The 288,358-nt window shown below is 44.7% G+C and overlaps 5 protein-coding genes, 1 long non-coding RNA gene and 1 other non-coding gene across 10 annotated transcripts; 2 read left to right on the forward strand and 5 right to left on the reverse strand.

Moving 5' to 3' along the window:
• Window positions 1-13,325: 13,325 nt before the first annotated feature.
• On the reverse strand, window positions 13,326-38,196 carry nherf2 (NHERF family PDZ scaffold protein 2). The gene is made up of 6 exons (XM_029259375.1): window positions 37,681-38,196; window positions 36,180-36,407; window positions 19,261-19,449; window positions 16,750-16,903; window positions 16,265-16,377; window positions 13,326-15,178 (listed from the first exon to the last, which is right to left on the reverse strand). The coding sequence occupies exons 1-6, from the start codon at window positions 37,885-37,887 to the stop codon at window positions 15,008-15,010; spliced, it is 1,062 nt and encodes a 353-aa protein (XP_029115208.1). The 5' UTR covers window positions 37,888-38,196; the 3' UTR covers window positions 13,326-15,007.
• Window positions 38,197-39,976: 1,780 nt separating this feature from the next.
• Window positions 39,977-48,505, reverse strand: nthl1 (nth-like DNA glycosylase 1). Its single transcript, XM_018760265.2, has 6 exons — window positions 48,032-48,505; window positions 46,399-46,628; window positions 46,059-46,229; window positions 43,380-43,539; window positions 42,627-42,732; window positions 39,977-41,939 (listed from the first exon to the last, which is right to left on the reverse strand). The coding sequence occupies exons 1-6, from the start codon at window positions 48,276-48,278 to the stop codon at window positions 41,600-41,602; spliced, it is 1,254 nt and encodes a 417-aa protein (XP_018615781.1). The 5' UTR covers window positions 48,279-48,505; the 3' UTR covers window positions 39,977-41,599.
• A 254-nt stretch (window positions 48,506-48,759) lies between these two features.
• Window positions 48,760-83,243, forward strand: tsc2 (TSC complex subunit 2). The gene is given in 43 exon segments (XM_029259371.1): window positions 48,760-48,879; window positions 50,062-50,227; window positions 50,405-50,491; window positions 51,958-52,068; window positions 52,562-52,709; window positions 52,875-52,992; window positions 53,342-53,390; window positions 53,576-53,701; window positions 53,875-53,948; window positions 54,193-54,319; window positions 55,099-55,242; window positions 56,324-56,461; window positions 56,564-56,667; window positions 56,823-56,904; window positions 59,297-59,452; window positions 59,851-59,973; window positions 60,518-60,640; window positions 60,759-60,865; window positions 60,967-61,120; window positions 61,286-61,408; window positions 62,038-62,172; window positions 63,874-64,063; window positions 64,568-64,661; window positions 64,753-64,855; window positions 65,364-65,458; window positions 67,668-67,796; window positions 70,458-70,619; window positions 70,839-70,994; window positions 71,093-71,205; window positions 71,533-71,769; window positions 73,819-74,016; window positions 75,274-75,342; window positions 76,805-76,959; window positions 77,168-77,709; window positions 78,743-78,821; window positions 79,063-79,149; window positions 79,234-79,323; window positions 79,325-79,421; window positions 79,656-79,795; window positions 79,890-79,968; window positions 80,748-80,839; window positions 81,480-81,578; window positions 81,698-83,243. Coding segments are annotated over 43 exon segments (5,637 nt in total). The 5' UTR covers window positions 48,760-48,820; the 3' UTR covers window positions 81,875-83,243.
• An 825-nt stretch (window positions 83,244-84,068) lies between these two features.
• On the reverse strand, window positions 84,069-164,947 carry pkd1a (polycystic kidney disease 1a). Of its 4 annotated transcripts, XM_029259351.1 has the most exons (47): window positions 164,490-164,947; window positions 144,521-144,592; window positions 143,933-144,001; window positions 143,089-143,160; window positions 141,089-141,258; window positions 139,946-140,608; window positions 138,555-138,732; window positions 134,222-134,436; window positions 131,310-131,428; window positions 130,692-130,836; window positions 128,969-129,228; window positions 128,048-128,809; window positions 127,799-127,930; window positions 127,395-127,570; window positions 126,505-126,638; window positions 122,678-126,303; window positions 120,824-120,976; window positions 115,281-115,421; window positions 114,549-114,831; window positions 113,921-114,137; window positions 113,613-113,772; window positions 113,369-113,518; window positions 111,467-111,611; window positions 107,193-107,810; window positions 106,347-106,503; window positions 104,933-105,191; window positions 104,506-104,698; window positions 104,064-104,234; window positions 103,105-103,248; window positions 101,913-102,138; window positions 101,491-101,617; window positions 101,135-101,251; window positions 100,992-101,038; window positions 99,031-99,233; window positions 97,481-97,586; window positions 97,279-97,394; window positions 96,557-96,756; window positions 95,287-95,481; window positions 93,866-94,005; window positions 93,423-93,553; window positions 91,317-91,416; window positions 89,692-89,817; window positions 89,174-89,348; window positions 88,518-88,805; window positions 88,288-88,422; window positions 86,211-86,528; window positions 84,069-86,125 (listed from the first exon to the last, which is right to left on the reverse strand). In XM_029259351.1, the coding sequence occupies exons 1-47, from the start codon at window positions 164,750-164,752 to the stop codon at window positions 85,400-85,402; spliced, it is 13,323 nt and encodes a 4,440-aa protein (XP_029115184.1). In that variant the 5' UTR covers window positions 164,753-164,947; the 3' UTR covers window positions 84,069-85,399. The 4 variants fall into 4 exon arrangements, with proteins under 4 accessions (XP_029115184.1, XP_029115185.1, XP_029115193.1 ...); XM_029259360.1 differs by lacking the exons at window positions 84,069-86,125; window positions 86,211-86,528 and adding an exon at window positions 87,933-87,994; XM_029259352.1 differs by lacking the exons at window positions 143,089-143,160; window positions 143,933-144,001.
• A 29,489-nt stretch (window positions 164,948-194,436) lies between these two features.
• On the forward strand, window positions 194,437-204,601 carry LOC108938839 (somatostatin receptor type 5). The gene is made up of 3 exons (XM_018759793.2): window positions 194,437-194,870; window positions 199,354-200,546; window positions 203,675-204,601. Exons 2-3 carry the CDS (start codon window positions 199,434-199,436, stop codon window positions 203,756-203,758), a joined length of 1,197 nt encoding a protein of 398 aa, XP_018615309.1. The 5' UTR covers window positions 194,437-194,870; window positions 199,354-199,433; the 3' UTR covers window positions 203,759-204,601.
• On the reverse strand, window positions 200,581-204,911 carry LOC108938847 (uncharacterized). Its single transcript, XR_001966465.1, has 3 exons — window positions 204,830-204,911; window positions 204,593-204,658; window positions 200,581-201,362 (listed from the first exon to the last, which is right to left on the reverse strand). It is a non-coding gene; the product is annotated as an uncharacterized LOC108938847 (long non-coding RNA).
• Window positions 204,912-266,616: 61,705 nt separating this feature from the next.
• Window positions 266,617-266,709, reverse strand: trnai-uau (transfer RNA isoleucine (anticodon UAU)). Its single transcript is given in 2 exon segments — window positions 266,617-266,652; window positions 266,672-266,709. It is a non-coding gene; the product is annotated as a tRNA-Ile (tRNA).
• Window positions 266,710-288,358: the final 21,649 nt, after the last annotated feature.

Genomic DNA, 288,358 nt, shown 5'->3' on the forward strand with positions numbered 1-288,358 from the left:
TCACAACAGTAGGGGGGGTGCGGTGGCGCAGTGGGTTGGACCAGGTCCTGCTCTCCGGTGGGTCTGGGGTTCGAGTCCTGCTTGGGGTACCTTGCGACGGACTGGCGTCCCGTCCTGGGTGTGTCCCCTCCCCATCCTGCCTTACACCCTGTGCTGCCGGGTTGGCTCCGGTTCCCCGTGACCCCGTATGGGACAAGCGGTTCTGAAAATGTGTGTGTGTGTGTGTGTGTGTGTGTCACGACAGTGAATCCGTTGGGAATTCGGAATAAAAATGTGTGTGCGTGGAAACGGGGAAACCTTCAGGGGGGCAGTTTTTCATTTGTTATGTGATCTAGATGAACACCATGTTTTATACACCAGGGCCAAAGTGTCACGTCCACGCCCGCAACACAAGCAACAACACCTGACTCCGCACTAACTCACGAGTAATCGCTCACCCTAAAAAGACCCTCTTCAGCTTCCATACCGTTGCGGAATCTCGTTTGGGACAACCGCCCTTCCTCGTGTTACTACACTCTTGCCCTGTCCACGATCCCCGGTTTTTTGACTCCTTGCTTCGTTCTCCGACCGCGTCCACGGATCCTCGTACCTGTCCCGTTCGCCTGCCCCTGGTTTTGAGACCTCGCCTCTTCCCTCAACGTCTAACGAACAACGCCGCGCTTGGGTTCAGGCGTCTCGGCTCCCCGTGTTCCGAGTGACACAAAGTAGATGCCCTTTCATAAAAATAAATAAAAATAATACTGTCGATGCGCAAAACTGAAAGTAACAGTCCTGAGTGTTTATGACGATGGACATTTTTACTTATTTAATATTTTATCTGACTCTTTCCTGCAAAGCAACATGAGGTTTGTACACTAAGCTGCTTACAGTGATTTGCCCATCCAAACAGCAGGGTCACTTTTACTGTATAAATTCAGGGTAAGTACCTTGATCAAGGGTACTACAGCAGGAAATGGGATTTGAAACCATGACCTTCTGACCCAAGGTGACTGCTCTAACCAGTACACTGCCTTTTGACCTTTCTACACTTTTATGCATCATACTATCAATGCCTATAAATTAGACAGGGACTCCATGTGATTTTTGGCTCATTCATTATGGAGAATGTCAGTTTGCACCAGAATATTAACAATATTAATGTATCACTTATTTAATTAACATGTTACTAATGGGGGTGCAGGAGGTGCAGTAGCACAGGGGGTTGGACAAAAGTCCTGCTCTCCGGTGGGTCTGGGGTTCAAGTCCCGCTTGGGGTGCCTTGCGATAGACTGGCGTCCTGTCCTGGGTGTGTCCCCTCCCCCTCCGGCCTTACGCCCTGTGTTACCGGGTAGGCTCCGGTTCCCCGCGACCCCGTATGGGACAAGCGGTTCTGAAAATGGGGGTGCATGGTAGTGCATCAGATTTTGCTGGGGCACGCTCAGTGATGGGTGTGGGGTTCGAGACCTGCTTGGGGTGCCTTACAATGGACTGGCGTCCCGTCCAGGGTGTGTCCCCTCCCCCTCCGGCCTTGCGCCCCATGTTGCCGGGTTAGGTTCCGGCTCGGGACAGGCGGTTGTAGACATTGTGTGTGTGTGTGTGTTACTAATGGGGAATATTAATTTACACCGTAGCTGTACTGGGTCATGCCATACATGTGCGATGTGTGTTGCTGGTTCAGCTACTAGGTGTTTTACGACTCCCCCCCCCCAACTCCGGCTCTTCTTGGTGCCCCTCCTCCCCCTGTGTCGCAAGCCTCGGGGTGTGTGAGAACAAGGACCCGCGAAGGCAGCCACACCCCTCCGGAGTACACGTCACGCATTCCTCACACGCACATCCACACACGCACACACACACTCGCCGCCATCTCCTAGCAACGCTCACACAAATACGCAGAGCCGGCGACCGAGAGGCACATGCACGCACGCACGCTGGGCGACAGAGCAAAACAGTTGCTTTCACCAGGCGACCATAGCGTGGTACAGGTTTACGGCGGTCATGTTGCCAGGAGAGCGGTAAATGCGAGAAAAGCACCCCTTGGACGCGCAGGCAGGCAGAGGAGCGACGATGGCATCGCCGCTCACTCGTCACGTTTCCTCCAGGCAGCAGCCGTTAGCTCAGTCCCTCTGCGGCCTAAGAGTCTCCCACCCTGGGCTTTGTGCGCTCTTCCTCGGTCTCAGGTGCGACAAGTACAGTGCTTCTCTACCCAGCATGCGCGTGATGACCTGACCTGCGTGTGTTCTTATTGCGGATGCCAGAAGCGGTGTGTTTGTGCCCCCCCCCCCCCAAAAAAAAGGGAAATGGAAAAGGAGCCCTCCTGTTCACCGGAGCACTGGAGGGTCCGGGAAAGCGTCTCCGACGGTGACTCACACAGCTATTAACTGACTCTGATCTCAGCCCCTGGGCCAAAGAAGAAAAAAAATTAAAAAAAGCCCGTTGTCATGGCAGCGGGGATATAATTATACAAGCATTCCAAACAGGAAATAAGTCTTCCTCCGAGCTGGAGCTCTAAAGTCCCCCCCTCCCGCCCTGCGGTGGGAAGTGGTTGAGCGTGGATATTCCACCCCAGCCCTGTCACTTTCTATTCACTTCTCCCATCTTTCAGCAGCTGGAGAGTCAATGAACTCAGTGCCTTGCTGTTCCTTTACCGCGGTAAAGTGAGGCCAGTTGGCTCCTTGTACCCAGTTACGCTCCTCCACACCTTTGCTCGCCTTGGCTCTTTCTAACAGCCTGGCTGGGGTGAGAGTGACCATGCTGTCAGGTTTGGTGGGTACCATGGTACAACATGGCCCTGCTTGTGTGTGTGTGTGAGAGAGAGAGAGAGAGAGAGAGAGAGAGAGAGAGAGAGAGAAATATCCCATGGCTGATCAGCACCACCCCACCGGGATGTAGTTTGGTTTGACCCAGTGAAGTTACTGGAAGAGCGTAACAACTCTCTCCCTCCCTCTCTCTGGTGTTACCGCACTGGCTGTCTCCATGGGAACAGGCCACACAAACATTGCGGCAGCGTGCGCCTTCAGACAGGAAGCGTGATCCGACCACAATGGCGTCAATGCGGCTCTCGCTCTCGGCGGCGCAGCACGAACTCTGTCATTAATAACGCTGCAGCTTGCGGGCCCTCTAGGGTATTATCGCCATCGGCGCCGCGACGGACGCGTGTTCCTCGCTGCGCCGCCGAGTTCACCAGTAAAGGCCGCGCGGGTCGAGTGTTTCGTTGAAATTCAGGGCGCAGAACTCGTGCTTCGTGCGAATAGCTCACCCGGCGCCTCCGTGTGCGTGCGCGCGCATGGGCATGACCGTGCACTTAGCTGTGCCGCGGAGCCTTTCGTCAGAATTTTCCCAGCATTCAACACGCACCGTTTCCCTCCCTTTCTTTTTTTTTTTACCCTTCAGATTTAATAGGGCTCACTGGAAAATCCTGCACGGGCGAGTCCGGACCCTTCCCGCCCTCTAAATATATCTGTTTCTGTTTGTCTTCCTATCCCCTCGCGTGTCTCCTTCCCTCCCTCCGTCGATGTGCAAACTTCTCCCTTCTCCGCTAAAACACTAAATCGGGCAAAATCGCTCCTTAAAGTTTCCCTCCCAAAACAGCGCAATGGCCTCCGGCGCTCTGCACGGTTTCCACATTTGCGAAGGCTTCCGTCGAAGGCGGTTAAACGGTGCCACCGAGCAGCGACTCCCGGCGTCTGCGCCGATCGCCGGACGGCAAGGGAACAGACGGTCGCGATGCCGAGACAAAAAAAGAGTGGAATAAAACGTGACCTCGTTGTTCCGTTTGCATGAGGTAATGGTGCGGCAGTTTTGTGAATGGGGATTTTCACGAAGGAAATGGGGAAGTCGGAGGTTTGCTCGTTCAAGAAACTGCTCCGAAACGAGAACTGCTCTGTCCCGTCAGCCAGCACTTTGTTTCTTCATTGGCGCTTTCGAATCATGCAGGCCCTTCGCGAGGAGCCAGATCGGCGGCGAAGCGTTCGTCGGGTGTCCGCTGGAAGTTGTGGTCTAGATCCAAAATGTGGGTGCGATGGCATCGGTTCCGCAGCAAGTTGCCTTGAGATGTCGTGAGAGCGCTAGGGCGTGTTGAACGACAGTCAAATTTGTAACGGGCGACAAACCTATAATCGCGTCCGTTCGGCTTCCTGTTCCACAGGTTCCCTGCTTTTTACGTTTATTGTGCATTTATTTACATTTATGCACCGGCACCTTAGAGTAAACAAAGTGCATTGTTGACAGTTGAAGAGCTTTAGACCGAGACACGGGATAATCAAAGCACAGCTTGTGTGTCTGACACCACCATGTTGCTGGTTCACATCCCTCAAGTAGCTGCCTATAGAAGCATCATTCAGACAGCAAATGCACAGAGAATCATAGCAGATAGTATTGGACTCATGAAGCTCTTTATTTATTTGATGCCATCATATATAGTGAATTTTGAACACTGCGCTTCCGACAATGATTTTCCCATTTATACAACTGGGTAATTTTTACTGGATCAGTTCAGACTACCTTTATCACTGGCGCTACATCACGAAGCTCGGGTCCTTCACCTGTAAGGTGGCGGCTCCACCCACTAAGCCACCTACTACCTCGATATCCCCATGGCTCGTTTTTACATTTACATTTATTCATTTAGCAGACGCTTTTGTCCAAAGCGACGTACATCTCAGCAAAAGTACAATTTATGCATTATATTAAGAGAAGGAGATATAGCTGCAGACATGAAAGTCTCAAGCAAACCTAGTTCGTTACCTACCACTTGCTGCACCGAGGTTCATCGTTCAAGTAGGTGCATAAGACACTGGATAGACAAATCCCGATACCCTCCCACCATTTTTTTTTTCTCAATATTATAAGATACACAAATGAGCAGAACAATAGCAGAGTAATGGCTGAATGAAGGTTGTATCTGGGGATGCTTCTGGAGTTACGATGCGTGAACAGTTACACCATAGACGATCTGAAGAGATCTTGGGCAAAGTGGATCTGGAAAAGGTGGGTTTTCAGACCCTTCTTGAAAACAGGCAGAGTTTCCGTAGTTCTGAGAGACAGGGGAAGGTCATTCCGTCACAGTGGACCCAGAACCAAGAACCTCCGAACTTTGCCTTTCGTGCCTTTCCTATACTTAAAGTTCTTAGCATGTGATCATAACTGCAGCGCTTTAACCACCATGCACCCCGACCTACTTCTGGGACTCCTTGGGTCCTTTCCGGAGACAAAGATCGTACTACCTCCGCTTACCATCCCTGCAGAATCCCTGCTGGCAACGAATGGCGGGCGGAGCCTAGGCAACACCTGGTGACGGGCCGTGGTAACTATGCGGCTCAGTAGCAGCACACATACTTCAGATAACTGAGCCTAACCTCCAAGATCTCCAGGTTACACCTGAATCATTCAGAAGGAACGAAATCAGCGAGGTGTACGAAAGGAGCTTAACTTGGAAACACTTTATCTTTTCATACACAGAAAGGTGTCGTCTTAGTAAAGAATAATAATTTTTATTATTTATTATTATTATTATTATTATTATTATTATTATAATAATAATAATAATAATAATAATAAAAATAGCAGCTTATATTGCAAGTGCTTTGATGAATTTCTTTTGTCTCTTGTAGAGATCCAAATTCATCAAGAACCAGTTTAAAAATGTGTCTCAGAGGAATAATGAAATATTATAACAAAAATTTGATAGCCTGGTAGCCATAAGAAGTGGCAAAAGCTCAGTTGTCTGCTGTTTACCGTTACTGACCCTAAATATCACGTGGAAGTCGCTCTACTGTCCGCTAGTAAAATTCGGCGCTTACGTACAAAGGTCCCTCGCTCTTAATCAAAACCTTTTGTTATGTTCGACTTCGGTTGCCGCGGAAACGATGGGATATCTTGAAACGGGACTCGCCGTATCTGTCCCCGTGCGTAAGGAGTATTGATGCGAAGCCATCCATCAAAATGAGTCATAAACGTATGTATGCTCTAGTAATCATCGAAGCCTTTGTAAATGACTACTCATGCTAATTTGCGTGGTTATCTCTATTCCACATTAATGGTTACATGGCCAGTCCGGGGCCCACTGAACCTATGTGACCCAACGCAGCCCCGCATGCCCAGCTTAGAAAAATCAGGAGTGCCATACGGAAGAGGGTGAGGGGGGCAGACAGCATCAGGAGAGAAAAGCAAATTCCAAATTGATCAAATCATGTCTAAAGCCAAACACGGTCCATGTTGGACTTAACAGGCTTGCAACGTTATCCGTGGAACATGATGAAGCAATAAATGTAAACTTCTGCAAAATTATATTATTGAGCAGTATACGTTTTTGTAACAGTATAAGCTACCGCGCATGGTGTTTTGCTTGTAATGCGTCCAATGTGGCCCATCCTCCTATCCTGAACTCTTATCAAATTGGACAACACCTAGAACTAGTCTAGGAGTGATGATTGACTCAAGTCTGTCTTTCTCTCAGCACATCAAAGCCACGACTCGGACCTGCAGGTACATCCTGCATAACACCCGCAGGATCTGCCCCCGTCTAACAACGGACTCTGCACAACTACTTGTCCAGGCCATGGTGATATCCTGCCTGGACTCCTGCAGCTCTCTTTTGTCTTTCTCCTTCTGCCATCAAACCACTACAGCTGATATAGCATGCTGCTGCACAAGTTGTGTTTTACCTGCCGAAGCACACACACACTGTCTGAAGCTGCTTGTCCTGAGCAGGGTTGCAATGAACCAGAGCCAAACCTGGCAACACAGGGTGCAAGGCTGGAGGGGGAGGGAACACACCCAGGACAGGATGCCAGTCCACCGCAAGGCACCCCAAGCAGGACTCGAACCCTAGACCCACCAGAGCGCAGCCACAGGCCAAACCCGCCGTGCCCCCGCGTCCCCTACCCTGCTGGACCATCCATACCTATCTCCCCTCCTCATCTCTCTGCATGCTTTCTATAGCTGCCCAAATAAAGTTCAAGACTATGGTTATGGCCTGCAAAAGCATAAATGGAACTGCTCCCAGATATCTAGAAGACCTGATCATGTGCTACACTCCAAACAGACTACTACACACCTCCTTCTCTGCCCGATTGGTCGTCCCACGCCCAAAAGATCCAAAAGGTAAAGCACAAAGGTTCTCAGTTCTGGCTCCGCTTACCTCTTCCGGACTCACTTCTCCCATGATCTCTGAAGTTCATATAATGTGTAAAGGTTCATGCTCTATAGCTTTGAGAACACAACCGTTGAACAACGGATAAACCCTCACGCAGCTACTCATGTAATATAAATGTCTGTGTAAATAAATAAAAATTATGATTAGGAATTGTCGATTATTTGGATAAACCTTTATACTCGTGTGACATCCATCAGTTCATTTGGTGGAATCTAAGAAATGAACTGTGCTTTAGAATCACATGTTTAGAATCCAAGTCTCTCTTTCTGTTAATGTAATGCACTCATTGTATTTTCTCTGAGATGTGCGATGCTTTGGAGAAAAGCGCCTGCTAAATTAATTGTAAATGTAAGTGTAATGTGGGTTACTTCTTAAGATGCTCATTCATGAAAAGTAAGCAGTTCCTGGGAACTGGTGGATCCGACTGGGTTTTGAGGATGACCGATACGGGCAGCACCGGGAACGGGATTTAATGCGGCCGATGAATGTGTGGATAAAATCGATCCTTGTGCATGAAATGAATCTCGGAATGTTTGATGACGGCTTTAGTGAATATTCATCTGCACAAAAGGCTAAGTATGTGAGACTGTGCAACGTGCGGCGTCGGCTCCGCGAGCCATGTGGATTTACGGTTGCGCGCCGCACTTAAAGGCCCGAGAATGCGGAGACACGCAGCTGGGCTTTGAACCGACAGCTGGAGCGCGTTCCTGAGCGACAGGGTTGCGCCGGCCCTGCTTTTCCCGGCGGGAGCTTGTCGGACTCGCACGGTCCGTGGGGCGACCGGGTCGGCTCAGGTGGGGAGGCCGAAGCACTGAGTGACCCCATCTGTAGCCGGCACGCACTCCTCCCACAGCCTCCCAATGTTTGCATTCCCTGCGGGCGAATGTAAATTTCACAAAGGAGCCTCTTCACCCCTGCCGATGTGTGCATTAACCCCCTGTGGGCGGGATCCTGGCGGGGGGGAGCACTTTTTATAAACACTGCCGTGCCGCACACGTGCGGTGCGTTCGGTTCCCGGTGGTCCCGCGTGACCCCCTTAGAGGAGGCGATCGCTGCAGCCCGGTCTCCGTGATGCCCCATCTGTGTCGCCATCCCCGAGGCACTTTGCCCTTATTTGGCTGCACGTTGCGAGTGCCCCGTGCGCGTTCCCGCCAGCGTGCACGTTTGTGCGAGTGACGAGTTTCCCTCCCGCTCCTCTGACTCATCGCCCGTCTGACTCACTCGCGTGGCAACACAACAGGTCGCCTTGGAAACGGGGCCCCGCCTTGAGCCTCGTTGCCGTGTCGGCAGTCAGGGTCCGGAGGCCTGTTTACACACAAGCGTATATATAAACATACCCACACACACACACAGACAGCTGCAAGGGTGGGTCGTTTACTGTAACAGTTTCGGATGTGAACGCATGCTAGCCGAGAAAAAAAAGAGAATAAACCAAAGATAACCTTTTGCACACAGGAAGGAGTGTTAAGTGGACATGCTGTTTAAATAAAAAGTGAACGTACAGCATGTGTGATAATGTACTGCTTTTACACTGAGAAAGTACGGTATTGTTAAATTGATATCTTTTACATTTTCATGTTTAATTGTTTCACTGCAATGAGTATTACATCTGAAAAATGTTCACAGCCATTGCACCATTTATTGCTATGAAATCTTGCTCTGCATGACGCCCAGTTCCAGTGCTAATCATCTGTTCACATGATCGCATGGTTCACATGACACTGTCAGAGTACAACGGTGGAGTTTGACATGGTGTTTTACACTTACTATTACAGGCAACCCCGACGGACTGGCATCATGTCCTCGGGTACCTTCCTAACCCTAATCCCCTGTGCTTGCGGGATAGGCGCTGGACCAGTAGATGAGTGAATAGATTTGGCAAATACAGTCTTCACTGGCTGTGACCCAGTTGAAATATTTAACCTATACAGTATATGACAAAGAAGACAAATGGGTTGAAAAATTAGAAAAACTGCAGGCTCACATAGCATGTGTGAGAAACATGTATCTTCTGCTTGTTAGTAGTGGTTAGAGCTGCTACCTTCAGACCCAAAAGCTGCAGGTTACATTTCCACCTCCAGCTCTTGTATCCTTGAGCAAGGTACTTAGCCTGAATTTACTCCAGTAATATTACCTGGCTGTATAAATGGGTAAATAATTGTATGTAGCTTAACCTTGTAAATAGTTTTGGAGAAAAGCATCAGATAGTTGCAGTATCTTTGGAAGCAAATGAAAGTGACTCTCCCTGAAGCACAGCTGTGGATGGAGAAACACACTTGTAGAGTGTTTTTCCAAATCTCAAGGCGAGATACAGTGAAGGGCAAACTGTGCATCCTGTCTGGAAAAAGCACTGTTCTACAGCTCTGAAGAAGCTGATGTTTTCTTTGAAGGAATAACAGCCTGGGGTGCCTCAAGGCACAGTGTGAAGTCCTACCATTTTCATTTGTTGATGTGAGACACATATCCTTTGATTTGGGGTACCATGAACAGTATGTTTTTTTGGTATTATTAATTAATTTATCACACACACACTAGGGGCTATTTGGAGTTCACTTGAAATACCTCTTTGGACTGTGGGAGGAAACCAGGGCACCAGGAGGGAACCTCCACTCTGTTACGTGCACACTATGTAACAGACATGAAAGAGCTGAGCGAATGCAGATAGACACTCATGCGGTATAACAGAGTAATTATGAATGGAGGCTAACTGCCTCATGTTGTCATATCATAACCAATGTTAACAACTGTAGTTACTGTGTCTATTTTGATGAGATTTGGCGCTATTAATAGGTATCAGTTTTGGTGCTCAGAAAGACATAAAACTTTTACCACTGAAACGAACGTTAACGAATGGCCCTACGAGGGGGTTTTGAGGAACGCATCGCTTTCATGCCGTGTGGGAAGACCGTACCCTTTCCTCACTGGCTGTTGATACGAAAAGCTCGTTCTTCTCCAGATGCGGTGTGTTGGGGGCCTTTGGAAAGGACGGGGTCACCGGTTCTCCTCATACAGTATACACACTAAAAGTCTTCCCGAGGAACAGCTCCAGACCACAACTGGTTCGCTGCATCTCCGTGGTCTTGGCTGAACGCGAGGTCCGAAAGCCTTTGTGAAAGCGCACATTCTGTATCCAATCTATTTTAGTCAGTTTCCTTCACTTGAGTGCTATAGCATAAGCGGAGGGGAGTCAGGGCTCTGTCCATTTTAGCTCATTGTTTAGAAACGGAGCGACCGCTGCCGTCGCTGAGGTCAGCTCTTTTTGTTTAGGCTATGTGCGGTATGTGTGGGTGGCCTAGATACGCCGTATGCGTTTTGGACGCGCACGGAACTCTGAGATCGATCGGTTCTCGTGCGATGTGCCCGAAGCGAAGGGCTTTGCTTTGACTCAACCCCGTGCCGTTAGACGATCTAATGAACGGTAGAAAACGGAGCGAGCGTCCGATCTGCGTGGAGAGCAATCGTTATAAACGCGCTGTCCGACGCGAACATCTGCGCGCGCCGCGTACTAGGACGGCAACGTTTCGTCTTTTCTGACGTGGAACGGACCCGGGGTTGAGCTCCGTGCTTTGCGGTCAAGGGGATTCTCAGAAGAGCACTGGTCCATAGACTGTAACTTTCATCGCTCGGCACTCATTTGCTTTACAGACGCGCAGTATATTTTCACAGGAAGAGAGGTAAATGTGGAAAAGCATCGAACCTGGCCGAACCGCGCGAGAGCTCGCCGAGCCATTTCGTGCGGTTGTTTACCAACATTACGTGAGCAGGCTCCGCGGGCCGGACCCCTATTGCAAACATAAACCTTCCCGGTAGTCTGCCCTCGGGCCTCCCGCCGCAGAACCGGCTCCCGAGCGCACGTCGCTCCTCCTACTCGACAGGTCTTGCCCGACCGGAGATTGAACTTGGGTCCCCAGCAACCATGGAAAACACCTTAGGAAACAACTGTCAGCTTATTGAGCTGAGCCAAGGATCCTAGCGCCTAGGGACAGGACACAATCGGGCTTTAGGGGTCATTTTACTATAGGAAAAGTTCACATTTGCACGCTGACGACTGGAGTGTATGACTGTCGCCGTGTGAAAAATAAAAGATGAGCTTTGTATAGAAATACAGCGCCACCTGCAAGTATGTGAACCGCCGGCGTCCCTTCGTTTCGCCTCAGAATAGTTATTTAACGGGAATCGGTGTTTCTCATGTGACGTAACAGGTGTGTAATGACCAGTTCCATATGTTGCTTTAGAGGAAATCGTGTGTGTGGCAGAAACACGGAAGTAGTGCAGGTGCAAAAATAAGTGGATGTATCTATATATAAAGATTTTTCTCCACTTTATCAAAATCCACTTCGTCCACTTTACGCACCACTCTGCCACCCTGGTTTTATTTTATTTTTTTTTATTAACTTTGAGTGACTTTGAGTACTTTAAAGTTTAAACTGAAAATAAAAATACTTCATCTCCACAGATTCATTTTCAATGCCGATTGTTGGCAAAGGCATCCCATGCACACGTGCACTGTCTATCGTTTGTTATTGTTCAAAAAGACTTGAACAGCAGACACAGGCGTAAACACTGTGGAAATGAGTTGACTTAGGCGGTCTCCCGCTCCCCTTCCGTTTCACGGCCTTCTGCTGCCGTGAGTCACTTTTCGGGGGGAAAACGTGGACTGCGTTTGTTTCACTGCAAACAAAAAATGTTCAACATAAGTGAAGATAATGTAATTTTGGGAACTGGTGTTTAACTGTGTAACTCTTTCAGTTTGTCTTCAGCTTATGCCTTAAAAGGGACTTGATTCCAGTTTTTTTTTTTTTTTTTTTCCAGTAACAGCTTTATTTACTTGGTGGAAGACCTACTGTACGTTGCCTCCGCCCTGTCCATGTGGCCACCTCTTCGCCACCGCTGGCTCCAGGTTCTAGCCTGAAACTAGGTCTAATGTACCAGGCTTTGGAAAAACTTTAGAAACAATCTGTGTTCTAGGGTAAATTACACCTCATTGCTAAGAAAGGGGTTAGCCACCTCTTCATCATTTTCCATGACCCCTAAGTAGGGGCAGCACGGTGGCACAGCAATTAGCACTGCTGTCTCACAGCCCCTGGGTGGTGTGAGAGGATGTGGGTTTGATTCCCCCCCCCTCAGTCTGTGTGGAGTTTGCATGTTCTCCCCATCTGCATGGGTTTGCTCTAGGTGCTCTGGTTTCCTACCACAGTTCCCCCATAGTGTGTGAGTGGCACAGAGAGTGTGTTCCACTGATGCATGGATGAGTGACCCAGTGTAAGTAGTGTATCTAGCAGTGTAAGTCACCTTGGTGAATAAGGTGTGTGGGCTGATAACACTACATAGAGTTCATTGGAAGTTGCTTTGGAGAAAAGTGTCTGCTAAATAAATCTAAAAGTACAGTGAATAGTGATGTTGAGTAACATGACAAGAACAATTGCCCCACCTGCTGGCAGGAATAGGGAGTTCAAGGTTTGGGGCAGAATCACTCATCACTGGAGCTTGTAGTTCATTTATTACATAAAAGGGCTTTTAAGGAGATCTGTTAGGTCTGTTTTTGTGCGGAAAATGCTGTGGTGTGGGTGTGTTGGGAGCATGTAGGAACATGATCATGCGTACTTACAGTGGTGTCTGAAAGTTTGTGAACCCTACAGGGATAATCTTTATTCATATACAAAATCTTAAACGTATCAAATGAACAGATGACTGATTTACACCCCTCATTCTATTTACCTACCTGGTTTATCCAATGCAGCTTGGGGTCTGCTTATTTTTGCACCTGCACTACTTCTGTGTTTCTACCACACACATGATTTCCTCATTACACACCTATTATGTCACATGAGAAAAACTTCTTCTCATTAAATAACCACTTCATGGTAAAACTAAGGCACGCTAGGTCTTCACATACTTTCAAGCAGTGCTATATCTGTCCAGACTGAGATGTGCTGAGTCGTCACACGTAAGTTTCCTTTGGACAGGTTTGTTTTTTGTTGATCGACATTTGGGGTCGAACCCTGCTACCGATCACACACACCCTTGTCGCAGGACAGCTGCATGGGGTAAATCCCTGCCAGGCTGTTTGATGCATGAGAAGCAGCATTCCTTTATTTTTTTGGTTTCCAGCATCCCAGAATGCTGCTGGTTTATCTATCTCGGATAGCAAAACCCTTATTTGCATAAATAATATTTAATCTTCTTTATGGCTGATGTCATCATGCCCCCTCTTGTAATGACACATTGGCTGAAAACACTGCACGGAAAAGCCATGAATTCTGTCTGTCAGCGTGTCGTACATCCGAGAATAAAGTTCAGTCTTTATTGGGAACCAGATCAACCTGCTGTCCCTTGCAATTCAGTCCAGTACACAATTCAGCCTTTAAATGATTTTTAGCATAAAATCAAAGCATTTTCATAACACTAAACATGGTTGCTTGTGTTATACTGACATACAAATATAGTAGTAATATAGACTTGGTACAGAAATAACTACAATAACTTTGTCTTTAATATGCAAACAAGGAAAAGCCGAGCAGCTAAAAAGCACGGTGATGGTGGACTGCCAAGTGACCGTAGGAACTCGGGCTGGACAACTGCAGCTGGAGCACAGTCCATCCAGATAAACCAGACATGTGTGGATCGTGCTTGATCTCCACGTGAACCTCCTACATTTGTCTGTCCCCACATGTGGATGGTCACTTCAGCTGTGACTAAACATGAGGGGTCAAGGGAACCTGTCCGCTTCTCTTCGCATGGTTTCAGATCCTTTGTCCACAGATCAATGGCTTTCAAACCCGGGTATCACATCCTCAGGGATGGTCATGTTAACATCTAGAAGGCTTCCTCACAGTCCAAGTGTATTGTTTTTAGACATAGTTACGCAAGATTTACTTCACAAATCTCCTACTGGCATCCAACCTCCTTGTATGTCTCTTCTGTCAGTCGCTCCACATCTCCTGCTTCCCTCCGTCTCTCCTACTTAACCTTTCACTTTCTTTCCATTTGCCTCCTTGTCTCTCCATCTATATTTTCTCAATTCACTCTTTCCTGCTGCACTACTTCCCAACATTCCTTTCCTCTGCTTCCCAATTTCCCTTCCTTCTCCCCCCTCCATCTGCTCAGCCCATGTGCTTCATTACATGAGGAAGTCTGAGGAGGAGCTGGAGACCTCAACTGCTGGCATGATTTGAATACACTGGTGCTAGATGAGTAGAAAAGGCGGGTGTTTGAGAATGGAGGAACCCTGCCATATACGAGTAGATCACAACGGATGTCGCCTGTAGCCCCCTTCCCTGTCTCCCCCATCCCCATCGCAGTAAAGCTCAGTAAAACCAGTCTGTAGGAGCACCAGGCTTGTGTGACATCATCTTAGGGATGCATGGAAGTGTACTTTGCATAATGTACCTGGGTGGGAAAAATGACGGCCCTCTGGCCAACAACAGGTGTGTACGAGGAATCGTTTGGGTGCCTACAAATGTAAATACAATGGAAACTCAGCTCGAAATATGGAGTTTGGCTCCTTGTGTCCCAGTGGTCATTCCCCTTCCCTTTCTACAGCCAGCTCCATAAGACTTACTATAAACAATAAAGACAACAGTAAAACAACATGTGTTTTTCCATGACAGAGAAACTGATGTATGTTGCACCAATATGAATGTTTTACCTCTGCCAAGTGAGCAGGAGTGATCTTTGGATGGTGTGTTTTGACACCCCTGGTGGTGATGTGCCCTACCATGTTCCCCTCTCATGAATGCACTGCTTCCATGAGCCTGTGATATACCACTTTCTTTCCCTTTTGAGTCTTATTTTGCCTTTTAAATACAAAAATAAGTTTTCAGAGTGGAAAAGAGTGGGGGTTGGGTTAGAGCTGGGGCCGGTGCCTGAATGTTTTCAGAAGTTGCTGAAGATCTCATATTTCTTGTTCCAGTCCATTGGCGGCGCCCTCTTGTGGATGCGCTTGGCATGCACTTTTTCCCTCGCTTCAGCGGCTGTGGGGCTCAGACGCAGGCCACTCTCTGCGAAGGGATCCAGCAGGCAGCGCTTGTCATCCTCCGGGGGCACCTGGGCAGCAGAGACAAGCATGTGCAAACACACTGTTGTTAATTATATACTTTAGTTAGGAGAGCCCTATTAATGACATTCATCACATTGTACTAAAAAGCTGCACCTAAGCTTACCAACACATTTTTGTACATCTCTTTTCCCTCCAAAAGTTGTCTGAAGGTTTTACTTATTTTCTTTGCGTACCTATTTTTAACATTTCTCTCTACGGAAGAACGAATGCAACGTGTTTATACTCCGAATCGACAGATGGCAGTAAAGTGTATCCAAACAGAGTGTAAGTGAAGGGCCGCCTAGTTCATCGAGCTTCCTCGGTGTTCACAGCTTGCTTGAGTTTGTGCCTCTTTGTAGTTCTGCTAAAAAGATGTTGACTTTTACTATTACAGTGGAGACAAAAGTGGCAAATTAAGTAAAACATGGCAAGGAGATGCCTTGCGCCTAGTGCTTTCAGGATAGGCTCTGAATCACCGCGACCCTGCTCAGGACAAAGTGGTTTTTGAAATTGGATGGATGGATGGATGGATGGATGGATGGATGGCAGGCAAATGCTGCACTTGCTTTAGGGAGAAATCAATAAACAATCAGGACTGAATGGGAATTGGTGGAAATGACATTTTTATTTTGAGTCATTCCGTTTTAGTTTTAATTGCAAAGTAGTTGGAAGTTAGTAAAAAATAAAGTTTCGTTATTTATCTAGTACAGCTAAAGACAAGATTCTTTTTTACAGAACTTGACCCGTAAATAAACGAGGGGACGTCAGTATTATTATTTTTCTATTAATTTAACAATGGTAATAATGGTAAAAGAGACATTGGAGAAGAAACGAAATGGGTGGCGAACAGTCCTCTGGTCCTAGATGTGTTCTACAGGTGTGCAGGCAGTGTATAGAGAGTATGGCATTGTAGTTTTAATTTTACTGCAGTTTTTTTTCATTCTCAATCGTCTAAATTGTGATGAAACACTTTGTTTAGTAACACAGCTATGTACAGTATATACACAGTATGCCACAATTAGGAGTACTACCGCAGTACACAGATTCAGAGGACAATCATCATACAAAGCAACAGAGGTGGTGGAAATACACACCTGCGTGCTCGTATCTTCCAGCTCCGAGCTGGTGGACTGAGACGACTGGGACGCTGAACTGCTGCTGGGACGAGACTTCCGGGAGCCATTGGTGACAGATGGGGCCGGGAAACCTGGAATTACAGAAGAGTAATATTGATAAAGTGGATATGAAGGGCAGCTGGTAGCGTAGGGGTTAGAGATGTTGCCTTTGGACTCCCAAGCTCAGAGGTTTGAATTCCATCTCTGGCTGCAGTAACCTTGAGCAAGGTACTTACCCTAAATTGCTCCAGTAAAGTTATCTGGCCGTTTAAATGGGTAAACAATTGTTTGTAGATTAATATTGTTGGTTGCTTTTGAGAAAAGCATCAGCTAAGTGAGTAAATGTAGTAAAGCCTCAGAGACACTCATATTTCTGCCTTGTGGATGATTCAGTGAAGGGAGCTGCATAACCCTTGTTAGAGGATAATCATGTTCTTTATTAAACCCAGACAGGAGTATCACACCTTTGATGTGGCTCTCTGTGGGGGTGACACCTTGTTTCTTGAAGTATACATCACTTTTTGGGTCCAGAACTAGAAGCCGGGCCTCGTTCCCGCTGTTCTTGATGAAGGCCACCACCTCTGCGTGTTTGAGGTTCTCGATGTTGACACCGTTCACCTGGTAGAAGACAACAGCAGTTATTATGCCTCGTTGCCAGCAGATGGCGAAACTCTCCTATTTCCATCATCTCTGAGACTCACCAAGCGTCCAGGAGAGAAAGAAACTGAGAGACATTTGAAGTACTATGCAAAACATATTTGCAGAATTATACACATAATGCATCACCCATTGCTCCCTCTTCACTATTTGTTGATCAAAGAAGAAGAGGAGAATCCACCAGCTGCTGGCGTGATCTTCGAGTGCTGGAGAACATATTGACTGCCCTCTTGGTTGCCTTCATGTTCTCCTCAAGTGCTCTGCCACACCAGTATTTTACATTTTTCTACAGCAACTTTTCTTTTTTGTTTCCTAGCAACAGCATCGCTATGCTGGCAGTCATCTGGAGATCTGCATCGAGGGTGGGTGGTTTTTTGGGTCTGGGGGAGGTTGTTAGGTTGAGAAAAAGGCCTCTTCACTTCTATACTCTCCTTGTTAGGAACCCCAAAGAGTTTCTCTTGAGCTGCTGACTGTAGAATAGCCCTGCTGTGACGGTACCGCACAGGACATTAATGATAGATAACAAATAGTTTGTTTTTTAAAGATATGTCCAATTCACACTACATATATCCCACTCTGACACCATGTTTTGATATAAATACACAAATTCCCTTTGGAAGAGATTTGTCACCTTTGCTAATGGAGGTTTCAGATGTTGGTGATTTCAGATTTGGACATGTTGGAGATTTTCAGATGCACAGTATCATAAGCCTTACAAACACAAACGTGTGAATCATGCATACTAATAAATCATCTTCTATATCATTATAGGTACCCCCCCCGGTGTATGAGTAGCCTATTGTTTCAGGAGAGATTCTGGATCACTGCAGCCCTGAATTAGAGTGGTTATTGATACTATACGGATGGTTTCTGCCCTATTATCCCTGCTTTAAGACTTCGGTGAAATTTTTTACATCCTTAGCATTGCACACACCACCTGCACAATTCTGTACAAGTTCCAGATGACTGCAGGCCTGTGTTTGATTGCTAGCTTTGCTGCTCTTACCTCAGGCTTTGTCATGTACCAGTTTGACATGAGTGTGTTTGAAATACCTGGTATGGAATGCAGACCTTCTGGGTCAGAAGTGTGGGTGTGGGTGCGTGGGATGCTCAGCGGTTAAAGCATTAGTATGATGTGGAGCACAACAGTGCTGACAAATACCGTGTGAGCTACTTGCTACAGTTGTGCTGATTGCCTTGGACAAATATATCAGCTAAAAAAAAAAAAGGGCAAGAGAATGTTGGTTCTATTCCTACTCATTCTGTGTGAAGTTTGTATGTTCTCCTTGTGTCTATGCGGGTTTCCTCCCAAAGTCCAAAGACGTGCAGTTCAGGTGGATTGGTGATGCCAACCTGCCTGTAGTGTGTGTGGCTATGGTGTGATGGACTGGTGTACCCCCTCATCCTTGCTCTCAATGTTTCCGAGATAGGTGCTAGTTCACCACGATCCCGCTCAGGATAATGAGTTATTGAAATTGGATGGATGTACTGTGGAAATGGAAAAAAATTCACAAGAATTTACATGTATTTATTTAGTAGATACTTTTCTCCAAAGCAACTTCCAATGAACTCCATGTAGTGTTATCAGCCCACACACCCTGTTTACCAAGGTGAGTTACAGTGCTAGATACCCTACTTACAATGGGTCACTCAGCCATACATCAGTGGAAGACACACACACACTATAGATGAACCTGAACAGCATGTCTTTGGACTGTGGGAGGAAACCGAAGCACCCAGAAGAAACCCACATGGGTGCAGGGAGAACATGCAAACTCCACACAGAGTGAGCAGGGATCAAACCCACATCCTCTCACACCACCCAGGCACTGTGAGACAGCAGCACTACTTGCTGTGCCACCGTGCCATTTGTAAAGCTTGTGATACTGTGCATCTGAACTGGATATGAATGAGACTGGAGACCAAAATGTTGTCTTCTGAATTTTGAGTAATGATAGAATTGAGGGATTTACTGTAACTGTATGAACAGAAAATGTGTTTCACTGTAGGGGCATTGATATTCATATCCATCCATCTAGGGGGACTGATACTTAAAAATACCCAGTTTCAGTGGGTAAGTCATAGTGGAGAAAAGCATCAGTTAAAATTAATGACAAATAAATATATGACACATACCCCTATATACTAACCCTGTATGGGGTCTTTTCATAACTGGATTTAACTGGACTATACAGTTCTTTAGCCCCACCTTGGAGCTTGTTAGTCACAACCTGATTTCCACCTTTGGATCACACCCAGCATGTTTGCGTGTTGTTGACTGACACATCTACCACATGTATGACACCTCTGCAGGTTACCTCGATGAGCCTGTCCTTTGGCTGGAGTCCGGCCCGTTCCGCTGGTGAGCCAGGGTCCACTGAGCGGATGTACTGGCCTGTTCTGCTCTTGTCACTGTGCAGGTTGAAGCCATAGCCTTCCTCTCCTTTCACCAGGCGGCACAGCCGGGGATGGTGCCCTGCCACCAAGGGCACTGGCTCCTCTGATACCTGGGGCAGTGGGGTATGAAAATTTCCTGGCTAAATTACCGAACACTCATTTAACAGTACACCCATTCCATGAAGTGTGAATCTTCGAATTACAAATTTACATTTACATTTATTCATTTAGCAGACACTCTTCTCCAAAATGACGTACATCTCATCCTGCATAATATTCGTAGGATCCGTTCCTACCTCACAACTGACTCTGCCCAACTACTTGTCCAGGCCATCGTGACTTCCCGTCTGGACTACTGCAACTCTCTCCTGTGTGACCTTCCTTCTACTGCCATCAAACCTCTGTAGCTTCTACAAAATGCTGTTCCACGAGTTGTGTTTGATTTGTCAAAGCGCTCCCATGTATCTCCTCTACTCATTTCTCTGCACTGCCTTCCTATAGCTGCCAGAGTCAAATTCAAGACCCTGGTTACTGTCTACAAATGCACCAATAGAACTGCTCCCAGCTATTTACAAGACTTGATCAACCGCTACACCGCAGCCAGACCCCTTCGTTCATCTACTTCTGCTTGCTTGGTGGTCTCGTGCACGAAAATTAAAGCACGGAGGTTTTTGGTTCTGGCTCCGTTGTGGTGGAACAACCTTCCCCTCTGATTCAGAACTGCGGAAACTCTGTCTACATTCAAGAAGAGTCTGAAAACTCACCTTTTCCGGAATTACTTCGCCCAAGATCTCTCCAGCTCATGTACGGTGTAAATGTTCATGCACTGTAACTTCATGAGCAACCCCAGATATAGCCTTTATTCAGCCACTACTCTGGCATTGTATTTGCTTGTTTGTGTATCTTATGTTAAAAAAAAAAAAAATTGGTAGGAGGGTATGAAGATTTGTCTGTCTTGTGTTTTATGCACCTACTTGAACGATGAACCTCGGTGCAGCAAGTGGTAGGTAACAAACTAGGTTTACTTCAGAGTCACATGACTGCAGCTATGTCTCTTTCTCTTAATGTATTGCATAAATTGTACTTTTGCTGAGATGTACGTCGCTTTGGACAAAAGCGTTTGTTAAATGAATAAATGTAAATGAATAAATGTAAAAATACAATTTGTGCATTACCTTAGAAGAATGAGAGACATATGATTCTTAAGGAAACCTAGTTCGTTTCTTTCCACTTTCCACTTAGCGATGTTCATCACACGAGTAGGTGCATAAAACGCAGAATAGATGATTCCTGATCATCTTCTACAACTTTTTTTAAAAAGGTACACAAACATTTACATACAATACAGGAGTAGTGGCTGTGTAAAGGCTTATCTGGGCATGATCATAAACTTATGGTGCATGAACATTTACACCACACATGAGCTTCAGAGATCATGGGCAAAGTGAGTCCGGAAGAGTTGAGTTTTCAGACCCTCCTTAAATTTCCACTTCGGCATTGATTTTATGCCTTTAAATCTTATTTATGAGCAATACTTTCTCAGATATGGATATTTGCATATGAGGCAAATTTTAGCAAACTTTTACCCTGTTTTGATGTGCTGAGTAAAAATCTGTTGAAAATCAAACAAATCTAATCTGTTTGACAGGATAGTAACCTTGCTGCTCAGTTTTCTTTAACTAGCTGACTAATTAATTGTTTATTATGTTCAGGATAATTTATTACGACACACACTGACTGAAGCTGCTTGTCACAAGCGGGGTCGCGGCGAGCCAGAGCCTAACCCGGCAACACGGGGCGTAAGGCCGAAGTGGGAGGGGACACACCCAGGATGGGACGCCAGTCTGTCACAAGGCACCCTAAGTGGGATTCGAACGGGACCCGGTCAAACCCACTGTGTCACCGTGCCCCCCCACTTATTATTATGAAACAGAAATAATCAATTAGATTTTTAACATTTTTGTCTAACATTCCTTCCTTTCTCTCCACAATAAATACACTACATATAGAGCGACAGATACATGTAATTGTGTAATAATGGTTGCTGGGAATTTTGGTCATTTTATTCTCTGGTGAAATAAGAATAGTATTTGTTAAATTATGTGGGTGTATGGAAAATTGTTAAATGCAGCTTAGATGTGCTTGGAAAGAGTTAGAATTTTGCCCAAAAATAACAAAGGAGCAGTTTTGTGATTTTGATTTGCGATTTTTTTTTTTCCCCAAACAAAAAGATTTCCAGTACCAAATTAAGTTTGTAAACCGAGAAATGGTTGTACTTATTTATTTTCCACTAAAACGCTGTACCAAGTTGCCAAGGAATTCCTTCTGGAAATGTAAAGCAGGACATTTCTCATGGAAATAAGTCTTTTGGTCACAGTCCCGGTTCCTTGCGTTTTTGCACTTCCAAATAGAATTTAAATGCTGCAGATGTACAACACTCTCAAAGCGTCAAACACACACACACACACATTTTCAGAACCGCTTGTCCCATACAGGGTCGCGGGGAACCGGAGCCTACCCGGTAACACAGGGCGTAAGGCCGGAGGGGGAGGGGACACACCCAGGACGGGACGCCAGTCTGTCGCAAGGCACCCCAAGCAGGACTCGAACCCCAGACCCACCGGAGAGCAGGACTGTGGTCCAACCCACTGCGCCACCGCACCCCCTAAAGCGTCAAACATTGCAACCAAAAACACCCGGACAGCTGGCGGTGCGTCGGCAGCACTTTCTGCTTAGGAATGAGCGGTTAGGAAGGGAATGGGAGCGGTTCTCTAGGGGCCAAAGCCAGTGGAGAGGCCAACCACAGCAGCAGCAACCCCAAGTTCCTACTGTCAACTTGACTACCATTAATGCCACCACTGTTAGCACCACCACAGTTAGCATGAATGCTGGTAGCACCAGTAGTTGGCATGGCCAGCAGTAGCACCACAACAGTTAGCCCACTTAGTGTTAGCACCGCTACTGTTAGCATGAACGCTGGTAGCACCAGTAGTTGGCATGGCCAGCGGTAGCACCACAACAGTCAGCCCACTTATTGTTAGCACCGCTATTGTTAGCATGGCCGCCGTTAGCGCTGCCTCACTTAGCACCAGTACTACTGGCAGGGCCACAGTTTGCACTGCCACCTTTTTCTCCAATAGATTATGTTTCTGGTAAATTTTGAAAATTTCAGATTAAATCTTTTAATTTAATTTTGGGTGTACTAAGACATTTTTTGTGTCATATCATTACTATATTTCCTCCCAACCTAATTTTTCTTATTAAATCCTGCCTTTGCCTCTGCCCAACTACTTGACCAGGCCATGGTGACATCCCGTCTGGACTACTGCAGCTCTCTCGTGTGGTCTTCCCGCTACTGACATCAAACCCCTGCAGCACTGCACTTACCATAACTAGTATCAAGAGCAGTACAATCAGTATAACTACTGTTAGCACAAGTTAATGTTGATGGCAGGGCTGTACCGTCAGTACGTCCACCGTTACTGCGGTCACGCTGAGCTCATCTCATGTCCGTCCCATCTGTTTTCTCCATGACTCCCACAGTTGCGCAAAATGGGCCACTACTTCATGATTGAAGTATTTTTAACCTTGATATGATAATGATCAAGAATGGGAAAAAAAAAGCTACAGGAACACAGATGTCAGTAGCAAAGCAATACAAAGTCTAACCCTGTCAAAAAAGGTGCAGTTCGGGACAATTCAATTGGAAACACCTTAAAAACAAACAACAATGAAAGCCAGAGGAACATAGTCAGCCGGTGACGTTTTTTCTTGACGGCGCTGAATAAACAATCCTATTAGGGGACCGGCGTCCCCACCCAGGACATGACTCTTCGACCCTACGTTTACTGACCCGTTGTGCTTCCATCACTGACGGCCCAATCAACTAAACAGGAAAGGGTCGGGCTCCGCAGGTTAGTCCCCCAAGCACTTTGAGGAAAAACGTTCGGGCTTCCTGAAGGGGAGGCGGGCGGGTTTCGCTTCCACCAGGAAACATCCCAGGGAACTGGGCAGCATTCTGACGGCATGATTTAACATCCTTTATCAAACAATGCGAGCCTAATTCCTATTATTACCATGCTCGTGAGACTGGGCCGCACCTTGCATGGCGGTGGCTAAAATTAACCTGGATTCAGTGGACCAGGTCAGGGAAGGAGTGGGAAAACAACCATGAACTGCCTGGCCTGTCATCCATTCTACTGGATCTGTATACTTCAGTGAGGCTGTGTACTAGATATTCCTCTAACCCAAAAGTAAAATTTATCTCAATAGTGTTATTCATTTGTGATGTCCCAGGCAAACTCACTGTATTATCTTATTTACCTGGCAGAGACCTTTATGCAAAGGTTTTAAGATATTGTCTGCAACTGTATTCTTTAGTACCACTTACTCTTTGACAAGCAGTTCCCTGTTTTAAAGGTACAATAGCATTTATTGTAAACCATCATTTAGCTGAGACCTTTGTCCTACTAAGCTACATACCCTTTATATAACTGAGTCATTTTTACTCAGTTCAGGGTAAGTACCTCAGTAACAAGTTCTAGTACAGTACTGGGATTTGAATTCAGCTCTTTGAAACACAAGGTAATGGCTCTAACCACTATGCCACCCGCTACTTGCTAAGAACCTGCAATATTCTGGTAACAATCCAGGTGTGGCACCACACACACGCACACACATACACACACACATTGACTGAAACCGCTTGTCCCATGGGGGGTCACGGTGAGCCAGAGCCTAACCCGGCAACACAGGGCGCAAGGTTGAAGGGGGAGGGGACACACCCAGGACAGGACGCCAGTCCATCACAAGGCACCCCAAGCGGGACTTGAACCCCAGGCCTGCCAGAGGGCAGGATCTGGTCAAACTCGCAGCGTGTGGCACTACTGTTTCAGCAAATCCAGAATTTAGTCCAAGAAACAAACCACCTATTTCCATGTGGACTGAACATGGTTTTCCCATCTTACCCTGCAGTGTGAGCTGTGTTTCCTATGACTCCAGCTGAATGTGGGGAAAAGGGCCCTGCAAAAACATGGGAACAAAATATGGCTGGAATGCGGTGTTGTTCCGAGCTCTAGTTACACATCAGAAAACTGAGGGCTTTTTCTCCATCTCAAGCAGCGAACGAAGGCTTGGAGAGAGACTGCCTTTGTCTGCTATTACCGTTCTTCATCCATCACCATTATTGCTCTTGATGTTGTGCCTTTTAATTAGCACTTTAATACAAATGGCACCAATGTTTTATGACTACTCATTGTCTTATTTCACAGAAGTTTTTTGGGGGGGCAGAGAGAACATTGCAGCTCATCATTGCCCTTGGCGTCTTTGAAATGTAATTTGGAGGTTTTGGTCTCATAATGTGGGTCAGTTTAAAGAGTACCAAGAAACTATGCGGCACACCTATTCTGCGAAGACCTCGCTGAATGCAAGGTAAAGCACGAAGAAAGACAGTTGCAGGCAGAGGGGCAGTAGAACAAGGAGAACATGCTGATCTTCATCTCTAAATCCAAGATGTCTTAAGCTATTCTTAGCAGGTCACTTGTCCTGAGAAATACAGCAACAAAGTGTACAGATGCTAAAGAGAGTGATCACTGTCTAAGAAGTCATAGAGGGGTCTCAAGACATTGCAGAATTTATTTAGATTACTGTGCAGATCAAATGGTCATCCACGTATCTACAGAGGGAACTTAAGTTATGGACCATTGCAATGAAATACATTTACATGTCAAGTAGGTAAGAGTTATAAGCTTATTTAATTATCAGGGAAAGATTTTGGGATCCAATTAGTTCAGTGTTCCCTTGATTCCAAGATTCTGAGGGGCTGCTTGACGTGAATATATTATTACCATCATTATTAGGTGCTTAGCCAATGCTTTAATCTAAGAAAGCTTACCATTGTAATGGGTAATTTTTACTACACCTATTTAGGGTCAGGACCTTCATCGAAGGTACTACAGTGGGAGATCGGATTCAAACCCGGGTGTTTCAACTGCAAGGCTGTGTCATCTGTTGCCTCTATACAAAGGCAAGAAAGTTGTTAGAGCAACCTTGACAAACGCACACGAAATACATCATACGTGAGTTTATATACAGCATTTTTTTTTTTTTTTTAAAAATTCCCCAGAGTGGTGGTTTTCCTTGTTTTACTGTACTTTGATTTACGATTAGCTTATTTGTCCATTACAATACATAACCCTAAAGTCTGACTCACTGAATGTGATGTGAGGAGCTCTAGGATACGGGAGGTTCTAGAAGGTGGGGTGTGTGCAATCGCATCACTCTTAGACATAAGCATTTCAAAAACTGGTCTGGGAAACAGGGAACTGACACTGACCTTAATCATGTGACAATGTTATTCATCATCATGTGATTTTTACTCAGCATCTTGCCACAAATTGGAGATGACGGAGCAGAGGCAGCGGTGGAACCTGATCGACAGGTCTGACCTGCTGTGCTGATACTGACACCAGCGTCGTGTTCACAGATTGCGAAAGGAGCCAGGGGACACCCTCTATCTTATCTGACACTATTAAGCTGCTTACACTGATGTACCCATTTATACAGCTGGGCAATTTTTACTGTACTAATTCAGAGCAAGACTGTTGATCAGTGGGACTACAAAACAGGGACTCAAACCCAAGTCTTTGTATTGAAGGCAACAGCTCTAATTACTATACCACCTGCTGCCCTTTGGTTGGTTTGAGAAATGCCAAACGGGTCCTCCTCTAGGGGGTGTGGTGGCCCAGTTGGTTTGGCCGGGGCCTGCTTTGTGGTGGGTTTAGGGTTTGAGTCCTGCTTGGGGTGCCTTGTGGTGGACTTGTGTCCTGACTCGGGGGTGTCCCCTCTCGCTTGAGCCTTGCACCCTGTGTTGCCAGATTAGGCTCTGGCTTGCCCTGACCCTGCTCATGACAAGGAGTTGTGGACATTGTGTGTGCTCCTCCTCTGCTCATGATACACACCTGCCCTGATTTACTGTGTTTCACACGAACCAATGAGTGATTAAACATAAGAGGTGCGATGTGAACATGTTTTTTAAAGTGGAAGCCTGGAGCTCTAACCCACTCTGCCACCTGCATGAAGGTGACTGATATTTGATTAACCATTGGAATGAGATACTAAGACCCAGTATGAGAGAACAACTCCATTGACTGTTTCACCACAGGCATGATGAAGCCATTCACATGCTTCCATTCTTAGTGCATCACCCTGTTTTTTCAACATGAAACTGCTGGCACCAATTTTGGTTCTGCAAACCCCTCCTTCTTTCATTCAGATAAATCAAGTCGGGGAAGTTTGTTTTCCGTTGCTGTCTGGCGTGGCGTCTCCTGCTGCTCCCCGGTGACGGCACAATGATGACCCAACACGGCTTCTTTGTAGAGATGATGGGAACTGGCACAGGTGGTCTGGGGGGCAGTGGTTAATGGTGATGGAGTTAGTGAAAGACAAAGGGCACTACAGTGGAAGGTGGAGCGAGAGCAGGAATGATGGGTAGTCCAGGGTTTTAAAAATAAAGGGTGGGACATGAGGTTATGGACAGTTTGTGCAGTGGTTAGAACTATCACCCTACAACTGGAGGACATGGGTTCAAATTCCACCTCCTGCTGTAGTATCCATGATGAAGACACTTACACAGTAAAAACTGCCCAGCTGTAAGGGTCTATCACAGGGGGACGGGCAGTTGGGAACACAAGGGATGTATTTTTGAGGTTAGAGTATTTTTTTTAAATTGTATTTTCAATTCACCGGCAAAGCTGTTCAAACACACTTTTCTTTGTCACTCAAATAATTTTTTCCCTAAAGATGTTCTTCCTGCAGCCATTGCCAGAGATGAACCTCTGATGCTCAGAAACAGCAGGAAATTTTTGCAGGAAATGCTTTTTTTTTTTTTTTTTTTAACTGCAGTAACAGACATTGCTTTGGAACAGTGATCTTATTTGCTTACCAGATACATTTAAGTATCTCACAGTCCTAATGTGGTTAAGGTGTCGGCCAAAGCAGTTAAGCCTTATGAACAGTATTGTACGCAGAGGTACAAATTGATAACCAGCACTTCATACTGACCGCTAAATACTTAATATAGTCCAGCGTTCCTCTGATGTAGCTTGATTGTTCTTAACTTTCCGGAGTCCAATAAAGCAAGCTCGTTGCTGACTTCCTGAAAAGTGCTGCGGTTCACATTTGAATTAGATTTGAATGGCGCTGGAATCTGGGGAGACGAGGTCCACATTTCACGATAAGAACCGATGCAAAGCGTGCAGATTTGAATGAACCAACACACAGGCTGCTTCGAGGGAGTGAGAGGAACGGCTGGAACCAAAGAGGAAGTCCAGTTTCCAGGGGACGGCTAGGGATGTGGGAAGGTGTCCTGTTATCAAGCGTGGAGTTCTCGTTCCATGTAGAAGATACCTACCGCTTAGGAGACAGGCAGAGCGACACTGTACAGTATTTCTGCTAGCTATAAATAGCTGGCAAAATCACGATCGTAATTAGCTACAGTACATGGGGCAACAAGTCGTGTCATGGTTAGAGCTGCCACCTTGCACTTGAAAACCCTCCAGTAAAAATTACCCTGCTGTATAAATGGGTAAATCACTGTAAGCAGATTAACATTGCGAATCGTCGAAGAAAAGCGTAAACAAAATTAATCAGTAACTATAACTAAACAGCTCCAGCGGCGACTATGTTCACATTGATGATGTCGTTACTTCTGAAACCCATCAGGGATACACTACAGCTGGAAAGCCAAAATTTTCTGTCGAATCAACGGATTTTTCCGTCCACGGATTCCTACGTGACTCCCAGGCGCCGCTCGGCCGAATCTGAGGAAAAGTTTCCGCATTTCTGGAAATTTCCGCTCGTCCGGGGACACGAGATTCCCAGCAACTGAGTCACGGGGGACCAACGCTGCTGTGACACGCATACACACTCGCGCAGTCACGAAGCTGGGAATAAAAAGCGCTCTGCCCATGAAAGAGTCCCAACATCTCCGGGACAAAGTCGCGTACAACAATTCATACAGACACGCTGCAGTGAGAAATCATAAATTAATCATGATACTACTAGCCCAACAGGTGGTGTAGCAGTTACAGCTGCTGCCTGTGGACTCTGAAATCACAGGTTCAAATCCCACCACCTGTTGAAATTCCCTTGATTAAGGTACCTACCCTGCATTCCTCCAGTAACATGCACCCAGCTGTATCAATGGTTGAAATGTTGTAAATTGCTTTGGAGAAAAGCCTCAGCTGAACAAATAAAGGTCAAAGAGGGGGCTGGTACTCTGTAGTGGTTGGAGGGCACCTGCATCCACAGCACCTCTTTAAAACTGGCTTCCTTGACCTCCGTCAGGCTGCTGGACCCCAGGAGGAGTGCTGCTACTGCTGCTGCTTCAACATCTCCAACAGGGATGACCAAAGAGTTAAAGGTGACCTGTTCCATGCCTTATACATAATCAATCTCTCTCTAGTTTGGTGATTCCCAGGGCCCTGTTCCCAGTGTGCACAGAGATTGATCGTCAGGGAAATGAGACACATGGCTCCTCTAAGACAGGCCAGTTCTCAGAAAAGTAAGCTGTGCCAAAGACCCCTGCCCAAGTTGCCAACGGGAGACACTTCCTGCGAAACAGCATCGTGGTTCTGGTTGGATCACGGTCTCGGTCTCGGTCTCGCTACAGATGGCCACATCACAAAGGGTACCTTTCCTCCCGCTCAGCGGAAACCCGTGTAGCTTTCGCCACCGCAACCACAAACCGCACTTCCGAAAGTGACAAGGTGAAAACTAAAAGGTCCATGTGACCTTACCTGAGATTGGAGGTCTGAGGTCATGGCTGTCTTAATCCCAGTGCCGGTGTTCAGCGGATGGGGATGTGGCCTCGGGAGGTCGAAGAAACCTCCAAGGGGAAGGCAAACACCAGATGGTGCTGACGGAGGGTCCGAATGGCCTGCGGCAGCCGTACGTGCGGCTATGAGAGCGCCACGGAGCAGGAAAGAAGGACACTCCCTGCTCTGTACTGTTGATTCAAGAAAGGCGCAGCTATGGGCGGCATGGGAGATAACAGGGTTCTGCAGCGGCGACCTGGAGGATGTACCTGCCTCTCTGGACTACCACTGACACACACTTGGTGGCATGTAGTGCAACAGTAACACAGCTCAGCGGGTCCAGCCTCTGCCATGCAGCAATCCGTCAGTTTAGTTGAGAGGCAGCAGGTGGCGTAGCGGTTAGAGCCGTCACCGCGCCTTCGAAGCACCTTGGTTTGAATCCCACCTCCTGCTGTAGTGCCCTTGCGAAAGGGACTTACCCCGAACTGACACAGTAAAAATTACCCAGGTGTATAAATGGGTAAAGCTATGTAAGCAGCCTTCCATCTCTGTTTACTCCCTTCCCTGAGAGCAATTTTTGAAACAGGGCTTTTCAGCCATGAGAGAGAGCAAGGTAAAGTTTCAGGTGAAGTTACACGTGCGACGCCGGGTGGCGAGCATTACAGTAGGTGTGAGACGTGGAGAAAAAGAGCGTCACGCAAGTTAGCTCAGCAGAACACAACGCAGGAGCAAATTCGAGCATCGTTAAGTCCAAAAGATGGGTCTACAACGTACACATGCGTTGTCAGAAACCGCTTGTCCCAGGGTTGGGGCAAACCAGAGCCTAACCCAGCAACACGGGGTGCAAGGCCGGAGGGGGAGGGGACACACCCAGGACGGGACGCCAGTCCGTCGCGAGGCACCCTGAGCGGGACTCGACCTCTGACCCTAACCCTAACCCCAAGCGGGACTCGAACCACACACCCACCACGTAGCAGGACCTGCTCAAACCCGCTGTGCCACCGCACCCCCATCTACACTGTATATAATTTTATTTACGTGACACTTTTCTCCAAACTACCTTACAATGTTAGCTTTGTACACTGAGCAACTTACTCTGTTTTACCCATTGATACAGCTGGGTAACTCTTACTGTATCAGTTTAGGGTAAGTACCCTAAGCGTTGACGTTTATTATTTTCAATAAAACAAATGATTTAATAATGGTTAAACCTTTATGCAGCTGCTAATGTAACATATATCAGTTTGTACTGTGGTATGGGACAAATTTACTGTACTCAGGAGTCATGTGTCTGCATCCAAATCTCTCATTCTGTTCACGTAATGCGCTTTTTCTCTTGTTCTCTGAGATGTACAGTACGTCTCTTTGGAGAAAAGTGTGTGCTAAATTAATAAATGTAAGTAGGTCTACCCTGATCAAGGATAGTAGAGCTGGAGGTGGCATTTGAACCTGGATCCTTCAGCTGCACGTTGGCGACTGTAAGCACTAGGCCACATATAAAAATACAGTATATCATTTTTGGTTTGTCTCCATTAATATGGCATTTCTTTGCTGGTCTTATATGCTAAAGTTGGTGATTCCCACTTGCCCCCCTCCCCCCGATGAACACCTGTCCTCTCAGCAGCCCCCAGCCCATGTGAGTTTAACGTCACCGCACCACGCCTGCCTTATCAGAGCCCCGCAGACCTCCTCGCTCCATGCCGACTGCCCTTCCCCGGGGCCGCCAGCACCACCCGAGTCTGCCGAACAGCCTCATAACTCGCTGGGGGTTCAGGAGGGGTGGTGCCCGTGTCGCCGCAGCGCGTCCGAAACCCGGCTCCCAGCATGCAGCTGGACGAGGAAACACACCGGTTAACCGTGCGACTTGTGGTCAACAAGGGCTCAGGTTCAAATCCAGCTTCCTGCTCTAGTACTTTTTCTCAACGTCCTCACCGTGAATCGAAGCAGTAAAAAAACAAACACCCAGCTGTGCAAACAGGTAAATCATTGTAAAGAGCTTAACGGCGTAAATCGCTCTGGAGAGGAGTGTCAGCTAAATGAGAGAGCGATGGGAGGAGAGAAAACAACGGGTATCTCTTCATACACCGTTTCTTACAATGATTTACGCTATTATACAGCTGGGTAATTTTTACTGTATCAGTTGAGGTTAAGTACCTTCACGAAGGGTGCTACAGCAGGAGCAGGGATTCAAACTCAAGTCCAAGATGGCAACTCCAACCACGACACCACCCTAGCCTTCGTAAGCATGCACTTGCAACACTGGTGTAAAATCTGTGTAAAACTGTAATCTGTGCCAGTCACTTTAAATAAGAGCCTCTGCTAAGCTAATAAAGAGCAGTAAAAACAACGGGCGCAGCAACGACAGCGAAAAGAGCAGAAGAGAGGCGCTGAGCTCATCGTCAGCCGGCGCCATCCCTTAATCTCTCATTAGTATGGCAAGCCGGTCGGGCTGTGACCCGCTAACCCCATTAGAGTGGTCGAGATCTGCAGAGCGCAAATAAACAGACCGCGGACTACTCCATCTGGAGCCAGCCTGGGCTGCGGCCGAGTGGGATTGTGGGTACTCTGGGTGGGATGTGCGGACGAGGAGCGCTGCCCACGCGCCGCGCCGATGGAAGTGCTGAAACACACGCTCTGAGTTCCGATGAAGATTCAGAGCTACGTCTCAACCGCAAGGTCCAGAGTGGGCAGCAGGAGCAGCGTGGGGTCACATCACCGGGCGGTGATGGATGTGTTTTCACACAAAATTCAAGCGAGAGTGTAGGAGCGGGGGTGGCGTGTGATCAGATGCGGTGAGCAGATTCCGTAACTTGTCCAAGTCTCCGCTGTTGGACACACACGCCCACGCCCTGTGGTGCGCCACACACACATCGCTACACGCAACGTACGACGCGTAGAAGCTGACGGATGTTGGATCGGATCAAACTCGGACTCTCGGTGGAAGGTCATGAGGCCGAGATTGTCACAGATTGAAAGCGTCCTGTGAAGACTGGGTTCTCTCAAAAAGGCGGTGACGTTCGGGAAAGCTGGAGGAGCGACAAGAAGAGGACGACCGTCAGGCAGATGGATGCACTCGACCTCGGTGACGATGGACACGAGGGGAGGACAGGGTATTCTGGAAACGCTCTACACGAGTGGTCGTCAAAAGTCGGCATCGACACCATCCAGCTTAAGGATAATACAGCAGAAGGAGGGATTCGAACCACAGTCCTTCAAATGGAAGGTGGCAGCACTAACCAGTACGCTACCCCAACGTAACTTCCCCGGTTGCTGCCCCTATAAAGACAGACTCCATCGCTCACTCTGCTCAGAACCTTCTTTGATGGGACTGGGTTGACTGTTGAAGGGACAAGAAATCATTTGGTCAAATGCGGTCAAATGCGGTCGTGTCACGAACCCAGTTCGCCCTCACCGACCGCCTTCGGTTTAAAGGAGGGCACCCCAACTAGGTGCTTTTAACAGCCGCCCCCTCTACCAACCACCTCCCACGTAACACTGACACCGTTTCCATCTCGCTGTCTAACCGTTGCATGAAAGTAAAACAATTTCTTTAAGAATAACCACAAATTTAAAAAAAAAAAAAAACAGTCAAGTGTGGGCTGGTCAACAGATGATCCTTTGTCTGTCCTGGGTATTGTGGTCACCATGGACCAGCATCCTCACTTCCATCCGTTTTGAGTTGAGGAAGTGCTTCAGTGTGCGTTTACGTCTCAGATTGGGGTGCTAAGGTTGGCTGTCGATGAGAGGGTACGGGGTCCGTGCTCAGGCCACGCCGTCTTCAGGGTTGGAGCAACAACGGTATGGACGGGGGGGGATGGTGCTGCCGAGGTTGCTGGAAACGATACCCCTTCATTGCAGTTCACCAGGACACGACCGCAAGCTAAACAGCAGGATACCAGTGGGGTAAAGAAAAGTTCTAGGATCAGATGGATTGTAGGAGTCACCTTGTGTCCTTCTGTTGGGAACTCATTTCTGATTTCCATCAAAAGACTCTTAAGGTGACTTTTTGTGTTAGGGAGTGAAGATCATGGTATAACTATAGTACAAATCTTAGATGTATTAACCTACAACCAGTGAGGACTGGTGTCGTGACCTCCCAACCCTCATCTAGTCCTAACCTGACTGAGAGGCTAGATACCATGATTTACCCATTCATGCAGCTAGGTAGTTTTTACCAGAGCAATCAGGGTAAGTACCTGGAGCGAAGGGTACTACAGCAGGCAGTTGGATCTAAACTGAAGTCTTTGGATTTCAGGGTGACAGCTCTACACCACCTGCTGCAGGGATGTGCTGGGCTACAGATTGAAGGGGCTCCCCCCCCACCAAGACAGATTACGGTTATGGGCATCATCTTACTGAAGGCACATATAGTACAAGTCAAAAGTTTGAGAACAGCAGGGCAATATTGATATGGGCTGAAATTGACAGAAGAGTGAAATCAAAGTTGCTCCAAAGAGATAAGTTAATTCCATTAGGCCACGCCTACAGTAAGGACCCTTAACATGTCACCAGTTGCACCCCACGTGTCGGACTGAGGAGCAACTGCAGGCAACGGGCGGTAAGAATCGCCCAAAAATAATCCAAGACACATTCTTGGAAATGCACCGAACAGATCTTCCTTGGGGGCCTCCAAACAGTGAAACTGTGGGAGATACATTAACATGTTTCCGTGCTTTTCCCTGAATTATCTGTGCATGTGGGAGGGGGGGTTGCAACATGCACATCTCACATCAGATCCTCTTTTAGCAAGCTTCGGTGCGGGAGACCAAAAAGGCCACGCTTCACACTCGCTGACAGAGCCATCTGCACCAGTGCATCATGGGAGATCGCAGATGTGGTCCCAGCCCCTCCCTTTCATTAGGCTAAAAATAACCCAGTAGCAACAGGCGTCCTTGGGTGGACGCTGTCCTTTTCTGTCATTTCCTCCGCTCCTTCTCTTAGGCGCCTTACATAAGCCGCTCCACAGGACTACACCCCTACCCACAATCCCCCTGTTCTCAGTTCTCGGATCATGTTTATACGCACACAGACACAGTCGTATTTTTCCAAAAAAAGCACCTTGATCAACGGTGTGCCGGCAGGAGGTAGGATTCAAACCTCAAATCACCGGAATCTAGAGGTGGTGACTCAAACCACTACGCCACCTGCTGCCCGTAACTTTCTGGCACCCATATCTGTTTGGCGTAAAAACAGTCACCACCCCCAGCGTGAATTTCTCTTTTCCCTTCCCATCATGGATGTGAATCACGAACCCATCCCATATCGTCTGGGACCTAGACCTGACTTCCTGGAGCCTCGCTTACTCGGGACATTCACTCACACGGCCTTGTCTTCCCTCCCAGTCTCGAACCGTGGGACTCAGCAGCGATCCCTCGTGAGTGACATACTAGGACCCGGATGCCGGTTTTGGAGTTTGGATCCCAGACTATGCTGGTGGCATCCATGCCGATCCTTGCCAAGAGCGAACTGGTGAATCCCTTGAGGACAAGCAGCTCTTCGCTGGCCTTCCCGGCAGTTCACACTGCTGGCGCCACAATGCTGCAGCCACACACACACACACACACACACACACACCGGTGTCTACTGTTTGTTGGGCCACTCCCCCCATCCTGTCCCCTGCCCTTCCATTCTCCCTCTATGGCCAAATTAAACTTTTTGTCCTTCTTCTGTTTGCCCCCCCACAGCTCCAATAAAGAAGTTATGCTCAACGAAATAAAAGTGAATATTTTGTTTCATTAAGTATAATAATTTTCCAGTATGAGACTGCAGCAGAAGTGGTGTGTTTATTGGGTGTGTACTCGGCGATAAGGCTCCTGCCACATGGCGATCGGGGACGTTTCGAACCCTTAGCACGCTGAGCCGTGCAGCCCGGCACGATCGTGACCCACGCAACCCCTCCTCCGTGCGGAAACCCAGCTGGACCACAGCGCACCGGCAGTGCGACCGAAAAGCGGCTGGGTCACTGACAACACTTCGCGAGTCAGCGTGAAATCTCCCCCACAAATGAAAAAAATAAAATAAATTACTAGCATGAAATACATAAAACCCACTTTTAAAGTGAAACTTTATTACCGCTGGTGAACTGTATTCTACCCTTGGTATAAAATTTCATCTGTTCACTTTTAAAGTGGAATTTTATGACTGTTTACGTACACATTCCATCCCAGGAATAAAATTTATGGATACGGCGCCTTTTGGAAATGATTATTATTTACAAAAGTGATACTTTTACCCAAGGAGACTTACAATGTCAGATAATGGAAGTGGGGATTTGAACCCACAATCTTCTGATTGCGCCGAAGGTTGGCCATTTTTCTGGAGGACATTCAATTCTGTAAGAGTGCCGAGTGGATCGAAGGGTCTCGGGTTCAACTCCTGCTTCCTCCTGTACTACCATTTACCACTTACCCTGCACTGGCACAGTAAAAATTACCCTGGTGCACAGAAATGAAAAGATAATTTTAAGCAGCTCAGTGTACAAACCTAACGCTGTAAGTCGCCACGGAGAAAAATGTCAGATAAATGATGGTTTCATAACACAATAACTAAGCACAGAATAAGTATGGAGGCAACATGAGATTTCTTATTAATTATTATAACTTATTATTGATTCATTTATGGTTATTTCCCTGTATCTGCAAAGAAAAAAATATGAGGGATACAGACGGGGGTCACGGATTTGAACCTTAAACCAGAAGGTTTTGCAAATGGTACTGATTATGTGAGCACAACTTCTGCTTCGCCACCTCATGAATATTCGTGCCACTAATGAGCACAGTCTTTCTGCACCTGTAGATGTCTATGGCTTCGATTAAGACCTGATTGTGTAGTCAAACTGTAGATATTGTAGATATACAGTAGATTTATAACTGCTTTTATATAAACGAACCCAGGTTATAACTGTATATTACATACGTGCTCTTTGTAGTTGTGTTACGATAAGTATGAAGTTTGTTCTTGACCTTACAGATCATAATCGAAAGCGCACTAAGGAGCTCAGCGGTAAACACTGTGACAGGACCCACCTTCCTTGAGGTCGGGGAGGGTGCCGCTGTGGGCTCCGACCCCTCCCTGGCCGGGGGCACCGGCTCCGGGGACAGGTGTCCGTTCTTGGGTTTGCTGGGAGAGGCTGAGCTCAAGAGGGAAAGTGGTCCCGACCCGGAGAGCCGCAATCGGCGCATGTGCTCATCGGTCACTGGGTCCACCACCAGCAGGCGCGTCTCGTGCTCCACGGCACGGATCCGCTGCACCACCTGTCCGCGGGGGAGGTAAATTTAAGCCCACGAATGCAACACTGGGACTCGATGTGGAATTCCAAGCAGAAATGAGTGACATAACAGAAAAGTGACCGGACGAAATGTACAATAAAGTAACGAATTATCCACCTGGATTCAGCAGACACCTTTGTCCGAGGTGCCTTATAAACATAACTGAATAAACTTCACAATCATGGACTCATTTATACAGCTGGGTATTCTTACTGCATCAGTTCAGGGTGGGTACCTTGATCAAGGGTACTACAGCAAGAGGGGGATTCGACCCAACAACCTTCAGATGTCAAAGGAACAGCTCTGACTGTGACGCTACTGCTGTCCTCATATATGAGTACTGTGTGTATGCGTGTGTGTGTGTGTGTGTGTGTGTGTCTGTATCTTCATCTGTAACCGGTTCCCATCACCTCTTGATTACACTCAGACGTTTAAATGTATGCACACACACAATTTAAAAACTCAACAAAAAAGCTTGTTTCTGTTAAAATGGTCCCACTTACTACATTTGCCCAGAGCAGCCAGCAAATGAGATCATCAGGAGAAGCAGCAGTGAGAGGTATGAACAGGTAACCAGTAGGTTGTGCATTTTTATCAGACACTTTTTTCCAAAGCAACTTCCAATGAACTCTATGTAGTGTTATGAGCCCACACACCTTATTCACCACGGTGACTTACACTGCTAGAGACACTACTTACAATGGGTCACTCATCCATATATCAGTGGAACACAGTCTCTCTGTCACTCACACGCTATGGGGGAACCTGAACAGCATGTCTTTGGACTGTGGGAGGAAACCAGAGCACCCTGAGGAAACCCATGCAGATACAGAGAGAAACATTGCTAACTCCATGAAGACTGAGCAGGGATTGAACCCATCTCCTCTCACACCACCCCGGCACTGTGAGACAGCAGCGCTACTCGCTGTGCCAGCGGGCCACCTGTTTGATGCCCCTTCCTGCTGTAGCACCTTGATCAATTAGTCCAGTAAAATACCCGTCAGCAGGTACTAGGATGATGATGATGACGACTCCGCTGATGACAGTGTTTTTACGGCACTGGTGGTACTCCGTTGATGAACCTCAAATAGTAACGATGACTGTCATGATGAGTATGGTGAAGATGAAGCTGATGATGACAGTGCGTTGACGGTGATGTCGATGACATTGGAATCATTAATTCAATTAACACAGTTTAATAATAATGGTACTGCGATGATGATGATGATGATGATGATGACCCTGTTCTGGCGCTCACCTGCTGGTGCGTGTCCCTCTCCACGTTCTCGCCGTTCACCTCCAGCACGCGGTCGCCCGCGCGCAGCCCGGCCGCCTCCGCGGGGGAGTTGGGCTCCACTCTGCGGATGTACTGTCCCGTGCGGCCCTTCTCCCCGTGCAGGTGGAACCCGTAGCCGCCGGGGCCCTTGGTCAGACAGCAGAGCCGGGGCTGCAGCTCCGCCGCCATTCTCTGCGCTCGCTGCCCGTTCGCTCTCAGTGTCCCAAACACGCGCCGAGTTCCATGCCGATCCCGCGCGCGGCCAAGAATCTCCGTGCGACGCGCGCGCCCGCGGTTCCGATCGCCTCGCAGTCCCTGCGCGCGCTGCCAGCGATAGATGGAAGGAAAGAAAAAAAGAAAGACGAAGCGGATCGTGCCGGAGGGGAGGGACTCGGGTCCGCTTTTTATCAGAGCCGCAGCAGAAGTGGCCTCGCGAGCCGCCCTCGCACTTGTGCGGGGACTCGCGACGCGTCCGCGCTTTTTTTTTTTTTTTCCCCTCTCTCTCCACCCCCCCCCCGCACGAGCAACAGGAAGGTGGCATCTGCCGGGACCGGTCGAGCGCGCTCTCGCCGCGCGGGCACTCACTTAAGTGCGCTGATGAGCGGGGGCACGAGAGCGAGAGAGTCACAGTGGGGACTGAAACCCACAACCTTCGCGTTGAAAGGCTGCAGCCGTAACCACCACGCCACCGCGTGCTTGAGGTCACTAACTTCGTTATTCGCCAACCAAGTATTCGATTTTGTGAAAACTTGTTCTGTCATTTCTCAAAGCACCTCTTGTATCGTGTCTATCTTCTTCTCTTTTGATGCAGAAAAGTATGATAATAATAAATTCATTTTTGCCACCTCAGTTATTTAGTGCTTGCTTATTTTATTATTATTTATCAGGCACTTTTTCCCAACATACACTGTTTTAACACCGACCTACTTACCATGATTTTCTCATGTATACAGCAAGGTATTTTGTATTTTTTACCGTATCAGCTCAGGCTGAGCACCTTGATCAGCAGGAATGAACATTAGAACTTGGGACTAGAAAGCTGGAGCCCAAACCACTGAGCCAAACCACTACCACCATGTGGTACATATGATTTTTCCCCAGGCTATTTACACACACACACACTTTCTAAACCGCTTGTCCCATATGATACAGGGTCACAGGAAACTGGAGCCCAACCCGGCAACTTAGGGCGCAAGGCTGGAGGGGGAGGGACACACCCAGGATGGGACGCCAGTCTGTCGCAAGGCACCCCCAAGTGGGACTCAAACCCCGGACCTACCGGAGAGCAGGACCCGGTCCAACCCACTGCGCCCCCCAGGCTATTTAGCGAAGACTATTACTGTATGTGATGTAATAAACGCAGCATCATCCTCTGTGTGTGACAGATGCCCCATTATCCAGAAACATCATCTAACTGATATTTGTAGGCTCTCAGTTGAGTGCTGCATAAGACACATACACTGTCTGAAGCTGCTTGTCCCAAACAGGGGTTGTGGCAGACCAGAGCCTAGCCTGGCAACAGAGGGCACAGGGCTGGAGGACGAGGAGGGGACACATCCAGGACAGGATGCCAATCTGGCACAGGGCACCCCAAGCAGGACTTGAACCCCAGACCCCTGGAGAGCAGAACCTGGTCAAACCCGCTGTGCCACTGCACCCCCTGGTGGAACCTTTCAGTTTCATCCCTTGAACCCAGCACTGGGAGTCCCCACAGAGGCCTGGCACACACACAGACACACACACACACACACTCTGATCCCATTCAGCATGACATTTACAGTGAGAAATAAGCACATGTAGCTGAAAAGGGCCACACGGTGAGTCCAGCTCACAGTACCTGTCTGCAATACTCCCCAGATGTGGGTAATGGGTTCGAGAACATTGGCGTGTGCAGAATTTCACCAGGGTGCACTAAACACACCCAGGATGGGTATGTCACTGCGCCATACGTGGATGGTGGATCATGTGTGAAAGACTCCATGACTGGAGAGCCACTGGCCTGTCATTTTACACACAAAACATACAATCATGGTAAATTATAATTTACTATAATTTATTTTTTTATCATTTATAATTTTTCTAATAATATAACATTGTTAATATAATATAATTTATTGAAATTATAATAAAACAACAGTGCATAGAGTGAGGAAAGAATGCCAATTCCACAAAGCAGCCTGAAAACTATTTTAAACACTGTGTTTGTTGTTATAAAGTTGCATTTTTGGCTTTTCACACCACACTGATACCTGAATTTCCTTTGAAATATTATTATATTTACATGATTAAATATTATGATTTTAATATGGTTACTAGTCCCATACTGCCATGTGATCATTTTTCATAATAACACACTTTCAATACACTTACCCTTAATGGAACAATTTTACTGCAGTAAATGAAATAATATTCCACCAGTTAAATTATCAGTTATAATTTGGATCATGTAAGTGTTTCAAGGACCATGGTGAGAAGAAAGGTACAGTACAGCATGTCAACTCTCCCTGTATAATTTCACTCATATTTCAGCACCGGCCAAGAAGACTGAGTTGAGCTGTTAAAGCCCAATGCAAAAAATAAAGCTGTACAATTAATATTTTTGCGTGATTTGGGTGAAATACGCAGTATTTAATGTTTATTTCATACATACCATGCAGTCCCATGCTACTCACCCACATGTTGCATAATCGCTAATTTTAGCATACAAACTCGGCCCTGTTACTTATCGAGAGGGTTTTACTGTGCGGAAGCAATGCCTTCCTTTATTATGGGGAAACTCCACTCATGTGCATGTACTTCAAAAGGTATTGTTTTAAAATAACTGTATATTATACATTGCCAATCACCATTCAAATGACTGCATTATTATTTGTTATTTTTATTTATCTGACCCCCCCAGAAGTTCTCAGAATTTGTTCAGGCATTTTCATATTTAAATATCACAGTATGTTGTTGATAATTTAGTCCTGAACACTGATTTATACATTTTCTTATACATATGTGCATAGGCCTATAATATTCTAGAGCTGGAAGTACATTTCACAGAAATATGCATATATTATTGATTAACTTTATCACATCGCTCGAGGGAGTTTGCAGACATAAAGCCTGCTCCTAAAAATGCAACAAAATGTGTAGTATAATTTATATAATGACACACTGTACAGTGTGTATTGTATGAAGGCCGGGAACACAATTCCATATTTCTCTTCACAACCGTCAGTTTATGATTGTGTTGCCCCCATGTGGTAGTACAGAGACAACATTAAAACTATTAATATAGTCAATTTTAACTGCGATCTTTACATTTCCAATAAACAATTATGGTAATTTGGACGGCGACTTGCGAAATGACTTTGCTCTAACATCGGAGACAATTTTTGTGCGAAGATGCTCTTAGAAAAAAATTGCAAAACTGAACATAAATGCATATAAAAAAGTATTTTTTTTAATAGGTAAAAAGTGAATTTCACCGAGCGTTCAACAGCGCAGGAGGACATATACTCGAAGACACAGTATGGCAACAGCATCAGTTTTAAATGATGAACTCTGAGAGCAAAGAGACCGTTCGGCCACGGTCGACGCTCCAGTGGTCCTGACCGGCGCTTTGCCGAGAATGCCACCACCGGATTAACCCACCGCACCCCGCCTGCATTCGGAAGCAGGACACAGATGGCAGGGCGCCCTCAGCGGGCGCAGCCCACGGTGTGCCCCGAATCAAAGCGGGCGAGGAGGACGGGGAGACGTGGGCGTGTCTGCGCTTAGCCACACGCAGTCCCTCACCAATCCCAAGAGCCCTTTCACCACACACCATGTGGTGGGAAACTGAGTCATAGAGTATAGTATTTTTCTGGTGCGAGATGATCAAAGATCTGTACCGCTGGGAGTAACGTGGTGCAGGTCAAGGAGCATCAGGATCTGGCTTAATGGAGAGCCCCACGGTGCTTTCTCTAGGCGCGACAGCGGCACTGGCTCTGGTCCTCCGTCTTTCAGTCGGGGGGTCTGCAGGCAGGGCCTTTTCGACTTTGATGGCGTGCGAAGGCCGAGGAGAGTCCACCCAAACCCTCGTCTTCCCTCTGGGGGTCTTGCTAGGGCTCAGCTTGAGCTTTTTGCCCGGGGAGGAATGATGGGCTGACGGGCAGCGGTGCTCGTTGAGGCACTCGGAGCACCGGGGGCTCAGCGGCAGACAGACCTGCTGGCCGAAGCCCACCAGCAGCCAGTTGATCTCACTCCAGAGCTCCCTGCAGGAAGATGAGAGAGAGTCTGCTCAGGGTGTGCGTGTGTGTGTGTGTGTGTGTGGGGCAGGCTGCCTATGGAGAGGGGTATGGCATTACATTCCATCACAGCATTCAGGTAAAGTTACAGACATCAGTGTAGCTTAGAGTTACATCTTTCTACTTTTTATTCCTAAACGATTATTTCCGGGGAGAGACAAACATAGACGACACTGGACACACTTCTTCGCATTCATAAAAGGGCGAACACAACAACATATAAGCAGAAAAAGGAACGCACACTCTGTCTATTACTCACTACAGCGCTACAGTGCCATTTTTTTAGTTAAAAAAAAACACAAACAAAAAAAAGCAGTTTTACAGGACCAGATTAGTTCATCCAGCAGGTGGCGTAGTGGTCAGAACTGCTGCATTGAGATCAAACAATACGGATCCCCAATCCTGCTGTATTACCTGTTAAAGGTACTTACCCTAAATTGATGTGGTAAACAGTACCCAGCTTTATAAATGGGTAAATCACTGTCAGCAGCTTAATGTGCAAACCTCACATAACAGTATAAGTCACCTTTGGAGAAAACTGTCAGAAAAGCAATAATAATAATAATAATAATAATAATAATAATAATAATAATAATTTTGGGTCACACACTACGCTACCCAAAGAACATGGTGATCAGTGCCCTGGGACATCACCTGGGCAGCCAGTCTTCCAGCTCCCGCCGGGTGTCTTCAGGGGTCTTGGTCTGGGTCCTCGTCCAGCCCAGCCGATTGGAGATGCGGTGCACATGTGTGTCCACACCTGGAGAGCGCACACGCAAACACGTACGTGAGCATTTACATATACACACCTATATTACGGGGCAACAACTTTTGTTAAAGATGTGAGAATTTAATATCCATTCATACAGCAGGGCCGTTTTTACTGGGTCAACTGCAAGTACCTTGATCAAGGGTTTGTTAGACAGATCAGGGATTCAAATCCATGCACTTCAAGTGCAAAGCGACAGGTCTAACTACTACAATACCTGCTGCTAGTTGAACAAGTGAGGAATTGCTGGGATTGGGTTGACACAGAATATAATGAAAATTATGGCAACAGTCCAAAGAGATTCTGTTGAGGTTCCCCCATAGTGTGTGAGTGACAGAGAGAGCGAGTGTGTTCCACTGATGTATGGATGAGTGACCCGTTGTAAGTAGTGTATCTAGCAGTGTAAGTCACCACGGTGAATAAGGTGTGTGGGCTCGTAACACTATATAGAGTTCGTTGGAAGTCGCTTTAGAGAAAAGGGTCTGCTAAATAAATGTAAACGTAAGTTCAACCGTAACAGAGCGGGAAAATTACGGTAGTTATAAATATGAGAAGATGATGCCCTTTGACCAGGAGGCCTATGACTCGTAGAAGCGGAAACGGGAAAGCGGCATGCGAAGGCGCAGGGGGTGGCATACCGATTCCGGACACGCGATTCCAGGCGATGTCCATGGCCAGGTGAGCCATTTTGGGCCCGACCCCCGGGAGGCGTACAAGCCCCTCGAAGCTGTCTGGAATGTCGCCGCCGTACTCGTCTTGCAGGATGGCCGCGGTCTGCTTGATGTACTTCACCTTGGTCTGCGGGGCCACGCAGAGGGCATCAGTCTCATGTACACTAGCTAATCAGTGGTGCTTTCCTTACACACTGCTTCCAAACCCTAGTAATCAACACACACACACACACACACACACACACACTTTCTGAACCGCTTGTCCCATACGGAGTCACAGGGAGCCGGAGCCTAACCCGGCAACTCAGGGCGTAAGGCTGGAGGGGGAGGGGACACACCCAGGATGGGACGCCAGTCCATCACAAGGCACCCTAAGCGGGACTTGAACCCCAGACCCACCGGAGAGCAAGACTCAGTCCAACCCACTGCACCACTGCGCCCCCCCTAGTAATCAACACATGCAAAGTTATTCATTTCACTGTAAAATTCAAGCTTCCCAGGATAACAAGAACCTGCTTGCAAAGCGAATTCTGGTATAAACAGCTCCTTGTTATCATTCATTAAGATGGGAAAAGCAAAGAACGCGTTTCGGATTCTGCCGTCGACAAGCGGATATTCGTAAGGAGTGCATTCTGTTCTTCCTTTGCTGTGCCTTTTTCTAAATTCTGACATTTATCATGAATTTCTTAGCTTTACAGTTTGAATCTAATATACTTTTTTCTTTATTGGAAGCTGCGTAAAGAAGCTGTTTTTAAATATAAATACTGTATATAAATATTTATTTAATCATATCCTATATAAAATAAAGAGATGGGCACAGTGGTGCAGCAGGTTTGACTGGGTCCTGCTCTGCGGTGGGTCTGGGGTTCAAGTCCCACTTAGGGTGCCCTGTGGCGGATTAGTGTCCCGTCCTGGGTGTGTCCCCTCCCACTCCAGCCTTACGCCCTGTGTTGCCGGGTTAGGCTCCGGCCCCCCGTGACCCTGTATAGGACAAGCGGTTATGGATGATGTGTGATGTGTATATAAAATAAAGATTATTATTATTAAAACTCTGTCTAACAGGCCATTCTTGTGCATCATTTGTGGTAAAAGAGTAAATTAAGCCACGCAAACACATTTGTATCGATATTGCCTTTCAAGGGAATTCCATACATTTCATCACTTCAAGTTTTAAACGAACAGGTAAGGCTTTCCTTTGCCTGTCTGCCTTTTCAACATCTTTCAGAACTTTCCCTGCAGCTTTTTTGAACTTTCTGGCTAATTATTATGACAAAAGATGAGAGAAAGCCACAAGATTTTTGGGAGATGCTTGTGGGGCACTTATTTTGAAATGGAATTTCTCTTCTTGTAAATTGTTTCTCACGAGTTAATCGTTTGTTATGGAAATATAGGGTATACACATAGTACACTCCTTAGGAATTTTCATGATAGGAGTGCTTATTACGCAAAGGAGGATGGCACTGTGTACTAGTGTATTGTAACTTCACAATAATACCAAATCATAATAAACCAAATCAAGACCAAATATTGTTTACATAAAGATTATATTAAATCTTAAAAAAAAAAAGCAAAGAAATTTTTCCGGTCAGTTTTTCAAGTTCAACTCACTCAGAGCGCTTAAATATCTCTGAAATATTGTACAATCTGGCTTCCAATGGCTGTTGAACAAATATTATTGAGAAACCCAAGAGCTCACCTGCCGTAACACCTGCTTGTGTAGCGGTTAGCGCTACTGCCTTTAGACCCAAAGGTCGTAGGTTCGAGCCTCACCTCCGGCTGTAGTACCCTTGAGCACGTACCCCAAATTGCTTGAGTAAAATCACCCACCCGTATAAACGGGTAAATAATTGTAACCTTAAAAGTGTAAGTCGCTTTGGAGAAAAGCGTCAGCTAAATGAATAAATATAAATAATGGTGTAAAATCAAAGCAATTTAAACTGGACATATACCTATGGTCTCGATGGAACCATCAAGCTCCGCAATGATGGAAAATAAACCTGTTTTCTGCCAAACAGTAATACAGATGCTCCTCGGCTTACGATGGAGAGCTGGCGACAGACATTCAGTAGAAACCGTACTTTGACTTTTGAATTTCGATTTTTTTTTTTCCCTCCCCCCCGGGCAAGCCACATGTGGGGCGATACTCTCTCGCGATGCTGGGCAGCGGCAGTGACCTGCATCTTCCTTTTTGTCACGCAGTCGCTATACAGATACCCCCTGCATCTACGTTGTGTTTTGTGCGTCCATGATGTCACAGAAACACCCATCCGTGTCTCCTGCTACCGGTGCGAAGAAGAAGAGTTGAAGAGGAAGAGTTACTCTTGAGGAGAAACTCGCGATAATTGCCCAGCAGGAAGGCGACAAGTCCGTAATGGCCATCGCGCGTATACCAGGCTATGATGTTCGGTAGGGTTAGGCGTATTAAATGCATTTTCATCTTACGATATTTCCGACTTACGATGGGTTTCGCGGAACGTAAACCCATCGTAAGTCGGGGGCCACCTGTCCGAACGCACCTGCCGTCCTATTCACCGAGAAGCTGAGCAGGAAACACAGGCCTCGGCTCCTCGTTCATTTCCGTTTCTCCCTTTCCTTCGTGAGCCACGGTTAGGTGCGCGTGTGGAACTATCGCGGCGAGTGCGTTACCCTCCAAAAGCCCACTGGGTAGATGAGTTTCCCCAGCGTGTCGTCGTCCATCCTCAGCACGCTCTCCACCGTCAGCCCGTGTTCCCTGAGCTTCCGCATGGCCGCTGCCGTCACGTGGTCCTTGGTCTGGCTGGACAGCATGAGGGAAACTAGCACATGATAGCGTCCCACCTGGGGGGGGGGAAGAAGGGGTCGGATAAAGCTGACGTCCTTGTGGAAACGTCCCGCTTCTCATGTCTACCTCGTGGTTCTAATTTACACAATCTTGACCATTCGGTTACCACGGAAACGGAATTCACATACACTAGGATTACCCCCTGTCCCGCCGACATCGAAGTACCTCGGGAGAAGCGTGGGAGTCGTAGCACTTTTCCGCTCCCATGTGGTCAACGGGGGCGTCTCTGCGGCTCCTCATCTCCCGGATGTTGTCCAGCTGCCTCCTCCAGTCGGGAGGCTCCCGCCGCTCCTTTTTGGGATCGCTCTCCTCATACTGCACCTTCACGTGACCTCTCCTGGGGGGGGCCCCGCAGCTTCGCATCCCCTCCGTCCTGCTGCCTGACCTCCCAGTCGCTGAGGGCACAAAGACATTGGCTTTCAGGGTGAAAGTGACGCGACAACAAGCAGCGCAATGTCAAAGATCACCCAAAAGGGGGCGCGATGGTTAAGGCTGTTGCGTTGCAAGATGAAGGACCTGGGTTTAAATGTCACTCCTGAGCAAGGTAATTACAGTGAACTGATAAAGTAAAAATTACATGGCTCTAAAGAGGGGTGAATCGCTGTTAAGTATTTTAGCGTACACACCACACATTGTAAGTCACTTTGGAAAAAGGTGTCAGAGAAACATAAATTTGTAACGTACAGCAAAAACCATAGAAGGGTCTCTCACAAAAGATGAAGAGATTAACGTAGGATATATGAGTACACAACACGCAAGTCCAGGTACCATGGGCGTTATGTGATCTGCACCCCTACTAAACGTAATATGTTCATACAATATAATATTATGTATATATACTGTATATATATATAATAATGGAATGTGTTCTTATGTTTGTGGGTAAAATTAAAAACTGATGGATACTGTATATAAATGTAACTATAAAGGTAACAGCTCACAATGAAAAAACAAATACACTATTACAAGGCTTGGCATTTTTTACTTATTAGATTTACCCTTACACATACCCAAAAATATATGATCGCTCTCTCAAATGCATACATTTAGAGCACGTTTTATTTCGAAACATATTGCAGTATTCTTTTTCTTACGGAAGAGGCATCAAATTTACATTCTGCATTAACTTGAAATGATAACGTTTCAGCAGCTATTTGGATTGATGAGAAAGTCATTTTACTGTACATACATGAAAAATAAATACAAATAACTGCTGTTTTACACATTCATTTAGCAGACACTTTTCTCCAAAGCAACTTACAATGGATACTATGTAGTATTACTAACCCACACACCTTATTCACCGTGGTGACTTACACTGCTAGATACACTACTTATATATACTGGCTCACTCAATGAAACACATTCTCTCTCTGTCACTCACACACTATGGGGGAACCTAACCAGCATGTCTTTGAACTGTGGGAGGAAACCAGAGCACCCGGAGGAAACCCAAGCAGACACGGGGGGAGAACATGCAAACTCCACACAGACTGACTGGGGATCGAACCCACGTCCTGTTGTACCACCCAGGTGATGTAAGACAGCACCGCGACCCGCTGTGCCACCGTGCCGTTGCTATTGGTGATATCATAAGTATTATTATAACATCAATCATTGTTAAATACAAAACATAAACAAATCAGCGTTACTTATGCTGATACAGATTAATATTTGTTATGACTGTTGTTATGAGCGTTATTTTATTCCAAACACCACCACCACAACCAGCTGCAGCAACAACAAATCTGAATCATCGCACACATCATGATTTAATCATAATGATCATGTCATCGACCTTCCAACACTGGCAACAGCTGTTTTCCACCCGTTCTCTGGAAGCGCCGATCCGGCTCTGCGATGCTGCGCTCCTCACTCTCCTGCTTCACTGCTCCCTTCGCATGATCCTCCGCCTCCTTCTCGAGGTCTCCACGCTTTGTGAGTTCGGCGCCCTTCGAACCCACAGCCCTGGTGCGGACGCCTCTGCGCGCGCTCCGGCTCAGCACACTCGCGCTGCTCTTCCCGATGAAGTACGGCGAGGACATCTTAACGCATTATTAACTACAGCACACACGGGCCGCGGAGGGTGCGCCACTAATCGTCGGTTAATTTAAACATATTAAATGTAATAACATCTCCAAGTTGCTCAGAAAGTATGCGACAGTCCCCCAAAATCTTTAACCTCCTACTTACACACATGGACTCTTAAAAAACTGCAAATACAAACAGCCCCGTAAACCGGGAAATGTTTGACCGGAAGTGTATATGGCTTTAGTTTTTAGTATTAGTTGTCCAGACACAAGTGACGGGAATGACAAAAATGTGAAACTGGAAATATATATTTTTTATTACCGAAATCACATGTTTAAGTTTTTATTATTTCTATTGTGCATGCGAGCCCTGCAGACTACAAATCATAGTAACGCCTAAAACTACAAAACCCGGCAGCCTTAAAGAGGCGGGGGGGGGGTGGTGATGTTTTTGACGGAAGTTGGGCCAGTCATCAATTATGACTTCCGGCTGTAAAGAGGCTGACTGGGAATGGACGGGATAGCATAATGCATGGACGCTGACATACAAGCTGTTTATGAATAAGTATCTTTCTTTCTGTTCCAATGACTTTACCTGCAGACACACGTTGAGAAGGTGAGAGTCGGTTGTTAAATATGAAGCTCAAAACGTGTTCGTGGTAAACACGTGATATGTTTTATTTTATTTACTCTGCAGAGTGCGTGTGTGTCGCAGTGAGTGAGGCAGAGAGAGAACCGCTCTGGCATTTCGTGTTACACAATTATGAATTACCGATTATATTTTTTTTTTTTGCTTTTCGTCTTATATTCCCTCAAAACGCGCGTTTGCAAAAACAGAGATGCCACTGATAACAGACAGTTTACAAAATAGTTTTAAGCTCGAGGCCTCAGTGGTCAGTATGTTTTGTTAACCTGGGTTGGGGGGAAAAAAAAAAACCAGGCTGAAGTGTGCAAATATATTTTTTGCAGAAGTGTGAGGCCTTGTCTCATCATGAGCTCGTGACTGCTGTAGTGTGGGGGAGGGGGGGGGGGGTGAAAACTTAAAAAAAATCAAGGGTGGCTCACCTCTGGACTGTAGGAACCACCTTTGAATGTGAGTGACACCTTTCAGATGGTTAACCTTGTGTGTGGGTGGCTGTCTGAGGTTATGGCAGTTAAGTGTAGTGGAACATCCTATACAGCTTGCTTTGGGCGCACATTTCAGAAGGAGAGCAGCAGCCGCACGCTTCGTCTTGAGCTGTGCTGAACTTAGTGTGTGTGAAGCTGTCTTATATAATAAACTCGTCCCATGTGTAGAAATTTTGCCTGAAGCTGGTACGCCACGTCCTCTGCTTAAGTGGCAAGTGTATTCGCAACTTGTTTTGTTTGTAACCTCAAAGTGACTTTTTTTCCCCGACACTACGCAATCGATGAAAGCTTAGGCTCTGTAAGAATCGTGCTTAGAGGTATGATAGATAAATATTTTTTATTTAAGAATTTGGAGGTGATTATAGCTACTTTAAAAATCCAAAAACTCCTCAAATGTTTAACATTTTTTGATTTTCTCTGGATTTTCAGCTTTCTTTATCTCTACATTTATTTCCATGGTAATAATTTGTTCAACAGATAGTTAAATTAAGGTAGCCCCACTGTACAAATTGGATAAGTAGGGGAAAAAAATGCAGGTTAAAATAAACAGGAAAATGTTTATCTTTGGAAATTTGCAACTCGACTCCTCATGGTACAGAGTTCTAGTGTAGTCTGATGCATGTGTCTGCAATTCTTGTATGTACCGATTGTGTCTGTCCTGCGCCCCAAGCCTCTGTATGAGCTCCTCTCCGGCCGCCAGCATGCACAAGCAGCAGAGCAAAGAGTCCCTGAAGGACAGGGTGAAAGGGATTTTTGGCCTTGGACCTTCGCGTATCCCCACTAAGCAGACGGAGAGCAAGCCCTCTGAGTTCATCATCACTCAGGACATACTGAAGGTAACTCTACAGTCTGTCCCTTGGCTGTGTTGAAGGAGCAAGACCAACAGGCTGCTGGAGCTAACGTTTTTGGCAGTGCGGTCTGTCTTAAGTGCCTGTGCTACACAGAACAATTCCCACTGATGATGGAGAAATGATGAGAATGATGGTTATTGCTCTCCATTCTCTCTTCCTTAGGAGCTCAGTCTGGAGTGTGGACTGCACAACAGAATCCGGGTCATCAATCATGTGTGTGAGTTGGCCAAGACAAAGAAGTTTGAGGAGGTGAGAAGTTCGGGCTCTGTGCGTGCTGCCTTGGTTCTTTCACTGTGATGGTTGGCTGAGAGAGAGAATAAAGTAGGAAACAACTAAACTCCCATACCCGGTGCAGAGGACTGATGACGCTGATGGAGCCCAGTAATTCTTATCTTATTCTATTGTGGTCATTGTTAATACTGATTAAAATGAAATTGAACAGTGTCCTAGCAGAGGTGGTGTAGCAAGTGGTCTGTGGGTTGAAATGTGGTTCACTCTGTGTGGCGTTTATCTTGTCCTTCCTGCACTTCACCGTAAAGATTTCCTCTCACAGTCCAAAGACATGTTTCAGTTGAGCTGGTGACTCTGAATTGCTCTTATTCTGTGTGTGAGTGAATTAGTGTGTGATTGTCATGCATTGGACTGGCGTCCTGTCCAGGGTGTACTCTCTCACTTATGTTTCCAAAACTGCCACATCCCTACATTAGGTTATTGTTGCTGGATGAATGAATGTCCTCGAATGTGTCGTACCTACAGTCTGACTGTCCCTGGAATCTTTGTAGCAGTAGCCGGCACGGTGGCAGAGTGAGATGGGCTGCTGTTTCACAGCACCTGGGTGGTGCAAGAGGGCGTGGGTTTGATACCCGCTCAGTATGTGTGGAGTTTGCATGTTCTCCCTGTGTCTGCGTGGGTTTCCTCCCACAGTCCAAAGACATGCTGTTCAGGTTCTCCCGTAATGTGTGTCCCCCACTGATGTATGGATGAGTGACTTACACTGCTAGATACACTACTTACAGTAAGTCACCTTGGTGAATAAGGTGTGTGCGCTGATAACACTACATAGTTTGTTGGAAGTTGCTTTGGAGAAAAGTGTCTGCTAAATAAGTAAATATAGATGATTGTCAATGTAATCACAGCCAAAATTAGACAGCTGGAGAAACAAAATTCCTGTACGAAACACCCATATTTATTCATTTAGGAAACTCTTTTCTCCAAAACTACTTCCAGTGAACACTATATAGTAATATCAGCCTGTTGCTTATTCACCAAGGTGTCTTACAGTTCTATATACACTACTTATGAGTCAATAATCCATACACCAGTGAAATATGCACATTTTCTCTCTCTCACACACACACACATACACATACACACACACACACGTGTGATTTCAGGGTCCCCAATCCACCTGAAGAAACTGCAGCACCAGGAGAAAACCCATGCAGGCACACGGAAAACATGCAGACTCCACACAGACTAAGTGGGGGGTTGAACCCATGTCATTATGTACCACCCAGGTGCTGTGAGACACCAACGGTACTCGCCGGTGGCATAGTGTTTGAAGACTGGGGCGTGTAACTAAATGTTTGTGGTTTATATTTTTTATGCTTTTGTACTCTTGAAATGTGTTAAGTGCAGGAGTGAAGCTGTACAGACTACTGCTGGTGCACAGAAACAGGTTTGTGTGCTCAGGGTATTGCTGCTTTTCTTTGCAGAATGCAGTGGAGGCAGTCTGGAAGGCTGTGGATGACATGCTGCAGCCGGAGCAGCCAGTCGAGGCCCGACGCGCTGTGTTACAGCTGCTGCGAGCCATCATCCATGGACAAGTAAGCGCCTCCTGCTGACTCAGCATGGCACTTCTTTGCCCTGCTTGTTTACCGTTCCTGTTTTTACTGTTGTCCACAGCAAGCCTTGTAAACTGCTAGTTAATATCACCCCTCTTTTTGAAAGCAGGACATGAAATTGATGCAAGTTTCTTGGTGTAATTGCATAACTCTTGATCCAATCTAATTGTACTGTAATTGTTTTTTCAGGCTGACAGTCGAAGTGTTTCCCCCACCCCCCCACAGCAAAACAATATAGTTCTGTGTTTATAACTTGGGCTGTGACACTAATCAAAATATGTGGAAGTCACTATGGATTTAGCAGTTTTTCATGTTCATGCATGGGCACCAAGGTTGGTTCTCTGTTGGGACAGAGAAACATTGCCGGAGGAGTTGGGCTGTTTTTCATATTCAGTATAGTGAGTTAAAAGTCATGTTACATATTGAACTTAACAGGATGGTTTTCTGCTTTACTTGTCCAATCTTCATGCTGTAGGGTGAGAGACTTGGCCCACTCCGTGCCTACTTCTTCAAGGTCATTAAAGACTACTACCCTTTGAGTGAGGACCTAGCGGACCGCTTAGAGGTGTTCAAAGCACTTACAGAGAACGGGAAGGACATTACCTACCTGGAGGAGGACATAGGTGGGTCCTCTATTTTTATGGCTGACTTCTTGGGGTGCCGTACCTGTGTGATTTTAGTTCTTCCCCCATTGTGTCAGTGCTGGTCTTCTCTACCCTTGATCATGTTGAACTGTTGACCTTTCTGATCTGTTCCTACCACGCTGCCCTTGTCCTTTCTATACACAGCTGTTTTTGTGCAACTCTGGATGAATGTTGGCCTGACCTCAGACTTCCTTCATGTGCTTGTCAACCTGGTCAAGTTCAACAGCTGTTACCTGGACCAGAACGTCTCTGATATGGTCCTGTAAGACAGCCTCTCCTTATTTGCACACATGCACTTATTACCCATTTCTTGCTGTTGTACGGTGTTTTCGGTCAGCTTCAGAATTATTTGCAATCTTTGTGGAAAATTTGCAAAAGTTAACATATAAAATGAAACACGCATGCAGTAGGTGATACTTTTGGACTTGCATACATGGGGAAACCATTTACTTCTAACACTGTTTTTTCCAAACTTTTCTTACACTACATTTTTTCTGCAAAACACAGGTTTCAAAGTCTGCACTCCTGAAGAATATTTAAAAGCAAATAAATTGTCGTGGTCTGAAATCATTAGTGTCGTCGTCTTGATAATTTATGTATCTTTTGTATAGGAAAATATGTCTGCTGTGCAACCGGACCACTTCCTCCACAGACATAGAGGTACTGTGACATTCCCAGATGTTCAGTGGTGTTTCTGTAAAGCACTTCTTTCATCTATTGTTTGGACCTTCTGCCGCCTTCGGTAGATGCTTCTCTCTCGGAGAGTGTGCCCTGTCTATTTGAATCCCCTCAACAAAGGAAGCTAATGTCTAACTGTTCTCTGGCCTTCTCCTGCCCTCCATCAGGTGGCACTGCAGGTGTTGGATGCAGTTGTGTGCTACAACTGTCTGCCCTCAGACTCCTTGCCCAGCTTCATCATCACTCTGTGTCGCACGGTCAATGTCAAGGAGTTTTGTGAATCCTGTTGGAAGGTGAGTGCCCGTCTCATTGAAGGATGTCTTTCCTAGACCCTTTCCCTTCAGTCTCATCCAACACAGCATTGGGTTTCTTGATAATGCGTTTTCTCCCCACCACACCCCTTGCTGCCTAAGCTTGTTCGACGCGTTGAGTTCCATTTGTGCCCCTTTTTTTTTTCTCTCCGCAGCTGATGCGGAAGGTCCTAGGGACACACCTGGGACACAGCGCGATTTACACCATGTGCCGGTTAATGGAAGATAGGTTTGTCCCTACAGTGCCCCTTACAGTGGTGCTTTATATTTACCTTTACTTCATCTACAGTTGTACTTAGCAATGTTTTACCCAAAGCCAAATGCACTTGTGATGCTCTTCTCACTTGTAGAGCATGATGTGTTTTAACAATTTGATTTTTTTTTAGCCAGTCTGTTCTTTTCAGTTGAGCTACAGCTGAATTACTGAAATTTGAATAGCATGACTGATACTCTCCCCTCTCTACATCACCCAGGGCTTATATGGAGGATGCTGCTCTGCTGCGAGGTGCGGTTTTTTTTGTTGGGATGGCACTGTGGGGTGCACACAGGCTATCAGCACTTAAGAACACACCCACGCTGGTTCTACCCTCCTTCTACAAGGTGAGGTGATGCCTCTTAGTACCGTTATCTTTGTCTCTTGCTTTTTTCCAAGGAAATGTACAATGTCAGGTTTAGCTGGGCAATTTTAACTATCAGTTCTGGTTAAGTACTTTGGTCAAGGGTATTACAGCAGGAGGTTGCATTCATACTGGAGTCCTTAAGTTGCACTGTTGTATCTATTGCCTCTGTCATTGTCATCCAGTATGTCTAATTGCCAATGTTTTGAACTACCTGAGAACTATGGTGCCACTTGGTAGAATGGTGGATAAGGACATGCAACTGGTGATCATAATTTGTCTATTCTGAGTTTTGTGCACCCACTTAAGCGATGAACATCGATGCATAAAATGGAAACAAACTACGTTTACTGAAAACTCAGGTCTGCAACTATGTCTTTCCTAATGTAATGCACAAATTGTATTTTCTCTGAGATGTACATCGCTTTGGAGAAAAGCATCTGCTAAATTAATAAATATAACTAACTTGAAGGTGGTTGGCCCAAGTCCCAGGAGGGTTCCCTGCAGAAATATTGCTGTAAATTCTGTGTTATCTTGTGGTGGTGTCAGTGACCTGTTATATAATGAATTTTTGTCCAAGGATGAAATGAGGATTAGATCAGACCTCAGATCTTTTATGTAATGTGATCTTGTAGCTTTGACATGATTTCCTTGTTCACACTGAGTAAAGGGGGAGATTCAGCAAGTTGCTTGCTGATCATTAATGGAAAAATGGTGCTGACTATGATTATACCTGATTTCTTTGTGCCCAATCTCTGCTAGGCCATGACTTGCCCCAACGAGGTAGTCTCCTATGAGATTGTGCTCTCCGTTACCCGGCTGATCAAGAAATATGGCAGGGAGCTGCAGGTGGTCACCTGGGACATTCTGCTCCGTATCATCGAGAGGCTTCTGCAGCAGATCCAGGTGGGCTCGCCTGGCGGGGTGGGGGGTGGGGGGGGGGGGGGGGGGGGGGGGGGCTGTATTGTAGAGATGAATAGCTTGACCACAGGTGTGACAGGTACTGAAAGAAGTTGGAAATGTTCATAATTACAAGTGTTTAGGCAAACTGGCCATGTGGGCACATAGGTGAGCATGAATATTAACAAGCAGGTGGAAGGCAAGTGAACAAGCTGAAGGAATTTCAAAGTAATGCAGGCAGTTCATGAGCTCTAGCGTATGTGATTTGTGACCTGGACTTAAAATGGATGTTCCATTAATCCTATATCATTTTTGAGTCCCAACATTTTGTCATAACACCTAATGATGACCTGCTGTGGTATAACATCGCTGAGCACGCTACCAAAAGGTCCCACATCTAATACTGACTCAGTGTGTGGGTGTCTGGCTTAGATTGAATTTTGTCTACAAAACTTTTTAATTCCCTTAAAACTACTTTTTATTTTAATTTGCCATTTAAAATTTAGTAACTGTTGGGTACTGTGAAGAAAAAGCAAAAGACAACAGATTTAGAGATGAAAATACTGAAATTAGTTGGAAAAATATAGTCTATTACACAATGTAGCATTCTTATATTCATTCATTTACCAGACACTTTTGTCCAAAGTGATTTATATCTCAGCAAAAATGCAATTTATGCATTACATTAAGAGAAGGAGACATAGCTGCAGACATGAGTCTCAAGCAAACCTAGTTTACCTACCACTTGCTGCACCGAGGTTCATTGATCGAGTAGGTGCATAAAACACAGGATAGACAAAATTCTTGTCTGTCTTGTCATTCTTGCAACATAATGGTTTATAATATAAAGGGACTTTGGACTTGCAATGAAGTCTACTTGGGTACAGAACCTTATTGTAAGATGAGGACCGACCACCTAGTGTGTGGAAGTCGTAAAAATGAGTAATCCGGGAAATTAATAGGAAGAAACCCAGAGGAGCCCATCGGCTCAACTTTGCAGAGATGAGCTAGGATTTCAAAAGGTGAGAGGTGAGTACCTGGAGGGTGCAGCTCACTGATGGTAGGGTCACCTGTTTTTGCCCACCAGACGACTGGGAGCCATGAGCTGAAGACCATTGTTCATGAACTCCTAACCACTGTGGAGGAGCTGTATGAGCAGAATGGCTACCATGGCTCTTCAGAGCGCTTCTTTGCGCTTGTGGAGAAGTGTTCTGACAAGCGGCCCGTGAGTTCCCTTTAGCTATTTCTTGCGCCTCCATCTCTGTGTCCTGTGTTCTTTGTTTTTGGGCTGTCACAGCAATATTATTCTGTTGTGGTGTGTTCACAGGAATCATCTGTGCTGACGCTCATCTCTTACCGAGCCCAGTCCATCCAGCCGGCAAAGGATGGCTGGATCCAGAGTTTACACAGGCTGGTGGAAAAGTTCTTCAGGTAATGTGGCACGTAACACACTTATGTCTGTGTAAACAGTCTTCCACAGAAGGATTTAAGGCTATTTCAAACTATACTTTCAAGTACAAACAGAAAGAAAAGTTAGCAGGGTTTCTGCATCATTGAATTACTAGCACTTTCCCTGTCTTCAGCAGGAATGAAAGCCGCAGCGCTATCAGGATCAAAGTGCTGGACGTCCTCTCGTTTGTCTTAAGCATCAACCGTCAGATCTATGAGGTCAGTGGTCAGATGTGAAGTCTACTGTGACAGAAGGTGGGATCTGGTGCTGTTGCATGACAGCAAGCTGAAAAGTGGATGAAGAGTCTGCAAAGCCACAGAGGACATGTTTAATATCATTTTCCCAGAATTGCTGTTGAGCAAGAAGCTGAAATGTAACTGGAGAGCACTTGCAGAGCTCCTCTTTGTCATCATTACCACCACCAATACAGCAATTTATAACGTTTTGTGCAGTCATTAGAAACTAATAATTTCATGCAATGTTGAGATATCCTGGTTTTGTTTACCATGACATGCTGTTGTCAGCATGAAATGCTGGTATTACCGTTTATCTCCTCAGATCTAGAAGAGATGGGGAAACTACAGTCAACCAAAAGAAAGGAATAGTAGCTCAATGTAACGAGAGTACAGGTTTATACTAAAAGACAAGAGATGCAGCAAACGGGAATCACGTCAGTTATGGTGTGCAGAAGTGAGACTCATCCGTTTGCTTTTGAATTTACATTTATTCACTTAGCGGATGCTTAACTTATAATGGATACCATGTAGTGTTATGAGCCCACACATCTTAATCACCAAGGTGACTTACACTACTAGATACACTACTTACAATGGGTCACTCATCCATACACCAATGAAACACTCTCTCTGTGACACTCACACACTAAGGGGAACCTGAACAACATGTCTTTGGACTGTGGGAGGAAACCAGAGCACCCGGAGGAAACCCATGCAGAAAGAGGGAGAACATGCAAACTCCACACGGACTGAGCGGGGATCGAACCCATGTTCTTACACGCCACCCAGGCGCTGTGAGACAGCAGTGCTACTCGCTGTGCCACCGTGCTACCCGATTTAAATTTAAAGGCTGAGACAGATGGGGCATCCCTGACATCTGGAAGTTTTTCTGTTCTGTAAGATGTGCCCTCCTACTGAAATGTTATTAATCGCAGGAAATTTATAGTAACCTGCATACAATAAAAGAAAATGGTAAGCTGGAACAATGCCATTTATTGCCTTGTATTTTGAGTAAGATTTTATCTAGTCTAAACTTAACCAGAAGCCACTGCAGTGATTAAAAAAAAACAAAAACTGGTGTAATGTGGGCGTACATCCCAGTTCTTGTAATCGATTTGGCAGCAGCATTCTATACTATCTGATAGACAGCCTGATGACAGCATTGTAGTAGTCCATTGTGCTCAGCACAGAAGTGTGAACCAGTTCCTCAGCATCCTGCCTGCATAAAAATTGCCTGCTACATTTGTTTAGTAGTTTTCTCCAAAGTGACGTACAACTCAAACAAGTACGTTGATAGGATGAAGAGCTTTAGACAGACATGAGTTTATCAAAATATAACTTGTTTTCCTGGTACCAGCATGTTACTGTTCATGTCAGTGGAGTAGCAGCCTATTGAAGTTTCATTCAAATAATAAAAGGACACGCCTCTACTTGCATGAATTTGCCTTGTGTATATCTGGATTTAATGTAAATTCCCGGCATATACATTATTTATGGATAGTCCTTTTATTTTACGCACATCTGAAATGCGTTAAGTGCAAGTCAGTGTAGCCAGACAAGGCAGGAAGCTGCATCTTTCCAGTTTCTGAACATTTTGTACCATGAAAGCGTCTCCTTTCCTTAGTGTAGTGCACCCCCCCACACACACACATTTTCTACCCTTTTCATTATTTGCAATGCCTGCTGGTGAATGTGTAAGGAAAACGAGAACCCTCTCACAGGCATACAGCGATCAATCTGGAGATGAAAATAATGAAGGTGGACAAAGATTGTCTATAGTATGGGAACTAGATTTAGCCATATCGACTATAAATACGATAGTGGAGGATGCTGTACGTGAAAGGAACAGCTAGCATGAAAACAATATCAGACATTTGAAATGTCATGTATACTAGAGAATTGTGTAATTTTTAAGAAATTTTTTTTTTCCCCCCTTATCTTTTATATATACCCTTGTTTGCAACAAATGCCTAGTATAGGCTAGCCTATGGTGAATGGTGGGTGAGGAGGGAGAATCTGACATGCTTAACTTTTGACTTGCGTAAGGGGTTGAATAATGGTCTTTGCATAAGTCGAGGGGTGTCTGATAATTGTTGCAGGTGGTGCTGGACTCTTTAATACCAGAAGGGATTCAGCAGCTTTGAGGGAGAGAGGGAGTTTGTTCCAGCACATTAAGACCAAAATCTAGATCATTTGATTTTAGGGCTGCCTTTTGAATAGAATCTGCCATCAGGTCTCAGGTGAAGTATAGCATTGTTGCTATAGAGTCTTGTGTGATCACATCCTTTGCCTGTTTTGTAGATTATAACTGGTCTTGAACAAATATTTTGTTGATTATCAGTTCGTAATATGGCCCTTTTGCCTGTCTGCATAGGAAGAGCTCATCGAGATGGTGGTGATCCCTCAGCTGAGCCAGATCGCTGAGGACCGTGACCTGCATGTGCGCAAGCTGGCCACACAGCTCCTGGTGGATCTGGCAGAGGGTTGCAGCACACACCACTTCAATAGTCTGCTAGACATCATCGAGAAGGTGGGGGAAGCTGCCAGCACATCACTCTCTGAGACCAGGCTGTCAGCATAACAGCCACCTGCTGAGCTGGCAACTTTTGTTTCCCATTCATTATATTTGTGCCAGTTTAACACTTAGATTGTTTCGTCCTACACTAATAACCCAAGCATCCTAAGCATTGTTGTCGATGAACCAGTTTAGCCTTATTTAACTTCCTCCCAATATACCTAAAATGGTTCAGCAACAGGGTCACACATACCATATGGATGGATATTCTTGCATAGAAGGCAAGAGAGGGCAGTTGATATGAATTTCATAGAGCAAACAATAAGGAGCTATTTGTAGTTCCTCTGTTTGGAGGTATGTTTCAGTGCTGGTGTGCATGAGTGCATCAAACCTGATGTGTCCTTTTGACCCAGGTGGCTAGTCGCTCCCTCGCCTGTCTGGGGCCTACGGAGGGTCCTGAGAAAGATCAGTCAGGGGACGACTCTCTCATGGAGGATGTGAAGACGGCTGTCCTGGGCCTTCTGGAGATCTTGCAGGTTTGTTTACCTTTGTTCACCTTTGTTCGAGGGGCTGATTCCTATCTTGTTGCAGCGAGCACAACTTGAATCACACACTGCACTGGAAGTGTGAGCCAGGTTGAAAATGTAGCTTCCAGAGAAAATCAGTCCTTGTGATGATGGAATGTGAATATAGTTTTCACAGTTCTGAAAGGTTATCTTAAAAATGTTACCTAGTAGTGTAGGGACAACAGGTAGTATAGTGGTTAGAGCAGTTCCATTGCAGTTAAAAGGACTGTACTTCTGTTGTTCTCTTGACTAAGGTCTTACTTTGAATCAGTACAGTAAAAACTTAGCCATCTGTGTAAATGGGCAAATCATTGTAAGTAGCCTTGTGTAAAACATAGTATTGTAAGGAACCCTGGACAAAGGAGTCAGGTATCAATAATGGTTGATAAGCGTTTGACAGGAATATTACCTTTATCTAGTGTTGAACATCTCACTTTAGTTTGAGATGCTCTGGGTGACGTTTGCTTATGGTGTAATATTGATTATGATGGTTATTGTTCCAATTCTGCTGCAGAGCAAGCTGTACAGCCTCCCTGCGAGCCATGTCAGCCGCGTATATGAGCTGCTGATCAGTCACCTGCAGCTGCACTACAAGAATAAGTACACTTCCCCTGTCGCCTGCAGCATTCGCTTACAGGTGGGGTTTGCCCCGTCACAGATTGCGCATCCACAGTTCATGAGAAGTGGGCTGTGAACCAGTGGCCTTTCTGGTTTGCAGAGGATGTATTTTGAGTCACTTTTCTCTTGTTCTGTAGGTGTTTGATTTCCTGCTGTTGATGCGTGCAGACTCTCTCCACCGTCTCGGTGTACCCAACAAGGATGGAGTTCTGCGGTTCAGTCCATACTGCCACTGCGACATGGGGTGAGCCTGCTGCTCCTGTTGTGGGCATTATTGCAATCAGAAGGTGACTGGTTGGGTGTTACTGATCTAACTTTTCTGCCATCCTTTTCAACTCATTTCAGGGAGCCTGAGAAGCGAGCGAGCGAGAAGAAGCCTGCTGGAACGGTGTCACCCCCTGCAGGCAGCCCAGCTCCTGCAGCCCAGCCTGCATCCATACGCACAGCATGCCTGCCTTACTCCCTGGCTTTCTGTACCCTTCTGCAGTGTCTGAAGTTGGTAGGCACTGCTCCCCCCCTTATCCTTTCTACCCCCTTTTTACATTTTCTAGGTTTAGTATCTTTTACCATTGTGGTTTACTGGTGGTGATATGAGCCCTGAGGGCAACATAATTTCTCTTGCTGATGGTTTCCTTTGTTTATCTTCTTCTCCCCCCCTTCTCAGGAGACAGACTGGAAAGTTCTGAAGTTGGTTCTGGACAAGATGCCGTCGACCCTGCAGTACAAAGTGTTGATCCTCTCCTCACCCTGCAGTGTGGATCAGCTGTGCTCCACACTCTGTTCTATGGTGACGCCATACTCGTACACACATGCACAGTGATTTGTTTGACAATCTTTGTGTACACGTAGTCCTTGACTTATATTGTACTTATGACAATTCAGTTACAACAACTGTTCAGTCAGCCTTACTTTTGAGTCACAGAATTTTTTTTTTTTTGTTTTTTTGTGGCAACTGCTCCATGTGTTGTACAATGTAATCAGTTTGCTGCTCTGCTGCAAGGAATGTCTTTCTTATAGATTTAACATCTATCAGCAATGACCTTTTTATTTACAAAAACATTTACAGAATGTTTTGTTTTACAGAAAGTTACATTTTATTTCCAAAAGTTAGCAAAGTGACTGTTCTGATTGTTCTGCATGAAAATGTAATACTTCATTATTTGTGTATTAACATGAATTGTGTGAAATAAATGAACATAACAAAGCCCGATTATAAAATGTAGCATTCGTGCACGTCAGTTGTTTCTTTGCTTTATTTAATACAGTATAGGGGCTTTTTGACTAAAGACGAAGTCGACTTATGACAAAGTTGTCAACTCCATTGTGAGTCAAGGACCATCTGTGGTTGTTCTGCATGTGAACTGTCCAGTTGTACGCCTCCGTGAGACCTCATGCATTACTTTATTCGTGTTGCAGGTAACAGACCGGCTGATTTCGGAGCGGCTGCGCAAGACTCCAGATGGGTTCTCGCGCACAGATGTGCAGCTTGCCGTGGTGCCTGTGTTGACCGCTCTGGTCTCTTACCACAACTTCTTGGAGCAGTCCCGACAGGTACTATCCTTCCCTCGTCCTGGTTCCAGACCTCCTTATTGGACATATCTGCTCTTCAGTTCAGTTGTCCAGTGTTTCCTTTATTACCTTGAGGGAAAAACCCCAGCTGTCCCTCAATCCCATTAGGACATGAGTGAGAAAATTGAGAATCAATTTTTTTCTATTCTCATAAATCAAGTTTATCATTCACAATCTTTGTAGTTAAAGGTATGAAATTTTGGTATGACAGACATGCTCAGTGGTTTCCATAGTAAATCTGATATTGCTCTGGTCTGGTGGATGACCGCAACAGTGTAGATTTGAGCCCTATAGAGCAGAAGATTAATTTAATGTTAGGAATGAGAAGCATGTACCAGTAACGGGAGACTGTTACACATCAGTGCCAGATGACCACTTAAATGGAAGAGAACGCTAGACCAGAATTTTTCACTTTTTAGTCTGGCTTTCCTTAGTTTAGTCTGAAAATATACACTGGCTTTTCAAGTTTTGGATGACATCATTTAACATTTTCAGAGAAGTTTCCTGTAGTGTTGCTTCTAAAAATTTAATTTTTCATATTTCTATATTTTGTGTCTGTAGCAGCACAAATGTGAACTGTGGGGACCCCCCCCAAACTGGGAGATGGCAGTAAAACAAATCTGAACAAAGTCACTTTGGCAGGGTTTACAGCCCCTATTCCTGTGGAATGTTGATGATTATTAAGACATGGAACATTGCACATTTTTATGGGATGAATTCAGTTGGCATTGAGTAAGTTTGTGAAGAGAACTTAATTTCAGTTATACATTTATTTTTTTTGTTCTTGTTTTAATGTAGTTTTCAGTTAAAACGTATTAATTTTTAAATGTAACTATAGTCAGGATTTTCAGTGCCTTGCCTGTAAATAGAGGAATGACTAAGTTTTTAACAATTGTTACTTTAAGAGATCTTTGTTACTTGACATTTATTATATTAATTTGATCCAATATTGAGCTATTAGGTTACTAGCGTTCTTTGCAGGTAGTGCAACAGCCTTGGTATCGCTATATCAAAGTCGGACAAGTTATTAAAGTCTTGACCCAAGATTTAAATGGCTAAATTGAGATGTGCTAGAAAGCTAATGTGTCAAAGCGTCTAATATGTTTTCCTCAACCAAGAAAATGCAGAAATTAAATGACTGAAGGCTAAAATGTTGGAGCTATAAGTGGAAAGTATGGTGCTGCTCCCTGTTACCTGGGAACTCAATCACTGTTCTTTGTAGCAGTGAAAATTCTGCTGCCCTCCTTTCCACCACAGTGTGTGAGCTGGATCTGGCTCCTGATTCTCCTCCCCAGGAATTTCATGGACCTTCCATTTCTCTTGGACTAAAATCTGTTCATGCCTTGCAGCAGGAAAGGACTGTGAGCAATTGTTTAATTTTGGTGGAATGTGGCCCTCTGCTTTTCACAGAAGAAAGTGTAGTATGCCTGCCCGACGCTTTGTATCAAGGTCCACATTGGCTCCTTGGGTTACAAATGGTCAAGCTACAAGTTTTTCATGGTGAAACTTCTTTGTATTACCATCTCCTTCCCTTTTCATACCCTTCTTTGCTTACCTTCAGTTCAGTTGAAGAGGCAGTGCCTGCTCTGGTAAATGAAAAGGAGGAACTTTAAATATTGATGCTTTCTCATGCTTTCAGCTGAGCCATTGATGATCCTTGTTTTTGTGTGTACATTCTTTCAGAGAGAGCTGGTCCAGTGCTTGGAGGCAGGCCTGATCTATCGCTGTGCCAAACAGTGCGTGGTGGCACTCACTATGTGTACGGTGGAGATGCCCGACATCATGATCAAGCTGCTGCCAGCTCTCATTGTCAAGCTCACGCACATCTCTGCCACCGTCACCATGGCATCACCCATGCTGGAGCTCCTGTCCAGTAAGGCCTACTTCACTTCCCTGTTGTGCATGTAGAACATCCCTGTGCCTTTTTAGGGTGCTTTTATTACTTGTATTCTGATCAAGCTCAAGTCTTGAGTTGTTAGAGTAGGCAACAGATAATTTGCTTAAATTTTCATAGTCCAACAGGGTAGAATTGTTCTCATACATCTTAAATGAACAGGTGGACAAAAAATTGGGGTACGATGAAAAGTTGTTTGCAAAACGACTCATCTAGACATGTATCACACTGTATACTGTGGTGCACCTGGCTTGACTGACAGAACCCGTTTTTTTACGAGATCTACATAGTGCAAAACATCTTCATGATAACTTATCGTACAGATCAAATGTAAATATTTACAAATGGGAGAAAATATTGCCTGAGATTTAATGCTGTAAGCATTAATGCTAATGCAGGTCCTTCTCTGTATTACTTTACACAGACTGAATTTCCATTCAGGTTAGAGCTTTTATTCCTAAAGGTGTGTTTTCTGTGTTGCAGCACTGGTACGGCTTCCTCACCTGTACGCCAACTTTGTTGCCGAGCAGTATGTCAGCGTGTTCGCCATCTCGCTTCCGTACACAAACCCCTCCAAGTGAGTGGCTCTCCAGACCTGTGGCCTGTCTGTCTGGAGAGCCGTTCACATAGTTTGCTTTTTTTTTCCCCCCTTTCTGTCCTCCTTGAAGGTTTAACCAGTACATTGTCTCCCTGGCACACCATGTCATTGCCATGTGGTTCATCCGCTGTCGGCTTCCCTTCCGCAAAGATTTTGTGCAGTACATCACTAAGGTGGGAGGCCCTTGCTGAGTAAGGCATGATAGAAGTGTATTATTTATGTGACAACTTTCTCCAAGGTGACATTGGGTTTCTACACCAAGCTACAACAGGTAATCATGGAACTACCTTGTAAACAAACTTGCATGGAAACTGTTAAGCAGGTAGTCAGAGCTACTGCCTCTGGATTCTGAAGTTGCAGGGTCAAATTCCACATCTTGCTTTAATTCCCTAGTAAAGCCATTGCTTTGGAGAAATGTGCCAGCTAAATGGGGAGAAAATGTAAGTGCCTTGGTCAGGGCTACTCCTGCAGGAGAGGGGTGCTAAAGCCTGGTATTTCAATTACAGTTGTACAGCTTAAGCCAGCGGGGTACCTGCTGCCCCAGTTTTTTAGGGTTAGAATGGGAGTGTAGCCAGCATAACTTCTAGGGTTAATGTTAGGTGTATGTGATGTATGCATGGTTGTTGCATGTCAGCTGTGATCTGTGTGTGGGTTCACCTTGCTCCCCTGTGTTCCCTCCAGGGCCTGCGTTCCAATGCCCTGCTGCCCTTTGACGACACACACGAGCAGAGCAGCTTCCGTGCTCGCAGCACTAGCCTCAACGAGAGGCCCAAGAGGTATGCACACACACCCCAAAGCACCCCTGCTTGAACACACTCTCACACTCAGATACCCACATACACATAAATGCGCTTTTGGCACTGTCACATGATTCCTGAGGCCAGTTCTTATGTGCGCTTGGTTGGACTGGTGCCCTGAGTTTTGCTCTCTGAGGGATTTCACTTAGCTTGATGCTCTTCTGTCCCTCTGACCACTCAGCTGGAAAGCGCTATCTAACACACACGTTCTGATTTTCTTTAAATTCTGCAGTTCTGAGACTTGGGCTGCCCCATGCTTTGTTTTTAAAAGCAGGATCATCAAAAGGTTAAAGTACAGGTTTTCAGCATATTTGTTGGATCCTGCTTCAGTGGCAGCATGATAAAGTTTGTCACCTCCTACAGTACACATTTATTCTCTTGGATAACCTTGTGAAGTTCTGAATCTATTTGTTAGGGAGTTTTTTCTTTTTTTCCTTGTAACACCCTTTTCCATCTTTATGTGAATAATTTAGTCATTTGCATGATATTTATGACCATTCCTCAGACCATTTCACATGACATCAGAGGAAAAACCTGTGCCTTGTGGTGTGTGAAGGTGTTTGAAAGGATCAGGGAGGTCTCTTTAATGTTCCAATATTCTTCTTGCTCTCTACGGAGGAAAGGCACACTCACACGGGAGTGCTCACACACAACAATGTCCAACTTTTTGAATGAAAATGACCCACATCTTAAACACCTGCCCTCTGAGCCAGTGTCGGCCGACCAGTTCAGAACTGACTGGCTTAATATTAATTCTGTCCAAGCAATCGGAGGTTGGACCCAAAAAATCCACAGCAACTTGTGTGAGCGAGTTTGGCTTTCTGCTGATGGGATGATAGCTCACGCATGTTGCCGTCTCTTTTGACGCCGCAAAAAAAGGCTTTGGGTCTCCCTTCCCTCTCCCACCCGACTGTTCCACCCCTTCCTTCTTACCCTCCCTCTTATCTTCTCCGACAGTGACCCTCATCCTACCTGTCACTGCCCAAATCACGCGCAGTGGATTAGTCCCCCCCCCCCCGGCCCATCCTGCAAATTCACCTGTGCCGTCCTTCCATCAAGTTCTCACAGCAGACCTCAAACCAACTCTGCTCTTGTGCTTTGTCTGCCACCTCTACATCTAATTTGCATACCCCACCCACTCTACCTGGTTCAGCTGGCCCAACCATAACCGTCATTTTGCATCTTCCCATCTCTGTTGTTCAGGCCCCCTCCTCAACTTCCCTGCATTCTTCACCCCTTCACATCAGTGTATTCAACTCCAGACAGTTTGAGCTCTGCATTTTAGCCCCCTGGGTTTGAGTCAGCCTGGAAAGGCTGTCTCTGCTCAGTGAAGGATTCCCCCTTTTGGTCAGTTAACGAAACTCAGGGCTGCAGTTTAATTTCTTGATTTGGAGGTGAGGGGAACAAAAACAGTTCATCTGTGATCAGAGCAAACATGCTAAATGTTTTGGGAAAGTTAATTCAGAGGCAGAATCAGAGGAATGGAAATGCAACTCACCTTCCTCTGGAACAGTGGGGGTTATTTCCTGGTTCAATGTTGCCTGTGAACCATGGTACAGATAGTCCTCCATGTTGGTGGAAGAGAATCCAGGCAGCATCCAAATGCCGAGCATCAACCTGTGATTAACTTTATGCAGCTATCCTGAAATGCCAGCCCATGATCATTGATTTTGATGTACAGAAAATTCCATTGCTATATATATTTTTCCTTCCTGTTCACGTGTACCCCTCCCTTCATCAGGCCATGTTCGCAGATTGTTTTTGAAATGCTTAGATGTTTCCTCCTTTATGCATAGTTATTTTTCTTTGTGTTAATCTGCCTCTTTTTCTGTTCTGGTTGCATTGTGTGCTCTGCTGTTAATTTACTTTTTTGTTTACTCTTTATTTTACTTCCACTCTCACTCTGGGGCTGGTGGTGGTTGGGCCCAACACCCTGGATCCGTCCACTTACTTGATCCCTGAACTTTGGCCTGTGACCTGCCCTGACCATACCCTGCTCTGCCCCTTGACTCCTTCCCAACCCACTCCCTCCGTGACCTTTGCCCATTTGTTACCGGTCAACCTATGGTTGTTTGGTACTTTTGTCTGGGTGTTGCCGTGGGCGTACCCTCCCTTGCGGCCACTATAATCCACCCCACTACCCCCCCCCCCCCCCCCCCCCCTGTCCTTCCACTCCCTACCATGGCAGTCTCCGGACGGCCAAAGTCGCAAAGCAGGGTCCGGGTAGCAACTCTCCCGTTAAAGAGCTGAAAGATCTGTCGGCCATGGACGCCTTCCGCTCCCGAAGCATCAGTGTTTCGGAGCACGCGGTGCGCAGGTAGAGCCTCTGGGAACCGAACCTTGCTGCTTCCTGTGGGCGGGCTCTTGCCATGGGGACTGGGTGGTGGGTGGTGCCGGTGCTGTGGGATGGGCGGTGTTGGGAGATATAAGGGTATGCATGCCAGAAGAGAGATGGGTTTTTTTTGCATGCTCCTATGAAACTTAGGTTTTCTTAAAGCTGTGTTAAATGGTTTTGAATGGTTACAAGATGTGATTTTTATTTTTTCATTTTTTTTTATTTAAAAATTTTTTTTGCTGTTTAAAAATGGCCTGAAAGACATGATCCTCAGAGCAGATTTTAATGCATGTTTCGCAGCCGTAGGAGGAGGTTGGCAGGGTTTTCACTGCCTGACATTCATTCAGCAGTTGGCTACTCCCTCTCCTTTCTCTTAGGGTTTGAGGGAGCCACAGGGGGCTCCATACATTAACACTCAGGGTCTGCCACTCTCTCTACACTCCTTACACCTTGCCTGCTGCTTGAGTGTTATTTCAGTCCTTGAGCCCTGTTTAATTTTAACCATAATCAGCTTGTATCTTATGGCACAGGAACTTGATCAGTCAGGAGTTGTCTTTGTTTGACCTGATTTGTCCAGATCACTAACAATGATCAATGTCAGTGACAGTTGCAGCGTGCTTACAGTAAATGTTTTGCCATCTCCTCTTGTGCCTTTTTCTCTGAATGTTGTAGAGCATGTGCTGCAAAGATGACAGATGTTGAGAGGTGATGTCATTCCTACTTGATCTACCAATGTATCTTCAAAAGGGGGCAGTAGAGGGCTGTTTGCTGACCAGATTAAGGGAGTTGGGCCTTTTATTGTAGCAAGGTATCTTTTTGCCTTGTTTGAGTTTAGTACTGCAGTGAATCACTCACTGCACTACATTGGTAGCACTGAGTCCCAGCAAGCCCCATGTCCTTTGCTTCTATGGGGACCCAAGTCAGTCACCTGGAGGCCTTTTGGGAAAGGTGGCAAAACGTTCACCATGCCATGAAGTGGCAACTCTGAATCAGTCGTAGTGCTTTATGGCAACGGGATAATGAATGATGTAAATGAAGGGAGATGGAAATGAGTAGGAGCCATCCTCTAGGTCTGGTTGACAAGCTCCAGCAGGGGTGACCCAGTCCCAGGTGTAGCTGTTGGGGGAAGTATAGTGGGTTGATATATACATAAGGGGCTGTGCTCTTCCTGTTTTTGGAGGTGTGTCCACTAGACAGAGGAGACACCCAGGAAATCATTACTTTCGTAAGATCAGACAATCTTTCTGCTTGCCAGCAATCTTGCTGGATGCTGTGTGTGACTTGGTATGATCTGGCAGAACTATATATGTAATTCTTTTTTTTTTTTTTTTTGGGCCACCCTCCCACCATTCTAGAAGGACTTACTAAACCTTTTTCTTTTAATTGGTTTTTTTTTTTCCCACAATTCCTTTCAAAAAACAGTACTGTGCAAACTTTGCCATAACACAAAGGATCCAAAAAAAAAATGCATCCTTTAATACCAGTCAACACAATTTTCAAGTTTCTTACATCCTCAATGCATCAGTTTAGAGCTTGTGGTAATATATCTTTTAAAGATATAAAATGCTTAATACACATGTGAAAGCGATTGTAATAATCACAAACATTCCTCTGAATCCCTGAAATTCAGAAATAAAGAGAACTTATCTGTATGATTAAAATATGCCACCATATTCAACATTTGAATAGTGTAAGTAACCCAAGAAGCAGTTTAATCTTTTACTGTTGAACAATGTGCCGCAGCAATCTGAAAACTTTAATGTTAAATATTAACTAAATCACTTTCTGTAAAAAGTCTTCCAAAAAATAAAATACGGGTCAGGTTTTTCGTATTGTGCCCCATCGCCAGGAATATCTTTTGTAACAAATTTGTGAAGTTTATTTTTTAATTGTTTTAATTTTTTGTGTAAGAGTGAATGTGACCTGTCTGGTTGCTCTTTACTGGCATCTATCAACTTTGGAGGAAAAATCCTCTATGATCTCATCGATTCTGCATTCAGTAACAAGATAAGCAGCATCACACACATTTATGGGACACATCTATCAACAATCTGCTTGTAATAAAGTTTTGTGTGATGTAGCATGAAGGTGATAACAGTGTAAATGAAGTTTAGGAAATGTTATGTTATAGCTCTGTCAGGTTTCTACAGAACTTAATCTGTAAATTGAGTAATGTCTTATTTTTGTTGATTATCTTGGTTTTAAAAGTGACTTTTATGAAGAAAGTCAATTAGAAACTTCTGATGCCAGTTGTGTTTATAAGCTGTGGCACCAGTTTAGTCGGCTCTGCCCACTTTTCGCAGAGTAGTGCTGGAGATGCACATAGTAAGGGTTGGGTAATACAGGCTTATGAGCTTCTTCCACCCCAGTGTAAAATGTTGAATTACAAGATGCTTGCCTTTGAACGCTGAGTGGAAATTGAACATTGTCATATGCTCTTTGGGTTTTTATTAGTGCTCACTCTGAACTGAATGGCTTCTGCCACTTAGCGGCCACATTGGCCTCCATGATGCTTGCTCATACCAAGTCGCAGCTGGCGGGGGTTTGTGTGTATTTATGATTTGGGTATGGAATGAAAAAGACTTCCAGCCTTATTGGCAAATGTCTTCCTATCCCACTTGGGCTTTCTGGCTCCTCCTGCAGGATGCAAACTTCCATCACCACCAGCAGTCTGGGCTCGGCTGATGAGAATGCCATGGCACAAGCAGATGATGGGCTCAAGATGGTCCACCTAGAGCTCACAGAGACCTGTTTGGACATGATGGCCCGCTATGTCTTCTCTAACTTCTCTGCCCTGCCCAAGAGGTGAGCTGGGGATTGCGTTGTGCAAGAAATCCATGTAACGCCAAGTGGTGCATTGTTACTAGCCACAGTACGTTGTGTGCATGAAAATACAGCATTTATTTTTAATCTCATACATTTGGGTTGGGTGTGACCGATTAGTATGGCCAGTTTTTGTGACTATATGGTGCAGGGATTGGCGGGTGGGTGTTGCTGAGATAATGGTTGAACCGTCTCTGCAAGGTCTCCGATTGCTGAGTTCCTGCTGGCAGGTGGGCGCAGCCTGACTTGGCTGGTGGGCAACAAACTGGTCACCATCACCACTAGTGGAGGGTTGCGAACCCAGGCCCTGCTGGGTTTGGACACGGCGGAGCGGTCAGGAGGAGGCGAGATGACCAGGTAGACCAGCACTCGCACACATGCATACTCTCATTTTGGAACTTGCCGCTGCTCTTGTTCTGTCCACCCACAAGCTGTCGTGCGAAATTTACCAAAAGGTCGGACCCAACCCTCCACACCAGACAGACCAAAGAAGCCCCAGCCAAGCTAGAGTCCCAGTCCAGCCAGCAGATCAACAGGTCCAAGCGGATCCGGGTTCGTTCTATTTCAGGTGGGCTCAATTAGTCACGGTGTGGTCCAGTGATTTATTTGCTCTGTTTGTCTTACTGTCTGCCCAGAACTGAGCATATTTGTGTTACAGTGCATATTAATAGTAATGCCTCGCTTGGTATGTTGAACAGTATGAAGCATAGTGTTTTTTGCTGTATTAAATGTTACTTCTGTCAAACTCTGCTGTAGATGGAATGATGTATTTGATTAGTAGTTAATGATAATGGTTCCTTACATGTAGATTTTGCTGTACATGCTCTGCTCCTGGTACAGGAAGGAAGGCAGAGGTTCAGTCAGCATTTTTCGGTTCTTCCTGTCTTCCTTCCAGGTGGCCATGCTTTACGTGCCGGACCCACCCAAAGCTTGAGCCCCCTGGTGTCACCCTCTGATGAGTTCTCCCCTGGGACTGGCCTGGACAGACAGGCATCTCTTCGTGCTGAAGATACGAGAGTAGCGGCAGCAGCCGCTCCTCCACGGGCAGCACAACGAGACAAGTCTGGCCTGACAGATTTCGTACCCATACTCACCCAGGGCTGGGCGGAGGTCTACATCCGCAGACCTTCAGGTGGGGACACATTTTCCCAGCCATGCATTGATGCATTATCCCGATCTAGAGAGTGATTTACTGATTTTATTGGTTTAGGAAATGCTTTTCTCCTAAGTGACATGGATTAAACAAGTGCATGAACAGACAAAAGCTTTAAACACAGAATTATCAAAGTACTGTTTACTTGATAACACCATGTTGCTGGTTCACATCACTCCAGTATCTGCATGTGGAAGTGACCAAACAGCAAATGCAGATGCTGTTGGACTCTTTGTAGCTGTTAGGTGATCAGGAGAGAAATGGATCTGAAAGAGATGGGTTTGAGACTCTTGTTTGCTAGGATCAGTATAGAGAGCTCATTCCACTACATTGGAAGCAAAAATAAATTTAACCTTCAGGGTTTTGATTTTGCACTCCTTGTATGTGGGGACCACCAAGCAGTCAGAGGTGGAGGAGTACAGTGTTCTTGTTAGGGTGTAGGGAGTGATCAGGCCCTGTATGTATCAGGGCAATACCTTTGTCTGTCTTTTAGCCTGTAACCACAATGTTGAACTTGATCCGGGCAGCTACAAGAAGCCAGTGGCGAGAGGTGAGGAGATACATGGGAATGCTCTGGCACCATAGTGTCCATGTTTGTTTGGTTGTCAGCAGAAATACTCAGAATCCATAATGTTAATTACTGAAATGGGGCTGAAAGTAAGGCCCATTTATATTCAGTTATGAAATGTGTTAAAATTCTGTAGGCCATTCTTGTCTCCAGGGCTGACCTAAAAAAAGCTAATGGTTCTTTTCTATCCAGCCTCATAAACAAAATTAAGATGTAATCAAGTGGGGTTTTTAATCAAGGCTTTCGATTTGCAGAAATGATAAACAAGCAGTCATCTGGGTCAAGTAATCAAGAGGCGAATCTTAAAACAGGCCCCATGAGTTCCATGGCTTCCCAGTAGCTGTAGGGGGGTGATATTGTCAGGGCTATACCTTAGAGATAAAGGCCTCTCCTGCTGACTAGGCTAAGGGTTTCTCTCCAGGTATAGGGATGTTCTGCTCTGTTACTCAAAAAACCACACTGATGTGAGTGTTCATGTCCCCCCCACAGGTAATATCAGCAGCGCATTTGTGTGCAAACTTTCCCTTATCTGACAGTCCTGATTGATTAGGGTGGGGTAAACCTGTAACGACTGACAACTTATATGTACTGTATAACCTACACACACAACAGCATTATTGCTCAAAGCAATAGGTTCCCCCCCCTTCCCTCCCTTGGTAACATGGAAGTTTTACCCAGTTTATTTACTGCCTGCTAAGTTTACTGTGCAAAGCACATCGGTGCTTTGCTTCATTGTCATTAGAAGTGCTGTATGTACTTCCTGCTTCCCACTTCCTATGTTTTCCTGTCTGTTTCAACCAATCACAGAACTGTTTATGGTAAACTTAACTCAACTACAAAAGCAGATTGTTTCTAAACATCAGTATTCAATGTAAACAGTAACTCAGTTACTTAAACAGCTTTTATAACGTGAATATCCAGTGTGTTTCTCTTGTGGTTTGAGTCCAAAGCTCATGCTGATGCTCTAAAAATGATTCATGCCCCTGCAGAGGTCACGGTACAACTTCCAATAATTTCAGTTAGTGATTCAATTCAGTACTTTTTGAGAAAATGTTTGTGTTGATATGCTAAAAAATAAGGTTTTATTTTGGTAACCTTTCCATTTTAGGTGACAACCCCCACCCCCCCCCTCAACTGGGGGGGAAAAAAGCCGTAATTCAACCCCATATAGATGTTTTGTGGGATTAAATAAAATATTAAGCCCATTTTGGTCAGAGGTGGGTGTACAAGTTTTTATAAAAGTTTGACAATCTGTCACTGCATGGGTAGTCAACTCTACATGTAGATCCTTTAAAAGGTTAATTTTCAAAGTAAAAGGATTTTTGCAATATTTATTGCTAGTGTGAGGGTCAGCACTCCTGTCCCATATTTAACGATTACAAGATATTGGTGTGCGTTTGAGTCCCTTACCAGTATGTGTCCCACCCAGGTAGCTACAGCTATTTCAATCTGTCACACAGGTAATACTAGCTGGCTGATGCGCCTAGAGAACCCACCGAGTCCGTTCTCCTCGGAGCTGGGCAATGTGCCATTGCAGGAGCTGTCCAGCGTGCTCATGGCCATGGAGAGCGTCAAGGAGTCGAGCCCTCCCGAAAGCCCCACCCCTGCGGCCTCCATCCACACTCACAAACCCTCTCTCATCCAGCGCTCCAACACAGGTAGGCTTGTTTTTGATGCCTGGCAGCATCTCGGGGAGCAGGGAGTTACGGGAGACTCTTGGCTTTCAATCCTATGTCGGGACAAACCCGCCTGGCCTGCCTGCTTGTGCGCTATACTCATTTTATTCTTAATTCCCAGTAATGGCGTCTCAGCGCAGTTGTGATACTTAATTGATTTGGCTGCAAATAAAAGATGAATTTGACTGCTAATTACATTTTTCCCAGCAAGCCTGTGAAGAGATTGGATAGAAATATCTACATCTTCATATACTTTTAGTGATTACTGTAATTATTTTTTGAAACGATTTGATTTTAGCTGTCAGTGCATTGCCTAGCAAGGCAAATATTAACTGCGAGAAATTACCAGCTGTCAGTTCTATGCCCTTGCGAGGTACCTGATGGTGACATGGGGCAGCATCTGCCATAATTTTCTCACAGTGCTCGGCCATCCCGGGTATATTGGACAGGTGATGCTCTGTGGTGAAGAAATGTCACGCAAGCTCACTTCCTCCTACAGAAGAATCTTAAACACATTTGTTTTTACATTTATTATTTTCTGCAGTGACATACAACTTGAGTGAACAGAAGTGCATCAACAACGGATGAAGAGCTTTAGACACATAAACAGGATTCTAAAATCACAGCTTGTCTGATACCACCATGTTGTTAGTTCACCTTACCTCAAGTAGCTGCCTGTAGAAGTGACATTCACATAGCAAATGTGTAGATAATCATAGAAGATGATGTTACCCATTTGTCAGGAGAGAGGTGGGTTTGAAACTCTTTTTGCATAATGGGAGGGATTCAGCAGCTTTTAAGGGACAGAGGGTGCTCTTTCCACCACATGGGGGCCAAAACTGAGAACCTACAGACTTTTGATTTCTGACCTTTATGAATGAAACAACCAAGTGACCAGAAGTAGTAAAGTATAGGACTGTTTCTGGGGTGTTGCGAGATCAGGTCTTCTAGGCATGAGGATGAAGATCATTTTTGTGAGCCATAACTAGAGTTTTGAACTTGAGACACAAATCTTGGTGTCTGTTCTTCATACCACTACTTTGTGTGGACATGTCAACATGTGCGCTGTATACTAGGTTATGTTTTGTATGCAATGATTAGTGGCTTATGTTTTTGTGGGATGTGTTTATAGATGCTCTGTACCTGTTTTTGTTTGCTGCCCCTCATCCCAGTGTCCAGAAACCTGTGTGAAAACCTGTTTCTGTGTCTGTCTGCCCTCTTGTCCCACCACCTCCACAGTGGCTTCTCTGTCCTCCCTCTGCCTCTCCGACACCCCTGGCAGGTTACACAGGAGTATTTCCTGGGCAGGTACACTCTGGCACATCAGTTGTGGCCGTTGATCTTTTGCATATCATTAACGCTGAATCAACGCTACCGGTGCGCGCACACACATATATGCTGTATGTATATATGTTAGCAAGAGACCAGGAATAAACCCCTGTCCCACCCCCTCTCAAACAGATCAAAGCATTGAACCATCCAGAGATGACATTGTTCATGATTCGTACACCTTGATTCCTCTAACCCCCCTCCATGTCCCACCAGCCTGCTTCTGAAGATTCTAATGCCGCATGAAGGTAGACTCTTGAAGCAAAGACCTGATCTGAGCAAAGCCTCCGTTCCCTGTAGCTTTTCTGGGACAGTAGGTGGCTGTCATTGCAGCTTGTGTCCATTCAGTAAGTTTGCTGCTACATGGTGGCATTTTGTTATGCATTGTGCAGTAAAGCCACTTGACTGAGATGTAGGAGTTTCCCTGATGCAATGATCCATTCTGTGGAGCTTGGAGCATTGCTGTTGAAAAGGTCTGGGCTTCAACCTCACTAGACTGGATGTGTGAAGAGGCAAAGTGGTGGATAAGGATGTAGCTGCACCCTAAAGTAGGCTGCTTGTGTGGTGATTCTCCCTGGTTTGTGTCTCCCTCTGATTGGCATGCATGTCCCACCACTTCTGATGGGGGGTGGAGCCCAGGAGATGGGGCAGAGTTACTGCGGAGCACTTGCACTGTGTACTGCGTTCCTCCTGCACACAGGTGAAGGATGCAGGTGAAGACTAAGATCTACGTTGGGCATGTTGTGCAGCGGAAGCTGAGCTTCCTCCTGAATTCTGCTTCCTTCAAATTTTTGTGCATGTATGTTGAACGAAAGCTGAATTTTTATAGAAATTTAAAATTAGAAAAATTAAATTATTTGAATGGCATATTTTTGCAGAGAAGGACCTGTCAAAAAGCTTTTATTCACTGTGGAGCTGCACAGGAGAGCTGAGCACTAACTGGAGGATGAACAGTGCTGGTTTACTGTGTCCTGTAGGCCTCCTGGACAAGAGGGTCGATTTTGACAGCCTCGTGAACAAAGAGCACTTTAACCACCTGAGCCAATGAGGGAGCCACAGGGTGGCTGAATAAGTGCAAACATGCTGGAACTAGAGTACTCTTGGCTTTCCTTGGTCCCTGCCTTATTCACTGCACTCGGTGAGACAAAGAGTGTACTGAGAGACAGGATTAGCCAAAGGATTGAAGTGAGGTCATGGTGGACTTTTGCCGAGAAAAGCAATCTGAAAAAGAGTGATTTCTCGCCGGCTAAATGTTTTGAACTAGGAAAGCGTAGAACCGTTCAGGAGAAGGATGAAGTTCTGTAACTGGTCCCTCCCCCCTTAATTAACCAGCATCCTGTGTTTGTTTCAGTGTGTACAATGGTGTGCTTGCATGCATGCTTGTACATGTACTTTTATCACCAGTCTAAAGCCCTGGTACCTGTTCCCCCTCATGCCGCAGACTCTGTGGTGGTCCTGGAGGAAGGGCTGCGGGGCGGGGCTGTTGAGTCACCGTCTGAGTCTCCCGAGAGTGAGGAGTTTGAAGGCATGACCTCGGAGCCTATCTTCATCAGCACAGAAAAGTTCAGCCGGACACCACGGGGCCCCTACAGTAGGGTGAGTAGACGGTGGGGCTTGATGTTTACAGTAGGGTGCATGTGGTACAAAGGCAGTGTGTACAGGTGAGGTACAAAGAGGATGTGATGGTGCCTTGGCAGTTTAGGGACAGGTGGCATGTAGGCAATAGTGAAGGGTTGGTCACTTTGTAGTCCTTCGCTGCTCTCACCTTCTGGTCTCCTAGTCAGAGTTTCTACTCCATCCACAGTCGTCGTCCAGTTCCAGTCAGGACGAGGACAAGTCTACTCTGGAGGAGGTGAGCGAGGGTGCCATCCCCATCGACCAGCCGCTGGCGGCGGCCTCCACCCCAGGAGCCCCGGATATGGACCTGCCCTTCCAGCACACGCAGACCCTTAACAAGTCCAGCTCCTCGCCAGAGCTGCAGACCCTTCAGGAGGCCTTTGCTCCTGGCTTGATGGCAGGGTCAACCACAGCAGAGGGTCCCAGTGGGCAGTTGGAAGATAGAGCCCCTCCTCAAGTTGAGGCAGAAGACATCTCTGTGGGGGTGGACCCCCAACCAGAGGCTCCTCCTACGGTTACAGGAGCCACTGCCACAACTTCTACGTCAAGAATGAAGTTGGAGTTCCCAGCCATCCAGCCCAGCCCGCTCTCACCCAGCGGGCACCGACCTCGTGGGCACACGATCTCTGTGTCAGCCCCCTCCCGCCGTGAGAGGAAGATGGAGCGTGACCCGTACCACAACCGAGGGTCCGCCTCCAATGTGGAGAAGACATCTGGCATCAGCCCCAGGTGAGAGACACCTGTCCTGTCCCTCTGAGAAGCAGACCTTGGTCAACACAGCACTGCCATCCTTCAGCGCAAAAGTGCAGTGCTTTGTCAATCTCTTACTGGTGGAATAGGGCAAGGTGGTGGGCCTTGGATTCGAGGGCATTTCAGGCATTCAGCTACAGTACATGTCCAATAAGGATCAGTGTTGTAGTTGCTTTCTCTGTGGAATCCCTAATCTTAGTCCTGCTCATCTACTTGCCCTCATCAGGTCTTTTATAATCTTTTTTTAAAAAACCCACACTTATCCCTGGATTTACTGTTATCCAGCAGAAAACAGTTCTGTTTTCCTACCTGCCATGCAGGAAGCCTAGATTTGATTGCTTGGCAATGCAGAGGTCCCTTCTCAGTTTCACATCACTACTTGGCAGTTTCCTTCGGGATTAATAAAATCATCTATTTTTTTTTTTTCCCCCCTGTCTTTTTGTGTCATTCAGACTCTTTTTCTTTTAGGCAACTTATGGTTGTGCACTGTTAAAAGTATTTCTCCATTTATACAGCTGGGTTTTTTCTTTTTTTTTTTTTTTTTTCTTTTTAAATTAACTTAAGTTCAGGGTAAGTAGTTGAATCAAGGGTACTAAAGCAGGAGGGGCAATTCAAACCTGTAGGGCAGTGGTTCTAACCACTGTACCCCCTGCTGCTGTCTGTCTGTATATTGGAGGATATGTCCCACATCAGACCCAGAACCTGCCTGTAGTGACACAGCTGCCAGTAGGGTGCCCTCCCAAAACACATGCACTTGCAGCACAGGACAGTTAAACATGAAGCCTTTTTGCTTTGCATAAAATGTCACTTTTGGTGACACCTGATCTTCAGGTCATGGTGGTGCTGCTAGGTATAGAGCTGTTCAACACAAACAGAGCTTTGCTGTCACTTACCCTTCAGTAAGTTGTGTAAAGGTGAACCCTACAGTGGTGTGTGTTTGGTATAGTATTTGGTGGATGTGGAAATGCATGCTCACACACAATCACTATTCCTCATTCTCATGTCTGCCCAGCTTCGTGTTCCTGCAGCTCTACCACTCGCCATTCTTTGGGAATGAAGCCAACAAGCCACTGTTGCTGCCCAAGTCTGAGGTAAGATGATGCATGTTTTGGCATTCACGCACATCTGCTCACGCTTCCATGCTTGGCAGTTGTCACTAGTATTCACTTGACACTTTCATCCAAGTTGACTTAGTGCTGGGTACACTACCATTTATATGGCAGAACACCATAATACACTCTACAGGCAATTTAGACTGGCCAGGAATACATGCCAAACCCAAATGTTTGTGCGAAGCTAGATGCTTCAGACTGTTTCTGGTTCCTCCGATAGCTCATTGACAGGGCTGTCAAAGTCCTGGACCAGATGCCCCCCTACGACACCCACAAAATCGGAGTGGTGTTTGTTGGGCCCGGACAGGTAAGTCGAGGTTCCGCCACCCACTTTCATGTCTGCCTGCCTTCTGTGGCCCGATCTCACACTGCACCTGTTGCGCTGCCCCAGGTGAACAACGAGGTGTCCATACTTTCCAACGAGTATGGCTCAAACAGATACGCCCAGTTCCTCACGGGCCTGGGCAAGCTGATCCATCTGAAAGGACTGCGACCCAGACCAGATCTACCTGGGTGGGCTTGACCAGTACGGTGACGACGGGGAGTTCACCTACTGCTGGCATGACGACATCATGCAAGGTGAGAACTCGACAATGGTGGAGCTGTGTGTGTCTACATGAAAAACATTGGAGGATAGATATTAAACAAGGAGAAAATGAAGATTTTAAATGCAGGCACCACAAGTAAAAACAAAACCTGTTCTGCATTCTGGCACCTCCTGTCGGTGACGTTTCCCTGGCGACAGCTCTGATGTGAGAGTTACTAGGAGGAGTGATAGGTCTTTGATTCTGGTTGTCTTGCCTTGCCCTCTAGCCATCTTCCACATTGCCACACTGATGCCCAACCGCGAGTCTGATAAGGGCTGTTGCAACAAGAAGAGACACATTGGAAACGACTTTGTCATGGTGGTCTACAATGACTCCGGGGAAGAGTACAAATTGGGCACCATCAAGGTCAGCCTGGGATGCCCAGAAGCACCATGTGACACTCTAGCCATGGCGACGTATGCAATTTGTTCACCCTCACATCTGCTCCTGTCCCACACAGGGCCAGTTCAATTTTGTTGAAGTTGTAATCCATCCGTTGGACTACGAGAGCAACCTAGTTACCCTGCAGTGCCGCAAAGGTGAGACCCCTGCAAGGCTGGATGTGGATTCAAATGGGGTGGGCACCATAGGGAAGGAGGAGAAAGCTTTGAGTGGGGATGTTCAACATGCAACCTGCTGCTTTATACAAGAACATGTGCAAGTTAATAGACTATGCCTACTATATTTACGGTTATACAGGTGATCCCTGATTTACGATGGAGTTACATTCTGTGAAACCCATCGGAAGTCAAATGTAAGTCGAAAATGCATTTAATATACTTCAGCCTGCATAATAGACTTGGAGATGTGGATCACTGCCCAGCACTGCAAGAGTATCGTAGTGGATATCGCTTTCCTGGGGGAAAGAAATCAAAATTCGTAGTACGGTTTCTAGTCTAAAAAATCGTAAGTCGAACCATCGTAAATCAGGGACCACCTATACTGAATTGTTGAATTGCAGTATAATAGTTGACACACTGCATAAATGCCTTTTTTTCAATTTACATATTAAAGACTCAGTAGCTTTACGATTATTTTTACGCATGTATCCCACAAACCCCTTCACAGTAATAACTGAGTGGCCCTTGCCCCAAAAAGGTAGCATACCCCTGGCTCGGAGAATGTGAGCCTGAGCTCTAAGTGTAGATGTTAATAACCCTGGCAATGGACAGCCAGAGCGGGGGGGGGGTCACATGGAAATGGTTTGAACACCGAACAGTGTTTGTAGGACAGCGTGGGATTCATTTACCATGTCTGAGGGGGTAAACAGTTAACCTTCCCTTTGGTTGGAAACGAATTACTGCTCCTTTTCCTGCAGACCTTGAGGGCCTGGTGGACACCAGCGTGGCCAAGATTGTGTCGGACAGAAACCTACCGCTGCTGGTGCGCCAGATGGCTCTGCATGCCGACGTGAGTAACTGTTCCACTCTGTCCACAGGGCTGTTCATAGTGAGGGGGTGGGGCTACTGTCTTCCTGCTGCTTAGCACAATGTTTTATTTATTGTTTTCAGTCATACTGACACAGACCAGAAAAACGGAAATGTACAGAAGAAAAAGCTGCATGAAAAACATCTGCAAATATGCTGACAAAGGCGCTGGGATAAACCAACATACACATCAATAAGAACTGCACACATGTTCAGAATAGTTTTTAGAATATAAATAGTGAAGCTGCACTATGGGCTCTTCCATATCGTTCACACAACCACGCAGGATCACATCCAACCCCCCTTCTGGCTTGTACCAGTTCCTGTTGGGTGTGTGTGGGTGCTTCTCAAGAAGGGGCTCCTTTCCCTCAGCTCACAAACTTGCCACAACCTGTGGATCAGGGGATAGACAAACAGGGGCTTGTCTCTGTGGTCAGAGGGTGTGGAGGAGAGGGGGATTCACTTGTAGCACGTTCCTTTGCCACAAAAAGTTCATCGTAAGAACTTCTACTGCTGTCCTCTGTGTGTGTGTGTGTGTGTGTGTGTGTGTGTGTGTGTGTGGTTTACTTTGTCCTCCTTTTTTCATTTTTTTTTACCAACCCCCTCCTTTCCGTCTGTCTCAGATGGCTTCACTTGTCCACCAGCACCGGTCCAACCCCTCTGAGGCCTACGCCTCCAAGTGGCTCGCCCGCCTCAGGCACATCAAGAAGATTCGTACCCGGGTACGTGAGGGCCGGTCTGTGAGGCTGAGTGGAATGTGAGTGTGGCTGAGGTGTGATCAGGAGTCCCCCCATTTCCTCCTGGACTCTTTCTCACTTCCCTTCTCCTCCCTGTCTCTCAGGCCCAGGAGGAGATTCAGTCCCGGCCCTCTCCAGGCATCTCGTTGACCCAGAGCCACAGCTCTGTGCAAAGCAAGACCCCTTCCTACCAGCAGGGCGGTGCGGTCGCCCCCAACCCTGAGTCAGGCCAGAGGAAGAGGCTTGTTTCCACTGTGGATGACTTCACGGACTTTGTGTAAGATTCAGGTGTCTTGTTGACCCTGCTCTGCCCTGTGCACACGTGCGTTGTGGGGTGTGGTAGCTGCAGGGGTGAGGTTGGGGGGCCTTCGCCTGCCTAGTTCAAAGCGCCATAGTTTCATCTATTTCTTGTTGACTCTGGCTCGGAATCCCTGTGAAAAATTGCACATGTACACACGTCCCCATTGCTGACATTGCTCTGAGCCCTGCCCCTGTAAAATTACTTGCATGTCACCTGGGTGTATAAGCGCAGCACTGCCCCTCAACCCCCCTTCGTAAAATCAGCTTTTACCAAGCCAGATTTGGGTGAACTGAAGACCCAACTTTTTAAACGACTCTCGGAAGTTGTCACCACACACATGTGACACCTATCTGACGATGTCATAGGTCACACTGAAAAGATGGTTACATTTTTGAAAATGGAATTGTAATGTGAAAGAACAGGACCAGACTTCATCCAAGCACAGCAAAGAATAAAAATCAATTTGACAGCTTCACATTCAGCATTTTTAAAGCCACATCCATTAAATTCTATGTGTTTGACAATGACTGTTATTACTGAAGATAAAGGGCCGAAAGGTATGATGACAGCAGGTGCTTTTTCTGGCTGCTCTGACTGAAGTTCTGTGGACCAACCGAGTAGGTTGTGAGTTGCCCTTTGGGCTGGGGGGAGAGTCAATGTAAAAATGACATTTTCAAGATGTATGTGTGTGCAAAATAATTAAAATTGGCACTTGATGAACGCAGCTGTCTGTCGGTCGGTCAGCACAGGTGACACTCAGAGGGTGTGTTCATCCCCCCCCTTCAGCCGCACATTGGAGGCACCCAGTTTCTTAGCTGTCAAACCCTTTATTTGACTTTGTCAAGTGCAAAGCATGAGAAGTGCTGCAGACCAATACACAACGAGACAAAAAAAAAACCACAAACGGCGACAATAACAAAATGCAATACAAATGACAGTTTTACTGTAATAAGATTTACTATATGACAAACATGCAATTCAGCTTTGGCACCATAGTAATTGGACACTGCTGTGAGTAGGTAGTGCTAGCGTGCTGTCCTGGACGGACCTTAGGATGAGCTGCAGAACTGGACTGTTTGTCTTCAGGCACTGTTTGAATCTGCCTTATAAACTCCCTGATTTATCCTTCTTTCTGATTGAGGTCCATATACATATAAGCAATATTAACAAACCAAGTTGCAGAAAAACAAAGCGGCATACTTGCCGTGGAAAATTTGCTTGTACCATTTGAACTCGAGCCTATATGCTTTATAATACTGATGACAGTTATTTCAACTATGGTGAAGAACTGATTGTTCAAAACAAGTTCATTATTGCTGGTTATTCAGCAGAAGATCAAGTACCGCAAGCTATAAAAAAAAGGCAGTACATGGGAAGGGATAATAAGCATTATTGCTAAGCACAACTCTTTGGGTGCTGCACAAACTTAGGAATGTCTCCTCTGCTTTTTTTAGTCTCTGAAGGTCTCCTTCCAGAATGAAGTCGCTTTCTGTTTAGTGGACGTGCTGCTATGGAAACAGTCATGATTCTGACTATACTGAAATCTGAACTTTAGGGGGGGTTAAAGGGAGTCAGTGCTATGACCTTTATAGCCAATGTAAGAAAAAATATTTACAACACAGTTCAATATGTACATATATACATTGACTAAAAAAAAGTTTAACTTAAGTACTGTAATAGGATAAAATGATAATGGCTTGTGAGGTGGACTGCATGCAGAAAGTTGCCCCAGATTAGCCCTGTGAGATGCAGATGATGCCCAGATGTTCATCTGGCAGGAATGAGGGCTGAATATGAGCCAGCTGGGCTGAAGACCAGTGCGAGGGTGTGGGAACATCTCACGCGTTTGGGTTTGCCATCACTAGCCAGTCCTTGACTTCAATAAAGATGTTTTTGTTTGACTTGTAACTCATGACTCGGGGTGTTTGTACCTGACATACTGGAACATTGTTCCTCTGCTGGACCACAGCGATGTGCTTTGACCATTTCATAAGGATAATCCAACTGGCTGCCAGAAGTGTTGCAGTTTATTAGTCCTGGGGGGGGGGGCGGCTGTAATGCAACTTTTGTGAGGAGCACAACTCAAAACACCTCTGGTTCCCATGTTAGTGTAAGACACACATATGTCCTTCATTAGTCACAAATGAAACAAAATAGAATGGATCCTTGCAGTGGAAAAAGGGTGGGGGGGGTAGGGTCCCTGAGAAAAAAGTGCCAGTAAACATTCCTGTGGTGGAGGAGTAAGCATTTTGGTTCAAAGGAAAATAAAACTGGTAATAGATCAATATCCTGAAGCACTTCATAAAAAATATAAGACATGGATATTTCTGTATAGCCTTATAAAACAGAAACATATATGTATCATGGCAGCTTCACATACAAATAAAGTGCGAAGTACAAAAAAAACAAAGTAAGACTTTTCTGGCCATTAAATGATGCACAAGCTTTGGCAACTACAGAAAATTATGCATGTGTGTAGCTACTTGACTTACTGTACGAAGCTTATTTTCATTTCTTTACTAGAAAGTGCTTTTCAGTTATGTTCAGAACCACGTTTTGAAGTGATGGGAAGAAAAGGCATTAGCCTCTTGCCCACCTTTCTGTGTAAATGGCTCTCATTGATTGTGTGAGAAGGGCGATGGTGGGGGATCCTTATTCCTCGCCGTGCTGGGCTGACTGGAATGAAGTTCGAAGTATGGGGGGGATCAAACTTATTCTCCTGCCCCACCCTGTCCCACTGCTCATTCGTTTTGATTCCCCAGGGGTGGGAGCGAAGAGCATGCCTGGATGTGATGGTCTGGGCCTCTGTTTTGGAGGGAGGGGGGTGGTTAAAGCCTGAACGCACCCGCAGTGTGACATGGTTCCTCCGAGACCAGGTGGGACAGGAGCTCCTGACCGTATGGTGAAGCACTGGGGAGAGCTCTTCCAACCGTATTTACCTACTTTTTCTTTTCTTTTTTTTTAATAATTATTTAATAGTGCCTGTTATATAGACTGCTTCTGGACGTATGTACAGACCATAACTGCCACCTAACAGCAGTTTCCTCATTCATAAAAACAATATCAAAAACAAACCAAGAACTTAAGTACTGCCGATAATACACTGGACACGCTTCTAGTTATTAATCTTCTGTCATTTCACCTTTTCTTTTTTTTTTTTTTAAGCACAATTTGCGCTTTTGTCGATTTCTCACTCGGCCACCAGGGCTGGGCAAGGGGGCTGTTCATGTTTGGGGGGGTACAATTGGTGACCTGCACCTTTGTTACCACGCCGACTACGTGACTCGACTTCTAACACACATACGTTGACTTGCTGAACTCGACCAACTGCTCGACTTTCTGCCCGTGGCACCCTTCGGTCTCAGGCCGAGAGACTTCGGGCCGAGTGGGGGGTGGGTGGCAAAACCTGCTGCCACCCGTGACCTCACTTCCTGGGAGTGACTCTGAAATGGGCTCCCTTGTTTCCTTCAAGCCTCGGATTCCTTGTCTGTCTGTAGGGGGCGTCTCAAGGCCTTGGGTGCCCCGAAACGTGGACGTCCGTGTTGGGGTGCACCTTGTTTTTTAGAGGTGTGGCTTTGCGCTTGCGTGTGGGGATGGTGGTGGTGTGGGCCGGATGCCGAAACAGGCTGGACGGGATGCTCTCGCCATCCCCCTGTCCATCCCATTCGCGACGCTGGGCAGCGTGGACGGAGATGGGGGTGGGCGTGGGAGCGAGGTCCGGGTTAGGCTTGTTGCTGCGAGAGCTTGAAGTGGACGACCGGCTCTTGTGGCCTGCCTTGCAATGGCTCTTCCATCCAGCAGAGTCTCTGCGTCCCTGCTGCCTCCGGCCGCGCTCTCGGTCCTGGGCACGAGCGCGCCCCCTGCGCTGGAAACGCTCCAGCCGGCACTCGGTCCGGTACAGCTCCTCTGTGGCTCGAGTGACCCTCTCCAGCTGCAAGAGCAACGAGTCGAACGCGGGCAGCAAGCGCCTCAACGTGGCCTCCACCTCGGCCCGCTCGCGCCATGCCGCCCCTAGGCTTGAGCTTGCCGCGCTGAGGCCGCCCTCTGCCAGGCTGCAGGGGCTGCATGAGGTGGCTCTCCAGGACACCTCGGAGCTGGCATCCATGCTGTCCGGTGTGGGCGGCACCTCCGGGGGGTCCAGTGGCGGAAGGCACAGGGACTTGCAGTCGCTGGTGGAGGAGGAGCGGGAGGGCGGCAGCTCCATGCCCTCGAAGCGCACTTTGTGCCGAAACTGGAAGGGAAAACATGCCAAAGTGTGATGTCAAACAGTCACCTGAGAGAACATACTGATGCGTCCACGCGGAAAGGATACGGACCTCCTTGACCCGGCTCAGCCCCATCCACATCTTGAGGCGGCGCAAAAAGAGGTCCACCATCTCGTAGTCTTGCGGCTCGACGGCGGGCCGGTACAGCTCGGCGCGAGACACCCGGTAGCTGCGCAGCAACGCCGACGTCAGCAGCCACAGCACGAGCAGGCAGAGCACAGCAAAGCTGCCGTGGAACACCAGTGCGGTGGCAGAGTCCCCGGGACCACTGCCTACTGGGTGCCAGGCCAACAGACCCTGCCCCAAACCCAGCAGGGACAGGGAGGCTGTGTGGATGCCGCCGTGCCCGTCCTGCCCCGTGCTGAAGAGCTGAGGAGCGAAGTGATGGAAGCGGGTGAGAGAAACACAGAGGTGAGCTTAGAAGAGAAGCAGCAGGGGGCGTAGTGCTTGGAGTAGCTGCCTTCCAATTGTAGGGCTGGAGTTTGAATCCTGCCTTTTGCTGCAGTACCCTTGATCAAGGTATTTACCCAGATGTACTCCAGTAAAAATGGATAAATCACTATAAATAGCTTAATAGACTTTGGGGGGGGAAATGTCAATTAAGTGAACAAGTACAAGAGAGGGAAGGGCCCTTAAACACACATTGGCTGACAGACACCTGATGAAGGAAATACTGCGGGAACAGTGACAGCTCCAACATCAAAGGAATGAAGTCCTGGTCCTGACAGCCCCCCCTCCCCCCCCCCACCGTGTACCAGCTTTTATTGTTGCTAAAAGCTTAAATAATTATGTGTAAGTTGTAAATTGAACGTGAGCGCGTGAGCGAAGAATGAAATAACGCTGATCCTGAAGCATTCGCTGCAAGCCTCCGAGTTATTTTAGCGTTGCCCCGAATACATGCCACTCGAGGAATGCTTATAACGGGAAAGATCTGAACTTTTCTTGAAGAGCAGCAGTCGTTGCTTGAATTAAAAGGCCATTAACAGCGATTAAACATCCGACTCAATCCTTCGTAGCTTTAAAGAAACGTTAAGAGGGTGGTCAAAGTAGAAGTTCGTTGCTAATTTAATTTTGTTTCGCTCCGAGACGTGACGTTAAATCGGCGCACGTCCAACGGTATCGGACCGACGCATTCGATTTACTGCGATTGAAGAAATGTGTTGTCGTGGGCCTCCGAGTCGTCCACAGCAACGGTTGAATTGTAACTCGGTCAACAGCTATCACGGCAAGTGAATTACGAAGAGGGCTCAACGTAAATCAGTACGTGCAGGAGGACCTCCCGTCCCACGGCTCAATGCCCTGCGGTAGAAGCAGGAGAAAGAACAATTTTCCAGCGATTCCAAGTCAGTCGGATGACGTGATGCCTCCTATTACAGTTTCCGATGGAGCGGCGTTTTGTTTTAACCTTGCGCTCGTTTAGTCCGAGCTGCAGAATTCCGCCCTTTGCTCGGTGGGCCGAGCCACCTGCTGCAAACCAAACCGCAATAATCCTCGCTTAACACGGCGCTCAACATAAAAGAGCGTCAGAAAATTTACGCCGCAAGCGCTACTGCCTGCCTGCCCCCTTGTAATGAATGTATAGTATTCAGCTCTAATGAACTGTCAGATACAGGAGGACTTTGCTTCTCGTGCACGTGAGTCTGCGCTCATCGTTCTCCATGTACTCTCTATTCTAAAGGTCCGAGCAGAGCAGCAGTTCCTGATGCACAAGGGTGTTTGGTCCCCATTAAATGTGCAGTATCTGCCGGTGTACAGTGTCTTCGGGGAGCTTGCGTGCCCGTTAGGTGTTTGGTATCCATCATGTCCTGGACACATCATGCCCAGTCAGATTCTCTCTGACAAAGACAAAATAATAACACTAGTATTTTGATATCATTTCCTTGGTGCAGAAAATAAATTGGAATTAAAAAAAAAAAAAAAAAAAAAAAATAAAACTAGAAATACTTTTTCACAGGACCGTATCTATATCGACACTACGAGCCACCGCTGACGTCAAGGCATTCAGCAATAACAACACGTACCAGACGGGAGGTGTCTATCAGCAGTTGTGTTGTATCAAGGTGCGTGTGCGTGACCTACTAGGTGTGTAGCAGGCATGTAATAATCCCGCAGGTGCTGGAATACCTACCAGGTATCCGGCATGCGAGTACGCCAACAGCAGCACCAAGAGGACCACGGCCCCAGCCAAGAGCTCCCAGGCTGAGCGCTGCAGGGTCCTCCCGAAAACTGCCCACTCCCGCAGGAAGCGCAGCTGGTGGGACGCCTGTGGGGGACAGCAGGACAGAGGGGAGGTTAAAGACGGTTAATGGTAGTGCGACCCCAGACCTCGGAACCTGTGAGCGACCAGGGGCTCCCCACCTTGAGCACCAGAATGAAGAGCAGCAGGGCAGAGAGCTGCGAGAAGACCTGGCTCTGAAAGGCCACCACGTAGAAGTCGGTGAAGGTGTGGCGCTGGCGCACGAAGGAGGCCCATTGCTGGTCGGCCAGTGTGGACCGGATCAGGTGGAGCGCGGCAGTGGCCAGCGTCAGCACCAGGCTGAACAGGCCAGCCACGTTCCATGGCTGCAGGAAGTAGCTGCGGCCCTCCCGGTATATGCTGGCGCTCTTGCGGGCGCAGAAGTACAGCACAAATGCCAGCAGGAAGATCTGGGATAGCGAGGGGTAGAGAACATGAGCATTAAAGGATGCAAAGAAAACTGCTGTTTTCTTCTCCTTTGCAGTGAAGGAACATGCCAGAACACCCAGGAACACGGTGAATACTAGGGCACAAACTCGTCGCCTACAGGATCTCAAAGAAAAGTACTTTTGTATTAGTAGCACAATGACTGCTCCCCAAACGCAAGGTCACAGAAAGAACGAGGTACAAGAACATAAAAACACTCATCGCTATGGTAACGGTACATCGCTCCACACTCTCTCCCTCTGTGTCTCTCTTCCAAAACTGCCGCTGCTCCCATCTACAAATGCTTCCCGAGATCGAGCGCCGGCCGTTCAGGGGTGGGACGACCGTCTACCGTGAGCAGCAGCTGAAGGGTGAGGCCGGCGCTCAGCCTCTGCAGACGGCACGTCTTCACATCCAGGCTGCTCAGCGCTCCCCGCGGCCCGGGGAACTCCAGCAGAAAGGTGACCACGGCCAGCAGGTCTGTGTTAGTGTTGTAGAGGGACAGTTCCACGAACAGGGCCTGGCTCCTGAAAACACACGTGCGCGCGCACGCAAATCAGGACCACAAACACCTGGGAAATCACAGACTATATGGGCCAGCAGGTGGCGTAGCAGTTAGAGGAACGGCCTGACTTGAAGGACCCAGGTTTGAATTCCACCTCCAGATGCAGGACCCTCGATCAAGGTACTTAACATAAATGGACACAGCTGAAATTACCTAGCTGTATAAAGGGGTAAATAATGGTAAACTGTTTTGGAGAAAAGTGTCCAGTGCTAAAGGAAACGTGAGAGAGGAGCAATGAGATCTTTCAGTGTCCATGATTCAACACCACGCTCAACCATGCCCACCCATCTCAACAACACACTTACAGAGAGTCCAGCCATTGGTGGTCCTGCAGGTGTCTCACCACAGCCCTGGACTCCTCCAGCGAGGTGTGTAGGACCTGGACGTACCCCCCGCTGCTGTATGTGGAGGCCTTGCCCCAGTGCCAAGCCCTGGGTGCGTAAGAGAGGGGTGACATCAGAGGACGTCGCAGGACAGACTTTGCGCAGCTTTGGACATCCTGCTCCCTACCTACGAAGGTCTGTTGCGTGGCACTTTCTTAAAAACGCTGCTATTGACATCTGCCAGAAGAGTCTGGATCACCTGTACCAATCTCCCGTTTTAAATCGTAAAAGTGTTACGTAACTTGTATCCTTGGGAACCTCCATAAAGAGCAGCTGTAACAAACTCAGTACGGGCAGTCCCCGGATTACGAACGAGTTCCACGTCCTCAGTCTGCCTTTAAGTCGGATTTTGACGTATTTCCGAAGTTAGTTACGGTTGGTATCTTACGTCAGTTTGTCAAATGTTTGTCTTAGTATATAGTATATCGTGTACCTTTCTATGCATGAAAAAATGAAAGAAACACTTTCGGATACACAAAAACATCTTTAATAGAACAATGCCGTAGTAATAATATAATGTACTAATAATAACAATAGTAATAAATGTGACTACAGTATTTATAGTGGAGAGAGACAGAGAGAGATGAGAAATTTCTACTGTCATGATGAGCAGAAGACACGTAAGAGGCTGGACCCAAGTGCGGGATTGGTTATTCGGAATCGAAGGACTGGACGTGTCCTTGAGGTTGGGGTCAGGCGAACGATCGGTCGGTCGATCGGCGAACTAACGGAAGCGAGGATCCGAAATTGAGGTTGAGGGACAAGGTTGGCGGTCGTTAATAAAGAGATGTGAAACGGGACAGGACTAGGAAGAGTGGGGTAGGTTTGAGAACGCAGAGGAGGGATTGTGTTGAGTGAGATTCCGCAACTAGGAAGAAGTTGAGAAGTGTGTTTTATAGATAGCCGAGCGCTCTGATTGAAGTTGTGGGTTGAGGTGCGGGGCGGTCGTGACAACTACAGTATTTATAATGGAGAGAGAGAGTGTGTGTGTGTGTGTCTCTCTGTGTGTGTCTTTGTGCGCAAAACAGTGTTCGCTTTTCCAGTGTTCATTGGCGTTTCACTTTTTTCCAATAGCTTTACTATTTCCACTTTAGTTTCAGTCGTGACCGTTTCCCTTTTCTTCGATGCATCACCATCACTTGCATCACATTTACACTTTGGTGCCATGGCTAGGAAGGTAAAAACAAAAAAAAATGAAAGCCTAGTACAGTAACACGAGACACTTAACAGCAACGTGGTCCAACTGAAGAGAAGGAAATCTTTGTCCTACGTCAGGCTCACGCGCACCGGCCACGAGCCGACAAACCGCTGTAGACACGCAATGTTTTGATGCGGGTCACAAAATAGTGCCCGTTATTATGAACTCTCGTATGGAACTCAAATTTTTAATATAGTAGGCTTAATTATGAAGTTTTCATTTGATTACTTAAGGGTGACAAAATTTATTTCCGGTCAGTAAGGGGATGGTTCCTAACTACGGGTTGTACGTAAGTCGGACGTTCGTAACCCGGGGACTGTCTGTATTTGCATTCTGAAGCTCTGCTTACCCAGTGGTGTTGGCACGACTGCCGGTCCAGTTCTGGCCAAGCCCAGACGCCAGTTCCACCCATCCCGGACCCACCGTTTCGTTTCCATAGCTGTAGGTGGCTGCAGAAAAACCAGAACTGAAATACCCCGCCGTTTGACAAGCTAACGGAGAGAACATGATACCATATATCGTCAAGCAGGACAGCAGGGGGCGTAGTGGTTCAAGTACTTTAGGACAGGATAAGAGAGCTGCTCAACATGACACGTAATAAGATGCTTATTCCTATGTATGAATATTATACATGCTTATGTACTTATAAGGTGTTTGTACTTTTAAGGTATAAATACATCACAAGTTCTATAATGAGGAAGGCTGTATCTGCAGGGGAGGCTGGGAATTTCTCCACTAAAAGTTCAGCTTTATGAACAGACAATGTGAGAAACAACTATATACAGTGAGCCTGCAATACATGTATCTGCTAATTTATTCACAGTTTAGGTTCTGTAAAAATGTTCATATAGCTAGAATAAGATACACTATAAAATTTTTGAGTCACAATCCATGAAAGTTGAGCGGCGTGGTGCTGCAGCCACCAGCGCCGCCACCTCACAGCAACCGTCGGTTTGAATCTGGCTCGGTCTATTGGAGTTTGCATGGTCTCCCTGTGTGTGTGTGTGTGTGTGTGTGTGTGTGTGTGTGTGTGTGTGTGTGTGTGTATATATCTTCTCCAGTTTCCCCCACCCCAGTTCAAAAGCACGCAGATCAGGAGGACTTGTGATGCTAAATTGCCTGTGGTTTGTGTGTATGTGTGGGTACCCTGTGATGGACTGGCATCCCATCCATGGTGTACCCCCTCCCCCAAGCCTTGCTTCCAGTGATGCCAGGACAGGCTCCAGACTCCCACAACCCTGACCAGGACAAGCGAGCATGCGTGAGTGGACTCATAACAGTTACAGACATCAATTTTTTACAGTTTTTAGGTTGACTAAAATCTTTATATGCAGCTGTACTTTGCTCTACTGCCACCCACTGGCTTGGATGGTAAACACAGGTCACGTTCACTTTGCTACAAACTGAAATTAAAAAAGTTAGAAAATATTAATAAAACAAAATGGGAAAAACTCAACCATCCTTAAAGCATGAAACCGGTGTACAGCACGTCTCTCTCGATCGAGTATCTTCGAAAATCTGAAGTACCTTTCAAAGGTAATTTAAAATGATGAAGCTTGCAAGCTGTTCGATCATCATCCCTCAGGCCGACACCCCGATGCCACAGCATCGTGCCAGCGAGTCTGCTTCCATTGCCGTCTTCCCTGCACAGGTAGGGCAGCCAAAACACTGGAAACAATCTGAGTTGCAGCCCAGCGGCGCGGCAGGAGATTGCTCGTCCCCGCATCGACGCCGTGTGTTATTGAACGGGTAAATCGGCTCCAGGTGTGTCTTGTGTATTCGAGACACAGAGCGGGCGAGAGACTACAAGTCTGGGTTGCAGCTGGAACGCCGATGTTGTCGCCTATGAACGGAACTGGACTTCAGAGGTAACAGTGACGCTTACCTTCTTTGTACAGGCACCTCTCTTTCCATTAGGTGTTAAGAAGGTTGATTCAGGGCAGCTGGATTTGACCGGTCAAACCACACTGGTACTGAACTGAGATTTTTCTGAGAGTATCACATATAGTGTGTCAACTTTGTCCTCTCTTCATGGCGCCATGTCCATTAGAGCCTCAGAATAGGAATGTGTTCAGCAAAAGCAATCGGCATGGAAGGCTGAGTGGGGTACGCCCTGGGCGGGATGCCAGTCCATTGCAAGATAGCCACACACACATATGCACCACAGGCAATACAGAGTCACCACTCCACCTCAACTGCATGTCTTTGGGCTGCAAGAGGAAACCAGAGCACCCGCAGGAAACCCACACCGACCGAGTGGGGATCGAACCCGTGTTCTCTCGCACCACCGAGGTGCTGTGAGGTGGCGACACGACTTGCTGCGCCACCATGGCGCGTGGAGTATTTTGTGCGGAAGACTAATCTCTCACTTCCGACAAAATACCATTAACGATTAAAATTATCTTAATTAAACTGTTGTTCGCCGGAAGTCATACTCGTTCTCCCAGGTACTTACTTTGAGAGGTGCGGGTCTGTCGGAGCCGGGGCACCCCCAACAGCAGGCTGCTGGTCTCCTGCATGAGGACGTGGCTGTCGTGTAGGTAAGGCAGCAGCTTGTGGTAAAGCCACGCCCATGCGTCCTCACGCCTGCACGCACACAAAGAGCTGCGGGTCAGGACCGTCCGCGCTCGCCTCGTTTCGCTGCTTGCCACGCACCAGGATGTTCTCGTGTGAATAATTCAAGGAGGGAATCTAAAGGGCGACTCCTGTATGCATTGTTCACTTTTAAAATCGAACACCCGGCCTCGCTCGACAGCTCCAGCTCCGTGCGAGGGCTGCTGACCTGAGGTGCGTCCTCGAAGATCGTGAACGGGTTGTTAAAGCGGGGATCAAACGTTTCAAAAGTTTGCGGAAGCGGTGCCGGCGGGAGGCTGTCGTCGGGCTCTGCCCGTACAGTACCCGCTAACGTTGGCGTAATCAGCGGTGAGGAGTCGGCGCTCCAGCTGGCTCCGCAGGCGCGGCTGGAAGGTCCTTCCGGTGTCGTTGCTGTAGTTCATCAGCAGCACGACGAGCAGGAACAGCATGTACAGTACAAAGTTCTGTGAAGAGCAGTACAGGCTGGGTTACTGGGGGCACGGTGTTGGTCAACCTTACTAAGGCGCTGCGTTCCTCAGGGGCGGTACTTGAATTCTCAGAAGTACCATTAAAATGGACATGGTGACTTTTGTAGTGAGTACTCTCACAAATGAAAGATATGCACATATGATGTTCGTTGTTTATAAATTATATATAACTAAATAATATATTCATATATTTATAAATATTTGTAGGCAATAACTAGGGTCTTATATATATTATACTGTATATACGTATATAAAACATATATAAAACCTTGGTTATTGCCTACAAATGCATCAATAGAACTGCTCCTAGCTGTTTACAAGACTTGATCAACTGCTACACCACAACCAGGCCCCTTCTCTCATCTACTTCTGCTCGCTTGGTGGTCCCGCGCACAAAAAGTAAAGCGTAGAGGTTCTCAGTTCTGACTCCGTTGTGGTGGGATGACCTTCCCCTATCACTCAGAACTGCTGAAACTCTGTCTACATTCACGAAGGGTCTGAAAAGTCACCTTTTCTGGACGCACTTCGTTCATGATCTCTCAAGCTCAAGTATGGTGTAAATATTCATGCACCGTAAATTCATGATCGTCACTATGATCATCAAGCCTTTACACAGCCACTACTCCTGCATTGTATGCAAATGTTCGTGTACCTTTAAAAAAAAAAAATTGTAGGAAGGTGATCATAAACAGTCTGAGTTTTGCGCACCTACTTGTGCGATGAATATCGGTGCATAAAGTGGAAAGAAACTAAGTTTACTGAAGAATCACATCTGCAACTGTCTTTCTCTTAATGCAATGCACAGATTGTATTTTTCTGAGATGTACGTTGCTTTGGAGAAAAGCGTCCTCTACGTGTAAATGTAATATTTATTCAAACTTTAGTGAAGAAGAGAGCAGTAAAGATGGAAGAAATCAATTAAAACAATAAAAATGAATCAACGCTCAAAGAACGAGTGACCATTGTTTGGACAGTCCAAACGGGCCCCACGATTACCGAGGTTTAACGGGTGGAACAAGGAAACGAGCTAAAGGAGGATAACAACTTGGAGAAGGAACCAAACTGTGGCTCCGAAGAAGCCTACATCGTGGCTCTGGTCTCATCCCGCTCAGCTGCTAAATCCAAAATCAGGTCTTTTAAATACGAAGAAAAGCCTCGCGAACCGACATACGGCTATGAAATGAAACTCTTCACGATGTTCCGGGGACGTGGCCGCCGATGTCGGAGCGGTCACGATCGTGCAAGCGGGCGTCCTACCTTCAGCAGGCCGTGCAGCACGCGGACCCTGCGAGCCTCCTCCCGGGCCTGGAACAAGGCGAATCCCTGGGGCGGACGCACCCGGGGCACTCTCTGGCTGACGGGCTCCACGCGGGGGCTCTCCACCAGCTCATCCCGCTCCTCCGGACGCAGCCGACGCACCCGCAGGGCGAAGTACAGGCCCTCTGCCAGCACCTGTCAATGGAAGACGCCCCATGAACCACGCAGAACCGCGCGCTCTCTAAACGCAGCCTTTTATGTTAATACATTCTGTATCATCTCCTGGTTGTGTTTTCTGCCGCTTAAGTTCTCTACGCTTCTAATCCTATGGCAAATATTCCCCGAACACACTGGCTCTCATCTTACATGTGCCTGAGTTATGGATTTTCAAAAATACAAACTGTCCAGTTATCTTATTTTCCAGTTCCGTACGCCTCTGTTTCACAGCATGTCCTTCACTTATGCGTTTTCTAGAACTTTTGTCTGTTGTGGAGCGAACGTGACCCGAGTTTACCAGCCCGGGTGACGGACGGCAGTAATAATCGCTCAGAGGAAGTGTGTGGGACCGTCTGAATTCAACTCCATGAAGGTGTTTGTGACTCAGTGATCAATACAAGGTGAGGAACGTTGCGGATATTTATGAGATGAATCTGTCGGCGGTCCGTATCGAATACGAGTCTGTGGACGCAACTTATCTTCAGTTGCTATATTTCAGATTATTTGAATGTAGCTTGAAGTTGATAAAACATGAAAGTTAAAAGTCCTTCAGCTTTTTAAAATTTACTCAAGATATTGCATTTATTTACACATCACACACACATCATCGGAAACCGCTTGTCCCAGATGGGGAGGGGACACACCGAGGATGGGACGCCAGTCCGTCACAAGGCGCCCCAAGCGGGACTCGAACCCCAGACCCGCTGGAGAGCAGGACCCGATCAAACCCACCGTACCACCGCGTCCCCCTGCATTTATTTACATTATATAATAATATGTATTACATATTTTATATCTATAAAGATTTTTTACAAAGCCTAACAGATAAATTGAGGGGTGTCTGCATTATTAGGCTTTTAATGTGACTTATTGGTACAGTAACTGAAAGATTTAACTGCGTTACACTTTGTGGTACTTTATTACAGTGATTTACATGGTTTGCCCAAGCAGTAACAGGATATACTCTGCTATACTCTGCTATACTCCAGGGGCAGTGGAATCTCTCCTACCACCCAGGCCTCTGTTATACCACGCTGCAGCTGCCGTACCGTACCTTCAGTGGCTCGAGGATGAAGCAGGAGGCCAAGAAGCTGCCTATGGCTGAGATGAGCCACATGGCAACTACGCTGTCCCTGAATCCCAGGCCCAACCACGAGGCCAGACCGCTGGACAGTGCCAGCACCCCCCAGCTGACCACGAGCGCAGCCCGCCCGCACCAGGCAGGGAACCGCCGGCGGCACACATCTGTCATTACTGCAAGAGAGAACGAAAGAGGGCAGATGACCTCGCGCGTTAGAGATTTATTCGTAAAATGTCAAAACCATCTTACCTGTAATAGAGTTTGACGCCTCTGTGAAAAAGGTGCAGATTGCATCCAATCGTCCGTTAAGAGTTTTCACCGTGTCCGCGTAGGTTTTTCCCCCATGGTCCAGAGACGTGTGTTTCAGATTAATTTCTGACTCTAAATTGCCCATAGCGCGTGACTCTGTGAGTGTGTGTCTGGCTACCCTGTGGAGGAATAGTGTCCTGTCCAGGATGCACCCTCCGAGACTAGCACCCAGTGATTCCGGGATACGCTCTGGACTGCCGCGACCCTGTCACGGGCGAGAGGTTTGGCACGGAATACCTATCGCTCAATTAAAATCCACCTGTGTAGTAGAGGGAAAGGATCTAATGTAAGTGGGACCTACTCACTCGCTGATGATCAGGTGAAGACAGTAAAGGCCACCCACCTCTATGTGCTCAGTTGAGGCAGGGAAACCGAAGACTACTCACCTGCGCGGGAGGTGAAGGCAGTCTTTGGAGGTTCCCTCCTCACAGCTCCGGTGGGTAAAGGCTCGTTCAGCTTCTGCAGGAGGATCACTTCTGTCTTGTCCCCAAAAATGCTGGAACTACATTTGTAACAAGCAAAAAACATCTCACGCGATGCTCACGCTTTTCACTGACGCGACCGGTCCCGCAGGCTCGCTGCACTCACAGATCGGCCATCTCGCCGTCGGCCTGGGCGAAGAACTGCTGGGCGTCGCAGAACCTGGACACCTGGAGCTGTCCATCCACTAGGATGCGTTTGATCAGGTCCTCATCTGCAAAGGGGTGAGCGGAGCACAGCAGAAGGAGGTTCAACCAACTCCTACGGCACAGGGAGCAGGTGTTTGCGAAGTGGATCATAAAATTTTTTTTTCCTACTGTTTCAAATAATGTTGTGCCACCTGCTGCAGTGGGAAAGTGAGCAGGGGTAAGTTGGCCAGCATGTTTGGTTCCGACAGGAATGGATTACAGTGGATTGTGGTTTCTCATTACCTAACGCTGATATCTTATGCAAATAAAACACACACACGCACACTTTCTGAAACGCTCGTCCCATTCGGGGTCGCGGGGAGCCGGAGCCTACCCCGGCAACACAGGGTGTAAGGCTGGAGTGGGAGGGGACACACCCAGGACAGGACACCAGTCCACTGCAAGGCACCCCAAGCGGGACTCAAACCCAAGACCCACCGGGGAGCAGGACCCGGTCCGACCCAGCGCGCCACCGAGCCCCCCTTATGCAAATAAAAATTACATATTTTTTGCATCTTTTTAGTGCATAAGCAACGTGGGAAAGAATTTTACTGCTGAAAAAACTCCCCATTGTCAGTGCAGATGACACCGTGTGTGTGAGAAACAGAGAGCTGTGCATTATTCCTGAATGAATGAACCAGGTAATGACCAAAAAAACACACATTATCCCACCTGGTAAGGAGAGGAAAAACAAAACACGTCAGCACTAATCACGAGGCTCGGCATGAGAAATGCAATAAATACCGTGCAGTGAGTTTCACACACGCAGAAGCCATAGAGACCACTGGCAGCTTGTGTTACGAATGGCCAGGTGACACATTCTTCAAGATGCAAACATCTGCCAGTTTATTTATTTTTAGTTGTATTTTATTTACTGATCTGTTCTATAAAATTTATGTTTGTATGAGAATGAGTGCGACCTGTGCTTATTACCTGCCCAGCCAATAGACGGCAGTAAAATGTATGGACTTAATTCAACTCATTTCCACTGTGTTTACCGCTCATGTATGAATCTTTAATAATCTTTGAAAAGACAAGGAAAATGGCCTGTGTTTAGTGGGGTGCGGTGGTGCAGTGGGTTTGACTGGCTCCTGCTCTCCAGCGGGTCTGGGGTTCGAGTCCTGCTTGGGGTGCCCTGAGACGGACTGGCGTCCCATCCTGGGTGTGTCCCCTCCCCCTCCGGCCTTACGCCCTGTGTTGCCGGGTAGGCTCCGGCTCCCCGCGACCCCGTATGGGACAAGCGGTTCAGATGGTGTGTGTGTGACTTTACTATTACTTAGTGGTAAAAGTGACTTTGGAGTTACGGACAAAACAAATTATGAACACACATCTAGTCCCAGTTGTGTTTGTTGCTTGAGGAGCCACTGTACTAGTTAGAGATTTCAAATCAGTGACCCTGTTAGAGACAGATTTCGAAAACAAGTGATGGCAACGGAGTTAGGCGCCTGTGACGGAAAGGTGGTGCCGTACCGGAGGAGGTGAAATACTTGCTTCTGTGTCCATAGCCTCCCACTTCCTCCTCCTCCGGTACCAGGGCCATGTCAACCCCGAGATGGCGGCTGCCCTGACCTCTCTTCAACTTGGGCAGCGCCTCCCCTGCCGCGACAGGACTGTTCAGCAAGTCCGGCCAGGTGGCCGTCCGCTCCCTTTCCTGCACACCCCACCTGTTGAGGCTGGAGAGAGAAAAGATAGTTTTAACTGAAATCAGTACAAGATAAGTTTTAGGCACTTGGCTGGGGGGAAAAAAAGCTGTAAAGTGAGGATGCTTCCAAAAATATTGCTCTTAATTAATAAACTCTCTACAAAGCTTAGTAACCATCTACCGTCAACAACCACTTGTCCCAAGTGGGCTCGGAGCAGGATAGGCTGGGTCCTGCTCTCTGGCAGGTCTGGGGGTCGAGTCCTGCTTGGGATGCCTTGCGATGGACTGGCGTCCCGCCCTGGGTGTGTCCCATCCCCCTCCAGCCTTACGCCCTGTTTTGCTGGGTTACGCTCCAATTTGCCGCGACCCCACTTGGGATAAGTGGTTTCGGACAGTGTGTGTGTGTGTGTGTGTGTACTTTCTTTCTTTAATGACATCCAAAACCCTTACTGTAACACTGTAACTTTTTGCAAAAGAAATGCTCGAAAATCTAAAATATGCTCTTTCCCATTGACCCTAGTGCAGAAGACATTAAACAACCGTCTAAAACAAGTATTTCTGTGAAACATCTAAGTGCCTAAGACTTTTGCACAGTACTGTACTTTTGATGATACTCTGTGTGTCATGGAATGGGGAAATAACATGTCTATGTATTGCCAATACACTGTAGGTCTATTTTAACATATGGCTTTGAAGTTTCCAGCTGCTGACTGCGTGTGTTTCTGGGACAGGTGCTGCACACCTCCAGCATAAAACAGACCGTACACCTTTCAGCTCTGAAAAGACCACTGGTTTTGAAGCTCTCAGGTTACTGTCCACAACGGCAGATCTCCATCCTTCGGTGCGTAGCTACCAGACAACTTCAGATAGCTGGTTAACTGAATAATCCAATAAGTACCCTAACCCTATCAGACAGAAGGCTTAACCCATGTGCTTGTCACACTGACAACGAACATGTTTATGAGATACATATCTGCCTACAAACTGAGAAGCTTGTTGCTAAATTTAGCAAGCCCCATGTCAGTACCATGTAAAACTTAATTTAAAAAAAAAAAAATAAAAGGATCAATCAGTTGTTAACGCGAGTTGTTAAGGTGAGGTTTACGTTTAGGGTTAGCGATGTTCCCGGTAGAGCACCCAGCTTGTCACTTGCATTGTTCCACTTCTCTAAAACGCTCCACATCATGTTAAATGTTTTCCTACCGTTTATTTATTTATTTATTTATTTATTTATTTATTTATTTTTTTACATTTTAAAGGCAAAAAATATTTAATTATCATCATCATTACAGAATCACTTGTGCATGGCATTTTCCGCTATTTAAATTAAGCAAATAATGTGTCCCCTTAATGTAGATTTGCCTGACAGCTTTGGCAGAATAAATTGTGCCTATTAATAGATGCTACAATTATGCAGAAATAATTATAATTTCTGTCTTTATTGCTGCTTTACTCTACGGCATTATTATGATTTTATTAGTTAGTTCTGAGCAGTGCAAATCACTGTCAGCTGTATGATTTGATTAAACTGGGTCTCGATAACATGGAGAAATTCTCATCCGGATCTGCAGCGGAAAAATTAAAAAAAAGACTCGGCTTTAAGGATTTGAACTACTGAACCATTTAGCCATTATTCAGTGTTATGGAAAAATAATTCCTCCCTGAATTCTTACTAGATGGGAACCATTATCTGAGCATGTAGCTCCTATTCCTGCTTCAATCTTAAATGACCATTATCCCTTCTTTGCAAGGCTTTCAAGCAACAATTTTAATCTATTAGTGGGCTCACCTCTTGGAAAGGGTAGCCATGTCCACGTTGGTCTCCTCCGAATAGGTCTGGAGGAAAACGATACCGTATGAGAGATCACTTTGGTCAGCATGTACTTGCATATGGGACATCGGGGTACTGTCCTGCGGGGTGATGCTGCTGACCTCTCCTGGGAGGCTGTTCAAAATGAGAAAGGAGCTGCCTGCCATAGAGTTGTCCAGGAAGTCATCGATCTCCAGGGACTCCTGGTCCACCTGAGCAGGAACCTGTTCCACTGTCACCTGTGACAAACACGGACAAACACACCCAGGACTTACACGACAGCCGCGAAGAAAATACAAAATTAGTGTGGTGTGCGCTGTATCCAAATTTTATAATAGAAGTAATCCCCTGAAGAATGGAGTCCCATACAATGACCTTTTGATCAAGTGTTACATATATGAAAATAGGCACTTTTTAGCTTACATACTGGAGTTTTGGCACAATAGAGTAGCATTTTTCTGCTTTTTAAAGATCTCACCTTACTGCGGGCCATCCTGAAGACCCAGAGTGCCAGCAGGTAGAGCGGGTACACGATGAAGCAGCTCACCATCCCCACTGCTAGGCTTTCGCTGTTCAGTTTGGTGTGCTGGGATACTGGCGCAGCACTGCAAGGGCACAGTCAGAGTGGTGAGAACATGTGACGAACCGCCTCCCTCCACCCATTCACCCTACTTCACTCATTTCTACCTTCATCGTCTCTCTTACATACCAGTACCTTCCTCCTCTTATTCTGGTTGTACGGATCATAATTCATGCTTCCTTGTTCCTGTTTTTCACAACACTCTACTGCAGTCATACCAACGTCAGAAATTATTCATCTGATACAAACTCCACCTTATAACAACCAAACATTTGGTTATACTAAGCCATTCCCACGGTGCATTACTTCTTGTGTCGTACCTCCAGGCCCGGTGATCCAGGTTCCTGTCGGCCACAGTGCTGAACCACACCGCGTTAGCCAGCAGAACAAGATGCAACAGCAGGGCACAGCACGTTGCCCTTTGCAGGCGGGTGAAAGGGCTGCGCGTCGGGCGGTCCCAGAGCGAGATCCAGATGTGGCTGTCGGACACAGCGCGTTGCAACTCCCATCTGAGGAGGCGAGGGATTTCGCAGAGGTCTGCCTCGGCTAGGGGGTACATGGGGCATATGTTCATTTGTGGGACGACGACGGAGAAACTAAAGGCTAAATACGAAGAACAGGCAATCCCAATAAGTCCTGACATGTGGGAGCTGACTGATAAACAAAGTGGACAGCTTTTAGGCATGTCTCTCAGCTAATGTTGTGCTAAAATTTCCACATTTTACTACAGGTATGTATGTGAAAAATATTTTTTTCCCAAGTGACAACTTTTTGCGAAGTTCGTAATGAATTAAAACCACAACGTGAAAAGTGCAGTCACGTTTGGTGAGATTTCCAGGTGGTGCCTCTGGATGAAAGCTCTAGTCTGGATCAGAACTCCAATCTCATGTCAGGCTCCATGTTTTTATCTGGTTCCTCTTATTTGTTCTCAGGATGTGGTGTGACAGACTGGAATCAATGCCACTAAATTAACTTTTACCGTAGGAAAGCACATTAATGCAAAAGGACACTTTCAGGCAGTGATTTTTATCGGAAATGACGAGATATTGTAAATACAGAAGGTAAAAAACAAGGTAAAAAGTATTTCATCACAACAAAAAAAGAGTGACATTACAAATACCATACGTAGCTATGAAAAAAGAAACTGCAGCACCTCCGAAGGTGTGATAAAGTGGCTTGATGAGACAAGATTCATGCGAAGACATAAATCGGTAACCGAGCGTTTTATGTGAGCAAACCGTAGGCATGTTTAATTCTTTTTAATGTTCCGAACAGACTATTATATCTCAGTGACTTAAACTTAGCCTTGCTCAGATATGATTGCTGTCTACTTGGGGAGCCTTTGACTCATACTTGTGGACTGCACAGCACACTCTGGAGAACCACAGTATACAGAGTGATTTCAATCCTTGGTCCCCATCTTTCACAGGTACTTCTCCTCTGCTAAGCACTGGGTCTATGAAAAGAAGAGTTTGAACAGGATGAATCTTAGAGAGCAGCACAAAGTCTTACCAGTGGCCTCCACCTCGATCTCCACCCTGCCGTCCATCTGCTCGTTGTCCACAGACAACCATTCCTCCACAAGAAAGAAGTAGCTGCTTCCAGTCTGCAGGTCCTTCACCAGCACGTACTGAAGGTACCATGCAGGACTAAGACCTGGGGAAAGAGAAGGAGCATTGTTAATGCTTCGCATCACATTACTTAAGTCATCAAAGGTTCATCTTTTTCTTCCGTGACCAAAATTCCTCCTTTTCTCTATCATCTTCTAATTAAGACTCAGCACCGTAGATGGTTTATACCCAATGGATCGGGCACTTCCTCTCATACAACTCATAACGCTGTCAGGCCTTTCAACCAGAAGAACTCAAAACTACAGACCATCACCTTCAATAAAGCTCAACACTGTTGACCTTTGCTCTAAATATAACTGCGCGCCGTGAACATGAAATGCAAACGTGTGGACGTTCTCTCCCACAGGGACTCATAATACTGAGAACCCTTTCAGCTAGTGCAACCAAGTCCTTTGAACACTCATTCCCAATAAAACTCAACACTGCAGACCTTCGCTCCAAGTCCAAATTAGCACTACAGTTCTGTTCTGCTTAGTAAATGCTAATTTTCTCTCTGTAATCTCTCAAACACTGAAAACTTCATAGTTCGGGGGCTTCAACCCTTGTGGTTGAAGACTGTAGACACTTTAACTCAGCTACACTCAACACTGGTCCAGGGTTGAACACCTCAAATTCAATTAATTCCTGCAGGCTTAAAAATGTTTTGAATTAGACTCCTATTTACCACTGAAACAAGGGGATTCATGATCCACATAAAGTATGTGAAGCTTTTAAGAGCTGCAGCCGAACAAAAAAGCAAACCTAGCACAACCCGAGGAGTCAGTAGCCCTCCTGTACGTTTCCCATATGGACATGAGTGTAAATCAGGAAAGGACAAATGGGACAAACAGGACAAAATACCTTTGTTGTCATGCCACATGCGGATCTTCCACAAGCTGCCCAGGCTGCTCTCTGTGGCAATCTGGAAAATGTCCAGGCTATTCCGGGTGAAGGCCCCGCTGTAGTCCAGGTGTCGGTGGCCGCTGCGGCCTTCCTGACCGTACAAGCTGATACCCACATGTGCAGTGGTGCCTGAGGGGAGGAGCAATGGCAGAGATACGGTAAAGCCCAGTTGGAGGGTTTGCTGTTGAACGTTTCCCTTCTGCACGGATCAATCAAACATGGACAATCAGTAGAGACACTGGAAATAAGGTTCAACTGCCAGAGTCACAACTGACATCATGAAAAAAGGTGAGACAAACTTTAGTCTGATCGACAACACCTATCCTTATTTACAAAGTGATTCATGCCACTTGTTCTCCCCACTTGTTTTCCAGTTGTCATCCTTACCCCTGGGACCCACCTGCTCCACGGCTCCAGCCAGTCTTCACCTGCACCTCATACTTGAAGAGACCGTCCTTTCCGCAAAGCGGCACCACGGCTGCCCGCCGCAGGTCCATCTGGTCCAGCCGGTGCAGAATGGCAGCTGCCACCGAGTAGCAGAGGAGCCCCACAGCGCAGGTGAGCAGCACCGAAATGTTGGGGGCTGCTGGGAGCTGCAATATGAGGAGAGCGTGTGTGAGTGTGTGTGTGCCAGTGAAGGCCTACATTTTGGTGACACCATGTGGTTGCAGCCACTGCTAATAGATGTGCTCACTTGACTAATGAAAACCCTCCAAGCACCAGACCTTCAGGTGTCAAGGGTTCTGTGGGTGCACATTAATTGGTTTGTAAATGTGTGTCACTTGTGTCCCACAGCTGTCCAGTGGCACTGAGCAGGTGTGACTCACAGGCTTGTTGAAGCGAACGGCGCCTGGTGGGACGAAAAGGCTGGCTGCGAAGGCGGTGAGGTGCCGGGTGCTGCAGACAGCGCGGCTGGGGGTGGTCTCAGCCAGTGGCTGCATGCCGTCCGTGCGCCATAGCCTGTCACTCTCGCTGAAGTACTGGCAGAGGGATGTGAACACGGACACCTCGAGGCGCACCCCACTGGAGCCTGGGCTGCACCCTTTTGTCACATTCACGTAGTAATCCTGGGTGGTATCATAGTACCTTGAGGAAGGGGTGGGGGGTACATATCATGGGTAAGAATGATGCCGGTCATGCAAAAACTCATTCTCGGCTCTCTTTACAATCATGGGAAGTGCCCTGGAAAGCCTTGGTTCACTGAATTGAATAGAATTGAAATTAATTTACATATTCACATGTGAGTGATGTCACCTGTTTCAGCATTCGGGACCTTCACTGTGAAGCCTTGTGGAAATTAGATAAACCAACTGAGACTCCGTCCCATCTTATCAGGGACAGCAGACTGACATAAGGAAATATGGTTGCAATTGTTATTGAACTGGGTTTGTGAATCCAAGTTACAGAACAAGCCTCACGCGACAGGAAGGACTTGACACAGGTGGGCAAACTAGTCCAAAATGCCTAAAATTTTATCTAAGTTAAACTGCAGCAATATATAATAATTATGATAATGTCGCATCATAATGAATACGTTTTTGAAACACCTACGCACGAGAAGTCCAAATCTAGAAGTTCAGAAGTTTTCAGTCCCTCTGTCTCTGAGATGTGCCGAGTCTTTTTCAGAATTCAAGAAGGCTCTCAAAACACACCTCTCTTCCTGACCCACCTCTCTCCCGATCTCCAAATAGTTTTTCAAACTTGGATCACATATCCGTCACATTTGTACTTCCTTAAATCTGCATCTAAATCTCTCCTTCCGACTAACGTAATGCACTTTTTGTAATGTTCTCTGAGACATATTTTGCTTTTGAGGAATATAAATGAATAAATGTAAATGTATCTAATTCAGTTCTTTACAAGCAGCTACTCACATAATGTGGGCCAACAACAGTGGTGGTTATGACAACACTTGTGTGTCTGTAACTAGATCTTCTCATATGCTGTGAAATGCACTTTTTGTTGAGTTACACGTCCCTTTAGAGAAAAGTGCCTGCTAAATAAGGCAGCTGGTCGTGTAGTGGTTTGAGCTGCTGCCTTTGGACCTAAAGGCTAAAGGTCCACGTCTCTCTTCCAGCCGTAGTATCCTTGAGCAAGGTACTTAGCCTAAATTGCTCCGGTAAAATTGTTTAGCTGTGTAAATCGGTAAATAATCATAAGCTGCTTTGGGGAAAAGCATCAGCTAATTGAATAAATGCAAATGTACTGTATGTTAAGGCACACATGTGGAAAGCAGCTTACTGTGGAGACAGGAAGAAGGTGTAGGGCTTGTGGTCTAGCTCGCCAAGCATGTGAAGGCTGATTCTCTTGTGTTGGGTGCAGTTGTACTCATTGGGGGAGGGGTGGTTGTGCAGGTAGGCATCGATGAAGGGGTTCTCTTCGGTGGGCTCATCTGCATCTGCAACAGTAGAACGCAGTGAAACACAGTAGAGAAAGTCCAGGCCACTGTCATGTTGGTGCACAGCCTATCACAGTATGTAAGGCAGTGTACACACTAGACAGGTGCCGGTCCATCACAGGGCAACCACATACTCATTCACGCACACATACACAAACTACAGGCAATCTGGGGCCACCAAATCATCTGAAACATGTCTTTGTACTGTGGGAGGAAACCAGAGCAACTGGAGGAAACCCACATGAAGAGGGAGAACATGTAAACTGCACATAGACCGAGTCAGATTTGAACCCATGTCCAAATCTACACCCTATCATATATGAAGAACCAGTGTTACCTGTAGCGCACCAGCGTTACTAAAAAATTTCCCAAAATGTCTCAGTGGACTGATGAAGAAATTTTTGGAACGGGATCTACTCCAATGCACAGGCTAATTATCTGAAATATTAAATGTTAAGTGGATTATAGCAACGGCAACTTATTTTGATCCAGTTATAAAAACAACACATGTTAGACATCAAACCTTTAAATGATCCAAGAAAAAAAAGCAGGAACCTCATAATTACAGGAAAATTACTTCCCAACTCTCCTACGCTATGCAGGGTATAACGTATACAAGCTAAAACCCCTGAAAGCCACCAGGGCTGGCCAAGTGACCGCTGTCTCCTACTCAAAGAAAGGGGCATTACCATCAAGTGGGCTGAAGGAGAGCTTGATATGCAGGCCAGCCTGGCGGTTGCTGTTGCCCGTCTTGATCTGGGCGATAATCGAACTGCAGCGGCTGACATTGGTTGCCACCGACAGCAGCCTCTCCGGCGCTGCGACCCCGTTGCTGTTGTTCACGGCAACTGTGATGGCCTGGCTGTCACCCAGGCTGGCAACGGGGATCCGGGTGCCGTTCTCTGTTTGGAACTCCATGGAGGCAACCTTGGTAGAGACGGTATAGTTGCCCACGAAATTGAAGGGGAAGGGATTGGACTCGACCTGCACGAGGAGCTGGACCACACGGGTGCGGTCACCCAGACTACTGCGGAAAGCATGCGGGATAGAGAAGGGGCAGTCGGGGCTGTCTTGATAACACAGCAGGCTCTGCGGGTCAGCACGCTTGCCGGTGGTGATGATCTCCGTGCCACGTAGCACCAGCGCCTCCTCGTTGAGCACACGCGAGTGCATGAGGATGCGCATGAGCTCTGAGGACAGGCTGTAGGCCCGCGCAGCCACGTGCAGTGGGTGGAGTTCATTCAACGACCACAGCTTGTCCTCAGGCTCCGGCGGCGGCGTCTGGCTTCCCAAATTGATCAGCCCGCCTAGGGATAGAGAGGAAAGAAGAGGTCATTTAGAGAATCTCCCATCAGCTGGGGTTTGTTTACATTTACATTTATTCATTTTGCAGATGGTTTTCTCCAAAGCGATGTACATCGCATAGAAATTACAATTTGTGCATTACATTAGGAAAGAGCGAGACATAATTGCAGACGTGTGATTCTTAAGTACAGTTAGTTTGTCTTTCCACCATATGCACCAATGTTCATCACACAAGTAGCTGCATAAAACTCAGAATATCGACAATTCCTGATCACCTTCCTACTAATTTCTTGTTTTTGGAGATGCATATAAACATTCACGTACGTTACAGGAGTAGCTGTGTAAAGGCTTATCCAGGCATGATCATAAAGCTATGGTGCATGAACATTTACACCTTACATGAGCTTAAGAGATCATGGGCGAATTGAGAGTAGAAGAGCTGAGTTTTCAGATTGTTTTTAAATGTGGACAGTTTCAGCGGTTCTGACTGAGAGCGGGAGGTTGTTCAACCACAACGGAACCAGAACCGAGAACCTCCATGCTTTACCTTTTGGACGCGGGACCACCAAGCGGGCAGATGTGGAAAAGCATAGCGGTCTTGTTGGGATGCAGTGATTGATCAAGGCTTGTAAATAGCTGAGAGCAGTTTTATTGATACATTTGTAGGCTATAACCAGGGTCTTAAATTTGATCTAGGCAGCTATAGGAAGCCAGTGCACACAAACAAGTATAGGAGATATAAGGGAACGCTTTGGAAATTCAAACACAACTCGTACAGCAGTATTCTGTATCAGCTGTAGAGGTTTGATGGCAATAGCGGGAAGGCCGGACAAGAGAGAGTTGCAGTAGTCCAGAAGGGATGTCACCATGGCCTGGACAAGTAGTTGGGCAGAGTCAAATGTGCGGAAAGGACAAATCCTATGGATGTTATGCAGGATGTATCTGCAGGTCCAGGTTGTGGCTTCGATGTGCTGAGAGAAAGATGGACTTGAGTCAATCATCACTCCCAGACTCTTAGCTGAGGAGGTAGGCAAAATTAGTGAGTTGTCCAGTTTGATCGAGAGATCGTGAGAGGAAGACAGGCTAGCTGGAAGGTGTAGGATCTCTGTTTCTGAGAGGTTGAGTTGGAGGTCATATAGTACAGGCAGGCAGCAATGCGTGCGGAAATGTCTGATGCTCCAGGTGGAAAGGAGAGGAAGAGCTGGGTATCATCAGCGTAGCAGTGGTATTTGAATCCATGGGAGGCAATGACAGGGCCGAGGGAGGAGGTGTAGATCGAGAAGAGCAGAGCACCCAGTACCGAGCCCTGTGGGACACCAGATGACAGAGGCAGAGGAGAAGAACGGGAGCCCCGCCAGATCACTTGGTAGGATCTGTCAGAGAGGTAGGACTCAAGCCATCTTAGTGCCGTTCCTTTGATCCCAAGCTGACTAAGAGAGGAGAGTAGAATCTGGTGGTTTACAGGGTCGAATACTGCAGACAGGTCAAGGAGGATGAGGACCGAGGAGAGGGAGGCGACTCTAGCTGACTGGAGAACATTAGACACTGCCAGGAGCGCCGTCTCCGTGGAGTGACCAACTTTGAATCCAGACTGATATCCATCAAGGAGATGGTTCTGGGTGAGGAATTCAGATAGTTGATCACAGGCCACCTGTTCTAGAGTTTTAGACAGGAAGGAGAGGAGAGAGACTGGTCTATAGTTTTGGACTGAGTTGAGATCCAGGGAGGGTTTCTTTAACAGAGGTGAAAGAGAAGTTTTGAAGGCAGATGAGAAGCAGACAGAGGAGAGCAAGGAGTTCATGATCTTAGAGATGAAGGTGGAGAGTTGCAGGGAGATGGTCTGTAGGAGTGACGATGGGATCGGATCAAGCGAGCAGGCGGTGGCTCTGTGTGATATCGGGAGGTCGGAGATTTCAGATTCGGAGAGTGGCTTGAATTCGGAGAACGTGACTTTGCAGGGAGGTCCAGACCCACCTGTGGCATCCACACATCTCTGCTTCACAGTGATCCACCACCCCTTAGTTCAATGTCCTAGTTTAATGTCTGTGACTCTACCCCTTCTGGAAATTGGTACAGGTCTCAAAAAACAAGGCAAAAAAAATCTTTCTCTCAAGCAGTGCCCCTTTCGAGCCTCTGAGGTGCACATTATAATCCACATCCAACCTTGAATGGACATTAAAATTCTACCTCTGATGTCCAGTTCCTAAACTAACAGAATGCAGTGAACACTTTGCACTGGTGACATAGTAAATATCCTAAAGCAATTTATTTATTAGTGTTAACTCAAAAACCTTTCTGTGTTTAGTCCTGCTACAATTTGCACTTCTCACACAGCTTAAATATGGTCATACAAGATCCATGTAAGTAACTGTACTATTTGTGTACTATTTACTGCATTCTTTTCAAACTCTGTCACTTTATATTTTCACCTTCTTTAACGGTGTGTAATGTCTGCTGTTGTTATACCCCCGAATGACCAGCATGTATTATTCCTCATACATTCAAACATAACTCAGCCAGCAGTTTTACCTCTGTTAACTTGGTAGTACAGCACCCAGTGATATGGCTACATCAGTCCCTTTAATACGTTCTGATTTAATAAATGCCAGCCTCTCATGTTAAACAGCTAACCTTAAATTTACCCTGCTTTGAAATCTAGCATTAGTGTTTTTTAGCCTGCTGTGTTAACTCATAGCATTAACTTGCTGCCTGCCGCGCTACATTAAAGTGCTAGCCTACTACCCCAGGGGTGGTAGCCTGCTGGTAGCCTGTTGTGCTCGCTTGTTATATTAAGTTGTTGTGTTAGGCTTCTATGAGCCCAGTGTGCTACCCTGCTGCATTAGCCTACTCTGGTACCATTCTATTAGCCCTCAGTGTTAGCCCGCTGTGTTGTTATCCATCCATCCATCCATTTTCTTGACTGCTTGTCCCCAAGGATTGAGGTTGGCAATAAGGAGAGCGAAGAAGCCCAGACGTCCCTTTCCCTCGCAACTTCCTCCAGCTCAACCCGGGGGGATCCCCAGCTGCTCCCAGGCCAACCGGGAGATGCCGACCTCTGGGCCTCGTCCCAGTTGGCCGTGCCTGATATACCTCCAAAGCGAGGCGTCCAGGGGGTATCCTTACCCGATGCCCGAACCACCTCAACTGGCTCTTCTCAATGCGGAGGAATGAGTTCCACCACACTGCGGATAAAACTTCCAACAAACACTATGTAGTAATATCGGACCACTTTTCAAGTGCTTAATGTCTGCTGGAGTTTTTGTTTTCCTTCCAATGCTAGCTAGATAGACTACTTGCAATGAGTCACTCATCCATACACCAGTGAAACACACTTTTTTTTTTTTTTTTGAAGAGTCACCAATCCACCTGAATAGCATGTCTCTGGACTGTGGGAGGAAACCTACACAAAGGCAGGGAGAACATACAAACTCCACACACGCCGAGTGGGGCTTAAACCCACGTCCTCTCGCACCACCCAGGTGCTGCAAGACAGCAACGCTACTCACTGCGCCGCCCGTGTTTACCTGTTCTGCCAGCCTAGCCCGCTGCGGTAGCCTGCTGCATATTTGCGGTGATAGCCTTTTATTAGCCATCTCTGCTAGCCTATCGGGTCAGCCTGCCGTGTGAGCTTCGCCGCAGCACGTCAGCATTCGCATACCCATAATGTTGAGGATATTGTCGGCGATCTCGGTGGGCGTCACCGTGCCCTGCTTGGTGTCGCTCTGCAGGATCTCCAGCATGGATTCCAGCTTGTTGAGTGTGCTGTTCTGACACTCCTCGCAGATGAACTCCCGGCTTACTGCCTGCTTGCACACAAACACACACGTAACACGCATGCAAATGTTACCTATATCAGCTGCTGTCCAGAAAATTTTACTTGACAAACTGCTAGACTAAAGGTCAGGCAGAATAAGCCCCAGTCCTACTTTAAAACCCGTCATATTCTGAGCACTGTAGCAGCCTCAAAATTAAAAAACAACTGGGTTGTATATTTCAAATCTCTAAATCCAATTTTTATGGCAGTCTACCATGGTCCCCCTTAGGGTTCTTTTCTCCAGTTTACATGTCAGTCTGGAGTTTTTTGTTTTCCTCTCCTCTGTTGCCAGCTGGCCGCTTCATCAATATATCGTCATCAGTTCATTTTCACAAACTGCACTGGTCATGGCTGCATTTCCTATATTTATTGATTTCTATAGGTGTTTATTCTGCCCTTTTCTCAGGTGTTCTTTTACACGCATCTATAACACCTCTTTCACATATGTGCCATATGTGTTGGTCTATCATTTATTTTATCTAACTTTTGAAAGTACTCTGAGTCTGCATTTAGGATACAGTGCGATACAAGAATAAACTGTTTTGCATTGCAAAAAATAATTTTGCGGTCTTATTTACGTTACATTACATTTATTCATTTCGCCGAAGCTTTTCTTCAAAGAAACACAATTTTATGTTTGTATACTAAGGTACTTGTCGGAACTTAAGCAGTGAATGTCTGTTTCAGATGAGAGGACCAGCAATAAATGACCCACAGGACTGCGCATTCAAAGTGGGACAGATTTAATTGTATCAACCTCCAATGGAGAATGCCCTGCAATTGTGTGACACGAACATCCTTTGCAAACTTACTTTGGCGAAAAGTAGGGTGATAAGAAACTTTTGTGTTTGCTTGCCTTGCTCTGTTATATCAAATCAATCAGTGTAATTTCAGTTTTTTGTTCAATTTTCGGAGAAAGATGTGTTGTATATTTTTTCCAGTCTAGATTAAGAAAAATGTTACCCTCTAGTTATTTTCTGCTGGTTTGAGCGGACAGTGCATGCAGTTCTCAGACACTAATATCTATTGCACATGCTGCAGAATAAATCAATAACCCAATGATAGTGAGAACGCCATCCTTCTGACCCTGCTTACGACCTTCATATACTTGAACTAGAAGACTGCTGTGGAACTCATATGTCCAAGCCGCAGCACAGAAAAACCCAACAGCAGTGTAAGGCCTGCCTTATTAGTCTTGCAGTAACAGATGACATTGCTGTATAATAGCACCCCTGTACACCTGGGCACACATGCTCATGAGTGTAAATTGGCTGTTGCAGATTCACACAGTATTAGGGCAAGCAGATGTATGCTGTATGCTTGGCTCATAAATGCATAAATAACTCCTCTACAGCTGCCTCCCTAGCAACGATGGTTCCCTGTCTCTGAGGCCTTAAGCCTCACCATAACCACGTCTGAACTTCACACCATCCTTGTCTGAGCATTACCCCAACGTTAACCGAGCTTCACCCTGACTTGGACTGAGCTTTACCTTGACTAAGCTTCACCCTGACATTGATTGAGCCTTACCCCAACCCTAACTCACCTTCAACCCAACCTTCAATGAGGCTCACATCAACCTTGACTGACCATCACCACTGACCTTGACACATCCATGATTGCATGGGTTGTTGACTTTGTGAGACTCTAAGCATGTAAAATTGTTCCTGTTCTGCTACCCCCTCCATCCCCTTACCCCCATGTCATACCCTCCAGACCTCACCATGCCCCTGTCCTGCCTCTTACCGTGCACTGCGCCAGGGCAGCCGAGGTCTGCTGGATGTCGTTGACGGTGTTGAGGTCCAGGGAAGTCAGGGCGCGGGTTATGTTGCTCCGTGCGTTGACACGATACTGCCTCTCCATCTCTGTTACATCGGTGCCAGACCTAGTTTCATACTGCATACACAGGTATGAAAGGTAAGAGATGTGACATGAGCAGGTGGCCAGGGTTTCCCTCCATTATCCCTCCAAATCCCTAGTCAGGGTTTACCTCATTGAGCACGGTAATGAGGGCCAGACAGAGCTCACGGACCCGCTGGGGGTCACCCTGCTTCAGCACGTCCCTCAGGGTGGTGTTGGTCAGGTCATAAAGCCAGTGGGCAAGGCTTACGTAGCCAGGAGGGGTCTCCGGAAATAGCACCTCAATCGACCTAGAAGCAACATTTGGTTTCAGAGGTATGCAATCCTGTGTGTGTGTGTGTGTGTGTGTGTGTGTGTGTGTGTGTGTGTGTGTGTGGTGCATGACATTTGCACAGATTTTGTGCAGTTGATGACCATGTGAGTGGATAACATGCTCACTTGTTGAGAGCTGTGACCGCTGCTCCCTGGTGGTCTTCCACAAACACGAACACATCCACCTTGTACTTGTTGCCCTGCAGCCCGGCAGGCAGGAAGGCAGTGTGTTCGGGACTCGTGCCCTTGTACACACAGAACTCCTCACACTGTGACTTGAGGCACCGCATCACCAGTAGGCTGTACAGCAGCGGTGTTTCACTGTCATCTGAGTCCATGTAGCCTGGGAATTGGTACAAACACATAGATGGAGACCTACTCACCAACTACTTTCAAATGATTTTGCTGCCATAAAGATGTTTTTCAGTTAAACATATTTTAGTTTTCAAGTAAATGTATCTATTTTTGTCAAAACATACCACTATTGACACTTGAGCTAAGTGCACTGCTTTTTCACCAGATCCCAAAATAAACGCAACTCACATGATGCACTGGAGCCTACTGGACTCATGAGCAATGAAATGTCAGGTATCAGCTGAAGCTTGCATTATACGTCACTTTGTGTACACAGTATACAACTGAAGTTCAATCTACTAAATAAGTATCAAGGTAAGTTTCTTGTAGAGAAATGCTATTTGCAAATGTACTAAAAATGGCAACCAAATGTTCAACTGGAGAAGCTCTGACTGCTCACCTGTACAGGTGAAGTGCACCTTGTCAACAAGAGTCCTGAGCTGGGCCACGTCGGGTTGCAGTGAGCAGGAGCCACCAGATGGGGGCAGGTTTGACCGCAACACGATGGAGGCCACGCCCTCGCGGTCCATATGGTCGTCAGAGACGTGCAGGCTGAACACGTAGGAGCTGCGGTCGCGTAGGGCACCCTGTCGCAGCACCAGATTCATCCCATTGCTGCCAGTGGTGGTGGTCATTGCATCCAGGACCAGGGTCTCATTGGTGAGGGTCATTGCCGTCCAGCGCTGGCAGGGGTTACAGTAGGGTAGGGGATGCAGGCCTCATTCCATGATCATACCTACTGATCCAGCTCAACTTGACAACCAACTACACTTCAGCACTAACAACCCATTCCCTGCCTGCTCCACTTGTCGCAGCTCTCTTCACTAGAATTGACATCATTTAGCACTGATGGACCACAGCATAATTTAGTACAGTTGACATCATCCAGCACCTTCTGGATTTGTTCTATTTTTTTCAACGCTGATGACATCATTATTTAAAAGAGCACAGAAACCACTGCTCTGCGCCATTCTACACTGATGACATCACTATGGGTTAATTAAAGGAGTCTGACTAAGGCAACCACAGGGTCTAAACTTCCATGAGTCATGTTCCAGGGACTCTGGCCTGAGATGAGTCATGGCAGGGAGCAGGGATGCTGAGCTGTTCTCTGGTCCCTGAGAGTACTTACCCCACGGTGGGAGGCCTGACAGTTGCTGCAGGAGCCAGCCAGGTAGACATAAGAGTTCTGGCTGACCTCGTAGACAGACTGGGCCTTGCAAGACACGCACTCCAGTGACACCATGGGGATCCTGCCACTCTTCACCAACACCTAAGGCGAGGAACACCCGTCTGATGTGACACTTGCACATTAACAGTGGGGACACCTGGGGGAATACCTCCACATTATCATGGACATGTCAGAAATAAAACACACCGTACTGCAACGACAGTACACAAAGACCTCTACCCTAACAGTGTATGCTTGTGAAGACACCTCACATTTAGAGCTTTGGAGTGAGTGTAAATGTACTCAGTAATGAAGCATAACATCTACAGGATCCGTCCTTACCTCACAACATACTCTGCGCAACTACTTGTCCAGGCCATGGTGACATCCCGTCTGGACCACTGCAACTCCCTCCTGTCTGGCTTTCCTGCTACTGCCATAAAACCTCTACAGCTGATACAGAATGCTTCTGTCTGAGCTGTGTTTGACTTGCTGAAGCGTTCCCATGTATCTCCTCTACCTGTTTTTGCACTGGCTTCCTATAGCTGCCCAGATCAAATTTAACACCCTGGTTATGGCCTACAAATGCATCAATAAAACTGCTCCCAGCTATCTACAAGACTTGATCAACCGCTACGCTCTTCCACATCTGCCTGACTGGTGGTCCCACGCACGAAAGGTAAAGCATGGAGGTTCTTGGATCTGGCTCCATTGTGGTGGAGCGACCTCCCACTCTCACTCAGAACTGCTGAATCTTTGTCCACATTTAACAAGGGTCTTTAAACTCACGCCTTCCAGACTCACTTTGCCCATGATCTCTTAAGTTCATGTAAGGTATAAATGTTCATGCACTATACCTTTAAGATCATGCTCGGACAAATCCATTACGCAGCTACTCCTGTAATGTAACGTAAATGTTTACATGCATCTCAAAAAAAATTACTAAGAAGATGATCAGGAATTATCGATGTTCTGAAAGTTTTATGTAGCTACTGGTGAAAGAAACAAACTAACTGTACTTAAAAATCACACGTCTGCAGCTATGTCTCTCTTTCTCCTAATGTAATGCACAAATTGTATTTTCTACGAGATGTACGTCGCTTTGGAGAAAAGCGTCTGCTAAATGAATAAATGTAAATGTAAGTGTGACCCTGAGAAGACCACAGGGCCCTTCAGGGACATGGCTAGACGACTGGGTCAGAGCATCTCCAAAACGGCAGGTCTTGCGGGGTGTTCCCAGTATGCAGTGGTTAGTACCTACCCAAAGTGGTCCAAGGAAGGACAACAGAGTGGGGAGCGAAGGCTAGCCCATCTGGTCCGATCCCACAGAAGAGCCACTGTAGCACAAATTGCTGAACAACTTAATGCTGGCCGTGATAGAAATGTGTCAGAAGACACAGTGCATCGCAGTTTGCTATATATGGGGCTGCGTAGCTGCAGACCGGGCAGAGTGCCCATGCTGACCTCTGTCTACCACTGAAAGTGCCTACAATGGGCATGTGAGCGTCAGAACTGGACCACGGAGCAATGGAAGAAGGTGGCCTGGCCTGATGAATCACATTTTCTTTTAGATCGTGTGGACGGCCAGGTGCGTGTGTGTCGTTTACCTGGGGAAGAGATGGCAGCGGGATGCACTATGGGAAGAAAACCAGCTGGCGGAGGCAGCGTGATGCTCTGGGAAATGTTCTGCTGGGAAACCTTGGGTCCTGGCATTCATGTAGATGTTACTTTGACATGTACCACCTACCTAAAGATTGTTGCAGACCACGTACACCCCTTCATGGCAACGGGATTCCCTGACGGCAGTGGCCTCTTTCAGACGGATACCGCGGCCTGCCACATCGTAAAAATTTAAGAAGTTCGAGATGTTGACTTGGCCTCCAAATTCCCCAGATCTCAATCCGATCGAGCATCTGTAGGATGTGCTGGAAAAACAAGTCCAATCCATGGAGGCCCCACCTCGCAACTTACAGAACTTAAAGGATCTGCTACTAACATCTTGGTGCCAGATACCACAGAAAACCTTCAGAGGTCTTGTGGAGCCCATGCCTCGATGGGTCAGAGGTTTTTTGGTAGCACAAGGGGGACCTACACAATATTAGGCAGGTGGTTTTAATGTTTTGGTTAATTGGTGTATAACCAAAAGCTGTGAGAAATGGATGTCTCTTTCCACTGGAGGAAATGTTGGGATTCTATCGCGTGGTGGATGGATACCCAGATACCCAGGCAGATTGCCTGCTGTTTGCTGCCAGGCAGAGATGGATTCCAGTCGGGATTAAGAGCGCTCCAGCTAGAAGGAACCCACCACCACTGCTTTAGAGAACATTTTCTGCAGAGAGCTTGTTATGTGGAAATAATGATGTCCACTGACTGTGTAAGACCCTTCAGCAAACGGATGGGGGAAAGAAGCCCATACAATTTTCAGGGTTGTGTGTACGCATATGTGTTGGGAGGGGACGTTCAGTTGCAACGCACAAGAAAAAGAGAAAGGCAGATGAGTAAAGGTGAAAGCAAACCAAAAAAGTATTATTCCTTTAGGTGTTGGAGGAAACTCAAACAAGTCCAGCAGTGCAGTACGGCTGCACACAGGCCCACCAGGAGAAAAGACAAACTGCGGTTGCATATGTAGCACCATGGTGCTGGAGGAATATTTTTTTTCATTTCATTGCATACTCCACCAGCTGTATGTCATTGAAATGACAACAAAGTCTCTCTTAACTATCCTCTCCAAAATGATTTACAGTGTTAAGCTATTTCTTTTTAAGAAATCAGAGCAATTTAGGGTAAGTACCTTGCTCAAGGGTATTACAGCTACAGGTGAAACTCAAACCTGCAACTTTTTGGTCCAAAGGCAGCAGCTCTAACCACTACACTACACTACCAGTTGCCCCCTGGCTGTCTACATCAGATGGAGTGTTCATTGTTGAATGCCGGAACTCAACAGCAATATAATAAGGTTAATGGGTGAGCCGTCATAAGTCTGGGTCTCATGTTGTATGTTGAGGACTACCAGTATTGCATTTGTACAGTATATTCTTGGTATGCTGCTGATTCTGTTGTCCATTAAAAATAAGTTTTAAAAACTGCATCCAAAGTGGTCCCTAATGTCTTTGTATCATCTTTTTTTCCCCAAATATAACAAACGCCGTATGAGGAATGCTACAGATACTAATCCCTTTTCCATAAAGGAGTGGCCAAATTTGGTGGAACACAACCTCCCATCAGAATTGTGTATAAGGACCAGCCGTGCTCACCCAGCTCGCTCACCCTTCGGTCCAAAGAGAGACACATCTCTGTAACTTCTTGGCCCAGGAAGCTTCGATTTAATTACAGTGGGGAGCACCACCTCTCTCTTCAAACGGACACCATAGTGCCTTGAAGTGGGCCTCCATGCCGTGAATATTAATATTAACACTTTGAAATGGAAATCGCGGCTCTGTTCCTGTGTCTTGTTAGCATTCCATAGCGCCAGAGCCCTTCTTGAGTAAGCGCAGTGACGGAGCTACTGGAACGGTCTAACCGCACATCGGGGGAGGGATGTGGTGGCTTCAAGTTTTGTTTTAAGCAAATTCTGCTTAATAATACACAGTTTTATTAGAAAACTGAAGAACATCCTTCAAGATCCTGCCTCATATATTTTGTAAACATTGCATGATGCATCACAGCCCTGCGTCTTTGAAATGTTGCAGCTTAGTAAGAGAGATTTTCTATCTTCTAACAATCTGTGTCTATGAAGTAAACATATCTGTTTTCTTAATAGTCTTGAAAAATACTTCAGTCCAGCTTGGGTTGTTAAAAAAAAAATTGTGTTCTGTGCATATATAATATTCTCACGAACACACGGTCTGAAACCGCTTGTTCCAAGCGGGGTCACAGTGAACTGGGGCCTAACCCAGCAACATAGGGTGGAAGGGACACACCCAGGACGGGACGCCAGTCCAGTGCAAGGCACCCCAAGCAGGACTCGAACCTCAGACCCGCCAGAGAGCAGGATCCAGCCAAATCCACTGCACCACCACAGCCCCCTGTTAACAGGCATCTTATTATAAATAATTACATTAAAAAATTATTTATACATTCAAATTTTATTTTTCCTTCTGCATGACCTGCATGCATCAACATGTAATACATTTTCTTATAATGTATGTATGTGTGAATATAGTGAATTTATTATGAATTTATTTCTTATGAATTTAGAGATGTAAATGAACTGAACTGATTTTTGCCTAGGGGAACCAAAAATCCCAGTGCCAACCCTGACTACAGTGTGCATGGACAGACAGCCAAGGCACACTGCAGCAGACAAATTTGATGGTTCCTATCAGTTTTAGAAGGTGTGTAAGTAATGTGAAGATGCAGACGCTTGTTGAGTTGTACAATGAGGAGGATGTTAAGATAAGAGGAAACTTCTGCAATGTGGGAAAAAGATCTGGGATCTTTGCTTCTAAACCCATCCCATTAAAAACCTCTCTGAAAATTGCACCATCAATCCCATGTTCAAGGCACCTCACATCTTCACCTGATTCTGGTTCGGATCCCCTGTTCAGGGAGACGGTCTTTACATATGCAGTATACTCATCGCCTTTGAGGAGGATCTAAGAACCCTTAACCGTAGTGGTTATTGCCCTTACTTTAAAACCTGTAGGCTTAAAACTGTCCTTACCTTAAACACTGACCTAAGTTCATATGGCTATTCCTGCTATAGTGCCCCTGACCAGGTGCTTACCCTGAAGCAATAGAATAAAAGTTACCCAGCTGCATAAATAGGTAAATAACTGTAAGCAGCTTATTAAACAAATTATAACTTGTTTTGAAAATAGGCATGAGATAAATGGAAAAGTAATAGCTGAGGACTGAAGCTGTTTAGTTGTGAGAATCAAGAATTCTTCTCCATGTTACTTATTTACTTGAGCTCTTCAGAGCCACGGGATATTTTTTACAACCTCACTCTGATGAATGACTCAGAACATACACATCCTCACCATTATCTGCAACTAATAAGTGCTTGTAATGAATGCATAATCAGACGTTTAATTACCCAAAAGGAAAAAGTGAGCAGGCCCGCTGTGCGTGTGCACTAGGCTTGCCTTTGAGCAAGTACCTCCTGGAGACCAGTGAATGAACCTGCAGGCTGCAAATTAGCAATCGAGAGACTGTCCTGCACAGTCATCTCCACTCATTCTAAATTAAACGCTCAAGGCAAAACATAATTCAAACAAACCAGCATTTGCATGAGAACTACATTAAAGCACTTATCGTTTTGGTCTGTGGATACAAGCAACTGGATGAACTGGTAGTAGTCAAAAAGTTCTTATAGGCTTCTGAAAACCAGCACAATATATGCTAGGGTCACATAGGAAATACACAGGCAGTCTGAAAAATGATAAAAAAAAAAAAAATAATGCACAATAACTGACCGTTGCACAACTTTTAAATGAGAAAATATTAAGCCAAGTGCCTGTTTTACATTTTGCTGCTGACTTTGCCTCTTTGGCCAAACTCACCGTCTGATTAGTGGACTCGGGGCTCATGCCTTCCTTGCCGATGGTGAGTCGGAAGGTATATGCCACGTCGGCCTCCAGTTCGCTTCCGGGAATGCCCAGCACTGGATCGTTGGCGCCTAGCCCGAAGTTGAGGGTGTTGCAATAGGTGGGACCCTGCAGTGTGTTAAATAAAGGGAGCGGAGCCATCTTTTTAACACTGGTATAATTGACAGTTTGAGCAGTACTGCGATTTTCAGTCCAAATTATAGAAATTTCAAAAACATTTTCAAAAGGACAGAATAGTATTTTCTGATGTTCCCCAAAGCAATTCAATGGAAGTATACAGCAGTGCAGTAAGGCAGGTCCCATGAAGGACATAGGGTCATAAGGTTTTTATTGTATTCTATTACTAATGGGATTTAATACAGCTATCGTTTAGAAAAAATATAACAGCCCTGGTTTTTGCAGGCAGCAGTTATTTTCTGTTCGCACACTAGCCAAAAAATTATTCGGAACTGCAAAGGTCAAGTGATTTTATTTTCTGACTGAACCGTCGGTTGAATTGGCCGAGTGAGTGTTGGGAAACAACAAAACACTCACAGAGAACATTGCCCTTTACCCACCCGTTTTAAGGGTCAATTAACACACGTACACACACACACACACACACACACACACACACACACACACACACACACACAGTCTGAAACTGCTTGTTGCGGCAAATCAGAGCCAAACCTGGCAAGACAGGGCGCAAGGCTGGAGGGGGAGGGGAGGGGAGGGGAGGGGAGGGGGGGACCCACCCCAGACAGGACACTGGTCCACCGCAAGGAACCATAAGTGGGACTCAAACCTCAGACCTGCTACACAGCGGGACCCGGCCAAGCCTGCTGCGTCACTGCGCCTTCCGTCAGTTAACACTCAAGGTCCAAAAAGGAAAGACGAAATCGAGTGTCTTAATACACATAAACCCACTTGCTAAACTTAAAAAATCATAATTGCTTATAAATTCATGGTTCGTAATTTGCAAGCATTTTAACTGGTTAACTGAGAAGTTTACCAGCTTGTTTATGAATTTCAAATGAGAACATTCCATAAAATGTATCATACAATTCTAATAGAAAACAGATTTTTGCCACAGTCCAGATATGTGGACCTTGCAGCTTTTCAATGAGTATTATTTCATTACTTTCCACTAATAGGTTGTGCTATTTTCCAGGACCCCTTTCTTGAGTTTTACAACATTTTACAGAACTGGGAGGGGTCAGAGCACTCCAAACTGCACATGAAAGCTGTGAGTTTGTTTGATTTGGGTTGTTGGGATGGGTGGACGTCATGGAGTCTTGGAATGGTAGATACTGGAATGGGTGAGTTAATAAGCTCCTGGTTACATAACGTATTTGCCCATCCCCCCTTTAATATGGCCAGGAGAGGACTGTGTGTACGCCCATCCTGGCAGCCAGTCCATCCCAAGTGGGGCTGAGCAGAGTTTGGAGTAGCTGAGCAACCTTGTTTAACGAATTATATTTTCCAGTCAAATGTTTTGTGTAAAAACATATTTAATTTTTGTGTAACATGGGAGAAATTCCAATTGTGAAAAATAAATTAGTTCAGCTACCAATCTTCAGTTCGGCTCATCAAATGATAAAACTTTGTTAGGATGAGGTGAAAAATGAAGGATTAGAACAAGAAACGGAACCAAGGAAATATAACCAAATGTACTGGGATTTATCACTAATTTGAAGCAAGAATAGAATCGAGAGCTTGTTTTCCACTTTGAGGAACATTCAAATACCAAGCATATATCATTGAAAAGACTGTTACATTAGTATCAATTCAGTAACAATCTCATCACTACTTGGGAGGTCTGCTTACCTTGGAAGTGTTCAGGCACTCCCACAGGTATGTCAGGAGAGACTGGTTGTCAGGCTCTAGGTTGGGGTCGTAGGACTGCTCTGCACTCAACTGCAAGTCATGGGTCTTGGACCAAACTCGGTAAGTACCGCCCTCTATGATGGGCACCAACTTCCCAGCGACAACACTAAGCTGGAGACATGCAGTCTTTCTGAGGGGGACACCACTGTATGACAAGGAGAAGACTGTGCTGTAGTTGCCTGGTCGTAGCGCCATTTTGGGTATGGAGAGTTGCAGCTTCCTAACGTCCACCTCGGCAGGCAATGGGACCTTAGCATTCTCCTGGACATTGCTGCACAAAGGGGTGTCAAAGATCTCCCACAGGTACTGTACACCATAATGTACACAGCCCTTCAGGTCCACACTGGCCTCCAGTAGATTGGCCTTTGATCGGCGGATCAACAGGCGGTGGGTCTGAACGAGCTGAACAGTTGGCTCCTCACAGTCCAAGACCCCAATGTGGACAGTAACCTGGGCTGAAGTCCAGCTTACCAGATTGCTGGCATTTACCCTGACCAGGTAGGTACCAGGTTGTAAGTAAGCATGGCTGATGAGGGGTGTGGTAGTGGTCTGTTTTGCGGATCCATCACCAAAAGTCCACTGAAAGGTCGCTGGAGTAGGCTGGGGGGCCACTAATGCACGAAAAGTCACTAACTTGTTGATGAACGTATCTTGAGGCTGAGCATCAAGAGTGACAGAGGTCAGGATGTTCTGGACTTGAATAACTTTAGTCACATTTTGACCACCCAAGATATTGATTACTCGCAAATAAATGGTCAGCTGACCAGGCTCCTCTGGTGTGTAGTTCACTTGCTTTGCGATAAAAGACTGCTTGGCCCCATGGTGAAGGTCAAAAGTCCACAGAAACGTAACATGATCTCCTGTCTGTATCTCTGCACTGAAATGTTTTGCGACTCCCACTGGAATGGCTGGTTCACAGCAGTTGACCATGGTGAGCCTGGTGATGGGCTCCATGACAGTTATCATAATGCTAACCCTTTCTGAGCTGACTTGGTTATGTGCAGTCAGGTTAACCATGTAGTTGTCCACTCGTGTGAACTGGTGGACATAAGTCATGTTTGTAAGGAACACTGTGGAGTCGCCACTGATGCTCAGCACAAAGCTTGCCGATGTCCCTGTTGATATGGCGATGCTAAATTCCACCGCCTCTCTTGGTGCGACGACACTCTTGTTGGCTTTCAGCTCCAGTCCAGTTATTTTATCCTGCACTGTGAAATCCCTGGTAACGGCTTCCCCACTGATATCGTTTGTGGCATTTAAAGTGATGCTAAGAACTCCTGGTATACTAAAAAAATATGTAACAATCTGGCCTGTTTCAAATCTGTTGGGAAAGTTCCAAGTCCAAGTAACGTTTGATCCTGTTTGGTAATATCCTTGTAGTGAAACCGTTGTTCCTGAGGTAACAAAGTTTTGTTCTGTGACATCAGTGGCAGAAAACGTGACTCCCGTAATGGGTTCTTGCACACTAATCCATTCAGAGATGTTTTGAAAGCTCACATCATTGGAAACCTCAACTCTCACTAGCTTAAGGCCAGGACTATCAAATTTGTACTCAAGGGAAGGAGTATTCCCAAATGGGGTACCATCAGCAAACCAGAAGTACTCTAGGTTGGAACCACCACTTGCAAACACTGTCAAGTTCATGGTAGTATTTAGTGCTACGGGGTTGGGCACTGCACTCAAGCTCAGGTTGCCCACAGGGTCTAGGAATTCAACAGTCCTGTTGATGGTGAGCTGACCAAGACGATTGCTCGCCTTGAGAAAGATAACACAGGGTCCTGGTGTGGGGAAGCTCACATCAATGGTTCTCCCACTGAAGTTCACTTCAGCCTCCTGGTCTCTGAGGAGGTTCCAGCTGAAAGACATGTTGGTCCCCTCCCGGAGGACAGCCTGCAAGTGGAGGACTTTGTTGGTCGCAAAGCAGCATTCATCACCAAGTTCCTCAGACACAATCTGTAACCCCTCCAGTTCCCGTTGTACATAGATAAATATGCTGGCTTGCATCGAGCTTACTTCATTTTCTGCTGTCACGATGACATTGAACGTCCCAACAGATTTGAAGGTATAAAAATGGGTGTGAGATCGGGAACTAGGGATGGGTGTGCAGCGGTCACACAAGATCCAGGAGTAGTTGACACCATCGCCCTGTTCAAGGTTTGCCTCAAAGTGGACGGATGTGTTTAGTGGTACATTGGTCAGGCTGGCATTGATTGTCAGGCCCTGAATGGGTGTGATGACTGCCACTGTTATTTCACTACTGTTACGACTCACTTTGTTGCTTCCAATCAGGCTTATGTTGAAATGGCCCGAACGGTTATAGATGTGTGTGACTGTATGGCCAGACAGGATACTACCATCGCCAAAATCCCAGGTGTAGCATACCTTTGTAGTCCCTGATGATGCAGTAAACATGTAGGGTTGGTGCAGCGTTAAGCTGTTAGACTTGGTGCCATTGTGTTGGATCACCACAAGGCCAACTGACTCCTGCACCTCAATCAGGGCAGTGTTGTTGCTGCAGGAGATATTGTTGAGCACAGTAACCATCACCAGGTACTGACCAGGGTTTTTGTAAGTGAAGGCCATCTCGTTTTCTCCCCGGATCAAGGAGTTGTTGATGCCAAAGTCCCAGAGGTAGGTGTATTCAAATTCTGGAAAGGTGCTGACAACAAACCTGCTTTCCTCACCAAGTTTAGTGTAGCTGCTCAAGGGAGTAAGTGAGACGTTGGTAATCACTGGCTGGACGCAAATCCAGGCAAAGAAGTTGGCTTTGTTGACTTTACTGGACAGATGAAGTGAGAGATGATAGTCCCCACTCATGGAGAATATGTGGGTGATGTGAGGTGTTCCATGGATGGTCCGGTTGGGTGTGCCATCCCCAAAGCTCCACTCATACATGTAGATGGAGGAGTTTCCAGATACAGAGGCATTGAAACTGATGTTCTTGAGCTCCTGGATACAGCCAGAGGGCTCCAGCAAAAGCACCTGCAGCACAAACACCTTCACCTGTACGGTGACCCACTTGGCACTGACTTCATTAGTGGCTGTAACATTTACTGTGTAGTTGCCATCCTTCAAGTAGGTGTACTCCACCTGTGGTTCAAGGCTGGTCAGTACTTGATTGTCCCCCATATCAAAGGTCCAGGTGATGTTGTTGCCAGCCTCCACTTGGGCTCTCACCATGGTAGGAGTGTTAAGCTCTGTGGGGGCTGAGGTGAAGGCTTCCAGGCCCTGGATGTCCTCCGATACTAAAAACTCTGTGTAATTTGCTAGCTGGCTGATGGTGTTATTGATGAATACAGTGATGTTGTAGATGCCGCAGCGGGAAAAGATATGGTAGACACGGCGACCTTGTGACTGGGCAGACCCATCCCCAAAGTCCCAGGTATACACAATGCCATAGGCTGAAGGCAGGGGATGAGCCTCAAAAATGAGGGGGATTCCAGTCATCATTGGACTGGACTCAGTCATTATCTCCACGTTTGTCAACACACTGTACACAACCATCTCTTTCTTCTGGCTGCTGTTCTCATACCGGTTGGACACTGAAACAGTGAGAATATATTCTCCTGCAATGACAGAAACGGAAAGAAATTGAACATGGTATAACAGTCCATGGGCAAAATGATTTTCCATGCATTTCTTAAACTACAAACAGATGGTTGCAAAAGCAGTTAGTCAAACCGCAAGGCAAGCATTTTTTTTCACTCGACATCCACTCAGTGTGCTCCATTAGACTAAACAATTTCAGCAAAAGAGAAAAAGCTCACCAGGCTGTGAATAAATGTAGGTGACGTTGTGCTGCAGGGTGACCATTTTGACAGATGGATCAGGAAGTAAGAGGGAACTGTCATAGGGAGGTTTGAAATGGTACACTTGATATCCTCCATCCCCGAAAGACCACCTGGAAGACAAGGAACAGTCAAAAATACTGCATTACAAATATCACAATAAATGTCAAGTACTGAAAATGAAACAGGCAGAAGACTTTAAAGTATCTCTCCTATGTTTTTGGCACCAACATAATAGTCATCTAGGCTTCCTGTCTTTCTTGGCTTTCATCTGTGACTCTGCCATAAAGGAAGAGATTTGTATGAATAACAGCATCTAAGTCCTGTCCTTGTAGGAAGCCTGGATGGTGGACTAACCCTAATCACCAAACCATAGCCACACAAATTTAACCCCTTAACCCTAACCACCTAACCTTACCCCTTAACATCAAGAAGGGCTCCACTTAGCTGAGAGCATTTGATTATCTCGTCAAATTTTAAGCAGAAAAAAACTGCAACCCTGGCTGGAGTGGAACTTGTAATGCTGGAAGGGAAAATACCATGAAACCTAAAACACAGCAGCCAGATTTTGATTTTTGAGAATTTAGGAGGCAGACATAGTAAAATGGAAGGAAAATTCCAGTCAGCAATCTTTGGTGATCACATGGATGTAAACTGTGTTCAAACTTTGAGCTCTTAGACACGACTGATGTGATGACTGAAAAAGTAGTGGCTGAAATGTGATGACTGTGACATGCTGCTTTCTTGTTTGACAGCTTCTCTATTTTAACTGATACATAAAACATGATGACAGTGATGCTAGACCGAGAAAAGGAAAGGGAAGCGAGATAGGGCTGCAGAGAGCCTCAGAAAGGAGGCTGACGGAATACCTTATGGTGGCATCCACGGACATGTCAACAGCGACGGACACAGACAGTGTCACAGCTGAACCCTGCGTGATGATGGGCGGGACGCCTTCAACCACCACATTGCCCATGGGGTTCATCCTGTCCACTGTGACGTTGAAGTGCTCGGTCAATTTGCTCACATGGTTCTGTGCTGTCACCTGAGGGAAGTATGCACAGGCTGCACTGAGATCCTGTGATAGATGGCTTTATATTCAACATGTTCAGATGAACTTTCTCAGGAAGTGGTTTGTAAACCTGCAAACCCCACTGAACTCAAACTCGGGTACAAAAGGCCTGTCAAGTTGACATAATATTACGTATTACACACATAATATTACTTATCACCAATGAAGAGACATGGAAACATGAAACAGCCTGATGCTTACGGTCAGCTTGTAAACGGCAGCATTCTGGTAGATGACGTTAAGGACTGTGTTGTAGTAGGTGAAGTATGGCTTGTCATCAACTGTCCACTTGAAGCTGGGATTCGAGCCGCCCTCCACAGTGGCGCTGTAACTCTGCGATCACCAAAAGACGCAATCTCAGTGTATATAGTAGAGGTAGAGGTGTACATGGGATGAAATATGAGAGAAAGGAGAGAAACTGGAAAGAAAACAGATCGCTGAGGGACTTACAACCAGGGACTCCATCAGCACTCTGTGACTGGGGTGGGGCAAGACCTTCAGACCCTTTAGTGGCTCCTCTACCTTAACATGGATGGTCAAACTGGAGGAGGTCACCTCACTGTGAGCAGTGAGCACAAGAGTGGCAGATGGCGAGCTGCCCTGGGGCAAGTCCACGTAGGCGAAGTGCATGTCATTGTGCTTGTTTGACTGGCATTCCTCCACTACAGAGGCCAACATAGATGGACAGGCAAGTTCAAAGGGGATGGTTTGGTTCCCCCCCTGCCAGCTGGCCGAGGCCTTGTGCCAGGACCGGATCCTGAGTAGTAGAAAGGTCTGGTTTGTAGTGAAATAAATAGTGCCATTCTGGCTTTGGGGGTAAATTACAGCAAGCTCCATGGGCGGTACCACTTGGATAGAGCAAGATGCCTGGCTGGGAAAGTCAGGGTCACGGGATGTCACCTCGAAGCTGTAAACACCAGGGTTTGGCAACCCCATCTGAAGAAGCTGCCCTGGAATGGAGGATTCCACCTTCCCAGTGTATAAAACTCTTAGCTGGCAGACAGCATCCTCCGTCCAGTTGGCCCAATAACTGATATCATTGATATCAATGGTGTCATTGAGCCACTCGCTGTTGTTGAGGGAGAAGAAGCTCTGTCTCCATGGTGAGAAGGGCTCTGTGGTGCACTGGAGTAGACCCCCAGGACCAGCATCATGCTGGAGGGCAATAATGTCACCTGGGAAGACCTCAAAGTCCTTGACAAGCTCTTGTACCTGAGGGGAAGCAGCGAGATAAGACTAAGGATCTACAAGATTTCAAATATCTCTGCCTGTCATTACTGTGTAGAAGACTAACACTAGCCCTTCAATTTATACACTGCAGTAAGTTTGTAAAAAGACTTCCAAAAATTGTTGCCACTTCTGGAACCTCACCATCTGGTGTCTGCTTGTTCCTGATGGAAGGGTGAAGGAAATGTCATGGACCAGGCTAAATGTAGGATAGCTAGCCTCAGGTGGAAGGACATCAACCGTGGAGCAGTTGGGGTAGGAGCTGGGCGGACAGGGGCTACTAATGGGTAAACACTGCTTCCGGAAGCTACACCACTGTTGCCAAGAAGGACAGGGTTCAACCGAAGTGGTGTTCATCTCCTGGGCCTGGCACACGGCAATGGGAAAGCAGAGCTCCTCACCACCTGAAGAGAGGAGACTCAGGATCAAAGGAGATGGAAGACAGCAGGAAGAAAACTGAAAAGCCACACAAAGCGAAACCATATTTCAATAATTTTCATACTTTTTGATACATGCGGTAATATGAAAGTGCGAGAAACTTCTCGTTGGTCAATCTTCTCTGTGCCTTCAACCATCAACTGTAACCCAGTCCAATGACATCAACTGAGAAGTCAAAAATTTCCACTGCAAAAGCCGAAACTGTTCTATGCACTATGTTACGGGTGACTTTTAACTGTTTTGTCTAAATACAATTTGCATTTACAACTGTCTTCATTTCTTTGTATGATTAACTGAGATTAAGTAACATGTCAGTGCTTGTTACTGAAATAGGGAAAACTGGCAGAAAAACACACAATTATGCTCCAGTTCATTTTAACATCCTAAATTGCTGACCAAAACAAAAACAAAGGCGCTGTGCAGGATGTGCGAGGAAAGCAAATTAATTTGTTGGATAAACGAGCGAGCCTTAACCAGTCCACGGCTGCTTCTCATAAAATAGGCTAATGCTGACATGAAAAAGAAGCTGCGCGCGGCAATGGGTTAGGAATTAAGCGCTGCCAAGGGAGTGCGCATGGTGGTACGAGGCCTGTACAATTAATAATTTACATATTCATATTCTCGCTTCACAGACTCCCAGGCTCTTCCTAGCTTGTGGATGCCACCCCCCTACCCCACCGCGTGTCCCGGCAGGCATCCGTTGCCTCAGTGGCGCTCTCCCTCCTAATCACTGCATATCCACTTTAATATGATTACAGATGTACTTTTCTCCACCCCGCTGTACAATCTCAGAGGAACAACGACTGAATGTACGAGACACTCGATAAGTTCTCCATTTTCCTTCCCTCCTTATTGAGGACGAGGTCCCCGTGCAACACGTGTTACTCCAAGAAGGTGTCTCACTCTGAAAAGACCTCCTCACTCTTCACCAGAGGTTTTTAGCCTTCAGAGGTTCTTAACCAAGACCTTCTAGGCCTTGGATCCCTTTTAGAATCTGCTGAAAGCTAAAAACTCCCTAAAACAAAAATATCCATACTATTTGGAGCAAATATTGCATTTGGTTATGGCATTTAAACTTGACTACCTTCACACAGAATTATGTCCTAGATAGCAATAACATAATATTATTCTTATTTTAAACTTTTATTTAGTTAGACAGGGTTATTTTCAAAGCAAGATTATACTTCACGGAGCCCCTAAATACCATCCGTGAACCCCAGAAGGATCCATAAACCCTTCTACAAATGATCTCTTTCTTTCATCAGACAACCAACGAACACGTATAGATTTCACTGACAGTTTTCTCCAGGGAGACTGATAATGTTAAGTTTGTACACTAAGCCACACGCAATAATTTACTTGTTTATACACAATACACTCCCGCCCAAGCGTCCAGTCAGCACACGTGAGTACAGATGGAAAGACTCACCTGGCAGCAGCAGGTGCATATCCTGGCAGTCGGGTTTGTACACCTGGAAGCGCACCTGCACCTGCACGGTTAGGTCCTGCGTGACGAACTCAACTGCAGACAGACGGCCCTCGTGCCAGAAGCCCATTGCCGGGAACATCAGCAGCTGAAAGACCAAAGATGAACCTCATTAACGTGTCATATCGGTGTGGACGGTGCAACGAAGACCGATTTTGTGGGCTGCGTCTGGGATGCAGACGGATTCCTGATACAACTCTGCTTTTACACTAGCAGGTATCTTAGAGTTAGGGTCAGGATTAGTGATTAGGCACTAGGATTTATGGTTAGTGGTTATGGGTTAGGGTTTAGTGTTAGGGGTAAGGAATAAAGGATAGGAGTTAGGTTTAGAGTTTGCCTAACCCTAAGCATGTTCTTTTGAACCCTATGAAACCTCACACTGGTTACCATAAGATTACCATGTGAATTTTAAATTATGAGCACAGGTCACAGAGGATGAGTGTCCTCTGGTCAACATGTCACTGCAGAGCTTGGGGTCGGTTTCTTCGATGTAGGGGTGGTGCTTGTGTGGAGATGCTTGTGTTTGGTTCTCGGTTCAGAGCCAGGTGACGTCCTGCTCACCTCGACATCTCCAATGGGAGCATCTAGGATGGGCAGCATGTCGGCAGTGGTGTCAAGGGGCCTTTGAGATTGGAAGACTGTGGTACCCACCATGAAGACCTTCGCATCTGGTATTGGCACTGCTCAGTACACAGAGAGGGACAGAGAAGGATGGTCATGTCGCGCTCGTGATAAAGCACAAGACTGAGGTGTTCACTCGGTCCTCCAGCTGTTCCAGGGGAGCATAGGTAACCACACGTTCAGTTCATGGTCGGTCCATTTTAAATCCAACAATACAAATGAACGTGAGCGGTTCATATCAATGGTCTGTTTGATGGGTTTTCCACATGACCTGTGTGCATTTAGTTTGCGGTCAAGTAAAGGGGAAAAACAGCACCTGGCGATCCTTCTCTTCGCAGACGGCTGGCGGTAATCCAGGCTCCTGCCTCACAATGCAGGCCCCGTTCCACTAGCGGCTCGAACCACAGATTACTGCCTTTCCCCCATAACCACCCAGGACTAGACCGGAGATAAATCACTGCAGACAGGGAGAGCTTTACCTCACAGTCACTCACAAACACCAACCAACACGGCATATGCACACGTCCTAAAGCCACTTCGGGTGTGGGGACCCCCAAGGGTGTGCACATAGTGACCAGAGCCGTCAGAGAGACCCCACAGTCATGAGCAAACCTCCGCTTCCTCCAGAGGCACGCAAAGGCGGATGGGGGGCCGAGAGCAGCCGCTGTCCCTCGACTCACAGCCACGATACCGTTTTTGAAAAAGCAGCCTCGGCTACGGTCCGAGCGCTACTGTTCACGCATATTCCTCCCAGCGCAAACAGGACTTTCTCACTCTCTTTAAACAAATGGATCGGTTCAAAACAAACAAAAATAAAGCTCTTTCCCTAAACACTCTTTAAGGGGGCAGAATAAAAAAAATGACTCACAGAGTACACAAATAGTTGAAGAAGCGGCGGCAGTGAGCCAGGCGGCCCTTTTCTGGTTACAGAGCATCTGCCAAGGGCTTACAGCATGTATGGCGTGTGTTACTGCACTGCTATGTTATTATAGAACGAGTCATACGGGTCATATAGCACTGAAGCATGGGCTGAAAATGACGTCAGGCTTTTCTCCTGAAAGCTACGGAAAAACATAAGTTTTTTCAGTTTTTCTCATATTACATTTACCTGACCTCCACTCTCCAAGGCGACTTACAATTTTAGGTTTGTCCACTAATCAGTTTAGGGTAAATGCCTCAATTAGGGATACTACAGCAGCAGATGAGATTTCGATGGGGGGTCATCTGATTGCAAAACAATGGCTCTAACTACTGCACCACCTGCTGCCCTAACACTAAAATTAACATGAAAGTATAATCTAAGATTAACTACAAGTCAACTGCCATGTAGTGGTAAGGGCTGTAATGTCGCTGTCTAAAGGTTGTTGGTTTGAACCCTCCAGCTCCTGTTCGAGCCCTGAGGCCAAATACTGGCAGCTGGTTTTAATAAAAGCATCTTCAAAGGAAAAAATTAACAAGAGGCTGAAACCACTTGTCCGAAGCGGGGTCCCGGTGAGCCGGAGCCTAACCGGCAACACAGGGTGCAAGGTTGGGGGGGGACACACCCAGCATGGGACACCAGGCTGCCGCAAGGCACCCCAAGCAGGGCTTCAACCCCAGACCCACCACAGAGCAGGACGCAGTCAAACCCACTGCGCCACCACGCCCCCATCTTGTAAAAAAACAGTTATTTATAAAGATTAAAATACACACATTTGTTGAGCAAGCTATTTATATATATTATACTGCATTATAGGGCAAGAAGTTTTAATATATAAGATACATATAAAGATTAGGGATGGCCCATTTCATCTAAAATAAGGTGAAAAAACTTCATGAAACTTTCTGGAATCTTCTGGAAATTTTCTTCTTATTTTCTTTTGGCACCACAATGACATAAATAAAAACCGACATTCTACATCCACACTTCTACACACAACACAGCTTTAAAAGAAAACAAAAAAAAAACTGTAGTTTAATACTTCTAACATGATCTTTTTGTGGTTCACCCGACCAAGTTCATTTTATAATTTTATAATGTTGTGTGCCACAAAAAACACATCTAAATGCTCACATCAGCCAAAAACAGAATACATTGTTACATTCTTGGGTATTTTTCTTTTATTGCCAAGTCTTAGAGCGACACGTTCCTGTTTCTGAAAAACGTCTTAGCCATAAACGAGCTGCATTAAGGAGTTTGCTGTTTTTGTTTAGATGCTGAACAAACCGCTATTTTAGACTGTTTAGTCTGTTATTGTGGTTCTAACTATGAAAGTAGAGCAGTGTCGGCAGTCTTTGTAAGAGTCACAGACCAGAAACCAGAAGGTTGCAAGGTCAAATCTCAGGAGTAGTACAAATTTTTTTACCCTAAAGATCTAACCTGACTTGTTGGAATAAATATTATTATAAATTCATTTATCTGACATCTCTGCCCCCACCAACTTACATTGTTAAGCTTGCATATTAATCCACCTTTCAGGATTTACCCATTTAAACAGTTGGGTAATTTTTACTGAATCAATTCAGAGTAAATACCTTGATGAACAGTATTACAGCAGGAGAAGAGCTCTAGCCAGTACGCCACCTGTTGCCCCCACCACTAAAACTATGTAGCTCTATTGAAAAAGTTGTATAGTTGTAAAGGTATTAACAGTTAAGAACCTGCAGTTGATCCAAGGTGAAGCCTGTCTTCCACTACAGACCACATGCGAACCACAGCCCATGGTGTCAACTCCCATTTTACCTCAAATGAGCCACATCGTCACATTTGAACCCATAACTGACTGTAAATTAACCAGACCCTCTGAACTCATAAATGACCACGAATAAGCAGAGTTTCCTGGCGGCCACAGCTGACCACGAGCGAACCCTACCTTCCGGCTTGAACTCGCAAACAAAGGCCCTCGTGGCACTGCAGGGGTGGGAGCTGACATGGCCACCGGAGTCCAGAGACACACAGATGTTGCCGGGCACTAGGGTGGCCCTGTCTCGTGCTCCGCCCTCTTCCGGGGCGGCGTCCGAGCCGTTGACCCAGCGCAGCGAGTTGGGGGAGTTCACATCGCTGAGCCCGAGCCAAACTCCACGCTCCCTGCCAGACATGGGGGACACAGAAGAGGATCTCATCTTGGACACTCTGGCTGAACGTGGGCATCAGACACAGCAAAGAGGTGGCACCACCTGACACGAACCACATACTGCGACGACACACACTTCAAGAAAAATTTATGAGTCATAAGAGCAGATCAACACATCAAGGCTAACAGCATTAACAACATTTACCCTACTTGCATACATAGACATGTATTCAGGTAGCAGATGCTCAGAGTGAAGAAAACTGATTTAGACATAGATGCAAACACGATACAATAACATTACATACATACAATACATACTCATATACAGTGCCTGCAGAAAGTATTCAGATCCCTCCACTCTTTCCACACTGTTGTGCCACACACTTATTTCAAAATGGATTGAACTGATTTTTCTGCCATCAACACGCAGCACAAAGGGAAAACACCTTTTTAGAATTTTTTGTAAATTTATTTAAAAACCAAAATTCCTCATTTGCATTAGGTATTCAGACCATGTACCGTGACATTCTAAGTCGAGGTCAGGCACATTTCTTTTGAACGTCTCCGGGTTTTCTGTGGAACTTCACGGTAGTCCACCTCTTGCAAATTTACTTGAACGGACAGGATTTAGAAAGGCACACACCTGTCCTTATAAGGTCTCAGAGTTCCCATGTAGTGTGAAAGTGAGAGGCAGAGTAAAAAAAACCAAGCCATGAAGTTAAAGAAACTCTCCGTAGACCTTCAGGACAGAATTGTGTAAATGCATAGATGTGAAAAATGGCATAAAAAAATTTTCAGCGCGTTGAAGGCAGCATTCCTCGAATCCACCGGCTCCCAGCAACCTTTGATGGTAACCAGGTGGTAACCTTTCTTTTCAGTTGGTGTGAGTTCAGCTCCAGTTGGAGGCAAATGCTGGGTGGGGACTAGGGGTTACTGGCATAGACCGCCAAGCAGCTTTCCAACTCACAAACCATGCTCTAGCCACATGTGGCAGCAGGTACTGTAATGATTAGAGGTGTTGCCTTGCAATCTAAAGGCTGTTGGTTTGAATCCCACTCTTTCCTGCCCTTGAGCAAAGCACTTACCCTGAATTGATACAGTAAGAATACCCTGCTGTATACATGGGTTAGTAAGGGTAAACTTCTTAATCTAGCAGTGTTAAGTTCAACAAAGGTGTGCTATAAATAAATAATACCTGACTTATGTGTACGTAGAACATACGCGTAAAAGTGCGCGCACTCACACACACACACACACACACACACACACACACACACAAGCCTCTGCACTGAACAGCCTCATGCTCTTAAGCCTTCTCACGTGCACATAGCTTCTATGCTGTAATTCACGTGCACACGCACACAAACACAACACGTCCCTTCAGTTCTTTGCGTTCTTACAGTGGTTTCTGATGGGCCCGAGCCAAACTCCCACATCTGTGAAAACTGCAAAAAAAGGAAAAAATGTGGCGAGGGGAGAAAAAGAGAAAAAAGAGCTCTTTGTGCCAAAAAAAAAAAAAAAAAAAACAATAAAAAAAGTTTTGGATTTCTAAATGTTCTTATATAAGACTGCAGTGGGAGGGTCTGGAATAAGGGGAGGGGTTAAAACTAAGGAGGAGGTGGGGCTCAGCCACTGGAATGAGCTTCAATACCAGGCAAAGCCAATGCAGATCTTGGGCCTTGTGGGACCCCCATGTACCTGTTGGAGTGACCCCTCTCCAGTGCATTTTTGAAAATGGTTTCATATGCCACTTCTTATGAAATTTGTTGACGCTACCATTTTTCTCCAAAGTCACTTACAACGTTAGGCTTGTACACTAAGCTACCTACCATTTATACAGATGGGTAATTTTTTACTGTATCAGGGTAAGTGCCTTGCTCAAGGGTACTACAGCAAGAGGAGCGATTTGAACCTGGGTCCTTTGGTTAAAAGCTATTTTGTTTTACCGGATGTTCTCATCTAGATACTAACACAGAATTGCTGTAATCATCATGCGGTTCTGCTCCACCCTGTATTTCTGGTGTTATCTCTATATAATAATAATACTAATTATAATTGTAATAATTGTTAATTTATAGCATGTCGTAGTTATCTTTGTGTATATCTATACATGTATGTATATGTATATATTTATATATATAATATAGATATATAATATGTATACTATCTGCACATACATGGTGCATTATGCTTGCTACTGTTGTACATACTCTATAGATATTTATATATAGATATATATATTCCTACTGCTATCTGCTCGACAGCTTCTGTACATACTCTCTGCCATATCCTATTTTATTTACTTGTTGTACACAAATTTCCTGTTTTTAACTGCACTTGTTCATTTGCACAATTCTACTATTTGCACTTCTGGTAGATGCTAAACTGCATTTCGTTGCTGTGTACCTGTACTATGCAATGAGAATAAAGTTCTATCTATCTATCTATCTATCTATCTATCTATCTATCTATCGAAGATAACAGTATATTATAATCCATTACCAATTTTGAAAGGACTTTAAGGCACCACTGTGGAAATCCAGCTGCTGAGTAATTTAATGCAACTTACACAGTACATATTTAATCCTGCTGCTATTTACGTCTCTATGTCCGGATTTCTTAGACATGGTCATGCACGTCCCTGAAAGTAATTGTACTATACTGTTTGCTCTGACTGTATATCATTTATTCACTGCAGCTTCTTGAAAAATGTAAGAAATGCTCTCTTGTGACTTTTGATGATGTTTGCGTTATATGTTTTGACACCCTGCATGCTGAAAGCGTCCGAAGAAACATCGGTCATGTCAGATTCCTTGCCAAGAAAATAATCTTTACAAATTCATCAGACCCGGGGGGAAACCCCACAAAAACCCACAGTGCACGCACCAGAGGGACATACGGAACCTCGGTATCCTCGCAGTCATTTCTTTTAACCCCGAACAGCTGCTCCCATGAGGTGAAACAGGCCTATAATAAAACAGCTCCAAACACAAATTGAGTTGTGATCTAGACCCCAGAAGAAGCCCTCAATTGGATCTCTGCGGCCGCCCCTGTCCCGTGCTCCCAAGCCCATCCAGAACCCCCGCTCCCCGCAGCTTGGAAAATCTCCTGGCTCGGCTCATCAGCCCCCACCTCCCACACCCACCCTGCTGACAGCTCCTCACAGGGAAAAAAGCGGATAAGTGCTCCCAGCACCTACAATTACAGCCCTAGACCCTATTTCCATGTTTGCCATTCTTTTTCCAATCCAGTTCTTTCCATTATTACCAAACAATTTTTGTTTGATTTTATATTTGTGTGAATGCACATTAAGAATGCCAAAATAAGAGGCAGAGCAGAAATAACTAACAAAGTTTAGCAACTAGAAAAATATTTGGGAAAGGAAAAAAAAATGGAGTGGTGGAGGGAAAATGAGGGTACAATACGTTTCGCATCCCCTGCTGGAGCGGTAGGGAAACCCCGGCAGGAACCTCCCCTGGCTTGTGCCAAGGAGGGATCGCGGTGGGCACGTGGACTTGTGTAAATAACACAGGGCGGCTTTGTTCGCTGTGTTTGTTTTCTCTGCTGAAAGTGCCGTATGGAGCAGCGGGAGGGGTGCCGGCAGCGGGCAGGGAGATGGGAGCGGGAACAGGAGCCGGTGGGGAACCACACAGCGAAGCCCCACTGAGTCTGGGCTGGATCCAGTGGCCATGGAGATACACACTCTTGCAGACACACTTGACAGGGTCAGGGAGACAGGGGGATATAAACACTCTCACACACTTACTAACAACAGGGAGATGGTGGCTGATACCTGGGTGAGGACCCAGCACACACACACACACACACACACACACACACACACACACACACACAGAGTAACAAGAGCTCCATCCCGAACCCTCACAAATTCCAAGACCTTGCTGTAATACAGAAATTGCACTGCTGAGCAGGACAGAAAAAAGCCTGGCATGCGTGTCTGTGTTGGATCCAGCACCTAGACGTCTAGAACGAGAAACCTAACAGGCAGCTGACATCAGTACCAGGCCCACAGCTGACTGACACCAGTACCAATGTGACCCAGCAAACACCTAATACCTTAACTGATGCAACAAGCAACCCACAAGGTACTAGTTTCAGAAAGACAACTCACTGCGTGACTCGAGGTGCGAGGAGGTTCCGGAGCGACTCGACTCGGACCACGGCAAGGTCCCCACCATGAGCGGCGCAACGGCGTCGGGCCTCTGCCCAGCTGCACTCCTCGGGCACCAGCTGGTAACAGTGGGGCGGGTCACCGTGCAACGTGCCTTCTGCCGGGCAGTGGGGCGCAGCTGGGAGGGGGTGACACACAGAGGAAGGGTAAAGAAGAGGTAGGGCCATACAACCTGGGTGGTCCTCCACCATCTAATGTTGCGGTCTTTGATTCGATCCCTGGCAGACCGTGTGTCTGATGGCTTTTTATTCCAGCTCATTACCCTTACTTAACTGGTCCAATTAGTAACTAATGATCTGTACTGTTTATGCCAACACATTTCCCTTAAAATGAAAAGTTGAATTTTACATTGAAGAAAATAAAATGATCAACATTGGAGCTAATGAAGTAATTAAAGAAGGGGGTGGACCTAAACCCTGCAGACACATGGGGTTCTCTGGGAACACAACCTCACTGACTGATCGCTGCTAGTGAAGAAACCCCCTCATTCCAGAACAGCTACACATTCTTCGTGGGACAAAATATTTGCTTTACATTTCCAAACTTGGTTTCTATTTTATTTTTAGTCCTGCACTAAATCCTTCCCTCTCTCTCGCTCACTTTCTAAATGTCCCTCCACGCAGGCCATAACTCACTCAAAAGGCCACCGTAGTAAAAGCCCTCAGAGGACCGTATTGGAGTGAGGTCTTGACAGGGATAAACACACATTAGGGCTTTGCTTTCAAAGTCCGCTGTCATGAGGGCAAAGCCTGAACCTTTCTTACACACACACACATACACACACACACACACACACACACGTGCATGCTATAAAAGGCTCAGGGATCTATGTATTAGTTACGTGCTGGTTCAGCCAGCAGTTTATTGTGTGTCTGAAAGTAAAGCCCTTCAATGCACTTGGTTTTATCTATGCTAGATCACCTATATTTGTGGCTCCCCAAACCCCATCCCTCGGTCCACACTTCATTCCGGCCTGTATGGCTGATCCAGTGATGAGCAGCTGGCTCCAGTTCAAGAAGGGAATAAGAAGAACCATGATGTACTTTTATCCCGAAATGATCTCAGGGCCACAGCACCTTGGGGTGTGTTAATGCTAAGTCTAAGAAATCTGACCTTCACATGTCCTTCGCCAAGCCTTTTTCAGTGTGACAGAGCAAATTAAATGGCACCCTTCAAGTTGACTGCTAGCATAGACCTAGTTTAACCTGAGATCCAACTCCACGCTACAGGCCCTAACCTGTGTCAAGGATTAGCCCTTCCGCTGACCTGTCTTGGAAGGGACAACGTATGAATGTTCTGATCAAACAGCCTTGGGAGTGTCAAGAGCTCACCTTTGAGAACCTCATTTCCATCCCTCAGGATCCTCCAGTCCACCGCCACGCCCTCTCCACCCCAGTTGGCCAGCTGGATTTCAAGGCTGTGATTGGCCACCACATATTCCGGGCAAGACAGGTTCAGGATTGGGGGTAGAGTAACTTGTATCTCCCCTGTGACAGACAGCTGCTTGTTGTTGGACAAGAGTGTCACGTGGGGCACATATTTCCCTGGTAAGGCATACTTATGCTGGCAGAAGAGCTTGGTGTTGTTGAAAAGAGGCGTGGAGTCACTGAAATTCCAGGAAACTGTGTCGGGGGGCACAGAGGAGCTGACAGCCAGGGTCGCTTCGGTGTGGACAGAGACGCGGCGTGTCTCCCGAAAGAAAGCAGAGAAGTCAATGGGGAAGACGTCGAGCGCCACGGTCCAGCCGCACCGCTTCATCACCAGCGGGTCGGTGCAGGCCGCTGAGCACTGAGACTCGCTGATGTCGTTGGGCAGCGAGTTGGTGCTGCACAGGCACTCCTGATGCGCCCCCAGGCCGCCATAGCGCTGGCCCTGTGCAAAGCACTGCGTGTTGCAAGTCTCCCGTGTGAAGTTCCCTGGTGTGGACTTTGTGAAGATCACCAACTCCTTCAACCCCGTGTGGCCATCCTGGAGGCAGGCGGCGTAGTTCAGGCCTGTTGACACCAGGGGGCGACAGAGGGTTCGCAAGCTCAATGGGTTGGAACATGTGGAAACACTTGCGCGAAGATGGGTGAAATTTGGATTTACGGTTAGGTTTGAAATGGGCGTAAAGATCTCAGGAAGAGTATACCTTGGATTTGACTCAGAATGAGTGTACCTTGGGTTGGAGAAAGGGTCTCAGAACGGGTCATCTTGAGTCTGGGAATGTGTCAGAGTTCGTGTACTCTGAGTTTGGAAAGGGATCTCAGAATAGGTGCACCTCAAGTTTGGGAATGGGCGATAGAATGGGTGTACTTTGGGTTTGGGAGTGGGACCTAGAATGAGTGCATTTTGACTTTTGGAATGGCTCTTAGACTGGGCGTACCTTAGGTTTGGGAGTGGGTCTCGGGAAGGGAGAATCTTGGGTTTGGGAATGGGTGTGACGGTTTTGGGGTGTAGACAATGTGTGTGTGGCCCAGAGTCACGAAACTCACCACAGGCGTGGAGGCTGACGTTGACGTTGAGAAGCGGTTGGTTCCTCACTTCCAAGGGTCGGTCACACCGCGTGGCATCTTCCTGTTGCAGGCGTACCCCCCTCTCACGAAGCCAATTCACCAGCCGGAACAACTTGCAGTTACACTCGAGCGGGTTGAAGCTCAGGTTACTGTGCATCAGAAAGTGAAAAGGAGAAAAGAAGAAAGGACAGAGAGAGAGAAGGGGAGAGAACAATGGAGTGAGCAGGAAAGGAAAGGAGGGAATATTGGAAGCGGAATTTGAGGGAGGGAAGGAATAAATGTTGGAAAGAGTAGGGAATATGATGGGAAATGGGAGGAAACAAGGGAGAAAGAACGTGAAACTGAGTGCTCACCATTTGTACTACTGATTTTAACAGTTCACTACTGTTTAATCTAGTAATATTGTTCACTGGCTCCGCAACTTACAAACTCATTTGGACCTGCAAGTCTGGTGGTGGCTCAATTTGAAATCCAAAGTTAATTTTACCCCTAGGTCACAGCGAATTTGACTCAAAGGCACTTACCTCCATACTTATAATAAATAAAATACTTTAAAAAAAAAACCATTTTTAAAATAAAAATACATTTTTATTGAAAAAAATGTTTATTCACATAGGGCTGCATTAACCTTAAAGCTCCTCACTTACTTTCAAAATCGTAAAGCAGGGCTGCAAAGGTCTAGAGCCTATCCTGGAAGCACAGGGTACTAAGCTAGCCAGGACTTTTTTTTTTAATTGTCAGCCTATTCCCAATGCCAAAATTGTTATTTAAATTCAGTATGCTTTAGTTCAGTTAAACTGATAAACAGCTAAGCCGTACTTTTTTCCTTAGCCCAATTTCCCGCTAAGACATCCTGTCGCGCAATGTGCTACGTAGCAAGAGAGAAAATAATGCCGTGAGGAGAAGAGAAGGAGCATGGAGGCTGAAGGTGAAGAGGAGTAAACGAGGATGAGGAAGAGGGCACTATGATGTTCTGCTGATGGACGCCGCGTGGGCGTGAGAGGAAGAACAGTAGGGAAGAAAGTCCAAACAGCTGCAGCACAGAAATGAGCTCACTTCCTTCTTACTCACTCTCTCGCCTGTTCCCTCTCTCCCACATGTGACTCTTGTGAACCGAGGTGTCAGGTGGGAAGAGCTTGATGTGTACAGATGGCCTTGGGCTTTGTTACTGGGCCTTACTGGGCATTGTCTCCCTTTGTGTGAGCATTAGGGAACTGATTGGAGCAATGTGTGATGCTGTCAGTTGCTAAGGCTAGACTGTCCTTCAAGGAGGAGTCCAGCAAGTTTCCATCCTTTCTTTAAACAACCATGAGCGCAGAAAGGGAGGTAAATGGGAACAACAAGGACAGAAATTTCAATGTGAAATATGGCTGCTCCGAGGACCCAGGACTAAAGTTCAATGGCTCGAAGGAAAAAATTGGGGACAATGTGATCACCCGAAGAGGAGTGAACACACAGCTCATTCTGTCCAAGCTGCTGCAGTGGCAGGTGCTTTAGGTGGGTATGTGTTGCAACTGCAGGAATAGCTGCCAGAATGCTGTGTTTGTGTGTGTGTTTGTCCTCTAGTACGCTTCAGCTGCCTCTCCTCAGCCCGAGTGGTGTGCGACTCACTAAAAACCACAAATGAAATACTTGTTGGACAACCATAGGCTGTGCAGTTGCATCATACCTTGCTTCCAAAAAGCCCTACATGATGTCAATGGGGAGGAGGGAAGGGAGCGTCTAAATGTCTTCTTGGTCACTTGCTTTGAAAGTGTCCACCATCACTAAATACTTTGAACTGACTGTGGGCATTGTGGGTAATTTGGCTGTAAAATCTCCTGCAGATTCCTTCAGACTGATCGATCCATCCATCCATCCATCCATCCATCCATCCATAAGTTGCTCTGATGTAGGGTTTAAATCCTGCTTTCTTTATATCAGCGCTCTCCCATAACTCCCTTGGACATAATTACAAAAGGTAAAGGCTGCATACTCACATTTCAGTTAAATTAAATAAATTATCGCATATTCTTTCTTCTAACGTAGAAATCTGGTTGTAGCTTAGATCTCTGCAGATAAAAAAACAGACAAGATAAATTAAAACAACATGCTGATGCACCTCAAGAGCTGATTCAGAGTTGGTGTTTCCCTGGTGTGCTCCACCCTTGCTGGTTTTAATACTCTGCAGTGCCCAACTGCAATAACTGACCCCAATGCCGTCTGGAAAGGGAAGCTCTGGAGTGTATGGGAGGAGGTGCCAGGCTGAGGGATTAGGAGGGGGGCATGGGAAGGCTGGGAGGAAAGCATTGGGAGCCTGGAGCAATGAAGGTTAATTAGCCTTAATAGCCCCACAATTGATGTCTGTAACCCCCAACTTTCCTTATTTGGATCAATCTCTTGGGGCTTTCTGCCCAGCTGCTCCAGACTAAACGAGTCAGGGTCTGCTACGGAGGCAGCGTTGCAGGCTTACACACTCTGTGGACATGCTGAGGCCCCAGTCTGGGAGCCGCACCCAGAGGGGCCTCATCTGCCCCCTTCCACTCCTCCCCATCCTGGAAACACACCCCTCTTCTTCCATCTAGCTGTAACTGTGCACCGCCACCCCTGAACAGGGTGTGTCTCCAGGGCTACCAGTATTCCCCACTGGCCATTCCCGCCAATATATGTGTGGTGCTGGAACATTTGGAGGCTTGCGTGTAGAAGAGGTGGACTCACAGACATTACGTCAGCTGTGCCCTGACCAGCTTATGTCTACAAAAACTTGACCCCCTCAGTGCTGATCTATCGTGTTCACTTGACTAAAAACAAGCGGGAACGCAACGCATCCCCCAAGGCACTTACAGCACGGACAACATCCCACATCCGAAGATCCCTCGAGGAAGAATAGTAATACGGTTACCTTGAAGATACCTAGGGTAAGGGAGGGAAAGGATATCTTACAAAGGGGTTCAATTCGGGTAAACAGGTCTTCCAGGTATTCCACAGCCACTGAAGAAATGTTTTTTTTTTTTTAAAAAATCACAGTGAAAAAGGCAGCTGTGCAGGAGCTGTTCTACCTGACAATGTTTGATGTTACTGGTTCCTTCTTTTTCTGTGCCTTGTGTGCATTCTTGGTGATTGTACTGTATGCGTGTGAGTCACTCTGGGTTAGAGCATCTGCTCTTAAAATAGAGAAATAAATAACAACAGAGGGAGAAACCGTCGGGGGGGGTTTGCTTAGGAGTGGTAAAAAAAGGTTAAACAAGTTGACTTTTTCAGAGCTGAGCCCCGGATTTTGGTTTCCTGTCGGCTGGACCAAGAGGACACTTAGACTAACATCTTGTTAGCACTCCTCTCAGGCACACACGGGACAGAGAAAAGGACAGAAGAGAGCTTGTCTGAGAGGAGAAAGGAGAAGGGACGGGGAAGGCGGGAGTACTCCATACTCACAATTCCTTCAAGGAAGTCAGACGATCAAAGAGATTGGCATCTACTGAGGAAATGCGGTTCCTGGACAGATCTCTGTTGAAAAAGGAGGAAATGAAAAAACTGAGTTACATGTGGGACCCAGATGGTTAAATTGTCCAATGTGGTGGGCTGGTGACGGGGAGGGGGCGTTGGCTGGGTCGGATGTCGAACCGGTTTGATGGGGCCGTCTGCAGGCAAGAAGGTTGGCACCGCACAAGTGCAGTACCCTGAATTCATACATAGAAACACCTGTGCATCGCATACAAACCCAGACACAGACGCACAAACTCACCAAACACGTGCGCACAATTTGTATCCACCCCCTTCTTCGTTTAATTTTTGGCTTTGAAAAATGACATTTAGGCCTGATTGTAGAAATGTAAACACAAATGGATGTAATGGTTTCCACGACCGCTCCGCAGCTCGACCCACAGAAACACTCCTGTTTGAAGCTCGGTTAATAAGCCCCATTAAGTAAATTGTTGTTTCAGAGTTGCCTAGCCTTCCCAATTCCATCCCATCTTTCGCTAATGGAGAAAGCAGGCAAATTGCTGTTATGGAGGTGGGAGCTCAGAAGAATCTCCAGCAGCAAAACAAATATAGCAATTTAATGCAAGAAGAGCGGTAAGCATTTGTCTTCCATTAGATTTCATTATTGACAGTGGAGCTTCAGTGAGATGCTTGTTTTTTGGCCATGACTATGAGCTATGGGGGGTGGGCGGGTGGATGAAGGGACGATGGTGCTGTCAGTAAGGATTCCCTGATGAAGAAATCTCAGTAATCACAAGCTTTTCAGACCCCCTCAGTTTGATGAGCAACATGTTCTCCACTGTATTTGTGGTTTCAAGCAGCTTGGAAAAAAAACACTCGCATTTACTGGAGTCTCCTTAGAAATGTGGCCACAAATTTGTCAGCAATTAATGCATTGCATAAGTAGCACTGATACGTCTGGTGCAACATTTCTGAGGAAAGATACTCATAGTGCACGGTGCTTGCAGGCTGTAGGGACTGAAGGACTATCTGCTAAAGGAAAAGTCAAGTTTTCATCCAACATACTGGAAGAAACACACAGTGCATGGCTTTCGTGTTCCAAGTGGCCTCATGTGCTTAACCCAATTACACAAGTCAGGGTGAAGATATACACCAAAGATTGATAACTGCTGTGAACATGCTTTCAAATCCCCTCTCATCCCTTACCAACAAACTGCAAAACACATAAATGGTGTCCAGCCCACGCAAATGTCACAAACTTCCTTGGTATCCAATTTCCCCATTACTTACGTAATTGCCTTTAAGCTTACGAACATCTGAGAACTATGGATATCTGGAGGTAGGCCAGGAACATGGATGGGTGTGTAGCGGTTGGGGGCATCACTGGAGAGTAACTGCGATTGGGAAAGGGGAAAAAGGTGGAAAGCACGAGCAAGAAAGGAGCTAGAGAGAGGGGGAGGAGACAGAAGGATGAAGCAACCACATCAACGAAAGGAGAAAGAAGGAATGGGACCAGCGAATGCGGGAAACTGGAAAAGAAGGTAAGCTGGAGGGAGGGGTTAGAGAGGGATGTAAGGGAATGGGAGAAGTCATTGTGAGACTCTCGACCGAGCAACCTAATGAGAAAAGCATTTTTCTCCATCAAGAATTGCGGGGGCAAGAAGCAAGTGGGTGGCTCTGCCACTCTTGGGAAAGAGGAAGTCCAGTCACTCAGGGAGAGGATGGTGTAATGCAATCCTGCCTCGATTTAGTGGTTTCCACACAGACTCGGAGCTGGCCTCCTCTAATGCTGTCAGACGTTCACTAAAACCACTCTCACTCTTGCCTGTTCTACATTCTGGCTTGAAGAAAGCGGGTGAGTCGAAAAGGGAGCCATTAGACTCCTGGTAGACTCGTAAGCTGCAAGAAGAAAGTAGTTTGGGTGGTGGCTTGGCGGTTTTGGGCACTAACCAGTTGCTAGTGGTTTTGAACGCCATGAGGTACTCACTGCAACCTGAATTTCTCCAGACACTAAACCTCATCTGTATTAGCCAGGGAACAGCTACATATAAAATGGACCTGATGCAAGTTTCCATGAGGTTATGCTGTAAGTGGAGCAAAATAATACAGCCAAAAAAGCAAGGTTCTAGCTTGACTTCTCTCCACAGACAGCAGTGCCTTTCCTTCTTGTACGTTTCTCTCTGCATACATCCCCTACGCACACATACAGCTCTCCATATAATAAAAAACATCTACTATGTTCTAAAGCGCTGTTTCAATGAAAGGTATTGCCATTTTGACTCATGTTCCTTAATGGAGCCACGAAAACTATACCTAGAAATACAATGTGTGGTCAACTATTCTCTTTGTTCCAAGTCAGAATATTAACAAATTCATCTTTTCACCTGGCTACACAGAACTGAAGGAACCAGTGAATTTTGAGGGTGTGTCTGACACTTTTAATGACCCTTTTGTGAAGGACCAGCAGCAGCTGGAGCAAAAAGAAAAACAAACCTAAGTCAACACTCTGAAGACGGTCTTAATGTATTACTCAGGCAGATATAGTGACATGTAAAACTGACTCAGCAGGGACTCCAGAACTTGTACTGGTAATTATCACAGTAAAGGCTCATGCTAAGACAACATGAAATGTTGAGGCTCTGCCTACGTCGTGCACTGAGCGTGGGGTCTCGCGCCTACCCCGACTGCAGTTTTAAAATATTGAAAAACACTTTCCAGCAAATAAATGTCCTGATCTCCTGAGCCTCATCCTTTCTTTACTCTTTGACTCTTGTCTTGTCTCTTGTTCTCCACCCTCCATCCTTTCTTTCTTCTCATTCTTTCTAACCTTATCCACTTGTGACAATGTGTATAACAGTGTTAGCCTGCACACATGTACACGCAGGAGTGCATCTGCATGAACAAGCATACATGTGTTTTAGAAAGTGCACACACACACACACACACACACACACACACACACACACACACACACACACACACACAAATAGCTCAGGGTTGTGATTCCCCAAAGGAAACATCTGTACATTCCAGACAAGCTGTGTAAGAGGAGCGAGGCTCATCTTAAAAGCCCAATGCTGCAGCCCTCATTGCTGGGCTGTGGCTCTACTTTGCTCCTCTCCTCTCCACTTGCAGGGACTAGAGCTGGAAAACTCATGCTAAACTCGTTACGCCACAATTTGGCAGCCCCAGGTCCCCCGATTAATCATTGAAAGCATCCCAGCGACAGATCACCCTTTTATGTAATGCTTTCGCGTTTCCCTCTGCCACTCCCCCATACTTGCTTTGCCCTTCTCGCAGGCTTCTTGCTCTACGAACACAGCAACTCCAGCTCCAGAGTCCCAGGTTCAGGCAGCCGATTGTAGACAGGCAGGGAGGTATGTAGAGTAGTTGTAACCCTGTTGTGCCCCCCCACGTTGCTCAACAACCAGCTGTCAAGATTCAGTGTTCCCCATCTCAGAAATCCATCCCATTGTCAGAGAAGTAAAACAAATGACAGGTGTTAGTCCTAATGGTTCAATGAACTTCCTTCACGTTCCTCTTAGCTTGCAGTTACAATGTACAGGACACAGTACACGAGTAGGAAAATAATGTAACCGAATGCAGTTAAACTGTTTTTGTTTCCTGCAGGATTTCTCGGTACGTTTTAAAGAACTCTTCGCAAGTGGTCTACGACCTCTTCTAAAGCCTGGCACAAAGAAACAGTTTCCAGAGAATCCACATGGCAAGTCGAGCTGGCGGATGAGAGGGAAGAAAACCCACCTCCAGCTTTATAGTGCCTGGCAACATAACCTAGAGAACTGCCAGCATTAGGGTTGTAATTACGGTTCAGCTCCAAACGGCTGCTCTTAGCATGCTGGTTTGGCAGAGCAGAAAGGAGGCCCATGTCTCTCTCTAGCGACCCTCTCCTTGCTAACCCTCTTAGCATGCTGTTACAGAATGCACCTCTTTGTCACAGAACTGAAAAAGAGGTAGTGAGACATATAACGTGAGCTCTCCGAGCGAAGGAGAAACCGCTGCTTGCCGTTCTGCTGAAAATCTAGCCCAACATAAACAGGCGCTAAATGAGCACAGCCTTCCCAGACTTGACACCAGGTCCTGGCTTCCATGAATCATGGGCACTGAGTGCTCTACGGAATGTGACACTGGAGTTTTTTTCACCACAATGCTTAATAATCTGTGGATAGCTCCTACTAGAGATGGCATAGCATTTGCCAACCTGCCTGTTCTTTCCAGTGCTTCAATGAACTCTTCTAAGTGCTGGAATGGACAAGAACCTAACATGCCAAATCTAACATCTTCGAAAAAAATTCTTGGTTCCTGGGCTAGATGTACGACAACACAACCCAGTCTTGTTTGCTGAGGCATACGGAACCACTGTTAAACAAGGAGGTGGGGAAATAAGGCGTTGGGAAGGGGTCACTGAAAACTGGACGAGAGGCACAGTGACAATTCATAATGATTGTTGTCTGACGAGGCACGGCCAGTTTGGACAACTTTGCCCATTGTGGTGAGACATCAATGCAGTCCTGTCTCCTTTTAAACAAAGTCTGGTCAATGTGAGATGACATTGACATCTAATTATATCTCAGATGGTTTACTTCTTTCGCAGAGGAGACGCAGTGTGAAGTCTTCGACTCCACTCTCTATTCTGGCAGACGCTCCATGTCCTGCACAAGAAGAAATGGTACTTCTTCATACAAAGACTCCCTTTCGTCCAGTAAACTTCGTCTGCCTCTCCACATGCTTCCCACTCCATCGCATCGAACAGAAGGTAGTACTCATCATTTAAACATGACCAAAAAGCCTGACCTCTTCAATTTTTATTAACGAGAGGCTGCTCCCGCTTCTCTCGGCTCAACATTGGGAATCTCTGGCGACATATGGTTCTGTTTTAAAACGCCAAGCATGTGATTTGCGAGCTCCATATATGGCTTGTCTGGTGCCACTTATTCTGCGGAGGGAAAACCTCTTCCATCTCCTTGGGCCCCTCTGCCACTGTAGCTCTGGCACAGCAACAAGGATGAAGGCTTCCTCTGCCACATCATGGTCCTTTACCCTGGTCCTACAGCTAAGGCCATGTCCTACCGTGCCACATGGATTCATTCTGCTCTTTCCTCACGGGGTTTGCTCTCGTCATCTTTCCCCATAAAATCTTTATTCCATCTTTTCAATAGCTACATTAAATTCCCATGGCTTCAACTTTGTCCTTTCCAAACACGTGGATTCTTCCAGTTCCAGTCTCGGACCCCACCATATCATGTCATGGTATATATACCGACATGGTATATAAAGCCACCAACAATCAACCACCCACGGTGGTTTTTTCGATGTCACAACTGTGCCGTCACATAGGAGCTGCTATAATCCCCACCAATACTGGTTTTCTGCTTGGGTTGTACAACCACGACAAAGTCTGGATTAAAAGGAAGCCGGTAGAAACGATGACGACAACGACAACATGGAGGCATTGAGCAGAAAAACTAAAACACCGCAATGTGGTCCGGCATGGCCCAGCCCCACACTGCAGGGAGTGTCAGTCTTTTCCCACTGTTCTACTGACCGACTAACCACTGTCCATTGCGGTGTGGTCAAGTTTTCAAAAGAAGCTGAACTTTTGAAAATAATTTTTTTCAGCATGCCCTTTGTTTACATTTTAATGCCTGCGCCTCAGAAGGAAATTACGCCATCTTGCGGGTGTAGCCAGCGAGCCCCAGGGATCAGATGGCCAGCGAGAGAACAAACAACCCAGCGTTACTTTGTTCTGGGTGATGGCAAACCAGAAAATTCAGGACCCTGGGATGCAGGGCTACTGCTGCTGATGTGACCTCTCCAGGCTGCCATGGCTCCAGCAAGGCAGAGTGTTGTGCTGCCTTCACGTGGTAAATCCCAAGAGTGAAACTGAAAAGGCACTATTCCTGGCAAGGGGAGGGAAGGGGCGGTCAAAGAGGGTGGGGGAAGTTGGGGAGGAGGGCTAGAGGTTCAGGAAGGTGGGGTGCGCAGCCCCGATGGGAGCCGCCTCCGCCTCTTTCTCCTTCTCGTCCTCCTCCTCCAAGCGTTCTGCTCCAATCCGAGGGTGGGTCTAGGACATTCTGTCCATTTCGCTGCTGCTGCCGCCACTGTCTGGAGTCCAGCTGGCAGGCGGAGCTCTGATCTCCTCTCTTGCGTGCTGGTAAATGAAATCACACGCAGATCTACCCTCACTCCACGCAGCACCTCATGCAGCCTTGCCCGCACCCAGCTCTGCTCGCCTCGGGTGTCCGAAACATCGAAGCCCACCTTGAGCGCCAGCTTTTGGCTTCACGCATCATTGCAATAACAAATGTGTAAACTTTTTATTTGTGTGTTTTTACAAATGGAAATGAAAATAATGTTCGCGCAAGAAGTAAGTGTGGCTAGTTTGGGTCACTTTGTTCCACAAGAAGATGCTACACACACACATTGTCTGAAACCGCTTGTCCCACGCAGGGTTGCGGGGAGCCGGAGCCTAACCCGGCAACACCAGGCATAAGGGTGGAGAGGGAGGGGACATACCCAGGACGGGACACCGGTCTGTCGCAAGGCACCCCAAGCGGGAGTCGAACCCCAGACCCAGCAGAGAGCAGGACCTGGTCAAACCCACTGCACCACTGCACCACCGTGCCCACTAAGAGAAGTCTAGTTCCTGTTTATTTTTCACTCAGAGACACAGATTTGTGCAGGGTCCTGAAAATGGTGAATAAGGCCCTACATGGCTACTGGGAGTTGACTAACGATTGATGGTCGCTGCCGGGTGGATTATTAAAGGTTAACGTGTGATGGCTCCCGTCCGGATATCTCGGTCTTGTTCTCAGTTACCATGGAGCCGGTTCTTTCCAGGTCACTCCATCAGACAGGTCTTGGCCGGTTCTTGTTTGGTAACCAGGAGCTCGAAGGACGGAGCGCCCACACTAACTCACCAGGAAACCCAGTGTTTACACAGGTTCCGTGCTCCCGTTCTCCACTCAGTGCGCCTGGCATGCGCTGTTCGCTCCAGCTTCCACGGATCACTCTCCCTTTCCTTCCCAGGTTCCAAAATCTTGCTTCTTTTGCTTTTCTCCCTTTTCCCCGCGCGTCTCAGTTTCTTTCATTCCCTACCTCCTTATTCTAAAAATTCATCCCCTACTTATTTGTTACGGCGACAGGCGCGCTCCGTTGCTGCCAAAACACAAGGCGTTCAACAATATTTGCAGGCTGCACCATGTGTGTTTCCATCTGTTACCATCTGGCTCACTGTTACTGATCTTTATGGCTGTGACTAACTAAGGATACCTGAAAGCTATAACCTATGCTGAAGGACCGAAGAGTGTACAGGTTAACGACTGTAGTGGCAGTTAGCATGCATGCACGCACGCACGCACGCACGCGCACACACACACACACACCTGCATGCAGCATATCAATGTGCATTTCATTGCTGTCAACCAAACACAGCAGCTGAACCCTATCATTCTTTGATATTTATTGATAGGAAATGCACAGGCTCCTCATCTCATGCACACAGCTAGAACCAGATATGTGCCTGTAACCTGATTTGTTTATAAATCAAGCCACTTTTAACACTAAGTCACAATCAGCAAAAGCTTAATAAAACAGAAGTCAATTGACAAATTCTCCGATTAGGTTGTATAAAAACCTCACATAAAAAATACCAAGCTGTATATATGGGTGAATCACCGTGAAAGCTTAAGACTGGAATCTTCACATTTTCCCAAGTCACCCCGGATAAAAACATCCAGCTGAATAAACAAATGTGAATATAAATGTAGCATTGATGCATCCCAAATACTCTGTTACACTTCATGTTTTAGTAATTTCATTAACTTCAACCTACGTTACCATCAAAACTATATAAATATTGCTCTTTAAATAACACACACTGACTGAAACCAGTGGTCCAAAGCAGGGTCGCGGCGAGCTGGAGCCTAACCCGGCAACACACGGTGCAAGGCCGGAGGAGGGGACACACCCAGGACGGGACGCCAGTCCATCACAAGGCACCCCAAGCAGGACTCGAACCCCAGATCCACTGGAGAGCAGGCTCCAACCAAACCCGCTGCGCCACTGTGATAAATAACTGAAAACGAAAATACGTTTTCTCCAGAAATTCCTATTCAGTGCTAACTGTTGACCAACTGATCCCATAAATCTGCAGCATTCCTTACCTTATTACTGACTACACCTTGTCTCCAGTGGTAAACACTGTGAACGTCAGCTGAATAAATGTGGTTCCACACTTCTACTCTGTTTGGGCGCACTTTACTGCCATGCATCGGTTTGGAGGGAAACGCACGTCATTTTTGCTCTGTAACACACTTAAATTTTTAGAAGTACATAAATCAAGAAACTGCAATATTCTTCAAATTCAAGGCCAACGTACTGGTCAATCCTATAAAGGAATAGACAGAATCAATACCGTCTGAAGTGCAAACACTCCAGTAGCTTACAGTATCTGACACGCTGGTTTTTGTAAAAAGCCACCCTAATCTCTGTGCTAAAGGAAAATAAATTTTGTTTTGCACTTTAGATTAGTACCTCGTTTCATACTGAATTTATATTTTGCTGTGAGACATTTCTGTCAGATGTGACCACATTTAGTACTGAAGCAGGATTTTGGTTTTCTGCTGATGGAGCCATTAAACTGCTGCAGAGAGGCAAATTGGCAGAGTCTGTGGCTGCAAGGCACAGCACCGAGCAGAGAAGCAGGAAACGACCGTAGACGGTTTTTGCTCAAAGCTGAGGAGTAAATATGCCAGACCTACGGAGGCTGGCGCTACGGATACCGGCTGAAGCGTGACGTGTCCCATTCCTTGGCCTTCCTTTAGATGCGTTGCGCGGCGTTGTGGCGCGTGTGTGTTTGCGTGAAAAGGAGGACTTTCTTTTTCCCGAATTTGTCTCAAAAAATCCTTATAAAGTCATTTTTCTTCATTATCAACAAGTTTTTTTTTTGCTTTTTTCTTCACACTGTGCCAAATTCATCCATGGGAAAATCGGCATGACGTGCCCACAGAGACGTAAACAGACGTGTGGGTATATGTGAGTCACAGCCTACGCGAGCCGAAAACTGAACCGACTACTGTAAAATTACACAGAGCTATGTGTCCGAGCGCGAGAGTCATTGCTGAGGGTCTTACTTTCCCAACAGATCTGACCCGGTTGCAAACCACGCCCTCATGAATAATCTGCACCAAAAAACACTGCAGTGATCGCTGCCATCGTGACAATCAACTCTGCAGCCATTACTACCGCTAAATATGCACCGACGTGTTTTCCGGGCCTATCGAAACGATAACTTGAAGCAATAATGCCGTTATGAAAAATCATCAAACTGATGGAAAATGAACGGTGTAAATGAGCGCGCGAGCGTCCAAGAAAACATAAGGTAAACACCATCGATCGGCCCAAACAAATCAAGGGCAGGTGATTCGGACGTGACTCAGTGGCCAAAATGCTGCTGATCCAAATCACAGGAGATAGTGGTGCCGGTACGAAATGCGAGACTTTAAACAACGCAAATATCTGACACACAACACATCTTTATTCACTTTGTTTTGCCTGGCAAAGGAATTCAGGAGCAGCAGCGGTGGGAGAAATGTGCTGCCACATTTATATCCACAGGAAATAACGAAAAGTTTCTGCAAGGAAGCAGCCTCCTTCCCCAGAATTTTCGTCACCCCCCCCCCAACTCTTCACTCTCCATGCTGTTTCTCTTGGCTGCAGCTGTGCGTTTTCATCTAATTACAGAGCAGAGGATTAAATTATCACTTTCCGATCGCTTTGTCTTTGTGTGGAGAACAGTGAAAACACGGGGAGAGAAACAGGAGAAAGTTCCGTTTTTTCCTGTGCCAGTGTCAACCAAGAGATGAAGTGTGGCTTCTGCGTACACCCCACAACTCGGGTGCTGTGTAGACACCAGCCGGCAGGGGTCTATCCGCGGTGATGCCACTGCCGGTGTCTGCAGTGACATAACAAAACAAAACATAATTTTGTGTGTAGACAGCCAAGGTTGTTGAGGTGGCAGCGGGAGAGGTGTAGCATGCTGACTCTGGCTAGTTTTGGAAGTACGTTCTTTCTAGCACTCTAACGTGGACAAAGCCACTGGAGTAGGACTATGTTGTTGGGTGGGAAGGAGATGAGCAGCTGATCAGGAAGGGGAGGAGGACAGAGATCCCAGACAGATAAGCTGTACACACAAACACACACACAGAACTGAGCCAGGGACTGGTCTGGCTCAGCCAGGAAAGCTGCTTTTCCACAGCTTTCACAGCTCAGGTCTTGGTTGATGTGTCTGCCATGCTCCCTGTTGGTACTCCCGAGGAGATCCCCGCATCATTATTCCGCCACTGAAGAAATGCTTTCGGGTGAAGATGATGTAAAATTTGGATTTTTTCATTTAGCAGACACTTTAAACCAGAGTGACGTACAACTCGGAGAAAACAAAAGTGCACCAACAACAAAGAGGTTTAGATACCAGACAAACGACTCCTGTCAATTTGTCTAATACCACTCTTTCTGCCGATGCACATTACAAGGTATAGCATTCACAGGAAACGCAAAGGGGATCATGACAGAAGTGGGTGGAAAAGAGATATACTTTGAGACTCTTCCTGAAGGCTGAAAGGGACTCAGCAGTTCTGAGGGAGCGAGGAACCTTATTGCGCCACATTGGAACCAAGAACCTACATATTTTCAACTTTGGACACCTTGTACGTGGGACCTCCAAGCAATCAAGTGCCTGCCTACCTACAGCTACCTTCAGCTACTTACAATCCAAAAGGTTGTGAATGAACCGGAGAATCGGCCTGGCACCGTGTAAGGTGGCGGAGCTCAGACCCCACCTTTCTGGGATCTGGACACTCAGCTTATTGGACAGAAGCAAACTGAACCGTAATGCAAAATCGAGGGAAAGAAAGCAAGTCTCGAAAGCCACAGGTGACAGACAACACACGACCAGGCGGCGGAGGAGTTTCAATACTATGATATAACTGCAAAAGAATTTAGGACTTCCTTGAAACCCCAGCCTCCAAACTTTCCCATTCGCTTCCCAGCAGCTGCTGTTTGAATCAAAGGGAAGGACTGAAGTCTCTTTCGGCCAGCAAGCTGTCGCAGATCAGATGATCTCTCCGCCTGGTGTTGAGGGGACTCAAATGCTGGCCACCTTTTCCAACCCCTCAACATTTCTTGACTAGGGCTTGCTGCCTCCTCTGTCTTCACCACCTTCTGGTTTTCAGCCCTAATGCGCTGTCATCTCCACCCCACCCCAACAGAAGCCCATGAGCTCATGGAGCAGTGACGGAATGGTGCCCTGCCAGACCAACTTGAAGCCGCGAGGACAAATTAATGACTACCAGTGCTGGAACCCCAACAAAATAGCCATCTCTCCTCAGCACGTTTGAGGTGTTACGAGTCCCAGAGAAAGGGAAAAAAGGACTCATTGCAAATAAAATAATAACTTGAAGGCATGCAATTCTGCAAGCACAACAGCCCTTTGTGTTCTGGAGGGTGGGCCGTGCTTGGTAGAGGAGAAAACTCATTAGCATCCACCTTCTCCGGTTGGAGGCACACAGGCGGGGTAAGAGGAGATGACCAGGACTTTTATGCAGAAATCTGTGGACCCACATGAGTCACAAAGCAATATGTCTACTGTATATGACTGTGTTTTACCTGATAGTCAGGAGCCATAAGGTCAAGCATCAAACAGATACAATATAGTGGGACACTGTCCCCTGTTTTCATGGGTGGACCCTGGAGTCTGTTGCCATAGAGATAACTGTGTATTTCCACAAAAAGTGGGAAACATATGGGAAGATCAGACTGAAAATGAAGGTAGTAAAAAAACTTGGGAAATAAATTGCCAGTGAAAAGGGAACACCTTTGACATGGAGATCCCTTTCTATAATATCTTTTATACAGAGAAAGTGCTTATATATATGTATATATATACATATATATATATATATATATATATATACATATATATATTATTAGGAATGTGATTAGGAAACGTTGATATTCTGCTAAAGTTTTATGCAGCTATATGGTGAAAAGTAACAACTAACTGTACGTACTTTAGCATCACATGTCTGCATGTATGTCTCTCTTTCTGCTCTTGTAATGCACACACAGTATTTTCTATGAGATGTATGTTGCTCTGGAGTGAAGCATCTGCAAAACGAATAAATGTAAACGTAAATGTAATATGCATGAAGACATTATTCCAGAAGCAAAACGCAAACAGTCTTTACATTTTAAAAAAAGACAAGGATCTTTCCAACCGAGTCCCTTTCCAGCATTCAGGGAGCTGAAAGGGTTTGCGCGTCTGTGGGCGGGTGTCTGCTTTGGGCTTTTCTACATTTCAAAATATTCCCAGAAAATACTTAATGTCCACAGACCACATTTTTAAAGCAAAAGGGAGGAGGACTGCCACTCCCTTTTTTACAAAGAAAAGTTAATAATTTGCCAGATGTTCACTTTGCCAGCTTGCCCAGAACTCCACCAGTGTAATATTGCTCAGAGAAAATGTTTTTGAGCGCTCCGTTACACCACCATGTGCAAAAACAAAAACATGAGGAGCAATGACAGAAACACCACCCCAAGGGTATCTCCTGCTGCAACAATGATGGTGTGGTGGGCTGCCGGCTGAGGTATGCGGTGGGCCCAAGGAGCTTCGGAGGCCACTGGCAGGCGATGGTGCATAAATATGCCATTTATACTGGCATGTGCACGTGTCCCTGCCAGGTTTCCTCATTCCATCCTCTCTCTTGGGAGCCCTTTCATTTTCGAGGAAAGACAGAGAGAAGAAGATAAAGCCAAAGAAAAAAGGTGGATGAGAATGGGACATGGGTAGAAGCCAATCATTCAAAAGGGAGAAAAGAGAGGAAGTGAGGATGAATATGAGAGGAAGGTATCGGAAGTGCATAGAGAAGCGAAAGGAGAAAGGGTAGGTGAGATGGTGGTGACAGCAGGATGCTGAGAAGACAGAAGGTAGAATAGAGAGGTAGAAGCAGGTGAGAACAGGGAAGAGAGAAGGAAAGTGAATTTCGGAAAACAGTCAAATCAAAGCAAATGGGAGAGAAAAGTGAGAAACAAGGACGGAGTTTGGAAGAGAAAGAGCAAAGGGAATGTGAGCAGGAATTTAAGGAGCAGAGTGAAGAAGGTGGAAGTAAACTGAGACGGAAACACAAATGATGGAAGAAAATGAGGGGAAGTGAGAGACTAGGCAGGTGGTAAAGGATGGAGGAAAGACCAAGGACAGATAGTGAATTCTGAAGACATCAGCGAGACACATTGAAAAGAGAGCGAAGAGGGTGATGAGGGTGATAAGAAGTATGGACAGAGGATCGTGGTGGGCAGTGAGGAAATAATTATTCCGGGGGTGGGTGAGGAGGTGTTATACATTCTGAAGCCAAATTTGGTTGAAAGTGTAAAAACACTCCTGCCATATAGGTTGCGTTGGACAAAAAGTGTTCACTAAGCTGCTACAGTCGTGAGTCTGGTCAAGTTCCCCATCTGGCTCACCTCACCTGCACCTCATTTACTGCCTTGTGAACCGTCTGCGCTTCTGCAGAGGGATGATGTCGTCATTCGAAATCGCCAAGGCAACAAAACAAACGGCGCTCCACACATGGCCAGAATGCGCTGCCTTCCAACTCGTAAACCTCCACTTATCCAACAAGTTTGGGTGGATTTTTTTCTTTATGTTGAAGATATCGTTTCCTGCCTTTTTCTCCCATTTCTCATTAGTGAGCTCAGGCCGTCTTGCCCTGGCGAGACGGACCCACGCTTCGGGATCTGCGTTCCCTTCTGGCAGGCTTGATGACTGATCTCTATGGCGATGGCTTATCGGTGGAATGCTGCTTGCCGGCCTGTACTGCCGCCACCGGCACTCTTGACTGTGCTTTTGTGGCTCTGGATGCTGGCTCACCCACCTACACTGGTACACTTTGGTTGCTGTGATGAAAAGCAACACCCTGCTGCTCTTTCTTCATGGTTCCTCTAAGTATGTGAGGCAGCGGGGAATAAAAACTGCATGGGCAGAAAAGTTGTACAGTTTGCTTATCGACTACATTTATTCATTTAGCTGATGCATTTTTCTAAAGCAACCTAATATGATTTACCACTTTATAGAGGCTCACAATTTTTTTTACTGGCGCAACATTGGAGTAAGTGCTCAAGGACAGTACAACAACACTTTGGATTTGAACCTGCAGTCTTCGGACAGACAGGCAAGCACCTGAACCACTATGGTATCTTAGAAACTACGAAGCATGCCACTTAAAAGAACTGCTACTAATATTTTTTTCATGTTCAACCTTGACAAAGCATGTCCAGCATGTCCAAGGTACAAATATTTGAATCTTCCACCACCATTTTGACGCACAGCTGAGTGTATGAGCGCATGAGCCACGCCCCTTTGAATGGAGAGGTCTCATGTATGCAAAATGGAGGTCAATGACCAAGTGCAGCAGAAACAGCTGCAACAAAGCAACCCCAATTTATGGGAGTCTGTGGAAGCACCGTGGTTTGTTCTCCGAAGCCTGTGATCTCAGATGGAGCTCATTCTTACATCTGAAGCGTGGAGCTTAAGGTTCCTGCAAGAAACCGTATCTACTCCTTCCACCTCCCCCTCTGCGGTTGTGGCTGCTCATTTCCGATAGGAGGGTGGGGAAGATGTGGGGGGGGGGGGGGGTAAAGTCGCGGAGAGACCCAGAAAAATATGGAAGGCAGAAAAGATGTTGGGAAGAAGAAAAAGAAAGCGTCTCTCTGTGACAGCTGTCGGCTTTTAAAGAGACGGAGTGTACTGCCAAGAAGTGGTCTCTATAAATATTCTATTTTTAAGGAACACATCTCCGGCCCTGGCTCCTGCCTAGGGCCGATTGTTGAAGAGGGGTTGCCGTGACGATGGGGCAAAGCAAAACTACTTTGCAGCAACCGCATTAATGGGAGACACTGCTTTGTGTTTACATTGTTGACCTTATCACCAGCTGCTGGACCTGAAAGGCTTCCATCCCTGTCATTGTGTTTGTGCGTACAGTACAGTACCCCTCGACACACACTCCTCTGCAGCCAAATGCTGTAGTCTCTGAATTTGTCCCATTTTCTCAGTTTGGTCTAGATGTGTGCAACATTGATCCTGAAAGACTAAAGCTTTTTAGAAGGTGATCATTTATTTAAAGAGAGCTGAAAACCCAGAAGCTCTTGGTCTAGTTGTACAAATGATAGAAGCCATTGATCAACGTCAGGTCATGGACAATTAGTCTGCATATATGGCGGCAATCTCAATAGGAGGTGACCCTTTTGCCCTGAGACTCAAACTGTATACAAAACAGGCACTGTCAGAATAGTTTCAGCAGCTGAATAAAAGCATTATGGGCCAGAGTGGCCAATAAGAGACAGGACACGTGGCCACGGCTGTTATACCCTTCAGTGCTACTTAACCTGAATTGCTTCCTGTAAATACCCAGAATTATATATAGAAAAAGGGTAAAGTTGTGGACAGAAAATCGCTGTGGTTAATGGCATGTAATTTCCACCATTTGAAAAGCTCTAAGCTACAGCCATACGCTGGCGTTCCAGACTTTTATAGTCCCATATGGTAATGGATCGAGACACAGCCAAAGAAGCTCTCCCAGTTCCACAGTCTTTTTCCCCCAAAGACAAGCTTTCTTCTTCAGTTGGGGGAAGGGTCACAACATATTTCCAACCTTTGAAGCAAGCTCAACAGACTGAGCCTAAATCTGAACTGTCGACCATTGAGCAAACACCTACACAGATGTGAACTTAGCATTGTCAGACACAACTGTAACACCTGTGGTGGCCAGCAGCTTTTCATGAAGTTCTTGTTACATCTGTTACATCATTCATCTGATGATTCTCCAAGGTGACTTACAATGTTAGCTTTGTATGCCATGCTACTTAGAATTACTTACCCATTTATAGCTGAATATTTTTAATGGGGTAATTTATAGTAAGTACCTTGCTCATATGTTGTCAAATATGGGGAAAAGGTAGCCTATAAAGAAATTATTGTATCTACTAACATCAGTAATGACTAGGTAGGTTAAACTACACTTCAGAATTTTTCCCAATTTTTGCCTCTTCTTCTGTTGAGTCGCAGCCAATTGCCTACATGCTGTCTGAACATAACACCCAAGGAAACGTGGGAGGAGTAAACCCTGTGCATTCTGTGTTACCCTGCGTCATTCCCCTCTATCAGCTGCAGGCTTCATAAGGTGATGTAACTACAGTTATCTATTCTTGCCTGTCCTGACACCCTGGGTTTACTCCCATGACTGCAAATCTCACAGTTTGCACTGCTTAACCCTGATGGACTGAACATCACCTGCTTGACCTTTGTGGAAACCAGGTATTCAAAACTGCCCCATGAGATGAATTTATTCTGCTCCGTTGCCTTCTCTTTTTACTTTTTTAGTTTTTATGAGCAAGTTTTGATTTTTATTGCTCTTGCTAACTGCTTTATGTCCCTCACTGCTATTTGTCTTTGGATTATTCTCTAAGCACCCTAAGGCAACATGTTGAGATGGATGTTATGCAAAAATAAATCAAAACTAAAATGCAACATGCTTGGAAAAAAGCAGTACTTGACCAATTTCATCTGAAGACCGGAAGCCCTGCGGCCCACCTGTGGGAACGCGAGTCGATTTCATGTTCCCAAGCCCTCCACCTCACATCTGGCTAGTGCTACATGGCAAAGAATTTACCAACACACCCACAGAAAGGCCCAAAGCACTACAGCGTTAACCAACAGGCGCAAATTCCTGGAGGGACGCTGCTGTTGTATCCTTGGTTTGGTTGGTATCTATAGTTTTAAGAAAAGACAAGGAGTGTCTGAGCTTATAAAAAGAGCAACAATAAACTCTTAAATGAATAAAACAACTTGTGGAGTGACTTGTGATGTTTACAGCAACATGTAGGCTCACTGTCAGTGAGTTCCACCGACCCAAAAACCTCTAAAACTTCAAAAAGAATCACCGATCTCTTTGAATGCAAAACATTATACTGTATATATTCTTATAGTTGAAGGTTCAAAGAGAAGCAGACTGTTCTGTAGCAAAATATGTGGTCAAATATGAATTAATTGAAATGAAAAGACTGTAAAGAATTCTGTGTTTTGCTGAGGAGCTGTACAGATCCAAATCGAAAATTGTAAAGATTTCCAAATCACACTCTTCCTTATCTCATACTGACAATATGGTAGCATAAACCATATTTTAGTGTCCTTCTCAGGATTCTGCTGATAAAGTGAAAAGTACATGTCTGTGTAACTAGGTTCCCACACTACACCGGTCACAGCAATGTTTACACCCTGCCTCTCAAGGTAAAAGCACAAGAAGTTTAATTAATCATTTATCTCCACTGCTAAACTTCCACTTTGGTGAAAATTAATCCACAAATTGCTCTTTAACACTAACGTTAGTAACGGTGGCCTTCAGCCAGTGGAGTGGCCTTCACAAGGAAGACCATAAGCACCTGACATGATCTGAAAAAGGAAGGAAACGGCCATGAGGCCAGTCAGGAAGGGCTTCTCGAAAAACTACTGTAAATATCATATTAAATGTTCAAAAAAAGACAGTTCATGTGAAAAACTTTTGTCGTAAAATGTACTTTTACACCATTTCCACCGGGTGATGACCTTACTCAACGCTAAGAACGGACGTGTGACGTCAGATGCACGCATTCACGCGCTCGCGCCAACGTTTAACTGTAAATGTTTCTATTGAAATAAACGGACTATTTAAACCAATACGTAACATTTCTGAAGAGAGCCCTTTCAGGTTCACTGTTATTAACTATGGTTCGGGTAATAATATCATCTTTTAAAAAGTATTCTGTTATAAACTCTAACTGGGATTTTTTTCTTTGCAGTGTAATGTAAACTTCAAATTCCAAATTTTGTTGTTCAACAAACAATTTTGTTCTTTGTTGTCCATGCGTCGTTTTATATCCTTCTGATAATCGCCCAGATCCGCAAAAGTGGATATAAACCGGTAGCACAAGCAAAAACTAAACGTGCACAAATTAAATTGCAATAATAATAATAATAATAATAATAATAATATTAATCTATTCGGCTGCGGGAAAAAGTAATGTGAGCTGAGATTCGTGGGACAGCACTGGACAGGGAAAACAAACTATTTTTGGGTACCTTTTATATAATAGCGTATTCTGTGTGAAGTGGTAAAATTCTGTTTTAAAGTCCTTGTTTTGTTTATCTGAAGCGTCTTTACCAAATTGTTTGTAACTGAGCTGCTGTGACTCTGGTGTAACAAATGGTGTGCATAATATGACAATTAACATAATTAATGACGAATAGAGCATCCCAGCTGAGGTGGACCCGTGGGAAAGCGCTCTTTCCTCATCCCGTCACATACTCCATCGCGCCCACACCGCGCAGAGCCACGCGTCTTGCGCTCGTGCTGTGCACACGCGAGACTCCCACGCACTCCACGTCTTCAGCAGTTTCACAGCACGTCAGCACTAAACATACCACATAGCACGGTACACTCATGACTCAAACATTACCTTTAAAAATAGATCATATTATATTCAGTACAGTTAAAAACTGCTATAAGCGTTGTATATAAGAAAAATTGAAGGAGAAAAAAAACACAGTTCACATTTTTTAGTAATATGCCATCAATGTGCATGCTGTTTATTATTTTTTTATGCTTAAATAATAGCAGAAAGGTTTGGGTCGAATAAATTCTGAAAAAAAAAAACAATTAACTGAGTCCTTAACACTAATTCTACAACTTGTCCCGCCATCATTCTATTAACACGAGTAAGTATTACTATTATTTATCACAGTTACCATAATACTTGCATCACTATCACCACATTGCTACTACTGCATACTTGTATCAGTATAACTCTATTACTTACGCTGCATAACTTATACGCCATGTAACTAAATATTACTATTCTTACTCTTATATTACTTGTATCACTACTGTATCGCCATAACTACTACTTTAATCACTTACATTTAAAAAATTGACATTTATTTATTTAGCAAACGCTTTTACTACATTTCTTGCATCACTATTACCCTATGACTTTGTACTACTGTTTTATTTTCTATCACTACTACCATACACTTGCATCTCTTTTTGTCTCACTCATACCACTATTATTGTTTTACTTTGTATCACTATTACTGTATTTTCTGCATTATTCTAACTGTGGAATTGCAATCATTGTGTTTCTATTACTTTGTATTAGAGTTATTTTATTACCAATATTGGTAATATTACCAAATTTACCATTTTTTGTACTTTATGTCACTCTAACTTAAGAACTTTACCGCGTATTGTATTAGACATTACTCTTATAGTGATAGTCACTTTGTGTCACTATTATTACCGTATTTCATGAATACCTCTCGCAGTCGCTGTTAGATCGTTATTTTTGTTTTACTTTGTGCTACCGGCATAATAACTTATTGCTGTTGCTTTACTTACGATCAGTGCTACTGTACTACTGTTTCAGTGTTAATTTTGTAACCTCGTCGTTTCACTATCTACGATTACAGTGAGTTGTATCACTTGTCACTATTACTGTATTTTTTTGTTTTTGCATCTCTTACAGTGTAACTTCGGTAGCTGTTATTGTTTTACCTAGTATAGTACTGCCGTATTATAATTGTTACTGTTATGTTTTACTTGTTTCACTGTTACTTATTCTGGTACTTTGTATCACGGTTTGCACCGTTGCAAAGTAACGGGGCGCGCGCCTCCATCTTCGGGACCACCCGGGGGGCCGCGCGCAGCCCACGAGTCGCACGGCGGCAACGCAACAGGAACGGGATCACCGCGGTCGGCACGGCGCCTTGTCCCCACTCACGCGCAGGGTTAGGGTCCCGGTTCGGCCGCACGCGGGGGTGGTGGAATGGGGTGGGGGGGGGCGGTGCTGGGGTACTCACAGAGTATCGGTGTCGGACGGGAGCTCCGCAGCGTCGGGTCCGCGCTCAAGCACCGCGTTGGAGCAGTTAACCACGCACGAGCCCGGCGCACCCAGCACCGCGCACGAGCAGTTGGCGGGACACGGGCTGCAGCCCACGGAGTCCGCGGAGCCCGCGAGGAAGCAGAGCGCGAAGAGCAGCGCGCAGAGGAGCCCGAGCCCGAGCCCGGAGAAACAGACGCCATGTTCTCGCTGGGATACAGTCTGTCCATTTCCACTCGGCATAGCTCACTCGCACCGCATCGCCCGCGCGCTCCCAAAGTGTCCCGGGCCGGGCGCGAAGCTGCGCGTCTCCGACGTGCGCATAAAAGTCGCCAAAGAGTGCGCTTTCCCGAGTTCCGAAACCCCCCGCGTGTCCTCGCTTCTTCCGAGCGACTAGATGAACTTGTCGGTAAAAAGTTGCCGAATAACTTCCCTTCCTCTGCCCCCCTGTCCGAGGCGTAGTACCGCGGGTGGCCACTAGGGCTGTTTCGCACCCGAGTCCAGAGATGCTCTGGGAGTGGGACCATCCCCGATGCTGCGTGTCCCTGCTGTTTCGATTTCAAAAATGTAAAAGAAAACTTAATGAAGACAATTAATATTCTGATAATTAAATCAGTGCGAAGTTGCGTTTAAATATACTGTTGTGTTATACAATTTGTTTGTTCCATCCATTTTTAATGACTGCTTGTGCAGTGAAGCCGGGTTTTTGGTGATCCGGAGCCTATCCCAGAGACACACACTCGGGATTTTACAGGCATCAATTTACCTGAAATACCTCTCTACCCTGGTGGAGGAAACTCATGTGAATGCATGGAGAGCATAAAAACTCGCAGAGACCGACTCGAACCCTCATCCAAACCCACAGCCCAGTAAAACGAGGCACCAGCGCTACCCCAGCGATACGTAAATTATTGGGAGAGTGAGAGTCTTCAACATACAATAATGATGTATATAATCCATACAATAATACACTGGGCTTTAACATCTTACCCTGTGTATTATTGTATGGATCATATACGATCTTTGTTCTATGGTGAAGACACCTGGACCACCAGGTTTTTTCTCCCTTGCCTTTCGATAGGGAGTTTTTGTTTTCTTTTCCTCCGTGGCCAGTTGGCTTACTTATAGCTTTAACTAATATCGTTATTGTAGTTATTTAATGTATAGCTAGACTTTTATTAGTATTATATCTCCTGATCCTTTGTTCAGGGCTCTGCCTCTGTGTCACTGTATAAGAGAGCTCCATAAAACAGAGTTGAAACACTTATATTTAGGTATTTATATTATTTCCTCATCATTAACCTGTATTTCACCCCCGCAAATGGGAAATTACGTTTTGATATGAAATAACCGCATAAACCCGATATATATCCTATGCATGAGTTTTGTGCAATTTTGTCTTCACCCCACAACAAAGATGTATGTGATCCATACAATAATACACATAAACTCTGCGAGTTTATATGCTATTATTCCATTGTGATCTCTTAAGTTCATGTAAGGTATACGTGTTCATGATCATGCTCGGATCAGTCCTTTACAGAACCACTCCTGCAATGTAACGTAAAGGTTTATCTGTATCTCCAAAAAAAAAAAAAAAAAACTACTAGGAAAAGCGTCTGCCAAAAGAATACATGTAAATATAAATGTAATGTATTATATAACGTACTGCTATCTTCTTCTGGTTATAAAAATGTTATAATAAGTTAATTATGAGGACTTTTCAAAAACTGATAACTATAACCACTGATCCTGTAAGGGTCACTTACTGTAAATTGCCAAAAGTATATAATTAATAAATGCCATAGGCCATATCTTGGATGACTGGAAATACGTTTAGTGCCTTAATTTCAGATGCTGTGTTATAGAGCATTTAACTCTTTCGTATTCGTTAGCTTTGTGAACTTGAGATCCTCTGCATTACGTCATCAAATATTAGGCAGAGCACGTTTTCAAACGCTAGGGGGAGCACTCATCATAGGCTGCCTGCATCAGAACACAGGCTTCTGTCGGGTCCAACCTTGGCAGGATCTGGGGTTGAAACTTCTGGAACCAGGTCTGGTTTGCCGTAACTGCATATGGATTTTGTTATGCTAAATAATGAACCTCTTTTTTTGATGGTTAAGTGACACGGTTGTTGACCTGGTTATTTGACACTTGACCCAAGTCGCCCTGATTGCTAGCTTTTTTAATGCCACTTTTATGCCGTAGTGTCCTTTGGTTTGTCCGTGTTTCATGAATCCTGGGATCCAGGCATCCCCTGACGCCACACTGGACCCCATCGCCACCCCTCACCCCCGTTCCTCCACCCCCAGCCCAAGTGGTGTGGCCTGCGTCAGAGAGGCCGTCTTCCTTTCTGTTTCTATTTTCCGTGCTCCAGCTGGGCCACACGAGCGAGCAACTCCCGCTCTACTTGTGTTGGCATCGGTCCACTCCACAGAGCTGCGGGCTGCCCGCTCGCTCAGCTAGCTTCTGCAGCTTCTGGACCTCAGGCAGAATCTCCTCTGCTCTCTGGGTGGGGGCGGGGGGGGGGGGGGGGGGATCTCGGACATGGGTTGCTCACCACATTTTTCTGTTTGTTTGTTTTCTTCCAGCTGAATAACTGCTCTGAATGCAGGTCTGCATGAAAACTGGAATGAAACTCTTCAGTTCAGTTTTTTCCCTGAATGCTTCTGTGCTTTTTCCCGCCCTCCTTTCTGTCCCTGGACAGGACAGGTGCTGTCATACGATAAGTGGATTGCATCGCGGGGATGGTGGACATCGTTGGTTTCTGAGCCGCTGAATGAGAAGAAGCCTCGGTTCTGGAAGGCAGGTGTAGCATGCCGAGCTGCCCGGGGAGGGGGCGGAGACGGGATTAAAGCAGCCACAGCTGGGGCTGATTTCATCCCCTATTTCTTCCCCGGTGCCCGGCAGTAGGGAGAAGAGACCAAGGAGGAGAACCAGACCGAGACGACCGCCGACCCGATCCCTGACACGAAGCCCTCGTCCCGATCGACCCTACTCTCCCAGCCTGCACGAAACCCTTCCCTACCTGTTCCCTGCTCCCCCTTTCCCACCTCCGTCCGTCTCCGCTGTCTAGCAAATAAAAGCCTACAGCTATGGGCAACTGCATCTCCTCTCTCCTGCCTCGTCTCTTACAGCATGTTTATCTGTCCAGCATCGTTAGACTGAGGGCCAATTTGCAACGTAAAAGATACGGCACACCAGTTATGGCCTACAGCCTCTTAGCATAAAATTGCGACATGTTTTACTAAATGTATTTGTGTGAACAATGCAATGATTTTTACATAAAAAATGCATTTTTTTTACAAACCCAAATATTCTTACATAAAATGTATATTTTGTGAAGTTCTTTACGTAAAAAATAAATGAATATGACGATTGTCAGCTTGCAGAGTGCTTGATTCACATTTGCGGACCACAGGTGGTGGTCCATTGACCACACTTTGAGAACCATTGTTGTGGAGGAATGCAAACTTCTGGGTCTCTGGTGATTATGGATAATGGTCAACTGACCCCCCATGAGGGGTTACTCTTCAGATACTCAGCTTTCCCTACTTGCTGACTGTAGTTGTTTATCATCAGCAAAAAGCAAGAGTCGATGACGAATGCGATTGATGGGAACAGCCATCCAGTCACGGAAGATGTGAAGGAACCAGAATTGTGCCTTCAGCTCTAAGTCTTCTGTTGCACTGCAGTTCCAAAGTTCAATATGGCCTTGGCTTGGTGCACCATCCACTGGCTTTATGTAAGACCCACGAGTCTCTTCACCCTACGAATACGTGAAAGTGTGCAGCAGCTCTTTGGAAGATGAGTTTTGTTTGGGTGCACTATCTCCACTGTGGGTCTCAAACATGTCAGCTTTTTACATTATTATTACAAATAATTCACTTAGCTCACGCTTCTCTCCAGATTACCTTACAATGTTAGATACACTAATCTTACTTACACTGATTGACCCATTTATATAGCTGGGTAGTTCTTCAAGTATCAGTTCAGGGTAAATATATTGCTTAAAGGTACTACTACAGCAGAAAGTATTTAAATCCTGTTCCTTTCATTACTTTTATTTTATTCATCTGATGATTTTGTCCAGGGTGACTTACAGTGTCAGCTTTGTACCCTAACGCCGACATGATTGTGATTTACAGTGATTTACCCATTTATACAACCGGGTAATTTCTACTGTATCAGTTAAGGCTAAGTACCTTGATTGAGGTACAGCAGCAGTGAAGATATGGACCTGTGTCCTTCAAGGGAAATGCTGTGGCTATAACTGCTATGCCACCTGTGGACATGTGTCTCTATAACAACCACCCTAACTTGCTGTTTAGAGGTAAATGTTTAAAAAGCGGGGGAGCATGGTGGCGCAGTGGGTTTGGCTGGGGCCTGCTCCCTGGTGGGTCTAGGGTTTGAGTCCTGCTTGGGGTGCCTTGCAACGGACTAACGGACTGGCGTCCCATCGTAGGTGTTTCCCCCTCCTCCTCCAGCCTTATGCCCTCTGTTGACAGGTTAGGCTCTGGTTCACCGTGACCCTGCTTGGGATGAGTAGTTTCAGACTGTGTGTGTTTAAAAACTGTACTAGGCAAATAAGGAGTTATATTTCTTTAACCGTTTAGTGGAGCCACTTCCATCAAAGTGACTTGTCCTGCTTGGACTTGAATATTTATTTGCTTTTATTTACCTCATGCCTCTATCAAAGCAGCTTACAACCTTAGTGTTGCATACTAAGCTATTTACAACAATTTACCCATTTATACAGCTGGGTATTTTTTACCATATCAGTTCAGGGAAAGCACCTTGATCAAGAATATTACAGGAGGTGGTGGGATTCAAACCTGGTTCCTTCAACTGCGCAGCAGCAGCTCTAAGCACTACACCACCCGCTGTCCTTTGTTCTATGCAATGGGAGCATTCTTAGAATTCAGCGTTTTTTTGGTTGATAAAAATATGAATTTTTGTTTCTTGCTTGACATGAAAGATGTTGAAAATATCAGCCCATGTTCATTTTGCAGTTTGTCAGAAAGGTGTCCCTCTACGTTCTGGTGGCCGAGTGGGTCTCGCCCCTTCTTGGGGGAGAAAGACTGCATTCTGGTTAATAAGTGATAAGAGTAAAACAGTAATAACAGCTTAAATGCTTTGAGGTGCACTTAATTGGAACTGTGATGGCTCATAGAAACTGAGGGTAGTGCATAAATTATCTCTGACACTCACAGATGTTTTTTTTAGATACCTGTAAATTAACATCTATTTCTGTACCAGCAGAGTGCAAAGGAGACGAGGCAGATCAATGAATGCAGCTTACACAATTCTCTCCCTGAAACGGCAGTGACACATAAAGCTATACATATATACTATATATACAGTATATATACATATATATAATTAACAATGAAACATCTCTGTCTCATACAGGACCTCTCTCTTTATGAACGTTATTTTCATATTATTAAAAAAGAGCCAATTTCATAATTCTTTTTCTCCCTTCCAGAGGATTTTGATTCATACTCTTACAGCTGACCAGGTCATAACAAGAGATCTGTCCGAAGCTTTGATGAAAATATCTGGGACTGTTTTTTTTTTTATCAGGTATGCTGTAGAGACAGTAGATTAGTGGTTACAGCCATTGCGTACAGTCAAAAGACTTGGGTTTGAATCCTTACTCCTGCTGTAGAACTCCTGATCAAGGTACTTATCCTTTATTAATGCAGTAAAAATTACCCAGCAATTTAAGTGGGAAAATCATTGTCATAGTACAGTGTACAAACCCAACATTGTAAGTTACTTTGGACAAAGGTATCAAATAAATACATGTTAATTTGACAACTTTAGAAGGGAATAGAAATTTTAAAAGGGGCTAACTGAAGATGATAAAGACTTTCTATTCTTCACAGGGGTAAAAACAGCAGGCAACATGATGATTAAAGGAGAGCCAAGCATTGATTTTTCAAATCTCAGGAGGAAGTCTACAGTTCTGTTTTTCAATTTTTTCAAGTCTCCAGCAGCTAATACTGATGAAGGCATAAATGTGGCCAATCTAAATCTCCACGGATAAAAGGGCCTGTGAAGCAAATAAAATACAGAAAACAGCCAAAAGCTTTTGTGGGGTCGAGGGCAACTGCTAAAGAAGAATAGCATTCATGGATGGCCACTCTACTTTGCCACTGAGATAGACATTTTCATACTGATGTTGCCGTTTCATGTGACAAAGTGGGAGGAAGTGAGGTGCTGATGCCCACCTGCGGCGGCCGATTTCTATTCCAGCCATGTACTCACATTTCATTTTGAATCCCTCCTTGCTTGTTCTCTTTGTGTAGAACCACAGAGCCCACCTGAGGTGCTGCGCTATGCATGTCACCTTATGGGAAAAAGAGGAAAGACTCAACAGTTGGGATGATTTTTGCAGGGGTCCAAAGAGATTGTTGTCTTCCCCCGCATCTTTGATATCATATGCCTTCTCTAAATGTTTCTGCCCTGGAGATTTGGAATGCTTTTTGCCTAAGTGTGGTTTCGGTTTATCTCTATGCTGAAACAGTAAGGTGATTTAAGAAAAAAAACTGTGGTGGCAAAAGACTTAGAATGATGACATGTTGAAGCAGATGGTCTCACGTTTAATCCCACCTTCTGCTGTAGTACCATGAGCAAGGTACTTACCATAAATTGCTTAAGTAATAAAAACCTGGCTATATACATAAATAGGCAAATCATTGTAATAAATCATTACTTTAGAAAAAAGCATTGATTGTAATAGTGCTGTGAGGGGGTGCGGTGGCGCAGTGGTGCAGTGGGTTGGACTGGGTCCTGCTCTCCGGTGGGTCTGGGGTTCGAGTCCCGCTTGGGGTGCCTTGCGATGGACTGGCGTCCCGTCCTGGGTGTGTTCCCTCCCCCTCCGGCCTTACGCCCTGTGTTGCCGGGTAGGCTCCGGTCCCCTGCGACCCCGTATGGGACAAGCGGTTCTGAAAATGTGTGTAATAGTGCTCTTTGTAAGAAAACAAGAAAGTTCTGGTAATGTCCCTTTGAATGTGTGTGGTACCAGTCCCTTGCTCCAAAACATATTTGACAGTCTTCCCTAATTTTGTGTTCCCATGCAAAAACAGAAGAAAGAAGGAAAACAAATTAAACTCAAGAACTTAATCCTTTGCATACTGCAGAAACATGACACTGTCATCACGAAGAGATTTCATGTGCTGTCACAGTTTCTTCTTCCAACCAGAGGATGACTTCAATATTCTATTAAGAAATGTCAAGGAGGAGAACAAAAATCTGGCTTCAATTAAATCTGGAGAAATTACAGAATCTGGAAAACGGCTGCAATTAAATCTGAAGAAAACTGAAATCATGACAACTGGAACAGCAGGAAACTTTAGTGGCAACAGTGAAGATATGGAAGTCATTGATCAGCAAGATCAGCAGCATTATCACTGATATGGCAGTCAAGAGATATGCTGAAAACTAGTAAATGGTAGAGTTGCCTTGAAAGATGTGGAAAAGAGCCTGAAACGTGCTGATGTATTAATAAAGAGAAAGACTAATTTTTTTACTATTGGTATTTTCTGTAACGTGATATGGATATAAAAGCTCACTTTTAAAAATGGCATAAGAAAGAATATAACCCTGTTGTGCTGATGGAGAGTTTTATGGACACCACAGAGGGTCAGGAAAACAAGCAGACAGATACTGGATCAAATCAGTCAAGAATTTTCATTATAAGCACAAATGGAGAAACTGAGTTTACCTTATTTTAGACACATGATGCGAAGACCAGACTCTTTTGAAAAGACTGCTGGACTGAATGACAGTGACTACAGATTCTCCCCTTTCAAGACAAAGGACACAGGATGAGGACAAGAGAACAGGCATTTCTAGAGTCATTCAATGTATATGCAAAGATGTGACCTCGACTCAGTGGCACTTAAAAACACAAATCACAGCTCAACATAGGCACTAATGTAGGTGTCCCCAAAGGTTAATTTTGGACTCCAGTATTTGCTAACATTTTTTTTCTCCCCTCAACAAACACTGGTTGGTATTGACAGTTTTATACTCTGAACTTCAACAGGGATATGGTGATCAAATTAAAATGTTTCAAGTTAGATGGATGGGTGGATGGTTAGGGTATTGTTTTCCTGAAATCTTATTGTGTCTGTCTCAGAATGTGTTTCAAGTTTGGTATCCCCAGATGCGGTTACTATAGTACTGAGGGACCCCACCAGCAAATATGAGGACCTCACTTTGCTGCAGTGTCCTAGGAAAATGTTCAAGACACCAGAAGGAGAAAATAAGCACACAGAGGGACATAAAAACCATTAGGTCATTGCAAAGGAAAATAAATCCATAAGTGAATACATATTTCATAAAGTTTATAGGATGACATTTTCCTCTTCAGGAGCAAGGACACAAAAGATGACTGTTGTGCTATAAAGACAAAGGTGATTTCCATTTAATGTCCACTTGAAATGCACTAAAAATCCTGAAAATTAAAACATAGAAACACTAAGTGGGCAGTTGAAATAGAAACATTTTTTTTCCATCTTATACACTTTTATTATTACTTAGCTTATGCTTTCATCCAAAGTGACTTGTAATTTTTGCCCATTATTACCCCTTAGAAGGTGTGGTGGCGCAGTGGGTTGGACCACAGTCCTGCTCTCTGGTGGGTCTGGGGTTCAAGTCCTGCTTGGGGTGCCTTCTGATGGACTGGTGTCCTGTCCTGGGTGTGTCCCCTCCCCCTCTGGCCTTACACCCTGTGTTACTGGGTAGGCTCTGGTTCCCCATGACCCCATATGGGACAAGTGGTTCTGAAAATGTGTGTGTGTGTGTGTGTGTGTGTGTGTGTGTGTGTGTGTGTGTGTGTGTGTGTGTGTGTGTGTGTGTGTGTGTGTGTGTGTGTGTGTGTGTACCCCTTAGAATTTATAACTGCAATGAAAAAAATACCTTGAGCTGATAATCCAGTTGACAAGGGGGTGTGGTGGTGTAGTGGGTTGGACTGCAGTCCTGCTCTGTGGTGGGTCTGGGGTTCAAGTCCCACTTGGGGTGCCTTGCAATGGACTGGTGTCCTGTCCTGGGTGTGTTCCCTCTGGCCTTATACCCTGTGTTACTGGGTTGGCTCTGTGACCCTGTATGGGATGAGTGGTTCTGAAGAAGAAGATAATCCAGTTGATGCTCAAAGGCAATTAAGGAGACAAGACTGGTAAATCTGCAAAGATGATCTGAGGCCATTCACTTTAAGACAGGAATGCATGAGTTTGCTGCTAGAACAGACTGAATAAAGAGAGAGGAAGCTTGCAAAGAGCTATATCCACTCAACAGAACAATTAAATACTTTCTTCTTCTCTGATCCAGTTCTACACAGCAGTCACTGAGTCTACTCAGCTCCTACTTCACAGTCTGGTTTGGATCAGCAACCAAACAAGAAAAGAACAAGCTGCACCGTATTATCAGGTCTGCAGAAAGGTCCTTGGTTCCAGACTGCCCTGCCTCCAGGACCTATACTCCTCCAGAATCAGGAGACAGGCAGGGAAAATTGTGACAGACCCCTCTCACCCGGGCAACAGCTTTTTTGAACTTGTCCCATCTGGCAGGTGCAACAGATCACTGTGCACCAAAACAACCACATACAAAAACTGTTTCGTTCCTCATGCTGTTATGTCCATGAACAGCTGATTTTTGTTAGGCTGTGCAATACTTTCTCCCTCTTACTTATTCCCGCCCTCATTATTTATTTCATCCCTCATTATTTATTTCATCCCTCGTTATTTATTCCTCCCCCTCCAAAATGAATCGCTGTATGTATTTATATATGTTTATATGTGTTTATATGTATGTCGTGTGTTTTTTTGTCTACTCTACACTATGAGCCATTGGGAACCGAAGCCAAATTCCTTGTATGTGTGTGCATACTTGGCCAAATATATCGGATTCTGATTTAAAGCAACACAATTTACAAGCTAGTTCGACTCTTTTTTTTCTGAGGGAATGAAAAAGACAGAGAGCCCTCTAGGTGCTGGCAAAAATAAAAAATATTCTGAAAGCCCTTTGAGTAAAGCAGCTGAGTAAGTCTCCTCAAAAGCATTGTGTATTCATTGTATGTACAGAGAATATCAGAGTGAGCAAGAGTGCTTTGATCATAGCCAGTCATGCCTGACTGCTAGCTATTGTGGTTGCTGTTCTGTTTTCTGGAACTGGGCTTTCAGAGTTTGATGCAGGGATTTTATGTAGAGCACTGGATCACAATATTTCACTTGACTCCCCACCTCATAAAACTCCTGTGCTACAGAAATAAGAACAAGGGAAAGAACTTCACCTGGCAGAGGGAGCAAGGCAGCCCAGGCAACTGGACTTACGATGAAGGGGGACTGAAGCTGAAAAGACGTCTCTAACCAGACAGTGGACCTCCTGACACCAAAACAACATATAAGAGTTTACATTTACATTTACATTGATTCATTTAGCTGACTTTTTTGTCCAAAGCAAGGCACATCTCAGCAAAAGTACAATTTATGCATTACATTAAGAGAAAGAGACATAGCTGCAGTCATGTGACTCAAGTAAAACTAGTTTGTTGCCTACCACTTGCTGCACCAAGGTACATTCTTCAAGTAGGTGCATAAAACATAGGACAGACAAATCCTGATACCCTCCTACCAATTTTTTATTTTTTTTAATAATATTATAAGATACACAAGCAAGCAAAAACAATGCCGGAGTAGTGGCTGAATAAAGGCTTTATCTGGTGATGCTCATGAAGTTACAGTGCATGAGCATTTACACCATGTATGAGCTGGAGAGATCTTGGGCGAAATGGGTCCGGAAAAGGTGAGTTTTCAGACCCTTCTTGAAAGTAGACAGGGTTTCTGCAGTTCTGAGTGACAGGGGAAAGTCGTTCCACCACAACGGAGCCAGAACCGAGAACCTCCGTGCTTTACCTTTTGTGCATGGGACCACCAAGCGAGCAGAAGTAGATGAGCGAAGGGGTCTAGCTGGGGTGTACCGGTTGATCAAGACCTGTAAATAGCTGGAGCAGCTCTATTGATGCATTTGTAGACAATAACCAGGGTCTTGAGTTTGATTTGGGCAGCTATAGGAAGCCAGTGCAGAGAAATGAGACAAGGAGATACGTGGGAACGCTTTGGCAAATCAAACACAACTCATGCAGCAGCATTTTGTAGAAGCTGCACAGGTTTGATGGCAGTAGCAGGAAGGCCACACAGGAGAGAGCTGCAGTAGTCCATGGCCTGGAAGAGTAGTTGGGCAGAGTCAACTGTGAGGTAGGGACGGATCCTACGAATATTATGCAGGGTGTATCTGCAGGACCGGGTTGTGGCTTCGATGTACTGAGAGAAAGACAGACTCATGTCAATCGTTACTCCCAGACTCTTAGCCAAAAAGGTAGGCAAGATGAGTGAGTTGCCCAGTTTCACTGATAGATTATGACAGGAGGATGGGCCAGCTGGGAGGTAGAGAATCTTTGTTTGGGACAGGCTGAGTTCGAGGTGGTGATCAGACATCCACGAAGAGATGTCCGACAGACAGGCAGCAATGCGTGCGGAGATGTCTGATGCACCAAGTGGAAAGGAGAGGAAGAGCTGGGTATCATCAGCATAGCAGTGGTATTTGAATCCATGGGAGGCTATGATCGGACCGAAGGAGGAGGTGTAGATCGAGAAAAGAAGAGGACACAATACGCGGGACACCGGTTAAGAGAGGCAGAGGAGAAGAACGAGAGCTCCGCCACACCACTTGATAGAATCTGTCAGATAGGTTGGACTCAAACCATCTTAGTGCCACAGAGTAGAATCCAGTGGTTGACTGTGTCAAATGCCGCAGACAGATCGAAGAGGATGAGGACCGAGGAGAGGGAGGCGGCTCTAGCGGCTTGGAGAGCATCAGACACGGCCAGAAGAGCCGTCTCAGTGGAGTGACCAACTTTGAAACCAGACTGATAACCATCGAGGAGATGGTTCTGAGTGAGGAAATCAGACAGTTGATCACAGGCCGCTCGCTCTATGGTTTTAGACAGGAAGGAGAAGAAAGAGACCGGTCTGTAATTTTCAACCAGACTGGGATCCAGGGAGGGTTTTTTTAACAGGGGTGAAATTAGAGCGGTTTTGAAGGCAGCTGGGAAACAGCCAGAGGAGAGCGAGGAGTTGATGATCTTCGAAATGAAGACGGAGAGTTGCAGGGAAATGTTCTGTAGGAGTGACGATGGGATTGGGTCAAGCGAGCAGGTGGTGGCTCTGCAGAGAATCATGAGGTAAGAGATTTCTGATTCAGAGAGCGGCTTGAATTCAGAGAGGATAGCTTCGCAGAGAGGTCTAGCGTGAACCGGGCAGGCTGATGCTGAGAACTTGTCAGTGATTGCTTTGACTTTGCCTTGGAGAAACAAAGCAAAGCCTTCAGCAATGAGAGAAGAGGGAGGAGGTGGCGGGAGGCACATAAGGGATGAGAAGGTCGCAAAGAGTCTGTGTGGTTTTTTGGATGCAGACTGTATTTTGTTGTGGAAGAAGGAAGTTTTAGCTGAAGAGACAGCAGATTGAAAAGCAGCTAAGACTGATTGGTAGGCAACCAGGTCCGATGGAGTTTTGGATTTATGCCATCTTCGCTCTGCAGCCTGCAGTTTGGACCTGTTAGCACGTAATGTATCGACAGCTATGGGGTAGCAACGGGGCGTGCTGGTCGAGAAGACAGAGGACAGAGAGATTCAAGGGAGGAGGATAGGGTAGAGAGGAAAGTGTTAACAACATCGTCTGTAGATAGATCCGAGAATTGCGCAGCAGAAGGGAGAGAGGCCAAGTAGCAGAGGCAAAGCTGGAAGGTGAGAGAGATTTTAAGTTGTGGCAAAAGGTGACAACAGGAGCAGAAAGAGGAGAGGAGTTAGTGGTGAGGCAGGGTTGAAAGGAAATGAAGAAGTGGTCAGAGAGATGCAGCGGAGTGACAGAGAGGGCAGGACAGCCAGAGTTGTGGGAAAATACAAGGTCAAGACAGCTGCCCGCTTTGTGAGTAGGAAGGGATTGGGACAGGGAGAGATTGAAGGACTGTAGGAGTAACAGAAGGCCACTTGCATGAATGTCATCAACATGCAGGTTGAAATCACCCAGGAGAATCAACGGAGCGTTGTCCCCTTGCAGAGAGCTCAACAAGATGTCGAGGTTATCCAAGAAGCAGCCGAGAGGGCCAGGAAAGCGATAAAGAACAACCACAACAAGAGTGATTGGGGCAGTGATAGAGACAGCATGCCATTCAAATGAGGACAGATCATGCAAGTGAAGAGGAATAATAGAGTATTCCCACTGGGGAGAGATGAGCAGGCCTGTGCCTCCACCTCTGCCGGAGGAACGAGGGGTGTGAGAGAAGGAATAGTTAGTGGAGAGTGCTGCAGATGTGGCTGAGTTGTCTGGGGTGATCCAGGTTTCAGTTAGGGCCAGGAGGTCCAGTGAGAGATGGGAGGCATAGGCTGATTTGAAGTCAGCCTTTCTCACAGTGGACTGGCAGTTCCAGAGTCCCATGGAGAAAGTAAAGCAAGATGGAAGATTTGACAGGTGAGGATAAACCAGGTTACTGTAGCAACGAGAGCGCACAGGTCTCCGGTGGTAGCGAAGTCGCAAAGCTCACTTACTGTAGAAGACTTTGATGGTGGACATGTTGGACGCATGATCCTTTGCGGACAACTGTGCCAGTGGCCTTCCTGGGTGGACTCCCACAGGTAGACTCCCTTGTCTTTGCACCCCGAGTCTTCGCACCAAGAGGCTGTCGCTATGGATCACCAGCCGCTATTTAAACCGGGCTACTGCCAATCAGCGGAGATTCCTAATCGAAACCGAAACTACTCCAACAATGGCGACCAAGACAAACAACCAAACAGACGCGATTAATCGATACACCGAGTCACGCCCACTCCCTGCTATGGGACACAGAAATGATCCGAAGAACGTTCACCCAACAAATCTCTAAATACTATTTAACAGACAAACTAATTACAGTGCCATGCAACACTACACAGGCACACAACCGATTGTATCTATCCGCACAGCTACATAACACGAATGCACTTTAGGAAAAACCAGCAGCAAAACAATTACACTTACCTGAAACAACACGAACAGCAGCGATGGACCTCCAACGCAAAATATAACGCACAGTTGGATGTTGGAATGTGCAAACTCTGTTACAAATTGGGAAGCTGGCACAAACAGTGAAAGAGACAAACAGTTACAACCTAAGCTTTCTTGAAGTCAAGATGGACAGGAACAGGAGAGCAGAAACGAAACACTATGGAAGTCATCATCTAGTCAGGAAGGCAAGATAACAACCGCTAAGAAAGAGTTGCCCTCATCCTCAGTAAGAAACATGCAAATACCTTGCTGCAATGAAAGTCAGCTGCGTGAATACAGTGAATGCCTGCTCTGTGTGAGGCTGAACTCCAAGTTCGCCAAGCTGTCCATTGTAATGGCCTACGCACTCATCGACAGTGCTGATGTTGAGGATAAAGACCAGGTCTACAGAATGTTTCAAGCAGCACTGGAGGACCTCCCAAAACATGACATCCTACTCTTGATGGGAGAATTCAATGCAAGGGTTGGTGGTAATAATGAGAACAGAGAGAGGATTGTGAGACGACACGGACTAGGAGACCTCACTGACAATGGTGAATGAACAAAGCCTTTTGGGAAGAAAATAATCTGGTTATCAGTGGCATGTTCTAGATTCCAAATCACCAAGGCTGAAGAAGAGTTTAGCAGCACAGTACAGAGAGACAGACAGAGAAGTCAAAATGGCAGTGAGGAAATACAAAAGGCAGTACACAGAGAGACTTGCTGAATAAGCAGAGGCAGCCGTCGAACAGAAGGACATGAAGACAGTGTACCTGATCACCAAGAAAAGGGACAACCGAGGACGGAACCAGGATCTCCCAGTGAAGGCTGTTGATGGAACACACATCACAGAAGGAAAAGCCAAGTTTAAGAGGTGGAGAGAGCATTTCCAGAGAATCCTGAACTAGCCTGACCCACCAGCGCTCTCTGACATCACTTATACAGAAGAAGACTTGGACATCAACATGGGAGACATCACCATCCAGGAGGTCAAGAAAGCTATCTGCAAGCTGAAAAATAGTAAGGCTCCTTGAGAGAATGGTGTGTGTGCTGAGAAGCTGAAGGCAGAAGATTAGGAGACACCATGTATTCTCCAGCGCATCGTACAAGATATCTGGAACATGAAGCATGCACCCAACCCCATCACCCAGAAGCCAGTTGTCACCTGAGATTTCCATAAAGTTGCTCTGGAGGTCTGACTTGAAGTTAACATTATCACGAATCATGCATTTTGTTTGCAGACGTGGAGAATGAAAACTATAAGAAAACACACATTTATGAAGTGTGATGTTTTTGGAACCAGTGACTTGTTAAGTAGCAAGGTGAACATGGTACTGGGGCAGTTGTAGGTGGAAGGAGGGGACCGATGAGTGAGAAGAAACAGATGAATGAATGACTGCTCCTTTGGTGTGGTGTAGATACCCTCCAAACATGCTAACAGTGCAATACGTATGAATGATTTTAGCAGCAAGTTCGGCTGTGTGGGAATGTGCCACTTTTAAATTTTGGACTTGTCCATCTCTGCATCCAAATCTTCTCCCAAGTTAGATGAAGTACGTCACTAGACAACAACATTCAGGTCATACTGCAGATTTGTATTTAGATTCTAGTCTCTGATTTGACTGGGCCATTGTAGAACACCAGTCTTCATGTTTTTAAACTATTCCTTTGTAGTTTGTTCTGTGGGTCATTGTCCTACTGGAACAAAAATAATCACCTGAAAATTAGATCTCTTACTCACCCTGCTGTTTGGATCAACAGTTAATGAATTAGTTAGAGCCACTGCCTTGCAATTTAAGGTCCTTGGTTTAAATCCTACTCCTGTTGGAATGACCTTGAATTGCTTCAGTAAAAATATCATGCTTATAACTTGGTAAATCATTATAAAGCCACCCATTTTTATTCAACGTTCTCACCTTGAGAAAAGGCATTAGCTATAACAGTTATAATAATTTAAATAAGATTTACCTGTATTTGGCTGTGTCTGTCTCATCTTTAATGTCAGTAGACTTTCCAGTCCTTGCTAACAATGAACTGCAATGTTACTGCCATGCTTGAAAAAAAGGAGGTGTTACTTGGGTGATTTGCTGTGTTTTATTTATGCACTTTCTTTTCGGTCAAAAGAGATCAGACTTAGTCTCATCAAACCACAAAAATCTTTCTTTGCAAGGTGTAAAGGACTGTTACGTGGCTCCTGGCAAACTGCAGGCATGACATAATGTTGACCTTTCTCAGATGTGGGCTCCATCTTGCCACACTCACCAAGAAGCTAAATCTGTATAGTGCTATGTTGTTTTTCCATTAAGTTCAGTAAAGTCAATTTTAGCTCTCATTCACAACTTAGAGAGTCTTCAGAACGTTCTGTCCTCCTCTTGTGTCCTTACTGTTGAAAAGAATATGCCCATTGTCACTGTAACCAAGTCTGTATATCTAGTTGCTGGATATTCTCCTTCATTTTCCAGTCATTACCATCCTTTTCGGAGGATCCATTCATTTCATAACAGGTCTCATGCTGAAGCATGATAATACTGTTTCCACACTATTTGTGCTGCTGGATCCAGAGCAGCCCCATTTTTTAAAATGCCCTTTTCCATTTGTTTTTGCCCTAGCAGCTTAATTTCAAAGTTCAACAGCTAGTGCTTCAGTCTGACGGTGTAATTGATCTACTCTGCTACCAGCTATGAAAACTTACAAAGTCAATAATATTTAGCCTCCACTCATTTGGTTCAACTCAGATGTATTTCAGATCAAAACAGGTGGATCACAATAATGACTGGTGTGATGGCTTAAAAATGGAATGCACCTGTTCCATTGAAAGCTGTTAAGGCAAATGGGATGAAAATCTGTTAAACCTGTGCTAACAGGTCCAAACTGCGGGCGGCAGAGCGAAGATGGCGTAAATCCAAAACTCCATTGGACCTGGATGCTTACCAGTCACTCTTAGCTGCTTTTCAGTCTGCTGTCTCTTCAGCTACAACCTCCTTCTTCCACAACAAAATACAGTCTGCATCCAAAAAAAACCACACAGTTTCTTTGCCACCTTCTCATCCCTTCCGTGTCCCCCGGCACCTCCTCCTCCCTCATCTGTCACTGCTGAAGACTTTGCTTTGTTTTTCCGAGACAAAGTCAAGTCCTCCCTGCGAAGCTATCCTCTCCGAATTCAAGCGGCTCTCCGAATCAGAAATCTCTTACCTCATGATTCTCTGCAGAGCCACCACCTGCTCGCTTGACCCAATCCCATCGTCACTCCTACAGAACATTTCCCTGCAACTCTCCACCTTCATTTCTAAGATCATCAACTCCTCACTCTCCTCTGGCTGTTTCCCAGCTGCCTTCAAAACCGCTCTAATTTCATCCCTGTTAAAAAAAAACCCTCCCTGGATCCCAATCTGGTTGAAAATTACAGACCGGTCTCTCTCCTCTCCTTCCTGTCTAAAACCCTAGAGCGGGCAGCCTGTAATTAACTGTCCGATTCCCTCACCCGGAACCATCTCCTTGATGGTTATCAGTCTGGTTTCAAAGTTGGTCACTCCACTGAGACCAAGGGTGGTATCTGACGCTTTCCAAGCCGCTAGAGCTGCATACCTCTCCTTGGTCCTCATCCTCCTCAATCTGTCTGCAGCATTCAACACTGTAAATCACCAGATTCTACTCTCCTCTCTTAATCAGCTTGGGATCAAAGGTGCGGCACTCAGATAGTTTGAGTCCTACCTCTCTGACAGATCCTATCAAGTGGTCTGGTAAAGCTCTCATTCTTCTCCTCTGCCTCTCTCAACCGGTGTTCCGCAGGGCTCAGTATTGGGTCCTCTTCTTTTCTCCATCTACACCTCCTCCCTCGGTCCGGTCATAACCTCCCATGGATTCAAATACCACTGCTATGTTGATGATACCCAGCTCTTCCTCTCCTTTCCACTTGGTGCATCAGACATCTCCCCACGCATTGCTGCCTGTCTGTCGGACATCTCTTCATGGATGTATGATCACCACCTCCAACTCAACCTCTCCAAAACAGAGATTCTTTACCTCCCAGCTGGCCTGTCCTCCTGTCACGACCTGTCAATAAAACTGGACAACTCACTCATTTCGCCTAGCTCCTTTGCTAAGAGTCTGGGGTAACAATTGATGCGAGTCTGTCATTCTCTCAAAATATCAAAGCCACAACCCGGTCCTGCAGAAACATGCTGCATAATATTCATAGGATCCGTCCCTACCCAACTACTTCTCCAGGCCATGGTGACTACACGTCTGGACTACTGCAACTCTCTTCTGTGTGGCCTTCTTGCTAATGCCATCAAACCTCTGCAGCTTCTACAGAATGCTGCTGCACGAGTTGTGTTTGATTTGCCAAAGCACTGCAATGTATCTCCTCTACTCATCTCTCTGCACTGGCTTCCTATAGGTGCCCGTATCAAATTCAAAACCCTGGTTACCGTGTACAAATGCGTCAATAGAACTGCTCCCGGCTATTTACAGGACTTGATCAACTGGTACACCCCAGCCAGGCCCCTTCGCTCATCTACTTCTGCTCGCTTGGTGGTCCCACGCACAAAAGGCAAAGCTCGGAGGTTCTCGGTTCTGGGTCCGCTGTGGTGGAATGACCTTCCCCTGTCACTCAGAACTGCGGAAACTCTGTCTACTTTCAAGAAGGGTCTAAAAACTCACCTTTTCCAGATCTACTTTGCCCAAGATCTCTCCCGCTCATTTACGGTGTAACTTTTCACCCATCAAAATTCCATAAGCATCTCCAGAGACAACCTTCATTCAGCCATTACTCTGCTATTGTTCTGCTCATTTGTGTATCTTATAATATTTGATCAAAAAAAAAAATTGGTGTGGGTATCAGGATTTGTCTGTGTCTTATGCACCTACTTCAACGATGAACCTCGGTGTAGCAAGTGGTAGGGAACAAATTAGGTTTGCTTGAGACTTTTATGTCTGCAGCTGTGTCTCCTTTTCTCAACGTAATGCATGAATTGTACTTTTGCTGAGATGTACGTCACTTTGGACAAAAGCGTCTGCTAAATGAATAAATGTAAATGTAAATGTTAACTATTTTAACAGCTTTTTTTTACATACAGTTCTAAAAACATCTTAAAAATTTCCTTTCCAATGTTAAATTTTCTAAAAAACATTAAAATTGGAGAGAGTAGGAAAACATACTGTACATATGTTTCCAAATGTATTTAAAGTTACAGGATTGTAATCTGTGAGACAAGAAAAGCAACTGAATAATGTGTTAACATAAAAATCTATTATCATTAATTTACAAACTTCAATGTCCGTACATTTTACTGGAAGTCCATTTGGGGAAGAGTATTGGATAAAATACTGAATACAGTGTATATTGCAGTGGTTATGATGACAAAATTACTTCCAGATATCTGTGTAGGGTGTGTTGCCCTGGTGACAATTCTCAAGGTAAACTTAAGTTTTGAACTTGCTGATGATTTGTGTTGTAATCGTTAGTAAAAAAAGATCTGGCTGAGCTGTCGACACAGGGAAACTAAGTCCTTTGGAAATGTGGTTATTTTTTCATATTTTTATAACAGAACAGCGCCAAGGTTACCACCTCCGTTGAACACAAGATACATGATTGATGTCAAAATGTATTAAAATAAATAAAAACTGAATGCAAGCAATGACATTTTTAAAACACTTTCTTGGAGACATTAATGTATGATTGCCTGTTGTGTAGAAGAGATGAATTTTTGCTGTAATTAAGTTTAGCTAGCTCTTAATGGTTCCATTAGCCTCAGTGCCCCTGCAACCTGTTGTTGCTGTTTGTATGTCCTGTTAGCTCCATCATCTCAAAGTGATGACCTCTAGCTCATCTGGACTAGATGCTAGGCCTGTGAGGTAATAACCTTTCACATTACCTCTGTCTGGCAGCCATCAAAACTGGCATACTTCTGCCACCACTGCTGCTGGTGCCATTCTCATATCCAGGAAGGGTAATGTGCCCCACTGCAATACAAGTTCATTGTGACACAAGCTGGGGATGGGAAGTGGGTTGAGGGAACTTGAGGGGGAAGATTCTAAAAACGATGAGAAGGACAACAATGTATGGATTCTGGATCAGTCATCAGGAACATTTCCTGAGCTGATGTATGAGTGCAAAGCCGATGTCAACTGCAGACCAGTCCAGTGCCGCCAGGTTCATTTACGAGAGTCTGAGTCACGCCAGTCTGTTAATTGCAGAAACAACCGGCAGCATTTCCTCTCATTCGGCCTCATTAGCGCATCTGCTTCCCCACAACAAACTCACCTAAATTGTGTATAACCTCTCAAATGCTGTGGAAAGTGCGCATTCATGATTTTATTTTAATTTTTATATAATTTATTCACCTAGCAGGTGCGTTTAATCTATAGAGACTCACATACCTCTTTGTTCCAGTTGAACACCGAAGTACAGCAGCATTTTCCACCCTCACTTACAAACCTGCAATCCTGTGGTTGAAATCCATGATCCTTGCAGTAATTTTGGGGGCCTCTCACAGACCACCATCTTTTTTAATTTAAGGTAAACAGAGCAGGAACAGCAGTCTGGTGATGGAGGACTACCAGAATGGCAGTTTCAGGCGGTATGAAAGGACTGCAAGGGATTCATTAATTGACATTCAAACCTGTTCAGGGGTACTGCTATTAAACTCTGAGTGGCAGTATAAGCTGTCCCAGTATGACCTCCTAGACAGTTCCAAAGACACACATCCATTCTCAACACATTGGCAAAAAGATCACAATATACTGTTATGGCAGAGGTGTTCAGATGTATTGGCAATTGTGCTTTGAATTGTATTTTCATGTGTCTGTTTTTTGTTATGTTCTGTGCATCAGATGAATGTCTGCAGTGTTTTTCGTTGTATATTTTATGTTATTCTGTGTTTTGTATGGTCCTGCTATGTAGTCTGCTTTTAAATATAATATAATCTAAGAAGGGCGGGGCTTGTGGCATATAGGGGACAGGCCTTAATGTTGAAGGTGAGTAGTTGTACAGTCTCTATACCTTGTGTTGTATGATATTAGCTGTTTGGACTTGTAAACATTGTAGAGAGCTTGCAATTTGCACAAAAACATTAAAACCTTTCAATGGCACTGCACTTCTGGGTCTGTAACTTTTTCATCCAAAAAAATCAGCAGACTCAGCACTCTCTCGTTTTGGCAACCATCCATCTGTTTTTATTAACTGCTTGTCAAATGGAAGGTAGAAGCGGTCTGGAGCATACCCTGGAAACATAGGGTGTGAAGCAGGTTACAAACTGGACAGGACACCAGTCGATTACAAGACAATCACACACCCACCCATTCACTCACATGTAATAAGAGCAGTTCAGAGTCACTTTTTTCTTGAAATACAAATCATCACCCACATTCACAAATGCTCTCACCATACGTGGTGTGTGAGGAAGTCAGGGTCTAGTGGGGGCTTACTCTAATATTATTATTATTATTATTATTATTATTATTATGGTTGTTGTTGTTGTTGTTGTTTGTTTATTTATTCAGCTGATGTCTTTATCCAAGTTGACTTACAGAAACAGAAATTCAGCTCATCCAAGACTGGACAAAACTATCCACTAAGTAACAATGTTTACCAGCAAGAGAAAAAGGTCTTTTGTAAAAGATGATATGGAATAAGTATTTTCCTCAGATGAGCAAAGTGATTTGGTAGCAGTGATGAGAAACAGAAACTGGCAAACTGGTTTTAAATTAAAATGCATAATGGTTCAGTGCCTACAAAATTAGCAGTTACTTTAACAAGCCATGGAATGAAGGCATATCTGACTCAATTTGGTAATGACGTACATTATACATAGCACAGCAGCTGGCTAATTGCTAAAAGATGTAAACAGTGGTAACAAGATCTAGGTGTTATGTATATGTTTACAGAAAATTCTGGTGTTTAAACATTTAAGCGTACACATAAGTTATCATCACATTGCTCAGCATTAATTTCTCAATTGAAATTGAGTACAAAGAGCAGAGATACCGCCATAAAAATGTCATTAACTCCGAAACAAGTGGAGATGAAATAGAGAATGTAAATTTCATCTTTGTCTTTCAGCATCCTTCAGATACCTTCTCACTGCAGAACCTGGGGTCCTTCGATTTTTGCCCTAAAATGTCAACCAGTGTGGTAGCTTGATTTGGACTTAGCGAGTGGTCGCAGTGCTCTTTCATGGGGGGGAGGGCCGTGCATCCACCCCTGACTCTTCACATAAACTCAGATTGAAAATTTCAGCATCATGTCACAATGGGAATTTAGGGAAGATAATTAAGAAGGAGCTGAAGGACAAACCAAATTTCTCTTTATTTTAGAATTAATGCTGTTTTCTATTAAGGTGTCTCACACTCTTTGTGTCAGGCTTAATTTAAGAAACAGTGGGAAGCAATGAAATCCACGGGCTTTAAATGTGACGGCTGATGGGTGATGTCCCAGGTGGGTGCAGCTGTTGAACCTTTGACCTCAGTGCTTGATCTAACTCGCTGCAATAAATAGGAGTGTAAATCAATTTAGAACTGAAACTAAATCCAACATGAATCACGTAAGAATTACTACCTGAGATATTTACTAATCGCCAGCATGCAAATCTGGCATTTTAGAGGAAAAACCTGATTGGCTGTAGATGTGGCCTGCAATTGTCCTGGTTGGACCTAGATATTTATTAAACATTGTTTATGTGACGTGTACGTCAAAATCAACTTGGTCTTTGGTTTGTACGATAAACTACTTAGTGATTTACCCATTTATAAAACTGGATTACTTTTTACTGTATCAATTCAGGGTAAGCACCATAATTTTGATACCAAGTGAGAAGCAAGAATTTTAACCCATGTCCTTCAATAACAAGGCAACAGCTATAAATCACTAAACTACCTGTAAATACAGAGTACGGGACAATAAGCAGCACCGTCCTGAAAGGTTGACTAAGACATCGGCCGAGTTAATGTCTTGTTGATGAATGTGAAACAGGAAGTTCGTGGTTGAAATGTCAGTTATCTAATTGGCATTTTGGTTGACGTGACTAAGACAATGGCTCCATCATTATCTGTTAACTGAATCATTGCCGATCTGATGATCCTTAGGGTTGGAGACGAATACTGGTCACCAGTCTGCGGCTTTGTTCCTCCCTTCCAGAGTGATCAGGTAACTCTCGCAGGGCCATGTTTGCTGCAGTGACACATGCTACGAGCAGCTGTAGGTAAGGGTGTCATGTTCACTGAGTGAATTCATGAATGAATATGCATGAAAGTGTTACTGTAACCCTTGGTGATCTAGCAAAAACCCACACTGGGTTGGTAAACACCTCCTGGGGGCATTAATCCTACCCAGTTGCCCCAGCAGCAGATGACACCCCAAGAGAACTTGCACCTGGGACCAGGATCAGTTTGTGGTTGGGCCTGTCCACTTATGTGTATGTGCTTATGCATAGCTCACTGTGTGCACATATGCATATGCAGGCATCTGAGGTGTGTATGAAATGTGTGTGTCTGAGAGCATTTGTGAATGTATGTTTTGGTGTGTGTCTGTGTTTGTGTGAGAGAGAGAGATTTATGCAGCTCACGTTCACCATCACTGCTACTCAAGAAGGACATTTGCAAATCTGCCCAGGGCCATAGAATGCATAATAAACAAAACAGGACCACTAATAGGTGGTGTGTGAGGAAGTCAGGGGTCTGGTGGTTATAAAACTACACACTGAGCCCAAAGGCTACAGTGGAACCACTGATGTTCTGCTGAGTTTGTTATCCATCCTGAAATGCTTTAGTAAGTAGTCCAATATAGGGGAACAAGGGATATATAGCTTCTATATGCAAATCACTACATGAAAAATTCAGCTAAGGAAGAATATGATGCAATATTTACTTTGGTATCTTTTGACAGGCAGAACGTCATTATCCTGTTCATTTTAAATCTGCTCTAAGCCCTTCTCTCTGAAATCTGATGGACAGGCTCACTGTGGCTCAACACTTGTCTCAGTTTAACAGCTTGCTGTTCAGGGAGAGGAGTGTAAAGGACATCATTCTGTTCAAACCTCCTCGGAGCACTTTTAGACACAAATGGGGTATGACTGAGCTTTAGAGGACTTAAAAAATTGTTGAATAAAGCAAACTTTCTTACATTGCACTGTGCCTCCTGTCTTCCCATTGGGAGGCTCCATGGCAACAAGGGAATGCAAAATACACAGTAAACCTCAGAAATCAAACACCGCTGGAGATGGGGGCACAGCCCAGTTTGGACACGGGAGGATACCACTTATTCGAAGGCCAGCTCATGGTAGTGGTGTCTATATTCATGGCACAGCAAGTGGAGTGGGGTCTACTGGGAGCTTACTCTCACTGGTTACCTTATTTGAGCTGCCGGAAATGGGGATGGGTTCCGCCCCCTTTCAGGTAACCAGTGAGAGTATGAGGAGCTGCCGCAGCAGGTGGAGTGAAGCATTGTCTTCTGGCAAGTGGGCTTTCACTTACGTGTAAAGGCAAAATGTCGCTCAACAGACAGTGTACAAAATGAGATGCAAAAACACTGGGCTTGACCGAGACTCAAACTCTAAGCCTAAGACTAACCCTAACCCCACCTCTAACACTAGTCCTATCCTAACCTTAACCCAGCTTTAAAGAATTCTCCTTACACTACAACTGACTCATCTAACTAAACACCAAGCTCACTGAAGTGTTGTGATGGATGATGGGCGTGATGGCCTCTGACATTAGTGATTAACCAGTGCGAATGAAAAGCAGCCGCATTGCAGCCTTAGACTGACAGCACCAATCACATGGCCCTTCTTCCGAAACAAGGTTTTACCATCATACTGCGCTACCACGTGGCTATATTTAACTGTCAAATGGTATCAATATAACTCCTAGTGAAACAAAGCAAAGGCTTATCTGTTTATGCAGCTTAGAGCTTTACAAAAGCAAATTAATTTCTTTTTTACATTTCTCTAGGGTGAAACAGCATACCCTGTTTTTGCTCTGTTTTTACTAGAACTTGCAAGGTTTAAGGCACAAACCTATTAATACGGTGACATGTAAACACGAAAGGTCTCATCAGTATCACAGAGCCCCTGTAATTGAATCCAGATCTGTCTCCCTCCATTTGGTTCTTTTGCAAATACCTAGCAAATACCTCAGCCCTGTCAGATGTATAGATATAAAGAATAGTAATCAGATTCTGTGAGGGGATGGGGAGGTCGCAGGACAGGAATATGAAACATAATGCCCTCATATTTTCACGATAGTCACCATAGCGACTCTCCTTTGACCCTTTTCCCTCACAGTTGTTTAGGCAGATAAGCGCAAATGAGTTCCACAGGGTGAGTGAGTGGGGGCCATTACCTTTTTAATGAAGCGTGCTTCCACACACACACACACACACACACACACACACACACACACACACACGCACACACACACACACACACAGACACACACATATACACACATCTATTGCTTGTGCATTTGTTCTGCCCTCCTGAGGACCACATGTCTAATTAACAGTGATTGGCAAAGAGAAAGTATCTCTACACAGCTATATGTGGACATAGGGTTAAATCCAAGGAGGATAAACATTGCTGGAAGATGAAACTTGGAATTTCTCCACCAGCAAGATCACTCCAGAAAAGCTGTGTAAACTACCATGGTATCTAGATATGGTGGCAAGGTATTTTGTGATTGTTACTTCCTGTTAATACTGTGTACATTGCAGAGATTGCTTTCCGGCTACGAGGATGAGATGATCAAGAAAGTCCACTCCTCATTTAATCAGTAACATGATCAGGATCCATCAAGTCCTTAATAGTTTCACATTTTCCCCCTCTAAGTCACAAAGCTGTGACTCGGCAGCTAACCGTCCAGGTGGTAATCTGAGGCTCTTCAGACTCTCCTTGGCTACCCTGGCAATAATGTAGTGGATGAAGAACTGAAGAATCATCGGGTGTGATGAGCCATGTGATGACACTGCAACTCATAAGTGAGAAGGTGGTTGCTGGTCAGCCTGGTTGGTCATGCTTTCATCCCCAACGTGTTTCCATGAGACAGTCAGAGTTGTTACAAGGATACTGCACATGATGTCCAACGCAGTGGTCTGGAAATGATGTCACTGCAGATGGATTCACAGTGGTCACCGGGGATCAGCACGATCAGCAATGTTCTCATCACAAGTCCACTTACTTAGCGACAAAGTCACCTGATGTCACGTCTGAAGACTGGGTTCGAAGGGGTTCCACTAGGTGTAAAAAACACTGTAAATCAATGACTAGTGGCTTCAGATTATGTGCAAGTACACATGCAAGTACACATGTGCACAACAAAAGAGCGTTGCCAAGCAGTGCAGCAAGAACTGAGAATTACATGTCCTTTTGTGGCCGATGCATTCATAAGAGGTAGGGTAATATCCGTGACCCGTTTCGTTGGGCAATCAGGGACACTCCATGACACTCAGTGATGGAAAGAATCACCTGATCTTCTTGGTGACTTGCTGAGATTTTTTGTGTCATTTTAACATAGGACAATTTCTTACAAACCTTTCAAAGTGAAAGTAAACATTTATATATCTCCACCAGGACAAGGCTCTAATTACATGAGCGATTATTCAAAGCAGATGGATGGGTGATAAACCATTAAAAATATCTCTTTGGTTAATGTGAACATAGGGGCCAGCAGGTGGTGTAGTGGTTAGACCTGTCAGTGCGAAAGAACCTTGGTATGATTCTCTGGTCTTATTATAACAAGTTGATTCATTAAGCTAACTCCTTTGCTCAAAGTGACTTGCAATGTTAAGCTACTTGCAGTAACTCATAAATTTATACAGCTGGGTAATTTTTACTGGACCAATTCAGGTACATTGCTGAAGGGTACTACAGCAGGAGGTGGGATTCAAACCCAAAGGCAGTGATGCTAATCACTAACCACTAACTGCCACCCCCTGAGCAGAATACTCCCCCAGCCATATATATTTTAATAGTTGTAAATATCCCTTAGACATTGTGGACTACCCTGTCAATGGAAGCAGCAGGTGGCGCTGCGGTTATAGTCATTGTCTCGCAATCACAACGCCTGGGTTCACTCATGCTGTTGTACCCTTGACCAAGGTACTTACTTCGAAGTGATACTACAGAAATTACACTGTTGTTTCAGTGGGTGATTAGTGATATATACACCAAAGATTGTAAATTGCCTGGGACAAAGGATGTTACATAAATAATGTTTAATAAATATCCAGGTAACCAGGACAAGTAAATTTTGGAGAAAAACATCTATCAAATATATATGTGCATCAGTTAAATAACATAGCTCTGTTTTTGCCTAGCGCAAAATTTTAAGGAGAACAGCATTGCGTTACAAGTAAGCATTAATAGCTTTTATCAGGCTAAAATCAATTTTATGCGTAACAAGAGATAGGGGTAACATTCCAGGTTTAGTTCTGAAAGCAAACACCATAGAACAGAAACCTATTTTCTAAAACAAAACCTTTGTTTACCTGGTCATGTCCTGCCCTTTTCTTGACTTTGATTCCTCTTTCATTTGCATACTGAGGTCTGGCAGGGACTTTGGCTGACCTCTCTCCTCTATGTGTGCACTCTCATCCTGGGCTCTCCATGGTGCAACAGGCAGGCAGGATGTGCCACATTGATGGGTGAGGGAAGAAATCCTAGGACCATGCTCTTGTGCCCTTTTTCTTGTTACAGTGGATTCATTATGACTCTCAGATGATACTCTCTTCTGATCTTACCTCCGCAGCAATCCTTCTCCACAGATGACTTTGACATGCTGTTTGACCAGAAAGAGTCATCAACATTCACCACCGCTTCAAGCCTCCCCCTGCCCTGACCCTGATGCCCTGATGATCAATCAGCCCTCCATTAACACCATCTGTGGTTTTTATGGACTCTAATACCTCTTCACCTTCTGGCCCATAACTTCCCTTCTCTTGTCTATTTCAGTGTTCCTCACACCATTATCCACATCATCAGTTTTACACTCTCATTTCTGGCAACCTTCGTCTTGTACCACAGACAGATGAGTATTACACTCTTTTGATAAAAACCCACTGTACACCCTTTTACCCGTAGTAACATACTTTCCTTCTGCTTATCCTCCCAAAACTTGCCCTTGTCTTGTATAAACGGCTGCCCAATTTTGTTTCGCTGAATGATCTGCTGAAACCTAACTGGTCTGGCTTTCAGAATAAATTATTCCACTTAGTCACAAATGCTTTCTGCTCAGCAAGAGCTGCAACCCTCCTGTCAATGCTAATCTCACTTGACCTTATTGTGGCATTTGTCACAGTAAAAAGTCAGTAAACCATCTACTGCGGCTCAAGTAGGAGTTGCAGACTCTACTTTAAATTAGCTTATTTCTTGTCTTGCTGACCTGTTCGACTAGGTCTCATGATAAAGTGTCTCCACTGACCACTGTATTTACTCCGTTAAGGTCCCCCATGGCTCCCTTCAAGGTCCCATGCAGCTTTGTCTATAAAGTAACTCTGGCAGCTCTGCTAACGATTCTTCCATTCAGTGTTAAGGTCATTCATTACCTTCAGTTTTTTTTCTTTTTCTTGCCTTTGACCCACAGGTCTTCATGACTTATCACTACTACCCAAAGTGACCCAATCTGTCTCAGATTGATCCAATCAGCTTTTTGTCATGAATATATACTGATTCCCCTAAAAAAAATCACAACGAATAAATTTCTGTTTAGTCTTCACATAAATACACTCTAGATTTACCATTTAGTCACCAACTGCTCTAACCAAACAGTCCAAGCTCTAATCTTCATATCTCTTCACCACTCCAGACCTTGACACATTCAGTATCTTGTTGAATTGATCTCTTGTTGAGTGTCATTAGTGGTATCAGATAAACATAATAAACCAGTGACATCAAGTTCACATATCTATGAAGACCAAATGTAATGTACTCTGATTTTGTGCCCCTCTGGACAAGGAGTTGGATGGCAAATAGGGAAAACCATCACATTCTTTACTATGACCACCAGGAGGAGGAAGAGGGTAGCTATGAGGACAGAACTGATGAAATATTCCCACACGCTATGCGTATTTTATTCATTTTACAGAATTTACATTTACCTTTATTCATTTAGTTGATGCTTTTCTCCAAAGAGACTTATAATGTTAAGCTACATAGAACTACAGCATTTAGCCAGTTATACAGCTGGGTAATTTTTACTGTATCAGTGAAGGGTGAATACCAAGGCTTGATTAAGTGTACCATAGCAATAGGTGGGATTCAAACCAGGTCCTTTGTGTGGAACCTGCCTGTTGTCCCTGCTGCCCCCTGGGAGAGGTCGTTTTCTCACACTCTCACAGCATCTACACTTACAATGCGCTGAACGTCCAACCCCACCCCAGTGTCCTGGTGGTGGTGGTGGTGGGGGGGGGGTGTCCCTGTATCAGCGCTAAGATCTGTCTCGCGATGATGTGAACTGACCTGGGATGTCCGGCTCCATCACATCACACCCGTCTGCATCCCGTCCCGATGGACCCGGCATCTGTCTCAGCCTGGGTATTGCGCGCACTCCAAACCCGATGCTGTTGAACGAGAAAGAAATTGGACAAAATAATAGCACTACTTGCTTTATGTTTTTTTTCTCATTCTTTTTTTTCCTGCTAGGTACAGTGTTGCAGGAAAATATAAACTCGTGATTGAATTCAGGTGCCTGTCCGCACGCGCCGGCGCTTCAGGTGAGAGTGCGCTGAGGACAGAAAGGTAATTGCAATTGGGCGACGGCGATGACAAAAGGTGGAACCTGCAGTGTCACGTTGCTCTGCCGCCGATAAATAGCTGCGGTGCGGCCACCCCCCTTTCCGAACCCACCCGTGCGTGTGTAGGCTGCTGCCCGAAGCGCGTGCAACCACCTGGCTGGAGACACCTGAGCGATTTCTCCTTTTTTTGAACAAAAAAGCGCTTCACTTCTCCGAAAAATCCAAATGTTTTTCCATACATTAAATGCTTTCTAATTATACATCAGTGATTTAAATCGATCTGGGCTCCAGGCCGTTCCCGGGCGGACCGATGGCAAGTTCATGAGTGGCTCCACGTGGGAAGGGCGCTCACACACTGCTGGTAACGATGTTCCGAGGGATGCTGCCGTTGGACTGAGGAGAACGTCTTAGAACCACCGATCCTCATCGTGTGCCTCGGGATACAGGAGGAACACGGGGGGAGCAACGGAGCGCCAACTTAAACGCGGCGAAGCCGCACCTAAGGGATGAGGAGCAGTGCGGAGAGCGCGTGAGGAGCTGCGGCCAGGTCTGTGTGTGTGTGTGTGTGTGTGTGTGTGTGTGTGTGTGTGTGCGCGCAGGTTCATGTGTTCTTCTCCACTTTCCGAAGAAAATAGAAAGTAACAAATTAAAATTAACAGGACAGAAGACCATACAGTGACTTCTTTGTTTGAACTAAAGATTTCAACCGCTTTGATTTATATTGGGGAGGTAGATAAAAATGCTCATAATAATAATACGAGATTTTTCCCACCTTTGAAGCAGAATCATCATGGTTCGGTATTTTATTTTATTGAGAATTTTCGGCCTGTAGACCTACGGTGTAACATATTTTACATTTTTTTTTAAGATTCTTCAGTGGCAGCGGGACAGAAACGCGCAGTGAGCTCAGGGACGCGCCTGAGATTTGTCAGCTGATTGTGGAAATGTGTCCAAAGTGGATCCCCGACCACTCGGATTTCTTGGGATGTCTTTTGACTTTTTAATATTTAAGCGCATGAATTGTGGGTGATTTTAGAGCCTAGAGGTCCGTCGACGTCTATGCTTGTCTTGTCACCTGCAGACAGTCGCATTTTATTATACAGTATATAGCCCACAATAAACACGGGTGGAGTGCATAGGCGCATGTTGGCAGAGTGGGATATTTGGATATTTTGATGTTTGGACGCTTCTCGGGGGTGCAGCTCAGTCAGTGGTACAGCGCTGGAGAGCAGCAGGCTGAAGGTGAGAGCAGAAAACAGCAGCACTGGGGTCCGATCTCCCTGATCACAGAGGAACGCGTAGCCTTCTCCCACACACACACCTGACCATGTTTTCCCCTCACATTACCTGGAGGAAATTCACATTATGAAGACATTAGTGTGCAAATCACGCTTATGATTAACCAAGAAGCTCTAGATTATTATAATTTATAATTAACTCTTAGTGACTGCATTTAGGTCTGCGCAAAACAGAAATTTAAAATAGCCTTTAGACTAGTTATTGTGTCGTTCCAAGTCTCTGCATGACACGCATTTACTAATACTTCGGCAATTTACTGTATTAAAATTAGAAATTTAAAATAAAAGTTACATTCAAGTGTTTGCGCATTGCAAACGGGAATCTATATTCCTTAGTATAATATAGAAATTGTATTAAAAATTCACACACGCACACACAGGAAACCGTTAATTTTTCTATCTTTTCACCTGTTTGAAATGGGTGTATTCTAGCCTAAGTTGATTACTTAGCATGTGCTTAATTTCTCCTTGATATTTTTCCATGTCAAAGTCAGTGACAATTTGCAGAACTGGAAATATTAGGAGGAATTAGAGTAAACAGCGACTCTAAAGGCTCCTACACCTAGACCAGCTCTCAATATTATGGTTTTGCACCAAGGAAGTGCAGGCTTTCCATCAGGGATTTTCTCGCTCTCTTTTCTGCCATTGTTTCTCCATGTGATGCATTATGAAAAATTATACTCATTGTAATCAAAGATGCTCAAAAACAGGGGAGCAAATTCACACCCCTTCCAACCAGCACCAAGCAGAGGTGGGGATCAAACAACTGAAATAGGTGGGATTTGTTTGGAGGCATTTTCACCTGGGTGTAGACACTGATACCTCCAACTGTGGAAGTTGACACCTGCGTTGACACCTCCACCTGAGGACTTTGAGACCTCCATTGACATCTCCATCTGTGGGCACCGGGGTGATTTACAAGGGATCCGCACTGTCACAGAACTGAAATACAGCGTACAGGCCAAAAGTCCACCTCACACTTCAGAAATGGTAGTATGAATCCAGCTAATGAATCTGGACTCTGACCTGTGGAAGGGAGCTGTTATGCCTCACTGCAAGTTGGTTTACCTTCATTTACTAGAGAAACAATAAAATGAAGATGAAATACAGTGTACCTTATAAAACCCATACATCTGCAGGGTGTAGTCATTTGCTGAACATTTCATGGGAATATTTTCAAACCAGGAATGATATGATGAAACCAGCATGATAGTCAGTATTTATAATCATGCCCACATTGCTAAATTTCAAAGCTAGAGAGTTCTTTTGTATGAAATCAAAATTATAGCTGTGTGCATACTAGGTTTTTCTATTGAAAGGAACACTGCAAACAGTTTGGATCACAAGATCCTCCTTCCATCCTGTGTAATCAATGAATCGATGAGCGAATAAATCTATGGGTTGCCATTCTTTGAATCAGTACAAAAAAGCACACCTTTCAAAGTCCTTGTGCTCTTGCGATAACTTTGTAACCTTCACAACTCTCAGGAAATAATGACTGAATTTGATCCCTACTCAGTCTGTGTGGAGTTTGCATGTTCTCACTGTGTCTGCCTGGGTTTCCTCTGGGTGCTCCGGTTTCCTCCCACAGTCCAAAGACATGCTGTTAAGGGGGATTGGTAAAGCCATGTGACCCATAGTGTGAGTGACTCAGAGAATGTGTTTCAGTGATGTATGGATGATTGACTCATTGTAAGTGGTGTACGGTATTTAGCAGTATAAGTCACTTTGGTGATCAAGGTGTGGGCTGATAACACTACATACGGATCATAGACTTGTGAGTGGCTCATACTGTGAAAAATATGAACAATATACCATGGCGTTCAGTTGCATGAACTGAAAGGGCAATCTGTGCACCTTGGCTGTGTTGTCTCCAATGACCCTATATCCCCTTGGGTTGGTGAGGTATCCTTTTCTCAACTGCAGAGGTGGACAACAGTCCAAGAGGAACTCAGTGCCAGTGGTGGCACTGTTTCTTTGTAATCTGGATGTGTAATATATCAGTTAGGCCTTAGGTAGCTCTATGATGAAGTCAGAAAAGACATTTTTGGGGTATTAAATGCCTTCTGCAGATTAGGTTTAACATGTATTTCCAGCAGACTGATTGCTATCAGTAAGATATATGATATCGATGATACAGAAAAAAAAACTTGTTTATCCCCGAATGAGTTTATATTGCTAAGCCATTAAGATTAGTTTTGGATATATAAGAGCAGATGTTACAGCTGAGCACTTTACAGGTTTGTGGACAATAATTACTTTTTGTTTCAGTCAATTTATTTTCTGTCTCTTAATCTGCAGTACTCCATGGGAAGAATTGTGATAGTGATTAAATTAAAATTTCCATTAATGCTCCTTTTGATTTATTTATTTGACTGGAAACAATTTCACAACTTTCAGTTCTTACTCAACAGTGTGCAATGGCCTCTCATGTCCACCTGGATCAAGCTAAGGTATATGCAGGAAATCACGCATTGCCATGGGGTGTACTAGAACTGATTTGAGGAGCAGTACAGCAATACAGCCAATGACCTAGAGCTCACAGCACTGTAGGAAATGCTTAGGACCAGCTCTGATAGTCTTTTTGATATTTTATCTTTATAAAGATGGACAGCTATTACACATTATGGTCAGTCATGGTGGATGACACCTTAAATTAGAATGGTGGTCTGAGCTGCAAGTCCAAAGCCACCATGGAATCCATCTTACTTTATTTATTTTACTTATTTATTTACTTACATTATTAAAAATTCAGTTATACTTATGAGTCTGGTCACTACAGAAAAATCTGTCATAATCGTTAGATAATAAGCAACACCAAGTAGGACAATGCTGCCATGAAGTTGATTATAAATGTAATAGTTTAAGGGGGGGGGGGGGGGCGCAGTGGGTTGGACCGGGTCCTGCTTGGACCGGGTCCTGCTCTCCAGTGAGTCTGGGTTTTGCGTCCTGCTTGGGGTGCTTTGCGGCGGATTGATGTCACGCCTGGGGCGTGTCCCCTCCCCTCCAGCCCTGCGCCCTGCGTTGCCGGGTTAGGGTCCGGTTTGCTGCGATCCTGCTGGGACAAGCGGTTTCAGACTGTGTGTGTAGTTTAAGGGGACAGGGAATTACTGGATGTTATGGCCTAGGGAAATGTGGGCATTATGAAGTTTGGTGTATGTACACATTGTCAACTGATGTCAGCACTCTTTACAGTCAGCTTTCTTAACATTTCAATTTTGATTTACATCCTGGTTAAACATTTGATGTGTTCCCTTGGACAGGAAGGGAAAGGTAGGGCAGCAGCTTACAGCACCTTTAATGTATTTTTGGTTCATGTGAGGAACAGATATGTATATTTCTCTGACTTGCCATTATCACAGAATTACAGCAAAATCACATTAAAGTCGCAAAGCCTCCAGACTGGAGACAATTCTACTTAAGGCATCACGTTGACCTCAGTGCAGACCAGCGCCTGACGTGTTTGACTCATATTTCTATTTGTTTTTCTACTCCCAGGGAGTTCATTGCTTTACTGGAAACAAAGTCGTTTATCCCTCCATTGATATTCAAAAAGAAACCCAAGAACACGAGCCTAAAAGTGTCAGCTTCACAATGTTCCCAGATATTTTATGCGGATAAGCCTATCAGGTTTATCATACTCAGATGATGTTTTGACTGAACGCTGCGTCTCAAAATAGAGATGTTTTCTTTTTAAAACTGATGAATTTTGTCTTGTTTTTCTGTTTCTAGGTGTATCTTATTCAGCTGACTGCCACTCGGACATTGTTCCAGTTAGGCTCAATTGCCCTCCCACCTGCTCCACTGAGAAGATGCAGTCCCTGGACCACACCGACTGGGACCTGCTTGCTGGTCATTCCAATCATTCTGTGGCCAACACGGGCAGCCACGGATTGATCAATGTCTCTGTGAATGTCTCTGGACAGAGCATGCCCTTCCAAGGCGAGAGCACCATGGTGACAGCCGTCATCTCACTTACTGTGTTTGTTATTGGCCTGACTGGCAACACCTTGGCCATATATGTAGTCCTGCGGTATGCCAAAATGAAGACCGTCACCAACATTTACATCCTCAATCTGGCGCTGGCTGATGAGCTCTATATCATGGGCATGCCATTCCTCACCACCCAGAATGTACTGTCTTACTGGCCTTTTGGCTCCTTTCTCTGCCGAGTGGTCATGATGGCAGACTCCATCAACCAGTTCACTAGCATCTTCTGCCTGACGGCCATGAGCATTGACCGCTACTTGGCTGTAGTGCACCCCATTAAGAGCACCAAATGGCGCCGACCGAGGGTCGCTAAGGTCATCAACGCTGCGGTGTGGGCACTTTCTTTTGTGGTGGTGCTGCCTGTTGTCATCTTCTCTGATGTACAGGATTTGTTCAACACCTGCAACATGAACTGGCCAGAGCCCAAGGCAACCTGGTCCACTGCCTTCATCCTATATACAGCCATCCTGGGTTTTTTCGGCCCACTCCTTGTCATCTGCTTGTGCTACCTGCTCATTGTCATCAAAGTTAAATCCTCTGGGGCACGTGCCGGTTTCACCAAGCGGCGCAAGTCAGAACGCAAGGTGACACGCATGGTAGTGATCATCGTGGTTGTGTTTATGTTTTGCTGGCTGCCGTTCTACCTTACCAACATGATAAACCTAGTCGTCATCCTGCCCGAAAACAACGTCATGGCTGGCATCTACTTCTTCACCGTCATCCTGACCTACGTCAACAGCTGCGCTAACCCTCTGCTCTATGGCTTCCTTTCCGACAACTTCAAGCAGAGCTTCCGCAAGGTGCTCTGCATCCATAAGGCCAACGGGGTGGAAGATGGTGACCCCAGCCTTCCTCGCACGGAAAAGACCACTGTGAATGACTCCTTCCTCTCGCCGAGAAACCATGACTTCAATGGGCATTTGCAGAGTGGCCAGGTATGTTTGTCTACTGCAAATCTGTTGGCCCCAGTGCCAGACTGAATTGAAAAGCAGCAGCAGAAACCCAGACAGTGTTTAAATGATGCAAGCACAGAGCAGTAGGTTTAGACCTTGGATGCACAATTTCTAAAATGAAAAATGTCACACAGGTAAATAGATAGAACATTCTTTTTATCTACAGCATGAACTTTTCAGTTACCACAAGCTATGGTTTGTCATTTGGCATTTGTCACATGCATGTTGCCTGAAAAAAAAACTGCCTCATTAATTCCAGCTGTCCATGGCAGAGGACAGCAATTTGGGATAGAGGGGATTTCTGCCACCGATAACCTGCAGTGATTGCATACACATGTCAGAGGCCACACTGGGTCTATGAATAAGTCTTGTTGATACCGGCTGCTCATACTACATATTACTAGCTCATTATCCTTTGAAGGTGCATATTGTTGATGGAACCTCTTCTGATAGTAAGAAAAAAGGACTGAAACGAGAAGATTGAGAAAGAGATGCACAGAGAGGGACAAAGCATTTTAGTGTGAAATATGCCGAGACAAGGTTGGGAGGCGATGCACGTTTTTAAGCTCCATGCAAAATGGTTTTCTGAGACGTGAAGATTATCCTTTTTCTGCCCAAGACCCTGGTTGAAGGATTGAGGGCTCAGTCTTGCAAATGCCTGGATGGTGTCTCACGGTCAAGTTGCATAAGCTGTTTGGTACAAGAAGCTAGAGAAGGCAATGTGACATGGACTTTGAGTCCTCCTGGCTGCATGGAGCGCTTGGTGGAGGAAATCTGATTGATGGTGCAGTAGACAGCCTGTTGGGAAAAACACTTAACTGAATAGGACAATACAACACCAGTTATCTCGGCACCTAGACATACCAACTTATCTCACCCTTCCAGCCTGAAACCTTACCATCAGCAAATAATAATTAGCGGAAGACTAACATTCTGTTGCACAACGGCATAGATTCCTCAGAGTTTCGTTTCTGGAAATTAATACATACACGTAAAAGTCTTTTCTGAAACATGGTAACAGCTGGGCAAACAGGGCTTTGAACATAACAAGTGGCTATGGGTTCAGAAAGTTCTTAACACTGGTGATATGTATGACATTTACTTCATTGTAAACATTTTAAAAGCACCTTAAACAGAGATGAAATATGTCTGCTTAAAATTAAAAAGACAGCCTACAACTATTTTTAATTAATTGGCAGAATGCAGGAAATTAATTCTTTGTTTGAACTGAATGGAGAGGAAAAAGAGCTGAACGCAGCTTATCATGAAGACGGCAGGAAATCATTGTGTATTTTGAATTTTATTATTTTTGTGCCCCTTTTATAGGGGGATGTGGTGGCGCAGTGGGTTGGACCGGGTCCTGCTCTCCAGTGGGTCTGGGGTTTGAGTCCTGCTTGGGGTGCCTTTCGATGGACTGGTGTCCTGTCCTGGGTGTGTCCCCTCCCCCTCCGCTCTTATGCCCTGTGTTGCTGGGTAGGCTCTGGTTCCCCGCAACCCTGTATGGGACAAGTGGTTCAGAAAGTGTGTGTGTGTGTGTGTGTGTGTGTGTGTTATGTAGTGAAGAGCCCTCATGAGGTGATGTTCTTGAAGGTTGGCGGTCATGCAGTGTTTTGTGGATAATGTCCAGGACTGGCACACAGGTTTAATGTCAACTATAATTTCAAACACAGACAACATGCATGTAACAGATGCACACAAATTTTAATATTGTCACATATGGAAGTAAAAATGCACAACATTAATGCGTATTAGCATCTCATATTCACATGGACATACAGTACATGCTGACACAAATGCTGATAAGTAACATCTAGACCTATGTAATAGATGTACTGGTTATCGACTGTACATAAAGTAAATCACACATTGATTCATAAAACCAGTGAAAGCAATTTTCTGCTTGCATGGTTTTTGGATCTAGATATGATTCTTAATTTGTATCTGCTGGGTTATGTCATGTAGGGATTTATGAATTTGTTGCCAAGACACTGTACGCCATCTATTGACCCTGATATCATAGGAAACGCAGACTTAACCAGTACTGGGAGCACTCTGAAAGCATTGCAAAACTCTTACACAGATAAGGTAGCTCCTCATCTTACAAACATAGTTAGGATCGGAAGTCTATTCACAACTGATTTTGTTTGAAAATTACGGTTACTTTTACATCATAACTCACAATCACAGACACACACATCGGCCGAAACCGCTTGTCCCACGCGGGGACGCAGGGAACCGGAGCCTAACCTGGCAATGCAGGGCGTAAGGCTGGAGGGGGAGAGGACACATCCAGGACGGGATGCCAGTCCATCTCAGGACACCCCAAGCGGAACTCAAATCCCAGACCCACCGGAGAGCAGGACGTGGTGAAACCCGCTGCACCACCGCGCTCCCCAACTCACTAGCAATAAAAGCTCAATAGTACATTCCTTGATTAATTCATAAGTTAGGTTCAATAACAGTCTCAGGTATAGTTGTAATAAATAAAAATACTGAAATACTTTTAATATTTTATGAACTTAGAGCTACATTAAAACAGAAACTACTACCTAAATTATAAATATAGCATAAAATTATGTTGAGTCTGTTCTGTGTCGACTTCTGACCTGTAACATGCAAAATGTTTGTCATCTTGTTATTGACCACCAACACTCGGGAGCATCAGAAAGGAGCTGTAGCCACTGTGGAAGTGAGTTGAATTAATGTGGTTCCATGCTATTCTGTTTGGGTGCACAGTACTGACATTTATTCACTCGGAGGGTAAATGCAGCCTGTGATCCTTCCGACAATTTTTGAATGTGTATAAATTAAGAAAAATTTTATTATAAACAAACTGGAAAAGTTTGCGTGTTCAGAAATTGTTAACTTGACTGTTTGTACCACCAGCAGCCAGTGCACATAGATTGTTAGCTTATAGTCCAGATGTTAGTGCTAACATCACAGACGACAAACCGCAGCAACTCCATAAACAATGCCGTATCCACTGTACCGGATTGGGTTAACCAGTGTACGCGCGTAAGCAGTGTATATCTGATAGAAATATTCAGTAAGTTGGTATTGCCTGCTGTCACCCATGATGCTTTTATAGATCCATCTCATTGTCTTTGCAGGGCATTCAGTTGGAGCCTTGCTGTAACTCGGATGTGGAGCCCCGGACTGCAGGGCCCAAAGTGATTGGCCAGTCCACGCTATAAACGCTGCAGTTTCTCTCTCTCCCCGCATGTTTCCTTCCCTGCTCTCATCCTTTAACCCCCATTCTCCCTCACCCTCCGCACACGGAATGTCTCGCCGCACATCCTGAAAGCATGCGAGCGGCCTTGTGTGAAGGACCTGTGTCTGCATCCAGACCCTCTGTCACCGACTACCCTCCCGCTGGCGCTCAGCTGTAACCCCCGACCTCTCCCGTGGAAGGTCAGCACCTTAGAGTTGGCACAAACCCCTGTCTGTGGGCTGCAGTGCATCGTGTGCACTTGTTTGATTAAGATCTGGATCGCGTTTGGATTCTGATTCAATGAGTTTGAACTGTAAGAAAGAATCAAAGAGGTAAAGCTACTTTAACTCGCACACAGAGCTCCAGGTGGGCAGTAATAAACAACGAGGCACAACACGAGACTCAAACAGTTTCACATCCGGCAAACCTGAAGAGGCAGAACCTGGTAGAAAAGTATCTCCCGTAGCGCCAACCAGTCCCCACCGCACCCCCAGTCAGATCATTGTCCTCCGACTGCTGCCACGCCCCCTTTTGCGGCTCCTGTGGAAAGTGCCTTTTGGCTCATCACCTTTGACTCGGTGATGAAGCTGCTGGCAGATTGCCACTTTTAAAATCATGTGTGACGTAGTGGGGTCGCAACTGCTTCCCCACCATCTCACATCCTGCCGAGGTGCGACCGGAACCTAGGACCTACGATACGATCGACGCCTGTAGCTCTGAGTGAAACAGAGCTGAGGATTTTGGGTAGAAAAGTCACACGTTCCTCCCCTCCCTTTTATATTTCTGTCAGTACGTAGAAGCACGAGTTCTGACTTACTTCTGCCGATGCCGAGGCTGTGTTTTCGTGACGACGCTGCCAGACTCTACCTCTGCTTGATCACACCTAGAGGGAGCGCATGGCAACACGACACCTTTGCAGCACACATTACGTACCATAATAACATAACCAATTGGAGTGACACATTTTCCAGCTTGCTTTTTGTATATTGTTTGCATATAACTGGACTTGTTACTCATTTATGTCTTCTAACCGTGCTCCGTGAAGAACGATTACCTGAGTGGCTTTTTGAAAAACACGCATTGCACAGACAACCCTTTAAGGACCTTTTAGCCGTGCGGTGACTGCAGCCTCTGAGTGTTTTTCGCCTCCGTGACGTGGTGATGAAAGTACACTTGTGTTTGGGTAACACTTCACCACCCTGCGCTGTGCCCTTCGTGGTCATGTGATCGAGTGAGCTGCACGCGCCCTGGATCGCGTAGCGTTACGTCTCCGCTTTCTCACGTGCCCTGTAAATGCCATGAACATGAAGAGCCAAATGTAAATGACGAGAAAATGTCTTTGTGGGCCTTTGGTGAAAATGTAGCATTGTACATTTTGGTTTTAATAAAACTGTGATGCAGAATAAGGAATACCTTGGTCGCTCTCTTTTTTTGCATTGGGGAAAAAATGCACATCATTCTTGTACCTTTGTTAAAAATGCCTATCAGTGTGATAGGCATTTTCAACCTGAGCTGCCTTTATGAAATACAGCTACCTGCTCATTTTTGCGTAACAACTATGCCTTTTTCCTGAGGAAACTCAGGATGGTTGTCCCTCTGGGATTTGAACCTGCAACCTTCTGGTGCGAGATGTATTTCTGCAGCTGTGGCACACCTTTATCAGCTTCTCCAGAGACCAACGTACATAATGACGCGTAGGACACAAACATAAACGTGGTATATTTTTTATGGGGCGGGAGAATGACCCTCTACCCATTCATGCACTCTGTGTGTCAATGATGAATCAGCTAGGATCAGGATCAGTATGGAGGGCTTTGGATTTTAATAGGTTTTCACGCACCGAGCATTACGTTGGCATTAGAACTCTACAGAAGACTTGGTTCACAGTGATCTGACCTTTAATGTCTTCCCTAGGTTCCAGGTCACCAGTGAAGGACAAGACTTTACGTAAGCACCCTGTAGTTATGATCACAAAGAGTTGACACTGACAACATTGAGGCTCCAGGCTTGTTGAATCTATTGCTCTTCATGTGATGCAGGTAGAACTGGGTGTCTGGGCTCTGCTAGGGGTAACAGCCCTCATAGGTGTTCAGCTCCATCACAGGTATACAAACAGCCCAGTCCTCTGGGGAAAAATTAACCGGTTGGTTTACTATCTATCTATCTATCTATCTATCTATCCTATCGCTGTGGACATCTTTATGGCTGTGACCTGATCTCCATCTGTGGCCCCCACTAAACAACTGCAAACATCACAAAGGTGCCCACAGTGCTGGGTCAGTCACTGGCATTCGAAGCACCGCAAGGGTCAACTATGGAACATACCAGAAGACAAAAAAAAAAAAAAAAAACACATGAAAAGTTACAACAAAACAAAATTAAACTAAAGGAAAATACTCACAACTTTAGCAGTTTTCTCATGTACAAACAGTTACCCCCCTAAACCCCCCCCTGCTGGTTCAGCTATTGGATTTCAGACAAGCACTTTGCCACTAAGAGGCTTTTAACGTAACTCTGAGGACTCATACAGGGTGATTCTCACAACAGGACAATGCTCAGATGGATTCTATGCCTGTTGAGACATTACAACCTCTACTGATGCTGCCGGACTTCACTTTCTCTAAGGCCCTAACCTGCATTCGTGTGTGGAGACAACTTGATGGGTTCCAGTGATGGCAGAGTGCTATTACTATGAATGGACCCGGCTGACAGCAAAGACTCTGACTCTTTCCATTTCAGTCTTTCTGTATCTTTGGTTGACGGCAAATGTGCGTGCTGTCTAAGAAGCAGAATTAACCACAAGGCTTTGCTGTGGCCTCAGTTTTATTATCTATGGTGTACTACTGAATTGCTCTTCCTGATGGGGTGAGCAATTTGTTACTGACAAATTTTGGGTGGCCTGTGTTTGGTATGCTTTTTCATCTCATTTTAGGGTAAGTAAGAGCAGTATAGTCAGCATCCTGGGAAAGATTACTCTCCCTCTCAAGATGAGGCCTTTTCTGTTTGCTGTTATTGTTCATTTTGATTTATTTGGCTGATGTCTTTGTGCAAGGTTACTGAAAATATAAGGTATGTATAATACATAAGTGCTTACAAAGATACAGCATAACAATGATATGATGACAATCTAAGGTCAAATGCAGTGTTGTAAACACATGAACAACAAAGCAGAAACATTTCCTACAGTAAAAAAACCTCATAATTTTATGACGAAGTTATGGAATGCAGGGTTATTTCTCTTACTTTATTGTTATGGTCTACACCTGAAGTCCCCCCCCCCTGGAAAAATGTGGATTGGCAAAGTGTCTAATTGTCCTCTGCTAGAAAAAGTAACCTTTTGTCTCTATGATAACTCACACGAGTCCTGGGATGTCTGGAACCGTTCTGGAACTTCTTAATGCTGTTTAATGACACCTGTGAAATATGGTAACCATTTCCCTTGTTGTATGTCCCATGCACTGTTTCTGTCTCTGCATTGCTGTGACCCAGTGCTGTTCAACTGATGATGATGATGATGAAGATGATAATAATAATAATAATGGGGTGGCATGGTGGCACAGTGAGTATCGTTGCTGCCTCGCAGCGCCTGGGTGGTGTGAGAGAACGTGGGTTCGATCCCTGCTGAATCTGCGTGGAGTTTGCATTTTCTCCCTGTGTCTGTGTGGGTTTCCTCCAGGTGCTCTGGTTTCCTTCCACAATCCAAAGACATGCTGTTCAGGTTTCTCCATAGTGTGTGAGTGACGGTGAGTGTGTGTTCCACTGATGTATGGATGAGTGACCCACCGTAAGCAGTGTACCTAGCAGCGTAAGTCACCTTGACAAATAAGGTGTGTGGATTAGTAACACTACATAATATCCACTGTAAGTTGCTTTGGAGAAAAGTGTCTGCTAAGTGAATAAATGTAATAATGATAATAGATTACAAATTACCAAGGTGGAAGTCTACAAATTATTTAAATTTTGCATGCTCTTTACATATAATAGACTTTGTTGTGCTCTGCATTTCATTGTCTCCAGTATTATTATTTCTTACTATTTCAGATGATAGATATCTGATTGTTTCTCTGGTGCTGATGAATCAGCAATCTGTTTTGATTTCTAATGAAAGTCACAGTACTTGCACTGGCTTGTGTTACAACCTTGTCTCAAAGGGCTGAGGCTGTGACATTGACCCAAATCATGACAGCTGGATCACATTAGTCCCAAAACTAGCCTGAAATGAAATTAAGTTAATTCATTTATCTGACATTTTTCTCTAAAGCAACTTAGTGTTAAACTGCTTACAATTATTTAACCATTTATACAGCTGGGTAATTTTACCGGAGCAATTTTCAGGGCAAGTACCTTGCCCAAGGAAACTACACATAGTGGTGGGGTTTGAACCTGTGACTCTTGGGAGCAACGCTAACCACTATGCTACCAGCTGCCCCATATGCTACCAAATGTAGCAGGGAAGTCTCTTCAACAGCCTTCTCAAATCAGGTAGGCTTATTGCAACTGTTAGCACCTTTATTGAAAACAAGTAATTAAATGTAAACTACCTCAAAAGATGAAATGATATCAATCCTTATTAAAAAGAAATAAAAAAAAAAATCATGCTACTCTTGGGTCTGTCTCTTGACTTGAACAGACCAAGAACATTGCACAGTATAAATTAGCGCTGCCCACCTGGAGCATGTGAAATGCTAAATATATCCATCACTTATTCAGCCAGGCATATACAGAAGACTGATTCTACACACTCACACACACACAATGTCTATAACCACTTGTCCTGAGCAGGGTCATGGCAAACCAGAGCCTAACCCAGCAACACAGGGTGCAAGGTTGGAGGGGGAGGGGACACACCCCGGATGAAACGCCAGTCTACAGCAAGGCACCCCAAGTGGGACTTGAGCCCCAGACCCACTAGAGAGCAGGCCCTGGTCAAACCCACTGCACCACTGCACCAGTCCCCCCCCACCCTTGATGCTATACAGGATAGCTAAATATCACGCAATTTTAAAATATCAAACATGAATTAAGACATGTAAAACTTATCTGATGAGCAGCAATATCCATATACTGTTATAAAATGCAGTGTACTCAGTTGTTATTTAAATATTCAATTGAGTTCAGTTTATTTTTTATTGGACCTTTACCAACTGCCTCAGATTGCCTTAACAGAGACAAAAACAAAAAACATAGAGACATGTAATAGTTAAAACAGGAGGAATCAAGAAACCTGGCTCTAATTAAAATAGGGAACACAGAGCCTCTAGCATGAGGATTGTGTGTGTGTAAACACAGGGAAGTCCAAGTGACAGTTCTGTCCCACTTTGTGCACAATGAGCTGAGACAGAAGTGTCTCTGCTCAGGCTGGAGCCCTGCAGCATGTCCTTTATCTCAAACCCCTGCCACCTCTGGCCCATAATGCCATCACACATCTGAAGGCTAGAGGGTGGAGGTGAAGTTGCCCTGAAGCAGTGTGAGTGGGGGGCAGAGGCAGATGCTGGAGAGGGCGGTACACTAAACATTCATCTGTTCCAGTTAAGGGATGCTGTAAGGGACGCTCTTAAGGACTGTCAACATCTCTTCCAGGATTTGTAAAAAAATTTTTATGTATGTAAAATTATTTTTTAAACTATGTGGTATAAGTTATAAATTATTTTACAGCTTGATCTTAGGAATAATAAACACTGCGATGAGTTTTTATCTACTACCCCTTTCTCATTACATCCTCCATTAAATTTGATATGTTGCCATGAGGAGCAACGTGTTCTATAAAATATCGGAAACCAAGAAATGTATCCAGGGTGGAGATATTTGATCTTGAGTGTCAGTCAGTAGATATGGGGAAAGTATAAGGCATGATGTACCTCATCAAGATATAAACTTACTGCTTGTCATGAGAAGAAAATGGATTTCCTTTCGGTTGACTGCTCTCCATTCCAGCTCCATGGTGTACCAGAAAGACAAAATCCTGTCTATTAAAAGTGATGGATGAAATTTTGTTTCTTGGAAGTTCAACTCCCATCTTGCCTGCCTCATTCTGTTGAGCTTCTCTTAGGACAACCAAAACCACTCAAATGCTATGGATTTTGAAAAGTTGAGGAACAGTCTTATTTTATATCAATTAACCAACCAGTTTGTTCTGGAATTGGACTTGTCACCAGAATGTGGCTGTCCAAGAATAAGTTACTTCTGTTTACATTTACATGTACATTTATTCATTTAACAGACCCTTTTGTCCAAAGCGACGTACATCTCAGCAAAAGTACAATTCATGCATTACATTAAGAGAAGGAGACATGGCTGCAGACATGACAGTCTCAAGCAAACCTAGTTCGTTACCTACCACTTGCTGGACCGAGGTTCATCAATCGAGTAGGTGCATAAAACACAGGATAGGCAAATCCTGATACCATCCCACCAATTTTTTTTTTTTTTTTTAAATGATAAGATACACAAATAAGCAAGTACAATGCCAGAGTAGCGGCTGAATAAAGGTTGTATCTGGGGATGCTTATGGAATTACGATGCGTGAACAGCTCATTTACAGTGTAACTGTTCACACATCGTAATTCCATAAGAAATTACTAAAAATAGATGAGCGAAGGGGCCTGGCTGGGGTGTATCAAGTCCTGTAAATAGCTGGGAGCAGGTCTATTGATGCATTTGTACACAGTAACCAGGGTTTTGAATTTGATACGGGAAGCCAGTGCAGAGAGATGAGTAGAGGAGATACATTGGAGCGCTTTGGCAAATCAAACACAACTCGTGCAGCAGCATTCTGTAGAAGCTGCAGAGGTTTGATGGCATTAGCAGGAAGGCCACACAGAAGAGAGTTGCAGTAGTCCAGACGTGTAGTCACCATGGCCTGGACAAGTAGTTGGGCAGAGTCAGTAGTGAGGTAGGGACGGATCCTATGAATATTATGCAGGATGTATCTGCAGGACCGGCTTGTGGCTTAGATGTGCTGAGAGAATGACAGACTCGCATCAATTGTTACTCCCAGACTCTTGGCAAAGGAGCTAGGCGAAATGAGTGAATTGTCCAGTTTTATTGACAGGTCGTGACAGGAGGACAGGCCAGCTGGGAGGTAAAGAATCTCTGTTTTGGAGAGGTTGAGCTGGAGGTGATCATACATCCATGAAGAGATGTCTGACAGGCAAGCAGCAATGCATGTGGAGATGTCTGATGCACCAGGTGGAAAGGAGAGGAAAAGCTGGGTATCATCACCATAGCAGTGGTATTTGAATCCATGGGAGGCTATGACCAGACTGAGGGAGGAGGTGTAGATGGAGAAAAGAAGAGGACCCAATACTGAGCCCTGCGGAACACCGGTTGAGAGAGGCAGAGGATAAGAATGAGAGCTCCGCCAGACCACTTGATAGGATCTGTCAGAGAGGTAGGACTCAAACCATCTGAGTGCTGCACCTTTGATCCCAAGCTGCTTAAGAGAGGAAAGTAGAATCCAGTGATTGACAGTGTCGAATGCTCCAGACAGATCGAGGAGGATGAGGACCAAGGAGAGGTATGCAGCTCTAGCAGCCTGGAGGGCATCAGATACTGCCAGAAAGGCAGTCTCAGTAGAGCGGCCAACTTTGAAACCAGACTGATAACTATCAAGGAGATGGTTCTGGGTGAGGAAATCGGACAGTTGATCACACACCACTTACTCTAGGGTTTTAGACAGGAAGGAGAGGAGAGAGACCAGTTTGTAATTTTTAACCAGACTGGGGTCCAGGGAGGATTTTTTTAACAGAGGTGAAATTAGAGCGGTTTTGAAGACAGCTGGTAAACAGCCAGAGGAGAGTGAGGAGTTAATGATTGTAGAGATGAAGGATGAGAGTTGCCGGGAAATGTTCTGAAGGAGTGACGATGGGATTGGATCAAGAGAGCAGGTGGTGGCTCTGCGCAATATCAAGAGGTCAGCAGATTCGGAGACCGGCTTGAAGTTGGAGAGGTTAGCTTCTCAGGGAGGTCCAGTGTGAACCAGGCAGGTTGATGGTGAGAATTTATCAGTGATCGCTTTGACTTTGTCTCTGAAAAACAAAGCAAAGTCTTCAGCAGTGGGAGAAGAGGAAGGAGAAGGTGGCGGGGGACACAGAAGGGATGAGAAGGTTGCAAAGAGTCTGTGTGGTTTTTTTGGATGCAGACTGTATTTTGCTGTGGAAGAAGGAGGTTTCAGCTGAAGAGACAGCAGACTGAAAAGCAGCTAAGAGTGACTGGTAAGCATCCAGGTCCGATGGAGTTTTGGATTTACGCCATCTTCACTCTGCAGCCTGCAGTTTGGTCCTGTTAGCACGTAATGTATCAGACAGCCGTGGGGTAGCAATGGGGCATGGTGGTCTAGAAGACAGAGGACAGAGAGAATCAAGGGAGGAGGATAAGGCAGAGAGGAAAGTGTTAGTGGCATCATCTGTAGATAGATCTGAGAATTGTGGAGCAGAAGGGACAGCGGCCAGAGTAGCAGAGGCAAAGCAGGAAGGTGAGAGAGATTTTAAGTTGCGGTGAAAAGTGACAATGGGTGCAGGAAGAGACGAGGAGTTAGTGGTGAGGGAGGGTTGAAAGGAAATGAAGAAGTGGTCACAGACATGCAGTGGAGTGACAGAGAGGATAGGACAGCCACAGTTGGAGTGTCCAGTATACAGAAAATTTTAAGATACTTTTGGTATCACCATCTCTGACACAAGGAGACTGCGACAATGAAGTAAGGCTGAAATTGATTTTTTCCTCACTAGGAGTTATTGTCCATTGTAATGCACTAGGGGGTGCGGTGGTGCAGTGGGTTGGACCGTGGTCCTGCTCTCCAGTGGGTCTGGGGTTCAAGTCCCGCTTGGGGTACCTTGCGACGGACTGGCGTCCTGTCCTGGGTGTGTCCCCTCCCCCTCCGGCCTTACGCCCTGTGTTACCGGGTAGGCTCCGGTTCCCCGCGACCCCGTATGGGACAAGCGGTTCTGAAAGTGTGTGTGTGTGTGTGTGTGTGTGTAATGCACTATAGTCAGAAAAGACCCAAAAAGCCATGATTTTAACAGAATGCAGCAAATTCTGTAGTAAAGGTCTTAAATTACTGACTGTGAAACACTAGGACTCTTGAATTTTTTAAGATCCAGTGTATTCTGAAGTAATTGTGCTGGCAGAAGCAAAACAGTTTTTTTCTATTTTCCTGTTAAAAGGCTTTAATTTTCAATACATCCACATAGCATAAAAAATAGAAAAAGAAATGAAAGAATCTGATTTGGAGTCCATTACAGAATTATAATTGGTATACAGGATTGCCTCTGGCAGAAGTCATGACAGGACAAATAAAGTGTAAATGATGAGAAACTTCAGTTATAATGGTGAAACCAACAATAATTTGCTCATAACAGAGTGTAACTGCCCTAGGCAAGAAATGAGGTTACTGAAACAATACAAATATTTTATATTTCATGATACACAGCTATAGGGGGTGTGGTGGCGCAGTAGGTTGGGCCACAGTCCTGCTCTCCAGTGGGTCTGGGGTTTGAGTCCCGCTTGGGGTGCCTTTCGATGGACTGGCATCCTGTCCTGGGTGTGTCCCCTTCCCCCTCCAGCCTTACGCCCTGTGTTACTGGCTAGGCTCCGGTTCCCCACGACCCCATATGGAACAAGCGGTTCTGAAAATGTGTGTGTGTGTGATACATATCTAAATATTAGATTTGTATAGGTGTTTTTTGCTTTGTGTTTTCTGGTTGAAAATCTGGAAAGGAGACCATATTAAGACATAACGTCAAAAAACACATTGCTACAGTATGTAGGCATAGAGGTTGCTAAAATATTAGATTCACAAATGAAATGTGATTATTTTACAGAGCTAGCAGATTATGGCTTCTTCTTGTGGAAAAAGATGATATAAGGAAATGAACAATGGACTGTGTAGGACAGTGCTGAACAAGCTAAAGAAATAGTTTACAATGTATTGGATGAGTAGCAGGGTCCAAGAACAGAGCCTTGCAGTACTCCTCAGGAATAAAAAGAAAAGTTTTCCCCTGATAAACTGACATGAAAACACAAAAACCAACCAAGAAAACTGACAAACCTAAGGGTAATCTGTCTTTATAAACAAATAATATACAATAAAGAATTATATCTGATGGCATCAATAACTGAAAAAACTTCTTATGGTAAGGCCTTGAAGAACAGAGAGGGAGACTACCTCTCCAGAGCAGAGCACTTTCTTCAGCAGAGATAGGACCTGACTTTGACTTTAATGAGTTTATTGGCTATGAGTAACTTCAAAGATTTGTATAACATATTTGCAGAGAACAACAAGTGTATTACTTCTCCCCATTTCCTGGTTTTCATTTTAGAATGGTTTGTTTTGGAAGTCTTAGATAGGTCATATTGATGTATAGTTTGACCAGCTCATACACACCTTCATGGGGGCACCAGATTCGCTGAAACTCTGGAAGATGACAAGGAGCGTGCTTGTCCTTCTTATGAGAGGAAGAAGGCCGACAGCACAAATTTTAATGATCAGATTCAGGAGAGAAACGAAAGCAGAAAACTTTCAAGGTTGAGTGCAACCTCTGCACCCCATTGTTCAGGAGGTGTTGGAGACAGGGAGAAGGAGAGGATGCTGACAATAGGACTGGGGATGGCTGTATTTTGAGGTGAGGGAGATATGGAGACCCCCGTGAGACCAAGCAAAGAAGATAAGACCAACACTGGGATCAGTCATGCCACAGGCACTCCTACAAAACCAGAGAAGGTAACAAATCATATAAAAACAGCAAAAGAAAAAAAGGAAAAAATGACATACGTACGTGTGTATGGATCTAGGGCGGGAAACTGTGTCAGAGGCAAAAGGACAGAGGATCCGCTAAAGGAGAAAACAAGACCTGATTAACCCAAGTAATGGGTGCTCTAATCATTAAGATGCCCCTCACTCTGAACCACACACACACACACACATTTTCAGAACCGCTTGTCCCTGACGGGGTCACGGGGAACCGGAGCCTAACCCGGCAACACAGGGCGTAAGGCCGGAGGGGGAGGGGACACACCCAGGACGGGACGCCACTCTGAACCAAATAATCTTAATTATCCAATCTCTTGATTCCTGAACCATGACTTCGCTGTTGGTGGTGATTAGGATGAAATAAGGATCAGGAATGTATTTTCAGGTGCAAATCCCCTTGTCTGGGGGGAAGGGGATGTTTATCACTTGGACAGTTTCCCTGCAAGCGGAAGCTGATTTCCTCTCCCAAGGGAATTACCACAGAGCGAAGTGCATCACTTCTAGAATTTGAGACACTTTTCTCCAAAGTGACATACAGAAGACAATACAAAAAGTACCTTACATCAACAGAAGGAGAGACTGAGATGCAAACGTGATTTTTGAGTACAATTTGTCACATACCACTATGCAAACCAGTACACATCAACTAAGCAACTGCATATACAGCAAGTAACTTTTTTAATTATGGAACAGATAACATACACAAAGTATGTTAAATTTCAGTCCTTAGGATACCTCAATTCAAGTCAATTGATAAACTTTTTTTTTTTGGCTCTTCAGATGCCAAATATAATTGGTTTTGGAGAACTTTATTTAAAGGTGTCTAGAACAGTCCTGATATTGAGGGCTTGTTCTTTTTATTACATTTTCACCTTATTTAAAAGCTAAGGAAGGGATTTTGCTTTAAAACAACTGGGCAAACCCTCTGAGGCTCAGGAATGCATTATTTACTTTTTGCATTTAAATTGAGTAATTAAGCATTAATTTTACAAGCAGATTTTAAGGAATTATGTTCATTAAGCAAGGGAAACCTGTATATACATTACAGCATAACTTTCAGTTTGCTCAAGTATGTTTCAGTATGACACCATGCTGATATAAATGGAACTGGAAAAACACGAATTTGAGAGTAATCATATTTTGTAAAAAATATACCATGGTGGTCAACCACTTTCAGTTTTTTCAAAATTGAAAGACAACCTTTTCTTGCTTTCCTCACATCACTGTATGCTTTTCACTGGAAATTGTTTTAAGAATGTTTTTCCATTTTTGACAAATACACATGCAACAGCACCAGCTTTGTAATACTTCTGTCGCAATGAGAATTGGGTTTTCATTCCATGTCTTCAATGAGTGTTATTTAGAGCCTTGTTGTAGATTGCCCTTTTAAATGCAGGCCCAGGTAACATTGCCATTCAGGTGATGCACAGATCTGTTTACATGTGATTGCTATGTCTGTTGATCCGATTATTCATCTTTGGCATTTTCACTGCTATAAATGGTCAGATTTTTAAATGAATTTCTGTATAGGTTTCTGCTGGCGGCATGACTACACAAGCAACACATATCACAGACACATTAACCTTAGATGTTCTCTTGCCTGGGCATCCTGGCAAAATGTCCTGGTGATGTTTGGGTTGACTTGATTCCTACTGAGGGACTTTCAATCCCCCTATTCCATTGACCTTGTACCGGTTCTCCTGAGTAGAACAGCTGATTTCAGTCCTAGAGCCTGAGGCACAGCGTTGGAGCAGCTAAGTGTCAATGCTTTTTAAACTCCCACACGTGCTACAAGATATATGCATGGATAGTGAAACTCTTCAGTGCTCAAATCTCTAACTGCCAGATCCTCCAACACTAGTCCTCTCTCAGCTTCTTCTCCTCCCACCTGTTGTCTCACCTCCTTCTCTCCATGTGCATCTTAGAGTCAGTTATGACTTTTTCACAGAGCTACAAAGTAAACTCAAAAAGCAAGACTCTTGAAGGTAACGGTTTTACACCTAGCCAAAGTCTATTTCTATTTCAGCTGTTAACTATTATTCTCTTAATATTCATGTCCAGTCAACAGTTGAAAAAAATGGTCAGGCTTCAGGTGAAAGAAATTGTCTGAAGAAGTGAGTTTTCAGCCTTTTAAGATGGGAAGAGACTCAACAGTTCTTACTATGGTCGGGACATCCTTCTGTCACTGGGGACCATCACTGAGAAGAAACTTTTTATTGCCCTTCAATATTGGTGCAACCGAGTGACCTCTGGATGCAGAATACAGTGCTGTCAAGGGCTCTGTATAATTGAATTGCACTCAGCAGATGCTGTATGTGGGGCCCTTGAGGAAAACACCCGCGTCTTGAATATGATGTGGGACGTGATGCGAACCCAGTAAACAGTGTTCAAAACTGGTGTGCCATGAAAGAGTAATGCAACGCTGTAGGTTAGCTGAATAGCTGCATTATAGAGGTGCTGCCTTTGTCTGGGGGGGCGCGGTGGCGCAGTGGGTTGGACTAGGTCCTGCTCTCTGGTGGGTCTGGGGTTCGAGTCCTGCTTGGGGTGCCTTGTGGCGGACTGGCGTCCCCTCCTGGGTGTGTCCCCTCCCCCTCCGGCCTTACGCCCTGTGTTACCGGGTAGGCTCTGGTTCCCCGTGACCCCGTATGGGACAAGCGGTTCCGAAAATGTGTGTGTGTGTGTGTGTGTGTGTGTGTGTGTGTGTGTGTGTGTGTGTGTGTGTGTGTGTGTGTATGTGTGTGTGCCTTTGTCTGATAGCACAATTTAGGAGTCAAACTACAATGAATTTGCTGTACTTGAGATATGTGAAGTGTGAAGAGGGAGTGTAAGGTTATAAGAATATATTCCAAATGTTGTAGACAAGGAATCTGCAAGATATGGCCAAATTTGAGATGTTCTGGGTTTCATCCACAATTATGCCCAAAGTCATTTGCCCAGACAATTTGAAGCTGATTGCTATTGTTGTTAGCAAGGTTTTGGAGAGGTTGTGGTACAATGAGCACATATCGGGATTTACAACAGCTCAGTCTTGACATTTTAAGTTGGAGATAATGGTCAGTCATCCACTCTGATGTGTGCATGGCAAAATGAGATTTTAGATATCTGAATGTCTGTGGGAAGGGAAAATATTATGATAACAGAAAACAGGGGAGGGAGTAGAAAAATGGGAAAAAAAATAAGACTAAACATAAAACCTTGAGAGACCCCAGTGAAGAGACTGTGCACTCTAGAGAGGAATCCATGCCATGAAACTCTGTAGGCATGTCCTAAGAGGTTGGGAGCATTTGCATAAGCCTCACTTCACAGGGGGCTCCTCACCTCAGCCAAAGCTGCATTATAATATAATATATAAAGTAATCAACCCAGGGCGGCTAAAGTGGAATTAAAATATATGATCTTGCATGCCATTCTTTGTATTAAATATTTTTTACCCCTCTTCCTAAACACCATGTAAAATGGACTAGAAGTCATCTGAGCTTTCGGAGGATTCATTGTAGAACACCCTAAAACATATGATTTTCACAATCTCAGAACCATACCAGTAATATCCAGTTCAACTAATGAAGAAAATCCGGAGTTTCGCAGAAAAAAAACATATACTGTAGGCTGAGGAGGACGAAGATGCAGGACTGAGAAGCTACTCAGACAAATCTCAGCAGTGTGGATTCTGAGTGACTGGGTTTGAATCCTGACAGGAGGTGTCAGTGAAGTTGTTCTGAGAGAGGAATGTGCTTGCTTGTTGGAGAACAAATGGATTGAGGGCAATTCTCTCGCACATTGCGGGAGAAATAAGGTAATTTTTTTTGTGCGGGAGGGGGAGAGTGTTGCATGTCATGCGCATGGGCGCGGCAGTATGAGTTTTAAGTGGGGTGAAGTGCGAGACTGCAAGTTGGTGGCAGACGTGGGAAAACAGCTGCAGATGCCGCAATACATTGCAGTCACAGCACTGAGACCCGATATTGTACTGTACTCCAAGGGTGCACAGGTAGAGTACTTCATTGAGTTAACAATACCTTTCGAAGCCGCATTGGAGGATGCCTTTGAGAGGAAGAAACTGAAGTACACTAAGTTGGCCGTTGAGGTGAGGGAACAATCAGACCGGTGGAGATTGGTATAAGAGCGTTTGTTGCAAAATCAACCACGTTACTGCTGTTGGATTTTGGTTTCAGGGGTCAGTCGTTAAAAGCAGCGGTTAAAAACTTTTCGGAGGTAGCGGAAAAATCCAGTTAGTGGTTGTGGATAAGGAGGCAGCGAAATGTTTGGGGAAAGCAGACTTGAGCGGGGGTTACTCGTTTATGTGAAATCAAATGGTGAGTCTTGTCGCCTCTTGCGGTGTATTGACTGGTTTGTTGGTGGTTAACGTATGGCTGGGGTGGGAGGTTCTTTGGTGGGTGGAGTTGCTGGGAAGGCACCGCAGGCATGGAGGGGGGTGGGTCTGGAACACCAGATCTCGCTGTTGAGCCTTCTGGAGGTGTCGTGGGCTCAATTCAATGAAACATCAACGAAGGAAGGTGCCCACTTGACAACCCCAGCGAAGTGCTTGCGGTGGCTCCTGGCGAGGAGGGTGGTGCATGCCCATGATGTGGACTGATTTTTAAGTGGAGGGAGCTGTTTTGGAATGGGGTGAGGGGCATGTGGGGTTTTGGGAGGGATGGAGTACTGGTGGCGTGGTTGGTTTGTGTCCAGCCCCCTTGATTTTGGCATGAGGGGTTGAACATCTTTCCCTGTGTATTATTGTATGCAGAGCTCGTTTGGAAAGTCACACTCAAGTGGCATTTCACCTAGCACTTTAGATTATTTTAATTTACTGGCATAATTAATTTGCTTCTTCATTTATTCATACTGGTAATTATTTAACTGCTTAAAAATTAATTGTGACTGATGAAGTTAATTTGCTATTAATTAGTTTGTGATGGTATGGTGTCCATGGTATGCTGGGCCTTACGGCCTATGCCTACTAGGATAATAACAGGATCGAATGACCCTGTTGTAGCTACATAAGCCTTGAAATGGGAGGGTTTATTATTTTTAAGAAACAAAAGGAATTTTGCTTTTAATTGTTGCTCTTTAAAGTTGCCACAGTGGATTCACAAATGCCACTTGTCACTGAGGACAAATTCAATCAACAGTCCAACCAGGCCCGATTGAGAAGGTGAAACAAATCCCAAAATGCACTTTTGGGGCCCCTGGATCAGGTTGGACTATACAATGACTTTGGACATTACACCAGGAATAGCTGTAGACACAGCACAGTTGACAACGAGATTCAAGCAGGCAGGAAGTGATCAATGCAAAAGGTCGTGCGGAAATTACTCAACATGTCACTGTGGCACTCGCGACAAAACCCCGCATCAGCAATTTATGACTGATTCAAGGAATTTGACCTTTGCCAATCATGCAGGAACGAACAAGCCATTGCAGCTGAGGGGAGAAGAACACCAAAAATGCTACACTTTCCAGCATGGATATGATCAGTTCCTGGCTTAGGTCCTGAAATGAGTGTTAAATCCACCCACTGCAGCACTTGTCTTTCTGCTGCTTGATTCAATGAGGGGAATTACAATGCTGTCACATTTAAGACTACACAATTTCCAGTGTATTCAGGCAATGGATTAATTTAATGCAAATGCATTTTCATCACAAGGCAAGGTACAAAGGAGACTGTTGAGAGGTGTAAATGTTCTTTTCAGTCTGCAGCTGTTCCGTGAGACCTAATGGATTGTGAGGCTGCAAAACAGAAAGTTGGATTCTTGTTTGAGGAATACAAGCAATCACAAGGAGAAATTTAGGGGCAATTGTGCTGGTGATTGAGTTATATTGACCCTGTGCAATTTTCAGTTTCCAAGCTCTCTACTGGATCATACTCTGCATCATGGTCTTTAAATTCCAAACCCAAAGGGCTAAAAACCCTTATAAGTTGGAACTAACCCCTAGGTCATCAAAGTGCCTTAGCTGAGCCAGTCTTAACTGTTTTTTGAGTCTTTGATAATACAGTTAGTAGTAGAAAACCTCTTGGATCTGGTCCCCTAGGACAGAAACTAATCATCTTTGCTATGCCCTCACCAAATTAGTTTTTTTAAGAATCTAACTCATGAGGCTTGTGTTCTTGCTAACAAGCTTCAAGGGTTTTGTAGTGATGTATGACACCATACTCCATATATGATATGACTAAGTTTTTGATCAAGAAAATTTTTCATTTATCAGTATTGATTAGTTACCATTTGTTTTCCTCCTCCCCTTGTGCTTCTCAATGCCAACCCACCAGAGGTGCACTTTCATCGTTTTGTTTGGCAACATTGCCTACACCAGCCATGGTAAACCTCAGATACAGTAATTGTTCAGCAAATATTACAGATTTATTTTGCGATTGTGCAAATACCTTCAGTACACAGTTGCTGTGTGCATGACAGCTGCCCATGATTAACCCTTTTTTGCTCTGTCACATTGCTCTTGTACCTGATGGACTGCTTGCAGTGTTTACTCTGCAAATGCTCTCGACTGGACCCAGACCTGGGCATTGTAACCCATGGAGTTTACAACGGCATGGCCGACTAAGAGAGGTGAGGGGGAAAAAAACATTCTGCATCACACTGTCATGTATCCTCACCCCTGTCTTTTTTCTAGTGCAAACTCCCTGGGGGAAGTGTACACTACTTGCAGGTAGGAGAATGTGTTTTCCACAAGAAGTGCTAGAGGGAGGCTGCTGGCTGCTACTGGCAAAGTGATTTGGTTGATGAGACGATTTGATTTCAGGGGGCAAGGCTACGTCGTACCACTACGCTGGAAATATACCATTGAGTATTCTTTCAGCGTCTCTTCAAATTGTGTGGCACTAGACTAACATTTTCCATTTGTCATTCTGATAACATAATTAAACTGATGCTTATTCAACCAGATCAGTCCAATCAAATAATTTTTAATAAGTTACAGGCATTATGAAAAAAATATGCACACTATTCTTGGACATTTGCTTGAAGACAAATTTTGAGGATGACTGCTGGAACCTAAATGAATGTTTGGATGTGCAGCAACGTACACAAAGGAAAACAAATAGGAAACAAGGTAAGGCTGACGAAGAATTGGTATTACTCAGGCTAACAAACCGAGACCAAGCAGCCTGAAAATTAACAGATGTCCTCTTACAAACCTGAATTTCACACAAGTACCTTCTCTACAATGATTAAACAAAAGCATAAGTCTGAAATCAGACATCACTCATTTTCTTCACAAATCAGCACTTACCACTCATCTGCTGTCTGCCATGATGCTATTTCACAATTATTTAGATTCTTACCCTTTGCAGAAATGGATCAAACTGTTAACATAACAGCTTTAGCCGTTCACACATTTGCACCGTAAAGTGATCTCTTCCGGTGAGAAGAAAAAGAAGCTGTAGCCTGGAAGGCTCGGCTTCATCCAGCCCTGGTTGTTTGTTGTCTTATTAAACACTCTATTGCAATACTTTGGTGCTGCACCTGTTCTGGGTGCCGTTCAGCTGCTAATCCAAAAGCCTTTTAAAATCTGCTGTACTCTGGTGCTCAAAGGCTGAGGTTGCCAACCCTGGCATACCTGGTGACCTGATAGACAGACAAATCTCTATCTCCACTCTCCTGTCTGTCACCATGTGCCGGCAAGGATTGGAATCCACCTGTATGGTGGGATCTGAACATAGCTACTACCTCATTCAGCAGTTTGGCAAGCAGTATTGTGCTGTCTGTTACCTTAAGTGACCTTAATCTGTGTTTTGTTACCCAAAGCATGTTCCAGCCAAATGAGTGATAACCTGATTGTTAACCTGCCTGGCTCTGCTGTCAGAAGTGTGTGTGTGTATGCGTGTGTCATGCCTTGTACATTGTATTGTGACCTCCATACATCTCCCCTTAAAGAACCAGGTTTGCCACGTATAAATTGATAAAAATTATCATGATCAGTCTTAAATGTGCTGATATTTCAGTTAACAATCAATGAAAGCACTTTTCAAGAGGTGTCCAAAGATTAGAAGCTGTATAGAATGAGGGTTTTGGTGTCGGGGTATGGGCAATGTTGTGGGGGTGGGGAAGATGAGTGGTTCAAGAAACATTCCTCTTACCACCTTTGAACATTTACCATGACTCAGGCTGACTTTCCAAGGTCACAAAAGCAGACTTGATGTTTTGTTGTGGATATTTAAGAATGCTTTTCAGTACATGTCCATCATCTTCTCATCTTTCTTTTTTAAATATGACAGGTGGAATATGTATGCTAAATGGGGTGGCAGGATGGCACAGTGAGTAGCGCTGCTGTTTCACAGCGCCTGGGTGGTGCGAGAGGATGTGAGTTTGATCCCCACTCAGTCTGTGTGGAGTTTGCATGGTCTCCCTGTGTCTGCTTGGGTTTCCTCCAGGTGCTCCAGTTTCTTCCCACAGTCCAAAGACATGCTGTTCAGGTTCACCCATAGTGTGTGAGCAGCAGAGAGACTGTGTGTGTTCCCCTGATGTATGTATGAGTGAACCTTATAAGTAAGTAGTATCTAGCAGTGTAAGTCACCTTGGTGAATAAGGTGTGTGGGTTGATGACACTACATAGACTTCATTGGAAGTTGCTTTGGAGAAAACTGTCTGCTAAATAAATAAATGTAAAGGTGTGTATGGAATAAAGGGTTATAACAGTATTCTTTGTCAGACTCAGTTTTCAAGTAGTGGGCCAATGAAGTGGCATTTTGTATTCTGCCAACACAAACTGATAATTATTACCATTATTACCCCAGCACTATCTCCACTCACCATCATGAACAGCACTGTGTCAACAGTGGAGTCATTCAGGTTCCTGGGCACCACCATCTCACAGGACCTGAAGTGGGAGTTTCACATAGACTCCATTGTGAAGAAGGCCCAGCAGAGGTTTTACTTCCTTCGCCAGCTGAGGAAGTTCAACCTGCCACAGGAGCTACTGATGCAATTCTACTCCGCGGTCATCGAGTCTGTCCTCTGCACTTCTATAACTGTCTGGTTCGGCTCAACTACGAAATCAGACATCAAAAGATTACAGCAGATAGTTCGGACTGCTGGAAGAATCATCGGCACATCGCCCCCAGCTCTCCAGGGTCCAGGGTCAGTAAAAGGGCTGGCAAAATCATTCTAGACCCCTCACATCCAGGCCACTTCCTCTTCCAACCTTTGCCATCTGGCCGGCGCTACAGAGCACCGAGCACCAGGACAGCCAGGCACAAGAAAAGTTTCTTTCCTCAGGCCATCTACCTCATGAACAGCTAAACCCCTCCCCCCCCAGAGAGTAAACCAGTGCAATACACAACGCTATTTATATTTATATATATTTACCACATATGTCTTACTCAGATTCCCTTGCATTTGTATACGCTGTACATACATATTATGTCTAGTGACTATTTTTGTATATTGTGTACTTATATTTTTTATATATTTTTTTATCCTTTATTCACATATTCTATCTTCTCATCTATGTCTTGTCACTGTCATTCTGTCTGTGTTGTGGAAGTCTCTGCCACCAAGACAAATTCCTTGTATGTGTGAACATACTTGGCAATAAAGCTCGTTCTGATTCTGATTATTATGCCTCTTAACTTTTCTTTGTGATAATTTTGGAAATAACAGAAGTCCATTCCTTCGTCGGATACAAGACATTGAACTTTTTCATCGCTGTCATCAGCAGCACCTGCAGTAACAATCGGAGGTCCAGTTCTAAGCTATCTGGCAGAAATCAGAGCACCTGTTCTTAATCACAGAACAAACTACAAAAGGCAAACAGGAAGCTGCTGCAGGTGTGAGTCCTTAATCAGTGCTAAATGATGTACTCCCAGGTTCCCAGGTTCCCAGGTTCCCAGGTTCCCAGGTTCCCAGGTTCCCAGGTTCCCAGGTTCCCAGGTTCCCAGGTTCCCAGGTTCCCAGTCTTGTCTGCTCCTATTGCTTCTACTCTGTTTGTCCCATGCTTCAATCATTTTGGTGTTATCCCCCAATGTCCAAGTCCCAGTCTCATCCTTTTGTTTCACTTTATATCCATAAGCTTTATATCACTAAACACTTCCTATGTCCCTTTGGTCTGTGTGCATTTTATCACATTGGCACTTCATTTCCTAGTTTGCATTGTACACTTTTATATCACTCTGTTGTTGAGATCACCACCTCTCTTATCTGAGTTCTGATGTTGCAGTAAACAGTGTCCGAGTCACATTCGTCTGGATGCAACATTATACGTGCACAATACATTAACCTTTAACCTTGTGATTTCAGTGACAACTTAGTTCTAAATGTACTCTTTTGCATTTGCAAAAAAATGAGACAAAAATGAACATTTTGGGGGGGACCTAGATGTAAAAAAACAAAGATATATTTTATGAATATGGATTTCAAAGAAATTTTCCTAAACTCCATTTGTATTCCTCTCTGTGAGTATTGCTGACACACAGGCTGGTCTTTCATGGACTGATGTTTTCATATATATCTATTCTGCGTGTGTGTGGTTGAGGTGAATAATCAGGGATGGGGGGTAGAGCTTCATACTGGTAGATTTCTATTAAATGTTTGCAAGAGTTTGTGCAAATATTCCAGCTGCTCTGCTCTATAAATAGAAGCATTATTACAAGAAACAAATTATTTAATCAGTGCTGACTTCTGCTGTGAAGGTGACTAAAGACAAGAGTGGAGGGAGAGTAAAAAGAGAGGGAGAGAAAGATGTGGCTGTTTGCTCCTGGTTAAAAAAAGAGCCTTGTGTATTCTTTGTTTTTGCTGCAGTTGCCAATGCTGAATGCTGATGTGAACACATACTGCTGGTAACAGGTTCGAGAAGCTGTGTTTCAGGGCAGAAAGTTGGGAAATGTGTAACACAAAAAAGAAATTGAGTACTACAGTGGCATGACAACTTGCAGAGGTATTAGTGTAGGGTAAGTGCTATCAGTTTGCATTTAAACCACTGCAACCACTTGTGGTAAAGGAGGATAGCAAACAGTATAATCCATAATAATTTTCTTTTCAGTTGTTAAAATATATTCTTTAAATATACAGTATATTTATTCTGGGAATGTGATAAAATTACTGGACTGGGGTTCATGAAACGATCCAAGAAACCTTTCAACAAATTTGATTTCGCACAACTATGCTGTTAAATCACAAGCCAAACTCCTTTCTTAATGATGTTACGGTACACAGATTATGTACTCTGACATATTTGGCAAAGACATATATTTTAGGGCTGTGGTCTACACCTAAAGTTTGCTCTGCAAACATGTGAATGAGTGAAGCGTTTCAATTTCTCCCACTTTAAAAATTGACATTTGATTTGCATGACAGTTCTAATGAATTATGCAATATGTGGACTCCCTCTGGAAGTTATTGGAAAGTGCTACATGATCACATCTGTGATAAATTGTAAACTCTGGACTGCAGCAACTGACTGGGACAAGGGGCTAAAGAAAGTGAGTGATACATAGTAAATGCGTGTACATATGTGAAGGTAACTCATATGGTGTTAAAAGGAAACCACTGGATGAGTGTGTTTGTTAGACAGAGCCCTCAGCAACAAATGTATAAAATCCTGGCCTTGCTATTTTCACAGTGCAACCAATTACTGTGGATATAGCTGGATATTTATAGTGTTGCAGCAGAGTTCATCTTTGGATTTTAATGTGGGCTTATTCCACCCATCCCTTGACTGGTCACCTGCATGTCTGATTGGGTCACATGGTCTCAAATGTGAGATTTAGGAGGAGTTGTTGAAATTCTTGCAATTTCCAAGTGAACAGAATTGCTTTAGTGCAGTATTTGAATGTGAAGATAGGGTCCATAGTGGTGTGGTCTTTGTCTTCCTATGGTTTTAGGTCACAAATAGGGCACAGGACTTACTATTAACAAACACCCAGTTGCTATGACTGCCCTAGATAACCCCCAGCTTGACAGTGAGAACGGACTTGCCCTGGAGTGAGAGAGAGAGAGAGAGAGAGAGAGAGAGAGAGAGAGAGAGAGCAGCCAGTCCTGATTCCCTTCCTCATACCTCCTTGACCTAAGATTTCCAGAATAAAGTCTATTGAGTCGAGAAATCTGGAGTCAGTGTCTGCTTGTCTCTCCAATCAATATGTTTTCCACAAAGACATTGAGTATACACTCTATATATGAGGCTTTCAAGAGTCAACACTGAACAGCAAGCTTCCATGTCTGTTGAGCTCTTTCCTCTCTGTGCAATGTAGGAAGCACTGGGTTGGTGTTTTTTAGCTAAGGGCTCCACCCTGGTATTTTGTCTTCACCTCCTTAAAAGGTGTACAAAAGGCCCAGTGCTTTGGGGAAAAATTAACTACTTAGTGTCTGTTCCTTCTAGCCTTCGTAATTAATGTAGCAGGCTTGCAGTCAGAAGGTTTTTGGTTCATGCCCTCCTGATACTCTTGTTGAAGGCAGTAGGTCTTGACTGCTCCATTAAAATATCCAGCTGGACTGTTGAGTAAAGCGTCAAACTGTGCTGGGTAAAATCATCCACTAAGCAATGAAAAAATAATGATCACCTCCACCATAGCTGCTTAAAGCCTCATCCCATTACTCTCACTACTTTATACTTCACTAGTTTCTTGAAAGTCCTTGGACTTCAAAAACAATCTTTGCACTTCCTTTGTTGCATTTGTGGAATAATGATACAGTGAAAAGCTCTTATGTTTCCATCCCAGGTAATCCCCTCATGGACCCCATTTTGGTCTTGCTGTTGCTCCCAGTTCCCTGTGAATGCTCCTATGGTGATACTGAGTCAAACCTGAGCTTCAGTGTCCTCAACTTCCATCTAAATCAACTAGTCTTACTGCCTATTCCTATAATTTTGCATGGATGGATGAGTGACAGAGACACTATAGAAAGTAATCTACTATGAGATACCTTACTGAGTTTACATTTTTGAATTGGTTAGGTAATAGCATTCCCTGCAGTTACAATATGACCTTTTCTTTTTTCATTCCCTGTGAAATTTGCACTGTAAAGGCACAAAAATGCACTTTGCTTGCACATAAATAATTTCACAAATGTGCTACATTAAATAAAATTTGACTGACTGCTTACTTGACCCTTTGACTGTGCAGTCACAGTTGCAAACTCAACTTAAAAACTGGAGAATGAAGTCTTGATAAAAAGTAACAAACATTTGCCCATTATACTTTCCTAATTACCAATTATAAGGTTGTGGAATAATGAGACCATAATAGATCCCCATACAGTACAGGGAAGTGGTGCCCCAGAGCCTATCCTGAAGGCATATGTGTGAGGCAGGAAAACAATACGATCGTAAATCACACACAAACACTGGCTGAAGCTACTTGTCCTGAATGGGGTCACGGCAAGCCAGAGCCTAACCTGGCAACACAGGGCGCAAGGTTGGAGGTGGGGGGGACACACCCAGGATAGGACACCAGTCCGTCTTAAGGCACCCCAAGCAGGACTCAAACCCCAGACCTGCCAGAGAGCAGGACCCAGCCAAACCTGCTGTGCCACCATGCCACCGCACCCCCTGCGTCATCATAAATGAATAATAGTAATGATCCACCAAAGACAAGTGTAATGTAAATTATATTGAGTTTAAGAGAGGGTGAGCCCAAGAGTGTTGTATATTAGTGAAGAGTAGCCTTGAAACAGCAATACGCTGTTTCTTAACATTTGAGCAAGACAATAGATCACAATACAAATCACAACCTGCTTGCTGAATTATTATATCTCTGTATTGCCCACAAATTTTCTATATTCACTATGCCTCTGTTTCTTTATTAGTATTTACTTCGATAATCCAGTATCAATCATGTAGCAATCGTGGATGTTTTGGAAATAGCTTGAGGAAGTGTCTGGTAATGATGCTAGCTGGAACCATTGCTTCGTCAAATTTAGGGAGAGCCAGAATGTTATTTTTCTATTTTGTTTTTGAGGCATGTTCTTTTAGGTCAGTTCCTTGCTCTGGGGCATTGCAATGTGTGCTTCCTTTATCAACACTTCTTGGTAGTTTAGGTAAGCAAGCAGAGTGGTGTATTTTTGTGCAAAAATGGTGGAATGCAACCATTATGTGCTGTCATACCTTACACTGTACTAAAGCCCACCCCGCGTAAACAAATGAATCACGGATTTGCCATTTAAGAGAGAGGGGTTGGGGGCAGTAATAATTTAGCTCTTGTTTCATCTAGTTTCAGGACAAGCAGCACTAAAAAGGTTAAACATTAGTCCTCCTGTCTGTTGACAGATTGCTCGGCAGCAAATATGGGCCAGAATCGCAGTAAATGCCTGTTAAATTGGCTCAACCTGGCCTCAGGTTTATTGTCTTCATTTCTTTTCTAAACATTGAGTTGTATAACATCCCGAAGCTAGACGTGTGGGGTAATGTTGCTCAAGAAGCTCTGCATTAGGTTATTGTTTGTATCTCTTGTAAGGAAGTAAATGCCTACATTTCCATTTTTTCATTTAGCAGATGCTTTTCTCCAAAGCGACATACATCTCAGCGAAAATATAATTTGAGTAGAGTACCAATTGTCATACCACCCTGTTTTGCATCATAATTACCATGTTTGCTTTGTTTCCTCTGCTTCATTTGTAAAAACTGAAGAGTTTTATCAGTATGTGCTACTAGGAGTTTTCTTTGCATTTAAATAGAATATTTTCATTTTTAGTTTGAAAAAATAGTATTAATAGGTATTTTGTCTTTCGTGCTTTTTTTGTAACTCACTGGACTGTTTTGAGTATATCCTCTTGTTTTTTGATAGTGCTGAGCTCATAAGATTAGTATCAAAAGTATCAGAAAAACCATATAGGCAGCCTACGTATTGCCAAGCAACATCAAAACCTGTTCAGTATTATAACTCAAAGAAGTAGAAACTCAGACTTTATTGTATCTTCTCTCTATTTAAATTGTTTAACTGGATGCACCTGGTGCTCACTGTTTCCTAAGTGGCTCTCAGTGCGGAAATTCAGGTTTAAGATAAAATAACTGCATAAAAGACATATCGGCATAAACTGTTGTTCAGATAAAACAGTGTTCTTGGTCATTATGTCACCCTATATAAGTTTTTTACTTTAAAATATGTGGTCAAACAAACCGGTCAGTCCTATTCTGAACATGATATTTTTCTTTGTACATGCTCATTTTTTACAGTGTTCACAAAATGAAAGTATATCAATACTGTCACTCAAATTTTTGTCAGTTATCAGTTGTTTTTTTAATAATTTGTACACAAGCTTGATAAGAAACAAACAACACCCTCTCTGTCAGAAATTCCCTTGTTTATATTACTGTATTTATCAATAGTGCTCTCAACTTTGATGTTTTTCTGATAAAGTAACAGTGGAGAGGCAGACGTTAATAAATGTTTGTTTATTATTGCATATTGCGAACATGTATAAATATATGTACCTTCCACTGACCCAGCAAATCTCCTTTACTTTTTTAATTTCATTCTTTCCTATTTATAGCAGCTGTAGGTAAGTGACCTGCTAACCATTAAGGATACAAAATATATTATTGCAGATACATTTCTATATTTGCACTTGGTTTCAAAGGAGCGAAGCAAGCAGATTTTTATTTTTCATAGCACTCTTTTTATCTGCTGTTGTGATGGCAGTGTGTCAGCAATATGTCATGTGTTAAAGCAGCTTTTACCTTTCTTTAAACATTATATCCACTGGAGATCCATAATTGTGGATTATGTAAGTGCATAAGGAGCTTTGCCAGTATAGACATCTGGAGACTGACAATTATTCGGCAATTATTCAAATTGCCAGCATCTCCTGGCTCTGCATGCATTATTTTCCACACTTTAGTAACGACATTTTACTGTCAGGTTATTAAATATGAGTAATGTATGGCAATCACAGGAAATGTAGAAAAATGAGACCTGAAAAACACGGATCTTAAGTTTTCCTCCAAGCTTTTAAGGTGTCTTAGAGCAGTAGGCATTTATTTGTGAGCAGTGAACATGCAATCCAAAAAGCACACTTTTCTGTCTAATGCATGATCTGGGACACTATCATTTTGAATTTGTCCAAATGTCTCATATCAGGACATGATGGAAAATAAGCACTTATTGTTAATTAGATTCTCAGATGATTTTTTTTTGTTCCGCATTCAGACATAATTGAGAGGAAAAAGCATTTTGTTTGACATTTTTATTTTTCCTAATTTTTCAAAACTGTTGTAGAATTGCTTTAACATTTTCACTCGTTGTTCAGAAGAACATTCCCATTCTTCTTTCATAATTAACAAACTACACTTCCTATTCAGATAAATTATATCAATGTTAATGGTATTCCGGTACTGGAAATTAGCTCCATTCTTCCCCAGTAAGCAATATCCGTTGAATGGAAGAAAGCTCATCCTGTGACACGTTTGCAGTTTCTCCTCAGCTGAGCATGATAGAGCATTGCTTGTGTCTAAGTTGCATTCAATAGAATAACTACTGGCAGGGTCTGCAGAAGTTCCATTCGGTGGGTAAATTAATGTCGACGTTTGAGGCCTGTAAAAGATTAGTCATGCAATATAGTTTTTGCTTCATCCAATTCTTCACAGTTTCTGAATTTCATTTGCTACCTGTTGCTGGTGTTTCTGTTTTTCAGTAAATGAGGGAGTCAGAGCATTGGGTTGTATAGGCGACTGGTTGTGCTTCAATGCATTCCATGGGGGAAAGTGTTCAGTGGTTATTTTTTAGACAGGAAAAGTTGTAATGGAGTGGGATAATTTACAGGGTACTGCTGCAAGTCAATGTTAGGTCAACAGGACTACCATGAGACTCATGGTTACTGCCTATGAGCCAATTACAGGTTCTCATATAGGCCACAGTGTTTTTTGCAGTCTTTGGTAGACAAGGCAGAATGTATATAAATTTTGGGGTCTGTTTCATAGCTGCAGTGTATTCACACAAGAGAATGGAACAGTGTATTCTAGTAGTGAATAACATTCACACTAGAATACAATTACAGATGTTTTTAAATGCCCATCCATTCATTTACTGATCATTCAATCGATCGATCCATCCATGCATCCACCCAGCCACCCAGTCACCCATCCATTACTAACTGCTTGTCCAGTGCAGTATTGTGATGGTGAAGAGCCTATCCCTGAAAAATAAGGCATGGGAATGAGTACACTATTGATGGGACACCATTCCACTCCAGGGAATGTTGCTAAATGTTTCAAACTAAAAATAATTAGAGCATTACTGTACAGTCCTCCTTTACTTCAGTGTTCCTTTTTTTGGCAAAATGCATGTTGAGCAGTTTTCATAGCATTCCAGATGGTTTAATAAGATTGCCAAATGATAGTGAGTTTTCAACCTTCACTTGCAGTTTATATTGATTTGTATTGTGCAGTGGATTCAATCAAAATCTCAATCAAGATTGAGTAATGAAGAGTTCAGCTGGCATGAAAACTGTGATTACTTGCCCGTGAGGACTCAATTATACCTGCTGCGATTGCATTGTACACTTTCCACCATTTATTAAGTAAAATAACTGTACAGTGACATAATGATGGCACCCTAGAACATAAAAGTTGTAGCAAACATGAGTGTGGACAAGGTAAAGAATATATTTATGTCTATAACTTCAAGTTCCTGTGACATTTGTTGGACATTCCCTTGATTAGTTGTATTCTTATAAATGACAAATGAGAAGTGAGGCACAACTTAGTAGAAGATATGGGCCTCAAGGTCCACTGTGATTAGAAACCTGGAGTTGAGAATTACATGACTGGAACATTCTCTTCCTGAACAACATGTTGTACTTTTGGGATAAACAATGGGTTTTATGACAAGTAAGTTTCACACACATATTGCAGGATTAGGATGAGGACTTTTGGAGATAAAAAAGAAAGATCTTTACTTTGAAATCAACAATGAGCAGAGCCCTGGATACAAAGATGTATGAAATGACCTCAGTGATCTTTGTAATAATTTGAGAAAGAGACTCCTTTTGGGTATTTTCTTTCCAATCTGATATCTCCTGGCCCTCCTGGTAGGGGTATGGCTGCCTGGTGGTTTCAGGTTTAGAGGGATTTTCATGAAACGCTGTGGTGGGCCTGGACTTTCACCAACTGGTGTTCATATGCAAAAGGTGGATGAAAGGGCTTTATCACCTGTCTCAGACTTTGCTGAACTCCCACAACATGCAAAGTGGAACTGCCGCTGCCTTCGTGTTCTCGGGTTGGCAGGGGATTAGTATTTGACTTTTTAATTATGAACTCTTCCTTTATCAGCCTTGCAATGGAATTATGCCTCTGGTGTTCAATCTGCTCTAAAGCCTTTGTGTCCCACAATGAACAAGGACACACCCCTCAGAGGAGGGAACTTGAGAGGGGAACTGGGGCCACGGTCACTCTTGTTTCACATAAGGTCTGTTCCTAGAAGGGAGCGGAGAATTGGTGGTCTTCCACGAACTCCCGATTCAGAGTAAACCTGCTTGGATGCAGCTATGATAATAATATGAAAATTCCTAAATGTGCCGTGTTGACACTATGTATCTACAAATATACGTCATCTTTTCTAACTGTATATAGCTTTATACTTTTCACAGATCATTACTATAATTATTGAAATCCTGTTGTTGCTGATGTCTCTGCCTTAGCAAAGAGGTTATTCCTTGCTGAACAGGAACTTCCACACACTAAAGTGATGAGGGTCTGCACCTTCCCAGAGCAAAAGGCAGGTTGTCAGGATCACACAGGACATATGATGATCCAAAGAGAGAACTGCCACAGGACCTTTTAGGAATGTGTCTGTGTTCGTTTGATTATTTTTCATAACAACCTCAGTCTTTTTCAAGGGTCAACCTTTGTGAACATGTGTACTTTGCTTTCTTTCAGGAAACGTGTTTACCAAGGTCAAGTGGAAATAGACTGTTATAACGCTCAGGCAAATAGGTATTCCACAAGCTTTTTGACTGGAGAGTCAGCAGACTAGTTTCAATGTCTGGGGACTGCAGATGAGGTTTGATAACAGATGGCTTCTGCTGAAAAAATAAAATGGTTCTCCTCTCTATATTCGGCTGTTAAGTGACAGATTTACGGCACAGTAGCGGTGTTTGGCCTCTATTGAGAGTAGTGATTGATCGATTTTTTGTGGAGCTGCAGTCTGTACCTTGCCAACTGTGTATGTGATGTTAAATTTAGCTTTCATATTCAGATGTTTCATATTCTCCAAAAACACATTTGGTGAATTGGTGTGTGTTCAAATATTGTGCTGAATGTATCCCATCTCTGTCTGTAAGTGGGATGCAGCAGGTGGCATAGTGGTTGTACGTACTGCCTTGCAGTTGAAGGATCCAGGTTTGAATCCAACTCCTGCTGTCATGAACTGATAGAGTAAAAATTGCCGAGCTATATAAAGGGTAAACTACTTTGGAGAAGTGTCAGCTAAATAAAAGAGTGTACAAGGTACAGTGGATACTGTAAATCCAGTGTGCTGTGGATCCTGGTTGCTGCCTAGGAATGCAGAAGAAACAAAGGGGAAGATCTTTCTGAAGAGCACAGTTGTGTGGGAGGCTGTTGAATTTTTCTTGTCCATCTTCGTATGTCATTTTACTGTGATGTTTTTTGTTTTTGCATATTTTGTGAAGTGAAAAAATGCAAAAAACAAACCCTGTAAAATCAACCGCAAAGTGATTTGTTTCTAGTACTAAATCATTTTATCAATATATTTGATTAGTCATGGGCAAATGTAGAGGGTGCGGTGGACTTGGCCGGTTCCCACTCTCTGGTGGGTCTGGGGTTCGAGTCCTACTTGGGGTGCCTTGCGGCGGACTGACGTACTGTCTTGGGTGTGTCCCCTCCCCCTCCAGCCTTCCGCCCTGTGTTGCTGGGTTAGCCTCCGGTTCTCCGCGATCCCGCTTGGGACAAGCGGTTTCAGACAGTGTGTGTGTGTGTGTGTGTGTGTGTGTGTGTGGGCAAATGTCTTTCCATCTCTGACCACATTTTCTCTCTCCATGCACAGTGCTGATTCAAGGCTGGCATGAAAACCAGAAACCAGAAAACTTGAATTGACCTTGGCAACTGAACTGATCTTTACTGATCTCACCAGGTCTGCTCTGCACTGACCTGACATGATTTTGAAGCAGTACCAATATTCACTAATAGCTTTTCTGTGACACTTAGTTCTTCTTGATTTTCTGCAACTATAATTGGGGGAGAATTGATGCGTGTCAAATTGTTTTGAGATACAGTCACTTCAACCCAAGTCAGAAGTCCAGCAGTGATCTAAATACATTCTCAACGAACGGGAAAAATAAATGAGCTATTAGAGATTTTCTTCTCCTGCACATTTAAATTGAGCTTGAAGGCCATTGCTGCAGTGTGTTCAGACCTGTGAGACCGTGTGCGAACAGACGCTGGGTCATATTACAGCTGATTTTTTTTTCTACGTTTATGTGCAGCATTAAAAATTGTTTCTCCAATGTTCTTTTTGTTCTCAGCAATGTGGCTTGAATTGAAAGCCATCAAACACCATCACAGTCCTGGAGCTTTTCCAATGTTCCCTCTTCCTCTTTTTCTCAAACTCCAAAATGCTTTTCGAAAGGTACATTATTGCTACCGAAGCAGCTCTTACATACTTATATGTGATGTAGTTTCAAGTGGCTTTGGATAAAAGCATTCTTTTAAATGTTGTTAAAAATGGAAATAGAACTATATATGAGAAAAAAAAAAAGGTAGCAGGATACATAAAGGAAAAAGCCAACAGTTAAATCAACAGCAACATATAAACTCCAGGAATTATTGCTCAAAGCATTTTATAGCAATAAAAAATGGTTAGAGTTTCTATGGCTAGCCTTGGTCATTCAGTTTGTCCTTGGTGTGGATCTGCCTCTACTTTGCATCTCCTCTCTCCATCTTTCAGACAGCCCAGGCCTTGTTTCCACCTCTCACCACCTCCACTTTTAGTCACACTCCCTCCATCCCTCTCCCAGTTGATTCCATTTCTTTTGTATTGTTTCCTTGCTGTGAAAAGGAAATACATTTGAAAGGCAAAAAAAAAAAAAATTCTGTAAAATGTAGATGCAAAGTTAGAGAACTGCTCAAGACGTGCTTTGATGTTATGATTATATCAATGAAAGCCTTCTACTTTTTCCCTTAAGGTTGTGGCAATTGCCTGCACAATGGTCATACTGTAAAACAGATATTACCCATGAGATAGGATGAGAAGAATTATTTATGACTGCCAGAATTTTCTGTAAGTTTTATTTTCCAAATTATTGCATTGTAGCATTTAGTTCCAGAGCAGACACCTTCATTCAGAACAAATCTGCATGCATTTGTACAGTACGTTAGGGGTCCTCGTCCTTTGTACATGATGTACACAGCTTTTTGCTGGAACCAAGGTCTTTATTAAAGGCTAGTATTTCCAGTTTCACTGCAGAAATAAGATCCAAACTTTAACGAAAGGAAATGCATGAAAATGATTTGAAGTGCCGATGGTTTTATTTTTATCTCTCGGTTTGAAACAATTATCTGCTTCGTTATGTATAACTGATGAGGGCTAGAACACAAGCCCATGTGGATTTATCTTAGAATGATAAAAGTATGTTTATTTTTGCTTTTGAAAGCCTAACTGAACACGTCAGGATTTAACACCGCTGAGATGTATGCTAATTTTTAGAAATGTGAATAATCAACAGAGAAAAAAGCATAAAGAGAAATTTGACAGTGTCTACTTGTCCCACCAGTGGCCTAGAGCTGAGGGAGATTTTTCTGCCTATTGTATAAATTTGCTTGTTAATTGACATTTCCTTGTTTTAATAATGACGATCTTTGTTACCCAACTGCTAAAGGCCTCATTTTTAATTGCAGTTTACAGTGACAGGTTACCATTCTTACTTGAATGCCAATTTTTGAAAATCATGACATTCTGAAGATGACTTGTATTTGCTGAATAAATAAATAAGGTATACATTTATAGTCCATGTGAGCTTCAGCTGGCCATGTGATTTATTTGTAGAGCTTGCGTCATTAGCTGTGTATGTCCAACTCAACTTTCGTTCATACAGTGGGTACTGTTGAAACTGCAAGGGGACTGAACTCCAGTCTCTGGAGTCTCTCCAGTCTCTTATCTCCAGAGTGAGCCTCCATCCTCCAAATCACATAAAATTATCAGCCTGTTGCTGAAAAAGCCCATCATAGCTGAAAAACCCATTTCAGCTTTTCACATATTTATATTTCATGGTGAAGACATTTGAGTTCAATTCTCTTCAATTCCAATGTCACAGCAAAATAACAGGGTGCCATTGCAGTTCCCCATACCTTGGGTTGAGGGCTTTCACTGTCTGTGACTCTTGAACAGTAAGGCCAGTCCTGTCACCATTATTCCATCCACTGTCTCACCTTTAGGGGCCATCTATGCTACCCCTTAGCTAATGGAGTCTTCAAAGTCTACAGAGAGTTCACACAGACTCTGAAGACCCTGCAAAGAGTCTTCACAGAACCATCAAAGTTTGCATGGTGTGTACACAAACTATTGACTACACAAACTACAAAGACTCAACAGTCTATGGACTGCCCAGAGACTCAACAGTCCACACAGTCTCACTGAGGCTATCGAAGCCCCCATAAACCATATACTGAGTCACCAACTATCAAGGTGCTCCAGCTACAAACCCTCTCTTTTTCATTGATAATGATGGAAGCATCATCAAGTTGAAGCTGACTCGTTGCCACCACTTCTGTGGTTTACCAGATGATGGAGAAACTGGAAGTACTTTGCCACTGCCTTCTTTAGTGCATGTTGCAAAAATAAGGAATACATATTGAATATACTTAGTCCATGTATGTTGCATTCGTTCTTTTTTTGATTCAAAATTGAAAAACAAAATGCAAATTACAAAGCCTTCATTTATTTTTTGATTTAATGTTGAAAGCAGAAAAATGAGAAAAACGGTTTTGTATTGTTTCTGAGCACACACACACAAAAGAAAATGACTTGTTTATTAATTTTCTCTTTTTGATTAATCATACAAAGTGTAGAAATCAAAATCTCACAATAGCAAATATGATGAATGCTCTAAAGTGCACAATATTTCCAATCTAACAAGTAGCCTAACCTTGAACTTCACTGTGCTTTTAGCACCTGTGCTTAATTAGTAATAAGATTCTTAAAAAGTAGCACCTGAAAAATCCTGCTGATTTTCTGGGTGGACATATCATCCTCCCTTAGTGTCACTGTCTTTCTGCTTCTGAAAAGCAGGTAGTGATCCATATTAACTCATGAATAACTCGGAGTGAAGCCATCATGTCTGATGAAGCCACTGACGAATTATGCACGGCTTCAATTAGTTTACATGCTTGTTGTTCAAGAATACCACAAAATGAAATAACTCAAAGGCACAAAATGATGGCAAGAAACTATAAATGAGGCATATTTGAAATATTTTACATTTTGAGCAAAAAATGGTTTTTGAACATGTCATGGCTGATTCCAGAAGGAAGTGGCGGACCCAAGTGCAGAGTTGAATCAGGGCTTTATTCAGGGAAATCCGGGAAACTTCGTCAAAAAGCAGGCAATAGATCTCCGAGGCACAAACATCGTTAAAGGGGCAATCCAAAAGGCAAGGTCAGTACTCAGGCAAGAGGTCGATAATCATAAAGAGGCACGAGGACTAAGGAGTCGGGTTACAGGACTGGGAAAGGACTAAGGGAGCTGGAAGGAGTGGCGGTACAACAAGGAGATGGCGAGTCACAAGGCTGAACAAGGTTTCGCGTCAGCTCCTGCTCTGACGCTGCCTTACATGCATCTGTCCTTGCCACGCCCCAGGTGCTCCGCATTGGTTGGGCAGTATGGGCGTGGCAGAACATAGTTAATTCTTTTTTTTTTTTTCATTTTTAAAACAAAAAAACAAATGAAGGCATTGTAATTTGCATTTTGAATCAAAAATTAACTAAGTCAACGTACATGGACCACACTCCACATATCCTGTGCGGGATTCAAATCCCACACCCATAAAACAGCTGAGGAACTGTTAGACACTGGCATTGCTTGCTGCACCAGCATGTCCCATCAACTGTTATGTGAAAAAAGTTACGTGAAAAAAAGATATTTTTTTGAACAAATAAGTGGTACAGATCAAAACTCGTAGGCTTCCGCGGTTGGTGTCAACTGACTGGGAGTTTTGTACTTCTAGATTAAACTGCGTCGTGGCGGTTTAATCCAGAAGTACAAAACTCCCAGTCAGTTGACACCAACCACGGTAGCCTGCGGGTTTTGATATGTAACCTCTATGGAGAGGAAACCAAACTAACAAGGAGATTCGGGAACCTTCAGAACAAGATGATACACCACATCGCTAGTCTGGCGTTTCTTAAACGGTGCCATGACCACAACATCATACCGGTCTGTTGCAAACTTCATTACCATAACCGCTCAACATACACCAAGAAGATTCTCCATCTAGCCAGCACCAGACTTTAACACGACACGGTTTAATCCAGAAGTACAAAACTCCCAGTCAAGTGGTACAGAGTTCGAGTTGCTATGCAGTTCAGTTTCCCCACTTTCTGTTATTAAAGTACCCAGAGAAGCAAGGAAGAAGAGAATCTTTCGAGTTTTCATTTGCTTCCTGACCAGTGGAGGTAAGAAGATGATAGAAGAATTTCTGGCTTTTAGCAGTGTGGAGGTACAACAGATGTGGCTCAAGCAACAAGCCTGCAGTCTCACAGCTGGTTATGGTCTTCAGAACATTATTCCCTTTCCACTCTTCTGTTGGGGAACACCCTGTCACAGGGAACAGACCATATATTTGGAATACTTAATATTGGCTTTTAGATCTTGAAATTCATGAGCAAATAATTGAAGTTCTGATGCAGACAATCCCATGGCTGCTTATTAGAAGAGTTCCCTTCAGGGCTCTCTGAGGAGTACAATAAACCCTCTATCTAGCCTATGTTGCTTCCATTAGCCAAGAGGTGAAAAAGTGAATTGAAAGAGCCGGTGAATTGGGAGGGGCAACTAAAAATGTAGCTGATTGCATGGAATGCCTACAAAGTCATGCCCGATGATTTCAAAAACCTGCGAGGTACGAGACGGAGTGTCTTATTTGCATTTTAATGGCTTAATTATGGACCCTTAAGTTCAGTCTGAGACAACGCGGCAGCACAGCACCAGAGATGGTTAGATTTAGGTGAAGTTGGGTAAAAGCTAAAAGGGAAAGAGGGGCATTTGATAGATAACCTTCACTTTTATTATGGTGCTAACACTGACATAGTTAGCGTAATGCTGACATTGTTATTTCCGTTATTTGTTGGCTGTTGACAATATGTATTTGGAAAACCTTGGGAGTGGAGGGCTTGGACTTGAAAAACTGTAAAAACTACCCTCTTTTTATAATTGACCCAATATGTACAAGTCAAAAGGGGGGTGTGGTGGTGCAGTGGGTTGGACCAGGTGGGTCTGTGGTTCGAGTCCCGCTTGGGGTGCCTTGCGACGGACTGGCGTCCCGTCTTGGGTGTGTCCCCTCCCCCTCCGGCCTTACGCCCTGTGTTGCCGGGTAGGCTCCGGTTCCCCGCGACCCCGTATGGGACTAGCGGTTCGGAAAGTGTGTGTGTGTATGTGTGTGTGTACAAGTCAAGAAGAACCAAATACCAATATTACACAAGAAAAATTGAGGAGTGAGGCAGCTTGGGCTGTGTTGCAGGTTTATATGTGTATCCTTTTCTTTTTAGAACAGGTGCCTATGGATGTACAGGTATTTCTGTTCCTGACAAAAATATGGCAAACGATGTGCCCCTGGGCAATTCTCTGGGCCTCCTACCCATTAAATCCAAGTTTGTGACAACACGTCGTGCCCTGCTTTCCGAGGATCCTCTGAAGCGATTGTCCTTCATTACATTTTCACTCACCCATTTGTGCGTCTGTCACAACGGTGTGCCAGACTCACTGTTCCGGAAAGTCTTAACGGTTACTGAGAGGCAGAGTAAATTGTTATCCTTGTTACGTAGGAAAATTCCAAATTGGATAGCTGCAGATTACCCCATGGCATCCATGTGTCACTTTCAAATTGGGTCACTGGTCTTGTTATCACACGCAAATGGGAGCCCATGTCCCGAGTGCTGTCTTATTATAATTACATGTCGTTTAATTAGAGACGACGACTGAGTGCTTGTGTAAACAGAGGCTCAGAAAGCTTCTATGGGGAAACAATATTAAGAACAGGTAAAAATCAGTAGTGGTGCAAGTAGATTTTTGGATGTTATAATCTTTTTACTTCTCTAGAAGTAGTACTAGTAGTTGTAAAAAGTTAATTGAATGTCTACTTTCAGAATGCATCATAAGGTAAATGTTCTTTGTCCCTCCTACTTGGATGAAGAGACTGGCAGGTTTTAGTAATAATTCAGTTAATAATTTACCTCATTAAGAATGAACTGAAATTAATTACTTGTGTTTTTTTAGTTTTTGTATTAAATCTACTAGTTTTTGACACATTTGAATTAGTTTCCTTCCCTGGTCATTAAAAGCATATTATGGAAAGGCAAGTATTTTCGTTATCATGAAAGTACGCCACATTTTTCATAATGAACTGGCTGCCAACAACAGCAACAATAACAATCATAGCATTTAGACTTTAATTATTTAGTTAATTGCAACGTGTCACCATGGCAGAGTCGGTGACACCATTGCTGTGTTGAGGACAATCACACCTCTGATCACAATGACATGAGACATCCTCTGGTGAGTAGGCCTCATATTTTTCACAGGTCTGGGGGAGGTGTTTCAGGAGCTGTAGGCTCACTCATCAGCCTGTTCAATGTGGAAAGCAGTGCAGTGATGTAACCTGCTTTAATAAGATGGAGAATGGTTCCTCAGAGCTGCTGAATCCCTTTACATTTTCAAGAAGGGTTTCAAAAAGGATCTCTTTCAGATCCACTGTTCTGTCACAACCACCTCTGCATTTTCTATGAATTATTTAAGCAATTTCTTGTATAATGTGTGACAACAGTGGTGTATTGGACAAGCTGATTTTGCTTTGAGAATCATGTGTCTGTATATCCAACTCTGTCTGTTGTGAGATAGACTTTTGTTCACTCTGAGTTGTACATCTCTTCAGAGAAAAGTGACTGCTAAGTGAATAAAAACAATGTAAATGCTGAAAATCCATGTGTGGGCAGTGAGATCTGCTGATTCCTCTGTTGGCCACATGTGTTGGAGGTAACCAAAACCTTTCTGCTGCAGACAAAGTACAATCAAAATATTGAAGGTGTATCACCTATAGTAAGGCAATTATAATGCCAGGTGAGGTCTTAGAGCTTGGTTATATCATAATGAACGTCCCACAGAATTACTGGGATTTCACTATTAAACACAAGTCAGCTGGACCCGGATGTGAATCCTGCTCTCACATTATACTCTTGATCAAAGTATTTACAATGAATAGGTACGGTAAAATTTACCTGACTTATAGGGCTTATAGGTTTGACTGGAGCCTGCTCTCTGCCAGGTCTGGGGTTCAAGTCCTGCTTGGGGTGCCTTGTGATGGACTGGTGTCCCATCCTGGTTGTGTCCCCTCCCCCTCCAGCCTTATGCCCTGTGTTGCCAGGTTAGGCTCTGGTTTGCTGCAACCCCACTTGGGACAAGTGGTTTCAATAAAAGTGTGTATATGTGGCTACTATGGTGATATGGGTGAATCAGTGTAAGCAGCTTAGTGTACAATCTTAACACTGTAAGGTGATTAGGAAGAAAGTGCTAAACTATGAGAGTAAATAAAGACTGTAAGGCTCTGAGGATGAATGCTTTGTCATCTGGCAGATGAAATGCTGAGACTTGCGTCACAAGTCTTTAGTAGTCTGTTGGCACTGCAATCATCACGATTCTTGTCATTAAATCACAAAAGCAAGGATCAAGGTGACCAGCCTTGATGCTGGCAGTGTGGGGGCATTTGTGCTTTTGGGCAGAACCTAGTAAAAACACACAAACGCAGTGGCACATGAAGCACCGTGTCCTCTCAAGGCTCAGACACAATGTGAAAGCGGCACGGAAAAGCCTGGCAGCACTGCCAACTCACTGACACCGAAACAGATAAGAGCGAAACACTTGACAAAAGCTGTGACGGAGCACTGTTTCGCCATGATTCGCCGCACTTTATTCTTCCCTCGCTCTTCCCTGCTCACACTCTGTGCTTGTGAATCATCCCTGAGATGCTGCAGGCAAATATAAAATGTTACATATTTCTATTCAGCTTCAAGTACAAAAAACTGAGTGAAGAAGCAGAACTAAAATGGGCATCGCCACCATTTGCATGCAGTTTTTTTTTCACAACCATATCCCTTTGTTCTGTATCAATTAATGAATATGATTTGTTTATGAAATGCAATTGAGTAATCACATTTGAGGTATTACCGGTAAGTTACAGGGTTGGCGCTGGGGTTTGTGGTGCCCCAGGCAAGAATTGATCCGGCAACCCTTAGACTTCTATTGCTAAAAAGATAACGGTACACATGCATATACATGACTATATAAGCTCTGTTTGTGTATGTATGTATGTATGTATATATATATATAAATATATATGAAGTGTAAATAAAATTCAAATTTATAAATAAGTTTTTTTTCACATATTTGTTAGAAAATGCATGTGAACATCATGTATTTCATATGCACAGAACAAAACTGTATACTTTAATGCCTTAAAACTGACTAAAAATTTCCTAATTTAATGCGCAGACTGACCGTTCATTTCATACAAAATGCAAGTAAGTGTGAGTTGTTGCAGTGTTTCAAAAACACGAGGCATCAATGTCTCACATGATTTTTACATGATAATCAAGGCTTCAGAGCTTCAATTTTTGGGTAAACCTTTCTTTATTGCTAAGCATGGTTGTTCTTGAATTTTTCCTAGATTAAAATTTGGTGCCTCCAAATTTCAGTGGCAGGGAATTTTGGTGGGTGGACCTGTATTGCAACAAAGTACATGTACACACACACACACACACACACACACACTTTCAGAACTGCTTGTCCCATACAGGGTTGCGGGGAACCAGAGCCTACACGACAACACAGGGCGTAAGGCCGGAGGGGGAGGGGACACACCCAGGACGGGACGCCAGTCCGTCGGAAGGCACCCCAAGCGGGACTCAAACCCCAGACCCACCGGAGAGCAGGACCGGGTCCAACCTACTGTGCCACCGCACCCGCTCACCAACATAAATAAAAAAAAAAAAAAAACATAAATAAAACATAAAACATACATAAATACATAAATAAAACATACATAAATAAAACATACATACATTAAACTACATTTTGCAATTTCTGTGCAATAATGTTTTACAAGCACCTCAGGCCTTTTGATTTGACTTAAGTGCCCAAGTTTAAACCACACACACACTTTCAAAGCCACTTGTCCAACCCACTGCGCCACCGCACCCTCCTTCCAAGTTTAAACCACTTAAATATAATTTATTGCTGCATCACCGAATAGGTTATACTAAAGCTATACTCCCAAAAATTACTGGGTCCACTGTCTCATTTTGGTGGGATCCCAGAGGGCCTATGGTGACTCTGGTCCTGCCATTCTTGTAGTTAAGGGTTGAGCAGAACAACCAGATTCATTAGAAGAAGGACTCTCAAATAGAAATATTATTAATTTATTGGCCAACAATATTCACACATATAAGGAACTGGAGTGAAGTGGAAAGAAGTGGAGTTTCTTTTATTTTATAGGCAGTGGACAGCTGGTGGTATGGTGGTTAGAAGTATTCCCTGTGGTAAAAATAAGACAGGTTTATAGTAAAGTTTACATGCAAACCTGACATTACAAAAAACCTTGGGAAAAGGCACCAGCTGAATAACTGTTAAGAATAATTTCATTAGAAGATAAATTACAGTAAAACAAGGTTAGCATATTCAGTTTTTCCAACAAAGTTATTAATTTAATAAGCTGGTTTAAATGAATACTTAATTGAAAATTCCAAGCCATGTTAGAGTAAGTTATCACTCATATTATCACACCATAAATACACCAGCTGTAAAAAAAGTTCTAGAGTTGGCATGAAAAACGGTGTATCCATTATTTTGATAAATCAGTGATTACTATGAAAGTCATACTCCTCAAACAATTAAATAGGCTTTAAAAAAATTCTGATTTAATTTTAACATATTCACTTTAAGTGAGGGGGGCACGGTGACATGGTGGGTTTGGTCTGTGCCCACTCTGTGGCAGGTCTGGGATTTGAGCCCTCATTAGGTATGCCCTCCAGCATACTGGCGTCCCACTCTGGGTGTGTCCTCTTCCCCCTTGGCCTTTGGCCCTGTGTTGCCAGGTAAGGCTCTGGCTCACCAGAACCCCACTTGGGAGACGCAGTTGCAGATATTGCAAAAAAAAAAAAAAAAACACTTCAAGTGATTTGAAAAATTAGCAAGGTTGCATGTAATGAGTTTGACCCCCACTGTAGTCTGAATCATATAATTCATTCACCAACCTGCTCAGACAAAACAAAATGTTTAATTATTTAAGAGCACAGCTGGAACAAGACATGCAAGGTGTCTGGCAATGAATTGCCTAAGGCACCAAAATTACTTATTTTTAACATTAATTATTTTTCAGTTAGTGGGGGCGCGGTGGCGCAGTGGGTTGGACCAGGTCCTGCTCTCTGGTGGGTCTGGGGTTCGAGTCCTGCTGGGGGTGCCTTGTGATAGACTGGCGTCCCCTCCCCTTCCGGCCTTACGCCCTGTGTTGCCGGGTAGGCTCTGGATCCCCGCAACCCTGTATGGGACAAGCGGTTCAGAAAGTGTGTGTGTGTGTGTGTCTTTCAGTTAAGGGGGGCATGGTGGCCTTGGCCAGGTCCTGCTCTCCAGTGGGTCTGGGGTTCAAGTCCCACTTGGGGTTACTTGTGACTGACTGGTGTCCTGTCCTGGGTGCGTCCCCTTACGTCCTGTGTTGCTGGATTAGGCTCCGGCCCGCTGCGACCCCGCTTGAGACAAGCGGCTTCAGACTGTGTGTGTGTATTTTTCACACACACACACACACACACACACACACACACACACACACACACACATTTTCAGAACCGCTCATCCCAGACGGGGTCACGGGGAACCGGAGCCTAACCCGGCAACTCAGGGCGTAAGGCCGGAGGGGGAGGGGGAGGGGACACACCCAGGACAGGACACCAGTCCGCCGCAAGGCACCCCAAGCGGGACTTGAACCCCAGACCCACTGGAGAGCAGGACGCGGTCCAACCCACTGCGCCACCGCACCCCCGTATGTGTATTTTTCAGTTCTTTAAAAAAAAGTGAAGTAATTGAATAATTGGTTATTCTTAATTAAACACACACACATTTTCAGAACCGCTTGTCCCATACAGGGTCACGGGGAACCGGAGCCTAACCCGGCAACACAGGGCGTAAGGCAGGAGAGGGAGGGGACACACCCAGGACAGGACGCCAGTCCATTACAAGGCACCCCAAGCGGGACTTAAACCCCAGACCCACCCGCGAGCAGGACCGTGGTCCAACCCACTGTGCCACCGCACCCACCATTCTTAATTAAACAAAAAAAAAGAATTTAGTTTAAGGTAAGTTTAGGGTAGAAGATGAACCAAATTCAGTGGAAAGAAGAGATTCAATTTGTTATGGCGTTTAACAGGTTTGACCTTTGCTCTTTAACTGTAGGGGGCGCTAGATTCTTTGTCCTCCATGTGGATGTGCTGTCAGCCAAGAGTTGTGGACAGGTTTGGCATCTTTCCTATCTTCCTCTCGTGTAAGATTTTATTTTGCACGGCATGGAACGTTGCACAAGGCTCTTTCGCTGTAGCTTCAGGGCTGTGGGTTGATCGCAACTCCAAGCATTTGCAGGTTCTCTCAGTGTTTCTCTATCTTGTTCCCAAGGCACTCCAGCTTCCTGCTCCATAACAAACCCCACATGTTCTGCTAAATGGGTTCTTGCTATTGTGGCTGTTAAGTGCCATCGAGTCGACGCTGGCTCTTGGCAACCACATAGAGATATAGTGCTTCCAGAATGTTCTGCCCTACCCAATAAGCGATGTTAAGGGCCACCACGGGGCCCCCTAACATATTACTGGGGAGAGTTTGCTTGTAGGTGAGCCACTATCTCACAAATTCCATGAGTTTCTCCAGTAGGAAGAATAGACATAGTTGCAGAGATGTGATTTGTAATAAACCTAGAATGTTTCTTTCCACTTCATGCACCGATGTTCATCACACAGGTAGGTGCACAAGACTCAGGATAAACACACACACACACACACACACACACACACACACACACACACACACACACACCAGGACAGGACACGACACCTGTCCATCGCAAATCACCCCAAGTGGGACTCGAACCCCAGACACACCAGACAGCAGGCACAGGCCAAACCCACTGCGCCACTTGACCCCTCCCCTTCCCTTCCTACAATTTAATTCTTAATTTCACCTGTATTAATAAAGTCTTACAATCTCGGTCTAACGCCGTTGACGTCAGCGAGTTCGCGGATGTAGCCGTCGGCTTCCTCGGCATGCTGGTCGAGGAAGTAACACCTACCATAAAAACCTTTTTATGCACGCACGGCTGCATATAATCAATGCGGGGCTCATGTCGGGAGATATGAGCGATTACAAGCAGCGCGTTACGCCCTCCGACGAGCAGTGAAAGCTGCTACAGAGAACAGTGGAGTCTCACTTTCCACCGAATGACTCCCGACGCATCGCGCATGTGGCGGCGACTGAGAACTATCAACGCTTTCGGAAGTAAGTCCTGTTGAGCGCTGACTCTTCTCTCTGGCAGACGAGCTGAACAACTTTTATGCACGTTTTGAGGCAGGCCGCGCGAGCCTCAGTCTGCCGACGAGCGCGGCGATAAAAAAAACGCAGCATCACCAGAGAGGAGCGCGCGATCACCGTATCGGAGGACGGGAGGCCAAGATGGCGTCGTGGAGGATTGATGGACGGGTAATTTTTTTTTTAGTTCTGGCGGTACTGGTAGTAAAGTGATTAAATCAGTTTACTTTAATTCTTCGTATATACTTTGTGGTGTTCTACGTGGGGAAAAAAAATAAATTGATTTGCATCGACTTTTGCTAAATGGGAAGAAAAAGATGTGACTTTTTTCGAAAGCTATGGATGCCGAGGTCGGCGCTGAAGTTGAACTCTCGTCACTGACTGACGCTGAGCAACAGGTTCGCTATGTTCGCTGACCCTCCTGCGTCGTCTGATACGAACCACGATCTTAAACTTTGCTTGGCGACTCCAGCAAAAAGTCCTCCCTCTAAAAAAAAAAAAAAAATCTAAAAAGAGACTGAACCTAGCCGGGGTATATCTGACATTTTGAATGCCATCCAAGTGCTTTCTCAGTTTCTGCAAAACAAGATGCTAATTTTCATTGATTGAGAACTCAACTGATGCTACATCGAAAGCCGTTGACAACCTGTCCGTGGTAGTGTAGAAGCTTGTTTCTGATGTTAATGAGCATTTGGAGAAGATGTACAGAATTGCAAGAGACATTATGCTACAGAGCTCTAATCTTTAGACAAGGATGTCAAATCGCTGCTTGAGCACCTCGAACGGTATGGTCGGCACTGGTGTTTAAAGGTGCACGGGGTTCCTGAAACCAAGAATGAGGATCTGCGTTCGATTGTTCTGAACATTCTCAAACATGTGGTACCTGACATCTGTGGCGAGCTCCACGACGCACTTGACGTGATGCATCGAGTCGGGAAACGGAACCAGGATGGCACTCATCGAAGCATCATCTTAAGATTTTCTATGCAATCGCTCCGAGACCTTGTCTGGAAGGCTGCGAAAGATGACGCATACCTGAAAGAATCTCGTCTACGCTTTTCAGAAGCATTGATCCCTGCTGATGCCACTGGGCATGCGAAGTTATGGCTGGTTGTTAAAAAGGCAAGAGAGGAGGGTAAGAAGGCATCCGTCTCGGAGCCTTTTGTGTTCAATGGTCAGAAAATTAAGGCCAAATAAACCTCACAATGAATTTTTTGTGATAACTGAGCTCGTGAGGGTTTAAGGAAATATTACTTGTTGGATTGCCTCGATTTCAAAAATGCACTTTAATGTTCTTTTGGTGTCATGTAGAGGACATAACTGATTGATCACCAGCTACCCTGTTCAAGGAAGAGAAGCCAACTTCTTTAGCCGAAGTAGGATTTTTTTTTTTTTTTGTGTGTGTGTGTGTGTGTTTATCAGCTGTTTAGCTGGTTGTTGTTGCATTGCATTTAGTGTTATTTGTTATGTACTCTTTTGAGTTTTCTTCCTTTAGTTTATCAGCTCTTAACATTAGAGGTTTAAGAGATCATACGAAAAGGAAAGCCTTATTTTTGCATTTTAAACGTAGTAATGCAGATTTTATTTTTGTTCAAGAAAGTCATTCATGTGAATCAGACACCAGTTTTTGGAAAAGTGAGTTTCCCCACTGAATCTTCATGAGTTACGGATCTAATCGTTCTGCTGGCGCTCTAATTTTGTTGCATAAATTTAGGGGTGACATTTTAGAATCCCTTTTATCTGATGAGGGTAGATGGATCATTTTACTATGCAAGACTGAAAATAGTATTCATTATATGTAATGTTTATGGTCACAACTCACGGAATGCAAATGCATCTATGTTTGAAGAATTGGGAGCTAAGATTCTTAGTGTACAAAGTCACTTTATTAATGCTTATTTGAATTTAGCTGGAGATTTTAACAAAACCCCTGGCGATATACAAGATAGAGTTCCTACGAGAACTACTTCTAATTCACGTGATAACATTATTTTATGGTTGTGTGAAAATCTTTCCATGGTAGATGCTTGGCCTTTCTTTTAACAGTGTTTGTAGAGGCTTTACTTGGTCCAGCAAATGTGGATCACTTAAGGCTAGAATTGATCTTTTTCTTATTTCTCAGGTTATTTTGAAAGATGTCATTACTGTTGATCATCAGTTTTTCCCCATTTACTGATCACATGTTAATTTCTTTGGACCTTGAACAATAAGGAAAGTTAAATAGTACAAGAGGTTATTGGAAGTTTAATTGTCTTTTGGAAGATGCCCCTTTCAGTCATAGTCTTAGCCAGCCGAGTTACACTATGTTTAGTAATACTGAGGGTGACGTTGGCTCCAGTTGGGAGTACTTTAAAGTTAGAGACATTGCTGTTAACACAAGTAAACAAATTAAAAGGGGAAAAAAGCAATAAAGAATTAGAACTCATTCATAAATTAGGTTTGTTAATGCAGAAGGATTATCTCAGTAAAGAAGATGAGGTAGAACTGAGCGTCTGTCAATTGCAAATTGAAAATATGTATACAGAGATTGTTAAAGGTGCTTTTATACGCTCTAGAGCAAAGTGGATTGAGAAAGGTGAATGAAACACTATTTTTTCTTCTAGAGAAAAGAAATCATAAAAAGACATCTCTCTCTGCTTTCTATATTAGAATAGAATAGAACAGAACTTTATTTGCCATTTGTACACATACACATGGGCCGGGCACATAGGAATTCTTGTGCAATGCTGAAAGAGTCAAACGTATAAGCAACGTGTACACAATAAATACTCTAAAACTTCAATAAATAAAACTACCATAATACAATAAATAAAATTACTACAGTAATAAAGAAGGTAAATACTAAAAAAGGAGGAAATTCTATTAAAAAAGAAACAAATACTTTAAGAAAAAGGGGGGGCAAGAATAAAATGCACAAAGCACACAGTAAAATATCCCATACACAGTAAAGACTACAATAATACTGTTAATATTAACAGGCTAATGGTTAATGTTAAGTGTTAATGCTCCAATGGTTATTGCGCATATTGTTATTACCCCCATGGAGGTTAAATATTGCACTTTATATGAGGTAGCTGGAATCTTAAATCAGTCCTTATGTAGTTCATGCCATGAGTCTCACTGTGGCAGGGAAAAAGCTGTTATAAAACCATGTTTTGTGTGTGATTATACTGTCTGCTCCGCTGTGCCTCAGATTGTAAACTGACTTCTTGTACCTGAAGAAAAGGTGACCTGAGTGATGTATATCGCCAGTGATTTTCTGGGCTTTTTTCTTACAGCGTTATGTATAAATGTTATCCATAGATGGAAGATCAGTCCCAATGATCCTCTCTGCTATCTTCACCACTCTCTGGAGGGCCTTCCTCTCTTCCTGGGGGGTGTTGCCATACCAGACAGTGATAACAGTAGTGAGGATGCTCTCCACGAGACCTCTACAGACTTGTGAGAGGGGATGAAGGCTCACTCCAGCCTTTCTCAGCAGTCTGATAAAATAAAGCTGTTTCTGAGCCTTTTTCATTATGGCAGCAGTATTTTCAGTCCAGCTCAGGTTCGTTGTCACCTGAAGCCCCAAAAACTTGTGACTGTCAACCCTCTCCACCTCAGTCTCCCTGATGATGAGAGACTGCAAAGGGGAAGATTTCTTCCTGAAGACTATGATTAACTCTCTCGTCTACGTTGAGGACGAGGTCGTTCTCCTCACCATAGACCAGAATGCTGTTGACCGAGGCCCTGTACCCTGACTTGTCCTCACCCTTAATGAGGCCCAGGATGGTCGTGTCATCAGCGTACTTGATGATGACTGTGTTGTCCTGGGTGGAGTCACAGTCATAAATGTACAAAGTAAAGAGTTTTGGGCTGAGACAACAGCCCTGCGGTGATCCTGTGTTGACCATGAGCTCACCAGAGACCCTTCTTCCCATCCTCACCACCTTCGGTCTGTCTGTGAGGAAGTCTAGAATCCAGTTGCAGGTGGCAGTCTGGACCCCAAGGTCAGTCAGCTTGGTAATCAGCTTTCTTGGCTGAATGGTGTTAAAAGCAGAACTATAGTCCAGGAAAAGCATCCTGACATATGTTCTGCTACAGTCCAGGTGTTGTAGAATGTAGTGGAGGGCCATGGCCACCGCATCGTCCACCGATCTATTAGGCTGGTAAGAAAACTGTAGAGGGTCAACGGTACCAGGGACCACCGAATTGATGTAAGTACCAGTTTTTCTAGGCACTTCATGGCTACTGGTGTGAGCGCCACTGGTCTAAAGTCATTCAGGGAGGAAGCGTCTGGTTTTTTTGGGACTGGTATGATGATGGAGGACTTGAATATACCCGCTGTGGGGGTATGGATGACGGATGGAGGCAGCAGTGGAGAACTGAAGTAGTTGGACCAAGAAAAAGGTTTTTCCTTTACTAAAAGATATTCTTCCAAACACATTAACTCCAGCCAAGTACAAAACAAACATTAAGTTACAAAGAACATGAGGCCTATGAGCCATGGGCTTAACCCCTTGCATCAACAGCAATACATAGCTCTCCTGTTTACTGCGTGAGAGTCTCTCTGCATAAGTTTGCATCAATTGGCCACCTCCTCTAGTGCCCTAATACAAACTTATATAGCAGTAATTCTACCCTTCTGGTTATACCATAACAGCCTCAACTATTCCAAAGTACATTTCCCCAAAAACTACATCCAACATAAATACTAAAACATACAAACAATACAAAACATTTTCTACTATAAATATCCCTACATTACAACTTATAAAAACATTTATCACATTACACAATAAAACACCCCTGTCTATTTGGTTGCGCCCATGGACTCCCACCTAGAAATACCCCAAATGGTTCACTCCATCTGGTTTACGACACAAGGTACCAAACACCACAGAATGCCAGATAGCTGTATGGTAAGCAAAAAGTTTACAGAAATTATTTTTATAAACAATAAATGCATTTACTTTTCACAACCAATTATGTGTACTTGTCATAATTTGATGAAAGAAATGTTATTAACTAATGACAAACAGACAGATACCGGTAGGCCTTTCCCGGCACCCAAGCTAGTTCAAACAGAAAGTGTTAAATGGAATTCTAGACCAGAACAAGCAATGTAGCAGTACAAGGTGAAATGCATGTGACAAGCAACAACAGCAACAAGGTTCAGAACTTCATTGATGGTATTTTGCCGGCATCTTACTGATTCCTTGCAACCAACTTGCCTGTCGTAGCTCAGTCTGTGATACCTGGGACTACTGCTTGTGATAAAGAAAGGTTGAAAATATCCATGTACACCCCTGCTAGTTGTTTAGCGCAGGTCTTTAGGACTCTAGGTGATATTCCATCTGCACCTACTGCCTTACGGGGATTCACCTGCTTCAGAGCCTTCAGGACCTGTTTGTATGTCACCTGGAAAGCAGAGTTCTCGGGGTAACAGGAGGACTTAGGGGTATCCATGTTGAGTCTGTCAAATCTGGCATAGAAACTATTAAGGCTGTCCGGTAAGGCAGTGTCTCTAACCTCCGTGCTGTCTGTTATTCCTGTAGTTTATGACTGCCTGGATTCCCTGCCACATACTACGTGTGTTGTTTTGCAGATAGAGGCTTTCAAGTTTTTGGGAATATGCCCTTTTTGCCACTCTAACTGACTTGCGTAGGTCGTATCGGGCCCACTTGTACTTTTCGCTATCCCCAACTTGAAAGCCTCACGTCTTTTCCTGATCTTCATGCGTACATCAGCATTGAACCAGGGCTTTTGGTTTGGAAAAACCCAAACAGTTCCGGAGGAGACACAGATGGAAGTACACCAGCTGATGTAGTCACTGACAGTCTTTGTGTAATCATGAATATTGTTTGTAGCATCTTTGAAGATGCTCATATCTGAGACCCCTAGGCAACTTTGCAAATTTGCCAGTGCACTGTCAGTCCAGATGTTAATAGTCCTGACTGTGACCGGGTTAGCCTTCAGCCGTTTAGTATATGTGGGCTTTAGCAAGATTGTCAAGTGGTCAGATTTCCCAAAGTGGGGTTTGTGCATAGCTGTGTGTGCATTCCTGATGTTACTATAGCAGTGGTCCAGTGTATTTTTGCCCCTAGTGGGGAAAAGACACAAACTGAAAAAATTTTGGCATAATTTTCCTGAGATTGCAATGATTAAAATCTCCCAGGATAATAAAAGCACTGTCAGGATATGTATTTTCATGCTCGATGATCATGTTGTGCAGTTCATTCAGTGCAGCCTCCTCATTGGTAGAGGGGGAGATGTACACAACACTCACAATAACACATTGCAGTTCTCTGGGTAAATAAAACGGTCTACACTTTAAGGTCAAATATTTCACATCCTCCGAACAGAATTGTGAAATAACCTTACAATCAGTGCACTAGGATCGCTTGACAAGGATGGCTGTTCGTCCACCACGAGTCTTGGCGCTTACCACCGCATCGCGGTCGGCTCTAAAGATCATGTAGCCTTCCGGTGTCATGGGTTCATCGGGCGTATCCTGTCCCAGCCATGTTTCACAAAAACACAGCATGGAGCAGTCCTGTACGTACCGCTGTGTGGATATCTGTGTGTGCACTTTGTCCATTTTATTTTCCAGAGACTAGACATTAGCCATCAATATGGCCAGGAGGGTTAGCCTGCCTCTGCTAACCAAACGCTGGAGTCTCCGCTCGGCTCCTCTCCGCCTTCCGCGTCTCCTTTTCGGCCTGTTGTTATCAGGAAAGCCTCCTGCTGGGGCTCGGCCTGGCGTCGCGAATAGATCAGGGAAGGAAGCCAGTACTCTCGAATCAAAGAGTAAACTCCAACTTCGCTCTCTTAGCGCTATCAAAGTCACCCGGTCATAACTAAAATTATGTCTTGTTGTTTCCACTAACATGATCTGTTATTGTATCCTAACGTGATCTGTTGTCATTGCCCTATATTGTTTGACTCTCAAAGCTCCGCAACATCGCACATAGGGGAGCGCCATCTTTGTACCACCAGCACATGGTATTAATGGTGATTTATGTCCAGATCCAGGAATGATCTCAACCTTTGTATACACCTTTTACAAAAAATTGTATTCTTCTCAGTTTTCTCAAGAAAAATGTGATGCTTTTCTTTTGAGCATTTGTGATAAAGTTTCATGTATTAATGAGGATTTCAAGCAATTATGTGATTCTGATATCTCTGTTGCCAAAATGAAGGATGCCCTGAAATCTATGAAAAAAAGGAAAATCTCCAGGTACTGATGGCCTGTCTGTTGAATTTTATTTACATTTCTGGCACCTTTTAGAGCACCCTCTACATAGTTTGTTTAAACAATGTATAAAAAAAAGAAGAGATGACTCCCATAATGAAGCAGGGACTTATGTCTCTGATCCCCAAATCGGATAAAGACCCACTTTTAATTGAAAACTGGAGACCAATATCACTGTTAAATGTTGATTATAAATTACTTGCTTTAATATTTGCAACTTTTTAAAAATCTGGTCTCAACAGATTAAGTAGGTACTTAACAGGGTAAGTACTGCACCCACTGTTGGGGATTACCCAAACAGTAGCTTCGGAGGAAACGTCCAATGTCTTGTTGGAGCCGCTCAGCTTGCCTGTTTGCCTGGGGGTGATAACCAGAGGTCAGACTCACTGTAACTCCTAGCTTCCTCCAGAAAGCCTTCTAGACCCGTGAGATGAACTGAGGCCCTCAGTCGGATACGATGTCCTCGGGCAGACCGTATAGCCGGAAAACATGGTGGAAAAGAAGTTCAGCGGTTTCGAGGGTGGTGGGTAACTTGGGCAAAGGAACCAGGCGACACCCCTTAGATAAGCGGTCAATGATGGTCAGGATTGTAGTCTTACCTTCCGAACTGGGGAGATCGACTAAGAAGTCAAGAGCTATGTGTGTCCAGGGGCGCTTTGGGACTGGCAAGGGCTGCAGGAGACTGGAAGGCTTCTGGTTTGGTACCTTAGTTTGTGCACAAACAGGACAGGCCCGGACATAATCTTGCACATCCACCTTCAGGGATGGCCACCAGTATTGCCTCTACAGCTGCTCTTGTGTCCGACTGAAGCCGGGATGTCCTGCAGCTGGATGATCGTGAGCCCATTGGAGCAGCGTCTTTCGTCTTCCTGGGGGAACATATTGCTTACCCACAGGTCCTCCGGGAGGTACAGAGTTAGGGTCTGGTTGCTGCCCTTGGTTGACATCCCACGTTATGGGCCCCACCACACAGGTCCTGGGCAGGATGTAGTCAGGTTCTCCAGGGTTTGGTCTTTCCTCGTGTATGCACGAGAGAGCATTCGCTTTGGTGTTTTTTGTACCGGGCCTGTAGGTTAGTGAAGTTAAAACGAGCAAAAAAGAGCGCCCACCTGGCCTGTCGGGAGTTTAAGTGTCGGGCACTCTGCAGGTACTTGAGGTACTTGTGATCCGTTAATATCAGAAAGGGATGTTTTGCACCTTCCAACCAGTGACGCCATTCTTCCAATGCCAACTTCATGGCTAACAGCTCCCGATTCCCTATGTCATAATTTCGTTCAGCAGGAGACAATTTCCTAGAGAAGAAAGCACAAGGGTAGATTTTCTCTGGTTTACCCTGGCATGGAGAAAGCACTGCACCTACCCCGGTCTCTGATGCATCGACCTCCACGATAAACGGGAGTTCCGGATCTGGTTGGTGTAAGATGGGCACTGAGGTGAAGCGGTGTTTGAGCTTATCAAATGCCTGTTGGGCCTCTGGGTTCCGTGGTAGTCTGTACGATTTATTTGCTGTTAATGCGGTTAGCGGGGCGGCGATCAAACTGAAATTTCTTATGAACCGGCGGTAAAAGTTTGCAAACCCTAGGAATCATTGTAAGGCCTTTTAGTGGTCGGACACGGCCATTCTAACAATGCACGTACCTTACCCGGATCCATGGCGACTCCGTCTGGGGTCAGTATGAAACCAAGGAAGGAGATACTTCGCTGGTGGAACTCGCATTTTTCTAGCTTGACATACAATCGGTTCTGTAGCAGGTGCCGTAAAACCCATCTAACCAACTGAACATGACTGTTAAAATCTTTGGAGAAAATCAAGATGTCATCCAAGTATACGAGCATCCCACAAGTTACCAGGTCCCCCAGCACATGATTGACAAAGGCCTGAAAAACACTTGGTGCATTGGTAAGCCCGAAAGGCATGACCCGGTACTCATAATGCCCCATGGTTGTACTAAATGCGGTCTTCCACTCATCACCTTCTCGAATACATGTCAGGTTGTATGCAGTCTAGTTTTGTGAACCATTTTGCATCACGAACTTGTTCTAGGATGGCTGTGATCAATGGCATCAGATGAGGGTACCTGACAGTTATGCGATTTAGGCCCCGATAGTCTATGCATGGTTGCAACCCCTTGATCTTTTTCTCCACAAAAAAGAAAACAGCGGAGGCAGGAGAAGTGGAGGGTTGAATGATACCGGAGGCGAGTGCCTCTGTGATGTATTGTTGAAGCGCTTGATGTTCAGGCCGTGACGGGATAAACACGACTACGGGGTGGTGTGGTACCTGATAAAAGGTCAATTGCACAGTCCCATGGATGGTGAGGTGGTTGCTCGGCAGCATGACTGCGGCTGAAAACAGGAGCCAGATCTTAGTACTCGGGGGGGGGGGGTATCTGGGTAGGTCGTGCTGATTCGTTTCCCTCAATGGAGGTGGCCCTGCAAGGTAACTTCAGGCATTTTCCCTCACATTGAGTCCCCCATGCAGTGAGGTCTCCAGTGCTCCAATCAAACATGGGGTGATGGCATGCTAGCCAGGGAAATCCCAAGATGCGCACGGCGTTGTCGACAACCACTGCAGTGTCAATGAACTGATCCAGGGTCCACTTGTCCCCTCGGAACGCCATCTCTTTCTGTATGTGGAGATCTAAACCTCTGCAAAAACTGGCCAGGAGTGCTGACTTGCCCCAGTCACTGCGCTTGGCTAAGGTGCGAAACTCGATGGCGTAGTCGGCCACTGTACGCTCCCCCTGTCTGATCTCGAACAGTCTTTCACTGATACTGTCATCTGACGGGGGCAGCCCAAACACGGCTTGAAACCAGGTTTTAAAGTCGTCATATGTCAACTTTGAATTACACTCCCAAGTGGCAGTGGCCCAGTCTAATGCGCGACCGGCAAAGAGAGACATGGTATATGTAATACGGCTTATGCTAGTGCTATACACCTGAGGCAGGCTGGAAAAAACCAGCTTGCATTGCATTAAAAACCCAGTGCAGTGAGCGGAGTCACCTTCGAAGCGAGCAGGCGACAGGAGACGCGGGTCTTGTGGTGGCTGGGACAGCAGAGACGGTGGTGTTTCTGGTGGCTGTTCTGGTCTGGAGGCGGTTGCAGGGGCGGTCTCCGCTGCAGCAAGCATACCTTGCTCCTGCATCGCCCCGACTAGGGACTGGAAAGCCTCTGCGAGGCTGTTTAAGGTTTGCTCCATTGACCCCAAACGATTACCTTGTGCGGCGAGCGCCCTCTTGACGTGATCGATCTCCGCTGAATTCGTTCCATTGGCAGAACTTTCTGCCATGGTTTCGTCCGGAAAGGAGAAGGCAGACTCAATTGCAGAGTGCACAGGAGTTTATTCAGGGACTGGACAGGAACCGTAGTCAGGGACAGGCTTGGGTCTTTGGACTGCAAACGTCGTTTACCAGGAAATCCAGAATCGAGGTCGGTGAACACAGGCAACAGGTCAAACACGAGAACACGGATCAGATCACGGGAAGGGAAGAGGTTTCAGGAGACGGACTCGGGCGGTGGGACTAGGAACAGGGAACGAGGAGAAGCGATAAGTAGGCTGACTCAAAACGAGTGAGCTGTCGGCAAACAAGGTTCTGCGTCCTTCTACGTTTTGCTTCTGCCTTATATCCTGCCAGGTCCCATGTGTCTGATTATGCCGATGGTGTGAGTGTGGCAGTTACTCCCTGAAAAATTTTGTATTTCTAATAAAATGAGAGAGGTACATTTTAAGATTCTTCATTATGCCTATCCAACCAACTCCCAAATTGCTACTTTTGGTTGATCTCTCAAACTTATGTGTTTTCTGCAAAGTTGACGAAGAAACTTTCCTTCATTTACTCTACCATTGCAGTAAGGTTAAATTTCTTTGGGAGGACTTAAGTGGTTATTTATCTGCTTATATAAAATTTGTTTTTAAGTTTTCATTGAAACATATATTTCTTTATTTTTCTGGCAGTGACCATGCTGTTGATCTTATTTTTTTTCGTGTTGCATTGTAAACTTTTTTTTTTTTTATTATTATTCACGAAAACAAATTTCTCAAGACTTTGCCTAGATTCGATGTCTTTCTTGCTGAGATTTCCCTTATTGTAAACTCTCTTAAACTCATTGATAACAATAAGAATAACAAGTTTATTAAGAATTATGATCACATTTTTCGTATTGAATGAGATGCTACTGTTTTTTTTTTTTTTTTTTTTTTTTTTATTGTATGGTATTGTCTTTCAATGCAGTACTGCTCCTTTTCTGCAATAAAATAAAGAAAAAGTATCAGAGGGTGAGGTTTGTAGGGCTCTGAAGCGAGTGAACGTCCCTACGTGCTTCAAAAAAAATCTGTCATTGTTCCTGTGCCAAAAAACAATAAAATGTTTTTAACAGGCAAGAAACAATAAAATGTTTCTTGCCTAAATGACTACAGACCCGTGCCATGGCACTTAGATCGTTAGTTATGAAGGTCTTTGAGAGGCTTATTAAAAACACTATCTGCTCATCCATCCCTAATAGTATTGATCCATTACAGTTTGCATATTGCTCCAGTAGGTCTACTGAGGATGCCATCTCCCACATCTTGCACACCACTCTCACTCACTCACTCACTCACACTGACAGCAACAAGGGGAATTGTGTGAGGTTGCTGTTTATAGATTATAGCTCTGCCTTTAACACTATAGACCCCCATGGACTGGCCACCAAGCTCAAGGACCTCGGACTAAATGCCCCCCTCTGTGAGTGGGTCCTGGACCTCCTTTTGGGCAGACTCCAGGTCGTGAGAGTGGGCCAGGCCATATCCAACATCATCACCCTGAGTGCCACAGGGTTGTGTTTTGAGTCCTCTGCTTTACTCTCTTAATACATATGACTGTGTCCTCCCATAGCACCACTTCTATCATCAAATTTGCTGATGATACGGTGGTGTTGGGCCTCATCTCCAACAACAATGAGGCAGCCTACCTTGAGGAAGTGGAGAAATTGACATCATGGTGCCAATTGATCTGTCTCTCCCTGAATATCAGCAAAACTAAGGAGCTGATTCTCAACTTCAGGAGGAGGCACCAGCAGACCTACACCCCACTCAAGATCAGCGGGACACCAGTAGCGAGAGTAAGTAGTTTCAAGTACCTTGGAGTGCAAATATCCGAGGATCTGACCTGGACTCATCACACTCAAGCACAGGCAAAAAAAGCCAGGCAATAGCTGTACCACCTGAGACAGCTGAGGAAATTCAGGATCTCCCCAGCGATCCTGAATGCTTCTATATCAGGGCTATAGAGAGTATATTGACTCAGCGCATCTCGGTGTGGTATGGGAACTGCTCAATCCAAGACCACAAAGCCCTGCAGAGAGTGGTGCGCATCTCCGGGACTGCTCTTCCCCCGCTGCATGACATCTACACCAGGAGATGCAGAGCGAGGGCTGATAAGATTCTTAATGACCCCACCCATCCTGCTAATTCACTTTTCTGCCTGCTGCAATCAGGCAGATGTTACTGTAGTCTGATGCCCAGAACTGAGAGGCTCAAGAGGAGCTTCTTCCCTCGGGCCGTCAGACTCAACATGGACACATCCCGCACTTTAAGGACAATGTTATTCATCAGTGCTGCACATTGCATATTGTATATTCAATGCCTTGCACATTTTTCGTTCTCTAAATCTTAATTTTTTTACATTTTAGCTTTAATTCAGTTCCCTATGTATATTTTCTTCTTTAATTATATTCCCTTTTTTTTTAAAAAAAAATATTTTTCTCTCAGACATATTGTCTTGTTTGCACAGCCTACAGAGCTGACTAGATTAACATTTCACTACAGGTTGTATGTGTGTATAACTGTATGTGACAAAATCTTGAAATAAATCGTTATTGTTCACTATCTTTGCCTTTGGGCAGAATTCAGGTTACATTTTTAAATTTTTCTTTAGATATATTTGTAATTTTGCTGTTATTAATAGTATTGTTATTGCATGAACAGCTTTGTACTTTTTCACAATTCAGCAGATAAATTACACTGCTGTAATTTTACACCAATGAAATAGAAGCTTTTTGTGGGGGGGGGAGTTATTCCACCCCGTCTTTTATTACCATATCCAACAAACTTAACCAGATTGAACAGGAAATTTTTATTTACCGGTATACATATGCACTATGAGTTTGTGTTCTGTAACTGGATTACATGCATTTTTATAAGATATTGCATTACTGATTACACTGGGGGAGCAAATTAAAATTTTTGGGCCAGCCCTAACCCTGCACTTGTGTCTGTAGTCTTCATGGATTGGGTGGTCAATCAAAATCAGTATGTATCTGACTAGTGTGAAATGCTCACGCACTCTGCAGCCATCTAGGTAAAACTGCATTGAGTCAATAAGTGTCTCTGAAAGATTTGTGTAAACGTAGTTTGAGTTGCTCTTGTGATCGGCAGATTCACCGTTGGGTGATGAACAGCACCGGCCCACACACAGCTGAGGACTCAGCACTGAATCTCAGAAATTAGCTTTGGTCCCTGAAGCTCAGACTCTGCCCCTCCTTGGCCTTGATCTTCTTGAGCGCTATGGGGATGCTGTGTGTGTACGCCATTGTTTGCTGCCGCCAAACGAGACCCTGACACATCTGCTGGCTCCTTTCAAGCTCAAACGCTGAGAGGAGCGTAGACGTGTTGCTTACCTTTCATTGAGTTCATGGCTGGAAAACTGCAGGATTGACATTTTAAATGCATGAAAGAGAAAATATATACAGTAAAAGGCACAAATTTGGGCACACCTATTCATAGAAGGGTTTTACTTTAATTTTGCTATTTTCTGTTTTTTAGAAAACAGTGAAGACGTCAACTATGAAATAACACGTGGAATTTTGACGTGATAGTTTTGATTTTACACTTTTTCTATCTTGTATTTTAGATTTGCACACTTTGGGCATTCTTTCCACCAGTTCTGTAAAGGAAGCCACCTGGGGTACTTTTCCAACAGTCGTGAAAGAGTTCCCCATATGCTGAGCACTTGTTGGCTGCTGTTCCTTCACTCTATGGTCTTTTTCCAACTCTAAATTTCACAAACATTTTAAATTGAAAGTACTTGTTGGAGGGCATTACAAAAAAAAGCAAAAAAATGTTTTGGAAAGAAGTTCATGCATAGGAACCGACTTCAGTATTTATATTTCTCTTAGATACAAATTTGAAGCATTTAAGCATGAGCCTTTATATCAAAATGTCTTTAATATTATAAAGAACATATTAGATCCAAACTATTGTGTGTCCAAACTATTGACTGATATTGATATATATCTAAGGGGGGGTGCGGTGGCATAGCAGGCTTGGCCAGGTCCTGCTCGCTGGTGGACCTGGAGTTCGAATCCTGCTTGGGGTGCCTTGTGACAGACTAGTGTCCCATCCTGGGTGTATCTCCTCCCCCTCTAGCCCTGTGCCCTGCGCCCTGTATTGCCAGATTAGACTCTAGCTCGCCACAACGCTGCTCGGGGCAAGCAGTTTCAGCCTGTGTGTGTGGTATACATCTTTACTAAAGAAGGTACAGATCTTGCCATGCATCAACTGATCACCTATATTTAACTAGGAATTAGAAATTAATTACAGTTAACAGATTTTCCAGTGTTGGGTCACAGTGGTCTGGTGTCTATACCAGAAGCATAGGGTGTGAGGCAGGGTACACCCTTGACTAGGTGTGATTCCATAACTGGGCAATCATTCATGCTTATATCCTCACACACACATCAAGGGTTATTCTGAGTCCCCATCTCAACTGAAACACATGCCTTTTGATTTTGGGAAACCTGAGCACCAGGAGAAAACCCACAGGAACATGGGGTAAAAATGTAACATCCACACTGACTGAGCTAGATTCAAACCCACATCCAAACTCCAAGCACCACTGCAGTCTGCTGTGCCACCGATAAAGTATCGTATTGAGTAATATTTTTTATAGCTTTGAATGAAAAGCCATTCAATTATAATGCGATTTTTTTACCCTGTAATGCATTCATTCACATTATGAAAAAACATTTACTGTATAATTACATTTATTGTAATCAGTAAATTTCATGGCTTTATTGTAAAGATGTGTACATCATATTGTATTCTGATATACATGAAATTACAGTTTTGTGTGATGAGAAAAAAATCTCATTTACAATTAGAATATTATCCCATGACCTAATGACATAATGACTGCCTTAGAGTGATGCCCAGCATGCCTGTCCTGGTCATGTTTACCACCCTACTGTGAAGTCTGCAGAAATACCAGTGTGAAGAGTTCTTTAACTGCGGCCTAACTGAGGCCTTCATCTTCTCACCATCGATTTCACTTCACCAATCACTCAATCCTTTTTCTGCTCCTTGATTCGGCTAGAAAGACAGAGCTCCACTAGATCTTTGCTGGTTGATTGAGCCTGGGGTGTAGATGATAGTCAGGAGTGACTGTAACATCTGATTATCCCCACCAAATTCCCTCTGCATGATGTATTATCACCCTGGCCTGACTGCACAGCCCGAGAGGAATGGTTACCTGCGCTTATTTCTGCCTCATTTGGACTCCAGTGTGACTAGAGCTGAACCACATTTCTTGAGCTAATATGACGTTATTTCGAGCCAGTTTGAGAACATGGGGGCCAAATGAAACACAGTCACTGGGTGGATAAATCAGAGTTTAAGCATGCCTCTCCCTCCAATATTGTTCCTCTGGCTGTCTCTGTTGTCCATCAGGATACAATGCTTGTGAGGAAAGCTAGACTGCAGTCTTTGGGCATAGGGTTAGGGTTAGAGATACGCTTATAGTTAGGGTTATAATTAGGGATGGAGTTAGGGTTAGGGTTGCTAGGTGTATTTATCCATGGCAAGGGCCTATGAACATAAAGTATCCATTAATGCTGTTGGAAGTGGTTACGGTCTGAGTTGAGATTAGTGTTGTGGTGAAGGTTAGGGTTGCCAGGTCTACCTCTCCATAATGAGGGCCATAGGGAGGTGCTTAGGGAGTATGGAGTACTGGGGCCACTGCTGCAGGCCATTCGGTCTCTGTACATACAGAGAAAAATCTGTGTCCGCATACTCGGCATTAAGTAAAGCCTGTTCAATGTGAGTGTTGGACTCCGCCAAGGTTGTGCCTTGTCTACACTCCTGTTCGTGGCCTTTATGGACAGGATATCAAGGCGCATTTGAGGGCAGGAGGGCATTCTGTGTGGGAGTCGAAAGGTGTTGGGACTCACTCTCCGTGATATGGTGAGGAGTTCGGGCATCCGGGAGGACCTCAGAGTAGAGCCACTACTCCTCCACATTGAGAGGAGCATCTGATGTGGTGGTTCGGGCGTCTGACAAGGATGCCCCCTGGGTGCCTCCTTTTGGAGGTGTACCAGGCACGACCAACTGGGACGAGGCCCCAGGGTCGGCCCAGGACCCGCTGGAGGGATTATATCTCACACTTGGCCTGGGAACGGCTGGGGATCCCCCAGGCTGAGCTGGAGGAAGTTGCAGGGGACAGGGGCGGGTGGGTCTCTCTGCTCTCCCTGCTGCCACCGCAACCCCACTAGCACAAGCGGGATAGAAAATGAATAGATGGATGGTGTCCTGAGTGTCTGATGGAAACTTCTCAGAATGCCGCAGAACTCTTTTTGATGTGTGAAATATTTCTGCAGTGGACATGCAGCTGTTATAAAATCTGATATTTTGTGAACTGCTGGTTTCATTGATGGTCCAGTGGAGAAATGTACAAATGCAGAAATAAATAAAGGTCTCAAATTGGAATTGTAGAAATGTTCTTCTTTTCTGTAGGTAGAGTTCAAATGCAGGAAAATTGATAAAGACAAGCTTATTTACAATGGATTTTTGTGACGTCATGTAATTATCCTGCAAGTACAACGAGTTCCGTTCCTAAGTCTCTCTTTAAATCTGATTTTGATGTAAGTCGGAACAGTCAGGTATGATTTGTGTCTAATGTCAGTTATACTACATACTAAGACAAATATTAGGCTATCGCAGACTTTTCTATACATGAAAAACATTAAAGAAACACTTCCGGATACACAAAAACATCTTTAATGTAACAATACAGTAATAATAATAATAATAAGAAGAAGAAGAAGAAGAAGAAAATAATAATAAAATGGAATAATGTAGGGGGGCGTGGTGGCGCAGTGGGTTGGACCACAGTCCTGCTCTCCGGTGGGTCTGTGGTTCGAGTCCCGCTTGGGGTGCCTTGCGACGGACTGGCATCCCGTCCTGGGTGTGTCCCCTCCCCCTCCGGCCTTACGCCCTGTGTTGCCGGGTAGGCTCCGGTTCCCCGTGACCCTGTATGGGACAAGCGGTTCTGAAAATGTGTGTGTGTGTGTGTGTGTGTGGAATAATGTAATGATAATAATAACAACAATAATAATAAATGTAACTACAACATTTATAATAGAAAGAAAGAAAGAAAGAAAAACAAATGTGTGTGGGGGGGGTAGGTAGCTATAAAAAACATTAAAGAAACTTTAATGTTCGCTTTTCCAATGTTCATTGGCATGTCACCTTTTTTCAGTCGCTTTATTACTTCCACTTTAGTTTCAATCGTGATCGTTTTCCTTTTCTTTGAAACATTACCATCACTTGCATCACATTTACACTTTGGTGCCATGGTTATGAGGGTAAAAACAAAAAATTAAAGCCAAATACAGTAACACGGGACACTGTTAACAACAACGTGATCTGGTTCAAAAGAAGAAAGTCTTTGTCCTACCTCGGGCTCATGCGCACCACCTACAAGCCGACAAACCGCTGTAGACTGGCAACGTTTTGATGTGGGTCACAAAGTAGGGCCTGTTTGTTAATTATTGTATGTAACTTCTATTTTTAATATACATTTACATTTCACATTTATTCATTTAGCAGACGCTTTTGTCCAAAGCGATGTACATTTTAGCAGAAGTACAATTTATGCATTACATTAAGAGAAAGAGACATAGCTGCAAACATGTGACTCAAGAAAAGCTAGTTCATTACCTACCACTTGCTGCACTCAGGTTCATTGATCGAGTGGGTGCATAAAACACAGGACAGACAAATCCCGATACCCTCCCACCCTTTTTTTTAAAAAATATTATAAGATACACAAATAAGCAAGTACAATGCCCGAGTAGTGGCTGAATAAAGGTTGTCTCTGGAGATGCTTATGTAATTTCGATGGGTGAACAGTTACACCGTAAATGAATGGGAGAGATCTTGGGCGAAGTAGCTCTGGAAAAGGTAAGTTTTTAGACCCTTCTTGAAAGTAGACAGAGTTTCCACAGTTCTGAGTGACAGGGGAAGGTCATTTCACCACAACGGACCCAAAACCGAGAACCTCCGAGCTTTGCCTTTCGTGCATGGGACTACCAAGCGAGCAGAAGTAGACAAGCGAAGGGGCCTGGCCAGGGTGTAGCGGTTGATTAAGTCTTGTAAATAGCTGGGAGCAGTTCTATTGATGCATTTGTACACAGTAACCAGGGTTTTGAATTTGATTCCGGCAGCTATATACAGAAGAAGAATATAGAAAGCTTTACAGGGGTGGTTCATAACTACAGATTGTACATAAGTCAAACGTTTGTAACTCAGGGACTGCCTGTATCTGATTACCAGTAAAATATGTATTTAACACATTTAAGTGTTTGTATTCAGTATTTTATATTTCTGTATTTTAAACAGTACTAATACATAGTTGTAAATACATTTACTTAGGAGATGCTTTTGTCTAAAGCAACTTCAGATTATTATGTATTGTTATCAGCCCACACCCCTTATTCACCAAGGTGACTTGCACTGCTAGATACACTACTTACAATGAGTCACACATCCATAGAACACATGCTCTCTGTCACTCACACAGTGGGTGAACCTGAACAGCATGTCTTTGGACTATGGGAAGAAACCAGAGCACTTACAGGAAACCCACACAGACTTGAGGAGAACATGCAGACTCTACACAGAGAGAGCAGGGATTGAACCTATGCCCTTTTGCACCACTTAAGTGTTGTAAGACACCAGCACTACTTGCTGTGCTACCATGCAGCCTACGAATTTTTTTTTTTTTTTTTTTTTTTTTTCCCCAGAGCAACTAACACTGATTCACCCATATATAGAGAGGTTGGCCATTTTTACTGCAGCAATTCAAGGTAGCTGCTGTCTTAAAATTTCATGCTCCAGGTGAGGCTTGAACTCACAACCTTGGCATCTCTTGCTGAGTACTGCTGTATAAGTACCATGCACTAACCAATTGCGCCACTGGAGCTGGCATACAGTTCTATCAGTCTTTCTCATGTAACATATTACATATGTGTGTAACAAAAATTACATATATACTGTTTTAGAGGCACTCGTGTGCGTGGTAGGAACACGGAAGTAGCGCAGGTGCAAAAATAAGTCAACCCCAAGCTGAACTGGTTAAATCAAGTAGGTAAGTATTAGGTGTGTAAATCATATTCATTCATTCATTTTATAATTTATTTGAACGGTTAAATTTTAAACATTTATTTTAATGTTTTACACAAGAATAATGACCTCTCTAAGGGTTCACACACTTTCAAGCAACACTGTATACCTATACCTATAAAACAAACATGCTTATATGCCTGTTTGGGGTTGCGGCAAGTTCAGCTGGTGCCTCCTGTGTGGCAGGTCTGGGGTTTGAGCCCTATTTGGGGTGCCTTATGACGGAGTGGTGTCCCATCCTCGGTGTTTCCCTTTGGTCTTCTGCCCTGTGTTGCTGGGTAGGCTCTGGCTTGCCATGACCCTGCTTTGGATAAGTGCTTGCTGATGATGGCTCGACTTATATGCCTGTACCACCCCTCTCAGTCTTGGTTTACATCAGCGGCTCCCCTTTCTCAGTCCTGTGTTTTGTGACGTTAAGCTGTCTGTCAAGTGTACTGTTGCACCATGGCCCTCGAGGAACTGTATTTTGCTCTCTTTTGTAAACCTGGAATCTTAACAACTGCAAATGAAATTACATAGTACAATGTACAATGTAAAAGGCTGTTTAGCTCATCCAGAGAAAAAAAGGGTAAATATCCTCTCAAGCAAAGATGAAATCACAGTACAGAAACCACATTAAGACCCACAAAGTCACCAAAATAGACTAAACTTTCCAGATGCCTCCAAAAGTCTCTTAATAGTCTTCATAAGGGTTAAATGATCACACTTGGTACTTGATTCCCCATAATGAGCTCCTAAACATGTGGCTATCTGTCCAGGAGAACGAGTATGGTGTAGGCACAGTGAGGTACAGAATGTAGTTAAAGATCATTTCCAGTTAAGTGGTTCAGGTCCAGCTTCATTCCCGCAGATGTTGGCCGCCTACCAGGGTCTCCAGGGGAGACTCATTTCTCACAGGCACCGCAGCAACCTGACACTGAAAAGAAAAACAAATTTACCACTGCCAGTAGTGCTGCCTTCCTAGGACCACCTGAACAGAAATGAGCAAATGACAGGGCCCTGCTTGCATTTCTTGATGCATGAATTCTGATCTTTGATGGGGTGACATAGATTAAAAACTGATAACTAAATTGCTCTGAAAAATCTGAAGACCATCAGATACAAAATATCAAACCGTACATCTCCACCTTTCTGGAATACTGCAATATATTGCAAATATATGCATTCATTCATTGGTTTTTTCACTAATCACCTTATACATTAAGGGGCTGCAGTTTGCTGTTGAGGTCCTCGGATAGCACAGCAAACTTAAGGGTCAAACAGGAGATCTTCACTTGATCTAAGCACAACTCTCATACCTGTAACATACCTGTAGGCATTTACTCTGTAATTCCACTGAGGCATATTTCCACAAAGGCGTCGCACCATTCGATGCACATTACACAATACTGCAGACATGGACCAATCATTGCACAAATATCCCAGTCAATACAGTCCCCACCGGTGTCCTGCCTGCCATGGCAGATGCAAGGGCAGTCGATGCCGCAGTTGCCATCACACTCCCCACAGATGCTGACAGCCCCTGAACTGGAGCTGCCCCCACCATTCGCTTCCTGTGCCACAGGTTGGAAAGTCAGCATCATCTGTCATGCAGTTAAAGATCACAGATGCCATGAAATTCCCTATTTACCCGTTGTGCATCATAGCAACAGATGAGAATTCAATTTGTTACCATTTTCTTAAGCGCTACACCATTTCCGTCATCTGACTGATCTACAAATTGACTGATTGAACGGTGCTCTGGAGAAGTCCCAGCTTCCTCTCGCATCTCACATTGAGCTGTCCAGGTGAATAAGTGATGCTAAGTTGCTCTCACGTATGAAGTGTAAATCAAGTTTTGGAGACTTTTTCTGCTTCACATGTTAAGCAAAAAAAAAATGCCTCTCCTTATTACCTTACCTTGGATGAAATGGTCTCTCAACTGAGTCCAGTACACTTTCCCCAGAGAGACTGTGTCACTGTTAAGTCCAGATTGATCATAAATAAGGTCCAGAATTGAAATTTCCCTGGTTGCTCGATCTTAGAAACAGTTTGGGCTTTCATTTACACTTTTGCAGAACCTCAGATACCATGACAAGTGATGCCCATGTGACAAATTTGGCTACAAATACAAGGCTGGTAGCAAAGTGTTTTACAGCTGCTGCCATACACAAGACACAGGCTCTAATTTCATTTACTGGTAGTAGTATGCTTATGCAAGGGGTTTATCTTTTACCTCAGCATGGTGGCACAGCAAGTAGCGCTGCTGTCTCACAGCACCTGGGTGGGGTGAGAAGACATGGGTTTGATACTCAGTCTGTGTGGAGTTTGCATGTTCTCCCCATGTCTGCGTGGGTTTCCTCCGGGTGCTCTGGTTTCCTCCCACCCTCCAAAGACATGCTGTTCAGGTTCCCCCATAGTGTGTGAGTGACAGAGAGAGTGTGTTCCACTGATGTATGGATGAGTGACCCATTGTAAGTAGTATATCTAGCAGTGTAAGTCACTGCGGTGAATAAGGTGTGTGGGCTGATAACACTGTGTAGTATCCATTGTAAGTTGCTTTGCAAAAAAAAGCATCTGCTAAATAAATGTAAATGGGTGATATTTAAGAATCTTAATGTTGTAAGTTGGAGAAAAATTTCATAGCTATAATAATAACATATACAAAAAGTTTACCACTGCCAAAACCCTCCAATTCCCACTACAGCAATGTAACAACAGTTCTGGTTGCATGCCTGAGTTCATGGCATGTTTGCTGATCACATGCCAACATAACAGTTATTAACCATAACTAAAGTGACAAAAAGGGGTCCTAAAAAAAAAAAAAACACAAAAGACAAAGCCAAATTTTGAACAGTACAATGAAAAATAACACATTTAGCATAGTCATTTCCAATTTTAAGGGTGCACTCCATTTACATTTATTCATTTAGCAGATGCTTTTCTCAAGTGATGTACTTCTCATAGAAAATAAAGTTTGTGCAGTACATTTGGAGAAAGTGATATAGTTGCAGTTCATTCTTCAGTACAGTTAGTTTGTTTCATACCGCCATATGCACCAACGTTCATCAAACGAGTAGCTGCATAACACTGTCAGAATATCGATGATTCGTGATCACCTTCCTAGTAATTTTTTTTTTTAAGATATGTATAAACATTTACGGTACATTACAGAAGCAACTGCGTAAAGGTGAATCCGGGCATGATCTTAAAGTTATAGTGCATGAATATTTACACCTTACTTGAATGTAAGAAATCATGAGCAAAGTGAGTCTGGAAGAGGTGAGTTTTAAGACCCTTTTTAAATGTGGACAGAGAATCAGCAGTTCTGAGTGAGAGGGTAAGGTCATTCCACTACAACGGAGCCAGATGTGAGAACCTCTGTGCTTTACCTTTCACGCGTGGGACCACAGTACGGGCAGATGTGGAAGAGCACAGCAGTCTGGTTGGGGTGTAGCAAATGATCTACAGTACTTTGAAAGAATTAAAATGCAAAAAAAGAAAAAAAAAAGAACAACTCTGAAAAAAACATGAAGCCAAACACTTTTTACTCTCATAAAGCCAGGAGTTTTCATATTGTGGAAGGCTATTGTCACACAAACTAAATGGATACAGACAGACTGATATTGCCAGAAGCCTAGTCATTGGCTGGCACTCGTTTATATTCTCTGTTAGGTGGAAATTTTAGTGAAAGGAAACCAACTGAGAGGAAATTCTCACTTCAAAATAAAGCAATTTTAGTAAAACTCCCCACCATTTCTGAGATGGTGGAGACTCGTGAACTGATTGCATTGTAGACCACACACACACACACACACACTTTCAGAACCGCTTGTCCCATACGGGGTCACCGGAGCCTACCTGGCAACACAGGGCATAAGGCCGGAGGGGACACACCCAGGACGGGACGCCAGTCTGTCGCAAGGCACCCCAAGCAGGACTCGAACCCCAGACCCACCGGAGAGCAGGACTGTGGTCCAACCCACTGCGCCACTGCACCACCGCACCACCCTGCCCCCTGCATTGTAGTCCATGCAATATAATTACACCAGGTGAGACTTCATCAAAATGTACATGTTGTCAGGGTGAGGATTTTATGGTGTGTGGTCTACAGACTGAATATATTAAACTTGTAAGTCGTAAGCAATAGCAGGTCTTCATGTTTTGTAACCACATCTTGCGTACACAGATATATCTGCGCGCCACTTAGTCAAAACAATCCCCCCTAAAAGCTGTCACATCCTCCTGAAGTGTCCCCATCTCCTGCTGTGCAGTCTCCATCCCATTCTGTGCAGCATCCACCTCTTGTTGAGAACCCATCACTGCTGCCATCTCTGAAGAATACACCCCCTTCAGTGAAGTCTCCATTATCTCCAGAGAAGTCTTTGCCCCCTGCTGCGAAGAATTCCATCATATCAAACCACAGGTCCTGGTGGTGTTCACTTGTCTTCCTATGGTGGCAGGAGCACTTGCAGTCCATGTAGCAGATGCCATCGCACTCTCGGCAGTTGCTCACAGCCTTCGAACTGGTGCAACAACCCATTGCCTTCCTGTGTGACAGGTGAGGAAAGTGTTGGCTGTCAAACAATGACAGGTAACTTTCTGAGGAAACTTATGACATTAACTCAGCTATAGAATTCACCACTTTACACATTTTTCACACCATTTCCTGCCTCTTATGTATCTTTACATTGATCTATTTTGTATTTGTGTCATCCTTTTTGTATGGGTTGAGATGTTCCAGCATCTCCCAGGACTGAACATTCAGAAGTTTACGTAAGTGACTCAGGTGAACGTGTGCATGTGTATATATGAGAGGGAGAAAGAGAGTCCTCCACACTACTCTGTACCGCATCTGTACCCCTGTGCTTCTTGGGATTCATTTCAGACCCCTGTCTCTGGATGACAAGTTCATAAGAGTATTTCATGGCTCATACAACAAATGAAAATCTACTTTTGAATGCTCTTTTTTCCTATGCTTCAGGAAGTAAACAAACCAAAGTTGGTTCCCCACCTGTCTCGGCACCTTCCCCAGAATAAAAATAAGCACGCTTTCTACAAAAAGAGGCCACGTCACTAGGCGAGTCACAAAGCAGAGCCTTAAATCAGGGAATTTCTGAGAATAAAATTCATCTCTGCTTTGCCTAAGAACAGCGCTGGCATGAAAACAAGCTGTATGCTGTTCGAGTGTAAAGACATGAATTACTTCACTTTACTAAAATTGTTATCCTCCTGAAAACTTAGCTGTAACACACAGGATCTCTTCGACAGGCTTTGCCCTGATTTACTAACCGTAACCCTAACAGCTGCGGTAGGAATAGACATTGCAATTTTGGGTTATAACGTAAATTAAAATATATTAGCAGGAGTAAGTGCCAAAAAGCTGACCACAACCATATTTGAAGGGAGCAGAAGTGAGGCCCTGCACTCCTGACTCTACAGATGTTTCCTCAGTTACCTGTGCATATATAAATGCTGTTTTCCTAATACTGGAATTTAACACAGAATGCATGAGGGCACTCTCATCCTGCCTTTTGGCTATTCTTTTTTAATTTTGCACTTCTTCAAGCGCAATTTTTTTCCGACTGACATCAGTAGAATTTTTTTAAAAATTTTTGTCTGAATGTTTTGATACAGGGTGCGGTGGCGCAGTGGGTTGGACCACGGTCCTACTTTCTGGTGGGTCTGGGGTTCGAGTCCCGCTTGGGGTGCCTTGCGACGGACTGGCGTCCCGTCCTGGGTGTGTTCCCTCCCCCTCCGGCCTTACGCCCTGTGTTACTGGGTAGGCTCCGGTTCCCCGCATGGGACAAGTGGTTCTGAAAGTGTGTGTGTGTGTGTGTGTGTGTGTGTGTGTGTGTGTGTGTGTGTGTGTGTGTGTGTGTGTGTGTGTGTGTGTGTGTGTGTGTGTGTGTGTGTGTGTGTGTGTGTGTGTGTGTGTGTGTGTGTGTGTGTGTGTGTGTGTGTGTGTGTGTGTGTGTGTGTGTGTGTGTGTGTGTGTGTGTGTGTGTGTGTGTGTGTGTGTGTGTGTGTGTGTGTGTGTGTGTGTGTGGTGACGCAGTGGGTTGGACCGCAGTCCTGCTCTCCAGTGGGTCTGGGGTTCAAGTCCCGCTTGGGGTGCCTTGCAACAGACTGGTGTCCCGTCCTGGGTGTGTTCCCTCCCCCTCCGGCCTTACGCCCTGTGTTACCGGGTAGGCTCTGGTTCCCCGCGACCCCGTATGGGACAAGTGGTTCTGAAGATGTTTTGATACATAAAAACTGCAAATTATATTTGTACTACTACTGAAACAACTGGAATTCAGTGAATGCTTTGTACATATAGTAAGTGGTTGGAACTTATGTACAAACATAAGTGGTATACAAGTCACATATCATGAATTACTTCACTTTACTAAAAACTTACATACTTCAAACACACACTTCACTTACATATCACTTATGTTTGTACATATTTATTCATTTAGCAGACACTTTTCTCCAAGTGTCTGCTAAATGAATAAATGTGGTCCCCAAGACAAAAAAGTGAAACAAACAATATAACTCAGCGATGCTGACCATGAATGGGCTTCAGAATACTAAACTGTATAGAAAACCTTTCATAAAATACAAAATAACTCAGCTTGAATCAAAAATTTATAAGAAAAAATGTACTGAAAAGTTTGGAGTAAATTCACACACAGAAAGAGAAGTGCAGTAAAAAGTAGTGAAAATAAACCATATTTCCTATAATATTTTATTCATACTTGCAGCAGCTTTTCAGAAAGATTAGAGTGAAAAAGAGCGCAGCGCCGGAGCCAAGACGACTCCGAAAGGTGCGAGTTTGCTGCAGGCACCTGGCTTCCAGAACTTTCGCGGGTCATTCCCAGTCGAGGCGGTTTCGCTTGTACTTGTAGCGACTCCACTAACAGCGATCGCCAGGAACTCCCGCTTCCAGGTAAACCCCGAACTCCAAACATAAAGAAAAAGTGACATATTTTCACACGGTATCCATTCATCAGCTGAAAGAATAGAAGAAAACAAACTTAGCTAACACTAAATTCTCCGTGTTTGCAAGTTTTCCTGAAAACAACTTGTGTGGTACGAACATTATTGTTTTGACAAGAATGAACAGCTCCATGATACAAACTTTTACTGCGTACAACTTTCATGAGTTTAAAATATCCATAACTAATTTCACTAGTTGTCAAACAATGCAATATTACCGAACGAACAGCGGTACAACACATCATGTTTTCAGGGTAACGTACATATAACAATCATATGTCACGCGGCTCATTTGCATAATCCCCGCCTCAGGGCGAAAATGGGACCGCCCCCTTTTCGCTCTTTGAGCTGCAACTGCGCAGAGAGCGGGTTACAAATATATGTTTAATTTAGTTGAGTGGTTTGGATTTCTTACGCGGTGTTAAATAGGTTTTTTTTCAACCCACCGTTATCAAGTGGTAACTGTAAAAAATATTTCGTGATATAAAAACATTTTTTTGTGGGTACAGCGACCCCCCAGGAGATGTGAACCTGAAACTTGTTTAACTTTTTCAGTTAAACTTCGTTAGTTCTTTACCAAAAATACAGTACACTGGCTGCACAACTTACAGTTACTATTCAAGTTTAAATTATTATTAAGCTTGTACAAAAATAAAATAGTTTGTATTAAGTGACTGCTTTGTCTTTACTGTAATCGGTATTATTGACTTTCATTCTGATTGTTCTTCAGTTGAGTTTTATATACACTCAGAGTTCTCTAGTTGTCTAAAATATTGACGGTTTTCTCTTTTTTTGTAGAGTTCACCTTTTTTGGTAATTTGAAAGGTGCTTGCCAGTTCTGAACACTTTTGACCTCAAGATAACAGCGATTTACCCCAATATTGAGTTCCTCTTGAAATTTAACCATTTCTTGTGTAATTTAACCAACAAGGTTAAAAAAATTTCACTCAACTGTGTACTAATTGATACTGCATACTATAAATACAATTCTTGAGAGAGGTGTTTTTATTTTTTATTTTATATCGTAGGACAGGTCTAAAGGTCAAGAAAGGACCCTGTTACAAGGAAAACAGAAACTTGAAGTCTAATAAAAAATGGTTATTGTCTACAAATGCATCAGAACTGCTCCTAGCTATTTACAGGTCTTGATCAACCGCTATACCCCAACTAGACCTCTTCCCTCGTCTACTTCTGCTCACTTGGTGGTCCCGCGCATGAAAGGTAAAGCACAGAGGTCCTCAGTTCTCGCTCCGTTGTGGTGGAATGACCTTCCCTTCTCACTCAGAACTGCGGAAACTCTGTCTTGATTCAAGAACGGTCTGAAAACTCACCTTTTCTGGACCCATTTTGCCCAAGATCTCTCCAGCTCATGTACGGTGTAAATGTTCATGCACTGTAACTTCATGAGCATCCCCAGATATAGCCTTTATTCAGCCACTACTCTGGCATTGTATTTGCTTGTTTGTGTATCTTATGTTTAAAAAGAAAAAAAAAAAATTGGTAGGAGGGTATCAGGATTTGTCTATCCTGTGTTTTATGCACCTACTTGAACGATGAACCTCGGTGCAGCAAGTGGTAGGCAACAAACTAGGTTTACTTGAGACTCCATCTCTGCAGCTATGTCTCTTTCTCTTAATATAATGCATAAATTGTACTTTTGCTGAGATGTATGTCGCTTTGGACAAAAGCATCTGCTAAATGAATAAATGTAAATGTAAAAAACAAAATAGCTTTTTGTATATTTAAGCACTGAATTATTTGTTCATGTGATAACTTGATAAAGTAGGATGCAAGATAAATAACTTCCTATGAAAAATCTGATAAAGTTTCTGATTTCAGTTTTATATATCTGTCAATTGGTTAAATCATGCCTCATTTTCAGTTTGACTGGTAATATTTTTTGCTACATAGCAGGCATTGATGTATAGTCCTGTGGACAGTATGGAAGTGTGCGGTGGAGGATAGGATACAGTTTATGCTGATTCACACAGTTTGCATAATTAGGGTGATGCAGGAGTTATGGTCCTCAGCCAGAGACTATAAAGCTCATGTCAGTCTCATCTGGACTGTCAATACAGTAGGTGAACAGAAAAACAACAGATCCTTTGATCTAAGATACTCCAGCTTTTTTCTCCATTTAAAAAGAAAGAAAAACCTTTACTGTTGAAGGCACTAATCAAAAATAAACCCAAATAAGTGCAGATGAACATGCCTGGTTGAGTCTTCTCATTCTGACAGTTTAATGAGGCCTGTGATTGATTATTCGCTCTCTGGGTATAACAGGTTACCCAATTTCATTTGAAGGATGCTTACCCATTCTGTACTTTTAAGGAGTAGGATTATGGGTAAATGAAGGTTCCTTAATCAGGTCCATTTTACTTGTGGTACTTGTAGATTGAAACAGCAAGCTGTGCCTGAAAACTTTCCATGGAGAGTTCAGTGCTTCTTTTAAGTAGCATTTTAAAATGCTCATATTCATAGTGTTGTAGTCCATCCATCCATCCATCTTCCTCTGCTTATAGTGTTGTAGTAAAAGGGGAAAAAAGGTTCCTGTAGAAGTTATTGCAAACAGCGAAGTTGAATGGCTTCATGTGCAATGTATCGGGTCAGTGTCTAGGGTCTATGCAGAAGGGAAAAAATTAAAAAGCAGAAAAATAAGGAAAAAAGATAGAAAGAGAACACAAACACACAGGCTGAAACCACTTGTCCCAAGCAGAATCACAGTGAACTGGAGCCTAACCTGGCAACACAGGGTGCAAGAGACATACCCAGGACGGGATGCCAGTCCATCACAAAGTACCCCAAGCAGGACTCAAACCCCAGACCTACCAGATAGCAGGACCTGGCCAAGCCCACTGCTCCACTGTGCCCCCCTGATAGTGAGAGAAATTTAACGGAACTACAACTTCACAATTACATTTCAAAAACATAATTCCGAGTTTCTTTCTTAGGGCCACCCATCAATCACAAGGTTTAGCATTAGAATAGTGTAAAATGCATTATGTCAACCTATGTAATTCAACTGGCGTTTACCCCTCTTTGTGGACATTTCGGAGGGAAAGTGCCTAGGGCTGATGAACACCAAAATCTAGCCCTGTATCCAGTAACAGGTTGTACTGTGGGACCAAATTAAAATGTGATGCACGAGTTCCAAAAGTACAAAGCCATTTGTAAACTCTAACAAACCGCTGTTCTACCCGTGTTGTGGAAGGCAAAGAAGAGGCTCTTCTGTCTTGCATTACAATCTAATTTGTTTTTCCATTTGAAATGACTTCCATTTGATGGAGATTAAATTAACATAGAACTTTAAAGGGTAATTGAAAAGATTTTAAAGGAAGCTGCCTTTTCGGTCTGTTCTTCTCGTACCGTGGCGTCATGTCACTATGCACCTTAATCTACCTGCTTTGTCTCTTTGCTCTTGCTCTCATACACACACACACACACACACATTTTCTGAACCGCTTGTCCCATACGGGGTCGCGGGAAACCGGAGCCTACCCGGCAACACAGGGCGTAAGTCCGGAGGGGGAGGGGACACACCCAGGACAGGACGCCAGTCCATCGCAAGGCACCCTAAGCGGGACTCGAACCCCAGACCCACTGGCGAGCAGGACCTGGTCCAACCCACTGCGCAACCGCGCCCCCTTAATCCTTGGTCTCATAATGAACCACAAAACCTTGTCAGTGTTAGCTGGAATTTGTGCCAGGAGCCTTAGATTTGGAACAATTCTTATACGTGGTTGAGAACGTTCTACCATTCAGAAAATAATCTGTCAGTTGAAGATGACTTTTTTATAAACTAGCATAAAACACATGGCAAAACAAAACCAACTATACTTGTCTTTAAAAGCTGAAAGTGTCTGGTTCTTTCTTTTTAGAAATTACAGAATCCCATTCTATACCATCCATCCAATTTTAATGACCTCTTGCCTTGAAGAAGGCTGCAGTTAATCCTAGAATCATTGATCCCAGGAGGGGTACATTTATTCATTTAGCTGATATCTTTCTGTAAAGCAGCTTACAATGTTTACATTTATTCATTTAACTGACAGTTTTCTCCAAAGCAACTTACAGTATTAAGGTTACATTTATTTACCCATTTATACAGCTGGGTAATTTAACTGGAGCCACTGAGGGTAAGTATCTTGCCCAAGGTGAGGCTCAAACCTGCAACCTTTCAGTGTAAAGGCAATAGCTTTAACCATTATGTTGTCAGCCATCCCTCTTGTTTTTTTTTTTTTTTTTTTTTTTTTCAACAGGTAAGTACATTGCTCCTGGGTACTATAGCCAGAGGTGGGGATTAAACCTGCAACCTCTGGGTCCAACAGCAGCAGCTCTAACCACTACACTACCAGTTGTCCCCATGGTATACCCTGCCAGTCCATTGCTGGGTAACCACATACACACTCTGCCATTCATCCATCAAGAGCAATTTTGCATCACCAGTCCACTTAAACTGCATTTCTTTGGCCAGTGGGAGGGAACAACAGCACCCAAGGGAAACCCATCTTAACTCCACACAAACAAAGCAGGGATCAAATGCAGATTCTCTTGTACCACTGCATTACCATGCTGTTCCATTCTAAGCCATTAATCATAATACGAATTTAAGAGGTAGTTTTCGTTGTCAGGGTTCAATCTGTCTGCATCTACACTGCTCATGGCTGGCAGTGCACACCCTCATCACCTTGTAGGTGAATTCAAAAGATAGCTCTACATTGTCGTTCAGAGTTGCTTGAGGCTGGATTGTGTGGATAACTCAGCCGCTAGACGTTCCCCCTCCAACACCACCCCTCTGGTCCTGGCTCCAGGGGTGGGTTCTGGTATCTTGGCAGGTTACAGTTAGTTATTTTATGCATACTCATGCACATCTCTGTGGACCATTCTTCATCAAGATGCTCACTTCAAACCTGTTCGCAAAGGGAGATCCTATCAAGTACATGGGTTTCTAAACAACACAACTTCTGAGTTCACTAAGACACACAAACCCCACCACAGCTGAGTGGGCACATCCCCCTGGCAGGAGACCCTAGGGCAGATCCGAACATACTATAGAGATAACATGTGAGGGTGAACATCTTTGTCCTAACCACATTTAGGTTTGCCTCTCAGTGGCAAAACACATACATTTGCAAAACCTTAATATTGATACTGATCCATCAAATTTGATAAAATATAAAGTATCTAAAGTATCTAAAATTTCAGCTTCAGTTGCTTCAATTCCATTACAGATTTCACTGACCTATCCAATAATATCTGCTTGTCCTCATCCTGCTCTCTTCACTCTCCCAGTCCTTTTTATCTCCAAACCAGCATACTCTTCCTCCAGCACCTTGGTTTTTTGTTTCCTTGTGAACTGACTGATCCAAGCTATATACCATGAAATGGTAATAGTGGAAATCTAAAAGTCCCACAGACTTATCAACATATAAGGAGCTTGTTGCTTCCTTCCACTCAGCTGTCTCTGCAGCAACAATAAAATTTTGTTGACACAAACTACTATCGGTGTCCAGTAATCCCCCAAAATTTTTTCAACTGCTTCCTTCCCCTTCCTCCACATCCTCTTCCCTCTATGCCCTGAAGATTTAGACTGAATCTTCAGACACAATTCGTGCCATCACTAACAAAACCTAACAAAACCTAACAAAATCTATCTATCTATCTATCTATCTATCTATCTATCTATCTATCTATCTATCTATCTATCCATCTGTCTGTCACAGCCTGGTTGAAGTCATGGGACTGATGGGGCAGAAAGTAGATATTGTCAGCTCTGGGAAAAATTGTGAAGACCAGTCCATCTGTGGATAATAAAGAACCTCATGCTGGAACTGAAGTTAGAAAATGGACAGATAGAAAAGCATTCTGATAATACCTATATAATATTTAAATAAATAAATTACTTATTACAAGTAAGGATGCTGATGTATAATTAAATATAATAAATTAAGAATGTCTCTAAAGCAAAACAAAAAAGTGATTTTAATGGTGATTAACACAGATGGTGAGTTTGATGTGGTTTCAAGCAGCTTAATTAAAGAAGAAAAGAACGCCTCTCTATCTCACCCTCAGCTCTAATTTCAAAGCTCAGCTCGCCTTAATTTTAATAGCATAGTAACATATTCAAGCTTGTATCTTCTCAGCTTCTTTCAACTGAAACAGAGGTCTTTAAATACATTTTGTATGAAACATTAAGGTGACAGTTGGAGCTGTTCATTTTAGAAAGGATGAAACTTTAGTTGTCTCATTTGTAACCTAAAAATTTGTGTGGGACACTAGGCCTGATGTCCTCTTTCGATGCAGTGTTCCTCTGATCAGAAGATACTTGAATAAAACCTTTTGGGCTTTTGTGCACTACGAGTCTGTGTGGGATTGGAATCTTGAGTCCTATTTTAAAGTTTAAAGCAGTAACATTAATGGTTATATTTTTAATTTTGAGAGCATTTTCAGACCAGTACTTCATTTGACCCAACGTTTTTTTTATTATTATTAACTGTTATTATCATTACTGACACTTTTGTTCAAGTCAATTTACAATTTTAGATGTGTGCAATAATCTACATGCAGTGATTTATCCATTTATACAGCAGGGTAGTTTTTACACACACACACACACACACACACTGTCTGAAACTGCTTGTCCCAAGCAGAGTAGCAGCAAACCGGAGCCTAACCCGGCAACACAGTGCGCAAGGCAGAAGGGGAGGGGACACACCCAGGACGGGGAGGTTTTTACAGTTCCAGGTAAAACCGTCGCTTAAGGGTACTGAGGGTATTCTTATAGTGGAAAGTAACAAACTAAGTGTCCTTAAGAATCACGCATCTGCATCGAAGTCTCTCTCTCTCTGCTAATGTAATGCACACATTGTATTTTCTATAGGATGTACGTCGCTTTTGAGAAAAGCATCTGCTAAATTAAAAAATGTACTGCAGTAGGAGCAGGGATTTAAATCATGGTCTTTTAATTTCAAGGAAGCAGCTTCAAATACTGTGCCACCTGCTGCCCTTTTTTAGAACAGGAGTAATAGATTGCCTTCTGTTTATTGTGGCTATCAAATTTTAAATTGTGTATACTACATTACAAAAATAAATGAAAAGGTAATTTGAGCTCTCTGTAGAGCATAAAAGTGTACTGAGCTCATTACCTCACTGCGCTGTATATTTTGGTCAAACTTTTTATCAAGTAGATGGTCAGTTCTCACAGATCTTAACTGTTGCTAGGGCTAGTCAGATGTATGAACTTGTTGACATATATGATCAAGGCTTCTTATGTTTTATCTATGATTTATTTATGAGTTCCTATTTTTTTGTCATATAAGCCAATATTTGTGCAATCAGTTCAGGATGGATCGCCATGAAGCCTTATGAGTTATTCATACAAATCATCTGCATTCCAGATAGTTGTTCACAGCAACACAGTGCTTTCATATTTGTAGAAACCAATTGAATAAAGCAAAACTCTGAAGGCAAAATCCAGAATGATTACTGAGGAATAGACAACTGGATTGCAGTCATTTACAAAGAGTAAGTTTGAGGGGGTTCAGATCATTTATCTATTTATTTAAGTGCAAGATGCTAATACAAAACATTGACTCATTTAGCTGACACTTTTCTCTAAAGCCACTTATAATGTTAAGGTCACAGTTATTACAGGCTTACAATCATTTATACAGCTGGGTAATTTTTACTGGAGCAAGTTGGGGTAAATAGCTTGCACAAAAGTACTACAGTTGGAGGGAGGGATCAAACCTGTGGGTCCAAAGGCAGTAGCACTAACTACTACACTACCAAGTGTCCCAACCAATAGAAAGGAAAAAGAAAATAAGTCAAACAAAATGCAAATATTACCTTTCATAGAGCATGTAATTATTTCACAGGGCAAGATGAAGGCTTTGTAGTATTTCTTAAACTACAGCTCATGCAATATGAATGAGGACTACATTTCTAAAACATAAATATTGTCACCACTTTCGCAATACAGGCAGACATGGTCCAGAGACAGGACTTGATATGATAAACATACCCTGTTGAATACATGAGTAAATCACTATAAAGTACACACACACACACACACACACACACACACACACACACACACACACACACTTTCAGAACCACTTGTCCCACACAGGGTCACAGGGAACCAGAGCCTAACCCAGCAACACAGGGCACAAGGCTGGAGGGGGAGGGGACATACCCAGGACGGGACACCAGTCCGTCACAAGGCACCCCAAGCAGGACTCGAACCCCAGACCCACTGAAGAGCAGGACTGCAGTCCAACCCACTGCACCACCGCACCCCCAGTCACTATAAAGTAGCTCACTTTAAATCACCACCACTGGACTTGGAGGTTACTCATTTGAACCCCAACTCTTGCCTTATTACACTTTACCAGGATATCCTACATTTACTTTTGTAAATCACTCGAGTACAAACTACCCAGCTGTATAAAAATGAAAAGAACTATTAGTAGTTTAACACTGGTTTTGAAGCTGTTTTAGATAAATATGTGAGGTAAATTAATAAATGTGAATGTAATCATTATTAAGGTACAAAAACTCAAGACAGCAAGTGGAATAGGATTTTCCAGCTTTAATGGAGTGAAAAGTATAGAACAAATTAATTTGATGTATAAAGATAAGTATTTGTACGTATTACTGATTATGTGTCCCATATGTTGAGTACAAAATAGCATAAAACCTTAATTTTATATATGAATTTCATATAAGAGGGGGTGCAGTGGCGCAGTGGGTTGGACCACAGTCCTGCTCTCCGGTGGGTCTGGGGTTCGAGTCCTGCTTGGGGTGCCTTGTGACAGACTGGCGTCCCATCCTGGGTGTGTCCCCTCCCCCTCCAGCCTTACGCCCTGTGTTACCGGGTTGGCTCCGTGACCCCGTATGGGACAAGCAGTTCTGGTGGGAGGGGAAAAAAAAAATTTCATATAAGAGCAAAACCCAAGCTAAATATATGTCTTCATACTCACTTAAATTTTTGAAAAACCAAATTTAATTGAATGAGTCCCACTTGCACAGGTGAAATGAGATCAAAGGCACATCTGGCCCGTAGTCTATGCAAAACATTTTGGTGAGGAAAACAACTTTGTTTGTATTATGTGTGCTGGCAAGTTGTATCACGTAAATGTCCTGAACAGAGAATGTCAATCTGCTTGGGTGAGAATGACAAATGATTAACAAGAGTTTGTAATGGGGGGTGTGGTGGCACAACAGGCTTGGCCAGTTACATGATACAACTTGCCAGCACACATAATACATTGTGAACAAAGTTGTTTTCCTCACCAAAATATATTGCATAAAATATGTGCCAGAAGTGCTTCATTTTACCTGTGCAAGAGCTAGAGTTAGGGTTGGAGCTTGGGTTGGGGTTGGAGCTAGGATTAGGGTTGGCACTAGGTTTAGGGTTGGAGCTAGGGTAAGGGTGAGAACTACAGTAAGGGATGGCACTAGGGTTAGGGTGGGAGCTAGGGTTAGGGTTGGACCTTTGGTTGGGGTTGGAATTAAGGTTAGGGGTGGTGCAAAGGTTAGGGTTGGAGCTAGGGTTAGTGTTGGCACATGGGTTAGAGTTGGTGCTAAGGTTAGGGTTGGAGTTGGGTAAGGGTTGGAGCTATTGATATGGTTGGAGCTTAGGTTAGGGTTGGAGCTATTGATATGGTTGGAGCTAGAGTTAGGGTTGGAGCTTGGGTTACGGCTGCCGCTAAGGTTAGGGTTGGAGCTTTTATTGTAGTTAGAGCTAGGGGTAGGGTTGGAGCATGTGTAAGCTTTGGAGCTAGGGTCAGGGTTGGAGCTTCGGTTGGGGTTAGAGCTGGGGTTAGGGTCTGAGTTAGGGTTAGGGATGGAGCTAGGGTTAGGGTTGGCACTAGGGTTGGAGTTGGAGCTTGGGTTACGGTTGGAGCTAGGGTTAGGGTTGGAGCTAGTGTTAGCTTTGAAGTTAGGGTTGGCGCTAGGGTTAGGGTTGGCGCTTTGGTTGGGGTTAGATACAAGGTTAGGGTTGGAGCTGGGGTTAAGATTGGAGCTCCGGTTTGGGGTTGCAGCTTTGGTTGTGATTAGAGGTCGGGTTAGGGTTGGAGCTGGGGTTAGGGTTAGAGCTTGGATTAGGGTTGGTGGTACAGTTAGGGTTGGAGCTAGGGTTGGGGTTTGAGCTGTGGTTGTGGTTAGAGCTAGGGTCAGGATTGGAGCTTTGGTTACAGTTGGAGCTAGGGTAATGGATGGAGCCAGTGTTAGAGTTGAAGCTGGGGTAAAAGCTGGAGCTAATGTTAGGGTTGGAGCTAGGGTTAGAGTTGGAGCTTGGATTACAGTTGGAGCTAGGGTTAGGGTTGGAGCATGTGTAAGCTTTGGAGCTAGGGTTAGGGTTGGAGCTTTGGTTGGGGTTAGAGCTGGGGTTAGGGTCTGAGTTAGGGTTAGGATTAGAGGTCGGGTTCGGGTTTGAGCTGGGGTTAGAGTTGGGCTTAGAACTTGGGTTAGCGTTGGAACTATGGTTTGGGTTGCAGCTAGAGTTGGGTTTCAAGCTTTTATTGTAGTTAGAGCTTGGGTTACAGTTGGAGCTAGGGTTAGGGTTGGAGCTAATGTTAGCTTTGGAATTATGGTAAGGGTTGGAGCTTTGGTTGAGGTTAGAGCTAGGGATAGGGTTGGAGTTAGTGTTAGGGTTGGAGCTAGGGTTAAGGTTGGTGCTAGGGTTAGGGTTGTAGCTTTGGCTGGGTTTAGAGCTAGGGTTAGTGTTTGAGCTAGGGTTAGGGTTGGAGATAAGGATAGGGTTGGAGCTTTGGTAAGGTTTGGAGCTAGGGTGAGTGTTAGGGTTCAAGCTAGGGTTAGGGTTTGAGCTTTGGTTTGGGTTAAAGCTAGGGTCAGAGTTGGAGGCAGGGTTAGGATTTAGTGTTGGTTTGGATTAGAGCTATGGTTAGGGTTGGAGTGTTTGTTGGGGGTGAAGCTAGGTTTAGTGTTGGACCTAGAGTTGGGTTTCAAGATTTTATTGTGGTTAGACCTAGAGGTTAGGGTTGGAGCTTGGGTTACGGTTGGAGCTAGGGTTAGGGTTGGAGCTTTGGTTAGGGTTGGAGCTAGTGTTATCTTTGTAGGTAAGGTTAGGGTTGGAACTAGGGTTAAGGTTGGAGTTTTGGTTGGGCTTAGAGCTAGGGATAGGGTTGGAGCTAGTGATAGGGTTGAAGCTAGGGTTGTGGTTTTAGCATTGGTTGTGGCTAGAGCTTGGGTTAGGTCTGGAGCTAGGGTTATGGTTCGAGCTAGGGATATGGTTGGAGCTAGCATTAGGGTTGGAGCTTGGGTTTGGTTTAGAGATAGGGTCAGGATTGGCGCTTGGGTTAGGGTTGTAGCTAGGGTTTGGGTTAAAGGTTGGGTTAGGGTTGGAGCTAGGGTTTGGGTTAAAGGTTGGGTTAGGGTTGGAGCTAGGATTAGGATTGGAGCTAGGGTTGGGGTTGGAGATTTGGTTGTCGTTAGAGCTAGCCTCAGGGTTGGAGCTAGGGTTAGGGTTAGGGTTAGGGTTTGGGGGTGCAGCTAAGGTTTCTTGCGACAGACTGGCATCCTATCCTGGGTGTCCCCCCTCCCCCTCCAGTCTTGGACCCTGTGTTGCTGGGTTAGGCTCTGGTTCACCGCGACCCTGCTTTGGACCAGCGGTTTCAGACAGTGTCTGTGTGTGTGGGTCTGTAACAGGACAGCCAATTACATGGATGGGTAAAGATAGCTTTTCTGTCCTGTGGAATTATACAAACACAGTGGGAATTATTCCAATTACTTCCTTATCAGAAATTTTTCTCTTTTGAAATTTATTATAATTGAAGAGGCTTCAGGCAATACTATGTTTTCAAACCTGTATTCGTGATGTAAATCACATTGTTTCATTATACTTGTGAATGGTATTGCATTTGTTTTTACCATGGTGACAGTTTTGACTGTAATGGTTCTGTTTATTTTTTGTGTGCATATTTTAATGCTTATTTGTGATTTTTTTCTTTTGATCAAAATGGAGCAATTTAGAGAGAAATGGATAAATGCTATAAAAAGACAAAGTTTTCTGTGATCTGCTTTTCATCAAGTTGAGAGCAAAAAAATAAGTATAGCTTCTTGTGAAGGCCATTATTAAACAATATCAGACATAAGCTTGCTACAAAAGGCTAATATGTGCACATTCAACATACACAGTACAAGATGTTATACCCCATGTGCATACTACAATGGCTGTGCACAAGGACCCAGTCCAACCAACTCTGCTTAACATACTGTGGCGTTGCTAGCATGTAGTACGTCGCTCCAAAAATTTATTTAATGCAACTCAGCTCCATCCCACACATCTTTCCAGCGTAGTCTTCGCTTCTCCACGCCCTCCCAATTCACCCATTGACCCCGCTTTACCAGTGCAACCACCTTCACAGGCCTTTACCGCCTTGTCCCTGTTCCCGAAATTGCTCAACAACCAGCCAGAGTTTATCTGTTCGCAGGCCAGCACTCCACAACTGCCTCTCCCAGCCAGAGTCAAACCCCACCTTCCCCCTCTGCACGTGACCAACCATGTCTAACAGCTGCAACATCCCTTTCGCACTTTACGCTTTACACTCTTCCAATGACATCTCCAAGCCCACTTTAGCACACTTACATTCTTCAGCTAAACTTGTCACTGGGAGCTCCAACATGCCCTTACCATACAATGCTATACTAATTAGACAGCGTGGCACTCCCAGCCATCTTCTCACTGCCTCACTAATAACCCGAGCCAGCTTCTCAACCTCCCTGGCAAAAATCTTGTATACCATAAGTGGCCATTTAATGCGTGGCAACAGCCCAGACTGCAGATACCACAACTTCAATTTCCCAGGCAGGAAGGATGCATCAATGTTCTTAATACTCTTCACAACCACCTCCCTTATTGTCACAACCTGCTCCTTATCACTCAACATGGGATCATACCACCTACCCAGACCCTTAAATGGCTTTTCCAGAATAGATGCAATTACCTCCTCATTAATACAAAAGCTTTCCTGCACCACATTTCCACCAACAATTGAGAGACTCCTTGACTTACTTGGCTTATCCATCAACTTAGCCCACTTCAAATTATCATTCAGCTTAGATAACAAACGTTGAGTACAACAAGCCGTAGCTGTAACTGTCATCATGTCACCCATGAGTGCTCCAATAGGGAGTTCATGCATCCCATCCTGCAGCCTATCACTGTCAACAACCCATTCGAAAGCCCTTATAATACCTTCCATTGCCATCGTGAACGCCAATGGTGAAATTCTACATCCAGCCATAATTCCAACCTCCAACCAATGACGAAACGTTCTGTAGTTTTCTGTACTAAAACACTGAATAGACCTATCCCCAAAGTAGGCTTTCATCAGTCTCATTATGCTCTCAGGATTTTTAAAAAATGAATGCCTCCCATAGCAAACTGTGAACTGAGTTTTTGCCAAGTCCAAAAACATACACGGAGATCTCTCTTCTCCTTTTTGGCAGTCTGTATCTGCTGCTAAATCATACTGGTGTCTTCCAAACACCCCAAGTATCCCGGAAGCCCTGCCTTCTGCACAGAGGTATCAATCAGCCTGTTCGCCTTCAGGTATGCCACCAACTCCTTGCCACAACACTAAAGAAAAATTTTCCTTCAACATTGCAAAGGCTAATAGGCCTAAATTAGCCTATCCCAACAGCATCCTTCTCGTTACAAATAAAAGTCCCTCCCGCTCTCCGTCATGATTTCGAGATGATCCCTTTCTTGAACACCACAACCATTAACCTCCACAAAAATTTCAGCACATCCGGTGCACATCTGAACAACTGCTATGGTTCTCCATTTCGGCCAAGTGTCAAGTAGGCTCTTGCTCGCCACCCAATATCTTGCACCTCTTCACACCTCGGCGGGAACACATCCAGCTGTCATTCTATCTCCCCTGCAGGGGGATAGCCACCAGCAACTCAAACCCACCATCATGCTCTCCACCAGAGTACACCTCACAAAGATAACAATCCAGCTATTACTTTTCCATGTTTAACATCCCAGACTTCTCTTTACCAAACAAAGCCTCTACAAACTTAAAAGGATCTCTGAAAAACACCATCCTGGGCCACTCTTTCTTCCTCCTCTTGCTTCTAAAAGGCTCTGCCCTCCTTAATGTAATTAATCTACTTTTTATGCCTGCCTGCAGAATCCAAATGCCTTCCCTTTCCCCCTCCTCAGCTCACCTTCACTGTCTTCTCAGCTGTCTTCTCTCCTGAACAAGCCTCTCTATCTCTACCTGCTGCCTTGACTTCACTACTCCCAGCTGCTCCTTACTTCTTACCTGAATTACTCCTAATCTCTCGGCCCCATAGCTATAAATAACCTCCCTCAATCTATCCAATTTACTCTCCGCTGTCCCCTTCATCTTACTCAAAATGCCAACTAAATCATTATTTACACTACCCCATACCCCAGCTTCTCTACCTGCTGGCCACCTAACCTTTGACCGCTGCCCCCTTGACTTTTC

Source organism: Scleropages formosus, chromosome 2 (assembly GCF_900964775.1).
Source record: "Scleropages formosus chromosome 2, fSclFor1.1, whole genome shotgun sequence".
NCBI classification, from domain to species: Eukaryota; Metazoa; Chordata; class Actinopteri; order Osteoglossiformes; family Osteoglossidae; genus Scleropages; species Scleropages formosus.

Coding starts and splice junctions, on each gene's coding strand:
- nherf2 (XM_029259375.1), bottom strand. CDS start 37,887: ATGGCGGCGGAGCTGCAGCCCCGGCTCTGCTGTCTGACCAAGGGCCCC. Junction 19,450..36,179: donor CCTCCCCGACCTCAAGGAAG/GTGGGTCCTGTC, acceptor CCACTGCCCCAG/GTATCAGAGGAGCCAGTGCC. Junction 15,179..16,264: donor TGGAAGATACGAGCACGCAG/GTGTGTATTTCC, acceptor TCTGCTGCCCAG/GTGCCCCCGGAGGATGACAA.
- nthl1 (XM_018760265.2), bottom strand. CDS start 48,278: ATGTCCTCGCCGTACTTCATCGGGAAGAGCAGCGCGAGTGTGCTGAGC. Junction 43,540..46,058: donor ACCCAGTGGGCTTTTGGAGG/GTAACGCACTCG, acceptor GTGGCCCCGCAG/ACCAAGGTGAAGTACATCAA. Junction 41,940..42,626: donor CTGGAAGACTGGCTGCCCAG/GTGATGTCCCAG, acceptor ATCTTCCTGCAG/GGAGCTCTGGAGTGAGATCA.
- pkd1a (XM_029259351.1), bottom strand. CDS start 164,752: ATGCCGAGTGGAAATGGACAGACTGTATCCCAGCGAGAACATGGCGTC. Junction 93,554..93,865: donor GATTACGCCAACGTTAGCGG/GTACTGTACGGG, acceptor GTGTGCGTGCAG/GCGTGAGGACGCATGGGCGT. Junction 86,529..88,287: donor ACTCGCATGCCGGATACCTG/GTAGGTATTCCA, acceptor TTCGCTCCTCAG/CTCTTCAGCACGGGGCAGGA.
- LOC108938839 (XM_018759793.2), top strand. CDS start 199,434: ATGCAGTCCCTGGACCACACCGACTGGGACCTGCTTGCTGGTCATTCC. Junction 200,547..203,674: donor GGCATTTGCAGAGTGGCCAG/GTATGTTTGTCT, acceptor TTGTCTTTGCAG/GGCATTCAGTTGGAGCCTTG.